Consider the following 288,358-nt stretch of genomic DNA (forward strand, 5'->3'; position numbering starts at 1 on the left):
AGCAGGTTGCCGGGGTAACTGTTCCACCCGCCATTTCTGTACTGAATTCTGCGAGGTTGGGCTTCATCACCAACTAGTGTTTTCGGTCCGGAGAGCTTACTGTTTGTGCATGGTTTGACTCCTAGATTTGATAGCGCGTGTTAATTTGTTTGTTTTTACTTTTAGAGACCATAGGTGTGAATTGTGAATTTTAGTTGTTAAGTGTGAATTGTGAATTGTTAATTTTAGTTTTAAATTGTTAATAAAATTCACTGAAGTTGAATATAATGGCAAATGTTCCGGAATTTATCAACCTAGGAACCCCTCCTAATGAGAATCCTAGTACTTTTCCTTACTTTGGAAATGTTGGTCCTCCTTATATGGCTACTTTGTCGTTACCTGGATTTACAATAGGTTTACCGATATGGTTATTTTCAACTTCGTTGGCCCAAAATACTCCAATTGTTCCATCTCAACCGGATGCTTCACCTCAACAGAGTTCACCGTCTCAACATAACCAACTTTCTGCTGACCCTTTACCTTCTTCGCCTAATTTTTCTTCCTCCATTTCTTCCTCTTCGCCTGGTAAAAGTCTTGATGCTAGTAACCAGGAGGTTAAGAAGAAGAAGAAGAAGCAAGATAACAAAGAAGTCAACCAACCGACCATGGTTGTAAGTGTTAGTTGTGTTGAGGAAAATTCCGACATGCATCGTAAACCCAAATACCCTTGCAGGCTTTGTAAGGGTGACCACTTCCTTGTCAATTGTCCTGGTATTCCAAAGGTCTTGGAAGTATGGTCGAAAAAATCTCATCAACTTTCCGTTGATCCATCAACCAGTGATAGTCAGGTTCCTGGGAAAAAGGGTAAAGTTAGGTTTCCTTGTAAGTTATGCAAAGGGAGTCATCAAACTCACATTTGCCCTCACATGGATGAAGCCTCAACATTGTTGGAAAACCTTATTGTTCCACAGCAAGAATTTCCAACTGGTTACCGTAAACTTTCTCCCAACCTACCGTCAACTGACGGAGTGATTGATTCAAATTCAAATACACTCAATCACACTCTTCCATTGGAGAGTGAAACTCATGTCACTCAGGTTGATGATCCATTAGTTGATCAAGTGGTCGATTCAATTTCACATTCGGTCGATCACACTCTCCTTTTCGAGAGTAAATTTCATACCGCTGATGTTCTTCTTGTTACATCGGATTCTTCTATGCCGGGGGGCATTTCACCTGTTTCTACAGAACCCCCTCCAAGTACTGAGGTCTTTTCCTTTGATTGGAATAGACTGACAGAACCTCGTCTTCCTTCCTCCATCCCCTTCCAAATCATTGTTAAGGCGGGTGGTAGGGACATACATCGTACTCAGGTAGATGAAGGTGCTTCTGTTAGTATTTTATCCTCAACTGTTTGGAAAGCTTTGGGTTCCCCTCAGCTTGCGCCTATTACGCAGAATCTGAAAGCTTTTAACAGAACCATTAGTGAACCTTTAGGGATCCTTCCTAAGTTTTCTATTACCTTGGAAGGTAAAACTGTCTGTATTGATCTTATGGTAGTTCGAGGTCCCTTGGATTTCAATTTACTCCTTGGGCGAGACTATGTTTATGCAATGAAAGCTGTCGTATCGACACTCTTTCGCGTGATGTCTTTCCCTCACAATGGAAATATTGTGACTGTAGACCAACTTTCGTTCCCTAGTCTTGTTTCAACTACCAATAATATGACACCCCTAAATGTTCCTGATTCTAAAGTGGTATCTACCCCGCCACGGGTTAATTATGTGGCAACTGGTCCCATGTTTTCAGTTACCGATGTAAGTGAGCCTCTCACTGTTTGCTCATCTTCCTTTGATTTAGCTCCGGTAATTGACATGGAAAACTCTACGGGATTACTTGAACACGATGTTCTTATCCCTTTTGAGTCCCTTGACATGTGTTCCTTCCCAAGAAGTATTCTTCCTTCGGATGAAGACCTCTTGGAAGCCATGATCAAGGTGTGCCCATTGACATGTCTTTCCTCCAGTTGGAAGCCGTGATCAATGTAACGAGGATAGTTTTTTCTTGTATCAACCTCGTTAAAAAATGAAACAGGCTGCAGCGAGGATAGTTTTTTCTTGTATCAACCTCGTTAAAAAATGAAACAAGGAGAACGAGGATAGTTTGTTCCTTTTTCAACCTCGTTAAAAAAATAAAATTGGATGGTCCGAGGAAAGTTCCTTTTACTGTGTCAACCTCGTTAAAAAATGAATCAGTGAGGACGAGGAAAGTTCCTTTTACTGTGTCGACCTCGTTAAAAAATGAATCAGTGAGTACGAGGATAGTTTTTTCCCTGTATCAACCTCGTTAAAAAATGAAATCGGCTAGTATGAGGATAGTTCTTTTACTGAGTCAACCTCATTAAAAAATGAATCAGGTAGATTTTAGGCTATATAGATTGTAGAGAGTAGTTATGAGCATAGTTCCTTATCTTGTGTCAAGCTCGTTTAAAAAATGAAACAAGGGTTTTGAGGATAGTTCTTTTCTTGTGTCAACCTCCTTAAAAATGAAACAACTCCCTTTTCAAGTTAAATATTGAAAGTAAACCTTCATTCCATCCAGCCGGTTGAATGCAATGAAGCCTGGGGGGCATGTACCTCATTTTGCATCATTATACTGGGGGCATGCGAACTTTTTGAGCATAGTTCCTTGTCTTGTGTCAAGCTCGTTAAAAAATGAAACAAGGATAGGTTAAGTAGGTATATTGTAGAGAGTAGTCATGAGCATAGTTCCTTGTCTTGTGTCAAGCTCATTAAAAAATGAATCAAGGATTTTAGAGCATAGTTCCCTGTCTTGTGTCAAGCTCGTTAAAAAATGAATCAAGGTTTTTAGAGTAGAGTTTTTGTTAGGTAGATTGTAGAAAGTAGTTATGAGCATAGTTCCTCGTCTTGTGTCAAGCTCGCTAAAAAATGAAACAACTCCCACGAGTCTTTCCAAGATTTTGAAAGTAAAGCTTCATTCCATCCACCTCATTGAATGCAATGAAGCTTGGGGGGCATGTACCTTGATTTGCATCATTATGCCGGGGGCATGTGAACTTGTAACAAGCATAGTTTTTCGTTTCAAGCTTGTGTAAACATGAAACTGAATCCGAGCATAGTTCTTTTCCTGTGTCAAGCTCGTTAAAAAATGAAACAAACCCTCCTCTAATTGAGTCGAGAGTTTGACTAGACCTCATAGATGTTAGGTTGTACGTTTAGGTTAGTTATTTCAGTTTTTGCATAATTTTCTTACAGTTTTAGGTCGAGTCTTTCAAATGATCTCGTTCTTGAACCTTCATTTCATCCACCTTAGTTGAATGAAATGAAGCTGGGGGGCATGCGCTCTAACAGTTATGCTTAGGGGGCATCAAGCACAGTTTTATCTCTGTTTCAAGCTTGTGTAAAAATGAAACTAATTTGAAGCATAGTTTTTATCTGTTTCAAGCTTTTATAAAAATGAAACCTATCTCGAGTCAATTTCAGTTATTTTCAAGACTCGTTAAACTCATGAAAATCCCGAGATTATTTTGCTATTTTTCATTCTCGTAAAACAAATGAAAATGCCGAGTTCTTTCCGTCTTTTCCTGCTCGTAAATGAAATTGAAAGTCGGTCATATGAGTACATTTTTATCCCTTTTTCGAACTCATTAAAACTTACGAAAAAGTGAAAACCATGAGTACATTTTTATCCCTTTTTCGAACTCGTTAAAACTTACGAAAAAGTGAAACCTTGGAGTTCTCTTTTAAGCCCTTTTCAGACTCTTGAAACATGAAAAGATTGCCGAGTGTTTCTTTTTCACTCGTTAAAACAGAATTAAAAGACGGTCCCCTTTTAGCTCTTTTCTGACCGCAAAATCAGGAAAAGATTGCCGGGTTTTTGTCGTTTCGAACTCGATAAGGAAATAAAACGACGTGTCCTTGATCGCTTTTTACTTTTCAGGTTAACGACACTATTATGAAAGTACTCCTTGGTCGCAAGATCAAGCGGTTCTCCCAGGTATTATTTTATACTTTTTCGGGCTTGAGGGACACAAATATACGAAAAAGTTCAACGTGGAGTCTCCTTTAGTTTTTTCAGACTCTCTAAAATTGAAAAACGCCGAGTTTCTCCTATACTGGGCTCGTTAAACTTTTACAGTAAAGGACCTGTTCAATTACAAACAGGAACGAACCACTCCTTCCTAGGGTTCGAATTTAAACTAGGTTGGACTCGTCCGAAGGATGAGCTTATAATCAAGCATATGTTATCCTCCTCAAGCTTGTTAAAAATAAAGAGGTACTTGCCAGAAATGGTGGGGGAAAAGAGAGAAGAATGAACCTGTTTGTCACCTTTTGTCTCAGAAGAAACTTTATTACCACTCTTGAACACGACACTTTTCATTCACCTGGGTTGGGAAATCTTTTACCTCACAGTTGACCAAATCACTTTGAAAGTCTTTAACCGGGTTTCGGGGATTAACTTTGAGTTATTCGTCACCAAGCCATCTGTTGTGTCGTTATGTGTTCAAGAGGTCTGCAAGCAAAACTTTCATCTGCAAAATACTTGTCATCCATTTGACCATCCCTGAGTCAGTCCTTACGGCAACATTTCTTCAACTTGAACAATGATTTCGTGTTGCGGGCTTGCCTGCAACGGGTCGCTTTCTATCGACATCGGCACATTATCTAGAAAGATGACTTAGGAATCGACAGTACCTTGAAGTCTGCATGCATCAATGGCAGGTTTCTCGCCTTTGACGTCAGTTTACATCATTGACTTTCGATCAAAGGATTCCGTGAAGTGTTCGACATCAAAACATCTATTCACATTTCACGGGTTGTGCTTGGTACTTTGAGAACCATTGACATTACTGGTGGTTTCTCTCACGCTTGTTAACAGTTTACATCATTGACTGGTAATCAAGTGGTTTCTACCATGTTCGACATCGAATCATTTAATCACATGGCTAGAATCGTACCAATTCGGGAAGTAGAAGTGAAGACCCTGGATCTAGTTTCTACCATCCAGGCTGCGAGGAGTTTTGTATTCATTATCTATGTAGACTAATCATAAACAGATGGCTGCGTCCATACTGTGTCTACAAAAGTCTATTAAAATGATGTACTGCAAGATCATTCATGTATCAGAATAGTTAGTCCATTAGTTAAAGTTTTGAATCTGAGTATGGGAATGCCTACCTCAGTGATGATATAATCTTATCCATGTATTTTGTGTTGAAAATTGCAGGTTCCAACCAGGCCATCCACAAGACAATCCTTGAAATGATAAAGCGCTTCACCCTTCCTAGAATTACAAAACCCTATTCTATTCCAGGCTTCGCACTTTAGGGGGCAATCTGTTACACTAAAAAATGTCACCTTGACTACTTACAGTTAGTATGGCTCAAATCAACAGTCATGCTACCCTCTTAGGCAAGTCTCATGCCTCTGTTATCCATCTCAAACTCAAAGAAGAGAGAAAGTCTTGTAAAAACTATGTTTATCTCTGGGGTCGCAGGTTCTCTCTAGCCTTACCTGCGGGGACGCTGACCATGTTCACAAAATCTGCGTCCATGGACGCTCTGTATGTTAAGGGACAGGTGCGTCCCTCTGTAAAAGGCAAAATGCGCGAGTTTTATCTTGAAAAAGTTACTTGTGGTTACTTCTAGAACATTCTAGAGGTCGGTTTGATGAAATGGATGCGCCTCCAGTTGGTTCATGTATCTCTATTAAGGGGGAACTTATCCCATCAATAAGGGAGCTATCCCACCCAAAGAGGGGGATGATCCCATTGATAGTGGACCTGAATAACCTCTTTACAGCACTATAAATAAAGGCATTGAGCCAGAAGGAGAAGAGGTTGGAGCTATACATTTTCTTTGGGTAAATGCTGCAGGATTTAGGTCTTCCATTAGAGCCTTTGTGAGGAGAGATTGTCTTCACTTGATTCTACTTGGGAGAGGGTGAGCTTTGTCAAAGTAGAGGAAAACCCTTGATGGACCCTGGGAGGAACTTGCACAACACCAAGGCCAGGTTGTAAGAGTTTCTTTGTTTCGTTATTAATACAAACTGGTTTATTTTTCTCAATAGCTTGTGTTAATGAGTTATTTCATGTGTTCCTTGGTCTGCATGTTGAATATATGTTTTATTATATGAAATGCAAGTGCTTGGTAATTGTTTGATTGTTTGTGGTTGCAGGAATTGACTTGAAGGAGGAGCTCATCCGGATCGTCAAGAACGGACTTCAACAACAGCGTTTTGGAATAAGGTAAGCCTAAACACTTGTAGTTTTCATGTTGTAAAAGGTGTATTTAGAGAAAGATCACTCCATTTTGTCTTGTTTGTCATTAGAATGTCTTAGACTTCTAGGAAGGTCAGTCGTGTCCGCACCCTTGACAGATTCCGTGTGACAGGGAGATCTGCGGGATCAATTCTGGTGGTGAAAGAAGATGGTGAGCAGTGGAAAGATAGAGATCGAGAAATTAAATGGTCAGAGTTTTGAGTTATGGAAACTCAAGATTGAGGATCTGTTGGTGGATACAAATCAGTGGATCGTATTAGAACCAGGTACTAAACCAACGAGAGTGTCCGATGAAGATTGGAAGAAGTTGAATCAGAAGGAAAAGAGCATAATATGATTGTGTGTCTCAGATTCAGTATTGCTGAATGTATCAGGCGAAGCTACAGTGGAGGATTTGTGGGACAAGTTAGGGAATTTGTACCAATCTAAGTCCTTAGTGAATAAACTGTTCCTACGGAAAAAGTTGTATAACGTGAGGATGAAAGATGGAGACTCAGTGACAGAGCATCTGAACGCATTTAATATTTTGGTAAGCCAGTTATTGTCTATTGATATTAAAATTTCAGATGAAGATAAGTGCATTAGTTTTTTGTGTTCTCTACTAGATTCGTGGGATAGTTTGGTTATTGCAATAGGTAGCAATACAACTGCCTTGTAGTTTGATGAAATAGTCTCATCCTTGTTAACAAAGGAGATGAGATAGAAAAATACGGAGAGCCAGAATGGTGATGCCTTTTCTGTACGAGGACGGTCCCATAACAGAAACAAAAATAAGTCCTCGAGTGGGAGATCTAAATCTCTAGGAAAATTTGTAAAGGTGTGCTGGAAATGTGGAAAGGAAGGCACTACAAAAGGGACTGTAAATCTAAAGATCCTGACAAAGGAAAGGTATCTAATGATGCTCCTTCTGGAGAGGTGAAAACCATCTCAGATGAAAGTGGGGATGTGTACTTGGCTTCTTCTTCAAGCCCACATGTAGATCATCAGGCATGGTTGATTAACTTAGGTGCATCCTTTCACTTAACTCCCCATAGAGAGTGGTTCTGCGAGTATGAGAAATACGATGATGGTGATTTCTTCTTAGGGGGTGATAGGAAGGCTAGAATCATTGGTTGTAGAAAAGTAAGGTTGAAGTTGTAAGGTGGAAGGATTAGAACACTTCTGGGTGTTTTGCATATTCCTGCATTGGCTAGAAATCTGATTTTTGTAAGCAAGCTAGATGATGCAGGTGCAAAAACAGTGTTCGAGAAAGATACATGCAAGATGGTTCGAGGAGCACTGGTATTGATGCGAGGAGTTCATATTGGAACTATGTACAAGCTGCAAGGTAACACTATTTTTGATGCGTGTAACAATTTTGTGGTTCCTGAAAGTGGAGCAGAAAATCTAGTGGTCAATGGAGAAAAGACCATGATATGGCATCAAAGGCTTGGACATATTGGAGAGAAGGGCCTTCGAATACTTCAAGGTAAAGGTATGGTAGAAGGTATGATTAATATCTCTCTAGATTTTGATTTCTGTGAAAATTGTGTATATGGGAAGCAGAATCGGGTGAGTTTCCCCTCTGGTGGTAAGAGGGGAAAACATATATTAGAGCTTGTGCACAGTTATGTGTTTGGACCTGTGAAGGTTCCATCACTGGGTAAGTCTATGTACTATGTATCATTTATAGATGACTTCTCAAGGAATACATGGATATATTTACTTAAGAAGAAATCTGAAGTCTTTGACAGGTTTAAATAATTTAAGGCTCTGGTGGAAAACCAGACAAAGAAGAAGATAAAGGTGGTGAGGGCAGATAACGATGGAGAGTTTTTCAAGAAGGAATTTGGATAGTTCTGTAAGAAGTTTGGTATAGCATGACAAAAGACTACTCCATACACACCTCAGAAAAATGGAGTTGCAGAAAGAATGAACAAGACGTTGATGGAAAGGGCAAGACGCATGTTCAGTGGTGCCGGGTTAGGACAGGAATTATGAGCAGATGTAGTGGAGATTGCACGTTACCTAGTCAACAAATCACCTTCATTAGCGTTGTAGGATAAGACTCCACAAGAGGTATGGACTGGTAAGAAATTGTCTCTTTCACATGTGAGGGTATTTGGATGTGATGCATATGTACATGTTCCAAAGGAGAAAAGAAAAAAGTTGGATAGTAAATATGAAAAGTGCATCTTTATTGGGTATAAAGAGATCTACATGAAGCAACCTGAAGGATTTGCAGTGAAGGGTAAGAAAGAACTGGTATGCAAGTTAAAAAAGTCTCTGTATGGGTTAAAATAGTCACCAAGGATGTGGTATGAAAAATTGATACATTTATACGAGGACTTGGCTTCACCAGAAGCAAAGCAGATCACTGTGTGTATTTTAAATTAATTAGTGATCATGTTATTTATTTGGTCTTGTATGTGGATGATATGTTGCTAGTTGGAAATGACAAAGAAATTATTCAGGATTTGAAGACCCAATTCTCCTCCAAATTCAGTATGAAAGATCTTTGTATTGCAAACTATATTTTGGGCATGGAAATTAAATGAGATCGGGCAAAGAGGAAGCTCTAGTTAAACCAAAGGAAGTATGTCAAGACAATACTGCAGAGGTTTAATATGCAGGATAGTAAAACGGTGAAGGTTCCTATTCCTATAGGTGGAAAGTTATCTGCTGAACAGTGTCCCCAGACACAAGAAGAGGAAGAGGACATATCTCGTGTTCCGTATGCAAGTGAAGTTGGTAGCCTGATGTATGTGATGATCTGTACTAGACCAAACATTGCACATGCAGTGGGAGTATTGATAAGGTTTATGTCAAAACCAGGGAAGGAGCATTGGATAGCAGTGAAGCAGGTTTTTAGGTATTTGCGTGGCACTAGTGATTATGGTTTGTGCTACCGAGGAATACCAGGATTGGACATAGTTTTGGATATCTGTGGCTTTGTTGATGCAGACTGGGTTGGAGATATGGACCAGAGAATATCTACAAGTGGGTATGTGTTTAACCTATTTAGAGGTGCAGTTAGTTGGATGAGTAAGAAACAATCTGTAGTGGCACTATCAACTATAGAGGCAGAATACATGGTAGCCACTCATGCAATCAAGGAAGTAGTTTGGTTGCAGATATTGTGTTCAAGTATGGGGTTAGTACAAGGAGCTATAGGGATAGACTGTGACAATCAAAGTGCAATTTTCTTGGCAAAGAACCCTGCTTACCATTCAAAGACAAAGCACATTGATGTTTAGTATCACTTTTTGAGGGATATGATAGAAGACAAAAAGTTGTTGCTGGTAAAGGTGGATACTTTGAAGAATACATCAGATGCATTGACAAAATCTGTGAGCTATGAGAAGTTCTCTTGGTGTAGAGAAACAATGGGCGTTGTAGGGCTGGATAAATAACTAAGCTCTCTTGTGGCCCCCTATGGAAAGAAAACAAGTAGGATATTGTTGGGTTAGATGAGGGTTGGAGCCCCCCCTTTGTTTCGTCGATGCGCAATAGGGGGGGGGGGGGGGGGAGGTCATAGGGGCGTGGCAACCCCCCCTATTTGAGGGGGGCAGTAGCCCCCCTATGGGGTTCGGGGGAGTGCCCCGAGAATTTTTTTTTGGACCCTATATTAGGTGGACGAACCTACCTATGGTTTTGTCCATGGTTTTCACACATGGTTTTAGGTGCGATGGTTTTCAGCCCATGGTATTTTGTAGATCTAGTCAAGGGAACTACGGTTATGTTCTAATCCAGGGTTAATGGATTATGGTTTATGGATGCTTTGGCATGTATATATATAAGTATTATAACATTAAAAGGAACATAATAAAAAATCAATCTGGTAGTCCCGGTTTTGGGATATAGGGGAAAATCGTTGTGTATATTTGTTTTATGTGTTATTTTCTCACCATTGTTTATTTTCTGTTTTTTAGAATTCTTATGCAGGTAATTTCTATATGGAGTTAAAACCTACATTTGGTATCAGAGTTGTTTTGGCTTCAAGGGGACGCCTTTGCTGCTGAGGGGTTTTTCTCGGGCCTGTGGTAGACCTTGTTCGGTGGGAGATATGCGGGATCGATTCTAGTGGGGAAAGAAGATGGTGAGCAGTGGAAAGATAGAGATCGAGAAATTTAATAGTTAGAGTGTTTTTACCTGCCTATATATAATTAATAGAAAAAGGAAGTACTGCCAAGCTTACACAAAAAAATATCTATAGATATTAAATTAATTTAATAGACTTTAAAAGGGAAATTCTTATTTGGAATTAAAAAAAAAAATTGAAACAAATTTTCAAGAGAAACATTTCAAGGTGATTATAGTTTTATTGAGTTAAAACGTAAAGAAGGTTGGCTATGTAACAAATATTTTGAAATTGGGATCTAGTTTCACTATATGCAAGACATTGTAAGATAGTGTTTTTCATCTTCAATCATCTTAGTGTCAGCAATGTGATATACTATTTCATTCTAAGGCATTTTGGAAATGGATCAACACCCACTTTCACTATGGAGCTCATGAGAGTCATTTCTTATTATAACAATGCTTATTTTCTTCTTCACACTCATCATAATATATAAATAGTTTTGGTCTTCTAGGTTAGGGTTTATCACCTTATTATAATGTATTAATTTTCATTTTCCTTCTAACTCTTTATCAGAACATAGTTTCTCATTAAATTTGATGTAATAACATTTTTAAATTATCCCTATTTTGCAAATTGATCTCTTTAGTTATTCCAAAATGGTTTAGCCAAGATTGTGCATCCTCATGCCATCCTTGCTTAAGTTGAAGGTGGTTTTCACTAGAGTTTTAAGAAATTTTATGAAGCCTCTTATCTTCCATGTTGTTTGACTTGTTCTTATCCATTAGGTACCTAGCCATGGTTGTGCTCTAAACGGGGATATTTTTCCTTTTTCATGAGCAGGATATCATTGTTAAAAATTACTAGAGAGAAATATAAATTTACCAAGAGAAGATTACAAACAACTAGCAACAAATCACAGTCATGAACACAATGTTTAACCTGGAAAATATGTATCTATGAAAAACGAACTAACATACTTATGTTAGTCCCTTGGCCAAAACCTGGCCAAGTCAGCATGTGAACCTACATTTCTCAACTCCCTAGTACATTACAATGAAGTATTATTGTCCTTTTAAAGGATTTACTATATATAATCCACTAGCACAAAACCATGGGAAAACAAAACCTTGTGCTTGAAACCACCACTGTTTGATTGAGAAAATTTGGCTATTTCACCAAGTCAAGTTTTACCTAAGAATCCCTCCTTAAACCTTGAGTTAGGGTTTTTATTGACCAAGTCTAGACAAACCAACTATGTGAGCCATCATCACTCGCCTCCAAATCCTACCCCCTCAAAGTTTATATCTGAGGATATTCAATAATTTGGCATGCCCCTTATATCCTAGGCCTAATTCCATATTTTATTGATAATTTCATAGAGGTGTGTATGATTTGTTGAAATTTGGGCAGCTATAGGACAAATTTCCATATAGACCTAAAAAGAATCTCGTCATGCCAAAAAAAAAAATTCAAAATGGACAAAGCAATATTATTATTAATGTGTCATGAATTAACATGGGCAAAAAATCACTAAAGACATGTGAAAAAAATATATTTAATATTATTTTGTGCGAAATTCAAGTTTAAGAATTTCGCTCAAATATTTGCAAGTCAGACTCAAAAGTAAATGACCTCATTGGCATCAAAAGGCACCCCATCGATTTGTATATATAAAAGATCATATGGATCATTTGGTTCATTGTACCATTGAGAGGAATGATCTATAGTGGCTTGTTGTATCTCACACTCTATAACCCACATCTCTATGGCTCACTGTTATTATATGGTTCAAATTATTTCTGAGGATCATTATTTATTTTTTAGTGGCTCGAATATCATTTTGTGTGTATTGTTACTTTATAGTGGCATTGCATCAACATCGACATCACATCTCTTACATAGGCATCACATCAGTAGTGGCATCACATCAAAAGTGGCATAGTATCTCTTACAGAGGCATCACATCAACAATGGCATCACCTCTTATACAATGGAATTTCTATACTTATAGTAGCTTGCTTAGATAGTGGCTTGATATATGAGAGTGATCTTGGTATATGACTATGACAATGTTCTTGATCTATATGACTGCAACATGAAGGAATAACAATAACTTGTGATATGGTTGTAATAATATATGGCATAACGACTTTCGATATAGCATTGAATTTGGTATTAATATTATATATATGAGATGCATATGTATTTGGAAGTAATCTTAATGTATATGAAAGTGCTCTTGACTTATCACATATTGATGACAATGCTCTGGATATGTGATAGTAATATTGATGTTAGTTACAACATTACTCTTGGTGATCTCTTATGAAAATGTGATGTTTGGTAATAATAGTGATATGACAATGATGTATGGATTGATGATGACATGACAATGATCTACTTGATAGTGATCGTGATATGAAGACTTGTATAAACTTATCTGAACTGGATTGACCCTAGGTGGCCTAGTGTGATTGATGATGAAAGACACATGTCTCATGATATCTGTACTTTTTATCTCATATGAACATTTGATTAATATATAATAGAAGAATAATCTAGTTTGATTTCCCCACTTGTTGGGTTTTCCCTAGTCTCTGACCTAAATCTTGGTGTCTTTATTGCGCATGATTTCCTTCTATTGTTCTTTACTGTTTTGATACTTTGGTGATGTTATTGTTCTCTCTACATAATTTATAATGATGAAATGATGTTATGGGGTGAATGTAATATGAAAATGTTGAAAAAGTTTTGAAATTGCAATTATTTAGAATAGAGAAAAATTTACCCCTAAAAATTAACATGGTATTAGAGTTGGGCTGAAGAAAATTCATTGACATCACCCTCCTGAAGACACATATGATGAAGTGCATAAAGAAGAGGATGAATATGGAAAATACCTAAAATAATGCTAGGGTTTGAAGGAAAACTTAAGGAGCCTTTGTACTTACAGTTTGAGAGAAACCCTATGAGGGGCTTGGATATGGAAAAGGCATGGGCCCTAGAGTATTGGAACCCTAGTATGATTATGATCAGTGGGAATCTATTGAGTTAATTAAGTACCTATGATAGATTCAAATTAACCTGAGTCATAATTGTCTTCTACCGAATAAGAGATGATATGATACATATAGAGATCATCTTGTAGATTGATAAGTTGGATTTGGCTACTGATGAAAGAGATCAAGGATATAGGTTGTGTTCAAGAGGAATAATTTGTAGATAACTTTGACATATGGTTGATGTTCTGTGGTACAAGATCAAGAGGGAGCTAATAACTTCCTACAATCCTCATGAAATATAGTTACTTTCAAGACTTATGTTATTTTCTTCTCTTCTTTAGATTTATCATTTCAGACTATTATTTATTCTTCCTACATGAATATTTCAATGATTCTTTCACTAAATTTTTGGATGAGGATGTGATCAAGGAAATAAGATCTTTAGGATCATCAGAATGCAAAATAGTGTAGGAAGAGTAAGATCTAAGAGGGAGTTGGTGCAAGATAATGAAGAATCCACTCTCCTATCTAGAAAAAGGATGACAATCTTGCCTCATAACCAAGTACACTTTCATTATGCTTATTTACTTTTCTATTATTTCTTTTCCTCGTTTTATGGGATCAACAAGTATATTTTATGAAAGTGAGGACCAAATATTCTATATCAAAATTGATGAGGATGTTGAGCCATCCCATGTTTAAGAGTGGTGCTTGAAAGTAGACAATATGTCACACCTTGAGGGAAGAAACCTAGCCTCTCAGGTTGATAGCTATGATTGAGAAGCCTCCTATTCAAAGGGAGTAGATAGTCAAGTTGAATGTGTCGTTTTGATGAGATTATGAGAGCTATATTCTTTTCATACAAGGATCATTCTAGATGATGAGATGTAGTAATTTTAGTTGTTTTTGTAAAAATAATTTCAACTGCGATAAAGGAAGATGCTCTCATAGGGAGAAGACCATGATAACATACTAGCACCTATTGTTGAATATACTATTATCAAATGTATGAGAAATTTTCTTCTTCCATGATGTAGCATACTTAGATCTACCTCAAAGATTTGAGGCATATGAGATGAGACTCATGATTACATATTAAAGAAAGTCCCATGTGGACTCTATAGAAATGGCAAGAAATTTCTACTGATGAATTCAAACTGAAAACAAGAGATACAAATTTCTTCCACAGTTTGCACAATAGAAAATCAGAAGATAGAAACACATGCAATGACATGAAACCATCAAAACAAAAGGAAAAAAATGATTTACAGGGGAACCCAACTGGGAAAAAAACCTCTTCACTAATTTTCATTAATCAGATGAGAATGAGAATCTATTACAATGTTAGCTTCAAGCTTTGAATCACACCTGTCTCTGTAAAACTACTCTTGTGTTGAATAACTATCTTTGGCCAACACTTAGCCTATTCAAGCCCCTGGCTAGCCTCATATTTCCTTGCACAATCCTGTAGAAATTGAGCTCCTAAAGAATATGGGAATTCCTTATTTCTTTGCTCAAATCCCAAGGAATTGATCACCTACTTAATTTCCAAGCCTATACACTCAACTAGTATATAATTTATGATTACAATGTGCCTTTTCCTCCACCTCAACTAGGAAATTCGAATTCCATGCATGTTTGGGATATTTTTAGCTAATTGACTAGTTAACTGAGAGATCAATGAGTTAACAACAATCATAACTACTCAACTAACCTTCAACTAAGTCAACTAGTAACTATATCTTAGTTAACTGAGTTCAACTGAAAATAACTGAACTAGATTTCTATATTTTAGAAATCACTACATACACAAAACTACTCCAAGCCTACAAACTCAAATTGGATAATATGACTAAGTGACAAGGCCATGTCACTCAAGCTAACTGCAATCCAAGTCATCTTGCTAATGTGGAAAATTAAATTACTCAATTTGGCTAAGGCACAAGTCAAATTGATCCTTTCTTGCTACAATTTCTAACGGACTCAAGTAAGTCACCTAGACTTTGCATGCCTGGAATGATGGGCATGTGATGCATAATACAACCAATATTCATGATTGAAGGCATGTCTTTGATGTTTTATTTTATATATCCTAATAATTTACTTCTGACATGATCAAATCATCTCTTCAATACCAGAGGATGTTGACCTCAGAGCCTCTATAATCAACTGTTTGATATTAGAAGTGTAATAGAGAGATGATGAGGACTTTCTTGACAAAGAGAGCATGTTGTTAAACACTTAACATGATGGATTAAACTAAATCAGTTGAGAGTGAGTATTCTTCAGATTCATATTTGATGGATCCTATAATGGGTTGGAAACCAGATGGATCCTTTATTTGTATTATGTACTTAGAGGCAGATAGATCATGTACATGTTTATTGCATTGTTGCTAGACATAAGATGAGACAACTATTAATCATAAACTAAGATACACTGCCAGACTTAATGGATAAACTGATGTTGATTAACTGAAAAGTTTGTTGACAGAAAGAGCATATTTTGGTGTTGCTTTAGCTTGAGGTCTTTCATGGTTTCCTAGATAAGCCAGAAGTAGAAATTAATTTCCTTGAGGATAGTTGAGGAAGTGTCATTGAGAAATATATTCAGAGAGATATTTGAGCATGTGTTGGGAATGACTGTGATATATTGCGATATTAAGAGTGGGATCTTACTTTCATAGAATCACATGTTTCATGACTAGTCCAGGCATATTGAGATTACATATCACTATATCCTGGATATGGTACAAAAAGGAGTAGTGAGAATCCATCACATTGCGACTAATGAACAAATTGCTGACATTCTTACCAAGCCTTTACTGAAAGGGAAGTTCTTGGTCTTTAGAGAGAAACTTAGACTAGTGGAGGTGACCTTGCCAAGAAGTGGTCATGACTGATTGAGAACACTAAGCTATGTTCTTCCCCCATATATAAACTCATAGGGTGGGAATGTGGCCGGAGAGCTCCTGGGGTTGAGGAAACTCATGGAGAATAGGTGTGTCTAATCCTTACCTCATGGTAAGTGTATATCCCTTATTGTCAATGTATGGCATGTCTAATCCTTACCATAAATGGTAACTGTGTATCTCCCGTACTATCAAGTCTGGTACTTGACCGAGTATACCCTAGTATGAATCCTACCGGCAAGTTGGGCTTGTTGGGATTGCCACCCATCTGACTAATGGTTGAGGAGACTAGGGTGTGTCTATTCCTTACCACTTGTGGCAAATTTGTATCTCCCCCAAGTGTCTTGGGTGTTTTTTATCCTTACCTCTTATGGTAAGTGTGTATCTCCCCCAAGGTAGTGGATGTATGTATTCTACCACTTGATTCATGATGGTCAAGGTGGGAAAATTAAAAGACAATAAGATAGTTGTGATCATTACCTCTCATGGTAAGTAGTATCCTACCTATTTTCATTGAATATATGGCGGCATATTTATCTCCCCTATGATGATTCTTCTTCTTTATATTGGGACATCATTATCCAACTAAGATGAAGATCATGAAACTTGACCTAGAGATTGTATGGTTAGGAGGATCTAATCGACCTCGCTTACCATCGGTTGTGTATTTTTATTCTTCTATGAGACGACATGAGATGAGATTTGACAACATGAGACATGATGAAATACACATATACATTCAAAATGAGACTAATGATGCATTTGGAAATTCCTCCCTAGTTGAGCGGCAGTGTTGAAATTTGGGTAGCTATGGGACAATTTTCGCCATAGCCCTAAAATGAATCCCATCATGCCAAAAAACTAGCTTCAAAATGGACTAAGGAATATTATTATTAATGTGGTATAGATTACCATGGGAAAGAAATCATTAACGACATGTGAAAAATATATATTTAATATTATTTTGTGCAAAATTCGAATTTAAGAATTTCCCTCTAATATTTGAAAGTTAGACTCACAAGAAACAGAATTCAATGGGACCAAAAAACATCACATCTTTTTGTATAAATAAAAGATCCTATGGCTCATTTGGTTCTTCACATCATTAAGAGGAATGATCTATAGTGGCTCATTGTAGCTCACACTCTATAACACACATATATATGGCTCACTATTATTATACGGTTCACACTATTACTAAGGATCATCATTTATTTATGTGTGTCTCAAATATCATTTTTCGTGGATAGTTACTTTCAGTGGCATCGTATCAAACAATGGCATCACATCTCTTACAGAGGCATTTCATCAAGTGGAATCACGTCTCTTACAGAGCCATCACATCAACAATGACATCACATATCTTATACAGTGGTATGGATATACTTACAATGGCTTATTTATACAATGGCTTGATAACATACCCCTAAGGTTCGACTTTTGTATCTTTGTATGGCTCAACTTTTGCATCATTGTATGGCTTGAATTTTGTATCTTTTTGGATTGAAAATGATTTACTTCATCTCGTTGTGGCTTGATGGGTCAATTTTATGTTTGTGTCTTGCAACCTTACAATATTTGCAACCTATCCATGATTATATATATAATGTTTGGGGAAGAAATTCGTATAATGATTATGTAATATTGTTTGGATATGGCAATGGAGAATGACAACAATAACCCATGACAATTAATATATGACTGTAACGTTTATACATGAGAGTGATCTTGGTACGTATATGACTATGAGAATGTTCTTGATCTATATGACTGTAACATGAAGGCATACCAATGAACTGTGATACATATGTGATAATATATTGTAGAGTGACTTTTGATATGGCAATGAATGTATTTGGAAGTAACCTCAATGTATATGAAAATTATCTTGACTTGTAACATCCTCATGACAATTATCTTGACTTGTGACATCCTCATGACATTGCTCTAGATATGTGACAATAATCTTGATGTCAGTTACAACATTACTTTTGGTAATAAATCTTATGACAGTGTGATATTTGGAAGTATAAGTGATATGGCAGTGATGTATGGCTTGATGATGGCATGAAATTGATCTACTTGAAAATGATAGTGATATGAAGGCCTATGTAAACTTGTTTGTTGATGGATTGACCCTAGGCAACCTAGTGTGATTGACGATGAATAACCTATGTATCATGATATTTGTACTTTGTATCTCAGTTGAATATTTGGTGAATATCTAATAGAAGAAGACTCTGGTTGGATTTCCCCCCTTGTGGGGTTTTCCCTTGGTCTCTGAGCTAAATCCTAGTGTCTCTATTGCACATGCTTTTCTTATATTATTCTTTACTGTTCCACTACTTTGTTGATGTTATTTTTCTCTCTACATAATTATTAATGATGAAATGATGTTATTGGGTGAATGTAATATGAAAATGTTGAGAAAGTTTAAAATTGCAATTATTTATAGAGGAGAACAATCTAGCCCTAAAAATTAACAATATTTATAAGATATTATAGTTGTATGCCTATTTACATGAAATTAATAAAGGTTTTGACTCCATTACACACACACACACACACACACACACACACACACACACACACACACACACACACACATGCAATTAATAAAGGTTTTGACTCCATTACACACACAAACACACACACAATTTTTGTGCTAACAATTATGCCATTATCCTCTGAACTTCCACACCTAGTGCTTTCGTCACTCATGTGTAGCCACATTCTTTGTGAATCCATGATAAATCATCTCATTGATGCATTCTCTCAAACACTTTGCATGCATCCTTAGCATACACTATCTAGTCATATGATTCTTTTGGTGCTAACTATTTAGTTGATGATCATGGAATCATCCATTAGGGAGGTTATAACCTCCACTCTATGTCCTCTTAAAATATATTTTATTGGCCACTACTACCACAAATTCATAATATTATTCTCCTAATATCTTTTGGAATCATAGATCCTCGATGCACTCATTGAAGAAATATTTCAGTTGAGCTATAGGAGAGCTAACTGCAACCTTGATCTAGAATCAACGAATCTAGTTTTACTCCAAGGGGTTAGATAAGAGTTAATGGAGACCCTAAAGATGCTATCCAACTCAATTATGAGGAAATTAAAACAATGTTTGAAAATCGCTCTAGAGTTGCAAGGAAAATAGGTATATCCAACCAGGGTTTGTTAAGTCCTTCACCTTATACTTTAGCAATTAAGAATTAAATACGAACTTTGTTAGAGAATTTTAAAAGTGAAATATTACATAATTTTTCCCTGCAGATGAACACAATGCATATTAAGAAAAAACAAGACGAAAAAAGGGTATTATCCATATTTTTCCCTAGATACACCAAGAGGCACCCTAGAAATGAGTTCCCATTAAATGTTATAGAAATATTCTTTGTGTATGAGGAAAACCATTCAGCTTACAAGTGTCCATCTCTTTTATGTCTGAAAGCAATATATCAAGGAGCAGAAGGAGGCATGGAGAAAATTTTCTTCATCAACCAAAGGAGGCCATAAGGCCGTAGGCCGTATCAACAAGGCATACACTATCCTTCTTATTTCAATACAATTCATAATCTACCTTTTGAATCTTGGTCTCCACTAAACAACTTACCATGGTCCATTCCTTCTCCTTGGCCCTATCCTCCTCAACCTGTCATTCCCCATTTCTAGCCATACGAGCACCAACATCCTCAATGGGGTAATCCATCACAAGGATGGAGGCTCCAGGCAACCCAAACACCTTCCTTAATGCCTCCTCCTCCTCAAACTTAACTACTCCAAACCAATCCACCTAAGCAACCCCAAATGCTTGATCACCCTAATATGAACCAAAACAATAAGCAGGCACAACAAGTCTACAATGGCAAGACCTCTTATCCTACTTATGTTGTAGAAATCAAAGAAATAAAATTGATATATGTGAAGGTAATTTCTAATTCTCACCAACTTTGTCCAGTAGAATATCTTGAAGAAGAGAAGGAAGAAAACACTCATCAAGCAAACAACCCTTCTGATCTTGAAGGTTGATCCATCATAAACCACACACCCAAGAAGAACCTAAAATTTTAGGAGAATTGAAAAACCTATGTCAAAATTCCTCTCCTACAAGCCATTAAATATGTTCCCATATTTAAAAAATTCATCAGAGAAGAGTGCCATAGGAGGTCTAGGAGGAAGATGAAGGGTGCCCCCACTATTAATGTCATTGGGAAATTATCTGACTTAATTCTTGGGAATGTCATCATCCCAAAGTATCTGGATCCTGGAAACCTGATAATGGACTTACAAATAAACAATATTGTAGTATCCAACACCCTCACTGATTTAGGGGCTAGAATAATGTCATTACCAGGGATAACATCCTCAAGCTTAACCTCCAAGGAGCCTTAAGGGAAACCACCATAGTGCTGAAACTTACAGATAGATCCATAGTAGCACCCAAGGGTGTTATTGAGGATGTCATGGTTTCTAATGATTCTTGGGAGTACCCCACTAATTTCCTTGTACTCCAGCCTAATACCAAGTTCAATGGCTACCATCTTATCCTAGGAACACCTTGTTTAGCTACTATTTATGCCTATATAAACTATAGAGATGGAAACATGACATTTAAAAATGGCTAGCTCACAAAACAACTTGTATGATATCCCACTACTCAAATTCTTGTTGAGCATGATTTTCATATGTGGGTAGAAGATGAAGAAGAGGAATAACTTTATAAATAATCACCCTACCCCATTTTTACATTAGAAGCCACTATTGGTAGTAGGCAATTGGACGAGGATAATATAATTGACAAATTTTTGCAAAACAAGTATCATGTTGCCATGCAAATCTATGGGATAAAAGAGTAACCTTTACGATAGCTTGAAGATAACCCACAGGAAGAATTAATCAATGTTGGTTTTAACCAAAATAATGTCAAAATTTTATATAAATCATCCCCTCTAGAACTATGAAAATCAACCCTTTCCTTTCAGATGATCAAGAGGAACAATTTCTCACTATTTTAAGGCATATCATAAATGAATTTTCTTGGGATTACAAAGAAATGAAAGGAGTCGATCCCTCAGTATATACACATCATATATAAATCAAGGAAGAACTTAGTCCTATTATATAACCTCAAATAACAACAAACCCTTCACTTAAGGACATTATAAAGGGGGAATTATAGAAATTTCTAGATGCAATCTTTATTTATCCTATTTTGAACAGTGAGTGGATGTTACCTTTAGTGATTGTACCACAAAGGAATGGGAAATAGAGATTTTGAATTAATTATAGAGAGATTAATAAGCCTACCAAGGAAGATCACTTTCCGTTACCTTATGGATATAGGAGGATCCCTAAGGGCCCAAAAATTAAAGTCCTCAAATCTCAGCGAAAGTAGCGTCAAATCGAAGAGCTCATTATAAGGAATCCAACGATGCAAAGTACATAGATGAAATTTATGCTTAGTCAAAGTTCTAGTCAAACTTGGTAAAAGGAAAAGGTGTAGTTGGTGCCAGATAAATTTGGAACATCACCAAATTGGCAGTCTGGAAAAACTACCAGCTAAAGTGTGAAACAATTCCACTAAATTTGGAGAAGGTTTTAGCTGTCGTTAAATTTCGAAAGAACCACCAAATATGGAAACACACCAGTAAAATTAGAGGCAAAATCGTGGCCAAATAGTATGGGGCCATGTGTTCCACTCAAATGGTTCCAAGTGGCACTTAACTGGAAACTATTTGGTTCCCAACCAATCCATGGTAGGATTTTGATTTACACTTAGCATACAATTTTTCAAATGTTTAAAATATCTATAATTTTTAGAATGGTTTGGTGTTTGTTTAAAATAAACACTTGCTTTATGCATGCCTTCGGTTTTGTAGTGTGAGTTCTCTGGAAATGCCACATTTCTTATGGAATAATCTACAATTAATGGCATGATCTGCTCATTGGTCGTAGGAACCATTGGCATTCCTCAGAAAACACGGGCTTGTCAAGCTGCTGTTGGTGCATGCCTTGTCACAAATTTTTGTGGCTTGGCCACAATTCACTAAAATGGTAGAAGAAGAACTAGTGGCCATGATGCCAGAACGAGGGGAAGAGGGATTAACGACAAAAGAAGAATTTGCAGATGACATTGTTACACAAGAACCAGTGTCAGCTGCTGACCAAGTGGAATCATTCACTAAAGAGTAGAGTGAAACACAATATCCAATTGAGAAAGGGGTCGTAGATGATGTTGTTACACAAGAACTGACATAAAATTTTTACCTAGCAGAAGAAGAAATGGAGGTAGAATAGGGTACAGACGACACTGCTACACAGGAACCGACATCAAATGCCGACCTACAAACATGAGCGATGGAAGTGGAAGGAAGTGTAGTCGAAGATGTTACAGAAGAACCAGTGTCGATCACTAAGTTGATGGAAGAATTTCCGACAATAAAAGAAATTCCAGGCAGTGTTGTTAAACAAGAACCAACATCGCTTGCCAAAGTGATGGAGAAACCAGTGGAAGTCATGGAAGTCATGGTCCAAGTTGTTACACAAGAACTAGCATCGACTATCGAACAAGCGGCCAAACCGGAAAAGTAGATGGCACTGCAAAAGGAGAAGGAAAGAGAAAAAAATCCAAGGGAAGGAGAAGGAATTAAAGAAGTAGGTGTAGAAAGGATGGAAATTGAGGAGGACATCCCTCGTTCTATGCAATCTACCTCCCTGCCAAGAGGGGAAAGGAAATTTCACACCCCTAGATGCTCAGAGAAAGAAATATCTCTCCCTCAATACTAAAATTTGTAGGGATAGCTAGAGGCACCATTATTGACATTGTCACATAAGAACCAATGTTGACTGGTGGAAAAACTAGACAAATTGAAGGACTAGTGGTCGACATGTTACACAAAAACTAGTGTGGACCGAGGGAAAATATGAAGAAACCATGGCTAGTGTTGTTCTCACAGAGTCATTAGAAGAAAACATTTATTTTGGTATCGACCTGCTTGGATCATAACCAATTTTTGAGCAAATAATTGAAGAAATTGTGGCTGGTGTTGTTCGCACAGAGCCATTGGAAGAGAATTTTGCTGTTGGTATCGACCCACAAGGGCCATAACTGATTTTTGAGTGGATGGAGGAGGATAACTGTACAACAGAGTAGCCAAAGCACCTAGATCAGCCATAGGAAAAAGGTGTTGAAAATGTTGCTCCACAAGGGCCTGTAGAGGCTCCAGAGCCCCTCGAAGAAAACATAGAAGTTTCAAGACCTGCGGAGGAAAATGTTGGGGCCGCCCCCTAAGTTGAGGAGAAGAGAGAGGAAATAAGGGTGAAGCAGGAAATGGTGGATGAATTTCCTGACATCAGCCCGAAAAATCCAACACCAGCTACGAGACTAGTGGAGGAGATTGTTATCAAGCAAGAATTTATTGAACAATGTGCAAAAAGAAAGGCCATTGTCCAAGAAATGTACCGGTCGCAATTCAAAGAAAATACGCAATTAAAATTGGGGATTATTAATTTAAGGAAGCAAGTTTTACTCTTACGTAGACAGGTAAAGAAGCACAAGAAGAATGTCAGTCAGGTTGTTGCAAATATTGGAGCCGAAACCACTTTAGCAATAGTACACACTAAACCATTGTGGCATATGTTTGAGTCGCAGGAATTCTTGTTCACCGCTGAAATCCAAAAATGGTGGGCTACCACATATTGTATTCAACAGGGGTCTATCTCTTTGGATGCCCACAAGGAAGGAGTGCAAAGGATTCAAGAAAAAGCTGCAAGAGTAGTGACAAAATTATGTGACAGAGATGGATAAAGCCAAGCAGCAACAAGAAAAGCAAAAGAAAAGAATTGAGGAACTAGAAAAATAGGTGCAGCTAGTAAAGGTTGACAAAGATGGAATGTTCGCTCTAGCACAGTAGGTAATGGCATGCCAACCTCCTGCTCATAGTTATGATATGTTACTCCATGAACAACACATGTTCTTCTATTTGGAGAGCATCCATCGGGAGATAAGTCATGAAATTGAAGATCCGATACAGTTTTTGTGGATCTTGAAGGGACACAATATTCTAAACCAGCATTTGACCGATTGATCATTCATGATTATTTTCTAGGGACCGATCAATCTTCAAGTCAATGCCATATGTGGAGGATATTTAGTTGAGAGCCTTCACTGCCTTCACACTTGACCAAGTTAAGTGGAAGAAAGCCTTCGACACGTTCGAAGAGAACCATGTGAACATGCTACTTGTAGTTTGGGCAGAACATTGTCAGGTTGTGAATATTTTTAACAAACATCGTACCTTCTTAGGAATAGAAGGACGGAGGGGTCAGATGTTGGAAATGTAGAAGTGGTGTGTTGACATGTGTACAAAGAAAATTTTTACTTGTCAAGAGGAGAACCGGGCTGACTGTTAGAAACAATGGGTGTTGTCATCAACTGTAGTAAGAATATGCAAACCTTTTGGGGTCCCTAATTTTGTTCAGGATTTGGAAAGAATACCATGGTATATTGCATGCATTCAAACCTGTGGCACGTGATGGATGGGTATGAGATTTTGTTTTCCCATTGTTTGGTTGCCAGCTGAAGAGTACACACCAGCTTACGTGGTACACAAGTATTGGTGGAAGGAAGTCCTTCAATCAGATGGATATAAGGTTCATGGAACATAAATGGCTACGAAGTATGACCTTGCATAGCTCCATGCTGACCACAGTGGCTTTGACACAGATCTGCGTGGGAGACGAGTTGCAGATGGAAATGCAGAAATGCTAGTTGGGGGGGATATGTTGTTTGCTAATTTTGCCTATTTTTACCCACCTTTCTATGCCTTTCTTGAACTCATTTCATGCCCTTGTTAGTCGATTTGCATTCTAAACAGCGAAGGTATACCTATTGTCATGTATTTGTGAATTGTTAATCATTGAAACGTAGTCACAGGGTATTATTGCCTAAAGCGACTTGCTAACTTAAGTTTTCATGAAGATTTGGAGGAATGATGATCAAAGGAATAATTTAGCATATGATGACCGTTGAGCTAACAACGCTATTTGTGGATATCAACTGCAAGCAGTGGATCAACCTCTCGGCCAACGCAAGTGCTATCTTTGAATTCTGTTGTATCTTAGGAAACTGTTGTGTATTTGTAGGCAAACAATTGTCGTAACTTTAAGCACTGTCAATTGCTTTATGAAATGTATAAGTATTGATTAGAGGGCTGGGAAAGCCACCACTAGGAGATATACAATGTTTTCAAGCTATAAGAACAGACCTATGTAATGATATATTTTGATTAATAAAATTTTTGATCCTTTGAGTATTATATATATCTCGATCTTGCTACAACCCTGATTAGGGAGTTGGGCGCACTCTCCTGACCAGGTGCAGTTAGATTAGATGCATGTGTGTGTAGGTTTATTTTCTATTGTGTTATCTCTTTGTTGTGTAATGATTTTAGTGTGTTGTTGTGAGTCTTAACTTGTTGTTACTCTTAATTGTTGTTACATTTTTAACTTGATGTTACACATTGTTATGTTATGATTGAATGTTCATTGTTGGGTAGGGAACATGTGGCCTACATATACCTTGCATGGTAGCCTTGAAATAACTAGTCGAGCCTCGAGTTGACAATTAATGTGGAATTGGGTGAATTGTATGATTCATATATGAATACCAACAGAAGTGTCATGCTATGCATGAGTCTAGGCCTCACATTGTTATTATATATTTGGTCAATAAGCTATACAAGATACCAGAGGTAGCTCCGCCTACCACCATCTCTTTGATCTTTATGAAGCAATGCAGTAAGATAATTTCCTAGACAGGGAAATTTGTCTTCCTTGCTATTCACCCTCAGGGAAAGAAGAAGGTTTTGACCACATCTGTGGCTTCCAAACAGGGTTCCTATGCACAACAACAATAGATGGAAAAGGTCATGGAGGAGTATAGGGATATCTTTACCTCACCCACAGGGGCACGCCTTCACTATCAGGTCAAGCACTCCATTGATCTAACCCTGGGCGTGTCACTACCGAATGAGTTGATCTATCAACGCTCCATTCTAGAGAATGATGAAATCAAGAGGCAGATTAAGGAACTATTGTAGAAAGGGCAAATAAGTCTGAGGTCATCACCTTGTGGGTGCCTGATTGTGTTGGTACAGAAGAAGGATGGGACTAAGATATTATGTATTGAATTTTGGGAACTATATAAGATCATTGTTCAGAATAGTTATCCAATCCCACAAATTGATGACCTTTTGGACCAGCTTAAGGGGGACAAATATTTTAGCAAGATTGACTCGAAGTCTGGTTATCACCAGGTACCAATCGAGCCCTCCGATGTGTGGAATACTGCCTTCAAATCTAAGGAGGGCCTTTTCAAATGGTTGGTCACACCTTTCGAGTTGACGAATGGCCCCGCAACCTTAATGGGTATTGGGCATGGAATCCCCCCGCAATAGGTTTTTAGGGCTAAAAGCCCAAGTTTTGGTCAGATATGTTGTAAAACTCCGCGAATTGCGGGTGCGGAGCACGAAGTGTACAATTGAGTCATAGGGTTGTCCGCCCTAAACATTGTATTGTAAAATAGTGTAAAGTTCGCCTACCCATGGTCTGCGGACCATGGGATTGTATAAATAGAGCGAGTCTCTAAGTTGTAAAGTTAGTTAATGAGTGATGGATAGAGAGAATAGCGAAGGAATGGTGTTACACAGTAATTTTTCACTGCCTTCACCCCAATCCTTCTACTGTGTCATGTGTCGAGTAAAACATGCTCATATTAAGCAAATGCTCTCTGATGTTGAAGATTGACCCTTTTTGACAAAGTTCTTGCATCGTCGCTAGTAAACACTTAAAATCAGTGACGGTTCTTTGAAATGCACTGTATCATTGTGACATCGTCACTAGTCCCCAGTTCATGACCCGCGACGATCCATATTTGGCAAATTAGTTCAAACAGTCGACCTTCTGGATGTTTCTGGAGCTAGTTTTTGGGTCAGTTTAGGTCGCCTTTCCACCTCTGGGATGGTGGTTCTGCTTCTTGTGCAACCTCCCGTGAAGCAACCTCCCTTGAGGATAAGCTCCCTCTCCCTCATTTCATGGAGACTTCTCCTCTTATAAAATCACTCACCATTGCTATGATCTGGTAGTTACTAGTTTTTAGTTCTTTTGGTTATACAATACTGTTGCTGCTTTTGAGATTGGTAGATAGTTTTGGTGTGAGTGTGACAAGTGTGGGATTGCTTTAGAGGGTGTGGAGTGCTCTTAACCTTGTGTTAAAGCTTGTGAATAAGAGAGAGAGATATATTGCTATTTGGGAGACCCATCTTTGAGAGTGAATGCTTGAAGAAACACACTGGTTGGACCCTTTGAGAAGGCTTGCGACGTCAAGACTTGGTTGTAAGCTTTGCTCTTGATTTATTATTAATACAATCAGTGATGATTTCCTATGTCTTGTATGTAATTTACTTGATAGCTCATGACTTCTTGACTTTGTGTGTAAATAGATCATTGTTGTTTCTTGGTTACGTGCTCTGTTGTTTCTTTGTGGTGTTTCAGGTTAATCATTTATTAAGGAGAAGGAAACGGAAGCTGGAGCAGTGCAACGGAACTTCATTGACCACCAGTTTGAGGTAGGCCTCCAACGATGACTATTTAAGGGAATTAATTGTTGTTTTGTCCTTGCTGTGACTAGACCCACTTGTAGAGCGATAACTAGGGTCTCTCACACCACCAATTATTCCACATTATTAAGTCAATCCGGGATCGTTTTGTTCTTTCAAGGAGTAACTCAATCCGAGGCTGTTCTGTCCAAGTAGTGCTCGGTAGTATAGCGTTCTAATGACTTGAAAGGAAACAAACACTAAGCTGTAACTAAACCAATTCAGAAAATGAAATCACACAAGGCAAATGATCAGTCAAGGGTACGGAACCAATAACCCTTCCCTTTAGAAACTGATAAAGAAAGGAAACCAAAGCATGGGCTTATAGGTCAGGGAGCTAGGCAGCGTCTTGCTGGGCTCACGACAGCCTTAGGCCTGCTATCACGCGAAAGCAATAAAGGCAGATTAACGAAAGTAAAATGGAACAACAATTCTTAAAATGGAACAGCAGTAATGAAATGGAACAACAGTAATGAAATGGAACAGCAGTAATGAAATGGAACAGCAAACTATCATAAACAGGAAACGTCAATCATATAAAATGGAACAGCAAACCCAAATGGAACAGCAACCCAAATGGAACAGCAAATCCAAATGGAACAACAAACCCAAAAGGAACAGCAAATCCAAATGGAACAGCAAATCCAAATGGAACAGCAACCCAAATGGAACAGCAAACCACGAAGTATGTACACGGTCTATACTACTGTAGCGATCCGAGAGTAATGTATGATGCGACTATGTTTCTGAACAAAGTGATATTATCTTCAAGCCTCACAAATACTTATTTCATATGAATCCAATAATGATAACATTCATACCAATAACTTGCTGTGGAAATGGATGCAATTCGAATAGATTCAGTTTGTGTAATACAGAGACATGAATTAAAGAACTTATTCGGATTCAAGTATTAATTAAGAAGCATAGTCTATCATAGCAAGGATATATCGGATTACTGTAATAAAAGAAATAAGCAAACCACACAAATCACCGTATGATACAACAACAAGTGACCGTCGGAGCTGGGCCCTTGGCTACGATGGTACACTGCTTAGAGTTACTTCAGATGCAGAAACGAAGTGAACACCAAATCCTTTATATTGATTGCATTAACAAAAGTGTACAAAATCAGATCTTACAAAAGCTCAGTGATCAAAATCGTTCTGAGTTTATAATTATAATAACAGTCGTCCTTTTTTCTCCCCCCACGCTCGATGGCGTGGTACCTTTATATAACAGAAATGACGGAGATGTCTAGATACAAAAGATAAGCTTAAAGCAGCGATCCCTCAGGATCGAAGATCCTGAGGGATTCGCTAATCGTTCGGGTCTCCTCTTTCCTTCTTGCGTTCTCCGTCACGGTGCCCTGCGTTCTTTTCCTGGATTATTCGGCTCCAATTTTACTTGATCTTGTCCGCATCCGGTTCCCTGTCGACGGGGCATCATTTACTTTCCTTGCGCTTCTTGTGTTTACTCGATAATTCCCTATTTCCGCGTCCTTCTGCATAGAAAACATCGATTATTAGTGATTGAGCTTCGTTTGTCCATTTTCACACAATTTACCAAAACCCTTATATTTTTAGGCTCATAATGCAGAAAAGATTAGAAATAGTATTGAAAAACCGCTCGATTACTTATCAAAAAACATACCTTCCAGGTGCTCCACAAACCCCCCTGCTTACCCTGTTTCATGTCCTCATGAAAACGTTGTAATTGACATGCAGGGCTGTGAGAGAGTAGGCCGGAGAAGGGATCTCACGAAGAGGCCGACAACCATGATTAGCAACTAGATGGTCAAAGAACGGGTCTAACTGATCTGCAGGCATCTCATATAGGGCCTGATATCGAGGTGCAGGATGCCAAACAATTGGGCTGCGAAACCGATACCCCAACCACAATGGTCCTGCTCGCAGAATCCGTTCCCCATAGAGACTCAATCGACTGGCAGCCAATTCAAAATTCTCAAAGTTAAAGGGTTCCCTGAGCTGGATGTTTGGGTTAGAGGTTTGGTAGCGAAACTTTGCAGCATGGAAGGCCTGGTCTTTAATAGTCAGGAAATACTCCAGACCATTTCGGATCAAGTCTCCATGCATGGGACCTAATATCTTCATGACACCTGGGATCCTCATCATACTCCTATGCTCTCTCCATAATGCTGCTGGGTCCCTAGGTTCAGCTCGTACCCAAAGGTCTAAACTATTTTCTTGCCTCTGGAAGATGTTGTAAGCTTTAAGCCATTTTAACTGATTCACCCCAAATGAGATAAAGGCTTGAAATTGTATATCGCCAACGAAAGGGCCAGGATTCAAGTCAGTTTCCTGGTCTAAGACAAGATTGTGCAAGTAGAATTCACATAACAACCTTTGAACTTTAACTCCATAGTGCTTGCAGCAATCTATAAAATCATTAACAGTGTTGATATGGATGGGTGCTCCTGCCCTAACAGCTTTTATTTTTGATCTCAAATAACGTTCAAGAAAAAACAAAGCATAATTTTTAGCAGGGGCTCTACAAGTCAAAACATCAGTATACAAGGAACACAAGGTGTCCATCTGTTTAACAACACTATCTAGTCGACGAGTTACCTTAGCAACCTTTTCCTGCTCCTTCTGCCATCCTTCAAAGGCCTGGCTCTCAGACTGACTGATGTTTCGAAGTTGCTGTTGGAGCTCCTCATATCTTTCCTTGGGGACCGTCTGTTCTCGTAACTGCTCGGCCTCCTGCTGGGCTTCCTTCATCATTTTATGCAAGGTTCTGGTTTTCGGGTCTTTCTTCCAGGCAGCCGTAGAAGCTGGAAGTTTAACCTGGACCTTCCTATTGCGTTGTTTGGAATTTTGGACCCGAATTACACCTGAGGGGGGTGCTTCCGTTTGAACCTCTTTGCTATCCGTCTCCTTTTTGATGCGAACAAAGGGTTGGTATGGTCTTCCTACCACCGGAGCCTCTTGCTGTTCCATTGGAATGTCCATTCGTTCCTCCGGGCCAGATGGAACAGCAGTTTCTATTGGAACAGCACCCTGTTCCTCATTATCATTCGGAACAGCGGACTGTTCCTCCACAGTAGGTCTCCTGATGGGGTTTCGTCCATCAAAACGAACCCTAACCCTCGGGGTTCTTGCTGCCGTGGTCCTTTTCCTTTGCCTTGCAGTTTTCTGTATTCTCAGACTGGCTTTCAACATTCTGATTTGTTGCCGAAGTCTGGCTATCGTGCCCAGCATCCTCTGGTGCTTCTTCCTCAATTTTGCAATTTCCCTAGCCTCGGCAGAGGGTTTGGCCTTCAATCTTACTTCTTCTTCCTCTCCTGGAACATCTTCCGGCGCCCTGGGGACAGATTGCCCCGAATTGATGTCTTCTGCTTCATTACCAAAGACAGGCAGGTTTTCTTCCCCTGCCTCTTCTGCATGCCCTTCCTTAGGTAATTCTTCTTCTGCGGGACCGTCAAGGATGCCTCCTGGACTGGAGGCTTGGCCGTATTCTCCAATATTGGCCAGAACTGCTGCCAATTCCTCTTCTCCTGGATGGTCTTGCAACGGGCTCCCCATGGATTGTGCGTTTTGTTCCTCAATTCCTTCTTCTGGCTGGTTAGTTCCAGCCTCTAGTTGCTCAGCATTTCCTTCGGGTAATTCACCTTCCTCTTCCGAAGGTTCGTCCTCGATTTCAATTGGTTGGGCCGCAGTTTTCTGAATCTTTTCCAACCTTCCCCATATTCGAACCAATCGAGCTGACTTCCTGGGTCTTTCAGGCAGGTTGGGAGTGCCAACAGGTTCTCTAGGTTCCTCTGGTCGTTCCGGCGTATCGGAGGATCGCTTCCGTTTCGAAACAGCATGCTTTTCTGCCGCCGGCTTCTTACGTTTCTCTGATTGTTCCGGCGTGCTAGAGGACTGCTTTCGTTTTGAAACAGCATGCTTTTCTGCTGCTGGCTCCTTGTGTTCTTCTGAACGTTCCAGTGTGCTGGAGGTTCGAGGTAAAGCCAGTCCCATTTTAACTGTTTCGACCAATTCCTCCCAGGTGTCTTGCTGTTGGGCAAGACTGTGGCTTATTATTAGCCGAATCAGTCCGTGGTGGCTAACAACCGTCTCTGTGTGCTGAGCCTTCTTCAAACTTCGGGCCGCATCATGTAATAATGAATTTAAAAAGGCAGGGAGATTTACAGAGCATTTTCCCTTCAAAACAGCTAGAAGTTTTAAGTGACGAGCCCTTACCACATCTTTTCTCCCTTTGCAGGTGATATAGCTCTGCACTATCTTTGCCAGCTCGGTCCAGGGTTCCCCCAGTGTTGTCAGCAGAACTCCTTTCCCTTTGACTGTCAGACTTTGGCCTTCGCTTTGGAAAATTTCCATTGCTTTCTCCAGTCTTTCCTTCTTCAGCTCCCATCTGGGTCCAACAGCTGGTAATCCTGAGGTTTCTGCAATAATGTCCTCCGTAACTTCTATCCGCTTTCCTCTGACTATAGAGTGGTTTTCCTGCAGATTTTGCAGGAATTCCAACGCTACAACCTCGTTCGATTCTTGCAGGCGGTTGAAGTAATTCAACCATCCTGCATTTTCCAGAATTTCGCGGGCAGCAGCAGACGCGGTCAGCTTGTGTGGTTCACTTCGGATTGTTTTCCCGCCCATAGCTTACTCTCAGGAATGAATTCAGGAATGACACAGCAACTGTCCGCGGTATTTACCGAACAGAGAGGGTACTCGATGCTATTTTTAGGAAGGATTTTCGCAGAGCATGCAGCAAAGAGAAAGACCGTGGGTGGCAGTCCGTGGAATGAGATCATCATACCGTTAAATCGTGTTATTATTTTGCTCGAATGGTGTGCAGCCACGTAACCATTGGAGTAATGAGGTCACCTCCCCCCCCGCGATCTGATAGGCTGCCCCCAGCCGTCAAAGAGAGGAGCAGCAGCCAGTCGGGAGTCAAATCATAAAGTACAGCAGGTGGAAATTATGCCATGTTGTAAAAGGACAATGAAGTACCGAAACCGAGGCAGAAAAATGGATCGCTTTTAAGATAAGCGAGTGTGATATAATGAGGAACCGAGGGTTGGACGTCTGTCAACTGTACCAAGTCTCCAGTAGTCATTGTCAATTCCGTTGCCATGATTGGTGATAATGCTCATGCGATAATTATATCAGGGTGTGACATATGATACATGCAAAGGATATAAAAGACAAACAGACTTAATATCATACCTGTTGGTGTAAATATTACGACTCCAATGCCATTAACAGAGCTCTGCTGCCAACAGGTGTTCATAACCTTGGCAAAGTTGTTTATCTCACCCTCCGGAACCATTATCCTTTGTGTATCTACTGAAGAGTGCTTTGTCAAAATGCAGGCCATTATGCTGGCTTGGTGACCAGATAACCATAATGCCATTCACAAGGTAGGCACGAAACGTGGTCAGGCCAGCTCGTGATGAGACCTCCTGTTCCAAGGTTTGCTTGTTATTTTACCTTTGGACCATATCCCTGGTGTGGTGGCCGTAATGGGAATGCCATTTCGCTTCCATCCTTATGATCATGGTAGGCTGGCTCTGAATGAGACCCCCTATCCTGCATTTGACGATTTCATGTCTTGTTCTTATTTTTTCTTTTATTCTTCTTTTGCAGCACACTTCTTTTTTCTTTGTTCAATTACACATAAGGGTGGTTCCGCACTCCTTAAGAGCGGGGAATGGTGGAAGAAGTCTTACAATCCCAACAGACAGATATAAATTGTTTGCTCATATTCCTCAGTAATGATCAAGAAAGTTTTTAGGAATATCGACATGATAAAAATTTCCAAACCATGGTTCAGGAACAAGATAATGACAGTAAAGACGAAAGTTAATGTCCTTCCTCTTGACTTCTTATATATACTGACTGTTAAAATAATAGCGATTTATGATATGCAGGTTTCGGTATATCATGCTTTTATGTTCATTGCATAATGTCATTGCTATATCTGAAGGATTTAGGAGAGTATAATCGCAAAGCGTCCAAATAGAAGCAGAAAGGTTCTGATGGTGTCTTCTCTGCACTAAGCATGTGGATGAATCGTCTTGCGGAAAATAGCGGAATTAACCAAATTCTGCATCTAAAAAAAGAAATATGCGAGTGCTGTTCCTTTTCGCAAAGGAACAGCAAAGCACAAAGAGTGCTATTCCTTTTCGCAAAGGAACAGCAAAAATCCACACGGGCTGTTCCTTTTCGCAAAGGAACAGCAAAAATCCACACGGGCTGTTCCTTTTCGCAAAGGAACAGCAAAGCCAAAAAGTGCTGTTCCTTTTCGCAAAGGAACAGCAAAACAAAAAGTGCTGTTCCTTTTTCCAAAGGAACAACAAAAAATTCCAAAACGCCAAAGTGCTGTTCCTTTTCGCAAAGGAACAGCAAAAATTCCAAAACACAAACGTGCTGTTCCTTTTCGCAAAGGAACAACAAAAATTCCAAAACGCAAAAGTGCTGTTCCTTTTCGCAAAGGAACAACAAAATAAAAAGTGCTGTTCCTTTTCGCAAAGGAACAACAAAACAACAAGTGCTGTTCCTTTTTGCAAAGGAACAACAAAACACCAAAAGTGCTGTTCCTTTTGAAAAGGAACAACAGAATCACACGAGTGCTGTTCCTTTTAAAAAGGAACAGCAAAATCAAACGAGTGCTGTTCCTTTTGAAAAGAAACAACAAAATCAAACGAGTGCTGTTCCTTTTGAAAAGGAACAGCAAAATCAAACGAGTGCTGTTCCTTTTGAAAAGGAACAGCAAAATCAAACCAGTGCTGTGCAAAATAAGGTAACCAAAATACTACAAAACAAAGATGAAAAGAACATATATACAGGATGTTATGTACAAATTATGAAAAACAAATTGCTTAAGTTATGGGTGAGGAAGATTTCACTTCCTCTGCTAGGATCTCCAAATCAGTATCTTGCTGAAGCTGTTGACAAAAGGATTCCCGAGTAAGAGGTCTTCGATAGAGACGAACTCGGTGGCCATTTACTTTGAACGTATGTCCAGAACCTTCAATTGTGATCAGAGTGAGGGTCCCATTGTCGTGCACCTTCTGGATCTCATATGGTCCTAGCCAGCGAGTCTGGAGTTTCCCCGGGAAGTCCTGGAACCAAGAATCGTATAACAGAGCCTAGTCTCCTTCATGGAAGACTTTATTCTTTATAAGTGCATCGTGCCACTTAGCTCGCTGCTGTTGGATTAATGCTGTGTTTTGTAATGCAGAGAGCCTAATCTCATCCAATTCGTTGATTTGTCGTAGTCGATTGATCTGTGCCTCATTCAGATCTAGGCCAACCTCTTGTGCAGTTCGTAGTGTTTGGATCTTGAATTCGATAGGAAAGATTGGTTGTTTCCCAAACACCAATTGATAAGGTGAATAGCCTGTCGTACTTCTCCATGTGGTTCTATAAGCCCACAGTGCTTCAGGTAGCTGAGCAGCCCAATCACGCCTGTGTGATGCGACGGTCTTTGTTAAGATTGACTCAATTATCTTGTTACTGTTTTCTACTTGTCCATTTGCCTGCGGATGGTAGGGGGTAGTGATCTTATGTTGGATATGATAATTGTTAAATGTTGCAGCTAGTTTGTTTCCAACAAATTGTGGTCCACCATCTGTAATTACTTCTCTCGGAAGTCCATAACGTACAAACAAATGGAACAAAAATTGTATTACCGAATCTTCTGTAGCCCTAGCTAATGATTCAGCCTCAACCCATTTAGTAACATAGTCTGTTGCTACCAGGATGTATGTCCTTTGGTTTGATGGTGGATTAATGGGCCCGACGAAATCGAGAGCCCATCGTTCAAATGGCTCAATAACCACTTGTGGTCTCAGAGGCATTTCATCAGCTTGACCAGGTTTTCCTGCTCGCTGGCAGCTATCACAGGCCTGCACAAACTTTTTCGTGTCCTTAAAGATTGTAGGCCAATAGTACCCTGCCTGTAGTATTTTATGTGCTGTTCTCTTGTCGGCAAAGTGCCCCCCGCATGGTCCACTGTGACAAGCCTTTAAGATGTCTAGGATCTCATCCTCTCGAATACACCTTCTGATTTGCATGTCTGCCCCTGTATGGAATAAATGGTCTCCAATCCACGAAAATCGTGTGCTTTTTTGAACAATTTGCTTTCGTTCCGGAGGGGTTAGGTGTTTTGGTAACTTACCCACTGCAAGGTAATTGGCGACGTCAGCATACCAGGGTGTTCGAATGGCAATGGCAAACAGATGTTCGTCAGGGAATTGATCTTCCACGGCTGCTGCTTCGATTGATTTGGGTATTCTTGAGAGGAAGTCGGCTACAGGGTTCTCCTTGCCAGGTCGATCCTTAATTGTGATGTCAAACTCCTGCAACAGGATCAACCATCGAGTTACTCTAGCATTCGTGACAGGTTTGTTTGCTAGATATTTAATAGCAGAATGATCTGTATATAACACAACAGGGTAACCTGTAATATAATGCCTAAATTTATTAACAGCATGAATTACAGCGAGAAATTCCTTTTCAGTAACAGTATAATTGAGTTCGGCAGAGGATAAATTTTTGCTAATATAGTAAATAGCGTATGGCTTCTTATCCTCTTCTTGTCCTAGGACTGCACCGATTGCTGTATCCGAGGCATCCGATGAGATCTGGAATGGCAGATTCCAGTTTGGTCCTCGAAGGACTGGAGCTATTGACAACAACTTTTTCAATTCTTTAAAAGCCTGGTCGCATTTATCTGTCCACAAAAAATCGACATTACCTGTCAGAGCATATAGAGGTGCTGCAATTCGTGAATAATGTTCTATAAAGCGTCTGTAATATCCGGAAAATCCAAGGAAACTACGTACCTCTGTTTGAGTAGTGGGGGTAGGGATGAGCAAAAGAATTTGAATTTTAGTAGGGTCTACCTGGATGCCAGCTGCTGAAATGTAGTGCCCTAGAATGAGCCCTTCCGTCATCATCATGTAGCACTTCTCGTGGCTCAGGCAGAGTCTGGTAGCAATGCAGCGTTGTAGAACTTTTTCCAGGGTATCCAGAGCTGGATCAAATTCATCCCCATACGGTGTGAAGTCGTCCATATACACCTCAAGTCCATCGTTTATTAGATCTGCAAAAATACTGAGAATAGCCCTTTGAAATGTAGCAGGGGCGTTACATAGGCCGAAGGGTAATACACGATAGGCAAACGTTCCCCAAGGGCACGTAAAGGTAGTTTTATCCTGGTCTTCAGGGGCAATTTGGATTTGGTTATATCCACTGAAGCCATCCAAAAAGGAGAAAAATTTCTTCCCTGCTAACGTGTCCAATACTTGATCTATAAATGGGAGGGGAAAGTGATCCTTTTGTGTAGCCTTGTTTAACTCCCTGTAATCGACGCAAATCCTCCATTTTCCATTTTTCTTGGGTACCACCACAAGGGGAGAGACCCATTTACTGTCAGAGATAGGGTAAATAAAGTTAACATCTAAAAGCTTCTGAAGTTCATCTTTCACTATCTCCTTTAGGTGAGGGTTGAGTCTTCTTTGTGGCTGACGGACAGGTCTTGCATCTTTCTCTATATAGATGTGATGGGTGCATAATTGAGGATCAATCCCCTTCATGTCGGGGTAATCCCACGCAAATGCATCCTTGTATTTTTGTAACAGACTAACAAGTTTTGTCTCTTGATCTGGTGTAAGATTGGCGTTAATATTCAGAGTTTTACCAGGTTCAATTTCCACTACTTTACTATTAGCAACAACAGTTACTGGTATTGTCTGATCATGCGGATCTTTTAAGGGATCTTCTTCTAGTTCACTGTCAAATGCTGCCTCTATCATAAGACACTGCATATGTTTTCTAGCTTCAGTTTGACTAATAAAATTGTTAATGGTGTCGTCTTCTGTTTGATCCTTGAAGTCTAACGCCTTCTGTATAGTTAATGGAGATCTGATGTTGTTAGCAAGATATGATACAGGATAAGAGTTAGTTTTAATCATTGGCAGGCTTGGCTGAGCTGGTGGATATAAAATTAAATTTTTAACATCGGGTCCTTTAGCTATAGTCATGTTTCCCTGCCGGCAGCCTATGTAGGCATCGGCAGTAGCAAGCCAGGGTCTGCCTAGGATTAACGGATGTCCATCTAGTCGGGTTTTAGGATTAATTACCAGGAAATCTGTGGGATACTCCCATGAATCTACGGAAACCATGACATCATTCAGAGTACCTTCTGGTCGAACTACAGATCGATCTGCCAATTCTAACAGAGTAGAGGTAGGTTCTACTGACGTAATGCCAAGCTTTTGGCAGGTGGAGGTTGTCAAAATGTTGATTGCAGCTCCCAGATCGACTAGAGCGTTAGTCAGGGTTTGGCCATAGATTTGAACGGTTACAATTGGGTTCCCGGGATCTTCATATTTGATAGGTGTCTCCTTTCCTGATAATAGGTCGGATAAAGTACCAACTACTTGGACTCTAGGGTTAGTATTTGTATTCCTCCTTGATTTTTTTATGCATAATTCCTTTATGGTTTTCGCATATATAGGAATATCTTGTATAGCTTGGAGGAATGGAATCTTTATATACAAATTTTGTAATTCTCCCAAAATGTCAAAGTCTGGAGGTTGTATAGGTCGAGATATGACTAATCGTTCTGGGAAAGGAGGAGAGGATGTACTTGCTTGTTTATTGTTTTGCTCTTTGTTTTCATCCTCCCGTTGTGGGGGTTGTTCTACTGGTAACTGATTTTCAATATGAATCATTTTGTCTCCCTCTGTTTCTATTATTCGTCCCGATCTTAACTGAAGATCGTTGCACTCCCTTAGGTCAGACTCAATCTCTGATGTGTCTATGATTTGGATAGATTGGACTGGCCTATTATTAGGGTTGGGATTGGGTTGGGCTGGGAGTTGCGGTCTCAGATTAGACTGGGGATTTTGTTGTAAGGCTGGAAGAGTTGGTTGAGGGAGTGGGATTGATCCTGCTGGCTGATATGTCGATCTTGGCCAGCTTGTCTGCCAGGATGAGCCTTGCGAAGTGGAAGGGGTCCACTGTGGAGGATAGGAACTATTCTGCCAATATGGTGGAGGATAAGGGCAGTTTGGCCAACCAAATTGGGACATCCAAGGATTCGGAGTAGGAAACATTTGAGGTGACCAATTTGAAAACGGGGGTTGGGACTGATTTTGCCACATGTTCTGTTGCTGTGTACTGAACTGCGGGGGTTGAAAAGAAGAGGAGGGATCTGAAAACATACCTGGTTGCCTAGGCTGCCATTGACGACGCTGGTTAACAAAATATGCTGGTTCTGACTCCTCTTCTGCTTCTTTGTATACTGCCTTCAAACCAGGCAGTGAAGGGCAGCTTTCGGTCAGGTGTTCCTTGGTGCAGATAGCACATATTTGGACTGTATCCAGCGGGCATTCCTTATGGCTGTGTTTCTTCCTGCATCGTGGGCAAAAAATGGCTAGATTCTGCTCTGCCTCAGCTTGCTTCTGTTTAGCCTGCACAATGTCAAGTTGTGTAGTTAATGTTCCCAGGATATCAGTTTTAAAATTTTCTAGCAAATTTCCAAGTTCCACCCGTGTTACTCCCTCTGTTAATGTTCTGTTATCTCTGGGGAAGCGATCATATTCCGCTGGTTTTATCCTCGTGCTGCCTCTTGAGCTCCTGATACACAGATCAATGATATCAGCAAAATTTTCCTGAAAAATGTCTCCTTTCCCCATGATGTTTAACGTTTCGATCCATTGCTCTCTCATACCTCTAATTAATGCAGTTTTCAACACGTTATCAGGCAGAGGTAGTGATGCATAAGGGGATCTTTGCAAGTTATATTGGAAACATTCCACATATTCTTCTAAGGTTTCGTTTGGTCTGGCTGACATTTGAAAGATTTCATCTTTTAATTCCCTCGATCTACAGTAATCTTGGTATTTCTTTAAAAAGGCTTCTTTCATTTGATCCCAATTGTTAATAACCCCACCACCTAAGCCCATAAACCATCTCAACGCGGCCCCTTTTAATGTAGAGGGGAACAATTTCAGTTTTTGGGGATCGGTGGTGTAATCGTATCCTCTACATAATACATCAAATTCGAACAAGAAGGCGTCCGGATCTTCTGATGTGAGGCCATGAAATGTGGGAATATGCTGGAGAGGAATGGCTTTCATGGGCGCATTTTCTGCAGAATCTACTATCGGATATTGCAATGTGGAGGTCTGGGTGTTTGGCTGATTCTGCGCCATGGGATCGAATATATGCCAGTAATCTTCAGGAATTTCCAAGAGAGTGTTCCTTGGTTGAGGAGGGGTAGTCTTAACAGGGATTGTCTTGACACCACTCCCTTGATCAGGGATGATAATGGCCCCAACTGTCTGCGGTGAATGAATTCCTTCAACAAGGATTTTCACAGCGCTTCCCTTGTCCGGGCTATTCAAAGGCTGGTTTAATTCAATAGGAGATCTAGGTTCCTCAATTTCCCCTGTTTCTCCTTCTCCTTCACAAAGGTTACTTTGGGTCCCTTCGTGCAATGGTCCAGGAGTCAAATTTTCAATTTCTTGAAAATCCTGCTCCTCTGTTCGACTGTGCACCTCAGCAAAGGCTTCAGATGGTGATCCCGAGGCCTGAAGGGAACTAGTAGGCTGTTTAGAATTGACTTTCTTATAACCTACTGATGGCTGAGAGTCGGCTTTCTTATAGATTTCGTCTATAAAGGTTGTTCGTCCAAGGGTCACCGGCCCCTTGGCTTTGGATGGAGGTTTTTGATCTTTTTCTAATTTTTTCTGCTTAGTCATGCACTCCAATTAAACTGCTAAATCCTATTTAACCAGCAATTCTACTAAGAGAGCGGACGGTGGAGCAGGGCTTTTACATGCTCCGTACGCAGGTTCTTACCTTCCGTTTTTAAAATCCAACTCCCTCCTAGCAGATTTGCGCACTACTCTATAAAGGACAAATGGCTATTACCCCTTCCCCGGCAATGGCGCCAAAATGTAGAGCGATAACTAGGGTCTCTCACACCACCAATTATTCCACATTATTAAGTCAATCCGGGATCGTTTTGTTCTTTCAAGGAGTAACTCAATCCGAGGCTGTTCTGTCCAAGTAGTGCTCGGTAGTATAGCGTTCTAATGATTTGAAAGGAAACAAACACTAAGCTGTAACTAAACCAATTCAGAAATGAAATCACACAAGGCAAATGATCAGTCAAGGGTACGGAACCAATAACCCTTCCCTTTAGAAACTGATAAAGAAAGGAAACCAAAGCATGGGCTTATAGGTCAGGGAGCTAGGCAGCGTCTTGCTGGGCTCACGACAGCCTTAGGCCTGCTATCACGCGAAAGCAATAAAGGCAGATTAACGAAAGTAAAATGGAACAGCAATTCTTAAAATGGAACAACAGTAATGAAATGGAACAGCAGTAATGAAATGGAACAGCAGTAATGAAATGGAACAGCAAACTATCATAAACAGGAAACGTCAATCATATAAAATGGAACAGCAAACCCAAATGGAACAGCAACCCAAATGGAACAGCAAATCCAAATGGAACAGCAAACCCAAAAGGAACAGCAAATCCAAATGGAACAGCAAATCCAAATGGAACAACAACCCAAATGGAACAGCAAACCACGAAGTATGTACACGGTCTATACTACTGTAGCGATCCGAGAGTAATGTATGATGCGACTATGTTTCTGAACAAAGTGATATTATCTTCAAGCCTCACAAATACTTATTTCATATGAATCCAATAATGATAACATTCATACCAATAACTTGCTGTGGAAATGGATGCAATTCGAATAGATTCAGTTTGTGTAATACAGAGACATGAATTAAAGAACTTATTCGGATTCAAGTATTAATTAAGAAGCATAGTCTATCATAGCAAGGATATATCGGATTACTGTAATAAAAGAAATAAGCAAACCACACAAATCACCGTATGATACAACAGCAAGTGACCGTCGGAGCTGGGCCCTTGGCTACGATGGTACACTGCTTAGAGTTACTTTAGATGCAGAAATGAAGTGAACACCAAATCCTTTATATTGATTGCATTAACAAAAGTGTACAAAATCAGATCTTACAAAAGCTCAGTGATCAAAATCGTTCTGAGTTTATAATTATAATAACAGTCGTCCTTTTTTCTCCCCCCACGCTCGATGGCGTGGTACCTTTATATAACAGAAATGACGAAGATGTCTAGATACAAAAGATAAGCTTAAAGCAGCGATCCCTCAGGATCGAAGATCCTGAGGGATTCGCTAATCGTTCGGGTCTCCTCTTTCCTTCTTGCGTTCTCCGTCACGGTGCCCTGCATTCTTTTCCTGGATTATTCGGCTCCAATTTTACTTGATCTTGTCCGCATCCGGTTCCCTGTCGACGGGGCAGCAGTTACTTTCCTTGCGCTTCTTATGTTTACTCGATAATTCCCTATTTCCGCGTCCTTCTGCATAGAAAACATCGATTATTAGTGATTGAGCTTCGTTTGTCCATTTTCACACAATTTACCAAAACCCTTATATTTTTAGGCTCATAATGCAGAAAATATTAGAAATAGTATTGAAAAACCGCTAGATTACTTATAAAAAAACATACCTTCCAGGTGCTCCACACCACTCTAGGGCTAGAGGGGTTGCCTTTGTCCGCAGAGGGAACACTTTCCTGCATCACAAATGGTTCGAGCTTAGAGTAGAATTCTAAGTGTCTTGGGTTGTAGTAGTAGGAAAAGGCTCTACAGCTGAGTGTGCAGAGGCCTAGTAGAGTCTGAAACTGAGTGCGTGGTCCCCTGCAGCTGAGTGCACAGGGCGGTGATGGGTTTATAAGCAAGATTGAAGATTAACAAAAGAGTAGTTGATTTCTATTTCTGTGTATTTGTTGTGCATTATCTTCTTTATGTTTGTATTCAATTATGTATTGCAAACACTGATATAATTGATAAATATGCTATAATAACCATAAATCTTTTGCACACGAGTTAAGTAATCGATTAATTAGCAAGGATCACGGGTAATATACAGGTTGTGCCCTGAGTAGGGCTGCGCGGAAGCCGCACCGCAGGTCGCGAAGGGATCACAAGTGCACACAACGACAGGTCAGACTGTGGACCTCCAGAAGCCCATCAGATATCCAAAGGGTGTGGAAAACTAGTTCTAGCACCCTCCCATACTACTTTGGGTGAGACCTCAGTCTGTGCTCCACGTACTGTTGCCGAAAGGGCCAGTAGTACTAGGATTTTCTTGGCTAAATCAACTTTGAACCTAGGTCAGGCCCCACTAGGCAAACAAATGGTTCCGTTGCCAGGACTGGGATTTGCATAAAGGATGTCTGATGTCGTGCCACTGGAACCCTATAAAGAAAGAAATTTAAGAGTGGTTGGAAAAGAAGATTCACGAGTTCGCGGTGCAGGAAAATAGAAATCCGTGAGTATCTAAGGAGCAGTGGTTGGATCACTACTTGTACACTAAAATCCACAAAATTTTCTTTGAATCTTTTCCATTTGAGCTGTATGAGTGGATCGCAAAGTTATCAAATAGACAGGGAAGGTATAGGCTCGAAAAACCAATAGTGTGGACTCTGGAACTAGTGTGCAGACTAGAAGCCTCAGAAGATAAGATATCGTGAGCTATGGACCACTGGCTTGACCGAATAATAGGAGGATTTATCACTGAGTTTGCGATAGACACGAACATCAGCTACAACAAGGTAGAGTGATGTTTTCTCAAGTGACCGCAAAGTAAGTACGTTAAATATTTGAACACTTGGATTAAGATGCTATTATGTGAAAAGTGGGTTATGCAAATAAATTAATGTTTGGGACTACGCGGAGTGGAAAGATATATAGAAGCGGAAGCAGTGAAGAATTAAAAAACAAGCCCTTAATTTCACCCTCACGGGAGAGCAAGGACGAGCTCGCAAAGGTTTCTACGAGAAGCGTGGTCAGTTTGATAAGGAAACGAATTTCGTGTTTACTACCTCCACCCACACTACCACCCACTTCACCCCCATCACCTCCATCTCCACCCACTCCACCTCCGCCACCTCTACAGTTCAGTATGGCGAGCATGATCAAACTACCAGTATTCAGAGGAGTAGGGAATGAATATCCAGACCAATTCTGGTTCTTGGTAAGATCAATATGGGAAGCACAGGGCGTCGTGGATGATAATATTAAAAAGGCTACACTAATGACCGTGTTGCAGGATCGCACATTAATGTGGTACATCAAGAATTATAATGACCACCCGAACGTAGGAATTGCAGAGATCCAGACCGCGTTGAACAGGGAATTTAGCAGGCCAAAGTCAGAGATGCAATCAATCATTGGGTTTAAAGAGATCGCGATGCTCCTGGGCGAGACCCCCTAGGATCGGGACCAAAGGCTGAAAAGTATGATCCGTGAAGCCAACATGACATTAATGGATGCACAACATCACACATGGTTTGTGGCCTCACTTACACCACACTTAAGGATGGCGCTGTCACAGCAAATAATTTCCACCCAGGCCAAAGCATTGGAGATGACAATGAGGTTGCATGAGACCCCTATACAAGACCTTGGATTGGGATTCCAACAGATCCACATGCAGCTATAGAATTTATGTCTGGAAATGCAAAGTTTGAAATAGGATAGGGCACCTCGGCCAGAGGCGCGCGAGGAAGTATGGTGCATAAAATGCAAAGGCCAGGGCCACGACAAATATTATTGTCTAGTGTTCGCGAACTACTTGGCAGGAGGAGGGCCAATGCCATTAAGACCGGAGGCACAGGTAGGGCCGAGCACAACATATGCATTATGGTGTGCGATCTGCTAGATAGGAGGAAAACATACCACAGATAATTTCCATCTTTTGCAAAAGTATACGCAAACGTCCCAGCAGTTGTTTTGTAATTTCTTCAGGTTGGTAGGCCATGACGAACGCTCCCGCCGAAGCTATGAACTAATGATGGATCAGATCCCTGCCTATAGGGTGCAGGCCGAAACATGAGCCCTCGACACAAATGCAGGGATGGCGCACGCTAGGTTTCAGGGGCGCGGTCGGGGTCGAGGTGGAATGGGACCAAGAAGGGGTCGCGACCAGATAATTTGTTACAATTGCGGAGGGCTAGGGAATTATGCCCGTGATTGTATGAACCTGACTAGCATGTCATGTTGGTACTATAAGCAGTTTGATCATGAGGTGTAAGATTTCCCTTCGCTAATAGTGAAGATGCGCGAAAAGGGGGTACTCCAACCCCCTCCGACCTAGAATTTACAAATGATGAGGTCTAAACCACGAAGAAGACCCAAATGTAAACATGATGTTGAGGAGCAGTGTGACAACGTGAGTGGTTAAAATGCAACAAGATGATGGAGCTTAGTGGAAAGGAGTCGCCTTCACTAAGTGGCTCCGTAGGCTATTTTTGGCGCAAAGTCTATTTTTAGACTATGTCTATTTTTAAACATATGGATCATGGTCTATGAGTTGCAGGATGCTATTTTTGGATGATTGGTCATGTTGGTAAAAATAGATGGACTTCTATTTTTAGACATATGGGCGGTTTCTATTTTTAGACTTCCAGGCTAAAATTAGAACAGTCGAATATGATTGTCTCATAATAATATTTGGACTATAAACATTATCTTATCCTCTTGGAGCAATTCAGTTTGAGCTACAGATGTGGCACATGCAGCTGTCAGAAGGAAATACGATTTTCTTGTGAGTCAGTTGAGCTATTGCATGGTGGACTTCAGTTAGAACTCAAGTGGTTGAGTTTTGGTGGAGTTGATTGAGGAGTTGATGGAGTTGTGTTCAGTTTGACTTAGTTGAACTAGTTGTATTTAGTCTAATTGTAGAATACACTAGTGATGAGTGATGTGAATTAATTATTAATTAATTCACTAATTATTAACTCATAAAGCAACTAAATAATACATCAGTTAACTCAGTGCATGGACAGTTCAATGGAGACAGGTGTTAGAGGTTGAGATTGCTATCAGTTGTGACTATAGTTGTGCATGAGATTTGCACAATCAATGGGATTGAGTAATGCCAATGAGGAATGCATGGTTCAGCCAAGGAAATACGAGTTTGCTTCAGCCATTCATCATTATTCTCATGCAGGATTGCACAGTGGAGGCAGGCAAGCAGCGGAGGAGATTTGAACTTGTGATTGATTCAGATCTGAGCTAGTTTGTGTGTAACAGGTGGAGATAGTACTGAGTACTTGTGGAGGAGTATTGTACTATGTATTGTTACATGTTCTAAATCATTATAATATACAGATAGTGTGGGGTTTTCAGCTGTATGCTTTCCCCGGGTTACATACTGTGTTAATGTGTGCATGAGATTGATGTTTCATTGTTTTTTGATACTGTTAAATTGATGATCAACGTATAGGAGATTATGTATTGTGCATGTATTCCACAATAGTGTATAGTCGAGATAATATTTGTGAATAAGTGTTTATTATTCAAAATTTCTACATGGTATCAGAGCAGTTGATCATCAGATCTATTATTCAGAAAGTGTTTACATTTTATTTCTTCAGGCAGAGTCTGTAATCGGACCAGGTAGCCTCTGGATTCATCCTTCCTTTGGAAGGTGAGATATCCAGCAAAAGCCCATACAGTCAATCTCTGTACGAGAAATACTTTGTTCTCACGAATTTTAGATCAAAAGTGGTTGAGTTTTGAGCTGGTGGAATTCGAATTTGCAGCAGTGTTTTCTTGGTGTCAAAGTTGAAATGTCTTTCAACGGATTGCGATTGGAGTATGCTCTTGAGGGTAGCTCGAATTATATTGCATGGAAAGACAGGATGGAGGCATTGTTAGATGATAATGGGTTGAAGGAGTTCATAGAGGCTGAGGTCCCAAAACTTACTGATGCTGCTGAAGCTGTGGCTTGGCAAAAGAAGACAGCAAAGTGTCGAAGGATTCTGTTGGAGGGCGTTAAGGATCACATTGTGTCTAGCCTGCATGGAAAGGCTTCTCCATACTTGATGTGGAAAGTGTTGACAGATCTATTCCAAAGCAAGAGTGACCAGAGGAAGCTGGCACTCAAAGATAAACTCAGAAACATCAAGTGTGAGAAGGGAGACAGTATGCCCAAGTATCTCACGAAGTTCACTCAGTGCAGGGATGAGCTGGGAAGTGTGGGGGTGACTGTCGATGATGAGGACTTGGTGAGCTTGGTTCTCCTTGGTCTTCCGAAGAGTTGGCATTCCTATAAGGACTCTGTCAATGGTCGAGAAATTGCCAGGGTGGGAGAGACTTTGGTTGGATCTTGTGCAAGAGGAGATCAGGCGGAATACATGGTACGGATCTTCATCAAAGGTATCTGATGAAGAAAATTGCGCTTTGGCTACCAAAGCGAAGAAGGGGAAGGAGAAGGTTTCTCTTTCTGAATCCAGTTCTTCCAATTATGGGAAGAAGGTTGACAAGTCGAAGGTGAGATGCTTTCGTTGTCATGAGTTGGGCCATTATGCTACTAATTGCCCAAAAACGAAATCCAAGAAGGGATCCGGGGAAGGATCTAAAGGTGAGGCACTTGCTTCATAGTTTGAGTTGGATTTCACACTCTTCGCATGCATGGTTTCATCCATGGTGGGAAGTTGTTGGTTTCTTGACAGTGGAGCTTCTTTCCACATGACCAGTGACAAGAGTTTGTTCAGTACTTTAGAGGAGAAAGATCTCCTGATACTCATAGCGATGGGTAATGATGAGAAGTATAGTGTCTCAAGTGTAGGCACGATTATTTTTCAGAGGGAGTATGGAGCTCGCCTTACCTTGACCGATGTCAAGTATGTACCAGGACTGAAGAGAAACTTGTTGTCGATCGCGATGCTGGAAGATAGAGGCTATGATGTAGTCTTCAGTAAGGGAAAGGTTTTCCTTAGACACATCATCGCTAGATAGGTGAAGCAGATTGGTTCACGGGTCAAGAACCTGTATGCTCTTGAGGTTCAAGATGCATGCAAAGCCTTGAGTAGTGAGGCAACTGATGGAGACTTGGTGGTTGAGAGGGAGCGTATATTACCTCTCAAAATGCAGAGCCAGAAGAAGTCTCAGACGATTGTGGAGGAGCCACAATTGGTGCAGTAGCTTCAGGAGGTTGTGGAGGAGCCACAACAAGGGAAGCTGAGTGGAGATCGAGTAGAGACATCTACTCATGTAGAGACCTCCAGTAGGGGGAAACTTCGAGCCAGGTGGGCTGAGGGATCGCATGCAGCCATACCTCCAGGTAGGAGGTGGGGCGATATAGAGTGATTGTTCCAAGGAAGAGGGGCAGGATCCTTGAGGTACCCAACCTCTTGGATGAGACCTTGCTACGGGAGCCCCGATGTGGAGTAGTAGGAACTGATTGATTGGGTAGAGACAGATGCGGATGGAGTGGCAAAGAGAGCGACAGTGTAGGGAATCCCAGGACAACGCATAGCTAGCAGGTTGCAACAATGCGAGAGGCACAAGTGTTTTGCACAATGCTAGGTGTCACAGAGAAGTGTGCAATGGTGCGAGATGCATGGAGATGTTGCGGTAGCATAGATGTCAGAGAGGGAGCACTTGTCAGCAGCAGGTAGAGCTTCAGCATCAGAGTATGTTCCTAGCCCAACAGAGTGGTCAGTTGGGAGTGTTTTTGTTCCAAGTGTTGTTGGAGCAAGTGGACCGGGCAAATGTGTTGCATGCAGAACATTCTAGAGTTGCAGGATAGGGGTTGCAGATAATCCATATATTGTTGAGAGGGAGTGTTGAAAATGAAACAAGATGATGGAGTTTAGTGGAAAGGAGTCGCCTTCACTAAGTGGGCCCGTAGGCTATTTTTGGCGCAAAGTCTATTTTTAGACTATGTCTATTTTTAGACATATGGATCATGGTCTATGAGTTGCAGGATGCTATTTGTGGTTGATTGGTCATGTTGGTAAAAATAGATGGACTTCTATTTTTAGACATATGGGCGGCTTCTATTTTTAGACTGCCAGGCTAAAAATAGAACAGTCGAATATTATTGTCTCATAATAATATTTGGACTATAAACATTATATTATCCTCTTGGAGCACTTCAATTTGAGCTACAGATGTGGCACATGCAGCTGTCAGAAGGAAATACGCTTTTCTTGTGAGTCAATTGATCTATTGCATGGTGGACTTCAGTTAGAACTCAAGTGGTTGAGTTTTGGTGGAGTTGATTGAGGAGTTGATGGAGTTGTGTTCAGTTTGACTTAGTTGAACTAGTTGTACTTAGTCTAATTGCAGAATACACTAGTGATGAGTGATGTGAATTAATTATTAACTAATTCACTAATTATTAACTCATAAAGCAACTAAAGAATACATCAATTAACTCAGTGCATGGACAGTTCAGTGGAGACAGGTGTTAGAGGTTGAGATTGCTATCAGTTGTGACTATAGTTGTGCATGAGATTTGCACAATCAATGGAATTGAGTAATTCCAATGAGGATTGCGTGGTTCAGCCAAGGAAATACGAGTTTTCTTCAGCCATTCATCTTTATTCTCATGCAGGATTGCATAGTGGAGGTAGGCAAGCAGCAGAAGAGATTTGAACCTGTGATTGATTCAGATCTGAGCCAGCTTGTGTGTAACAGGTGGAGATAGTACTGAGTACTTGTGGAGGAGTATTGTACTATGTATTGTTACATGTTCTCAATCATTATAATATGCAGATAGTGTGGGGTTTTCAGCTGTATGCTTTCCCCAGGTTACATACTATGTTAATGTGTGCATGCGATTGATGTTTCATTGTTTTTTGATGCTGCTAAATTGATGATCAACGTAGAGGAGATTATGTATTATGCATGTATTCCGCAATGGTGTATAATCGGGATAATCTCTGTGAATAAGTGTTTATTATTCAAAATTTCTATAGGGATATGATAAAGGGAAGTAGCTAGAAGAAAGCGCGTGGGTTCGTAAGGCTCCTACAAAGGAACCCGAGTTTGATTTAGAATGCGCGAAGGAGACATTCATGGAAGCTAAGAAGAGCTTTACAGAGGCTTCCACTTCAGGTAGTAAGGATCAACTAGAACTAGGGATGGATCCTTCAATGCTCACTACCTTTCTAGAGACATGCATGAAACTGTTGCCTGATAATAAGGCAGTCAAAGGACTACATGAACTTATTACTAGGTGCGCGGGACCAAGAGAACCCCACGTGGTCCAAAAACTGGGAAAGCATGCATTGCACATAGGAAGGGAGATGAGGTTGACTGCACAAAAAGGCGAATACGAAATGGATAAGGTAATCCTGGACCTGGGTTCGGACGTGAATGTACTACCAAAGCAAATGTGGGAATGCATGGGCAGACCCGTGTTGCAATGGTCCCTATTCAATTACAGATGGAAAACCAACAGAAGATTTTGCCCATGGGAAGATTGCAAGGGGTAACAGTTGATATTGAAGGCGTGAGCGCACAGGCAGATTTTGAAGTGATAGAGATTGTCGATGACAGTAATCCCTATCCCGCACTGCTAGGAATAGACTGGGCTACCAATATGAATGGAGTCATAAACCTGAAGAAACGCAAAATGATCTTTGAGAAAAAGTCTCTACGCGTAGTAGTACCACTACACCCAGTCGAAGGAGCGCGATACATTGAGCCGGTGCACGATGACGATAGTGATGACAATCTCGACTGTATCTACAAAATAACTGCTCAAGGAGAAGATTGGATGAATCCAACTGCGGATGGAAGGTTTTTGTGGGAAAGCGAAAGCTCGTGCACCTTGGATTCATACGAAGAGATAGAGAGATGGTAGAATTGGCTGCACGAAGTAACAATGCTAAACTACAACATGATGATTAGGTCATTGCGTTGCGTAAAAACCGAGGCAAGGGAGCTGTCGACATATGATGGATTGTTAGCGGTGAATGAATTTATGAGCAAATTCAAAAGTGCAGTACCAGAGTAGTAGCGGTTCGATGTACTGAAATGGGCATTGCGCGCAACACCCGCACGATGGTGGGGTACACATTAAGGAAATTTTGAAGACTGGTGCAGATGTAGAAGGATGATGCGCCTGTGGTTTGGACAACCCTGAGAATGACTAGTAGACAAATATGATAGACGAGATGATCCACGCATGCACCTCGCGAAATGGACCAAGGTCTATGGGAAAGAGCCACAGCCTGAATGTGTGCACCTATTCTACCATACCCTAGACATCATACCCATGAATTGGTATACAGAGACAGAGCTACGCCATGGTATGGGCGAATGGGATGTCTTGCATGACAGATTCTTGTTAACATTCACATTTGAAGATCTTTGGTCCAATACTGTGGATGATGTGCTAGAAGCAGTGAAAGTCGCTATCTTTAAAATACCACAGGAGCCAATGGAAGTACTTTAGTTAGAATGGGTGGTATAGTTAAGTAGCGCACTTGAGTGTTATAACGTGAATTTTGAGGAGGATGATGAGGACCCACAAAACATTAACATTTCAGAAACAAAAGGCTCTTGCGAGATTCACGGACCATCACTTGCAGACCACAACATCACTGTGCCGCTAAAGACAAAGTAGGTCAACATTGGAACAGGGGCGGAACCAAAATACGCAACGCTTGGGGACTATTGGGACGATGCCAGGGTCGATAAGGTCGCTGAGTTACTCCGTGAATACCAAGACCTGTTCTCAACCAAAATTACAAACTTAAAAGGGATCGTGGGCGATTTATGGATGATGAGGATCACCCTGAATCCTGACGCGAAGCTAGTTAAGCAGTAGCCTTATTGCTTGAATCCAAAGTATAAAGAAAAGGTCCGCAAAGAATTAGACAAAATGCTCCCAGCCGGAATTATTTAACCAGTGGAAGAATCCAACTAGGTGAGTCCTATGGTGGTACAGGAGAAAAACAGAAGGGTGAAATAAGAATATGTGTAGACCTCAGGAACCTGAACGATGCCTGTGTACACGACCCATTCCTAGAACCATTCACAGATGAAGTACTAGAGAATGTTGGCAGTCAGGAAGCATACTCGTTCATGGATGGGTTCTCAGGGTACCATCAGATCAAGATCGGGCCAGAAGATAGGAGCAAAATGACCTTCACAACATAATGGGGATGCTTTCAATACACTGTGATGCAAGTTGGACTGAAGAATGCTCCAGCTATATTTTCGCGCATCGTGGTAGCTGCATTCAAAGAATACATCCACAAATTTTTAGAGGTCTATCTAGATGATTGGACTGTGTTTGGATTAGTTAAGCACCATGTAGAAATCTTACGTTTGATGCTAGATACTTGCCACCGACACCAAATTGCGCTGAACCTGAAGAAGTATACATTCCTCATTCCCTTTGGAAACTTGCTGGCACATGTGGTTTGCAAACAAGGATTGATGGTGGACCCTGCAAAAATTGTTGTTATCCTGAATTTGGAAGCACTGTGAAGTGTTAAACAATTGCGTGCTACCTTGGGACACACTGGATACTATATGAAGTTCATTAAAAGTTATGCCCAAAAAACCGCGCCGATGGAAAAGCTATTGAAAAAAGATGTTACATATTGCTGGAATGATGATTGCATGAAGAGTTTGGATGTCCTAAAGGGGAAACTGGCCTCCGCACCAATCTTGGTCTTCCCAAAATGGGATGTGGAATTTCATGTACATGTTGATGCGTCATGTATCGCATTGGGATCCGTACTCACACAGGAGGGCACAGAGGGTGTGGATCACCCGATCGCATCTGTGAGTCAAAGATTGTCCAAAGCAGAAAAAAACTACTCTACCACCGAATGTGAGGGGTTGGAAATGGTGTATGCGCTCCAGACATACCGACACTATTTACTTGGCGAACATCTCAAGATGTATACCGACCATTCCGTGTTGAAATACTTTGGTGAGCAAGCCTGTGTTGGGGGGGCACATATGCAGATGGATTTTACTATTTCAAGAATATGGTTTTTAGGTCATAGTCAAGCCGAGATGCTTAAACGTAAGACCATACCACTTGTCATGAATTGAGACGGGCGAGGAACCAACAAATTTGGAGGAGGGACTACTTGATGCACAGCTCTTTGTAGTACACGTCGTGAAGGACACTTCGAAGACATAGTCCATTTTCTAACAACAGGGACTGTGCTAAAGGAGTACTTAATCCAATAGAAGTAGGAATTAGTGGTGTGTACGATAGACCTTTCTGTCATCGCGGGACACCTCTACAAGATGGGCAACGATGAGGTATTGCAAAGATACGTACCTGAATTTGAATGAGGTTAGATCCTCACGGAAGCACATGGGGGCGCTACAGGAAGACACTATGCAGGATGCGCGACCACACAAAAGATACTTCGTGCAAGGTTATGGTGGCTGACCCTGCACCAGGATTCAAAAGTGCATTGTAAGGCCTACGATATATGTCAAAGGATGGGAAAACCATTAGGAAGGGATGAGATGCCACTAAATCCCCAAATGACACTGCAACCATTTTATAAATGGGCAATCAACTATGTGGGCCCAATCAAACCTCAGGGAAAGATGGGTGCACGCTACATCATCACCGCGATGGAGTACCTGACACGATGGGCAGAAGCACAACTAGTCAAGGACTGCACAGCTGCTACGATTACAAAGTTCTTGTTCGAAAATGTGTTGACACGATTTGGCTGCCCGAAAATATTAATGAGTGATCACAACACACTTCTTGAATGAAACCATCAGCGCTTTCACAGAAGATTTCCAGGTATATCACCAGAAAAGTACACCATACCAACCACAGGCCAATGGAACAGTACAAGTATTCAATAAAAAACTGGAGACTGCACTAACCAAAGTATGTAACACACAATGGGACGATTGGGACCTGCATGTACCCGTTGTGTTATGGGCGTACAGGACAACATGCAAGAAATTGAAGGGACAGACACCCTTCCATTTGGTCTATGGTACAGAAGCAGTCATGCCGATGGAATATATCGTACCTAGTTTGCAAATAGCAGTGTTCACAGGCATGACAGACCACGAAGCTCTGGAAGAAAGGCTCGTGGAATTAGAAGAACTCGAGGAAGAACGGTTTTTGGCTAGATTTCACCAACAGGTACAAAATCAACGTGAAAAGGCCTGGCATGACTGCCATATCAAGTTGCACACCTTCAAGGTAAACGACTTAGTGCTACTATATGAAAACAAGTTCGAAAAATTTTCAGGAAAGTTCAGAATGCACTGGTTGGGACCATATGTGGTAAAAGAGGTCACAGACAGAGGCACGGTCCAGCTAGTCAAACTTAATGGAGAACCCTTCCCAAGAAAAGTAAACGACAGTCGCCTAAAGCCCTACATGGGTGGGTCGGCTATCTGACTAATCGACCGAAGCACAGTCTTCACGACCCGAGGAGCTGGACAAGGGCGCAGGACTATAAACACAAGCACTAGCAACTGATACCAAAGAAAGGACACAAGTCAGACATAGATGATGCAAAAGCAACAGAAGAGCACATACAGCAGGTCCAACAAATAGTAGAATAGTGCGTCACGAACCTCTGGGCAGTGCAGGATCAGTTGGAGGGGCTCCATGCCAAGATTTCTACACCAGCAAAGTGACTCGGGACGAGTCATGATGATTATGTTGGGGGCTTGTTGGGAATGGAATCCCCCCACAACAGGTTTTTGGGGCTCAAAGCCCAAGTTTTGGTTAGAGATGTTGTAAAACTCTGTGAATTGTGGGTGCAGAGCATGAAGTGTACAATTGATTCATAGGGTTGTCCGCCCTAAACATTGTATTGTAAAATAGTGCAAAGTCGGCCTACCCATGGTTCGCGGACCATGGGATTGTATAAATAGAGTGAGGGTCTAAGTTGTAAAGTTAGTCAACGAGTGATGGATAGAGAGAATACCAAAGGAATGGTTCAATCTTAGAGTAGCATTCTAAGAGTCTTGGGTTGTAGTAGTAGGAAGGAACTCTGGAGCTGAGTGCACAGAGGCCTAGTAGAGTTTGCAGCTGAGTGCGCAGACCCTTGCAACTAAGTGCGCAGGGCAGTGACGGGTTTTTAAGCAAGATTGGAGATTAATAAAAGATAAGTTGATTTCTATTCCTGTGTATTTGTTGAGCATTATCTTCTTTATGTTTGTATTCGGTTATGTATTGCACGCACTGATATAGTTGATAAATATGCTGTAATAACCATAAATCTTACGCACACGAGTTAAGTAATCGGTTAATTAGCAAGGATCATGGGTATTATATGGGTTGCGCCCCAAGTAGGGCTGCGTGGAAGCCGCACCGCAAGTCGTGAAGGGATTGCAAGTGCGTACAGCGACAGGTCAGAATGCGGACCTCCAGAAGCCCATCAGACATCCCAAGGGTACAGAAACCTGGTTCTAGCACCCTCCCATACTACTTCGGGTGAGACCTCAGTCCTCGCTCCTCAGACTGTTTCTGAAAGGGCCAGTAGTACCGGGATTTTCTTGGCTAAATCACCTCAGAACCTGGGTCAAGCCCCACTAGGCCAACAATGGGGTTGATGGAAAACATCTTGCATCCGTTCACAAATGCATTCGTGTTAGTGTACTTGGCCGACATCCTCATCTTCAACTAGAGTTGGGAAGAGCACCTCCACCATATTTTATAGGTCCTACAAACCCTTCAACAACATAAATTGTGTGCCAATCTAGAGAAATTCACTTTTGGTATGACCCAGGTTCAATATCTAGGGTACATCACACATGAGCGGGTTTTGCATGTGGACCCAACCAAGATAAAAGTTATTCAGGATTGGCCAGCCCCAACCACTCTAACACAACTCCACAAATTTTTGGGTCTTGCCAATTTATATCGTAGGTTCATGTTGGGGTTCTCTCATATCACTTGGCATTTGAGTCAAGCCACCAAAGGTGGAGCGAAAGAAAAAATATTTTGGTCTAAATCCCAACAGAAGGGATTTGACAAGTTGAAGCATCATCTTTTCTCTGCACCAATGCTCACATTATTAGACCTATAGCAACCATTTGAGATTGAGACAAATGCCTATGACTATGTTATTGGTGTAGTTCTTACTCAACAGGGTATCCAATGGCATATCACAGTGAGACACTTTCAAACACAATCTGAATGTATCCAACCTATGACAAAGAGATGTATTCAATTGTGCAGGCCTACCAACAATGGAAGCATTACATTATAGAGAAGGAAACATTCATCCACACAGACCATCAACCCTTGCAGTTCATACAAACATAAGGAAAATTATAGAACGATCGCCAATAGAAATGGTCCACATACTTGCAATAGTTCCATTTGAACAAGTACAAGAAGGGAAGCGCCAATAATGTTGCAGATTGCCTCAGCCAACTACTAGTCATGGTGCTGACCACTATGATTGACTCTTGTGGACACGAGATTTTGGGGTGGCCACATCTTTACAAGAGTGATCTAGAATTCGACAACGCATACCATATTCTCCTAGAAATCAAGCAAGTTCCTAATTTTCACCTCCAAGGTGGAGTGTTATGCCACCTATGACAACTTTGTGTCCCTTCGAGCGAGCATGCCAAGATGATTTGGGAGGCGCACTATAGTCAGGCCGTTGGACATTTCGAAGTAGAGAAAATAGTGGTAGTGCTGCATAAGTATTTTTTATTTTCTGAACGTTCGACAAGATGTTGGGAAGTACATCAGATCGTGCATTGTCTGTGCCATTTCCAAACCGAACATTAAGAAGAAAGTCCTATATACTCCTCTCCCTACTCCTATTCCACTTTTAGAATTCATCTCCATGGATTAAATGTCAGTCCTTCCTTCTACTAAGCATGGCAATGACTGCGTTTTCGTTGTCGTCAATAGATTCTCTAAGATGGTCATTCTGGCGGCCTGCAAGAAAAGTATCACAACATAAGCCATTGCTAAGCTCTTATTTGAATAAGTGTGTGTACACTTTTGGATCCCATAGTCCATTATCTCAAATTGGGATAACAGGTTCCTAAGTACATTTTTGTCAAGCCTATGGTCGATGCTAGATACCAAGCTCACTAAGTCCATGACCTTCCATCCCTAAAATGATGGCCAAACAATGTTCATCAAAAGGATGATCATGCTCATTTTTTGCATGTACAACTCAAAGAATCCACACACATGGGATGAAAGTATTCCTTATGTTTAGCACAATTACAATAGATCTCTCCATAGCTCAACTGGACACAGCCCCTTTCAGGCGGCATTGGGATTCTAGCCACTATGTCCCATTGATGTGGCCATACCATTTGCAGCTACTCAGGAAGATTCAGCTCACGTCTAGGCTGTAGTTGACAGAGATAACAACTTCATTGAGCACATTCAACACATCCACCACTAGATCCATGACATATTGGACAAAGCCAATGCTAATTACAAGCAGCACCATGATCAGCGTCGGGTGCCACGTAGGTTCCAGGTGGGTGACCAAGTCTGGTTACATTGGTAGAAGGATTATCTCATTGGGTCCCACCACAAGGTTCACTTGCTCCAATATGGGCCTTACACCATCACTAAGGCTGCAGGAGACAATTATTTTGAGATCATCATTCCCCCATTCCTTGGCCAGCACCCAGTGTTTAATGTGGACCACCTTTGGTCATACTTTCCACCGTTACAAGACACATTAGACATTACAGAACAATTCACACTAACAAAGATAAACCCAGACTGCATGGAACATGCCAAAATGGATTAGATCATGGACATAGAAATCAAGAACACTCACCAGCAAAATATCCAATTGTATTGGGTTGTCAATGTTGGCCAACTCCTGCACTAAGGAAAGTGGCTCACTAAGGACCAAGTTCAACAGAAGTTTCCCCATCTCATGGAGGCACTCAATGCAATGGGGACCATTGCTTCCTAAGGGGGGAGGACGAATCTAGGCGGATGTTGGTGTCCACCCTCCTATACCACTTGGACCCCCATAGTTGTTTCTTTTCAATTTACTTAACTGCAACACAACTTACTATTTTTGGCAGTTTTTCGGGTCCTAAACTTTTTGATTTGTTTCAACGGACTAAAAGATGTTTTTTAGGGAAAATGGAGAGACTCAAAAAGTTCCAAATCAATTCATGCATTTTCTTTCTTCCTACTCTTCGTGGTATTCAAAATTAGGTATTATGATAGCCAAATGAAGATCGTATGCCAAAGTTACGACCCTAGGAAGTTGACATTCCAACTTACCCCAATGAGGCCCACAAGATTTTGGCGCTTCATCTGCTAGGGTTAGGTTTTTGGATGTTTAGGGTTTCTCATTGTTTCTCAATGATAAAAAGGCTACCAAGCGTCATTGTAACATATTTTAGAGGCACGTAGCCACCACATCTCTTCTCATAGATAAGCTACCATCACCTAAGCTAGTTTATTTCCATATATGTAAGCATATTTCAGTTCTTTGATATTAATGAAATGAAGTTTTATTTCTGCTGCATCTCAATTTTTATGTTTGTATCTATATTACATTGCATTTTGGTATAACTTTGGATCAATGGTATTACAACGGTCTTTTCTTTCTATGCTTTTCTTTTTTTGTCCCTAATGAGGTAAGAGTATAAGGAGTTAGGGCTCGAACTGGTTGAACCTTTGCAAGACTAGCCTTGCAAACTATGACGACCTCCCATGGCAGAAGAAAATGAAGATGATGGAGTATGAGATCCTTTCAAAAAGTTGCTCGAGGAAGCCCTCGAGCAATAGAGGAATGCGATGATGGATAACTTTTCCAAGATCCTTCAGCAACTACCCACATGCGACACATCTTCATCCAGCAGCCACTCTGGAGGCGCCACTCTCTTTAAGGTACAAATCAACTTTGACATTCCAATATTTGAAGACCAGATAGATGCAGACATCGTATACAGATGGTTAAATCTGCTAGAAGGATATTTTTCGGTTCCTGACTTTTCCAATCAGGAAAGGATTACTTTTGCACTCCATAAAGCCACCCCCGATGTCAAGGAGTAGTGGGAAAGATACTATGAACAAAAGGACGAGAGTGAATCCTCACTGTTTTTAGCCGCACCCACTTGTGATTCTTTTTGAGATGCCATCAAGGAATAATATTACCTTGTCAATAGTTATGAAGATAAATACATAAAGTGGACCACACTGCGGCAAGGAAGGGACCAAGATGTGTTAGAGTTCACAGGTATTTTTCATACGCTTCGCAGGAAGTTATGTATCAAGGATTATGAGTGGCTTTTGGTACTCAAGTATCATGGTTGTGTACACAGGTACATCTAGGATGAGATGGATTTCATAGAAATCTCCTCACTTGGCACCACCTATCAATACGTTGTCAAGATCTAGCAGAAATTTAAATAGAAGAAGCAATACTTTGGGTTTATGAATCCAAAACAAGGGAAAGGCACCCCCAAACCGTAGAACAAAGGACAAATCCAAGGCAAGGCAACCTAAGACAACCCACCAAAGCTGCAAGCATAGAAAAACACCACAAAGACAAAGAAGGACACAGGGAAATGGTGTGATTTCCATAAGAGCCCCACTCACAAAACAAGTGAGTGACAAGCCAAGCAGTCACTGGTGTTTGAGTTGAAAGATTACAAATTAGATGCATGTTATGACTCTGAGTTGGAAATCGACAAGATGAACGAAAAAGGGAATCAAATTATTGATGTGGAGCCCAGTGTCACTGTTTGCACCACCAAGCTCAAGAATGTTGATACAAAAGAACTAGAGGAGGAGGAGTGACTCTTCCACTCATCAATGTGGCTGAAGGGTTCTCTATTATAGTTCATTGTTGATAACTTAAGTCCAAAGAACCCCATTTCAGCAAAGGTCATGATGCGGTTGGGCCTACCGAGCACACCACAACCACAGTCAAACACCATCAGGTGGCTTCACCAAGGACGAGATCTTTGCATCAACTAACAGTGTATCCTTACCTATAGCATCAAGCCCTTCACAGATGAGGTACTATGTGATGTAGATCCTCTTGAAGTCTGTGATGTATTATTAGCCCAACCATAATTGTGGAAGTGTCATGCTGTGTATGAGTCTAGGCATCACGGCGTTATTATTTATTTAGGTAATAAGTTATATAGGATATTGGAGGTAGCACAACCTACCACCATCTCTTTAATCTTTGTGAAGTAATGCAGTAAGATCATTTCCCAGACCAAGAAATTTGTCTTCCTTATGATTCGCCCTCAAGACAAGAAGAAGGTTGTGGCCATATTTTCAGCCTCTAGACAAGGCTCCTCCGCTCGACAACAACAAATAGACAAGGTTGTGGAGTACAGGGATATCTTCACCTCACCCATAGGGGTACCCCTACTCTGTCAAGTCAAGAACTCCATTGGTCTGACACCATCGTGCCACTATCCAATGGTCTGATCTATTGATGGTCTCTTCTAGATAATGATGAAATCAAGAGGCCGATTCAGGAGCTATTCCAGAAATGGCACATCAGGCCGAGTTCATCACCTTGTGGGAGCCTGATCGTGTTGGTACAGAAGAAGGACAGGACCTGAAGACTCTATATTGACTATCATGTGTTGAATTTTGGTGGCCGCACACCAATTCCACTTGGACCCCCACCATTGCCTCTTTTAGGTTTTTAGTTTCCTTAATTGTAGCACAGTTTACTATTTTAGCAGTTTTTTAGGTCCTAAACTTCCGGAGCCATTTTGAGGCCCTAAACGACGCTTTTTTGGAAATCTACCACCAATGTTTTTTGGTCTAAAATTGTCCTTTTCGCCGTAGTCCTCAAAGAGATCTTTCCAACAGATTATCATGTGTGTCAAACAAAGATAGTATGACCAAGTCGCGATCCCAGGAAGTTGGCTATCCAACTCATCCTAATGCGTCCCATAAACTCTTGGTGTTACATCTCCTCGGGTTAGGATTTTGGTTGTTTAGGGTTTGCTCTTATTGTTCAATAATAAAAAGGCCCTTGAGCCTCATTGTAAGGTAGTTCAGAGACATGTAGCTGCCATATCTCTTCTCAGAGATAAGCTACCATTGCCCGAGCTAGTTTATTTCCATTTCTATTTGTAAGCATATTTCAGTATTCTCCATTAATGAACTGAATTATTATTTCCACTGTATCTCTATATTTATGTTTATTTCTGTACTTTATTGGGTTCCTGTTTAAATCTGGATCAATCGCGCCGCTACCCAATGGTCTGATCTATTGATGATCTCTTTTAGATAATGATGAAATCAAGAGGCCAATTCAGGAGTTGTTCTAGAAATGACACATCAGGCCGAGTTCATCACCTTGTGGGAGCCTGATCTTGTTGGTACAGAAGAAGGACGGGACCTGAAAACTCTATATTGAATATCAAGCGCTGAATAAGATCACTATCTGGAATTGGTATCCAATCCCACATATTGATGACCTTCTGGACTAGCTGAAGGGGGGAAAATATTTCAGCAAGATTGACTTGAAGTCTGGTTATCACCATGTTACAATAGAACCCTCTAATGTGTGGAAGACTACATTCAAATCCAAGGAGGGAATTTTCTAATAGTTGGTCATGCCTTTTAGGTTGATGAATTCCCTCACAACCATCATGAGGCTGATGGATGGCATATTATAGCCGTTTATGAAATCATTCGTGGTAGTGTACTTGGGAGAAATCTCGTTCTTCAGCCAGAGTTGGGAAGAGCACCTCCACCATATTCGATAAGTCCTCCAAACCCTGCGACAACACAAATTGTGTGCCAATATGGATAAATGCACTTTTGGTATGACCCACGTTCAATTTCTGGGGTACATCATTGATGAGCAGGGTGTGCATGTGGACCCAACCAAGATATAAGTTATTCAGGATTGGCCAGCTGCAACCTCTTTAACAGAGCTTTGCAACTTTCTGGGTCTCGCCAATTTCTACTGTAGTTTCGTGTTGGGGTTCTCTCATATCACTTGGCCTTTAAGTTAAGTCACCAAAGGTGGAACGAAAGAAAAATGATTTTTGTCTGAATCCCAATAGAAGGCATTTGTCGAGTTGAATCATCGTCTTTGTTATGAACCAGTGCTCACATTGCCAGACCTGTGGCAATTGTTTAAGATTGAGACATATGCCTCTGACTATGTTGTTGGCGTAGATATTACTCAATAGGGGCATCCAATGACATATCACAGTGGGATACTTTCATGCACATTCCAAAAGTATCCCACTTATGAAAAATAGATGTATTCCATTTTGCAGACCTGTCGACAATGGAAGAATTACATTATGGGGAAGGAAACAATCATCCACATAGACCACTGGCCTCTGTAGTGCATACATACACAAGGAAAGTTGCATAACAATCACCATTAGAAATGCTCCACATACCTGCAATAGTTCCATTTGAACATTAATTAAAATTAGGGAAGCACCAATAATGTTGCAGACTGCCTCAGCTGACCGTCAGTCATGGTGCATACCACTGTGCTCAAATCTTATTGAGACGAGACTTTGGGGTGGCTGAATCTTTACAAGAGTGATCCAGAATTTGGCAACACATACCAGATTCTACTAGAAGGCAACCACGTTCCTGATTTTCACCTCTAGGGTGCACTGTTATGACACCTAGGACACCTCTATGTTCCTTCAAGCAAGCGTGCCAAGATGATTTGGGAGGCGCACTACAGTCAGGTCACTAGAAATTCCAGAGTAGAGAAAATGGTGGCGATGTTGCAGAAGTATTTTTATTGGCCGAACCTTCGACGGGTTGTGGGGAAGTACATTAGATCTTGCACTATCTGTGCCATTGCTAAACCGACCATCAAGAAACAAGGCCTATATACTCCTTTTCCTAATCTTTTTTTATCCTTGGGAAACCATATCCATGGATTATATGTCAGGCCTTCCTTCTATTAAGCATGGAAACGACTGTGTTTTCGTGGTCGCCGATAGATTCTCTAAGATGGCAATTCAGGCGGCCTACAAGAAACATATCACAGCAGAAGCCACTGCTAAGCTCTTCTTTGAATGAGTGTGGGTACACTTTGGGATCCCACAGTCCATTATCTTAGATCGGGACAACATGTTCCTGAGTACATTTTGGTTAAACCTATAGCCGATTATGGATACCAAGCTCACTAAGTCCATGACCTTCCACCCCCAAACTGATGGCCAAAGATAGGTCATCAACAAGATGATCATGCACATTACACACATGTACAACTCGAGGCATACACACACATGGTATGAAAGTATCCCTTATGTCTAGCACATTTACAACAGAGCTCTCCATAGCTCAACTGGCCACAACCCCTTTAAGGTGGGATTGGGATTCCAACCACTATGTCCATTGATATGGCCATACCATTTGCAACTACTTAGGTAGATTCGGCTCATGTCCAAGTCGAATTTGACATAGCTAACAAATTCATTGAGCACATCCGCCAGTAGGTCCATGTCATATTGGACAGAGCCAATGCTGAGTACAAGCAACGCCATCATCAGCATTAGGTGCCACACAGGTTCCAGGTGGGCGACAAATTTTGGTTACATTTGCAGAAGGAAACTCTCACCGGGGCCCACCACAAGCTTTTCCCACTCTGATATGGGCCTTACACCATCACTAAGGTTGTACAAGACAATGATTCTGAGCTTAGCATTCCCCATTCCTTGGTCTGCACCTAGTGTTCAATGTGGACTGCCTTTGACCATACTTTTTGCCATTACTAGACACATCAAACATTGCAGAACAACTCACACCATTAGAGCTAAACCTAGACTGCATGGAACAAGAACATCTGATCAGATCATGGACATGCAGATCAAGAACAATCATCAACAAAAAACCCAATTGTGTTTGGTTTTCAAGGTTGTCGAACTCTTGCACCAAGGAAAGTGGCTCACCAGGGACCAAGTTTAGCAGAAGTTTCTCCATCTCATGGAAGCACTCAACGCAATGGGGACCATTGCTTCCTAAGTGGGGAGGATTGATCCAAGTGGATATTGGTTGCCACCCACCTATTCCACTTGAACCCCCACAGTTGTTTCTTTTCAGTTTCCTTAATTGTAGAAAAACTTACTATTTTTGGCAATTTTTTGGGTCCTTAACTTTCGGAGCCATTTTGAGGGGCGAAAAAACGTTTTTAAGGAAAATAGAGAAACAAGAAAAACTTTAAGTGGAGATCATATTTATTTTCAATCTAATCTTTGAGATCTTCGAAACGAGGCATTATGATAACCAAACGGAGATCGTATGCCAAAGTTACCACCTCGGGAAGTTGATGTTCCAACTTACCCCAACAAGGCCCACAAGCTTTTATTGCTTCATCTCCTAGTGTTAGTTTTTTGGATGTTTATGGTTTCTCATTTTTTCTTAATGATAAAAAGGTCACCAAGCCTCATTGTAACACAGTTCATAGGCATGTAGCTGCCACATATCTTCTTAGAGATAAGAGACCATCACTCGAGATAGCTTATTTCCATTATATATGCAAGCATATTTCAGTTATTTGATATTAATGAAATGAAGTTTTATTTCCGCTGCATCTCGGTGTTTATGTTTGTATCTGTATTTTGTTGTGTTCTTGTATGAGTTTGGATCAATGGTATCATATTGTTCTGCTCTTTCTTTGTTTTTCTTTACATGTCCCCAATGAGGTCAGGGTATAAGGAGTTAGGGCTCAAATTGGTTGAACATTTGCAAGACCAACCTCGTAAATCTCAACGACCTCCAGTGGTAGATGTAAATAAAGACGTGGGAGGAGGAGATGAGATGGATCCAAGTACATCCAATATGAGATGGAGTTCCTAGACATATCCTCGCTTGGCACCGCCTATTGATACGCTGTTAAGATTGAGCAAAAATTTAAATAGAAGAAGAGATACTTTGGATCTGTGAATCTGAATCAAGGGAAAGGCGCTCCCAAACTGCAGAACAAAGGACAAAGCCAAGGTGGGATGACCCAATACTACTCGCCAAATCTGCAAGCAAAAAATACACCACAAAGACAAATAAGGACACAAGGAAATTGTGTGAGTTCCATAAAAGCCCCACTCACGACAGAAGTGAGTGTTGTTCCAAGAAGTCACTAGTGGCAAAGTTGAAAGCTTCTGAATCATATGCATGTTCCGACTCTGAGTCAAAACCTGATAAGGGGAATGAAAAAGGGAAGAAAATTATTGATGCAGAGCCTAGTGCCACAATTTCCACCACTAAGCTCCAGAATATTGAGCTTGAAGATCCAGAGGGGGAGTGGCTCTTCCAGTCACAAATGTGGGTGGAGGGTTCTCCGTTGCAGTTCAATGTCAACAACAGAAGCCAAAAGAACCTCATTTTAGTAGAGGTCGTGAAGTGGTTGGGCCTACCGACCACACCACACTCGCGGTGAAACACCATCGGGTGGCTTCACCAAGGATGAGATCTCTATTTCAGCTAGTAGTGTCACCTTCCCTACAACATCAAGCCCTTCATAGATGAGGTATTGTGTGATGTTGGTCCTATTGAAGTTTGTGATGTATTATTAGGCCAACCATACTTGTGGAAGCGTAATGTTTTCTATGATTCTAGGCCTCTCATTGTTATTATTTCTTTGGGAAATAAGTTATACAGGATACCAGAGGTAGCACTGCCTACCACCATCTCTTTGATCTCTGTGAAGCAATGCAGTAAGATCATTTCCCAGACTGTGAAATTTGTCTTCCTTATGATTTTTCCTCAGGGAAAGAAGGTGGTTTTTTCCACATATGTGACTTCCAGAAAAGGCTCCTCTGCACAACAACAATAAATGGATAAGGTTGTGGAGGAGTACACAGATATATTCACCTCATCCACAGGGTTACCCCTATGCTATCAGGTCAAGTACTCCATCGATCTGACCTCGGGCACACCACTACCCAATGGGTCTATCTATCGATGCTCTATTTTGGAGAACAATGAAATCAAGAGGAAAATTCAGGAGTTGTTTCATAAAGGGCACATCAGGCTAATTTCATCACCCCATGGGATCCCGATTGTGTTGGTACAAAAGAAGGTCGGAACTTAGAGAATTTGTATTGACTATGAGGTGTTGAATAAGATCACTGCCTTAGATTGATGACCCTTTGTACTAGCCTAAGAGGGCCAAATATTTCAGCAAGATTGACTTGAAGTTTGATTATCACCAGGTACCAATCGAACCCTCTGATGTGTGGAATACTACCTTCAAATCCAAGGAGGGCCTTTTTGAATGGTTGGTCATGCCTTTCAGGTTAACAAAATTTCCCGCAACCTTCATGAGGTTGAGGGAAGACATCTTGCGGCCATTCACCAAATCATTCATGGTAGTGTATTTGGATGACATATTTTTCTTTAGTCAGAGTTGGGAAGAGAAGCTCCACCATATTCGAAAAGTCCTCCAAAACCCTGCGAAAACACAAATTATGTGCCAATATGGAGAAATGCACTTTTGGTATGACCCAGGTTCAATATATAGGGTACATCATTGATGAGAGGTTTGTACATGTGGACCCAACCAAGATATAGGTTGTTTTGGATTGGCTAGCCCTATCCACTCTAACAGAGCTCTGTAGCATTCTGGGTCTTTCCAATTTCTACCGCAAGTTCGTGTTGGGGTTTTCTCATATCGCTTGGCCTTTAAGTGAAGTCAAAAAAAGTGGAGTGAAATAATTTTATTTTATTTTTGAATCCCAATAGAATTTGTTTTTCAAGTTGAATCATCATCTTTTCTCCACACCAGACCTGTAGAAACCATTTGAGATTGAGACAGATGGCTTTGACTATGCTATTAGTATAGTTCTTACTCAAAAGGGGCATCTAGTGGAATATCATAGTGAGACACTTCTAGACACAGTTCAAAAGTATCCCACCTCTTACAAAGTGATGTATTATATTGTGCAAGCCTGATGACAATGGAAGCATTACATTCTAGGGAATGAAACGGTCATCCACACAGACCACCGACCCCTACAGTTCATATAGACACAAGAAAAGTTGTAGAATGATTGCCATAAGAAATGGTCCACATACATGCAATAGTTCTATTTGAAAATTAAGTACAATAAGGGCAGCACCAATAATGTTTCTGAGTCTCTGAATCAACTGTCGGTCATGGTACTAACCACTGTGCTCGACTCTTGTGGACACGATACTTCAAGTTGGCCACATCTTTGAAAGAGTGATCCAAAATTCGGAAACTAATTTACTGATTTTCACCTCCAAGGTGCACTGTTATTACGCATGGGACACCTTTGTGTTCCTTCAAGTGAGCATGCCAAGATGATTTCGGAGGCACACTATAGTCGGGTCGTTGGACATTTCAGAGTAGAGAAAATAGTGGAAGTGTTGCAGGAGTATTTTTATTGGTTGAACCTTCAACATGATGTTGGGAAGTATATCTCATCCCGCACTACCTGCACCATTGCCAAATCAACCATGAAGAAGCAAGGCCTATATACTCCTATGCCTACTCATATTCGACCTTGGGAATCCATCTCCATGGATTACATGTTGGGCCTTCCTTATACTAAGCATGGAAATAACTATGTTTTCGTGGTCATCGACAAATTCTCTAAGATGGCCATCTTAGCGACCTGCAAGAAAAGTATCACAGCAAAAGCCATTGCTAAGATTTTCTTTGAACGAGTGTGGGTACATTTTGGAATCCCACATTCCATTATCTCAGATAGTGACAACAGGTTCCTGGGTACATTTTGGTCAAGCCTATGGTTGATGTTGGATACCAAACTCACTAAGTCCACGACCTTCCACCCCCAAACTGATGTCCAAACAGAGGTCGTCAACATGATGATCGTGCACATTTTGCGCATGTATAACTCGAATCATCTATGCACATGGGATGAAAGCCTCCCCTATGTCTAGCATAGTTACAACAAAGCTCTCCATAGCTCAACTCACTACAACCATTTTCAAGTGGGATTGGGATTCCAGCCACTATGTCCCATTGATGTGGTCATACCATTTACAACTACTTAGGTAGATTCGGCTCATGTCCATGCCGAAGCTGACAGAGTTAACAAATTCATTGAGTGCATTCAAAACATATGCCAACAGGTCCATGACATATTGGACATAGTCAATGCTAAGTACAAGTAGCATCATGATCAACATCGGGTGCCGCACAGGTTCCAGGTGGGTGACAAAGTCTAATTACATTTGTAGAAGGAGCATCTTGTTGGGGCCCAAAGCAAGCTTCACCCGCTTCGATATGGGCCTTACACCATCACTATGGTTGTGGGAGACAATTCTTTTGAGCTTAGCATTCTATCATTCCTTGGCCTACACCTAGTGTTCAATGTGGACCGTCTTCATCATTACTTTCCACGATTATAGGACACATCAGACATTGCATAATAACTCACACCAACAGAGCTAAGCCTAGACTGCATGGAACAAGCCACAACTGATCAGATCATGGACATGTAGATCAAGAACACTCGCCAACAAAATATCCAATTGTATCGGGTGGTCAAAGCTGGCCAACTCCTGCACCAAGGCAAGTGGCTCACCAAGGACCAAATCTAGTAGAAGTTTCCCCATCTCATTGAGGTGCTCAACACAATGACGACCATTGCTTCCTATGGGGGGAGGATCGATCCAGGTGGATATTGGTGGCCACCCGCCTATTCCACTTGGACCCCAAAAGTTGTTTCTTTTCATTTTCCTTAAATGTAGCACAACTTACTATTTTTGGATGTTTTTTGGTTTTTAAACTTTTGAAGTCGTTTAGAGGGAATAAAAGGAATTTTTAGGGAAAAAGGAGAGACCAGAAAAGTTCCAAAGAAATTCCCCCATTTATTTTCGGCCTTCTCTTTGAGATCTTTGAAACGAGGCATTATGATAGTCAAATGGAGATTGTATGCCAAAGTTACGACCTAGGGAAGTTGACCTTCCAACTTACCCCAAAGGGGCCCACAAACTTTTGGCGCTTCATCTCCTAGGGTTATGTTTTTGGATGTTTAGGGTTTATCATTTTTTCTCAATGTTAAAAATGCCACCGAGCCTCATTGTAACACAGTTCAGAGGCATGTACTCACCACATCACTTCTCATAAATAAGCCACCATCACCATACCTAGTTTAGTTCCATTCTTTATGTAAGCATATTTCGATTATTTGATATTAATGAAATGAAGTTTTATTTATGTTGCATCTCGGTGTTTATGTTTGTGTATTCTGTTGCATTCCTGTATAAGTCTAGATCATTTCAAATACTGGGAAATTCTTCGACCATTATTCTCCCTCTGTGGGAATTTGGGTCACTTCATTGATAAATCCAACATCCACAAGGATCTTCAGGTTGCCCACTCTCATTGTTTTACATCAAAGGTAGAAGAAATGTCCTTAACCATTCCTGCATTGAAACCCTGAAAAAATTGAATGAATTTCCACCACTCAACCTATTAAAACAATGGAAAATACTCATCATAAGTCTCAATGAGGTCCACTCTTACTATATCAGTTAAAATTACAGATGACATAGTGGAATCCTAGTGAAATTTTGATAGGAATTGGGCTCAGAAAGGAGTGATAGAACTGCCAAAGGTTATGAAACCCTAACAGTTCTTAGAGTAGGAAGGAAAGGTCGATCAAAAAGAATGAAATGCATTGGATGCGAAAAAAACCGTAAGACATGAATCAATGGAATGACAAGACCAAACATACCAAGTAATAAGTGTGACAGCCTAAGAAGTACCAGGGCTCAGAAATTCGAGCTGACTAACAATAAATGGTTTTAATAGGTAGAAAAAATTGTAGTTATCAGTTGAGACATGTTATACCAAGTCTTCAAAGACCACAAATATTTTAATCAAAATAAATCTCACCAAATCTACTTTCCACACATCATTTCATCATAACACATTGGGAATTTTGGATACCAATATTAAATATTAAATCTTGCACATAACGAGAGGCTTTTTTATCGAATACATCAATCATCAAACCATTGCAACAAGTTGACACATTAACCAAGAATTTTGATAACGATCTATGTTCTGAAAAGGTCATGAAATTACAAGGTTTGAAATATAGACATAAAATTCCTTTTCCAAAACAAATAGACCTATATTAACGCAAGACGTGAAATTAATAAAACTTATGAATTCAAAATATTAATACCATTAAATTCAGTATAAAACCTTTCGCATATGGTAAATAAACAATGTTATAATAAGGTTTGAAACCCATATAATTCATATAATCCATTGAAATATAAATAGGATCATGACTTACGTGTAATGTGAAATAGAAATAAAAACGAAAGTATATACACAAACCAAGGTGGAAATTTTAATAAGAACATGTTGACTAGGTTAAATAAACTTATGACCCCATCAAGTGACTCTAAAAACATAGGCAAAGTTATTATTGCAACAATAAAGAATATCCAACCTCATGTAACAAAACAACCAGTAACCAAAGCCAACAAATTAAAGACAAGTATTCTATTTGGTTATAGCAAGACAGAAATCATAAACTGAAGGTCACCTTAGAATCTATATTAAAATCCATACTTCAAACCATTATCAATACTTGAATTTAAAATTATTTATTAAAATTAAAAGGAAACATACAAATCAAAAGGGGGCCCATATCATTTCAAAAATGAGAAAGGAGTTGGTTGGGTAGCCAATAGGTCTACAGATGTTGGAGATTAATGACCACTATGTCCATGGAATATTTCTACCAGGAAGATCCACCCCAAGGGATCACTTCCCATCAGCTCAATTATGGAGTCTAACCCTGAGAGTATTAATAAAATTGAACCTATGACCTATCATTATGAAAGTTACGTTAACGATGGGGATTCAACCATATGAGATTACCCTTGGGGCTTAATATTTTTAATTTTTTAATATCATTGTTATTTTTTTTCTTTTAACATAACATCATGTGATGAAATCTCTCCTATATTGGGATGCAGAGTAACACTTGGTGCAATTAATATGTATTTTATTAACTAAATAAACATAAAATTATAACTAATATTAGAATAATATTATATATAACTCTCTCTCTCTCTCTCTCTCTCTCTATATATATATATATATATAGATATATATGATGATGATGATGATGGTTAACGTCCGTTGAGACCAAAATTTGGTCTATCGGACCTAAAGAAACAAATTATTTAGTTTGATTTAAGATTTTATTCCTATGCTAAAAAAGCTTGGAGAGAAGCCTTCCAAGCTCACTGTAATTTTGACATTGTAAAAGGCTAGGAAGGTCAGTATTGCAACAAAGATTATGAAACTGAGATTTGACGTGGTTGTACGTGGGGCACTCTAAGAGGAAGTGGTTTTCATCCTCGATGTTCCTATTCTCACATAGATGGCAGATCCTTTCCATCCATGGTGTTTTAGGAACTGCCCAACGACTTGTTTCACTATGGAGCTCATGAGAATTAATTCTAATATTTGCTATATTAATTTTCTTCTTTGAGCTAGTTAAAATAGAGAGATACTTTTGAACTTCTAGGGTGGGGTTGATGACCTTCTTATAATAACTTTATTTTATTTTAGCTGCTAAATCTTTCTCACACCACATTTTTTTCTTTGAACTTAGAAGTAACAATATCTTTAATGTTATTAATGTTTTGTAATGCATCATTCTCGTTGATCTCCCAATAGTTTAACCAGGCCCTCGTGTCTTTATACCACCCCCGTTTGAGCCTTAGGTGGTTTTGGCTAGAATTTGAAGCTAGCTTAGGAAGTCTATGATCTCCTATGTTATTGAGTTAGTGGTTATACAACAAAAGCCTAATCATAACTAGGCTCTGGATAGGGCAAAGACCTACTTCTATAAGGAGAATAGGATAGGGTGTATTACTTTTAATTTTCAGGTTATACCTTATAAAACGCTTATGGATTTGCTCAATATTTCTCCAGGATTCTCTAGAGATGTTGCAACCCTAGACCTCACATCCATATAAGATAACAGGAGTGACTAAAGTTTCAAAGAGGAACTTCTTTTTATCCCACATTACAAGGTTTTCTGTTTTACAATTATTTTCAAGAACAAAATAAGCATTCCACCGCCCATTAATCTTTTTCTCAATGCTATAGTTCCAGTTGAGCTTGCGATGAATATCAATTCCTAGGTACTTGTAATAATACACTTCCTCCAAGTTATTATTGTTATACATAAAATTAGCGTAAGTGTCCTTCTTGGATTTGATAATCATAACTTTTGTTTTGTTAGTGTTAACAATCATACCCATGGTAGAGCAGAAATCCTTAAGAAGCTTGAGTTTCTTATCATGATCAGATGGGCACCTTGAGAGAAGAACAATATCATCAGCATAGAGAAGAAGGATGACGACTATCCCAGCTAAGATCGTACCAACACATCCTGCTTCCTCTAAATAGCCTTCGAACTTGTCGATGTAAATGCCAAAGAGGGTAGGGGAGAGGGGGAAACCTTGTTTAACTCCGATATTACACTTAATATCTTTCAACTACCCCTCATTGCTCTTTAGCTTAGCAATTACATTCTCGTATAACCTTAGAGCGGTAGCTCTCAATTCGAAAGGAACCTTTAGCTCTTCTAATCTATTCCAAAGGTTGTTTCTAGGAACCGTATCGAAAGCCTTTCTAAAGTCCACAAAGCAAAAAAAGAGATTGGATTTATCATTACGACATTCCTCCACAATGATCCTAAGCATAATGAGGTGGTCTGTTATTGAGTGATGCCTTCTGAAACCTGCATGGCCTTTAGCCTGCTTACCTTCACTTTCAAGCCATATGCTTAACTTCTTTTCCAGAATACTACCATATAACTTGGCTAAGAGAGGACTGATCATAATTGTCCGATAGTTAGAGGGGTCATTTGTATCCCCACTTTTAAAAATAGGGATAATGAGGCTCTCAGTCGAGGGTTTAGGTAACCCTTGCTTGAATGCTTGCTTGAAAATCTTGTTGATGTGGGGGATGAGGATAGGACCTCCAATTTTTAAGATTTCCACCTGGTAACCTTCAATGTCCTTAGCTTTCCCATTAGCCAGACGATTAACCCCAAACTCAATGTCTTCTAAAGAGAAAAATTCTTTTGTTGTGAGCAGGGTTTCCAAGTTATCCATGACATTTGGAGATTCATAAAGGCTTTTAAGATAGGAATTCCAATCGTGTAAAACAATTTTATTATTATCTTTAGTTTTCCTAGTCAGAATCTGCCTCCAATATTTCCTAGGAGCTACCTTAGAGAGGTGTAAGAGATTCTCTTGTCTTTGATGAATGTACTACCTCTTTTTCCTTTTAGTTAGTGCTTTGTATATTTTTATCTTGCCCATTTTAAGAGATTCATCAACAGCTTCCTTAATTTCTCTCCTCACACTTTTAAAATCTTTGTCATACCATGGGTTGGTTTTGCTATTTATTTTATTATTTGAAAGTTCAATTGAGAACTTGTTAATAGAATGTGAGAGGGTTTTAGTAAAATTATGATAGAGGTCTTCTATGTTGTCTATACTAGATAAAGGAAGAAAATTAGTTTTTAATTCATTTAGAAATAGATCGTTTTTATTTCTATCAAATATTAAGTTCTTTTGGCTATAAAGATGATTTTCTATGGGATCTCTATGCATGACAAAATTGAGATTTATAAGTAAAGGCCTATGATCAGAGTTAGGCTCGTGGTCATTTAAGATGTCAAAATTTATTATTTTGTTGTATAATGGGAGATCGGAAACAACATAGTCTACCACATTGCTACCAAGTCCATGGATGCAGGTCATCTTGCTGGAATTGGGCCACTTCTTTAGACCGTTGCAAATTATGAGATCTTGAGCACTACAGAGCTTGACTAGCTCTCATCCAAACAAATTTTCCCTGAGGTCTTCAGAGCTCCTTTTGTACCTACTAGCCAGAGTAGGGTCTTCGTCTAACCAAAGAGGATTAGGGTTGGAATGATTGCTTAGAATAATAGCTTGGTTGCTTGAAGTTTGAGTATTAAAGTCACTTATTAAAAGGATATTACCTTCATTCCTTAGGCTAGAAATATCATTCTCTAAACCATTGTAAGGGCTATTTTTATCTAGATTCTTCTTCTTATAGAAGTTAGAATTGATGGGGGGAAAGTAACATATTGCTATGTAGGTATTTTTATTATTAATGTCACTGATCTCTATCCAACTATAATGGTTGTGAGGGTTGTTTTTATAAATCCTAGCATGGGGGGGATGTTATTCTTAATGTAACAAGCTATTCCCCCCATGCCTCTATGGGAGGATCGCTTGTTCCAGGTAGACCATAGTGTAAAGCCATCTATGTTAGGGACCTTAGATTCTTCGTGCTCCCAAGTTTCAATAAGAAAAATAATATCAATGTCATTTGAGATCCAACCTAGCTTGGAGCCTTTGTTCCATGGAAAACCCCGACAGTTCCAAGAAAGGATCTGGAGCATGTTGAATTGCTATTTATTACTATATTTTTGGTTTCTATATCGAATAAAGGCTTTTCTATTTCTGATTATTGCCCATTTTCCTTGCTTTCTATCTTCTTTTACCTTTTGAACCTCCTTTCTCAATTATGCTTGATGTTATGGAATGAGATCTTCATTTATAAATATTCCCGTTCCTTTTAGACTTGAGGTTTTACTAAGTATGTCATACTTATGATCAGTAGAGCTCACCTTTATTCGGATTAGTCTTCCTTTATTCTCGGTTAATTTTCCCAACCTTGTTGCTTCTGAGAGACACATTGTTTCAATTTGTAATCTATTATGTAATTTTGTCTGGGCTATGGCTAAAGTATCCTCATCTACTTCCTCTTTTAAACCAAAGATTATAAGGTTCAAGGCCCTTTTGTTACGCTCGTGGTCTAATTCTATTAATTTTTTCATTTCATCTTTAATTGGTTTGATATCTAATTTATCTGCCACATTATTTAGGGTGAGGTGGCTATTAAATTTTTCTTCTATTTCTTTAATCATGTGTTCCATTTTAAGACTCTCTAAAGTATCATCATCTCCATGCTGAGATGTTTGGTTAGTATCTTGGTTTTGTTTTTCTATAACCTGCAACCTAGTCTCCATTGCCTCCATTTTATTCTCCAATAGTTCTATTTTATTTTCTATTTGTTTTTGGATCATGTCTTCAAGAGAGGCAAATTTATTTTCCTGCATGGCTTCTAATTCTGTTTGTAGCTTGGCTTCTCTTTCTTCTCTACGTTTCTCTAAAGACTCTATATACTCATAAAGGCCTTGTAGAGTAACTATGCTAGTTTTGCCTTTGGTAATCTTTGGTAGTTGTGGTGAAATATTCATACTTGAAAATATATGAGCAAATATGTATTAGAAAAAGAAAAAGATAAAGAATGTGTGCACCTGATATCAACAAACCTGACTGCAGCTCGCCTGTGCCCACTGCAGCCCACAAACCTGATTGGATCAGGAGCAATTTTCTCGAGAACAATGGTCGTTGCAATTTTCTGGAATACTGCAACCGTCAGAATGTATACCACGTACTTATGATCTACAAGCCTTAGAATATTCTCTGCCTCTTATGAGCACCGAGTTGGGTTTCAGCCCCAAGTTTCCCTAGCATATCATATCGCGAGACCTTTACAAAGATGCAGTAGTAAAACCTTCACGAATTGAAAATTCAGAGCTCTTGCCGAATATAATGACTGAGAATCACGTATTGTTGTCCTCCGGTCGGGCTCTCGTGCTTCTCCTCAAATGCAGACGCAAGTAGAAAAACGTTGTGATAAAGAAATTGAAGTGAGTTTATAAATAGAGGAGATGTCTACGAGGGCGGGCTCTCGTGCTTCTCCTCAAATGCGAATATATAAATGTTTTCAGTCAAGATTCGGAATATATGTGAGCCTCTGCTGGATAGAATGGCCAGGAAGAATTTAGAATATATAAACCCTTTGCGATTATATGCGAGCTTCTACCGGATAGAATGACCGAGAAGAATTTAGGATATATAAACCCTCTGTGATTATATGCAAGCCTCTGCGATTATATATATTTATTTATTGTAAGATAATTACATGTAATTATCTTAAATGTTTTGTAAGGAGAGGGGTGCTCTATGACCCCTAGGAAGTTACAATTATAGAGTGTTCATGGAGCTTAGTATGCATGACAAACAACCAATCTCAAGCTTATGATATCTACCAAGTGATTCACTTAGCCAAAGAAAACATGTAACTTCTATCATTGTTTTGGAAGATTCCCTCCTTATTCAACATTTAGTGAAGAGCTAAATATCCCTCAAAGACAAAGCATTGGAAAGTCTTATGAAAAATTTTAGAAAAGTAACGAAAGGGTTCAATAGAATATTTCCATGTTCTCCGTGATCTCAATGAAAAAAGTCTCTAGCTTAATGGTTCTTGTGAATTCCATAGAAAGATTCAGGGTTATCCATTTGCGAACTTAGGTGCTAATGAAGGGTGTAAATTGTGATTGAAATATTTAAAGGCCAATGGTAGAATCAAGTCTTCCCCTAATCCTTAGAGACGAATGGAGTGATGTTACACACATATAAAGGAGTGTATTATCAATCAGTTATAGTATGACATGTAAATTTTATTTTTTGGTGGGTCAAATTTTTAAGGTATATATCTACAAAACTATGTTTTTTGTTGTCTAGTTTTGGGTCCCTATTGAAATGTTTGTAGTTTGCTGAATAAGAGGGTTTAAGAATTTTTTTGAAGATATAAATATGTACTACTTAATGTATTTGTTGCAATCAAGGCACATACTTGCATATAAATACACAATTCCCATCATGGTTAAAGAAAAAACAATGCTATCTTAAATGTTGTTAGATAGATCAAATGTTTTTATATTTTCTTGGTTTAAAAATTAGTTAATCAACAAAAAATAGAGTTTTTTTGGTTTCAAAAATTAGTTAATCTATATTTATAGAGCCCCTTTTGAAGATATAGCCAAGGAAAATTTCAAGGATGGAAGTTTATCTTAAAGTTTAGAAACCTTGGCAAATATGCAAATTGTAAAATGTTTGGCAATATTTTTGTAAAAATATTTATATTTCTAATGATTTGATATTAGTCTATATAGAATTTTGGCAATCTTTAGAGTAAACTAATTTTATACTATAAAATGTGGGAAAATCATTTTTAGAAAAAATGGAAATTGACAAAAAAACAAATGGAAAAAACATGGAACATTAGCCCAAGTTTGAATATTAGCCCATAAAATTTTCCCTAGATATAGATATGTTTTATGTAATGCATTTGCTACTATCAAGATGCATACTTGCATATAAACACAAAATTCTCATTTCTGTTAAAAAAATAAACAAAAAAATATATTAAATGTTGTCATGATAAATCAAATATTTTTTTATATTTTTTAGTTTTAAAAATTATTTAATGAAGAAAGACTTAAGAAAACTTAGAATCTTATTTATTTTAAAAAACAGTTAAACTACTTTTATGAAATCATGAATTTAAAAAAGATAAGAAAACTTAAAAATTCAAAAATAAATAAACATTACTTGCAACTATAGAAAAACACTTTAAATAGTTTATTAATAAATAAATAAAACCCCTTAATTAAAAAACATAAATAATATATTTAATTAATATACCAGCTTAGATCCATCTTAACTACGGATCTACCTAGTGCCAAGAGGGATCAAATCTTTCGAGGGATAAACTTTTTTAGAGTAAAAAGATATTTGAAACTTTTTTAGAGTAAAAAGAGATTTGATCCCTCTCGACGCTTGGTAGATCCGGAGTTAAGATGGATCTAAGCTAGTTTAATTATTAAATATAATTATTATTATTTTGAAATGTAATTTTAGCAATTAAAAATGCTTTATTTGCCTTATAAATGAAGTATGTTTTGTTAGTTGAGTATTCTTCTTTGTTAATTTTTAAATATTCTGCTTAATAAGTAGGTTTTCTTACTATTTAGTCTATTGATTTTTTATGTAAAATTCAAATACAAAATTTAATTAACACTTAGTGGATAAATAAATTCAAATTTTATGTGAAATCAATCATATTATTTTTTTAGGAAATGGACAACCTACTAGTTTGATTCATTAACCCTCCCTTTAAATGTGTTGGAGTAAGAAATAATTTCAAAAGAAATTTAAAACAACCCATATTTAAAACCCTTTCAATTTCCTTCAACATCACTATGAAAGAACTTTAAAATTGAAAAATGGTTGAATCAAGACAACAACAAACTCTTCCATTTCAGTGGTTACCTTCTTAGTTATCCAAAATCACTGGTTAGCCATCTCTCCTCTACTCTGCAACCAACGAAAATCAGTTGGGAAAATAGACAGAGTAAAAATGAAGAAACTAATATTAATCACAGACAGGTAAAATTGGAGAATTGTAATTTTTAAAAAACACTATGAAACTATTGAAATAGGCTACATTAGAGAATAATATTATGGGAAAAACCATGGGTTAAGAATACTGTGGGAAAACCATGGATTGTCAAAATAATAATAATAATAATTATATTATTGTTAATTTGACCATGTAAAAATGTTAAACATGACATGAAAAAACATTACAACATTTTATTTATTTTTTTAATTATATTATATTTTTATTTTTATTGTTATTTTATGTAATTTTTCCAAGTCAAAATGTTTACATAACATAACATGACATCATATAACATAACATTACTTTACAACATCTCTTTCATACTGGGCTGGAGAGCCCCTCTCTCACACAATTATGTATTCATCCATTCAACTATAGAAACAAAACATACAAAAAGACAAAGGGCCATGGATCCATACAAATGGAAAGTGTGAACATATCCATAAAAATGTTTTACCTTTACAGGCTACATGGATTCAATAAAATGTTTTATCTTTACACGCTACATGGATTCAATGACATCATTTTCTATAGCTAATTATGTATCTAAATATAACATCAAACGAATATGGATATAGGTTAGTTTAATTCCCCCCTTAAATACATTGTATTCCACATGAACACCACGGGTCATTTTTATTTTTATTTCTAATAATTTTTATAAGGTTAATTTTATTTTATTATTTTTCTCTATTTTCATCAAGTTAAAAGGTTTACATTAACATTACACATCTCTAGCATACTAGGCTGGAGAGCACCCCGGCCAAATAAAAATTGAGTAATTTTATTAAAAAATTATTATATTATATGAAATAGAATTTCGGTAAAACTATTGTTGAATTTATATTTTGTTTTTACAGAATAATTATATAGATTTCTAATTAGGGCCACATTACATTAAATTTGTTACTAAATGTTAAACTTATTAAATTTTAAATGTTACATGTTAAACATGTACGCTTGAAATCTACCCCATATTGGGTTATAGAGCGGGCATGATAACCTTACAACATCTCTTCCATACTGGGTTGGAGAGCCCCTCTCTGGAACAATTATGTATTCATCCATTCAAGGGTAGAAACAAAACATACAAAAATACAAAGGGTCACATATCCATACAAATTCCAAGTGCCCCTCTCTGGAACAATTATGTATTCATCCATTCAAAGATAGAAACAAAACATACAAAAAGACAAAGGGCCACATATACATACAAATGCCAAGTGAGAAAATATCCATCAAACGTATATGGATATAGGTTAGTGTAATTTCCTCCTTAAATAGGTTATATTCCACATGAATACCATGGGTCAATTTTTATTTATTTATTTATTATTCTTATTTATAGGGTTTTATTCTATTTTCACCAAGTTAAAATGTTTACATTATATTACATTACAGTAAGTTACACATGTCTATCATATTTTATTTTTATTTTTACTGAGTCAAAATGTTTACATTAACATTACACATCTCTAGCATCCTGGGCTAAAGAGCACCTCTCAGCCAAATAAAAAATGAGTAATTTTATAAAAAAATTATCATAACGTATTATATTATATTATATGAAACAAAATTTAGTACAACTAATGTTGAATTTATATTTTGTTTATACATAATAATTATATCTATTTCTAATTAGGGTTGACATTAACATTAGATTAAATTTGTTATCAAGTGTTAAATTTATTAAATGTTACATATTAAACATTTACACTTTCCATCTACCCCACATTGAGTTATAGAGTGCCTCTCGGCACAAAAATAATACACTGAAAATAAAAAGAAAATATATTTAAAAAATTAAATAAGACAAAGTTGACCACACTAATAATATAACATGCTTATAATTAAAACTTTGCAACCATTTTTGATGTAGCTTTTTGAATTCCTTTATGTTGTCATCATTTTTTATCGAGTCTCCTGAATGTAACTCAAAATAAAAAATAAATTCATTTAAACATATCTCATGGATATTTGGGGTTGTCACCTCAAGATATGCATGAACTCTTCAACATAATTCTAAATTGACCATTGGTAACCACCTTTTAGGATCATTTAAGATTTTATGAAAATCCATATAGCAAGGAGTATACTAATTTAGCCTTTATTGGTCATTGATGCCTAACTATAACTTATACACTTACTTATATATCTATCTATCTATCTATCTATATCTATATCTATCTATCTATCTATATATATATATATATAATATATATATAATATATAAATATATATATATATATATATATATATATATATATATATATATATATATATATATATATATATATATATATATATATATATAGATATATATATATATATATAATATATATATATATATATATTTATATATATATATACACACTGAGTGCATCTAGTGTTGATACACATTGAAAGTGATGTAATTTATGCCATGCATTTAGAGAAATTTTGAATGAGTAAATATATATTCTTCTATAATTATCTACATAGGTTTAAAAGGACCTTTTCTTTATTATCTGTGTCTCTTTGATAAAGAAAATATGGATCATTTGTTCAATACATTCCCATTTGTTGAAGTGTTGTGAACCCAAGTCAAACAACTGTTTGGAAAAATGAACTCGGGCAAGGTGAATCTTTTGTCAACCATTAATGGATGGAATGGTTATACTTTCCACAATCCCATTGTCAATCTTGCTTCATCCCTTCTTCCTGTATTTATTTTTTGGTTGGTCTATAAGGAAACAATAGTTAGAATTTTCAGGAATTCCTCATCTTCGACTGATGTAGATTGGTCCCTTATTCTGCTTCGTATTAGATAATCAATTATGTCCTCTCATTGGCCAACTTCTAAACGTTCCTCCTCTACAAAGGAGCTTCCCATTATTGTTAAACTTAACATCTCCCTTCCCTCTTCTCTCCCTTCTCCCCCTCCCTCATACTCCCTTTCCTTCCTTTATTATTAATCTCCCCTCGACCCCCTAATTTTCTCAAACTCAATTTCAATAGAGCCTCCAAAGGAAATACAATTGATGTGCTCTATTTCAAGATCAAGTGGGTCAACCAATCTTCCTATTTGTGAGATCCCTAGGAAAAACTTCCAATAATGTAGCATAATTTCATGCTCTTTCTGAAGGTCTACAATTTTTTATTCATCATGGCTTCTCTAAGATCATAAAAAAAGGGGACTCATTTTTTGTCATTACCACTCTCAAAAACCCGACCAATGGAGATAACATTGATAGGATAACTAATAGTTGGATATTAGAGCTATTCATCTACAAAATCACCCATCTTCTCACTTACATCCCTATCACCATCCCCACTCATATATACAGAGCTACAAATAGGCCAGTTGATCACTTGTCTAAGTCAGGTTGTGATTATCAATTCCCTTATCTTTCTTCCCCTTGGAAGGATCTCCCTATGTTAGACTAGGAGGAATATTTTTCTAAGCTTATTCAGAAGGACTTTCAAACCCCTAATCAGGGTGAAGGATATTGAGAAACTCATTTTCGTCACCCCGCTCAATTGAGGGGGGAGGCATAGCCATCCCACCCTCCACATGTTTCACATACAAAGTCATGATGAATATTGTAAACACTCCACCATGACACTTTAATTATAGAGGATGGGTCGATTGATGAAGGATCTAGAATGGCTTAAACTATTATTGATGTTCCCTGAGGAAATTTAGAATGTCATTTTTGATTTTCTATAGTGACAACTTGCCACTCCTTAGACATCCTTCTTACTTAGATTTATTTTTCTATGATATTTTAGAGGGTACACCCAAGTCCCCTTGACTTGGCCTCCACCAAAATGTTCTCCACTCAGTGCTAGTTTGTTAACATGGGCGGGTCGGTAATTCTCAGAGGCTCTGAATTGTTGTTGTAAAATGAAGAAATGTTGCAGGGGGGATTGAGGTCATGGTAGTAGGTCTATTCATGATAAGCAAGCATGGTATTCTTGCTTGATCCTCATTTCAAAGCATCAACTTGTCCCATAACATGTGGACTTTGGTAACCTAATCCACTTCTATATGTACTCAGTTTTTCATCCAATATGGTGGTAAAGTTTCCTTTTTGGTGGTAATTTTGTAGTTTTCTCTATTTATATATTAGTGTAGTGTTATCCCTTGTGCTATGGAAATTTAGTTCTCTTCCCATTACTATCTTATTTCATGGACACCCTCTCATGCCACCTTGCTTTGCTCTCATTGTGCTTCCCTGTTATGTGGTTAAGTGACTCCATCTCCTCCCTTCCCCCACCTTGTCCTTACATATGTGCTTGACTCCCCTAGTTGGCACTCATTAGTCCCTTTCACTCTCTTTTTCCTCCTTTCTTGGATACCATGCATTGTTAGCGAACTAGAAGTCATAGAGGATCTTCTATCTAGGTTGTGGACAGTGCCCATGGCACCAACTTGCCCACTATGTTTCCCACCAATTTCACATGTTGACTCTTGGCCACATCTAATTTGAATTATACCATGCAATAGCTTAAACCATGGATGATAGATATGAATTCTTAGATGTTGAAATTTTGGCCTCCATCGCTAAGTGGATTTCTGGCCCAGATTCTTGACCCTAATCATGCTCATGAGTGGAAGATCCAATATCTCTACAATATCGAATTGTATTAGCCTATCAAGGCTCTCCTTAACAAATTATTTCTAGAGAGAAATGAATCTGAGAGAGATATATCTCTCTAGATTGATGATATACAAGTTGTACATCGAGATATGTCTCTTGAGAACCAAGACATGGTCCTTTGGTTATCCTAAATTGAGGCCATGCTTTCTTATGGAAAAGGCCCAACATCACCATGCACACCAACAACTCCATTTGACATCTCCACTTTCACATGATCAACTCCATGGCTCATAGTTTTGTTAGCAACAATACTATTTTGGACACTTATGTTTCTTGTCTATATGGTATACACTTACTACAATTTTGGCTAGATTATATATTTGTATTACATTAATAAAATTAATGCTATCAACATGCTCAAGATTTGGCTTGGCCATTTTTTAGTTACATGTTATTTTTTGGACAAAAGATATACTTTTTCACCAATGGTCTAGTTTCTCTAGTGTCAAACCGTCATGGAAAAAAGCTAGCTATAGATGTATATGATATATTTCACCAAGCTAGTTAACCTCTATAATTCCCAAGACTTGATACTTTGTAGTGGTGACGAAATGGAAAAAATCCAATTGCATCACTTGTATTGATGGGCTAGTCAGTACTACCATGGACTATATGATATCATATCTTTCTATCCAACCAAAAAGTAATTTTTGACCTATTAAATGACCATGTACCTGACTCTAGTCATAGTCCTTTAATGCTAACTTTTAACTTTTCCATGCACAAAATCCCCATTGAATAAATAGTGATAATCAAAGGCACCTACTTTTGACAAAATTAAAGTTGATATTTTATTAAAGAATTTAAATAATAAAATTAGATCTTGTAAGTTATATGTACAACATTCAAGACCCCTGTCATAATTTACAATCCTTTTTACCTGCAATTAAAAATTCTCTTTTGAAATGCCATGTAGGAAAAATAATAGCACAACCCTTGGTATGATAATGAATGTAGAATTGCTAGGAATTCCATTACGTATTCTTCTAATGAGTCCTTAAAATTCAATAAGATAAACACATAGAAACCCCTAATTAAAAGAATAAAATGTATACATTAATAGAAAGAAAGAGTATATTTTCCAGCTATCTAAGATTAATCTTAAGAAGTTCGAGAGGAAAATTATGATGTGTAAAGATAAAGAAAATAATTTGATTCCCCTTTAAGGACTAGAATTCTTATCTTAAAAATATTTAAGAATTTCCTAACATTATCGACAATGATTCCAAGCATTCTTAAAGTGAATGAGGTTTTTTGTGGAGGAGTTAGAATCTGAGCTTAAGAAAATTTCAAATGGAAAGCTAAGTACATTGAAGGATGCAAAGATGAAATTTTCAAAATGGGAGAACATATTCTCCTCCCTCACATACACAATCTCTTCAATTTAACAATCAATATGGGCTCCCCTCAACCTTGGAAGCAAAGCCTCATTTTACCTATTTTTGAAACAAATATAAAAACCTTCCCTCTAATTATAGGAGCATTATGATTAGCCCCTTTTAGCCAAGCTATACAAAAGTATTCTAGAAAGGAAGATTAGCATGTGGCTAGAAATCCATAAAAAGGAGCTAAAGGCTAAGATAGTTTTAAGAGATATCATTCAACTATAGACCACCTTGTTACACATAGGATCATTATGGATGAGTTATGAAACAATTAAACAAATCTCATATGTTGTTTTGTTGGCTTCATATAATATTTTGATGTTGTACCTAGGAAAAAACATTGGAATAGTTTTGGAAGATATTATGGCAGGATTGTATGAGAATTTTATTGCCAATTTTAGGAATATTTAGTGTTATTTAAAATAAATTAAATTTCATATGAGGGTTAAGCAATGGTGTCCTTATCCCCCACCATTTTTGGCTTATACATTGACAATTTGGACAATTGTTTGGAGAAGTAGGTTTTTTCAGCCCAACTCCTTTTGGTATAGTAGTCATTCTTCTTCTTTATACTAATGATATTGTTGTTATGGTTAGGAGTCGCTGTGATCTTTGCAAGAAAATAAGAATCCATAAGGATTTTTGCTACAATACTTGTATGAAAATTAATATTGACAAAAAAATGTCATGATAATTAAATCCAATAAGATCATCTATGATATTTTTTTAAATGAAAAAACAATCCTCGAAGAAGTGATTTCATATAAATATCTTAGAATCGATATCTATCACAAGCTCAACCATAATTATAGCATTAAAAAAAGGTTGATTATTAATCTGGGGTCCGTACAAACTTAAGAGGTATCGTTACTATATGTACAATAGGAAATGTTCTACTTAGGTTGATCTAATTTAGTGAAGTGAACTAAGATACACAAAGACCACTATGATAGAGGAAACACTTGAAATTTTTAGTAAATGGAAAACAAACCTATCTTAACATTGCAAGGAAAGAAATGCTTGAAATGGAGCATATTATATTGTAGAGAATTAAATGACATAAATGAAACCCTAATCTAATTGCATGAAAGTAAATGACAGAAATAAACCCTAATATATTTTGCAGAAAGTAAATGACAAAATGAAACCCTAATCTATTTTGTAGAAGACAAATGACGTAGTGAAATCATAATTTAATTTGCAGAATGTAAATCTATCCTATTACAAGAAACGGAAATTACTGAATTAACTTTATTCTACTTGCAAGAAGACAAAGAAAATTCTAAAGAATTTTGAAGGTAAATCAATCTCATTCTATTTAATAAATATAAGAAGCAGTATAACCTAATTGCATGAATGAAACTACATCCATGAAAGCAAAGTGCCTAGGGTGTATCTGGTCATCTCAAATCCATATTCAAGGTTTAAATGACATTGTAGAGTGATGATAAATGAAGGACAAACTTTGGATGCAATTATGTAGGTTATTTGAAGAAATCTATGTTTTTCTACAGGGTACCTTATTTTTCTACAAGAAGCAATTGAGAGCACTTTTATGGAGTTTAGGAGAAAGTTGGAGGATAAAAAGGGAGTTTTATGGTTGTGGAAGGGTTGTGAAGGCACACTCAATGATATAACTTATGTAGGGAAGAGACGAGGTTAAAAGCTTCATGTAGCTCAGTTAGGTAGTTTTTAACATGTGGTCAGTTTGCAAAAATGAATAGTGAAGGAAAAGGTGATGATAATGCATGAAAGATTATGCTAATTCAATATATCAAATAATGTATTCCATCTGCAAGAAAATTATATGTTAAGTTGATAGAAACAAGACGATTAAGCAATTATCAAACTACTAATTGTAGAAAACAAAATGATAGTGGAAAGGATGAGTTGAACTTATAGTGGAAACTACTATTGCATAAAGAAAACTGTTTTTGGTGCTTATCATCACAAGGTTCACAACCAAGCTTCAATAAGGAGCTCACTTATAAACCTACAAGGATAATTCTTTTCTCATGAAAAGGATTTGAAGAAAATCACAACTAAACTAAATCCATGCAAAAGAAATGTATAAAGGAAGGGGCTTGAGTGCTTGGGTTGGGCCCTATCCCAAGAAGACTCAAGTCCATTGAAGAAAAATCAGGCTGAGAACAAATAAATGTTTTTCATTAACCTAAAAAATGTTCAAAAATGCAACATGACAACTAAAATAATAGGATGAAGTTTCCTTTTATGATGATCACAATCTTTCCTCTAGAATTTGAATCCCTATTGAGTTGTTAGACTTTATTATTTATACAAATAGTGGGGGAGGGGTAGCCTCCTTTAAGGGAGGAATGCTTCCCTCCAAAACTCCTAAAAAGGTGGTTTTGGTCCCTTATTGTACTCATATCCATAGAGAGGTAGTAACTGCTCATGAGCCAGTCGAGTTGTGATTAGCCTGTAGCAAGAAATAAGATTTTTGATTCACTCCTGCTGGTATCCAACATCATTTGCACAATAAATCATCAATATCTTTCAAATTTAATTTATTATGAAATAGGGTATAGAAAATATCTCTTAACCTTCCTAAGAACACATTATAGCTTTAAAAAGGCATTATAAAATTCAGAAGGAAAGGTTTATACATGCCAAATGATGGTTAGATGAGGCTTAAATTATACTTATTTGGGAGGCCCAACGTACCCCCGTACTGTAAATGTTTCTCACCCTTTAAGAAACCTAGTTGCCTAGCTGCACCTAATTCATTCTCGTGGTGGTATCCCTAATATCCCAAGTTGTATCAGAAGGGTTGGCCTCTTCTAAGTGAAACCCTGATTTCTTTTCAATATCAGCCCATTTCTTGTGTTCCTTTGTCTAGTCCTTATTTTTTTGTCATACTAATAATAAAAGGGGATGAAATTGAGTCAAATCGACTTGACTCCCAATCTCTAGAGTATTATTTTTTATAAAGGTGTTCTAGCAAAATCATTCCTCAGCCTCTCTGATGCATGATATTCCTTTATTCTCAAACTATGTGGAAAGGTATGCCACCTTCTTTGACATGCTCACAGACTCTCATCTCCCAACACTTTGAAGCTATCTTAAAAATGGAATATTTCCTACTCTTGTTTTTCTATATAGATAGTTTGCATCTTTGGAACTTTTTCTATAAGTTTGTGGTTAAGAGTGATGAGACGAGGGCCTTGTAGTTCTACCCTGATCCATAGAGGATCTTCCACCTCTTTGGCCATGATTTTATTTACTTATTCTATTATGGTCTCTTCATGGGTCATCCAGGAATCTAAGGCCATCAATTTAACATCACTTAGCAAAGGGTTGGGGTTCCACACATTCATATTAGGAAATATTAAATTGCACATATAAAATTATAACATCTTAGCCTTCTTTAATGCTACACCTAAGGAAAAAATCAATGAATTTTCTGATGTCTTGGAAAGGAAGGGAGCCTTTTTAGGCCAATTCTCTAACGTGAAATTAACACCATTGGTATTTGAGAAATAGTGAGTATGTTTGTTATGGATGTCTATAGTCACTATGGCTTCCATCGATAAACTAGCCATGGTGACAAGTTGTTCCTCCTTTTCTTGTAGATGGACCTTCAACCTTTTATTCTCCTTTTGCGGGTAGTCCCTTATATTAGATTCCTTGAAGCTCAGGTATGTCATATCTTCCCCCATTCTCTTCATTTTCTCCTCCATAATACCCACATCTTCAAATTTTGCAATTTGCATCCATCAGTGGGTACTACCCCTCTCCTTTTATAATTCAAGGAATAGTTGGACTACAAAGTGGGTAGGGAGTATCATTCCTTCTTCAATCTAGTCATAGTAAAGTCTGAGGTCTAATTGGGGGTTTAGCTCCTATAATTTTGTATTTTGTTCCTATATCCCTACAGTCCCTTCCTATAGTTGTTATGTCTCTTCTTGTAGCTGCCAATTTCTTCTTTTAGTTGCATAATTTCTTCCTATATCTCTACATGTCCTTCCTATAACTTCTTTGTTATTTCCTATAGCTTTACATGCCCTTCCTATAATGTTATAGGCCCTTCTTGTAGCTTGATGAATTGTCTTGGAATCTTGGTTTCCTTGGTACCCAACCTTTTTTTATCAAATCTATGGTCATTTTCCTTTTACTTTCATGGTGGTTATTTCCTATGTTTGTTTCTTTTCTTTCTTAAATTACTCCTCCCAATGGATAACTAATTCTTTAATAGTGATGGGCTTTGAAGAAGGTGGTTGAGGCTTCCCTTATCTTATCCGATTATTTTCCCTCCTTTTGAAGTATTTTGGGCCTTGACTTGGTCTCCTTCCCTTAGGTTTCATTGGGGGTAATCAAGGTTTCCAAGGTGGAAATAATTTCCTCTTCTATGTTCCCCTCTGGAGTGCTTTATCTCTCCTCCATTCTCCTTTTATTCGGTGGCTGGGATGATTCTCTAGTGGCCTCTTGGGTCTTTTGTACTTCTAATTATAATACATTACGTTTGACTAACTCCTCTTTAGGCACTTTTGTCTCTATTTCTAACTCATTTTGTGTCTTTGTATTTTCTTCTTCCTTCTCCACTTCTTTTAATTGTCCTTTTAATTATTCTTATTTAATTTCAGCTTCCTCTTCCCCAATTTCCAATTTTGTTGTTGCTCCTTCTAGTTCTAGCTAAGCTTGGGCTTGGGTCTTTAGGAAGGCCTCTCTATCCATATCTCCAAAATCATCCGAAGGCATAGGGTTTTGGATACCCTCTAAAGCATCCATGAGTTTTTCAATTTTATCATCCCATGGTGTGCTAAGTATCAGTTCTTTCCTCCTTTTACCCTTAGGCTCATTCCTTGATTGACTGAAGAAGGAAATTAGGTATGCTTAGCTTTTCTTAGATAGGAAAGTCCATTTGGAATCTAAGCTGATAGAGCAACCTACATTGGTATCAATACACAATACTAAGTCTACCTTCACATGAGATATATTTTAGGACATGGTAGGCTACTTTGTCACAAGTATAGGGAAAACTGTCCCTTCTTATTGCATTCTTATCTTATATGGGTTTCTCTTCTTAAAGAAATTAGTTTTTCTTTGTTGTAATTGCCTCAGTTCTTTCCTCTTTTCTCCATCTTACCCCATGGGAAGTGTGGTGACCCTAGTAACAAATTCCTCATTTAAGTAAATGATGATGCTCTAACTACAATTATGGCATCATGTCCCTCTAGTTGTTGGAGGTTCAAGGAAAATTCTTAGATAATTTCATCATCGAAGCCCCTAAATTTTTCGAAAACCCTAAGCACTGATGATTTGAGAAAGTGTTCCTGGAATCAGGGTGCTCATGAATTATTGAGGGGTATGTGGGTTCTCTTCAGTTGACTCCTTCCCCAATGGTTTCAATTTTTTTTTTTACCAAAGTGGGATAGCAAATTTTCCTTTTATACTATAGCATTTTGAAAATTTATGTGCAGTGGAGGCTATTAAGGCAAAGGAAAAATGGACAATCTATTTTATAATGTTGAGGAGAGTGAAAAATTCAAAATGCAACTCAAGACACCTTACTCCTTCGTCCTATTATGTTCATCACAAGAATACTTAATAGTTCATCTTTCTTCATCACCGAAATTAAAGTTGTGGCAATTACAGGGTATTATTCTAAGAATTGGAAGGGTTCTTCAAGTCCTTATACCAAATTATGGAAAAGTGAATTCAAACTTACCCCTTTCCTAATGATTCTCCTTGATTCCTTCGGCTTGGATGGAAATAATGTCCAAAATCGGGCTTCATGTAGCACCCTATAACTTTCTTGTAGTAATGGTGTGCAAGTCCTATAGCTTCTTGTAACAGTTCGTGAAAGAAATATCTTAGCTATGTCATTTTCCTATAGTAGTGGAAGGCCTCCCTTATATTTAAAATACACTTTTTCATGCAAAATGAGGTTCATGGTTCCAACTTATGTAATTAGTGGTTGAGGTGATGGGCTTAGTGCATTATGTTGCTGGGCCCCACCTACCACCGCCACACTCCATAATCTGTAATGACTAAGCATGTTGGAAAACTTCTTTGAGTTATCATATTCCTCATTCACTTTTTTGTCCGCATGTGTGGGTGATGTAGGAGATGATTGAATTTTCGTACTAAATGTGGTCAAGACTAATATACCAAACTTAGCCAATAAAACCTCTTCCTGTATACACTGATAATACTTTTTAACCTAATATGATTTTGTAATAGAGGTTTATAACATTGCATACCCGAGACTTACCCTTGGTTTGTTTGGGCGTGCTTTTGTAGGTGATGTTGGAGTTGGTGATATGATAGCTATAGTTGTTGATGTGACTAGTGGAAATTCTAATGTGATTGTTGGAACTCCTCCTGGTGGTCCTGAAGTTATTAGTTATGTAATATGCAAGCTTTAGTATTCCCTTCATTCCCTTTGGAGGCATTTTGTAGTTTTTATTGTTGATGGAAATTTCTTTTGTTCAGGTCATCAGAGTATCATTGTTGTAGTTGACCTGGTGCTTTTAATTCTTGATGATTATGGATCCTGGAGTAGCCTATAAGAAATCTTGTAGCTATCCAGGCTTGTTTTCTAAGCGTCTTGAAGTGTTGTGGTATTCAAATTTCATGGACTAGTGCTACAAATTCAAGCTTGTAGGGCTTATGCAAGCTACTACATGATTGTGTGTTTTCTTGTAATAGCCACATACGCTCCTCATGCTCATAATTTTCTCTGAGCGTGGCCATTAAATAATTCTATAATTCGTGGTGAGATTTCTTGTGGTGGTTGGAGAGTGTTTCTGTGAGGGTGATGGGTGAAAAAGCAGTGAAGGGATGAATTATTTGTGAATGGTTAGTGGGATAGTGGTGAGAAATTAAAGCTTGATGGAGTGGGTATGTGTTAGGGGATTCCATATACTTTCTTTCTTTACCATAGGTGAAAAAATTCAAGTCTTTCAATCCTTTATATGCTCTGTATCTTCCTATATCAATAAAGGAACTTTCCTATAACGTTTCAGGACATTGATTGAAATGAAGGAGAGGAACTTGGAAATGATAGAAGAAGCTTGGAAAAGGTGAGGGAATGAGAAAAATGGATGTAGAGAGTTTGTTTGAAGGCCATGAAAGTGAGTTCTTAGTCCTTGAAGCTAACCTTCTTTGACTGTTGTTGGAATTTTGTTGCACCTGCAACATTATTAGGATAAATGAAACATAGGTGTCTTTCATTTTTTCTTCCTCTTTGTCCTTTTTATTTATTTTTTTCTCTTTGAATTTTTCATTATGAGACCCACAAACTACCTCATTGAGGTTTCCAATCTAACTAGGTATTCCCCAGGTGCCACAAGGGAGGTTTTCACGCGGGGATCTTTTTATTTTCTTGTTTTTTTTCCTTTTCTTTAGTATCATGGGCTACCTTAGGCAGGTTTTCAGCCTAAGACCCTACCTCAAGTGCCTCATAGAGGTTTTCAACTGGGGTATTTTCCTTTTCTTTTCTTTTTTTCTTTTCTTCGTTTCTCTTCCTGCTTCATCAAGGGTTGAATGGATTGGGAGCCTTGAGGCTCTCAATCACATTCAACTCTCTTCTTATTGAACTGGTAAATGTATCCTTTGAAAGGGGTTTCTTATAAAACTTCAATATGTAGCCGTTTAATAATATAAGTGACATTTCCTCTTCATCAATTGTTTGAATCTGAACCAAGACATTTTCATGGAATTTCTCCAGCAGGTAAGGACCCAACCAATAGGTCATGAGTTTCCCTTTGAAGTCCTTGAACCTAGAATCTTAGAAAAGGGCATAATCACCCTCTTGGAAGGTTCTATCCGTGACGTGCTTGTCATGCCAATTTTTCAATTGAACCACTTCAGTGTGCATAAGAGCCTGCAACCTGAATTCATCAAGGGAATGAGTTGTTGTAGTCTCTCTTCCTGAGCTTTTGTGATATCCAAATCAAGTTCTGCTACCATTATTAACGTGTTATATTCAAATTCAATGGATAGTGGTATTTCTAACCATATACCATATCGAAGGGGCTGAATCTAGTGGTGTTCTTCCATCTATTATTGTAGGCCCTACTGGCCTCAACAAGAGTGTTTTCCCAGTCCTTCTTGTTGATGCTAATATTAACCTTAGTCAAGATTCCTTCTAGTGTTCTACTGGTCACTTCCACTTACCCATTTTCTTGAGGGTGATATGGGGTGGACTTCCTATGTATGATATAATGTTGTCTCATTATCCCATTTATCAAGTTGGAAGTGATTTTATTTCCTTGGTCAGTGACTAGTTCCCTTGGGAAACCAAATTTGTAAAAAATGTTCTCCCTTAAGAATTCTACCACTTTTTTCTTTGTTGTTTCCTTGACTACCTTCACTTCAACCCACATGGCTAGACAAATTGTGTATACAATGATATACTTCTTCTGTCTAGGTGGGGGGTCAATAGGCCCAATGAAATCCATGCCCCACTTCTCAAATGGCTCAAAAGTTAGTTTAGGTTGTAGGGGCATCTCATCCCTTTGTGTAGGCTTCCCCATCCTATAGCACTCATCACATTAAGAAGTGTACCTTGTAGCATCTTGGTGCAGGGTAGGCCAATAGTAACCTGCCTGAAGAATCTTGAAGACTATCCTCTTAGCAGAAAAATGGCCCTCACAGGGTCCATCATGACATGCTAAGAGGCTATAAAAGGCTTCATCTTCTCTTACACATCTCCTTAAGATTTAATCAGGCCCCAATCTAAACAGGTTTCCCCCAATCTAGGTATAAGGCGCACTTTTTTTGACAAATTTTCTCTTTTCTTTGGAAGACAAATTAGGAGGAAATTAGCCAGCAACCAAGAAGTTTTCTATATCACAAAATCAAGGTGAAAACAATGATATGGCAAAGAGGTGCTCATCTACGAGCTGATCATCTACCATATGTTCATTCTATGTTGAAAAAGTTAGTCTAGATAAGAAATCTGCAATGACATTTTCTTTCTTTAGCTTGTCAAGAATGGTTAGATCAAACTCTTGTAATAGAAATAACCATCTAATAGTCTGAGCATTTACATTAGGTTTATTCATCAAATATTTATTATTCGCATGATCGTGTGCACAAAGAATTGATACCCTGTAATCTAATGTTTGAAATTATTTAAGGAATGTACAATAGACAAAATCCTTTTTTTAGTGACTATATAATTGAGTTCATCCTTGGAAAATGTTTCACAAATGAAATAGATAATATAAGACAATTTACCTTCCAACTGTCCCAAATTTGCCTCCACTACTTTATCTGGTGCATGTGTGTGAATGTGGAAGGGAGAAGCCCAATTTGGGCCCCTGCGAATTGTTGCAATTGTCAAATCTTCCTTGAGCTCTTCAAATTCTTTTTAACACTAATTTGTCCAACAAAAATATGAGTCTTTTACTAGTAAACCAAACAAATGTGAAAAAATTTCACTGAAATCTTTTATAAGTCTCCTATAGTATCTAGCGAGCCCTAGGGAGCTCCTAACATCCTTTTTTTTTTTTGGAACAAGATTCCTTCTGATAATTGTAATCTTACTAGGGAAAACCTAAATCCCTTGCTTAGAGAGGAAGTGGCCTAGAACAATTTTTGCATTCATAAAAAATGGGCACTTTTGTGGGCTTAAAGAGAGAATCATTTCTATGCATCTTTTCAAAATTTGGCACAAGTTAGAGAGGACCTCCTCGAAAGCATATAATAAAGTAAAGTATGAAATGGGAACTACAAACGCAGATTGAGAATTGTAGCTGAAAACCCCAAAAAACATGAAAAAACAACTTGAAAATGAAATGTGTTGATACTGGAATAGTAATTTTTTTGGTAAATTTTCAACATCTTAAAAAAATGGCAGTAAAAGCCATTTTTTTTCCAGATTAAACTTTCAATTTTGTTTTATAATGACGTTAAAGATAAAATATCATGACTCTGAAAAACCTTCAAATTCCAATGGCTTTCACACATGACATTAAAGATAAAATATGACGTCTCTAAAAAGCCTTAAAACTTCAATGATTTTCGAGTATGGCATTAAAGATAAAATATCACATCTCCAAAAACCCTTAATTGAAGCAATTTTCAACCATGGTGTTCAAGAAAAAATACTTATAATTATGTTCAACCATAGCATTAAAGATAAAATATTATGACTTAGAAAAACCTTAAAATTTTGACAAATTTTCAACCATGGAATTAAAACCAAAGATCATGACTACAAAAGACCTTAAGTTCAACATATTTCAACCATGGCATTATGGAAAATATTTAAGACTAAAAAAACTTTAAAAATGGATACCAAGAGTAATTTATTTTTTAAATGCTATAAGTATAGAAATTTTAAAATCTTAGCATAACACAACTTGACACATTGCAACAAAAACTTAAAAATCAACCATCAAATTAACATGCAATGTAGGCAAACTCATGCCATTGTAATGAAAAATTAAAGACCAACCATGAAATTGATACATTGTGGGGGCGAACTCGATCCATTATAATAAAAAATTTAAAATCAACTATCAAATTGACATAAAACGGGATTGGGTTGATAGTCGCGGATCGACATGGTCTCTGTAGAAAATAAAATGATATAGATATATATATATATATATATATATATATATATATATATATATATATATATATATATATATATATATAAAAACAAAAATGAAAACAAAAATTTGTTGGAAATAATACTGAGAGGGGGGGTGAATCAGTATTATCAAATTCTTTTCAATATATCTTCCTTATTTATACTTTGAATAATTCTTCAAATATTGATCATTACTTTGTATGTCAGAATCATAAAATAATGAGCAGGAACAAGAAAAGCAAATAGTCACACAAAAGAACACCAGATATAAGGTGGAAACCCAATGTGGGTGAAAACCACCTGCTGCAATATGTCTCTATCTTCTTTTAATAAGAAACTCCTTTTACAATGATTTTGCACTGGTGCAGTCCTTTACTAGTACGCAGGCTACAACCTGCAGAGAGCTACAACTCTCTCTCTCATTTTCCAGTCTCTCCTGGAAGGGAGCTACAACCCCCTACTTCTTTTCTTTCAAGGACCACTTTTCATTAATTTTCAGACTGGATCCAAGAACATCAAAAAAAAACATCAACTACACTTGCATCATCAATATCTAATTTCACCAAAGCCAACCCGCATACAGATCTGCAAATATTTCCTTATAACTTTGCAGTTGTTCCATACATCAGACATACCCAGATCATAACATGTGTAAAATAAAACATGCATCAATAATTCAGACCCAGATTATTAGATTTATAGATCAAGCGTATGCCACATATCACAGATAAAAATCATATAGAGATACCACTATTCCAGCCTTAAGATTTTGACCCATCAATAAAACTTATCCTTCTCCTTACGCTCAGGTTCCTTCTTCATTCAAATCCAGATCTGCACCATAACCCAATCACAATATTCCAGATCTAGCACTTTATCAGATATTCAATAATTCAGAAGATGCTTTGTCAAATGATCTCCTTCCTCTTTTATAGCCTTAGTCCTTTCTCAATACCACTGTCCAAAACCATAGGATCAAAAAACTGTTGGACTAATACCATGAACCAACCATGAAAGTGCGTGAAATCAACACTTTTGGATGCAATACCACGGGCCAAAACCATAGGATCAAAAACTATCGAACTAATACCATGAACCAACCATGAAAGTGCGTGAGATCAACACTTTTGGATGCAATACCACGGGCCAAAACCATAGGATCAAAAACTGTCGAACTAATACCATGAACCAATACTTGGGATCAACACTTTTGGCGAGGTACCATGGTCCAAAACCATAGGTTCAAATACCAAGGACTAACTACCATGGACCAAAGGTAAGTTCTCCAACATATACGCGCTTTTCCTTGCATGAAAGTGTGTGAACTTTTTCTCTACATGAAATAAACTTTTCTCTGCATAAAAGTGCGTGAACTTTTCTCTACATGAAATAAACTTTTCTCTGCATAAAAGTGCGTGAAATTTTCTCTACATGAAATAAAATTTTCTCTGCATAAAAGTGCGTGAACTTTTCTCTACATGAAATAAACTTTTCTCTGCATATAAGTGCGTGAAATTTTCTCTACATTATAATTTATTATCTGAGATGAGTGGGTTGCCATCAAGTACAACATATGTATCATAATGCCAACAATCTCCCCCTTTGGACTTGATGGCAACAACAACCAATCACTCTCCCCCTTTGACATCAAGGGCAAAGGGTTATGCTCCCCCTAAGAACATGCTCCCCCTGACTATAAACCAGATCTGCAAAGAAGAACCATAATCCATGACCATGAAAGAGATAGAGACGTATTGCAGCAATATTCAGACCAGCATCCATGATCTCCTTCTGTACTTCCTCCATAATGCCAACAATGCATGATATGCTCCCCCTGAACCTGTGCCATTCGATCTTTGACCAATTCGCAACCCAGCACATGTACACATATACTTCAGATGAACCTTGCGTACAACCAACAATCAGAAGAGATTCAACAACAAGATGATGCATCAACAACCCCTAGCTTTTGCCTGAGGTATTCAAAGGTCTCCCTAGGCAATGGTTTGGTGAGTATATCAGCAACCTGTTCCTTAGAAGGAACATACTCCAACTTGACCTTTTGTTCAAGCACTTGTTCCCGGAGAAAGTGATACTTGATTGGTATGTGCTTGGTTTTTGAATGCATGACTGGGTTCTTTGAAATGCTGATTGCACTTGTATTATCACATAAGATGGACATGGGTGGTGTACAAGTGATTTGAAAATCCTGCAAGGTCTGCATCATCCAAAGGAGTTGAGTGCAGCAAGATGCAGCAGCAACATATTCTGCTTCAGCTGTAGACAAGGCAATCGAACTCTGTTTCTTGTTGAACCAAGATACTGATCTGGAACCCATAAAGAATGCACCACCACTTGTGCTCTTCCTGTCATCCACGCTTCCGGCCCAATCTGCATCAGTATAAGCATGAAGTGTGAGATCTGTATCTCTAGGATACCATAAGCCATAATTTTGAGTCCCTTGAAGATATTTGAAGATTCTCTTTACTGCCTGAAGATGAGTTTCCTTTGGATTTGCTTGAAATCTTCCAACTATTCCCACTGCATGCATGATGTCTGGTCGGGTACCTGTCAAATAAAGTAGACTTCCAATCATAGATCTGTAGGTTGGTTGATGTACTGCTGCTGATTCATCATTTGCACTGAGGCTACATCCTGTGACCATGGGTGTACATACTGGTTTTGCATCTTCCATGCCATATTTCTTCAAAATATGCTTGAGATACTGGGTTTGAGACAAGAAGATCCCTCCTTCCTTTTGTTGGATTTGCAGGCCCAGAAAATATGTCAATTCTCCAAGCAAGGACATTTCGAATTCTTTCTGCATCACCAAGGCAAAGCTTTGACTCATAGATTCTTCATTGCTGCCAAAGATAATGTCATCTACATACACAACAAGTATCAACAATTTGTCATTTTCAATTTTTATATACAGATTGCTATCTGCTGATCCTTTTGAAAAACCTTGTTGATGAAGATATTTGTCCAAACAATAGTACCAAGCCCTTGGAGCTTGTTTAAGACCATAGAGAGCCTTTTTCAATCTGCATACAAGATTTGGATCATTTCCAAGAATGAAACCATCTGGCTGCTCAATGTATACTTCTTCTTCTAAGTCTCCATTCAGAAAGGCTGATTTCACGTCCATTTGAAATACTTTGAACTTTTGAAAGCTTGAGAGAGCAAGGAACATTCGGATGGCCTCAAGTCTTGCAACAGGAGCAAAAGTTTCTTCAAAATCTATTCCTTCTTGCTGCGCATACCCTTTACAAACAAGTCTGGCCTTGTTTCTAATTACTTCCCCATTTTCATTCAACTTATTTTTGAAGACCCATTTTGTCCCTATAACATTCTTATCCTTTGGTCTAGGAACCAACTCCCAAGTGTTGTTCTTTTCGATCTACTCAAGTTCTTCATCCATTGCTTTGACCCAACATTCATCTTTGCATGCCTCTTTTATATTTTGTGGTTCAGTGGATGAGAGTAATGCCAAATAGCTTGAAGCTTCTGCAATTGTTCTTCTTGTTTGTACACTTGATTCTTTTTGCCCCAAAATCTGAGATTCTGGATGATTCTTCTGAACATACCTGGATGGAGTCTTCTCTTCTACCCTTATCTGTTCCTCTGGTGCTTCTTGAGGTTCTTCTTCTTCATCATTCTGTCTTTGAGGGTAGTCTTCATCTTCTTCGATATTTTCATGATTTACTTGCCTAGGAATGTATCCTTTTTCATCAACCACTACATCAATGCTGTCAACAATTCTTCCAAGTCTTTTATTGTAGCACTTATATGCTTTGCTGTGTGGAGAATAACCAAGAAGAATGCCTTCATCTGCTCTAGGTTCAAGTTTTCCAAGTTGCTCATCAGTATTCTTAATATAGCATTTGTTCCCAAAGATTTTGAAGTGTTTTACCGAAGGAGTCTCACCATACCAGAGTTCATGAGGAGTTTGAGTGCTGTTCACTCGGACATTTGTTTTATTGAGAATAACAACCGCAGCATATGCAGCTTCACCCCAGAAAGTTGCGGGAGTTCCGGACTCATCAAGCATAGCACGGGCCATTTGTTGGACTGTTCTGTTCATCCTTTCCACCACTCCATTTTGCTAAGGAGTTCTAGCTGTAGAGAATTCCCTTATTATCCCATATTCTTCACAGAAATCGAAAAATTCATTTGAGGTAAACTCTCCACCTCTGTCGGACCTGAGGCACTTAATTTTGTAACCTGATTCATTTTCAACCAAGGCTTTGAAGGATTTGAATTTTTCGAATGCTTCGTCTTTGTGCTTCAAAAGTCCTAACCAAACAAACCTAGAGAAATCGTCAATGAATAATATCAAGTATTCTTCTCCTCGAGGTGACCTCGTCCTGAAAGGACCACATACATCTGTATGGACTAGTTCAAGAGGCCTGCTGGCTGATCCTTCCTTCTCCGGGAAGTTGGTTCTGGTTTGCTTACCAAACTGACATGATTTACATATAGTGTTGTCTGGAATTTTGATATCTGGAAGACCACGAACTGCCTGATATTTTCATGCCTTCCTTATTTTTGAAAAGCTTAGATGCCCCAACCTCCAGTGCCATAACCAATGTTCATCATCCTTGCTCAAATAGCATTGTTGTTGTCCTTCTTCAAATATGTATAGATTATTTGGAGTTCTTCTACCTTTGATCACTGTTTTCCCTGTATCAAGATCACGAACGCTACATCCATTTGATTGAAATATTACCTCGGTTCCTTGATCGCACATCTGACTGACACTCAGAAGGTTATGCTTCAAGCCATCAACATACAAAACATTTCCAGCTTTAACCTTTTCTTTTAACTGAGTTGTGCCTTTTCCTTTTATAGCTGCTGGAGTATCATTTCCAAAAGAAACTTTCTTTCCCTTTTCTAAAGCAGAATATGATTCAAGTTTTTCTTTATCACCTGTCATATGCTTCGAACATCCACTGTCGATGTACCATAGATTTTCCTGTCCCTCTGCATAAAAGGCTATCCCACATCTTTCTATTTGTGGTTCCTTTATTCTCCATGTTCTGGTGCTTGAGGCTTGTTCCTTTGTCTGCTGAAACCTGCTCCTGCATTCAGAATCTTCATGACCAAAGTTATTGCAAATAGAACATTCAACTTCATTTTCAAGAGCCGAAAAGTTGTTATAGGTCCTTTTTGTAATCCCGATCATACTTCTTTGTTTTTGAGCTTCTCTAGTCATGATTGTTTTATATGCAACACATTGAGCTGCTTTGTGACCAAAGTTATGGCAAGAGAAACATTGCCCATTGAAGAAACTTCTGCGATTATCAAATCTACCGGCCAAATGATTGTAATTTCTATTGTCATCCATTCTTGAAGCAAATTGAGAAGATTTTACCTGTGGCTGGTTGTAGCTTTTGTTCATCCTTAAGACAGATTGCCCCTGGTTTACCTGATAGTCTTTGTTCGTTCTTGATGTATTTCGTCCCTGCTTTACCTGATGATCTCCATTGTGCTTTTGCTCATTCCTTCTTGCTGCATCAAGATAACTCTTTGAGGTGGATGCTTGAGATGTTTCTCCATTATACCCCAGACCTGTCTTGTTTAGCGGAGAACGATGTACATTGATGATCTCATCCAGAGTTTCAGATCCTTTGACAAACTTAAGATTAATAGCCTTTGTTTTCTCAATTTCTTTTCTAAGGCCAACAATTTCACCTTCTAACTTTTCAAGATATTTTTCTTTTTCATCAATTTGAAATTGTAGAGTATCAATGATCATATTCTTTTCTTCTATACATGTCTTAAGTCTAGAAATCTCTTCATAAAACCTATCCACATCTATAGCATCCATGTAATCATCATCTTCAAATGCCATTAAAAGTTTATAGTCATTACTCGTTCATCTTCATCACTATTTGATAGACCATCACTGTCTTCATGAGTGTAGTAGCTTTTCTTATTTGCATTCTGTTTCTTGTTCCATCTGATAGGTTCCTTTCCCTTGTCGATCTTATCCTTATGAGGACATTTGGCAGCATAGTGACCTACTCTTCCACAAGAAAAGCATTTGAAGGGTAACTTACCTCTGAACCGTCCAGCACCCCGTTGAAGATTTCTGACAAAATTTGATTCTTCTTCTTCTTCTGACCCATGTCCTGATTCATAGTACTCTCCTTTACCTGAAGCCTTGAAGGCAGCTTCTTTCCTGTCATATGGACCTCCTTTTCTCATTTCATAAGCAGTTAGAATTCCATGTAGTTGTGACATTTTAAGATGTTGTAGATTCTCCTTTTCTTCTATAGCAGAAACTTTAGATTCAAACCTAGTTGACAAAGATCTTAGAACTTTTTCAACCACAACAGCCTCTTTTATTTCTTCACCTAAATTTTTCATACAATTAACAATCTCATCCACACGAAGAAAATAGTTAGCCACACTTTCATCATTATACATTCTGAGATTCTCATACTGAATCCTGAGGGTTTGAAGTTTTGCACGTTTTACCTGTTCATCTCCTTCATAGCTCAAAACAATCTTGTCCCATATTTCTTTTGCAGATTTATATTGCATAACCTTCACGAATTCAGATTGAGATAGACATCCTAGAAGAGTATTAACCGCCTTTGCATTTGTTTCATATTTCTTCTTCTCAGCTGAATCTATAGGAGTAGCTGATGGAAAAGTATACCCTGTTTCTATAATGTCCCATACTTCTGTACCCAAAGATTGAAGATAGGCAGTAACTCTTACCTTCCAATATATGAAGTTTGTCCCATAAAAAATCGGTGGCCTGATTGATGCTTCCCTCTCGTAGTTGCTCATGATGTTAGATCTTCCTTCAAGCGATCAAGCTTCTTCAGAAGGACCTGCTCTGATACCAATTGTTGGAAATAATACTGAGAGGGGGGGTGAATCAGTATTATCAAATTCTTTTCAATATATCTTCCTTATTTATACTTTGAATAATTCTTCAAATATTGATCATTACTTTGTATGTCAGAATCATAAAATAATGAGCAGGAACAAGAAAAGCAAATAGTCACACAAAAGAACACCAGATATAAGGTGGAAACCCAATGTGGGTGAAAACCACCTGCTGCAATATGTCTCTATCTTCTTTTAATAAGAAACTCCTTTTACAATGATTTTGTACTGGTGCAGTCCTTTACTAGTACGCAGGCTACAACCTGCAGAGAGCTACAACTCTCTCTCTCGTTTTCCAGTCTCTCCTGGAATGGAGCTACAACCCCCTAATTCTTTTCTTTCAAGGACCACTTTTCATTAATTTTCAGACTGGATCCAAGAACATAAAAAAAAACATCAACTACACTTGCATCATCAATCTCTGATTTCACCAAAGCCAACCCGCATACAGATCTGCAAATATTTCCTTATAACTTTGCAGTTGTTCCATACATCATACATACCCAGATCATAACATGTGTAAAATAAAACATGCATCAATAATTCAGACCTAGATTATTAGATTTATAGATCAAGCGTATGCCACATATCACAGATCAAAATCATATAGAGATACCACTATTCCAGCCTTAAGATTTTGACCCATCAATAGAACTTATCCTTCTCCTTATGCTCAGGTTCCTTCTTCATTCAAATCCAGATCTGCACCATAACCCAATCACAATATTCCAGATCTAGCACTTTATCAGATATTCAATAATTCAGAAGATGCTTTGTCAAATGATCTCCTTCCTCTTTTATAGCCTTAGTCCTTTCTCAATACCACGGTCCAAAACCATATGATCAGAAAACTGTTGGACTAATACCATGAACCAACCATGAAAGTGCGTGAGATCAACACTTTTGGATGCAATACCACGGGCCAAAACCATAGGATCAAAAACTGTCGAACTAATACCATGAACCAACCATGAAAGTGCGTGAGATCAACACTTTTGGATGCAATACCACGGGCCAAAACCATAGGATCAAAAACTGTCGAACTAATACCATGAAACAATACTTGGGATCAACACTTCTGACGAGGTACCATGGTCCAAAACCATAGGTTCAAATACCAAGGACTAACTACCATGGACCAAAGGTAAGTTCTCCAACATATACGCGCTTTTCCTTGCATGAAAGTGCGTGAACTTTTTCTCTACATGAAATAAACTTTTCTCTGCATAAGAGTGCATGAACTTTCTCTACATGAAATAAACTTTTCTCTGCATAAAAGTGCGTGAACTTTTCTCTACATGAAATAAACTTTTCTCTGCATAAAAGTGCGTGAACTTTTCTCTACATGAAATAAACTTTTCTCTGCATATAAGTGCGTGAAATTTTCTCTACATTATAATTTATTATCTGAGGTGAGTGGGTTGCCATCAAGTACAACATATGCATCATAATGCCAACAAAATTAAATCTTTCGGTAGAAATCACATAAGAAATTTTTTTTTGGCCAACGCGTTTCGAACCAACAAGTGTGGTTCATCATCAGGACCAGATGAAGAGGTAAACCATGGCAAAGGCTTAAATAGAGAGAAATGTAGAGACATAATTTTAAGTAACAGTTATATTTGAACAATAATATTTAAATTATAATATTAATTTATTAATATATTAAAAACAAATATTATTAAGTAACGACTATATTAAACGGCTAGTTTTTGAAAAAAATATTTAAATAATGATATTATTTCATTAATTTATTAAAATATTAATAGGTAATGGCTATATTAATGAAATAATATCATTATTTCCACAGGGCTTTGGATTGACGGTGCATGGGTGCACTATTAACACACTCCTTGCAATAGGTCACTGGTTCAAATCCCCGTGGGTGCTTAGCTACCAAGAAAAAGAAATAATATCATTATATATATATATATATATATATATATTTTAAAACTAGCCGTTTAATATAGCCATTGCTTACTAATGTTTGCTTTTAATATATTAATATTATAATTTAAATATTATTATTCAAATATAGTCATTACTTGAAATTATGTCTCTACATTGCTCTATATTTAAGCCTTTGCCATGGTCTGCTTCTTCATCTGGTCTTGATGATGAACTACACTTGTTGGTTCGAAACATGTCGGCAAAAAAAATTCTCTTATGTTATTTCCATCGAAAGACTTTGCTTAATTCATTATGAATCACAGAAGCTTGAATACAGAAAAAAAAAAAAAAAAAAAAAAAAAAAAAAAAAAAAAAAAAAAAAAAAAAAAAAAAACAAATTAATTCATTGAAAAAAATTAAAAAACCAAAACAAAACAAAAAACACAAAAAGTTTTAAAAAATAATAAGAAGTAAATAAATATATATATTAAAACATCAAAACTTAAAAAAAAAAAGGTGACAAAAAAAATAGAACATTGAAAAAAAAAAAAAAAAAAAAACATGACCCAAAAAATAAATAAAATAAAAGAAAACATTATATATATATATATATATATATATATATATATATATATATATTAAAAATATCAAATAAATAATAGTGAAATAAAAAACAAATAAATAATTAGAAAAAACAAATAAAAAAACATTATAATAAATAAATAATACATTAAAATAAAATTAAAAACAAAAAAATAATAAAAATATTAAAATAAACATTAAAATAAAACTAAGAAAATAAAAAACATTTTAAAAATTTAGTTAAAAAATCATTTTTTAAATAATAAAAATAAAATTAAAAAACTAATAAAAAACATTTAAAAAAGATGAAAAAAAAACCGTAGCCCCACTGGCCTTGGGTGAGGTAAGGATGATTCTTGATGGCCAGCCCATGCCTAGGGCCCCTGAGGCTATGAGATTGGGCAGGGGGGAGCTGCACAACCCCGCTCCTTCCCACCCCCACCTAGGTCCCTAAGGCCTCACTTGTGTTTTCAAATCAATTTTTTGAAAATGTCCTTTTTTTATTAGTTTATTTTAATTTTGTTTTGTTTTTTTTTAATTATTTTTAATGTGTTTTTTTATTTTTTATTTTTTTTAATGTTTTTTTTCAACTCTCTCTCTCTCTCTCCCTATATATATATATATTATTGTATTTTATTTTTAATTATTTGTGTGTGTGTGTTTTTTTTTTTTTCAAGGATTTTGTTTTTATTTTAATTGTATAATTGTTTTTTAAACATTTTTTTTTTGTTATTTTTACTTCAAATTTTATCTAAATCATTTTTTCTGGAAAAAAAATGACTTCAAATGTCATCATCTTTCGGTATAGAATTCATAAAAATTTCATAAAATTTGCTATTATTCCAACTTTTCTTATTCAATTTTTCATAAAAATATTTTATTTGACACGTCATTTTGAGAGAAAAAGTTTTGAAATACATATTTTTTTAATTATATCTATATACAAAATGTGTATTTTTTGTTGAGTGTTTAAAATTATTATTTTTTAGCGACAATTGCTTTATGTGTATTGAAGTATTAATTAACAATATATAAATATATAAAAAATTTCTATCCTCAAAATATTAATGTTATTATTAGTTTTTTAACTTTGTGAAAAAGAACAAAAATAAAAATATTATTAAAAAACATTGCAAAGAAAAACAAAAAAGACATGTTTGGAAAACCCTTAAAAACCAAATATCGTATGACGAAAAACAAAAAGAGGAATAAGACAACTTGAAAAATGGTTAAATAATCAACATTAAAAGAAAATAAATGTGCATACTTAGGACATAAATTTAAGTGTCAAAAATATGCCTTGAAAAGATGTTGATGTTTTTCAAAATCCACATGAAAATCACCAACGTTTAAAAAAAAAAAAATTCCACACTTAATACATTAGAAAATTTAAAGTGACGAAAATAATCCCTCTAAAAAAAGACGTTGATGTTGCATCAACACTTTTCAAAATCAGCATGAAAATGACTAACATTTAAAAAAAATGATCATACTTACTAAATAAGAAAATTTAAAGTGTCAAAAATATGCTCCAAAAAAAAGTGTATTCTAAATCAACACTTTTCAAAATTGGATGATTTTTTGTTGCCTCAAAAAAATGGGTGTTCGGTACAATTCTAATTGGTAGTTTTTAAGAAATTTACTACATAACATAAATAAATACTGAGAGGAATAAATATAAAATTAACCAGCGATAACCATAAACACATAAACACACATGTTTATTCGGGAAAACCCCAAATCCAGGGAAAAACCCAATCATAATGAAATTTCATTATCCTTGGCCAAAACCCTAGCCAATCCGGCCAAGTGAGCCTTCACTGCTCACCTCCAGGCCTTTTCATTACAATGAAGTCCTTCCAACCTTTTATAGGCTCCATTACATATAATACCACGGGCATAATACCATGGGTGCACAATACCATGTGCCCCAAAACCATCACTGTTTACCCTGGTCAACTTTTGACTCTATCCCGAGTCAAGTTTACCTAACAATTCCCCCCTTAAACTTGACTTGGGGTTCCTTGACTAACTCCAGCCAAACCTGCTAAGTGAGCCAATCCCGCTCACTCTAGCTCTTACCCCCTTTAGAGTTTTTACCCGGGGTATTTTTAACCCAACATCCCCCCTACCACCTAGGTCTAACGCAGACTTTATCGGTGATCACCAAGGGGTACACATGCCTTACCAGGTCTTACAGTAGTATGCCCATTTACATGCAATAATTTTGACTTCATTAATTTTTTTTTTTTTTTTTGCTGCGATTCTGATCCATCCTCTCTCAATTTGATTTGCTCAAAAACTTCTATCAAATCGCTCCAACTGCGAGCTTGATGAGAACCTTGTAGATTCCAACACCAGTGGCCTCACGTAGCAGAAAACAAACATTTTTTGAAGTTGCATGAACCCTGAACAATTCGTCAGAATGTTCCAAACCGGTAAATATCGCAAATGCATTGCGATCCTTGGTGGTTACAGCATTATCTTCCGCACATTCTCCTCGAGGTTCTTCTGCGTACGATTGTTCCACCATTATTTTCCAGACCCAAATCTGTAAAGAAAGGTTGCATTGACCTCATTAGGCACTATAAACCCCTGGCATCAAAGAATCCCTTTGAAACCAATATCTGGCTCTGATACCAGTTGTTAAGAAATTTACTGCATAACATAAATAAATACTGAGAGGAATAAATATAAAATTAACTAGCAATAACCATAAACACATAAACGCACATGTTTATCCGGGAAAACCCCAAATCTAGGGAAAAAGCCAATCATAATGAAATTTCATTATCCTTGGCCAAAACACTGGCCAATCCGGCCAAGTGAGCCTTCACCGCTCACCTCCAGCCCTTTTCATTACAATGAAGTCCTTCAAGCCTTTTATAGGCTCCATTACATATAATACCACGGGCATAATACCATGGGTGCACAATACCATGTGCCCCAAAACCATCACTGTTTACCCTGGTCAACTTTTGACTCTATCCCGAGTCAAATTTACCTAACAGTAGTTTACTTTGTTAATCTTCATAAGGTGTGGAGTCATCCATATAAAGCTCAACTGGTTCACGTACAACGTTAGCCAAAATACTTAAAGCTGCCCTCTAGAAGATGGCAGGGCATTACATAAGCCGAATGGAAGGACCTTATAAGAAAAGCTCCCTGATGGAAATGTGAAAATAGTATTATCTGAGTCTACAAGATGGATTTGGATTTGATTATGCTTGTTGAAACCATCCAGAAATGAAAAGAACATCTTTCCTGCAAAAGCATCCAAAACTTGGTTAATATAAGTGATCCAAAATATTTTCTTCGGTTGATGTTAGTAGAATTGCATAAAAGAACATGTAAAGACCATATATGCAAACACATAAAAAAGACGCAACATAAAAGAAGACTGTAAAGACAATGCAACCAATGTTTGATAATGGAGTTCGTCCACTGTGGGCTACATCTTCGAGACTACCACAAAGTTGGGAGGCCTATGCATTCATCTTAACAAAAATAAAAATGAGTACATGGATAAATACATAATTATACCTCCATTTTTTTATAATGACTTGAAAATGGCCTGCACAAATCCCAAATCTGATTATACTAGTGAAATCCTTGTGAAATTATAAGTAAAATGAGTATAAACTCTATTATATTCCACAACCTTCAACTCTAGACCCTTATAGAATCTTTAATATTCCACAACATATTCTATATGGGAATATTGTATAAATATTCTAGGAAATATTCATTGTGAATATGATTCTTGGTTTATACACCAAATGGTTCTGCAACAAGGTTATGTCGGCCTCTAGGTTCCCAAACTGCTTCAAGTTACCTCCATGACCTGACAGTGCAAAAGCGTTGTCCCCCTCCCTCATTTGAATGAAATGTAATGGGTTTTAAATATTGGTGGGGCAGTGGAATAAACAAAGCCTGCCAACTGGCAGGGTTGGTCAGCATGTTATAATTAAGTTGTTGTTTACGTTGGGGGCATGGGTTCCAACCCCCACAAACCCATTTTATTATATAAAACAAATGTTTGTTTTAAATAAACGTCAAACCGTTCTAACAATTATATATATTTTAAACATTTGGAAAAATGTCCGCCGAGTTTAAACCGGAATGTTGCCATGGGTCAGTTGGGGCCCAACTAGCCGCCAACTAGGCACTATGTGGAAACATTTGCTTGGGCCATGTGGCCCCATTCTATTGGGCCACATGACCCCATGTCATTGGGCCATGATTTTGCCTCCGACTCTACTAGGGTGTCGCCATATTTGGCAGTTCCTCCAAATTCAACCAAAACTAAAACCTTCCCCAAATTTAGTGGAATTTTCTCCAACTTTAGTCGATAACTTGTCTGAACTGCCAATTTGATGATGCTACAAATTTATCTGGAGCCAGCTGAACCTTATCATTTTTCCAAGTTTGATTGGAACTTTGACTCAGTGTAACATTTGTATACGAACTCATATTGCAATGTTGTTTGCGTCGTTAGATTCCTTGCGATGAGCTCTTCGATTCGATGATGGTTTTACTAAGATTAGAGGACTTTTGTTTTTAGTACTTTAGGGATCCTCCTTGATCATTTCTCCCCACTGAATATATTTTGTTCCTCCAAAAGTATAAGGAGGAACTACAAGCTGATGTACTCCCCCATTTCCTGATTTGCATAACAAATGTCTTTGACAGGCCACACTTTTTTCTCCTTCACCTTTGTACTTAATAATAAGAATGATGAATCTAACAGTTGTATCCATATGAAAATTTGTAGTTGTTAATCCATGTATAACTTGAAATATTCCGAGCAAGACCATACTTGCCAAGGTTTATAAAACACTCACGGTCAAGTTTTACAATATAACCCATATCCCTTGTTATCCAACTAAAGGCCAAAATATCATGATGTTGCATACTCAAGTGATGTTATACACTTCATCACTTTTACAAGATTTTTCCCATCTATGGGGTCTTTAAAAAGAAACATGTTATTTACAATGGTGGCCATGCTCAACTACTTAAAAACACTACCCATCTCTTACCTAACTAGGCTAATGGGCTCTCTTCCTGTAGCCGAATTTCTTAGTGAACTGCTTCATCGGTTGGTTCCTTCACATGTTTTTTCATATGCTCTCAGACCCTCTTTGGGTGTAGCTCTAGTTAGAGCTTCCAACATATGGATTTTTTATTTCCACCCTTGTTGTAATGGTTTCAATGGTTTTTCTTCCTCCAAAATTTCTTAACCTTCTTTTATGTCTCTTTCCTAGGAAACATAACCTTCCTTGAATGGTTGTCTTTGGTGTAGCTATAGTGAGGTGAACTTGACTTAGTTATTCCTTTGAAATTCTCATTATCACTAGAAGGTTTTGATGTGCTCTCAATATCCTGCACTGTCTCAGACATGTCACTTGAAGACTCTCGTGTCTTTGTCGATTTGGAGTGTCTTTCTTCAACTTCCTCTCTGACATAGCCCAATCCTGCATATTGAGGTAGTTCCACAACTTAGATGGGATTCACAATGACTTCCCATTAACTTATAGGCCCTTTCCTTGATATCCTATATTCTTCATTAGCTTCGAACTAGTGCCTTTGGTGTGCCTTTCAAATGTACCAAAATCATCATAATAACAAGAACATGAAATTGAAGAATCATGGACACTGTCGACCTTAGTTGCTGATTTTGAAGTGGGTAATGATGGCTTCACTAAGCCTCCATTGCACTCCAACTTTTCCAAGGCCTCTTCTATGGCTTGTAACTAAAGATGAATTCCCTACTTCTCCTCTTTTGCTTATTGTAGTAGTATTCTTAGTTCAATATTCTCTGCCTTGTCTTTCTTCTACTTTTCCTTCTTTACTATTCTATTCTCATAATCTGCAAACAATTTTTTACCATGTCTCCCATCATGTAGAAAGATTTATGGAAAGCTTTTTCATTCACAGTGTGAACATCGTCATTATCCATTTGATTTCTTTGTGTTGCACGCCCAATCTTAGGTCAAATAATTGAGTTTTCCTTCACCATCTTTGAGTTTGGCCTTGGTTATCATCCATACTTGCAATTCACATCAACAAGAAGACCACTCTGATACCAACATGATATGGGACCTCTTCTTCATTTGATGTTAACATAATTACATAAAATAGCATGTAAAAACCATATACACAAACACTTAGAGAAGAAGCAACATAAAAGGAGACCATAAAGACAATGAACCTAATGTTTGATCACGAAGTTCATCAAGTGTGGACTACATCTCTCGGCTTGGCTCAAAGTGGAGAGGCATATTCATTCAACCCAACAAAAATGAAAATAAGTACTTGGAAAAATACATCATTATATCTCCATTTTTTAGAATAGCGTGAAGATGGGTTGTTCAAATCCCAAACCTTGCCGCACCATTGAAATCCTTATGATATTCTGAGTAAAATGAGTATAAACTTAATTATATTCTACCACCTTCAACTCTAGACCTGCCAAAGAATCCTCAAGATTCCACTACAGATTTTGTATGGGAATATGCCTCTCAGTGTACACACATCAAGGTTTCATCGAAAAGGTTCGGTCAACCTCCATGTTCCCAAACTACTATGAGTTCCTTATGTGTCCCATCAGCCCTCTATCGTTGTTCACTACTATTTGAATGTAATGTAATGGGTTTTAAATATTGGTAGGGTGGTGGAATAAATAAAACTCATTGGTTGGTGGGTTAAGTCAGTGTGTTATAATTGGGTCGTTGGTTATGTGGGGGTCAGGGGTTCCTACCCCTATCGACCCATTTCATTAATAAGTTTGAAATGGTATTTGAATAGGATAGCAAGCTACCCTTCACAAGTGATGTATCCCACCATGAAATACACGACATCGGCCCATGGATGTGGCGAAGACTTCTAATCATATCCCCTTCCCTTTTGAACCACAGTCTCCCTTTCCTGCAAGAATAATTTAGGAAATTCTAGTAGAGGCGATTTCTGAGTGAACCATTTCTGCCCACCTTGTGGAAATCCGCTAACAGTTGAAATAACTTCCTCTATGAAAAGAATGTCTACCCCACGAACTCTGGAATAATTATCGTCCAAGTTCAATGTAAATTTGACTGTAATGACTTCATCAAATCCCTGCAACCTCTAAAAATAGGTATGCCACCCTGCATTATAAAAAACCTGCCATACATCCGGATAGTGTCAAACCTACGTTGTGTCTTTAGGTTCATGCCTAACAACTTACCCACCCATTCTTCAAATTTCTCTGTAGTAGAAAAACCATTGAGGAGAGCGTTAGCTGGTAAAGTTGCGATGACAGGGATTACGATTGTAAGGGATGCGGTGAAAGGGAAATCAGGGGGAATATTATGGAAAAATCCATAGTGGATTATGGTAAATAATGGAAATTATACACTGTGTTGGAAAGGACCATAATTCAATTCAATCTTACAAAGTTCAAGTTCCAATGTGTACAGATAATTATGTGAGGTATGGTGAAGATCGAAATGTTAATGTGGAATGTACGAGTTCGCGCAAGGTTCAACAACATTGATGATGAATCATTATTGCTATGAAATATGACACGTTTAACATTAATATAGTACCTCACCGTAACTAAGGGATGACCTTTCGTGGTCATGTATGTGATAGGTGAAATGTCAATCAAATCCACAAAGTCAGTTGGGGACACACCTGATGACTTACCTTGATGGAGTAACATCACCGGAGGAGTAACAGTGACGGAGGAGTAACAACACCAGTGTACTTAGACAAAATCAAGAAGAATGGAGTAATAACACCAAAGGACTAACAACAGTAGTTTTCTTAGACGAAATCGTGATGAACGGAGTAACAACACCAAAGGAGTAACAACACCAGTGTACTTAGATGAAATTACGACGAACGAAGTAACAACACCAGTGTACTTGGATGAAATCATGACAAACAGAGTAACAACACCAGTGTACTTAGACAAAATCATGACAACAGAGTAACATCACCACAGGAGTAACAACACCAGTGTACTTGGACGAAATTGCAATGAATGGAGTAACAACACCGGAGGAGTAACAACATCATTGTAGTACTTAGGCGAAATAAACATCCACAAAATAACAACACTAGAGGAGCAACAACACCAATGGAGTAACAACACCAGTGAAGTACTTAAACAAAATTAGCATTTGCAGAGTATAAGCACCAGAGGAGTAACAACACCAGTGATGTAACAACACCAACAAAGTACCTGTGAGAAAAATAATAATAGAGTAGTAAAAACATATATATATATATATATATATATATATATATATATATATATATACTTAAGAGGTGTAGAGGAAGAATTCTCTGCACTAACAATTTCAAAACCAGAATTATCAGAGAGATGTTTAATAAATGAGTCTTTGGAAACTAGATGATGATACAATCTGAGGTGATGTCCATTTACAATCAGGGGAGTATGTGCCTCATCGATTTTTATGAGTCTAACAGTCTCGTTATCAAACACCGTGTCCACTTCATATGGTCCCATCCATCTAGAGCAGAACTTTCCTTTAAAATCTTTGAACCGAGAGTCATAGAGAAATGCCCAATATGCTCTTTGAAACACCTTTTTCTTGATAAATTTATCATGCCATTTAGTTCACTTCTATTGTATTGCAACAATGTTTTGGACAACTACCAAACGAATTTCATCCAACTCATTTTACTGTTCCAGTCGATGATTTTTGGATTTTGATAGATCCAAACCTAATTCAAGGGTTTTCTTGAGCATCTTAATTTCGAATTCCACTGGAAACAAAGGGAATTTCCCATAGACAAGCTCATATGGTGAAAATCTTGTTGTGTTCCACCATGCTGTTCTATATGCCCAAAGTGCCTCAAGAAGCTTTTTAGCCCAGTTCCAACAATGGTTTTCTACAGTCTTTGTAAGGATATTCTCCAACACTTTATTTGTACTCTTAACTTGACCATTCGTCTAAGGATGATATGAAGATGTCACCCTATGCTTGATTCCATACTTATTCATAAGTCCTACTATCGGATGTCATGTAAACTGTGCCCCTCCATCTGAAACTATCTTTCCAGGAGCTCCATACCAAGCCAACATTTCTTTGAATAAGAAATCCGAGAAAACCTGTTCTATTGCTTTCACAATAGCCTTGGCCTCTACCCACTTTGTCACATAATCTGTGTAGACCAGAATGTGGACTTTCTGATGTGAGGATGGATTGAATGGCCCAACGAAATCAATAACCCATTTCTTAAAGGGCTCAAGAACTAGTTGAGGCTGTAATGAAATCTCATCCAACTGACCATGTTGTCCCATCTTCTGGAATCTATTGCACCCTCATACATATTTCCTTTCTTAAAAAAAAATAGAGGGCTAGTAGTGCCCCATTTGCAACAACTTATGACCTGTCCTCTTATTTGTGAAATTCCCTCCACAGGGACCATCGCGAGCAGCTTTCAGGACATCATAGATGTCATCTTCACATATGTAATGTCAGATTTGCTTATCAAGTCCTGTATAAAATTTTGAAAATGCAACAAGATGATGGAGCCTAGTGAAAAGAAGTCACCTTCACTAAGTGGGCCCACAGGCTATTTTTGGCGCAAAGTCTATTTTTAGACTATGTCTATTTTTAGACATATGGATCATGGTCTATGAGTTGCAAGATGCTATTTATGGATGATTGGTCATGTTGGTAAGAATAGATGGACCTCTATTTTTAGACATATGGGCGGAGTCTATTTTTAGACTGCTAGTCAAAAAAATAGAACAGTTGAATATTATTAGCTCTTAATAATATTTGGACTATAAACATTATCTTATCCTCTTGCAACAATTCAGTTCGAGCTACGGATGTGGCACATGAAACTGCTAGAAGGAAATACACTTTTCCTATGGGTTAGTTGAGCTGTTGCATGATGGACTTCAGTTAGAACTCAAGTGATTGAGTTTGGTGAAGTTGATTGAGGAGTTAATGGAGTTGTGTTCAGTTTGACTTAGTTGAACTAGTTGTATTTAGTCTAACTACCAAATACACTAGTAATGACTGATGTGAATTAATTATTAATTAATTCACTAATTATTAACTCATAAATCAACTAAAGAATACATCAGTTAACTCAGTGCATGAACAGTTCAATGGAGACAAGTGTGATAGGTGGGTGAAAGGGTGAGACTACTATCAGTTGTGACTATAGCTGTGCATGAGATTTGCACAATCATTGATTGAGATTGCCAATGAGGATTGCACAGTACAAGCCAAGGGAATTCGAACTTGGATCTGATCTATTCTCAACTTGTATTGCGTAGTAGAGGCAGGCAAACAGTGGAGAAGATTTGAACTCGTGACTTGTTCAGATCTGAGCTAGTTTGTGTGTAGCTTGTGGAGATAGTACTGAGTACTTGTGAGGAGTATTGTACTATGTATTGTTACATGTTCTCTATCATTATAATATATAGATAGTTGGGGGTTTTCAGCTGTATGCTTTTCCCATTGCATACTGTGTTGATATGTGTGATTGATGTTTCAATGTGTGCATGCGATTGTTTTTTTTTTAATTCTGCAAATTGATGATCAATGGTAGAGGAGGTTATGTATTATGAATGCATTCTGCAAATAGTGTAAAATCAGGATAATCTTTGTGAATAAGTGTTATATTATTCAAATTTCTACATGGTATCAGAGCGAAGTTGATCATCAGATCTATTATTCAGAAAGTGATTAGATTTTATTTCTTCAGGCAGAGTCTGTAATTAGGCCAGGTAGCCTCTGGATTCATCCTTCTTTTGGAAGGTGAGATATCCGGTAAATGCCCATACAGTCAATCTCTATATGAGAAATACTTTTTTCTCACGAATTTTAGATCAGAAGCGGTTGATTTTTGAGCTGGTGGAATTCGAATTTGCAGCAGTATTTTCTTGGTGTTGAAGTTGAAATGTCTTTCAACGGATTACGATTGGAGTATACCCTTGAAGGCAGCTTGAATAATATTGCATGGAAATACAGGATGGAGGCGGTGTTAGATGACAATGGGTTGAAGGAGTTCATAGATGTTGAGGTCCCAAAGCCTACTGATGCTGCTCAAGTTGAGGCTTGGCAAAAGAAGACAGAAAAGTGTCGAAGGATTCTGTTGGAGGGCGTGAAGGATCACATTGTATCCAGCCTGCATGGAAAGGATTCTCCATACTTGATGTGGAAAGCGTTGACAAATTTATTCCAAAGCAAGAGCGACCAGAGGAAGTAGGCGCTCAAGCATAAACTCAGAAAAATTAAGTGTGAGAAAGGAGATAGTATGCCCAAGTATCTCATGAAGTTCACCCAATGCCGGGATGAGCTGGGAAGTGTGGGGGTGACTGTCGATGATGAGGACTTGGTGAGCTTGGCTCTCCTTGGTCTTCCGAAGAGTTGGCATTCCTATCAGGACTCTGTCAATGGTCGGGAGAAATTGCCAGGATGGGAGAGACTTTGGTTGGATCTTGTGCAAGACGAGATCAGGCAGAATACCAGGGATGGATCTTCATCAAAGGCATCTGATGAAGAAAAATTGCACTTTGGCTGCTAAAGAAAAGAAGGGGAAGAACAAGAAAGCTTCTCATTTCGGTGCGAAAGGCAAGAAGTAGGACATGTCCAAGGTGAAGTGCTTTCACTGTCACCAGCACGGACATTATGACACAAATTGTCCGCAGAAGAAGAAAAATAAGCAAGCTGCTGGATCTGCAGTGGGAGAGGCCTTAGCGTCGCAGTTTGAGCTGGATTTTTTGCTGATCGCATGCTTGGTATCAAGTGTGATGGGATCGGTATGGTTCTTGGAAAGTGGTGCGTCTTTTCACATGACAGGAGATCAAGATTTGTTTTCTGATTTGGATGAGAAAGATCTTGGAGTGCACATCGAGATGGGCGATGATGGTAGATACAGTGCGATTGGTATCAATACCATTTCCTTTGAGAGGGAGTCTGGTAAACCCTTCGTATTGAAGGAAGTGATGCAAGTTCTAGGTTTGAAGAAGAATCTTATCTCTGTGGCGATGTTAGAAGACAAGGGATATGATGTTGTCTTTAGCAAGGGAAAGGCTTTCCTGCGCAGTAAGACAACTGGAGAAACCTGGAAGATAGGGGTTCGAGTCAAGAACCTTTATCAATTGCATGTAGATGGCTGCACAACAATGGCATGCAAGGAAGAAGGATTGGTGAGCCAAGATGATGGCGAGCTGTGGCACTGGAGATTGGGCCACCTTCACCATGGAGCCTTGAAGATACTGCAGCAGATTTCTACTGGGCTTCCTAAAGGCACTCTTGCATAGTCAGATCAGTGCAAGGGGTGTACTTTGGGAAAATTTGTGAAAGCCACATTTCACGAGAAGGATAGTTGCGCCACGAAGATCCTTGAGAGAATTCACACAGACGTGTGTGGACCTTTCTCAGTAGCTTCGACATCAAAGCACAAGTATTATGTGATCTTTGTTGATGATTTCTCTCGAAAGTGTTGGATCTTCTTCATGTAGAAGAAGAGCGAGACATACTCAAAGTTCTGTGAGTTCAAAGCATTGGTCGAGAAGGAATCGGGGAAGAAGGTGAAGGCTCTTAGGAGAGACAATGGTGGTGAATTCATCTCTGGCGAGTTTAAGGACTTCTACAGCGCAGAAGGGATTCCAAGAGAGATCATAGCTCCCCATAACCCACAGCAGAACGGGTTTGCTGAGCAGAAGAACAGAACGATCGTGGGTGCTGCATGCGTGATGTTGCATGATCAGGGCCTACCCCTTCACTTGTGGGTGGAGGCATGCAATACTGCAGTATATGTGCAGAACCGTTGTCCTCACAAGATACTTGGCATGAGTACACCCGAGGAGGCTTATTCTGGTAAGAGGCCTGATATTTCTCATTTGAGGATTTTTGGTTCTCCTGTTTACATGCATGTGATGAAGGATGCCAGGAAGAAGCTGGAGCCGACTGCAGAGGTTGGGATATTTGTGGGGTACACTGATACGCCCCACAACTATTGTGTGTATTTTCCAGACAGTCGCAAAACTGTTGTGCGACGGGATATCACATTTCAGTAGGAGAAAGCCATGAAGTGTTCACTTGAGAGGGAGCCACACTTGCATGCAGATGAGGATCTATTAGTTCCTAAGAATGAGCTTCAGGATGTGGATCAACCACAAGATGAAGTTCATGGAGTGGAAGAGAACACTCATGCAGCGCCAACCATCAGAGGGCGAAAGCGCACTACAGAAGCTGAGCGACTGGCTCAAGATGTAGAGAAGGTTGTAGGACCACCTACAGCACAGCGCAGACATAGACAGTCACCTGATCAGTACACTGGATACATGGCTCTTATGAGAAAATGTGTCGTGACTGAGCCATCCTCTTTCGAGGAAGATGTGGAGGATCCTGCATGGGTAGATGCCATGGTGGAAGAGTATGATTTGATTGTCAGAAACGGTGCATGGGAGATTGTCCCAAGACCGGAAGGGAAATCAGTGGTGGGTTCGAGATGGGTCTACAAAGTGAAGCAGGCAGCTGACGGGAGTGTGGAGAAGTACAAGGTAAGATTTGTTGCTCGAGGCTTCTCATAGATAGAGGGGATCGATTACGAGGAGACCTTTGCACCTGTCACAAGGTATTCTTCCATATGGACGATTCTTGCTCTCTCAGCGCAGATGGGGTGGCACATCCATTAGATGGATGTGAAGAATGCATTCATCAATGGAGTCATTGAGGAGGAGGTGTACATAGAGCAGCCCGAAGGTTTCGAGATCTTCAGCAGCGAGTGGTATGTGTGCAGGCTCAAGAGAGTGTTGTATGGGTTGAAACAAGCACCTCGTGCTTGGTACACATGTATAGATAGTTATTTCACCCGACTTGGATTCTCCAAGAGTGAGGCGGATCCTAACCTATACCAGATTGTGGTGGAGGGTAAGTTGCTGATCATTGTACTTTATGTAGATGATTTTATTTTGACAGGAGATGAGCTGTTGATACTTTCATGCAAGGAGGATCTTGCTAGAGAGTTTGAGATGAAGGACTTGGGCCTCCTTCATTATTTCCTGGGATTGGAAATTTGGCAGCGCAGTGATGGACTATTTGTTTCTCAGGGTAAGTATGCCGGGGAGATACTACAGAAGTTCAACATGCATGGCTGCAAGCCTGTTGATACTCCTCTTCCTGGAGGTTGGAGGAAGGAGGATGCTACTTCAGCGAAGGTAGTGGATGCCACTGTTTATCGACAGTTGGTGGGGTTGCTTATGTATCTAGTCAATACACGACCCGATATATGCTGTGCTGTTAACCAGCTTTCACAAGCTATGGTTAAGCCAACCAAGCTCTTATGGAAGGCAGGCAAGCATGTATTGCGTTATCTCAGAGGCACATCGGGATATGGATTGTGGTACATACAGGAGGATGAGGTGAAGCTATGTGGCTTCACGGATTCAGATTTGGCAAGGAGCCCAACAGACAGAAAGAGCACATCTGGAGGGATATTCAGTATCGGGTCGATAGCAGTTTCTTGGTACAACAGGAAGCAGAGATCCATGGCACTCAGTTCAGCAGAGGCCGAGTATATGGCAGCACATTTGGCTGCATGTGAGGCTATATGGATGAGGAAGATCCTGGTCGGGTTGTTTGGGTCACACTTGGAGCCCACTGTGATTTATTGTGAAAACCAGAGTTGCATTAAAATCTTAGCTAATCCAGTATTTCATGATAGATCCAAGCACATCGACATTAGGTACCATCATATCAGAGATTGTGTGCAGCGAAGAATCATGTTACTTTCATACATTCCCACGTAGGATCAGGATGCTGATATCTTGATGAAGGCACTCACCAGGAGAAAATTCAAATACCACAGAGGCAGGATAGGGGTTGCAGATAATCCATATCTTGTTGAGAGGGAGTGTTGAAAATGCAACAAGATGATGGAGCTTAGTGAAAAGAATTCGCCTTCACGAAGTGGGCCCGCAGGCTATTTTTGGTGCAAAGTCTATTTTTAGACTATGTCTATTTTTAGACATATGGATCATGGTCTATGAGTTGCAGGATGTTATTTATGGATGATTGGTCATGTTGGTAAAATAGATGGACCTCTATTTTTAGACACATGGGCAGAGGCTATTTTTAGACTGCTAGTCAAAAAAATAGAACAGTCAAATATTATTAGCTCTTAATAATATTTGGACTATAAACATTATCTTATCCTCTTGCAACACTTCAGTTCGAGCTATGGATGTGGCACATGCAAATGCCATATGGAAATATGATTTTCCTATGGGTTAGTTGAGCTATTGCATGATGGACTTAAGTTAGAACTCAAGTGATTGAGTTTGGTGGAGTTGATTGAGGAGTTGATGGAGTTGTGTTCAGTTTGACTTAGTTGAACTAGTTGTATTTAGTCTAACTACCAAATACACTAGTGATGAGTGATGTGAATTAATTATTAATTAATTCACTAATTATTAACTCATAAATCAACTAAAGAATACATCAGTTAACTTAGTGCATGAACAGTTCAATGGAGACAAGTGTTAGAGGTGGGTGAAAGGGTGAGACTACTATCAGTTGTGACTATAGCTGTGCATGAGATTTGCACAATCATTGATTGATATTGCCAATGAGGATTGCATAGTACAAGCCAAGGGAATTCAAACTTGGATCTGATCTATTCTCAACTTGGATTGCACAGTAGAGGCAGGCAAACAGTGGAGGAGATTTGAACCCGTGACTTGTTCAGATCTGAGCTAGTTTGTGTGTAGCATGTGGAGATAGTACTGAGTACTTGTGAGGAGTATTGTACTATGTATTGTTACATGTTCTCTATCATTATAATATATATATATAGTTGGGGATTTTCAGCTATATTCTTTCCCCATTACATACTGTGTTGATATGTGTGATTGATGTTTCAATGTGCGCATGTGATCGTTTTTTTAATTCCGCAAATTGATGATCAATGGTAGAGGAGGTTATGTATTATGCATGCACTCCACAAATAGTGTATAATCAGGATAATCTCTGTGAATAAGTGTTATATTATTCAAATTTCTACATAAAAGAGGTATCCCTCTATCCATGAATAGTGAACACTATGGTGGATAATCCTTCGTTTCTCTCTGTATGGTAAGTGTTGAGGTACTTTTCCTGTAGCAAGGTAGTTAACAATATTTGCATACCACGAAGTGTGAGTAGAAATTGAAAAAATATGTTCATGTTGAAAAATATCCTCTACAAGTGCACCTTCATCACTTGTATCCAGCCTAGATAGGAAATCTACAACTACATTATCTTTCCTTGGCTTATCTATAATGGTAATATCAAATTATTGAATTAATAAAAACCATATCGTAATAAAACCAAGAATTATCGGTTTATTCATCAGATACCTGATGGTTGTATGATCAGTGTGCAGGAAAGTGGGATACCATGTAATGCAATTCTGAAACTTATTAATATCATAAATAACAACCAAAAATATTTTTCAGTTACTGTATAGTTCAGTTCAGCAGGAGTCAAATTCTTGCTGATGTAATAAATCACATACGGTTTCTTGTCCTCCTGTTGTCCCAAGACTGCCCCTACTTTTGTGTGAGAAGCATCTGTAGAGATATGAAACTGGAGCTTCCATTCAGGACCACGTAATATCGGAGCTTTGCAAACTAGTTCTTTGATTTTTACAAAGGCCATTTCACATTCATCTGTCCACACAAATTTTGCATCCTTAGGTAACAATTGAAAAAGTGGTGTTGGCTACTTGAATTGTTTATTGATTAAACAGCCAGAGTACCACATTAATTTGTCAACCTGGGAAAGTCCTTTTATTTCAAAGGTGACCTCGTACTGTATGTACTTAATTCTAAAAGCATTAAAAGCTGTAGTATACACAATCCTATCTTCTGTCAACTCCTTACTCTATGTTATAGTAATTAAAATATATTGCAGAGATGAAATGAAAGCAGTTAACTAAGAATACAAATATGCAAAGAAAAATAATGGATGCTCTGTTAGCAGAGGATCAGGATCCTATCCTCAGGGTAAGGATGTTCAACACCCGCCCCTGTAACGAAATTGCCAACACATACTGCAATTTCTAATCACCGGTGAAGTATTAACAAAACAAAGTATCAGCAAAAGGAAATTATCAGAGGTAGTGCTACAGAATCCAAACAGAGTATCAGCAAAAGAGATAATGCTACAGAATTCAAACACACTCACACACTAATAGGAAATAAATGGGTGAATCTTGTGAAGAAGGTGGGCCCTGTCCCTCTCACAAGATTCCCCAGAACACAGACGCTGGATTAGATGCTCAGAACAACTTTTTATTCATCTGCCAAAATGTCCAGTTACAATGAAGATTCAGACTTGATTTTGTCTTTCAAAATTTCCCTTACAACTGGTTTTTCTCCCCCCCTTCTAATGTAGATGTCTCCTCTTTATAGAGGAGACATCTATTACAATAGACCGTCATGGTTCATTCAGTTTAACCTTTTTTTCAAAAATAAGAAATCCATCCTTGTTATAGGATGTCGTTACAACAATGTGACGGTGTATTCTTTCCTGGGTCTCTTACTATTACACAGCTGGTAAACAATCCTCAACCGTCTTCTTGGAATCCTCGTACTATCTGCCAGCCACCTTTGCCGCTTCACCATTGTTGCTGATTTAGTAAACTCATGCTGTTCCTGGTGTTTCGGCAACTGTGACTGTGTTTTACCCTTTCTGGACTGCTGCTAATTGTGCTGTATCAGCATGGAACTCTGCCGATCTTCTGATAGTTGTTGTTTGTCATTTCCGGTATTCCAGTTGTTGCAAAATAACATTTTCCCTGCTTTAGATAGTTGCTGTTTCCGGTGTTGCAGCAACTGCGTAGTTGTTGTTTCTGGTGTTGCAGCAACTACGAACTATAATTTCTGCAGACTTTAGACAGTTCGACCGTTACTTAGCAACTTGGTTAACTTTTCCAAAGATTAATTATAAAGATAATATGAATATGTAATGAATGATTAAACATATAGTAATGAGGAGAGTTGCTTCATACCTTGGAATGATTAGGTCATTATATAATCAAAAGCTTTCAACTTATGGACTGAAGAGGGTAATATTATAGCAAAAATACAAGGTCAAAAGTGGTCAATTCAGAGTCCTAACATCCCCCCCAACTGAAAGGGTTGCATGTCCTCATGCAATGCTTACTCTGAATCTAAGTCGGAGTACTGGGATGAACAGTGTAAATTACTGATACAGTAGCTATGGAAAGTGTTATCAAACCTGTCTCTGAACCCACAGACACTCTCTAGTTGCCTCCATGCTGCCACCTCTTCCTTTTTGGATGATCCAAACTGACCCTTGTATTGCTGACCAGATAAACATAAGAGGGGAAATTTAAATCTGTAGCCAATCCATTTCTTAGCACATTGTTCCATACATCTAACATAGTAAGGTACCCTTGAAATTGCTGCCTGTAGATTAGGAGGATTGTAGGGATGATACTACTGTCTTTTCTTGGGACAGTTTTCCCAGAATAGGTTGTTGGCTTTAATAGCCAAAGGTGCCTTTTTTTTCACATAGTGTTGGCAATCTCGCAAGACCATTGCTTGTAGTTGCCTAATGTGATCAGTCATTCTAGGTTCACTTAACATTCTTTGGTGTTGTGCAATGAAAGTAGCTGCATTTTGGGGTTCAGCCCTAATCCAAAGGAGGCAGTTCTGTTCATTGTGTTGTGCTGAGATGAAAGCGTTTTGCCAAGTGAGTTGGTTGGCTAGAAAGGAAATGAAAGCTCTGAGTTGTATGTCGCCAACAAGAGGGAGTATATTCATTTTTCTGTCTTCAGACATAGCTTCATTGTGGAGATAAAGCTCACACAACAAATTCTGATCATTCTTGGGTGCTTCTGCAAAGGTTTCAATAAATTGTTCTGATGTAATCACCTGATGAGGTCTGCCATCTCTAACTGCCTTTATCTATAAGAATGTTAGTCGTTCCCTCAAAAATGTTGCATAGTTGAAGGAAGGTTTTCTTGTAGCAAGTATTCTTTGAACCAAATCAAAGATATGGGACAGTCTGGCTTTTAGTTCCTTAATTTATTTGTACTGAGCTCTAGACTGCTCAAGTGCTTCCCAATTCTTATATGCATAATTGAACCAGATTCCCTTTTGCTGTTGGAATGCTTTCCCTTGTGACAACTCATATTCTTTCCACCATATTCCCTTTAATTCCTGAAAACTAGCGGTCTCTATGCATGCATCACTGACAGAGGGAGATTCAGTTTGTGTAAAGGCATCAACAAGAATTTTCTGTTATGTGATAATTGGAGTAGGCCGGGGTGGTTCGATGTCTTCTTCTCCATTTTCTGTTGATTCCCGTGTAACAGCCAATGCTTATTCTTCTTGATCCATAATAGTTAGGGTATGCCGGGGTGATTTTATGTCTTCCTCTCCATTTCCTGCTGATTCCTGTGTAACAGCCAATGCTTCTTCTTTTTCTTGTTCTGTAATTTTTGGGGAGCCTGCTGGTTCTTGTGTTACAACAAGTTCTTCTTCTTCTTTCTTTACACTTTTTGGAGATCCTGCTGGTTCTTGTGTTACAACAAGTTCTTCTTCTTCTTTCTTTACACTTTTTGGAGATCCTGTTGGTTCTTGTGTTACAACAGGTTCCTCTTTTTCCACCTGCACTATTTTTGGAGAGCCTACTGGTTCTTGTGTTACAACAAGTTGCTCTGTTTCCACCTGCACTATTTTTGGAGAGCCTACTGGTTCGTGTTGCAGCAGGTTGCTCTGTTCCCCCCTGCATAATTTTTGGAGAGCCTGCTGGTTCTTGTGTTGTAGCAGGTTGTTCTATATCAGCAGAGGGTTGTGGTGGTTCTGTTTTTGCTTCTACCATTTGTGTAACAACAGGTTCTTTCATTTCAACTACAACAGCAGAAGGTTCTAGAATGACTCCAGTCACTGGTACTGCAACTATCTTGTATCCTGCTTGAGTGTAGAGCTCACCACACTCGGTGCACATATACTCACTCTCTTTACTCCTCTCCGCTGCAGACGCTACCTATGCTAAAATGTGCAGGTTGCTCTCATTTTGATAAGCTTCTTTGACCCTTATTATTTCCTCCTGATAATCCTGAATTTGGGATTTCAGAAATTCAATTTCTTCTTGCAGGGCAGATATGGTAGGATGAGCTTGTGGAACTGCAGGTTCCAGTGGAGGCAGAGGTTGTGTTTCAGCATTCATTTGAACATTTATACCCCCAACAGGTGGTTCTTGTGTGTCACCTGGTGGGGTAGTGGCTGTTTCTTGTGTTGCAGTCACTTGGCCAATATTACCTTGGGTGTCGGCAGCTGGTTCTTGTGTGACAGCTGCCTCAAAAGATAATGTCACGAAACTGTGAACACTCTGCATCTCAGCCCCAGAGGGTGAGGAAGGGGAGTTTTCAGGGCTGGTGGGAGTACGGGTTCTTAACAAGATGGGTGGAGAGCTAGGGAGAGTGGGGCTAGGGGATTTAGCTGTTACAGACGACCGAGTCCTTTTCTTGGGTAGAGAAGCAGGGAATTCAGATATTTTTCTTTTTCGGCTAGCTTTCTTTAAAATAGGGTAGTGTCGGAAATAACAGTTGCCTTGACCGAAGCCCTAGTTCTTCTTCTTTTCGGTGGGGTTTCATTTTTCTGCTGCTTCTTTCGTTTGAGAAGGGTAATAGGGATGTTATCATCAGAGTTGTCGGTAGAAATACCAAGTATGGGAGTGGATGGGTCGGTTTTATTGGGGGATGGGGTTGTTTGCATGGGTATTTCTACTGCTGATTGTACATTTTCAGCAATTTGCGGGGGAGTTTCTTGGGGTATTTTCTCTGAAGTATCCTCTGTTTGCTGAGGAATTTCTTCATCCTGCTGAGGTATGTCCTCAACTTGATGAGGGATTTCCTCTTCCTGATGAGGAATTTCCTGCTTTGGCTGAGGGATTTCTTCCTCTTGCTGGGGATTAATGGGGGGAGGGGGGTTATTCAAGGCAAGGCCTTTATTTATCAATAATTGAGCTAGACGGTGGTGTTTCAAGGAATGGAGCGGATGCTTTGCGTTGACAGTATAACGTGACATATTTTTAAGACATCCCAATAGATAGTATGGCATATTTATCAACTGACCATGCCTCAAGTGATTCAACAAGACGAAATCGTGCTGGTAAATTACCTGGTACTGGCCTTCGTACGTCAGGTATTGCTTTACAAACTCAGCAACTTTCGGCCATGGTTGAGGCAGTGATTGAAGTGCTACGCCTCTGCCCTTGGGTTCCACCTGCTCGCCTGGTTGAAGAAAATCCTGCTGCGCGTTGAGGATCAGGTGCTTCCTACTGAACCTGCGCGTGCCATTAGCTGGTAACCCGGTAGCTTGGGCTATGACTTCCTATGTGACTGGAATTTGTACTCCCTGAACGACGGAAAACCCCTCTGTTCAATTGCATGCAAACTCAAGGACTTACTGTGCGTCGAAATTTGGAAGTCTCCTAAAATAATATAGCCATCCTGCTTGCAGGAAGATTTGGTAGGCCTCGGGATAGAGCTCAAGAAGTGCTGTTGTGCCAGGTTCGTATGTGATGAGATTTCCTCCCATAGCTGCTGTTTCAGTGAGAATTCTCAATACAGAGCCGAGTTTCCGAGTTTAGTCCAGAGTAAACCGTTGCAAATGGTAACATGACACGATGAGGTGACTTTTACATGTTACCGGGAGAGTTAAGGGCGGCGGGAGTTGGCATGCTATAGAATTATGACAGTGCTTTGGTAATCCCCCCCCAAAAGCTACGACTAAGTGATATGATTGGAAGTACGATTATTCGGTAGTCCTATCAACGTCTCCACATTAACTATTATTTAATATCCATACATAATCATGCGTACCTTTATATTTTACCTTTTTAGTTGCTACTTCGAAAGGTCTTGTCTTGTCTTTTGCTAGATTAATAATGATTAAAGCGGGTCTAAAAGTGTGAGAATACTGGCGGTTTTTATTACTGACGGGAAGTAATAGTGGAGGATTGTAATCATCATAATGTATGGCTGGTTCTTTTGGTAGGAAATGGTATATTTTATGCAAATAATAATTCATTTCTTGGGGACTAAAGTGGAGAAACTGGTGCTTTTTTAGTATAAATGAGAGAAATACTTGAAAAAGGTATTACGGCATCGGAAAGTGGTGTTGCAGCAACGGGAGTTGGTGTTGCAGCAACGGGAGTTGGGTTGCAACAACAGGAATGGTGTTGCAGCAACGGAAAATGGTGTTGCAACAATGGGAAATGGTGTTGCAGCAACGGGAGTTGATGAAAGACTGATTTATGGTCCAAAAAAAAATGTTCCCAAGTCCGCAAAGTGAAGTTTTTGTTCTCAGCCATTTTCCAAAACTAAGATCTGCAAAATAATGAATTGTAATATGGCAACTCTTTGGCAGGGATTATTAGTTGAAAATAATATCTAATCTAAAAACAAATAAATGAACAGAAATTTAAGTGCTTTGAGAGATAGCAAGTTCCCCCAGGAAATCATAGTGTATATCTGCCATGCAAGTAGTTTTAAAATCTTCTTTAGAAACAGGCTGCTGATACAAATGGAGTCGATACCCATTCACTAGTAGTGGAGTTCTGTTATCATCAATCGTTAAAAGTCTGACTGTCCCATTTGGAAAAACAACATCTACTTCATACGGCCCTAACCACCTTGTTCTTAACTTACCTTGGAAATTCTCAAAACGGGAGTCATAGAGTAGAGCCCAGTTACCTTTCTGGAACTGCTTTTGCTTGATGGTTCTATCATGCCACCTACTTCTTTGTTGCTGTATCATGGTTGTTTGATGGATGGCATCCAGTCTCTTCTCGTCCAATTCTTGAAGCTGATGCAACCTGGCTGTCTGTGCATCAGTCAAGTCAAGGTTAATAGCTAAAGCAGTTCTTAAAGTTTTGATTTCAAACTCTACAGGGAAACAACATTTTTTCCAAAGACTAATTCATAAGGTGAAAAGCTCGTAGTATTCCTCCAAGTAGTTCTATAGGCCCATAATGCCTCAGGCAACCTTTGAAACCAGTCCCTTGTATTCTCCTTTATTGTTTTTGTCAAGATAGCTTCTACGACTTTATTGGTGCTTTCTACCTGCCCATTTGCCTGGGGGTGATAAGGTGTAGTCTTTTTTTGCTTAATATGATATTTCTGAAGTGTATCTATGAAGCCATGAGAGTTGAAAGGAGGTCCTCCATCCGTGACTAGTTCTCTAGGCAATCCAAACCTAACAAAGATCTCTTCAAATAAAAATGTTAGTATTGATTCTTCATTAGCTTTAAGGAGTGCCTTAGCTTCTACCCATTTAGTCATATAATCTGTGCACACTAGTATGTACACTCTTTGATTGGATGGGGGATTAATGGGACCTATAAAATCTAATGCCCATCTCTCAAAAGGTTCAAGAATTACCTGGGGTTTGAGTGGCATTTCATCCCTGTGATTAGGCTGGCCCATTCTTTGACAGATATCATAGGCCTTCACATATTTCTTTGCATCTTTGAAGAGTGAGGGCCAATAATAACCCATTATGAGTACCTTGTGTGCTGTTCTTTTATCTGCAAAATGCCCTCCGCAAGGGTCATCGTGACAAGCTTTTAACACATCATAAATTTCATCTTCACCAATGCATCTCTGGATTTCTTGATCGAGTCCTGTGTGGAAGAGACACCCGCTTATCCAGCTGTACCTAGCACTTTGCTGAATGATCTTTCTTTTTTCCCTGTGTGATAGGTGCAATGGTAATTTTCCTGCAACTAGATAGTTGGCAATGTCTGCATACCAAGGTGAGTGAGCAGATACTGCAAATAAATATTCATCAGGAAAAGAATAATCTACTAGAATGTTTTCATCAGTTTTTAATTGAGAAAGGAAATCAACAACTACATTTTCTTTTCCTGGCCTGTCTACAATTGTGATGTCAAATTCTTGTAATAATAATAACCATCTAGTAACTCGAGCATTTGTAACTGATTTATTCATTAGATATTTAATGGTCGAGTGATCAGTATGCACAAAAGTAATATAGCCAGTAATATAATGTCGAAACTTATTGATAGCATAAATGACTGCTAAGAATTCCTTCTCAGTGACTGTATAATTCAATTCAGCTGGTGTCATATTCTTACTGATAAAATAAATAGCATAGGGAAGACTATTTTCTTCTTGGTCCAAGACAGCTCCAATTGCAGTATCTGAGGCATCAGAGGATATATGAAAGGGTAGTGTCCAATCAGGTCCTCTCAAAATGGGAGTTGTAGACAACTGATGTTTAAGTTCATTAAATGCTTTTTCACAATCACCAGTCCACTTAAATTCAGTATTTTTTGTTAATAACACAAATAGAGGAGAAGCTATTTTGGAAAAATTCTTGATAAATCTTCTATAGTATCCAGCATGTCCTAAAAAGCTTCTTACATCAGTTTGTGTTTTGGGGATAGGGAGGGTCTGAATTACCTGTATTTTGGCTGGATCGACTTGAATTCCTAGGAATGAGATGAAGTGACCCAATACAATACCTTGATTCATCATCATATGACATTTTTCAGTGCTTAAGGCAAGTTGTGCTTCTATACATCGCTTAAGTACTTTTTCAAGATTCTGCAGTGCATCCTCAAAAGTCACTCCATAAGGAGTAAAGTCATCCATAAATATTTCTAAGGAGTCATTTAGCATATCAGAAAAAATCCATATCACTGCTCTTTGAAATGTCGTTGGAGCATTACATAGCCCGAATGGAAGAACCCTGTAAGCAAAGGTCCCCCATGGGCTAATAAACGTGGTCTTGTCCTGGTCTTTGGGTGCAATCTTAATCTGATTGTATCCACTAAATCCGTCCAAAAATGAAAAGAATTTCTTACCTGCCAAATTATCTAATACTTGATCAGTAAATGGTAAAGGGAAATGGTCTTTCTGGGTGGCTTTATTTAAGGCTCTGTAATCCACACATACTCTCCATTTGCCATTTTTCTTGGGTACAATTACAAGTGGGGAAACCCACTCACTGTCAGATATAGGATATATAAATCTTGCATTCAACAGTTTTTGAAGTTCTTCCTTCACAATTTCCCTTAAATTGGGATTCATTTGTCGCTGGGGTTGACAGACAGGGCGGGATCCTTCTTTAATATAAATGCGGTGGGTGCATAGCTTAGGAGAAATCCCCTTCATGTCTATATAATCCCATGCAAATGCTTCTTTATTTTCCCAGAGTAACTTTATTAACTGTTGTTTTTCATTATCAGTTAAGTTAGGATTTATATTTAATGTTTTGCCAGGCTCAATTTCTATTGTTGTACTTTTGGAGGAGCTGCCTACTATTGTCTGAGATAAATTTTTAGTTTTCAGGTTCTGCTGAGATTCAGATTCCAAGATTGCAGTAAAATGATTATACATTTCTGGGCTGACCAAAGAAGGTTCAGAAATGAAGCTACTGATTAATTCATCTTCGGTAGAATCTTTGAAAGTTAAAGCTTGTCTGATAGTCAGGATAGGTTGGGTTTCTTCATCCTCATAATCTACCCATACATAATTGTCATTATTAATCATGGGTGTAGCATGAGGATAAAGGGTAAGCTGTTTGGTTTCCTGCCCATTAGAGATGGTCATTGATCCTGATCTACAGTTGATAAAAGCATCTGTTGTAGCTAGCCAAGGTCTTCCTAGAATCAGTGGATGACCCCCCAAATTTGTTTTAGTTTGTAACACCACAAAATCAACTGGGTAATTCCAGGATTCTACAGAAATTATTAGGTCTTCAATGACCCCTTCAGGTTTAATTGTAGAGCGATCAGCCAGCTCTAAAATGGTTGGAGTTTCCCTAATAAAGTTTTTTAACTGCAGTAATTGTGCTGTTTCAAGCGTCATAATGTTTATTGCAGCACCCAAATCTACTAGAACTTTAGAGACAAAGGTTTTTCCAACCTGAACTATTACTGTAGGGTGACCAGGGTCACCATATTTCACAGGAGGATCTTTTTCTGTCATTAAAGCAGTCAGTTCTCCCATCACATGAACTGTGAGGGGGTCCTTAGCTTTTCTTCCAGGTTTTTTTATATAGATATCTCTAACAGTCCTAGCATAAATGGGAACATCTCTTAGCGCTTGTAACAATGGAATTTTAACATATAAATTCTGCAGTTCACCTAAAAGGTTAAAAGCAGGTTGCTCAAGCGTTTTGGTGAGAGCTAGACGTTCAGGGAATGGAGGATCTGTTGTTTGAGCATTGTTGTTAGATGCTGATTCAACTGTTTCAGCATTATTATTAGCTGGTTTTTCTTTTCCAACTTCCTATTTATCAAAGTCAGTAATGTCATCAATGATGGGTTCAACAATTCTCCCTGAACGGAGATGGATATCGTTACATTGCATAGGGGAGACAGGCTGATTTTGAACATCAATTACTTGCAGAGCTTTATTATTATTTGGGTTGGGGTTAGGCTGCATGGGCAGCTGTGGTCTAATTTCTTGGTTATTAGGAGGAGTGTTGGATGGTAAGGAAAGAGATTGTTGATGCTGAGGAAATGGCATCTGATAGGCTGCCCAGTTCGGATTCCATTGATTAAAATACGATTGCTAGGGAGCCCAAGGATTCCACATGGTAGGATCAGGAAAAGGAAGACTTGGTTGCTGCATGGGTAAAAAATTCATCGTATTAAAGGGTGTGTACTGCATTTGGTTCATGGGTGGGTAATTCGTTTGAAAAGGAGAATGATTATTCCAACGACTAAATGCTGTGTTAGAATTCATACCTTGTCTTTGTGGCCATTGCCTCCTCTGTGTCATCAGATACACTGCTTCAGCTTCTTCTTCAGTTGACTGCAGTGCTTCTTTTATTCTCGGCAGAGAGGGGCATTGCTGGGTCTCATGGTCCTTTTCACAGATCGTGCAGACTGGTATCTTATCTAGTGGGCATTCCCTGAGTGGGTGTTTTTCTCTGCATTTAGAACAAAAAATAGCTAGGGCAGCTTCTGCTTCTGCCTATTTCTTTTTTACCTGCATAGCATCAATTTGTGAAGCAAAAGAGCTTAACATTTCAGTTTTAAATTCTTCCAACAAATTACCTATTTCAGCCCTTGTTGCTCCTCCACTTGCTGACTTCTGGACTCTTGAATATACGCTGTCCTTGCTTTTTGGTCTGCTTACTGCTCCTCTTGAACATCTCATACAGAGGTTGATAATTTCATCAAATGGTTCCTTGGAAATTTCCCCTTTTCCAAGCATATTCAACATGTCCAAGCAGTCATCTCGTACCCCTTTCAACAGTATTGTTTTCAGAATATATTTACTCATGGTAGGGTGGTCAGACCGCTGCAGATTATACTGCAGTCTTTCCACAAAGTCCTCCAGATTCTCGTCCTCCTTCTGAACCATTTTAAACAACTCTTCCTTCCTTTCTCTTGTTCGGCAGTAATCCTGATATTTGGCCAGAAAAATTTCTTTCATCTGTTCCCAGGTAGTGATTGCCTGAGCTCCTAAGCTCATAAACCACCTTAACGCATTCCCTTTCAGTGTTGCTGGAAACAATTTTAGTTTTTAATTAGGGCTCACATAATCATAACTCCTACATAGTATATCAAATTCAAAGAGGAATTCATCCAGGTCTTCAGAGGATAACCCATGAAAGTTGGGTAATGCTGAAAGTGGAATGTTATTCATAGGGGTTTCCCCTCTCGGGAGCTCCCCAATAGGGAACTCCAGGGTAGAGAGTGAGTTTTCCCCCCTTACTTCTGCTCTGTTATCCTCCATTGGTATTTTTCCTGAATCGCTTGCTCTATCTTCAGTATCTTCTGTCTCCTCAGGTTTTTCTACCGGTTCCTCAGTGTGCTCTGGTACTTCCAGCTTCCTTTCAAGTCCTAGTACTTCCTCTGTCTGTCGATCTGTTTGTGAGGAATACTGGATCTGAGGTCTCCGGGAACTCGTCCTCTGTGATGTCTTGACCTTTGAAATAATTTCGTCAATGAAGGTCTTTCTTCCTCCCCCGCCTTTGCCACCTGTGAGATTAGGTTTCCTGCGTCCTCTCATGTACCTGTTATTCTTAAAAATAAATCATTAATGCTTTTAAAATTTCTGGTCGCCTTCCTCGGCAACGACACCAAAATGTTGGCTACTTGAATTGTTTATTGATTAAACAGTCAGAGTACCACATTAATTTGTCAACCCGGGAAAGTCCTTTTATTTCAAAGGTGACCTCGTACTGTATGTACTTAATTCTAAAAGCATTAAAAGCTGTAGTATACACAATCCTATCTTCTGTCAACTCCTTACTCTATGTTATAGTAATTAAAATATATTGCAGAGATGAAATGAAAGCAGTTAACTAAGAATACAAATCTGCAAAGAAAAATAATGGCTGCTCTGTTAGCAGAGGATCAGGACCCTATCCTCAGGGTAAGGATGTTCAGCACCTGCCCCTGTAACCAAATTGCCAACACATACTGCAATTTCTAATCACCGGTGAAGTATTAACAAAACAGAGTATCAGCAAAAGGAAATTATCAGAGGTAGTGCTATAGAATCCAAATAGAGTATCAACAAAAGAGATAATGCTACAAAATTCAAACACACTCACACACTAACATGAAATAAATGGGTGAATCTTGTGAAGAAGGTGGGCCCTGTCCCTCTCACAAGATTCCCCAGAACACAGACGCTGGATTAGATGCTCGGAACAACTTTTTATTCATCTGCCAAAATGTCCAGTTACAATGAAGATTCAAACTTGCTTTTGTCTTTCAAAATTTCCCTTACAACTGGTTTTTCTCCCCCCCTTCTAATGTAGATGTCTCCTCTTTATAGAGGAGACATCTATTACAATAGACCGTCATGGTTCATTCAGTTTAACCTTTTTTTCAAAAATAAGAAATCCATCCTTGTTACAGGATGCCGTTACAACAATGTGACGATGTATTCTTTCCTGGGTCTCTTACTGTTACACAGCTGGTAAACAATCCTCAACCATCTTCTTGGAATCCTCGTACTATCTGCCAGCCACCTTTGCCGCTTCACCATTGTTGCTAATTTAGTAAACTCATGCTGTTCCTGGTGTTTCGGCAATTGTGACTGTGTTTTACCCTTTCTGGACAGTTGCTGATCGTGCTGTATCAGCATGGAACTCTGCCGATCTTCTGATAGTTGTTGTTTGTCATTTCCGGTATTCCAGTTGTTGCAAAATAATGTTTTCCCTGCTTTAGATAGTTGTTGTTGCCAGTGTTGCAGCAACTGCGTAGTTGCTGTTTCTGGTGTTGCAGCAACTACGAACTATAATTTCTGCAGACTTTAGACAGTGATGGAAATAATACTGAAAGGGGGGGGGGGTGAATCAGTATTATCAGATCAATCAAACTTTTCAATTTCATACTCAGAAACATATACGCTACTTCAATTAAGTGAACCCGCGTGTACACGCTACTGTGTCTAATGAAACTCGCGTATATCCAGAGATCTTATAATTCAGTTAGCTTAATCTTCAGTAAATGTATCAGATCATTATTAAGCATATTAACAGTAAACAGGTGCAGAATAACAGAACAGAACATCACACAAGAGCCACACACATGAACACAAAGATATAAGGTGGAAACCCAATGTGGGTGAAAACCACCTGCTGCAAGTCATCTCAATCTTCTTCTTAATAAGAAAATCCTTTTACAATATTTGTACTGGTGCAGTCTTATACCAGTACGGGAGCTACAACCCCCTTTGCTTTTGTACTAGCCGATCCATTTACTAGTACGCAGGCTGCTACCTGCTACAATGCTCCAAAGATCTCCTTTAGCTTTTGTACTAGCTTAGATACTAGTACGTAGGTGCTTGCCTACAATCTTCTCTCCTCCAGGTACCACGTTTCATCAATTTTCAGACTGGATACACTGAAGCACAACACATAATCTGTAAGGCCACTTTTCATCTAATTTTCATACTGGACCCATAACTATCATTGAAGCTCAAAACAATCATCAAACTCTGAATCACTGAAACCTTGTTAACAACAGTCACCAGAACACAGAGCAGACACAGAACTCTGTAATAACCATCAGATCCATCTGCAACTTCAAATATTAAGATTTACAATGTATACGCTACTTCGATGAATCAAACCCGCGTGTATACGCGCTTTTATCAAAGCCAACCCGCGTACAGATCTAAAAATAATTTCTCATAACTTGCAGCTGTACCAGACATCAGTCATACTCATAACACTTATAGAACAATACATGCGTCAGTATGTAGATCTAGAATAAGCATCATAAAGATAGTTCATTTCAAACCATTTGATCCCGATCTCTCCTTAGATCTTGTTCTCCATCAACCGGTGAGATCTCTCCTTAGCTCAGATCAAGCAATGCATCATCAACCCATAACCCTGCATACTGGATCTAATCCTTCATCAGATATTCAAGACAATTCAGATACACTTGCCTAATGATTTCCTTCCCTTTATATAGCCTTAGGCCTTGTTCAATACCAAGAGCCAAAACCATAGAAATCCAATACCATCAACTTCAAAACTAGGGATCGACACGCCCGTCGAGACACAATGGTCCGAAACCATAGGCACAACTTCCAAGAACTAACCGCCATGGACCAAAGGTACTTTTCCACATACACGCGCTTTTGCTGAAGCCAACCTGCGTGTACACGCGACTTGGGCTTAACGAACCTGCGTGTATGAACTTTCTCTTCTTCTTATAGTCTGATCATCAATTCCTTGCTGCTGACCTTCTGTACTATGATTTGTCATCAGTGAGGTTTGCCATCAAGGACAACACTTATCTCATAATGCCAACAGACAGTTCGACGGTTACTTAGCAACTTGGTTAACTTTTCCAAAGATTAATTATAAAGATAACATGAATATGTAATGAATGATTAAACATATAGTAATGAGGAGAGTTGCTTCATACCTTGGAATGATTAGGTCATTATATAATCAAAAGCTTTCAACTTATGGACTGAAGAGGGTAATATTATAGCAAAAATACAAGGTCAAAAGTGGTCAATTCGGAGTCCTAACAAGTGGGAATGCTATCTTAGAATTTTTTTCTATAAAATGTCCATAATATCTAACATAACCGATGAAACTATGTACCTATGTCAGTCTCTTAGGTGTAGGAAAATTTAATATTACCTCTACCTTGGCAAGATTAACCGGAATTCTTGCAACTGAGAGTAGATGTCCCAACAATATTCCTTCCTTCAACATCATATGGAATTTTATTGTACTAAGAGAAACATGTGTTTTCTTACATATTTTAAGGACTTTATCTACATTTTATAGACCTTCTTCAAAGGAATCCCCATATGGGGTGAAGTCATCCATGTAGATTTCAACACTATCATTGACTAGATTAGAAAAAACCCCCAATATTGCCTGTTGGAAGGTAGTAGGCGCATTACAGAGACCAAATGGGAGGACTTTGTATGAAAAGGTTCCCCAGGGGCATGTAAAGGTAGTTTTATCTTTATCATGAGGTGCTATTTTTATTTGGTTGTACCCACTAAATCCATTCAGAAAGGAGAAGAACTTCTTTCCAGCTAATGTATCAATGACCTAGTGAATAAAAGGTAAGGGAAAATGATCCTTCTAAGTTGTTGTATTTAATTCCCTATAATCAACAGAAATCCGCTACTTACCATTCTTTTTCAGAAAAATGACTAGTGGGATACCCATTGATTGTCTGAGATTGGGTAAATAAATCCCACATCCAATAGTTTCTATAATTCACCTTTGACAATGTTCTTCAAAGCAAGATTCATTCTTCTCTGTGGTTCCCTAATAGGTAGACATTCTTATTTAATATATATGTGATGAGTGAATAAATCAATAGGGATCCCTTTCATGTTTGTATATTCCCAAGTGAAGGCTTCTTTCTGTTCCTGAAGGAATTTTAGTAACCATTCAGTCTAGGAAGGTCAAGATTAATGTTCAATGTCTTTGTTGGTTCAATTTCTACAGGAATATTGTTACGGGGTACAATTATAGGAATGTTTTCAACTTCATTTTCTAGTTCAATATATTCCTAACCATTGCAACTCATAAGAGGGCTTCACGAATAGTAAGAATTTGTCTAATTTCTTCATTTTTCAATTCGAGCCCTTTTGCAGGTAGAGGTTTTCGTGTTAAGGTAAATCCCAGTTTATCTGATGAACTCGGTTCTGTAGGGGGATAAAGAATGATATTCTTTGTAACTTCCCCATTGGATATTACCATATTTCCCAATCGACACCCATTGTAAGCATCTATGGTCACAAGCCAAGCTATTGTTAAAATCAAAGGCTGCCCATCGACCGGGGATTGGGTGTGTAACACTAAAAGACAAAATGGTACTTCCATGAGTCCACTGAAATGGTTATATGTTCCAACTTCCCTACCTGTGTTATAGTAGAACGATTTACAAATTCTAGGATAGTGGGAGTTGGTTGAAGGTTTCACAGACCCAAGGTAATCACAGTTGCAGAAGTTATAACATTAATTGCTACCCCAAGTCTACGAGAACATTTGGGATATCAACCCCATTAATATGTATTGTAACAATCATGTTTCGTGGATTCCTGTACTTAACAGCTATAGTTTTTGCCAACATTATATCTGATAATTTTCCCATAACATGAATAGTGAGTGGATCCTTTGGTTTTCTTCCATGTTTCTTAGAGAAGTATTCTTCAATTTTTTTGGCATAAACCAGTACGCCCTTCATAGCTTGAAGTAAGGGAGTTTTGACAAATGAGTTTTGAAATTCCCTTAAAAAGTCAAATTCAGGATGAGGACTTTGTTTGCTCAAGGATAGTCTCTTAGGATAAGGTGGACCAGTCTAACATCCTCTAGTACAATTGTTTGAGAAGGGGGTTGTTCCATAGGAATTTGTGTTGACTCAACCCCAGTTGTTCCAACAAGATTCCTAGGTTCTGGTTCTGAGACTTCATCATCAGTATGTTCAACAATTATTGGTGAAGTCTAGGTATTTACCACTCGAATAGACCAATGATTTAATTTGTTACACTTCATGGCGGAAATATTGTATGCAGGAAGGTTGACTGTCTCAACTTGTTGAGCCCCCCTATATTTGTATTTTGGATGGATTGAATAGGCAGTTGTGGATGAAGAGGAGGATTACCAGTGGAGGCATTAGAGGGTAGCTGTAACTGCTATTGTGGCATAGGCTGGGAGAATTGTCCTCAAGGAGGAGGAGGTCCACACCATTTCTGGGACCATGAAGGAGTTAGACCAGACTGAGGGAACCATGGTTGCTAGCGCATTGGATATTGACAGGACTGCAGCCATGAAGGTGAAAAAGGTATAGACTGAGGCCCAAATTCAAGTTATTAAAATACTGGGAAGGGTCTCGAGGCATACCTTGATTCATGTTTTGTTGCTGTGGTTTCCATGGTTTCCTTGAACCCATGAAGTACAATTGATCTACTTCTTCATTTTCTCCTAGAAAAGCCGCCTTTAGCCCAGGAAGAGATGGACAAGTGTTAGTAGAATGGTTTTTTTCACATATTACACAAGTCTCGACAGTATTCAATGGACATTCTTTCAGCAGATGGTTCTTTCGGCACCGAGGGCAGAAAATAGACTTGGCATTCTCTGCTTCCATTTGCTTTTTTTTTTTTTTTGCCTATAAAACGTCCATCTATGATGATAGTCTGCTCAAGATATTAGTCCTCAAGTTGTCTAGCAAGTTTCCAATTTCCTCTTTCATAATGCTACCACTGGATGTCTTGAGGGTTCATATCCCTTGCCTCTGCCTCGTAGCTCCACATGAACACTTAATGCACAATTCACAGATGGTGTCAAAATATTCCTTTGATATGTTTCCCTTTCCTACTACATTCAAAAGTTCCAAAGATTTCTCCCTTAGTGCCTGGAGAAAAAATATTTTCAAGATGTCCTTATCCAGATCACTATGGCTTGATATCTGCAAGCTATATTGAAAACATTCCACAAAGTCCTCCATGTTCTCATCCTCTTTCTACATAATCTTAAAAATGTATTCCTTAACATCTTGAGATTTTTAGTAGTCTTGATACTTTTCGAGGAAAATCGTTTTCATATCATCCCATGTAGGAATAGGTTTCCCTCCTAAACCCATGAACCATCTCAGAGATGTTCCCTTCAAGTGGCGGGGAATATCTTCAAAATATGTGCATAAAAAATATAGTCATACCCCTAACAGACAACATCGAATTCAAACAGGAAGGTGTTTGAATCTTTAGAAGAAAGACCATGAAAGTTAGGTAATGTTGTCAGAGGAATAGGCTTCATAGGTGCATATCCCATGATATCACAAATTGGAAACTCGATCGAAGAAGTTGTAGGAGCCATGAATATCTTCTAATATTCACTTGGAATCTTAACAAATTTTGGTTGTTCTATAATGTGTGGTTGATTTTGTTTAACATCACTCCCTCAATCAAATGGTGCAGTGAATTCAGTCAATTCTTCTTCTTCTTCTCAACTCACAGCGTTCAATTCTCCCGATCCTCTGCTTTCTAACTATTCTTCCTTGAATTGTGCTTCTGTTAGTGGGGGAGGTTCTAGTTGTTAAACTGTCTGCCCTCCAGATCTTGTATGAGATCTCACCCTAACAATAGCTCACGATGATGCTCACGATTCAACTCTTCAAATGATTTCTTGGATATAGGTATTTCTTCCTAGATATTTCCTTTCTCTTTTTGGAGGTCTTCCTCTGCCCCTTTTATTTGTATCTCTGTTCATGCAATCAAAAAATAAAAGGAAAACATTCAAATAAATTGAAAGATTAGGACCTGGAGTAGGGTGAAAACTTCCCTCCCCGAGATGAGAGAGTCATCCCTAGAAAGAAAGAAAAATAAGGAAAGCAAACCAACCAAAAAATTCTAAGCTCAGGACTTGAAACAGGGTAAAAAACAACTTCCATTCTGAGGATGAGAGAATGGTTATTTTGAAAGAAATAAACAATCTAATTATCAAGACCTAGACCAGGGTGAAAAAATTCCCTCCCCAGGATGAGAGAATGGTCCTATGGTCAATACTGGTCGTACTTTCGTGCCTTGTATAGCCTCCTCGACAATGATGCAAAAATGTCGGTGTTCAAATATGAATCATACAATTCACCAAATTCCACATTAATTGTCAACTTAGAGCTCGATTGGATATTTCAAGGCTACCATGCAAGGTATATGCAGGCCACAAGTTCCCTACCCAACATTTAACATTCAATCATAACATAACAATGTGTAACAACAAGTTATAACTGTAACAAAAATTAAGGGTAACAAAAATTTAAGACTCACAACAACACACAAAAATCATTACACAGAAAATAGATAACACAAAAAAACTAAACCTACACACACATGTCTAATCCAACAACACCTGGTTAGGAGAGTGGGCCTAGCTCCCTGATCAGGGATGTGGCAAGATAGAGATCTATATAATAGTCAAAGGATCAACAATTGTATTAATCAAAATATGTCATTACAGAGGTCTGTTGTTACAACTAAAAAATATCATATATCTCCTAGTGGTGGCTTTCCTAGCCCCATAATCAATACTTATACATTTCATAAATCAACTGAGAGTGCCTAAGATCACGACAAATTTCTACCTACAAATACACAGTGGTTTCTTGAGATACAACATAATTTAAGGATATCACTTGTGCTGGCTGAGAGGTTGATCCACCACTTGCAGCTGATATCCATAGATAGCGTTGCCAACTCAACAACCATCATATGATGAATCATGCCTTTGATCATCATTCCTCCAAATCTGCATGAAAACTTAAGTTATCAAGTCACTTTAGGCAATAATCCACTATGACTACATTTCAATGATTAACAATTCACAAAGACATAACAATATGTGTTATAATTCAAATCGACCAATAAGGGCATGAAATGAGTTTAAGAAAGGGATAAAAATGTGGGTAAAAATAGGCAAAATTAGAAACCAATAACTTCCACAAGTATGGCTGGCCTAATAATACATTAGAGACTAGAAGAGGAGCAACCTCACATAATACCTCATATGTGAAGGGCTTGATGATGTAGGGAAGGCGTCACTGCTAGCTGATGCAAAGATCTTGTCCTTATTGAAGCCACCCGATGGTGTATGACGATAGGTGTGGTGTGGTTGGTAGGCCCAACCGCTTTACGACCTTTGCTGAAATGAGGTTCTTTTGGCTTCCACTATCAATAATGAATTGTAACGAAGAATGCTTCATCCACATCTGTGAGTGGAAGAACCACTGCCCCTCCTCTAGATATTCAAGCTCAATATTTTGGAGCTTGGTGGTGGAAACAATGCCACTTCAGTTCGCATTAATAATCTGCTTCCCTTTGTTGTTCTGCTTTCCAGGTTTTGACTCAAGGTCGGAACATGCATATGATTTAGAAGCTTTCAACTTAACCACCAGTGACCGCTTGGCTCAACACTCACTTGTGTTATGAGTGGGGCTCTTATGGAAATTACACCTTCTTTGTCTTCATGGTGTTCTTCTATGCTTGTAGCTTAAACGCGTTGTCCTAGGTCATCCCACCTTGGATTTGTCCTTTGTTATGTAGATTAGCGGGTACTTTTCCATTGCTTCAGATTTGGAGATCCAAAGTCTCGCTTCTTCTGTTTAAATTTCTGCTCGATCTAGACAACATATTCATAGATGATGCCAAAAAAGGATATTTATAGAAACTACATCTCATCCTAGATTTACTTATGTAGATACCTGGGGTACTTGAGTACCAAATCTCTCTTAGAATCCTTGATACACATATTCGTGCAAAGGGTATAAAAAATATTTGTGAACTCTGACACATCTTCATCCCTTCCCTGCCATAGCATGGTCCACTTTATATATTTATATGCATAGCTCTCTAGAGGGTAATATTTTTCCTTGATGATGTCTTAAAAAGCATTCCAAGTGGGTGCACTTGTTGTACCTTGGAAGACAACATATGACTGAGGCAAGGTTAGTGCCCAAGACATTTATTCAAAATAGTAAAAGAATAAATTGGTTGTCCCATTGTTCAAACCCGAGAGATTATTTTTAAAGGAAATGTGTTTTAATCTTTAATGGAAAGAAACACTTTGTATGAAGTGGCCTTCTGATGTTGATTACAACTTAAATGAAAGAAGAAAGGAAAAGGATAGTGGAAAGTATCCAACATAGGCTGCTTATGGCAGAATCCGTGTTTTCAACTTTAGAAGAAAATGTAATTATCAGAATATGAAAGAGGAGCGCATCATTAAGGAATTTTAACTTTAAATTACAGAGAACTGATTTTAAGAACTGTAATATTAAAGACCAACAACTTCAGTACTCTTTACTATGAAGAAAACATTAATTGAAGCAAAGGAAAATACATTTGTACTTAACAGGTTTCTAGAATCACTTCAAAATTATTTATTTAATTCCATATAAAGATGAAAAGATACAAGTGTTTTCTGCTTCTCAAGCAAAGAACTTGGAACCTACATTTATCTTTCTGAAAAATATTTATACAAAATTTCAAAGGATAGTTATAAAATTGTCAACTACCCAAAATTTCATAACATCCTAACTACTTCAAAACTAATATTTCTTTCGAACTTTAGATCATGAAAAGTAAAACATTAATATATGATCTAAAAATAAATGACAAGTGGCATTGTTTTATTTTATGACTTGAGATTGAGTTGTGGATGAAGGTCCTGCTTCTGTAGTAGTTGTTGATGGTGACATCCATTCCCTGCACTTTCTCCATATGGTTGTATTATGACTAGGACTTCTGTCAAACTTTGAATGTGCCATCCTGAAATTTGTAATTCTACTGTATGTTGGCTTGTCCACAAAAATTGTTCTCATCAACCATAATAACTAAAAATCTCTCTGAAAATAGTTGGAAATATTTGTTCCTTTCAACACTATTGTTCTTTCATGAGTATATCCAATTTTACCTTTTTCCTCCACCAACAAAGTCTCATAGGTTTCCCATGGTAATAAATTACCTTGTTGGTCCCAACATGAAGGCACACCTTCTCTTGTTCTCTTATCAAAAGTAGTGTTGGATTTCATTACAACTGCCTTGACCTCTGTTAACTTTGTCTCTATTGTTTTCTTGTAGAATTTCTTCATAATCATTTTGTTTATCTCTAATACATATTCAATTATGTCTTCAACCCCTAATTCCGTTAACTGCTAAGAAGATCGTGAATTAAGGAAATCTATCATTTTCTTTGTGAATTGAGCTCCTTGTGGTAACTTTTATTTATTTGCAACAATTATATTTTCTAGGTCCCTCATGATGATATTTTCTTCTTCCACTATGGACAATGATTCCCATATATCTCTAACAGTATGAATAATTTCATTCCATAGAATTTCCCTAGCTTGTATAAGGGAAATGTTTCCCTTCACCTTCTCTTTCAAATCTTTAACTTCCTTAGAAGAAGTTTGAAAATAATCCCTGTATTTATCTGCACTCTCCTTAGCCATGGCTATTTCCCTTTCATCAGCTTTTATGATTTTCAATGTAGTTTCTTAGTCTCTTTGTGATTTTTCCTTTTCATTTTCAGAAATCTTCATTTCAGTCATGACCCTGCTTAGTTTATTAGATGGGTCTTCTGAATCAGCTAGTATTACAATAGTGCAAACATGCCATTCAATATTTTATTGCAAAACAATATTTGCTTCTTTCTCCTCAGTCAAAACTTATTTCTCCTTTTCTACTTGTGCTACTTCTAGTGCCACTACATGTTCTATTGTAGGCATCTTCAATTTCTTCCTCAATACCTGAACCTCTATTTCTGGTCCCTACAACAACTTCTGGACAACACTTATATCTTCTGGATTCACCCCAATTTTAATGATCGTTATTCAATTCTTCATTTTTAGTGACTAAGGCTCTTGAATTAGTATTTTCCAAATTTAACTGGCTCACCACCTTTTCCAATAAAGTTTCTTCTCTACTGGCAGCCAAGGAGGTTTTCTTCAAATCATTGTAAATTAATTCCCCAGTTTGCCTATGTAGATTAATTTTATCAGGCAGAGGAATTTCCTTAGCATCCATTGTCAAATTGATAGTCTTAAAACCAAAAGAAGAAGATACACTTCAGAAGGGTGAGAGAAAGCTAACTTAAGATGGTTCCTTTCCAAATCCATGGCTCAAAGCAATCTTATTTGATAGCTTGAAAAAAATTGTGCTTCGACCTGTGACTCCATATTTTATCTGATTTTTTTCTTTCTTTCTTCAATCTGGGAGTACATATGTTTAATCATGGAGACTGAACTTTGATTAGCTTCTTTTGGAACAAGAGAAGAAGGTGTGCAAACAAATTTTCGTAATTGTAGCTTAAATGATGACAAGCTGCCACCTTCAGACAACTTAGCCTTATTTTAACTTCTCTCAGCTTCTTCTTCTAAGCCTATGACATCCTCACTACCTCTTTTCAAACTTTTCTCACTCTGATGAGGAGTCTCAATTTCCATATCTCCTGATAAGGTACATTTTCCTCCATTAGCTAATTTCTCTATCTCTAGTTTAGCTTCATGATTAAAAGGAACATAACCATTTTCTACACTTATTTTTTAAATAATGTGGTGTGGGTCATATGCCCATTTTTCACCCAATTGTAAATCCATCTCCTCAAGTAATTTCTATACTTCTTCTACAACTTGTCTATTGTTTACAATGAAAGGTCCCACTGTCTTCTCTACATTCAAGCTCTGCTTGATGAATTCAATGCAAACAACATCATAGGTACAAAAACTGGAAGTCTAAAAGTGGCAACTTCTGCTCCATACGATCAGATTTCTAAATAATATTCAAATTGAAACCAATCACCCACTTTGACATCTTTGTTGAGTTGAAGTAAAGACTGGGATTTTGGCAAGAAACAAGGTGAAGGAGAATTTTTCAAAATTGAATAAACAATTGATAGGAAAGAAGAGGAAAAAAAACATCAATCCTTCGCCATTACACATGTCACTTATCACATCGGTCCAAAATACTACTGATTGTTTGTTTTTACTAGGGTTCATGATATTCAAACCTAAAGGCATGAACCTTTCCACATGATTATATAAAAAGATATATGTGAAAATAGATGGAAATCTAAATCAACTAGTGAGAGGAAGATCTGATAATTGAGAATTTACCATTTTTTTCCCAGAAAGAAGGTATATCAAAAACTACTTCTGGGTTCATCATTAGACTGAACATTCCTAAGATGGCCTTATCCACATTGTTGGTATCTTCCTTTCCTAAGGTTTTGGCTAGAATTTGCAGTAAAGTTCTAACGTCTTCAACAAGAGTATCTAGAGGAAATTGAGGAGGTTCCATAGGCAAATTTTTTCTAGTAGGCATTAAAAAGAAACTGAGTTGAGCATAATTAGAAGCAAAAAAGTCATGGAATGTGGAAAGAAAAGATTCTTCTAAGAATGAAGTATAAGAATTTGCAAATGGGAAACATAGGGATTGCTGAATTAACAAATTTGACACTTGAAAGACATTTTCCCCTAATTTATTCATGACAAAACATTTATGTGGATAAAGGGCAGAGACAAGCCAATATGTAAATTCATGGAAATTATAGGTCTGTGGAATTATGGTAGCTAGGACATCAGACCTAAGAACAATAGCATACACATGGGATTCATCTTGTTTGAGAAAAAATTGATAATAGATTTCTATATAATCAAGTGAACGAACTAGGTCAAAAACATACCTTTCTGTGTCCATGAAAGGAATATGAAATGTAGAACCAGTAATGGTGTTATTCTTCGACATTTTATCCAAATACTGAATGATGAGACTCTATGCAGATGGTGGGACAATAGCTAGTGATGACAACTGAATTTAACCGGTACACTTCAATATTTTTTATAGGAGGAACGGAAATAACAGAGGGAAATGTAGGAAAACCAATATTTTATGGGAAATGGAGTAACTAGTAGGTAAATGGCATTAATTGTAATTTTGAGAAAATCAGGGAACATGAGATAGCAAAGTGATGGATGACAGGGTAGATGACGTGGAAGATGAGGTGGTAGAGGTGAAATAGTGACAGTGAAATGGAAAATATTAACAGACACATCTCACTCGCTTTCCAACAGAACATGTTCCTCTTGCTGACGTCATACGAGAGAAGACTCTAGTATGGGAGAAACATGAAGGAGTCCCCCCGAAACCATCCACCACCATAGATCTATCGATAAACATCTACATTGATAATCTTTACGGGGGGACAAGGAGAGCTAACTGTCGGGCATGTAGTGTCGTTGGGTTTACTCCATCCTTAGGGCCCCAATCTTTTAATTCATTGCACTTTTGAATTTTCCCGACTTTTAATCTTTGACACGGTGACGTTGATCTTTGGGCCCCACCTATCTTATTCAACACTTGATAAAATTTTTATCACTCCTAACTTAAAACATTTTCCTTGGTTTATTTTATTTTATTTATTTTATGTATATTTTTTTTCTTTAAACACTGATACATATACATAAATATCTACATACATATGAAAGTAAAATGAGCTACAACATAGATGAAAACATTGAGGATTCCATATGGTCCTTTTATTCATAGTAGCTTTCCCACTATCCCTTGACATGGGGGGCGACTTTAAGGAGTGCAAAAGTAATCTTTTCCTGATTAGAAAAGTTATGAACTGGAAAATATCCTTCCAACATATTTAACCATCTATCTATGACGTCTGCATATATATGACCTTCAAATATGGGAATGTCAAAGTTGACTTATACCTTAAAGAGAGTGGCGCCTCCAGAGTGGCTACTAGATGAAGATGTGTTGCCTGTGGGTAGCCACCAAAGGATCTAGGGAAAGTTATCCATCATTGTGTTCCTCTGTCGCTCGAGGGATTTCTCGAGCAATATTTTGAAATGATCTCATGTTCCCACATATTTATTTTCTTCCACCATGGCAGGGATTCAAGGTTTACGATGCTGGTATTGCAAAGGTTCAACCAGTTCGCACCTTAACTCTTTATACCCTAACCTCAATGGGGAAATATAAAAAGAAGAGAGAAAGAGTAGACCCATTTGATACCATTTATCTAGAATTATACACGAACGCAACATAATATGACCACAAACATAAACAATGAGATACAATAGAAATAAAACTTCATTTCATTAATATCAAAGAACTAAAAATGCTTACATACAAAATGTAAATAAACTATCTCGGGTGATGGTAGCTTATCTCTGAGAAGAGATGTGGCGGCTACATGCCTCTGAACTATGTTACAATGAGGCTCGGTGGCCTTTTTATTATTGAGAAACAATGAGAAACCCTAAACATAAAAAACCAAACCTTAGGAGATGAAGCGCCAAAAGCTTGTGGGCCCCGTCAGGGTAAGTTTGAACATCAACTTGCCAGGGTCCTTGCTTTGGCATACGATCTTTGTTTGGCTATCATAATACCTCGTTTCTAAGATCTATAAAGGGAAGCCAAAGTAAAATAAATAGGCCAATTAGGAAGTGTTCTAGTCTTTCATTTTTCCCTCAAAACGTCTTTTAGTCCCTTAAAATGACTCTAAAGTTTAGGACCCGAAAAACTACCAAAAGTAGTAAGTTTTGCTACAATTTAGGAAAACAAAAAGAAGTAATTATGGGGGTTCAATTTTAATAGGCAGGTGGTCACCAATATCCACCTATATTGGTTCTCTTCCCTTAGGAAGAAATGGTCCCCATTTCGCTCAGTGCCTCCATGAGATGGGGAAATGTCTGCTGAAATTGGTCCCTGATGAGCCACTTTCCTCGGTGCAGGAGTTGGCCAGCTTTGACAAACTGATACAATTGGATCTTCTACTCGTGAGTTTTATTGATATGTGCATCCATAATTTGACCAGTTGTGGCATGTTATATGTAGTTTGTGTTTAGATTTGTTGGTGTGAGTTGTCCTGCAATGTCTGATGTGTCTAGTAATGGTTGAAAGTATGGCCAAAGGTGGTCCATATTGAATACTGGGTGCAGGCCAAGGAATGGGGGAATAATGAGCTCAAAATCATTGTCTCCCACAACCTTAGTGATGGTGTAAGGTCCATATCAGAGCATGTGAAGCTTGCAGTGGGCCCCAGCGAGACAGTCCTTCTCCAAATGTAACTCGACTTTTTCGCTTGCTAGGAACCTATGTGGCACCCGATGCTGATCATGATGCTACTTGTACTTAGCATTGGATTTGACCAATATGTCATGGACCTAATGGAAGATGTGATGAATGCACTCATTGAAGTTTTTAGCTCTATTAGATTTGGCCTAGACATGAGCCGAATCTACCTGAGTAGCTACAAATGGTATGGCCACATCAATGGGCATAGTGGCTGGAATCCCAATCCCACTTGAAAGGGGTTGTGGCAAGTTGTGATATGGAGAGATTTGTTGTAACTATGTTATACATAAGGGATACTTTCATCCCATGTGTGTGGATGCTTTGAGTTTTACATATGCATAATGTGCATGGTCATCTTGTTGACGACCTCTGTTTGGCTATCAGTTTGGGGCTCGAAGGTCGTGGACTTAGTGAGCTTGGTATCCAACATCGACCAACGTCTTGACCAAAATGTACTCAGGAACCTACTGTCCTAATATGAGATGGACTATTGGATCCCAATGTGTACCCACACTCATTCAAAGAAGATCTTAGCAGTGGCTTCTGCTGTGATACTTTTCTTACAGGCCTCCAGAATGACCATCGTAGAAAATTTGTCGATGACCACAAAAATGCAGTGGTTGCCATGCTTAGTAGAAGGAAGGCTTCACATGTAATCCATGGAAATGGATTCCCAAGGTCAACTAGGAGTAGGCAGAGGAGTATATAGGTCTTGCTTCTTGATGGTAAGTTTAGAAATGGCATAGGAAGTGTAGGATTTGATGTACTTCCCAACATCTTGTCGAAGGTTTGGAAAATAAAAATACTTCGGCAACACTACCACTATTTTCTATACTCTAAATTGTCTAGCAACCTAACTGTAGTGCGCCTCCAAAATTATCTTGGCACACTCGTTTGAAGGTAAACAAAGGTGTCCTAGATGGCATAATAGTGCACCCTGCAGATGAAAATCATGAACTTTCTTTCCTTCCAGGAGCATCTAGTATGTGTTTTCAAATTCCAAATCACTCTTGTAAAGATGCAGCCACCCTGAAGTCTTGTGTCCACAAGAGTTGAGCATAGTGGTTAGTGCCATGAAAGTCAGTCAACTGAGGTAGTTTGCAACATTCTTGGTGCCACCATTCTTGTACTTAATGTTCAAATGGAAATGTTGCAGGTATGTGGACCATTTCTGATGGCGATCGTTTTGCAACTTTCCTTGTGTACATATGAATTGTAGTGGTCGCTGGTCTGTGTGGATGACCATTTCCTTCCCCCGAATGTAATGCTTCCATTTTTGGCAAGCATACACAATGGAATACATCTCTTTGTCATAGGTGGAATACTTTCAGACTATGTCTGAAGGTTTCTCACTACGATATGCCACCGGATTCCCCTACTGACTAAGAACTACAACAATAACATAGTCGGAGGCATCTATCTCAATCTTAAATGGTTGATGCAGCTCTAGTAATGTGAGCACTTGTGTAGAGCAAAGACGATGATTTAACTTGAAAAATCACTTTTGATGGGATTTAGGAAAAGATAATTTTTCTTTTTCTCCACCTTTGGTGTCTTGATTCAAAGGCCAAGTGATATGAGAGAACTCCAACACAAACCTACAGTAGAAATTGGCAAGAATAAGAAATTTTGGAGCTCTGTTAGAGTTGTTGGGGTTGACCAATCCTAAGTAACTTGTATCTTTTATGGGTCCACATGCAGACCCCTCTCATTAATGACGTACCATAGATATTGAACCTGGGTGATACTAAAAGTGCATTTCTCCATATTGAACCACAATTTGTGTTTTCACTGGGTTTGGAGGACTTGTTGAATATGGTGGAGGTGCTCTTCCCAACTATGGTTGAAGATCAAGATATCGTCTAAGTGAAATAACACTAAAAAGTTGGAAAAGGTCTGCAAAATGTCATCGATCAACCTTAAGAAGGTTATTGGGGCATTCATTAACTTGAAAGGCATAACGAGCCATTCGAAAATTCCCTCCTTGGATTTGAAGGTAGTCTTCCACACATCAGAAGGTTTGATTGGTGCCTGGTGATATTTGGACTTCAAGTCAATCTTTCTGAAACATATGGCCCCCTTAATCTGGTCGAGAATTTAATCTATATGTGGGAATGGATACCTATTCCATAAAATGATCTTATTCAGCACCCGATAGTCAATACAAAGTCTCTAGGTCCCGTCTTTCTTCTATACCAACACGATCAAGCTCCCACAGTGTGATGAAATTATCTTGATGTGTCATTTCTACAAAAAATTCTGAATTTGCCTCTTGATTTCATCGCTCTCCAGAATAGAGCATTGATAGATGGGCCCAATGGGTAGCGACACACCCTTGTGGGTGAGGTGAAGATATTCTTGTATTTCTCCATGACCTTGTCCATTTGCTGTTGTCGTGGGGAGGATACATGTTTGGAGGCCATGGATGTGGCCACAACCTTCTTCTTTCCCTGAGTGCGAACCATAAGGAAGACAAATTTCCTAGTCTGAGAAATTATCTTACTACATTTCTTCATAGAGATCAAAGAGATGGCAGTAGGCGGTGCTACCTCTGGTTTCATGTATAACTTAGTATCCAAAGAAATAATAAGTGTGCGATGCCTAGGATCATACACAACATGAAGCTTCCACAAGTATGGTTAGCCTAATAATACATCACAGACTTCAAGAGGAACAACATCACATAATACCTCATCTGTGAAGGGCTTGATGTTGGAGGGAAGTTGACATTGTTCGCTGACACGAAGATCTCATCCTTGGTGAAGCCACCCAATGGTGTATAAGTTTGAGTGTGGCATGGTTGGTAGGCCCAACCACTTCACCACCTCTAATGAAATGAGGTTCTTTTAGCTTGCACTGTTGACATTGAACTGCAGTGGAGAACCCTTCACCTACATTTATGAGTGGAAGAGCAGCTCCCTCTGTTACACAATATTTTGTCACACCTCCTGCACTTTCTTGTGACATACCCTGAAGTTTCCGAAACATGACCATCATGCAGTGTACTCATCCAGATATGCAACTCAGATCCTCCCTAAAACACTGATGGAAAAATTCCTTAAAGCCTCCTCTGAAGAAAGGGCTCTAAAACCCTAATTTTAGCATCATCGCTTCCCTGACACTGGGAACCTGTGCCGGTTAGTAGTTTCACTATACTAGCCTCGCAATGTGAGCGCACTTTTGGATTTAATACCCGCGATGATGCCTAAAAGAAAATTTTCCCAAAGAGGACAAGAAGCTTCGTGATCTAGAGGCTTCCAGAACGATGAGCTGGAGGTTTTTCACTGTGTATGAGGTTGATTTCTCTCAACTTGGCCCTTGGTATTATCCCTATGAGCTACCTCCTTGAGATGAGGGCCTTCTCCTATCTTTGGATAGATCTTAACCCCCTTTACCTACCTATATATTCATCCTCTCCCATTCACAAATGCTTGGTCTTTGACTATTTGCATCCTTATGCTGAGATTGTGCCTACATGCTACTCATTTGGCTTGGAGAAGGAGTGCTTGGAGAGCTTGAGATTGGACTTGGAAATTCAATCAAGGAGAGCTTATTGACGTCAAGGATTGGTTGTATGATTCCTCATTTATTCTATTAATATATACAACTTCTGGTTCATTTTCCATAAATGTGTATGTTAATGCATCATTTATCTTAATGCTCCTTGATCTATTAAGTAGGTTACTTTCGATTATGATATTTGTACTTGTATGCTTTGTTGTGTCTTGATCTCTTATGCAGGCATTTAAACACTATCAGAAGTAGGACTGAGCCCATGGCACAAGCGATTCGAGGTATTCAAAAAAGGAGGACATTATAGCATCAGAACAAGATAAGTTGTCTTCCTTTTCTCCTATTTCGATTGTAACTTAGGAAAGTGTCTAGTAAATTGTCACGTAGTTGCTAGTCCCACTCATTAGGCTAGAGGGATCGTCTATCTCCACAAAGAGGATTGCCTTGACAACAAAATGGCGACTCCACTAAGGAGGCTATGACCCTTTCCATCCATTCCTTCAATCAGATTCTATGATGAGTTTGACCAACCGTAAGTTTCTTGGATTGTTTGCTTCTCTGAAGCTACTTGCACTCACTCATTATTACTTGAGGACACTCAGTCTGTTATTGTCTTGAATATTTTTCAATTTTCCCTATTTTTCTCGTCCATAGCAGGTTTAGCTTTAACAATCACATTGTCATTGCTAATTTTTAATTACAGTCGCGCTGATTACCCTTCCATTTCCCTTTTTCCTACAACAGGCGCGCTGATCCCTGAGGATAAAGAAAAATTAGGGTTTCTTATTGTTTTCAGTGTTTTTTCTCCCGGTCAATGATTTTCTAGTCTGTCTACAATGTATTTTTCGGGTTTGTTATGCTTGTATGATTGCAATTGTCTCTTGATTTGTTAATGTGTGTTTGAAGCTTGATTGCTTTCTAGGGTTTCTAGGGCCTCTAGGTCACCATCCACTCATTATTTGGTTGACCTCTCTAAGATTGATTGCTCCTTTTCAAGAGCTTTCCTGCAATCAGGACATGTTGGGTGCGGGATCCCCCAAGGGAACTTTTGGGGCTTAAAGCCCAGATTTTGACTAAATCTGATATAAAGATTCCGCATTTTGTGGATGCGGAGTGCGAGCTTGTAAATGAGTCATAGGGTTGTCCGTCCTCATCTTTGTAATGTAATGTCAGCTTTAGAGATCTACCCATGGTCTGTGGACCATGGGATTGTATAAATAGAGCAAGGCTCTAAGTTGTAAATGAGTTAGAGAAGTAAGAAATAGATGGAGAATTGAGTCTTACCTAAGTGTAGAGTCGAGTCTTTGGGTTGTAGAGTAGGAAAAGGCTTTGTAGCTGAGTGCACAGAGGCCTAGTAGTCCGCAGCTGAGTGTGCGGACCCTTGCAGTTGAGTGCGCAGGGCAGGTTGAGTCTGTAATCGATTGAAGCATTAATAAAGAGAAGTCTTATACCATTCCTATGTATTTATTTCCTATTTTCTGCATTGAATATATCGGGTATAAATTACATTTCTGCTGTTTATATGCTGCACGAACATATATGATTGTGATGGTTAAGTGAATATAAGATAAGGTATCTATTTACGCGAAGTTAACTACAGTTATAAGAAGATAAGTAAGATTCGTGGTGTAACTTGGGAAAATAGTGCAAATTGCCGCCTTAGCACCGTGAAAGCACCTCAGCCCCTAGTTAGGGATACGCGAAGGTGATTATAACAGATCATGAAGGTCTCGTAGGTCAGGAAAGTGCGCGAAGTGACCTATGCAAAGGTATTCACAATTGGACTAAACTGACCCCTTAGACAAATCAAGGGTGCGGAAACTTGGTTCTAGCATCCCCCCATATTGCTTTGGGTGAGACCTCAGTCCGCGCTCCGCAGGTTGTTGTCGAAAGGGCCAGTAGTGTAGGGATTTTTTTGGCTAATTAACTCTGAACCTGGGTCAGGCCCCCTCAAGCCAACAAATGGTTTCATTGTCAGGACCAGAATCTACTTAGAGATGTCTGATGTTGTATCATTGGAATCCAACTAAGAAGGAAATTGAAGGTTGGTTAGACAGGAGGATTCACGAGTTTGCGGTGAAGGAAAATAGGAATTTGCAACTGACAAAAGAAGAGTGGTTAAATTGTTACCTGTACACAAAGGTCCATGAAGTCTTCTTCGCATATTTCGCTACTGAGTTGTACGATTTGATCACGAAGTTAGTAGATAGAAAAGGAAGGTGGAAACTCGACAATCCTATTGTGTGGACCCCAGAGTTGGTACGTAGATTGGAAGCATCAGAGGATAAGATCATGTGCACTGTTGATCACTGGCTCAATTGAACTATAGGAGGATTCATTACTGAGTTCGTGGTAGATACTTTAGTCAGCTATAGCTGAGGTAGAGTGATGCTTTCTCAAATGACCGCGAGGTAAGTACGTAAAGTCTCTGAATACTTGGATTAAAATGCTATTGTGTGAAAAGAGGGTTATGCAATTACCTTGATTTCTAGATCTATGTGAAGTGGAAAAACCTACAGAAACAAAGGAAGTAAGAGACCAGAGAATAGCCCTTTGATTTCACCTTTGCGAGGGGATGAGGAAGAGCTCGCGAAGGTCTCTCCACGAAGTGCGATCCATTTGATAAGGCAAAGGATTTTGTGCATACCACCCGCACCCACACCACCACCAATTTCACAACCTTCACCTCCATATTCATCCGTACCACCTCCGCCACCGCCACGAGTCAATATGGCAAGCACAATAAAGTTTCCTGTGTTCAAGGGAGTAGGAAATGAGGATCCAGACCAGTTTTGGTTTGTGATAAGAGACATATGGGAAGCACAGGGAGTTAAAAATAACAATATAAAGAAAATTACAATGGTTAGCATCCTTCAGGACTGTGCACTGACCTGGTATATTAAGAATTCTAAAGACAATCCAAATGCGGGAATCACAGATATCCAAATTGTGCTAAACTAGGCATTTAGTAGGTTGAAGTCAGAAGCACAGTTGATCATTGGATTCAAATAGATCACAATGCTACCAGGTGAGACTCCTTGGGAGATGGATCAGAGGCTAAAGTGCACAATTCGCAAAGCTAATATGAATCTTACAGATGGAAAACACCACGAATGGTTTTTAGTGTCGCTAACGCCACATCTGAGGAGCACGTTATCATAGCAGAACTTAACAACTCAAGTAGAGGCCTTATAGATCACGATGAGGCTACATGAAAACCCAATGCAGGATCCTAACTTGGGAGTTCAGCAAATCCATGCGCAGTTTAAAACTTATGCCTTTAGATGCAGAGTTTGAAACAGGACAGGACAGCCCGACCAGAAGTCCGTGAAGAGGTGTGGTGCATAAAATGCAAGGTTCAGGGTCATGATAAGGACCACTACCCTGTTTTCGCGAATTACCTCATGGGAGGAGGATTGATTCTGTTAAGGCTGGAAGTGCAAGCAGGACCTAGCGTGACACCTACTTTGTGGTGCGCGATTTGTCAAATAGGAGGAAAACATGCTACGGGCAACTGCGATTTGTTATAGAAGTACACACAAAATTTGCAACAATTTTTCTGTAATTTTTGTAGATCAATTGGAAATGATGAGTGCACTTGTAGAAGTTATGAGCTGATGATTGATAGAACTCACACCTATAGAGTTCAGGCTAAAACGTGGCCCCTAGACTAGAATGCAGGAGTGGCGCGAACCGTATTTCAGGGGCACAGACGAGGCTGAGGTGGAGGAGGACCTAGAAGAGGTCGTGGACAACTGATATGCTACAATTGCAGAGGGCCAGGACATTATTCCCATGCTTGTATGAACCCAACGCATCCATCATGTCTGTATTGTACCTTGTCTAATCATTAGATGGAAGATTGTCCTACTCTGATAGCTAGGATACACGACAAGGGAGCGCTACCGCCTCCCCTGACTCAGAACTTGTATATGATGAGGTCTGAGCCACGCGAGGAAGATCCAAATGTGAACATTGTGTTCCGAAGTGGAATCACGACAGGAGATGATAAAGGAAAACAACTCGAAGATAATACTTGGGTTTGCAAGGCTCCAACAAAAGAAGAAGAGTTTGATTTGGAGTGTGCTAAGGAAACCTTCATGGAAGCTAAGCAAAGCTTTGCTGATGCCTCCACTTTAGAAAGAAAACATAGATCGGAGTCGGAAATGGACCCATATATGCTTACTACATTCTTGGAAACATGCATGAAGCTACTACACGATAGTAAGGTTGTAAAAGGATTGCAGGAACTCATTAAGAGATGCGTTGGGACTACACCAAGAGAACCACGCGTAGTCCGAAAGATTGGAAAACACAAGACTAGGACAGGGAGAGAAATGAGGCTAACTGTGTAGACTGGAGAATATGAGATGGACCAACTAATTTTGGATTTATGATCGGACACGAATGTTTTGGCGATGCAGACATGGTAGCACATGGGAAGTCCTACACTATAGTGGTCTCCTATTCGGCTGCAAATGTCGAACCAATAGAGGATAATACCCATGGGGCGATTGTAGGGAATCATCGTGGATATTGAGGGAGCGAGTGCGCTAATGAGCCCCATAAATGGGTAATTATATGGGCTCATTTTTCCTTCTAACATAGTTAAATCAACCATTCTCTTAGCTTATTGCATGTTTTTTAATTATATTTATGCTTATGGAGTGAGTTGAGTTAGTTATGATGCCATGAGGTCTAATATGTGTTTAATGCAAATTTTTGTTGTGAAGAAAAAGTCAAAGATTCAATGGACAATTGGCAGCAATAATTTGAAGTGGAAAAAGGAGAGGATTTATAGGAGGGAATCCCCCTCATTTATTACTCTCCATTTCAAATTCCCCTTCATGCAGCTCAGAGTACAAACAACCAAATCAATGCACTAGGAGGCAGCTGAGCAAGTGGAGGATAACTTATGTTTATCTCGAGTTTTGGGAACCAAGGCTCCCTGATTTTAAGGAAGCTATTGGGAGCTTCAGTTGTATAAGTAGAGAGGCCTAGGGCCTCACTAGGGTTGAAATTTTTGTCATATTTTTGTTGTAATTTTGCTATTGTAAAACTCTGCTCAACTTCCAGCTTACTTTTGGTGATAGTTTCATGTAATCCTATTACTATTTTGATAATAAAGATGAGATCATTTTTGAGCTAGCACTGAGTTACCTTAGAGGGCTGAAGCTCTTGGGTTAGGGGCTAATCCAAGCAGCCAAGATCCTCTTGTTTGTACTTATATTCTTTGTTTCATTTTATGGATTAGTTGCTGTTAGATGAATTTCTTTCTTGGTTAAGAATATGTTGCTTTTGGTGATTTAGAATGTTGTTTCCATTTGTGTTTTCTATAGCAGGTTAAGTAGTGATAGAAAGAAGATTCATAAGGCTATAAATAGTGCCTTGGCCTCTTTTCCTCCCTTTGGGATGATGAACTGAGGCAAAGACCCTCTTGCTGCCCCGAAAACACAGATTTTCCTTCTCCATAGGATTTCTAGTGTTTGCAGTTTGTTAGAAGGTTAATTATTTGCTTTAGATCTCTTCCACCATGCTAATTTCTATCTTTGCAATAAGTCTTCTTCCATGCTTTCTCTCCTTGTAGAATTTTTTAGCATTTACGTCCATAGCTCATAATTTAGACTAGCTTGATGCAAAATTCTATTTTTTTGATGTACTCATTTCCTTGCTTGCTTGATCTCTTTGGTTGACTGTCAGTTCTTTTGTAGTAGATCTCTTCTCACAGTAGGTCAACCTATCAGCCATCACATTCTCTCCCTGATCCATGCCCTACAGGTCGCCCAAAGTTCACCTAAAATCTGCCTTAGTTTTCTGCATTTTTCCATAAGATTTCTTCCTCTCTCCCAATCATCTTTCCCTCTCCTAGTGATCCTTGGTGGACCCTAAGCACCCTAACACATAATCCCAACCTTCATATACCTTTTCCACCCACTCTCACACCTTCAAAACCTTCAAAACTGCTCTCAGCATCCTCTTGTAGGTCCCCTGCGTCCTCCTGTGGATTTTCCTGTGGGATTTCTTTTGAAGGCTGAGTGTGGGAAAAGCCTCCAGAAGGCCACCCGAGACCTCCTATGACCCATCTACGCCATCCTACATCTCCTCAAACCCCAAAGTCACTCTTCAACACCACCTATTTGCTTCCACCTTCACACACAATAAAATACATGCATGTCAATTTCACATAAAATTACATAAAAATCGAAAAAGATGTCTTTTGCTCATTTACTTCTAGAAATAGCTTGAGTAGATGTTGTTTACTTCCTTGAGTAGGTAATGGCATTCATTTCATGGTTTTCATAGTGCTTTCTGCAAAAGTATGATTAGTTTTTTAAGTAGGGTTTTCTAGGTTCACTTTACATTTCAATCTTCTTCCTTTCTGTAATTAGAGTAGCCTCTGTAGAGTAAGCTTTCCTTTCTTTAATCACATATAGAGCTTCTTCTGGAATCCATAGAAGTTGACTTGAGCTCCTAGTAATCTTGCACCAGCTGACCAAGTGACAACCTGTAGTAAGAACTAGTACTTGTGCATACAACACCCTCGCTTCCAAGTTTTTTATGAACTACCGGGTTGATAAGAGTAAAGTAGGAAGCCCAGGAGTTGCAGTGTTATTGCTGCAATACTGGTGCTGACCACTTTTTGGCGCTGTTGCTGGGGAAGCGTCAGAGTATTTTGTGATTATTTCTTTCTTCTATTTTCTATTGCAGCATTCTACTAAGTACTTTATTTCAACAAAAGTAGAATAGTTGTTTCTTTCAGTTTCTGCATTTCCTTGCTTTCCTTTTCAATTTTGAAAATTTCATTTCAGCAAGAGTAGATTAGTCATTTCCTTTGGTCTCTGCATTTCCTTGCTTTCCTTTTCAATTCTGCAAATTTCATTTCAGCAAGTTCATTTTAGTTAGTTGCAATTTGTGTTGTACAATCCATTTCAGTTTTGCAAGTACAATCAGTGAAAAAAAACAAAAACCAACCAAAACAATTTCCTCTCATGCCTCGTAGGAATATAGATAATTCAGGAAAATTCTTGCCTAACACCCCCACTACATCACACAGCCAACCATCTCTCTTCTTTGGTGGCAGTGATCAAGAAGAACCTTTAGGTGAACAACCAGAGATATTTGAAGAACCTATAGGGGAAGAAGAAGAAGAAAACATCCCTCCTGAGCCAATGGTTAAAAGTAGAAATGATAGGGCAAATGGAGAGAGAATAGAGGGTACCTTTCCCATTCGGGGGACGAATGGGGACACCAAAATGAAGAATATAAGTCCTTCAGCCCTACCTCACTTCCATGGTTTGACTACTGAAGATCCTGACACCTTCTTGTTTGAGTTTGTTGTCAACTTTTGAACCGATGACTATGCAGAAGACGAGAAAAAGTTGAAGCTATTCCCTTCTACTCTCAAGGATGCAACATTGCGCTGGTTCATGGGGTTACCTGGCAATAACATCACAAATTGGGCTCAGATGCAGTAGGCCTTTAATGACAAATATCGAGACTACTGTAGGTCAAAAGATACCAAAGAATAAATATTCTGAATGACCATGGGAAGTGATGAATCCTTGAAAGATTATGAAGAGAGGTTCTAGCTCAGTTACAAAAGGGCCAGGTGCACACTTGACCCTGAATCTCTGAAGTTGGTCTTGCTCAGGGGAATTCTGGAAGAGCTTCTAGACACCCTCCATCTGCTGGCTGGGGGAGACATCGACCAACTATCTTATGAGGACATAAAGATTGTTTTTAAAAACCATTCTAGAGTAGCCAGAAAGAAAGGTAGGGGGAGCCAACCCATAGCTAGTACCTCCTCTTCCAATTCATCCATTAAAGGTGAAATTGGAAACATGCTGGAAGACTTCAAAAGTGAGATGTTGTAGACTCTTGCCATGCAAATGGATACCTTGCATATCAAAAGAAAACAAGAGGAAGCAGAGAGGGCTTTGGCCATCTTTTGTCCTAGATGCACCAGGAGGCATCTTAGGAACGAATGTCAATTGAACTCTATAACGGTTTGTTCAATCTGTGAAGAATATCATTCTATAGATAAGTTCCCTTCCTTGCCCAGACTTAAAGCTGTATACCAAGGGGCTAAAGGAGCCACAAAACCACTATATTTCATGAACCAAAGGAGACTGCATGGACCTAGACTATACCAGTAGGGGATGCAAGGGAAATCTCACACATACTAAAATCCCAACCAAGTCACTTCCATACCTTCTTGGGCCCCCCTGCTCATCCTTCCTAGTCCATGCCTCCTCCTTGGTCCTTCCCATCTCAATATCATGCCCAACCAGCTACTCATTCATTTCAATCCTATGTTCAGCTGCAACCTCGGTGGAATGCATCTCATCAGGGGTGGAGGCCCCAGTACAACTATCCTCCCTCTCTTTTGCCTCCACCACCTGCTCAACCACAACCATTGCCTCCTGCTTCACCAAGGCAACCCCAAATGACTACCCAGCCGAACCCGAACCCGAACAACAAACAGACTCAACAAGTATATAGTGGGGAACCATCATGCCCAACTTATGATGTAGAGATTCACGAGATTAACCTGTGATATGGGAAGGTTCTCCTAGATAGCTAGCCTCCACTTAGGGAGGTTGAGGAAGATAAAGAGGAAAGTGAACCTAAAGAAATTCCACCCTTTCCTGAGAGACTATCCCGAACAACAAAGCCTACCCCAAAAGAAACTAAACTTCTGGGAGAACTGAAATAGTTATGTGTGAAGATACCACTTCTCCAAGCCATAAAATATGTGCCTATCTACAATAGGTTGATCAAAGAGAAGTACTTTAGGCATCTAGGAAGGTGCAAGAGAGAAGCCCCAGCCATCAATGTCATAGGACAACTGTCCGACCTGATGTTGGGGCAGGTAATTTGTCTGAAATATCTGGACCCTAGAAGCCCCGTAGTTGATTTCCACATCAATGGCACTAAGATCCCACATAGCTTGATTGATTTGGGAGCTGCCATTAATGTGATGACAAAGGACATAATGCTCAAACTTAACCTCTAGTGATCCTTGAGGAATACCATGATAGTACTGCATCTAGCAGACCGCTCCCTCGTGACCCTTGAAGGGATTGTGGAACATGTGATGGTCTCCATTGATTCTTGGGAGCACCTTGCTGATTTCTTAGTTCTCGAGTGGAAGGAAAAGCTCACTGGGTATCCTCTCATCCTGGGAAGACCCTAGTTGGCTACTGTTGATGCATACATCAGCTGTCGAACTAGGAACATGACCATCAAGAACGGGCATATGTCCAAGTCGTTAATCCTATATGCTCCTGCCCAAACCTTGCTAGAACATGATCTACCTCTCTGGTTGAAGGAGGAGGATGAGGATGAGGTCTATTTTGCACCATTTTGTGCATTAGAAACCGCCATGGGGGGAAAACTGCAAGATGAGGATGACATGATTGAAAATTTGATTCAGAATCCACCCCCTAGTATCTTACCATTAGAGGACATAGTGAGAGAAACCAAAAACAACCCCTTAACTAATCTCTGTGTGGCTGACCTGACCCCTCTCCGTGTTAAGAATATAAAGTTGGACCCATAAAGAACCTTGAAAATCAATCCATCCCTATCGACTTCCCATGAGAAGGAGCTGTGTAGCTTATTGAGAAAACATTTAGATGCATTTGCCTGGAGTTATAAGGAGATGAAGGGAGTGCACCCTTCAGTATGTACTCATCATATATACATTAAGGGAGATTGCAAACTAGTCAAGCAGCCTCAAAGGAGGATGAATCCAGCACTTAAGGACATTGTTAAGGAAGAATTTCAAAAATTACTTGATGTAGGATTCATCTACCCCATCTCTGACAGTGAATGGGTCTCTCATTTGGTGCTAGTGCCAAAGAAAAATGGCAAGTGGAAAATCTGTGTTGGCTACCGAGAATTGAATAAAGCCACTAAAAAGGACCATTTTCCTTTGCTTTTCATAGATCAAGTGTTAGATGGTCTGGTGGGGAAAAAGTTTTTCTCCTTCCTAGATGGGTTTAGTGGGTACAACCATATTCAAATTAGGCCGGAAAATCGAGATAAGACCACTTTCACTTGTCCTTCGAGTACCTTTGCATACTGGGTCCTTCCTTTTGGTATGTGCAACGCTACAACCACTTTCCAAAGAGTGGTATTGAGTATATTTTTTGAACTGGTTCATGATGCATGTTGGGTCTTGAAAATGTCATTCATTTCCATTACAGTTTCACTATTATGTCAATTATATCACCTCCATTTCACTACTATGTCACTACATTCATCCCACTTTCATTATCATTGGGCCACATTTATTTTTTTCCAAACTTTATTAATTCTTAGCCTTTTTAAGTGAATTTGTGGTTAAAAATTAGAAAATATTGTGCATATGCTTATACCTAACAAGTGGGTTGAGATTTTTGACATGTGTAGGTCAAAAGGAGACTTCTAGAAGACCCTTATGTGGCACTCTAAGGCCAAATTCGAATTTGAGTGGAAAGAATCATGGGATCATGAGGATATGTGTCACATCTCCTAATTGTATTGAAACTCTAAGAAGGCATGTGTCTTATCAGTTCCTATTTTGATTAGGACTCTAGAGGTGGAGGGAGAGATTCATGGAATCTCATTAATGAGATGGCTTCTCATATTTTTGTATAAATAGGAGATCTTTTTCCTTCATTTGTTAGCTTAGAGTTCAGAGCTTAGCTTGTGAGTCTTAGCTTAGCTTGGAGTTTGTAGTTCTTCCTTGATGGCTTTTGAAAGCTTTGGAGAGCTTTTTTGTACTTTGTAATTTTGAAGAATTTGAATAAAGCTTTGATGTTCTCAACATGGAAGGAGATGTGAAGTAGATGTCATGGAGCATATTAGAATGTAAGGTAGATTAGATTTCATTTTGTAATTTTGCTTTGATTTCACTATGTCATTTGATTGCTTTCAAGTTTGATAGATTAGATTTTCCATTCATGCAATTTTAATTCATGTAAGTGTGTTCAACCGGTTGATTGTAGATTAGTTTTTCTTTACATGTTTTTGCATCAAATAGTGACATGAGATTTGCCTCTCTGCTGACTTTGTTTTTTTAGCTTTTCAATTTCAGTTATGCTTTGATTTCAGTTTTATTCATTTGCTTTGTTAGATAGTTTAGATATCAAATTCCTCATATCATTGACGATTATCTCTGAAAGCCATAGCTTAGACTACCTGGCGAGGAATCGAACTATGAATGATGTGATTTGATTTTAGTTTTACTTTCCTGCAATTAGATATCAACTTGCTCATATCATTGACGATTATCTCCGAAAACCATAGCTTAGACTACCTGGCGAGGAATCAAACTATGAATGATGTGATTTGGTTTTACTTTTATGAGTTTGTAGTTTTTGATTTGTTTGCGTGCAATAACTTAACTTTTATTTCCATATTTAGACAAGTAGCAGAGACAGTGATTTCATGATCAGTATTTCATCTTTTGTTTGATTGAAGTAGCTACATATTTACACTTTTGTTTAAGTACTAATTCCATCAATAACATGTTTTGAGATCTTTTGAAGTGCTAAGTTTTGGAAGTTACCATTAGGGACATAAACCTTGTCTTGAAATCTACATCCATACTTGACCTTTAAAAGTATTCTTAAGACCTTAGAATAGGATTTCCATTTGCATTAGACACTTTAGGAGATCAACAAAAACAAAACTCCAAAACAAAATAAAATCTATAAAACAACGAAGTAAGAAAAAGGTTAACTAAGCACATATGGTGCACCACACTTCATCAGTTTACGATAATCGTATTGATAATTTATGTAGAGCAATTTAAGACGTTAAATTGACTAGACAATGCAGTGGAAATATATATGGATGATTTTACTCCTTATGGTTCTAACTTTCAAGAAGCTTTATCTAACCTAGGGAAAGTTCTAGACAAGTGCATTGAGATGAACCTATCCCTCAGTCTAGAAAAATGCAAATTTTTGATGACTGAAGGGACCGTGTTAGGTCATGCAATATCTCAACAAGGACTGGAGGTGGATCCCAACAAGATTGCCATCATCCAAGGGTCCCACCTCTTCAAAAGGTGAGAGATGTTAGAAGTTTCCTAGGCTTAGCGGGATATTACCGAAGATTCATTAAAGATTTCAGTAAGCTAGCCTCTCCTTTGTTTGGCCTTTTAGGCAAAGATATTGAGCTCATATGGTTTGAAAACTGTTAAGAAGCCCTAAATACCTTGAAGAGAAAGTTAGTAATTGCCCCAATTCTCAGAGGCCCAAACTGGGCCCTACCCTTTCACATTCACACAGATGCTTCAAACAAAGCAATAGGAGTAGCGTTAAGACAAATTGATGAAAAGTTGCCCTATGCCATATACTTTATAAGAAAAAACTTTTCAAAGGTAGAGTTAAATTACACAGTGACCAAGAAGAAACTCCTAGCTGTTGTGCATTCCTTAAAGAAATTCAGACATTATATCACAGGCTATCAAAACTTCATGCACACTGATCATGCTGTAATTAGATATTTTATGAACAAACCAGATGTAAATGCTCGCATTATTAGATGGTTGCTTTTACTGCAGCAGTTTGATCTAACCATTATTGATAAGCCTAGTAAAGAAAATGTTGTTGCTGACTTTTTGTCTAGAGTAAATTTTCCTGCAGGTGAAGAAGGAATGGTGGATGACCAAATTCCAGATGAACATTTTTCTCTATTTCAATACTCTCTCCATGGTTTGCTGATATATCAAACTACTTGGTTTCAGCATAGTTTCCACCACACCTTTCCTCAAAAGAGAAGAGCAAGATAGTAAGGAAAAGCGCCCCTTTCACCTGGATTGGGGGTAATCTCTTCAAACTTGGCCCATATCAGATCTTGAGACACTACAATAAAACCAGCGATTTGCGCCAGATTTAGCGCCAGATTTTAGTGCATTTTTTTTGTAATTGTGATGAGCAACCTGGCGCTAAATCTGGCTCTATTGTACAATTTTTGAAGCGTCCTTTTTTGCACCTGATTTTGCATCCTTTTTCACGCTAGATTTTGCATCATTTTTTACACCAAACTATGCATCATTTTTTGCGTCAAATTTTGAACCAAGATTTATATCTTATTTTATGACAGGTTTTGCTTCTAGTTTTGTGTCATTTTTTGCATCTATTTTTCATTCTCTTTTGCTTCCTATTTTGTGTCATTCTTTGCTTCCATTTTTGCACCATCATTTGCATCAAGTTTACACTGTATTTTGAATCCAATTTAACGTCTTTTTATGCATCCATTTTGTGTCAATTTTTGCATCTAGTCTTACACCATGTTTTGTATCTAGTCTTACACTAGTTTTTGCTTCTATTTTTGCACCAGCTTTGGTGCCTATCTTTGCACCATGTGTTGAATTTGATTTAACACCAAATTTTGCATCCATTTTTGTGCCCATTTTTGCATCTTTTTTTGGACCATTTTTTACATCCACATTTACGTTTGATTTGTCTCCATTTTTCCCATCTCATTTTGCACCATATTTTGCGTCATTTGTTTCATCCAATTTTGCATCATTTTTAACACCATCTCTTGCATCTAATGTTACATCATTTTGAGCATCCAAATTTGCATTTATATTTGCATCTTATGTTGAGTCATGTGTTGTGTCCACCTTTGCATCTTATTTTGTGTCTAATGGTACATTCAATTTAGAGCCATTTTTTACGTCTACTTTTGTATTAGTTTTTGCACCAAGTTTTGCATCCAATTTTAAGCTATTTTATGCCCCTTTTTGCACCATTTTTTTGTGTCTACTTGTGTCGAATGTTGCACCATTATTTACACCGACTTTTTCATCCAATTTTGCATTTTTTTGGTGTCTAGTTTTACATCGTTTTCACCATTCAAATTTGCATCTTTTTTTGTCTCATTTTGTGTCCACATTTGCATATAATTTTGTGTCTGAGTTCGAGCCTAAATTTGCATGTGATTAGGAATCATTTTTTACATCCAATATGGCATCCTTGGTTTCACCTTTTTTCAGCCCCATTTTGCATCTTGTTTTATGTCTTTTCTTACATCTTTTTTTTTCCTTTTTTGCACCCAAGTTTGCATCCCAAATTTACACCATTATTTGCATCATCATTTGGCATATTAATTTGTAACGTTTTTTGCTTCTTTTTAACGCTCAACTTTGCATCTTATTTTACATCTAGTTGTTGTCTTTTTTTGCATCTAATTTGGTGCCCATTTATGTGTCCTTGTTTTTGCCCAATTTGATATCCTTTTGTATGCCATGTTTTGTTCCCTTCTTTGTGTCAACTATTGCACAATTTTTCACTTCTAATTTAAAACACTTTGTATGTCAATTGTTTGCATTTTTGTATTAATTCCTAGTTTAACATCCAATTTTACTTTCAATTTTGCATCCATGGTTACATCCGCATTTGACTTCTTATATAGAGTATTTTTTCTTTACATATATGACCCCCTTTATAGATTCATAGTGAAATATATGATAGTTTCTAAATATCATTAAAGCAGATATCACAATTCAAAATCATTTGTAAAGAAATTTAAGAGAAATTGACAACATCCATCCAAAAAAATAACAATGTGTCATTAACAATTTTCAAAACATGTATAAAATAGCAACATAATACTAATAAAATCAGTATTATTTTTAATCAAAACAAGTAAAATTCAAATATGATTAACAAATCAAAATATTTCATGAATATCGTTATTCTACGATAAATTAACAACATACATAAATCAAACTCATCGTATGATTACAAAATCAAAATGTCTCATTGATATAGGGTAAATTCACAACACCCATCTAAACATAGCAATGTCATTCTACACAATAATTTCTTCATAAAAAACAATGCATGTGCATGCATAGCTACCACCACCAAGATCATCCTCATGATCATATTGACCATCCTCATTACTCTGATCCACATCATCACCAACACCGCAACTATCATCATCATCTCCTCCTTCACCACCATCATCCTCATCCTCATCCTCATCATCTCCTGATATATGTTGAACATAATTTGGATCATCGTCTTGGCAATCATTACCTATAGCATTCTGACAAAAAAAATCAATATTACATGTTAGTATTAATTACATAACGCAACGCATGTTTTTGTTATACAATGTTAACCATAAAATGAGGTAAGATATAATATCTAATAGTACTAAAAAATAAAATGAAAATATGGTTTAAAAGTATATTGGAAATCCAACTAAGATTACATACCATAGAGTCCATCCAAACAACAAATTCAACCCATCTCTTTTGCTGCAGCACCTCCTTTTCCAAATGATTTGGAGGTCTTCCATATTTTAGTTCCTATCAATCAGTAAATAGGGAGAAATTAGATAACAATGACTTTCTTCTAGTACAAAATTTATTAAAAAAATATCACATGTTTAATATACTTACAAAGGTTGTTATCAGTGCTTTTAAACCTTTCTAGCCACTACGATAAGTGACTTTTGTCTTGGTTAACCTCGCCTTGGATGCCTTGTCCTTAAACATAAACCAATTCAATTTATTTTCACACAAATACATGTCTAAGATACTTATAAGTATTAATACATTCTAAATAATGTTTAATGAAAAATTCAATACCTGAATGCTCTCATTTCCGGCTTTTCTTTGTGCATCCAACTTCTCATATGATTTTACAAGTTCTTTCCATACTTTAAAAGGTATGTCAATAGGTCTTTGTTTCAGTCTTTGATCTTGAGGCATTTTTTTAATTTTTCTTGTTTGGTTAAAAATGTTGGTTAAAAAAAACCGAACAAGTAATTCACATCAATGGCATGGGGACTCTATGGATATGTGTAAAAAAATGGCTATAAAGAAAACATCCAAAAAACATATGAGCTCTCCCTTTGATGGTCACTTGGGGCATATGGCTGGAAAGGAACAACTCCATTTTCGAAAATGAAGGACAATCCTTTCTCAAAGTCCTTCCTAATATTTGCTCCAAATGTCTTAAAATGAAAAACAAAATTCAAACGTCATCCTTAAACATCTCCCTTAAATATAACGTTGGACCATAAATTCTTCACTTTTATTGTTATCGGCTCTGGAATGATTTTTCTATATGCAATTATATAATGAAATATGTGTGCACTAATGAAAAAACATCGAGTTTCATTTTTCATAATCACAAACAATGAAAAAAGAATCACACGTAACTAGCATCATTTTGGAAATTTTATATTTATTAAAAATCTTTAACATGTTTTCCTCCCATATCTCATAAAAAGGTGTGAAATTTTTTATATACTCTCTAATAAGCACTACAACAAAACCAGCGATTTGGAGGTTTTACACTAAGTTTTTCAACATCGAGCTTACTAGGGCTTGCACCACCTGGGTTATTAGTAAGAATCTCATGAGGTTTGCATAGCCATGATTATTAGAATCAAAATAGTAGGATTTGCACTAAAAAACAGTTCATAGAGCTTTCCTGCTGGGGAGAAAATCACAAGTTCAACTTCTGCAGTGCAGAGCACCGAGAGCTCGTAAGCTTTCTTCAGCAATCCACCTACGTTTGGAAAATGTAGCCTGCCTGCTGGCGATGTTCTCAATCCTCTTCCTCTGCATCTTTCCCCTCACTATTCTCGTATGTCCTCTTTCATTTTTCCCTCCAAACAAACCCTCTCAAATTGAGAAAGCAGAACAACTCACTCGATGAGAATCCGAATCCAATTATCGCTTCTAACAATAACCCAATACGATACCAGAAGTGATTACACAAAACCTCATTGACTCTTCATTTGTTTGGAAAAGAGCCAAGCATATACTTCTGACGAGGGTTTCCGTCTCAAGTCTGGCTCGCAGGACGTCGCTTAGTCAATTGCGAGAAAAATTTTCCACCTGCCTGTCACATACGGTTTGTCACACTATATATTAAAATAAGGTTGATCATACTAACAATAAGGTTGTATAGTTTAAAAGGAGGGCTCTCCTGACTGCATTTGGTTGGTTTATAGAAAAGATTGCTGGAATGTGTAATGTGAATGCTCTGCTAACTGTTTTTTAAGCATTTGGAAGTATTAAAACCCCCTAGGATAATTAATGTAAGACCTGTTAATTAATGTGTAAAGATGGCTATTGTCCTTGGGCTACCTTAGCTGTTCGTGTTTAGTGATCTGTGGTATTATGACTCCTCAAGTCACTATTAAACCATGAGAACCATGCCCAGGCAGACTAGTGTGACATTGTGGATGAGAACCAAAACTAGACTCCTATAACCTCCTTTTTCATCCTTTAAATTGCAGAATTAACTGACTGTTCTAGTAATCGTTCTTGAGCACCTGAAGATGTGCACCCTAAATAATAAGAATAATACCCTGTAACATATGAATAGTCCATCCTGTGCATGTAGGATATGCACATGAGGTCCAATAAAATCACTAACCAGAATACCAGGTGTTATTAAAGCCTCTACAGGTTGATATATATGAATGTTACAGTGTGCAGGAGTATGATTCAATTCCATACGAAAATACAAAACATCTGATAGGATTTCCTTATACCTCATAGGCAAACAACCATTGTCCCTTCTATAGATGAGCAGAATAAGTGCTTGGTTCTCTACACTAAATAAAGACAAAGTATAGTAATTATTGCTGACAAAATAGGATTTAAATCGCGGTTCAATTGCTTGACATTCAGCTGGTCACAGAATTGTAGAGTGCATAATCATAAGTGATGTTGCGAGCCTCATTGCTCAAAGTCTAAGGGTCTTGCGAGCCATAATCACAGCCATGTATGGCATATCTTGTGATTATGGCATTTTATGAGGTCAATTCTTGTGAAGACATTTCAGTTTATAATAAATTTTGAACCTCAACAGAGTTTTGGCAAGACCTGGCTGAGCTAGGACATCAACAACACAACTGATATGAATGACATAATCTAGCCTCAAGAGGGAGCCTCTTTTGTTTCATCACTCTAACAATCTATGAAGTGGTGGAAAGCATAACAACTTCCCCTTGAATATGACACCTAAACTGAGTACAAATCCTAAATGATGCAGCCCTTGGTGCATGTCTCTCAAAGTATTGATATTTCAAATGTTGAAAGCTCTTGTGCCCATTTGATATGCATTCGATTGCAGTTCCCCTGAAGAAAGAATCTTATAAAGGTGAGGCCATGGCCAATATGTTAGCCATATCCATTGGAGTTGCCATTGCTTGACAACTTTAGTGTGATCAGTCCCACCATGATTCACATGGGCTTCTACTCAACACTGGCTGTTGCTATTGTAAGAGTCTTCAAGCTCGTTGAACCCATAGTATTGATAAGTGTATTCTTTGGGTCTCTGGTTTTCAAATTCTGCCTATGTTTCCTCTCAGTATCATTATTTCAAATGCTGAAAGCTCTAATTCCCATTGCTGTGTATTTGATTGTGGTTTCCCTAAAGAAAGAAGCTTATAAAGGTGAGCTCGAGGCCAATATGTTGGCCATATCCATTGGAGTTACTATTTCAGCTTATGGGGAGGCCAAGATGAATGCATGGGAGGTGATTCTCCAGTTAAGTGCAGTGGCATGTGAGACTACCCAATTGGTTCTCATACAAATTCCACGAACATCAAAAGGGATTAAGTTGAATCCCATCACATCTTTGTTGCTCCTTGTTGCCTTGTTTTTCTCAGCACCCCCTGGGCCTTAGTAGAATACCCATTTCTGATAATCAGGGTCTCTTCCTTTGATTTGGATTACATGACATTTCTGCTTGTGCCTTGGCTCTTAATCTTGCAGTATTTCTTCTGATAGGAAAGACTTCAGCCTTGACTATGAATGTTACTGGTCTTGTCAAGGACTGGCTGCTCATAACATAATCTTTGTCTGTAATAAATGAAAAGGTTACAGTCATAAACTTGAGTGGGTGTGGACTGGCTTTTCTGGCTGTCTGTTACTATAATCATTTGAAACTTCAAGCTCTCAAGTCCAATGACAACCAACCAAAGTACCTCAGCAGTGCAGCTGATGCCAATGATGAAGGAGAAGGTTTGATAATGACGAGTGGGAGATTCTCAATCAGAGATTCAGAACCAGTAGAGAAAAATCAAACTCAAGCTTCAGGATTAGGTATTTAGATCATTAATATTGTCTTGTGCTAGAGATTACTGTTCTTGGATTGGCTCCTCTATGCCCAGATCTATTTGCAGGGAACAGGCCAATCATTCATAGTGAAGAAGATAATGACAAGATTAGTGTATAATGATGGACAGGATGGTGCCATGGTGCCAACCTAAATCTCAAGTAAGGAGACATCTGTTCATCAATTTGTCAAGAAGCATGGCCTACAATTCAATTGCTCTAAGCCTATCACTTCTTCCACCTGTCAAATAAATTGTTTCCTGTTTGTTTAGTTTGACAAAAGCAACATTGAAGAAGAACGTATTTTCACTTGCACTAGGATTTGTAATTTTGTATATAATTGGACTTAAGAAAAGGATTGTTAAACATGTAAATCATAGATTGTGGAGGAGCTCTTTATGTCCAACCTTTATACCATGCAACCACAACCACTAGACATCTCATCTATCAAATCATAGACTAGGCAACCCATCAAAGGGAACAACAAAGTGAAGAAGAACCAACGACACATTTGATCAGCCACAAAAACAAATTTCCAAATATGAGAAGGTATCTATGATGCAGGAAACATGGCCCGCCCCTGCATACCAGCTGCGTTTTCATATCGAGTCACTGAAACACAACTAAAATGCTCTTGAAACACATTTCAATTCATATGAAATGTATTTTCACATGGGAAACACATTTCAATTCATATGAAACATATTTCACATGAGAAACGCATTTCAATTCATATGAAACATATTTCACATGGGAAATGCATTTCAACATCTGTACAACGTGTTTCTAAATGAAATTTGTTTGATTTTGCCTTGATTTAAATGTTGGGAACAACATTTTTTTGTTTTAATAACTAATTAGAGGATAATTATGAATTCATGAGACTTTTAGAAACTTCATACACTAGAAATATTTATTTAAGACTGGGTTTCACTCTCAATTTGCGTTAAAATGATGGCAATTAATGGTAATGTTAAAGTCTTAAAGTAAAACCTTTACTTAAATTTTTAACATTACCATTCATTGTCTTGAGATGTTTAAAAGCGGTTCCCATCTCCTCTAACTTCATATCGAGAAAGTAGAACTTCATATCCCATTCAAAATTCAACAGAGTTAACATTTTTCGAGATTTCAGGATTGGCAATTAATCAAAAGCACCAAGTGCTTTATGTACCTCAATGTTAGTGATATTGCTTATTTGACTCCTCTATCATTGCCTTAGCAAAACTGTACCCTTCCCTCAAACAAAAAATCAATGATTGGGCACACTAAGCTTTTCATACCATATTTTAAAGTTTGGATTACGTAGTTTCATCATGTTAAAATCGGCAACTAGGGCCAAACTCCACATGGGTCATCTTATTTATGACAACTGATATTTTTCTTGGATTCCTCTCTCCGAGAGGTGTAGGAGTGATCTAAAGATCATCCAATTCTGACATGTACAAATGAAGTTATGAATTTACTTTGATTATGGACAAATTGTCAAGGTCGGCCAACAAACTTATGTAGGCTCAGAAGCCCAACAGTCACGTCTATTCATCCTCAACGTTTGCTATAAATACATGATGCCTTAGCCTCATTTGGATACACTCATCTTCACACTTCTCTCTCTCTCTCTCCTCGTTCATTGGGTACGGATTTCTAGGCATCTCTCTCTCCACACGTCTGAAATTTCAGGAAAGCAAAATTTCAAGAGGCCGAAATTTCAAGAGACCGAATTTCTGGACAGTTTGACCAAGCGTTGACCAACATGAGTTGACCTCCTTTGACTACGTTTTGTGGGGGCTATCTCTATTTGGGCAAGCCGCATTTCTAGGCACAGAAATTGAGGCCAAACATTGACTTTGACCAACGTTGACTGCAGCTAGGGCTAACCACAGGTTGGTTGTTTGACCAAATTTGACTGCGCTGATTTTGGGTTCTTTTGAGGGTTGATTCATCTTGTTGTTTGGAGGCCGAAGTTGACTGAAGTTGACCAATTTATGAGGGTCAAATCTGCCCTGTTGACCAGCAATGACTTTTCTGGTTAGGTCTCTTTTGCCGCTGTCATTAATTATCAGATCTGTAAATTGTAATATCTCTCTCTCTCTCTGCTGAATTATTGAAGAATATAAGAAGAATTGATCAAGAGTTTCCCCACATTGGGGTTAAGTGATGGTGGAATATTGCTTGTCATTTATGTTTGTCATGTAAATGTTCTTGCTCATTTATTCATAATGATTTCTTTCCACATTTCAATATATATATATATATATATATATATATATATATATATATATAAGTGTGGAAAATAGTAGTGAGTAAGGTCTTCTTTGAATTGTGACTTAGTCAAAGAGACCACAAGCAATCCTATCTTTGACGTGCACGAGTTCCTAAAAGTTAGGTCAAGTTCCTAAAAATTAGGATGAGTTCATAAAACAGTTTAACTCGTGCGTATAGTTGGAGGCTCAATTGTTTGTCTCCTAGTGCGAATTATATTTGGAAAAGGACAAGCAAGTGAGCTTCAGTATCTAAATTGAGGCAGGATGAGTTACATGACTCAGTTAGACTCGGTTAACTAGTCAATCACAAGACCGAGATTCAAAAATAAACTTGCTAGATATACCTTATGTGAATTGCTTGTAAGAAGGACGAAGGCACAGAATTGAATCATTGTTTTGTGAGCACAAGGTTGTGAGACAAGACAATAGAGAGCACGAGTTTTGTGTGTGAGCTAGGAGAGCTAGGAAGAGTGTGAAGGAGAGGCCTATACACAGAGTTTTGGCACAGAAAATCCTTGTTGGTGTACGCAGGAATTAGGAGTAATTCCTAGAAGATAGGGCCACTATTGCGCTAGGAAATAAGAGGCTTCCGACGAAAGGAAATAGGGGCAAGCCAGCGCAAAGATTTAGGAGCTAAGGATAGGGTTGTTGCAAGCAGGTTTCAGTTAAGTGTCAATAGAAAGAACAGTGTTGTTCTCTAGTGAAACAATTTGCCTTGTATTAATTCTATTTGCTCAACTTTCTCAATAAAATTCTATAGCTAGCAGAGGGTTTTCCTAGTACGGTTCCCTACAAAAATCCTGTCTTGGTGTTACAAATTAGTTTCAAAATTGTTTACTACAGCAGTTGCAAGATTTTTAAGGAAATTCTACATGGTATCGGAGCAAGGAACAGAATAAATACCAACACAAGTTGATTGGCACATCCTAGTGCAACATCATAAGGAGAATCTCCCTGAAATAGTCATAGCCCAAAGGAGCCTAGCAAAGTGGAGAAGAGGATTGGTTTTGGTTCGTTTTTCTTGTAACTAATTAGGCCAAGTTAGGCAGGAGCAAGTAGCTTGCAAGAGGAGCATTTTGGGTAGTCTTTTTGTGCATTATTTGTGGTGCAAACAACTTGCAAAACAGACCAAGTTTTTTATGTGTTGTTACAGGAGAGATTAAGCCCTAGTTTAGGGCTGGTCTATGTTCTTAAGGAGCTGGAACAACAATATATAAGAGGACAAGAGCTAACGCATAGAAGAGGAACCTGTGGAGAAATGTTTGCAAAGTTTTGAGGCAACAAACTATGGGTTGACGTAGGTGCAAGATGCCCTAATCAGAGGGTCGAAAACTTCAGGTAATTGCACAGGGGTGTGACCTAGAGAAGCAGAAGAAGTCTCTATTGGTTAAGGTATGTTGAATGTTATTCTCAAGTTGATGTTCTACTAAGTGGATGAGGTCCCATTGGACAATTGTGTGGGCAGCTTAAGTGTACAGGTTGGAGGGTTGTTAGAAGTTGCCCTATTGTGCCCTAAGTACAGCCTCTTGTGAAGGACTACTAAGCTATTAGTGGGCAGGTGTTGGAGAGCTCTCTGGGAAAGCAGGACGGCGTACCAAGGTTTGAGAGCAGATAACTGTTTAGAGGGAGCATCAAACTTCGTTTCATGGAAAGGGAGGATCATGATAGTTTTGAAGGATAATGGGGTGGGAGAATTTGTGAAGCAGGCTATACCACCACTACAAGATCCCCAACAGTTGACCCGGCATACTAAGAATGATATCAAGGCAAGGACGATTATTCTAGAAGGGGTCAGAGATCATATATTTCCTCATATCCATGAGAAGAAGACAGCTTATGAGATGTTCAAAACTATTTTAGATCTATATCAGAGTACCAGCGATACCAAGAAGCTTGCTCTTAAGGAGAAGCTAAGGAGTATCTAGGTGAACAAGGATGAGTCCATTGTCACGTATTTGTCAAAATTCACTCATGAGTATACCAGAGCATGACCTTGTGAGTTTTGCTCTTCTACGACTTCACAAGTCTTGGTATGGGTTCCAGGATGTTGTCAATGACAGAGATAATTTTCCTAGTTGGGAAATGCTATTGACTGACTACGTTCAGGAAGATATCCGAAGAAGGACCAAAAATGGTAGATCGATGAAGACAGAGGACAAGGAGAACTTTTCCATAACAAGCAAGAGTAGCAAGACCAAGGGCACGGAGGGCCAAGGAGTGGTCGAGTCTAGTCAAAAGGGCAAGTAAAAGGATCTAAGAAAGGTCAAGTGCTTCCATTGCCATGAGTTTGGACACTATGCCACTAAGTGTCCTAAGCGAAAGAACGAGTCCAGTGAGGATCATGTAGCTACATCAGCAAAGCTAGATGCATTTTTTGCCCAGTTCGAGAAATATTTATCATTGATTGCTTGCATGCCAAGCTCAGCAGACAGCAGTGTATGGTATATTGATTCGGTAGCATCCTTCCACATGACATCCTTCCACATGACCAAAAAAAAAGAAAAATTTTAGACACCTGAAGGAGAAGGACGTGTAGTTTCAAATCGAGAGGAATTGGTACTCTCAGTTTTCAGAGGGAGTCAAGTAATCCCCTCCATCTCAGAGATGTCTTTTATGTTCCAAGATTAAAGCAGAATCTTGTTTGGATAACTACCCTTGAGGACAAGGATTATGATGTCATTTTCAGCAAAGGTAAGGCTTACCTCCAGCACTTAGCTTTTGGATGTAAGAAGCAGATAGGTGTGAGGATGAAAAATCACTACAAGTTCTAGGTAGAGACAAGTGCAACCTTGAGCAGCAAGGCAAGGAGAGCTCAGAGTAGAGAATTGATGGTTGAGGAGAGCAAAACCCAAAGGGAGTCCTTAGAGCAAGAGCAGATTAGAGTACCTAAGAAAAGCTACTCAAGAGTCAAGATGGAGCCTCAGCCAATATGTCTGTTTAAGTCTAAGGAGCCCTTAGAGCAAGAGCAGATTAGAGTACCTGAGAAGAAGCTACTCAAGATGGAGCCTCAGCCAATATCTCAGTTTAAGTCTAAGGAGTCCTTAGAGCAAGAGCAGATTAGAGTACCTGAGAAGAAGCTACTCAAGATGAAGCCTCAGCCAGTATCTCAATTTGAGTATAAGCTAGTTGGCAGTTGGGCCAACCAACAAGATGATGAGGAGCATAGCCGAAGGCGAGTCGAGGCAGCGACTCAAGCAATGACTCCCAGCATAGGGAGAGTTTGAGCCAAGTGGGCAAAGGATTTGTTTAAGGGAGATCAAGGGAGAGTTGGATCTTCCAATATCACCTTCAACCAAAGGAAGCAGCCACAAAGGTACACAGGGTGCATGGCCCTTATGACTGAAGTGATAGACTCGCAGAGCATGGTGGGAAAGAAAAGGTCTTATCAGGTTCCGCAAAAGAAGGCAAAGTCTTCTAGTTCAGCGGAAGAAGCTGCAACAACGGAGAACGTGGTAGTATTGGAGATAGATCCAAGTGGACGAGGTTCTTCCAAAAGCACCTTTCTCGCTAAGAGGGAATGTTGAAAATAGAAGCGAGTAAGGTCTTCTTTGACTTGTTCCTTAGTCAAAGAGACCACAAGCACTCATGTCTTTAGCATGCATGAGTTCCTAAAAGTTAGGATGAGTTCCTAAAAATTAGGTCGAGTTCATGAAGCAGTTTAACTCATGTGTATAGTTGGAGGCTCAGTTGTTTGTCTCCTAGTGCGAGTTATCTTTGGCAAAGGACAAGCAAGTGAGCTTCAGTTTCTAAATTGAGGCAAGACGAATTACATGAGTCAGTTAGACTCAGTTAACTAGTCAATCACAAGACCGAGTTCAAAAAATAAACTTGCCAAATTTAGTTGATGTGAATTGCTTATAAGGAGGACAAAGGCACAAAAATGGATCACTATTTTGTGAGCACAACATTGTGTTGAGAATATAGTACCAAGGAAGTGTTTCCTAGGAATTTATCCTTTTGGCCTAGGAATACACATTAATATCCTTTTCTCTAAGTGACATTATGTGTTTATTAATGTCAAGGAGCTAAAGAAGCTTTTATGAGGTGTGTACCTTGTAATTCTAATTTATTAAAGTCACATGGGTTATTAAAGTGACTTTGTGTAAAGTAATAAGTCCACTTTATGTTAATAAGGTAACCTTTATATTTTAAAACTCACTTTATGAGTGACAAAGTGACCATGGTACTAAAACATTAAAAGGTTAAGTGAGGGGTCATCATGAGAAAGGGGTCTAATGGGAGCTTGATCTCAACTATAGATCTCATTAGCTGAGATTTAATCTCAGCCCTTGATCTTTAGCCTTTAGGGTTAGGTTTCCCTCTCAAAAGAAAAACAGAAGTTAAAGGAAATGAATGATTCTTCATTATTCTTCTCAAAGGAAAGAGGAGGGTGTAGGGAAGCTTGAGAGGAGATCGAGACAGCTAAAGGAGGAGGCTGTGTTCCAAGGTGAACTCAAATCAGAGCAGAACGCAACCATGTTGTGGAGCTTGCATTTGGAGGCAGCAAGGAAGAGCTCCTTCATTCAATCCTCTTGAGAACTATTGAGGAGAGGAAAGGAGATAGGAGGAAGAGAATTTTTGTGAAGAAATTCTACAGCAAGAACTAGGAACAAGACCACAGTTAATCAAATCCCTAGAAGGCCGAGTTAAAGCTAAAAAGGGAGCACGAAATTTTGGAAGACTGTCACAGCCAGTGGTTGCACACAGGTCAAAGGCTTATTAGGAGTCAAGTTTGGTTACTCCTCACCGTAGGCAAGTGTTTTAGCAGCATATTTCTCTGCCAGCGTATTTATGTGGGACACAGTGAGATTCTTGGGCCAAGACCAGCAAAAATCTCAAGCCTGGTTTGAGTGGTATATCAATGATATTTAGAGAGCTGTTTTCGAGTGTATTTGCTCAAATTCTAGGGAGGTTAAACGCTGATAAAAAAACCTGTGCATATTTGCTGTGATGAACCCGAGTTTCAAGGAACCTGTGACTGTCAGTGTGGCTTGAATTCCTAAGAAGAAGGAGCATTTCAGAGGACTGTAATTTCAACATGAACATTTGTTGAAGACAGTTCAGAACTCAGTTTGAGAATGGGATTTCAGTGATGCTTCGTCAAAGAAACAAAATAAAATCCTCCTAGAAGAACTGGTTTTCCCCGCTGCGGGGTTTTTCTAGGATCATGTTGACCAAAAACAGTGTAAAATTCATGTGTGTGCTTGCCTTATTTTTTCTCTTATCAGCTGAAAGTGAAATGTAGAGTACCTCTATGTTGTTTCAAGTTAAATGCAGAAAATGATAAAATGATGTGTATATCAGTCATATGCTATTGATGGGTTTTGGGCATTAAACCTTGCAAGAATTTGAAACTGGGTGGGCTACAGCATGAGCAGACATTAATATTTTATAGGTTGTGAGACCAAACAATAGAGTGCGAGTTTTGTGTGTGAGCTGGCAGAGCTAGGAAGAGCGTGAAGGAGAGGCCTCTGCACAGAGTTTTGGCAGAGAAAATCCATGCTAGTGTGCGCTAGAAATCAGGAGTAATTCCTAGAAGATAGGGCCACTATTGCACTAGAAAATAGAGGCTTCCAGCACAAGGAAACAGGGGCAGGCCAGCACAAGGATTTAGGAGCTAAGGACAGGGTTGTTGCAAGCAGTTTTCAGCTAAGTGTCAGCAGAAAGAACAACCTTGTTCTGTAGTGAAACAATTTTCCTTGTAATTAATTTTATTTGCTCAACTTTGTCAATAAAAATCTACAGCTAGCAGAGGGTTTTCCATGTAGGGTTCCATAGAAAAATCCTGTGTTATTGTATTGTATGAATGTGTTTTTAACTCTTTTTTATTCCGCTGCAAAAGAGTAGAGAAACTCTGTGTCTTGGTGTCACAAATTAGTTTCAGAATTGTTCACTACAGCAGTTGCAGAATTTTCAAAGAAATTCTACAAAAAGGTGCTAATGGTTCCCTATAACGCTAAATCTGGGCACATTGCTCCATCATGATAAGAGGAAGCTGGTTCAAAAGAAAAAAGTCTGGAAGTAAGGTTGCCCTCAGGTGCAAAATCATATTATAGCAAAGCAAGAGGTTACAAAATAAGAAAACTCAACCAAGTGAGACTATCAGATAAAGCATGAAAGGAAACTGTTTGAGGAAACTGATCGGCCCGATGTTCTTGCGCAATGTTAATTTTCTCTGTTTTGTTTTGCTTCCACCAAGTAAATACATGTAAGTGAGCGTTTATGATATCACAATATAGCCAACATTGTTTCTCATATTCTACTCAGAAGCACCTTACAATCCTAGTTTCAGGATATGTGCATTAATTTAAAAATAAAATCAAAAAAATCCTTTGCAAACGACAAAAGCATTACCTCTTTGAAGAAGTGTCTAAAGAACAAATTAAACATAACTGCAATTCATCAAACGCAACTTTGTCTTGAAAAATGTGTCTTCGGGTACAGATTATCTTGTCTAGAATTACCATTAATTGTTGTCGACCAGAGAAATATCTGCCTCCGATCCATTCATCTGCACCTCAAGATAGCTATTTTGATTGCAATGCTGTTGTTTATAGCTTTGGAGGAAACTTTGGAATTTTGTGAAGTAAAGACAAATATGATAATGTGCATTGTTTTATTTGGTCAAATGAACCTATCTCCGTTAGATACGAAACATTATACATTTTGAATGTTATATTGGAAAAGTCTAACATGTTATTTCTATTCTATGCTTGCTGATATAAGAGCAATAAGCCCTCATAATCCTGACTCAAAAGAACAGAGAAAACAGAAATTTGTGAAAAGACTGAAATACCATGCCACAAATGCACCACTGTGATTGCCAAGAAATGCATCCAGATCTCTCTTTGCCTGATCCTGTTGCTTTCCATGACAGACAAGTACAACAACATACTCCTGCAAGTGGAAATTCAATCCCATTTATCATTTCATCAAGCTTCATCCCCACTATTCCGATGGAAAGACAAAAAGCATGACTGGATGAAGGAAAGTGTATTTAATTTAAAATAGAAAGGGAGCTTATATTGCTTGTGTATATGATCAACGCTCGCTGAAAGAATGACAAACCCTCAATTCTAAACCCTAAGATAAACCTAAAGCTCCCGTGGTTTGAATTCAGAACTTGTTGTTTCCGGAATTCCCTGTTTTTCCGATTACAGAACATTGCGAAGGAGTTCAACAGTATTGAGAGCAGAAAAGACAAAGCAAACTTGATGATTCAGTATGTGTTCATATCTCAGGAAGTTCCATAAAGGTACTATCAATATTCGGGTAAATTTTCTCTGGTGTTCAGAATTTCATGCAATATCTTGTGAAGAATCCAAAATATAACGAATTCGCCATCAAAGCGCATCAAATCCCACCAAAAATACACAGAAAAGCAAAACCCTAATTACCCGATAAAACAAACCATAGCCCGCTAAATGCATCTACCATAGAGTTTCTTCAGCACCCCATTGAAATGACAAATCTGATCATCATCAATAGGCGAACAAAACATCGAGAACCCGATAAAAACAGATCTTACTAAAAAGGAGAAAAATTAGAAGTAAATAACTGCCCAAATGCATCTTCCTTATAGTCAAGGTCCCATTTATGTGCACAGGAAAAGGGCCACCGAAGAGGCCATGAAAACAACTTTCAACTGAGAAAACAAAATCATGAAATAGCCATGGATTAAGAAATTTACATGTCAAGAAGGACATCCTCCTCTTCTTCGCCCGTGGTGACAGTAACCTCCTCAAGCTTAACAATGGGTGCAACCTAAGCTCCAGTGTCCTCTTCCTTTCCGGCATCATCCTCGTTCTCTCTCGAATCGTCATCTACTGCCCGTGTAAGAACAGGATCCTCCTGAGTTCCAGCCATCCCAATACCAGATAGTGCACAGAGGGAGGGCTCGAATGAAATCGATGGATCCAAAATATGCCAGAAACTCGCCCAATATCAGACACGAATGCGAAACCCCGAGGATTTTGGACAAAGGATTTAACTGTGCAAAAATGCTTTGAAGGCAAAGGGCAAAGAGGTCGACGGAGAGAAAACACTCTATATAAGGGTTTTTGAGGTCGATGGAGAGAAAACACTCTATATAAGGGTTTTGAAGAGGGAAGGCCGGTAGCTGTTAAAGATTGAGAGTAAAAGTAGCATCGTTAAAGATAATATAATAAATTATTACAGGGATGGTTGGGGGGTTTCAAAGGGAGAGAAGGCCATGGAATAACCCCTAAATCATCTCCAACATGAGAGGCCTACTTCATTCATGTTGTCATGTTGGGACCAGAGGTTGTTGTGCGTTTTTTGTTTTCGCAATTTTGAACTCTTTCCTTGGTGATATATTATTGTGTTTATTGTAATAATAATGGGATGGGGTTGAGGGATTTGTAAATGAGATAAATATGGAAAAGTAATTAGAAATATTGGTTTTAAATTATTATAATAAGTATTGTTGTGGTTGATCCATGATAAGTTGTAGGGTAGTTGGTTTGTATGGGGTTTAGTTGTTACGAGGTCTTAAGTTCAAATTTCATGGGGAGGGGTTGAGAATGGAAGTCATTTTGGGGGCATCAAAACTATTCTAAGGGGCATCTTCCACTGAGCTTTACACAATCCTCGATGTTGAGGATGAAAATAATATGAATATGCCAAGCTCACTCTACAGCCTAGTATGGTTACAGCCATGTTTGTCCATCATTCCAAGGGGCATCTTCCACTGAGCTTTACACAATCCTCAATGTTGAGGATGAAAATAATATGAATATGCCAAGCTCACTCTACAGCCTAGTATGGTTACAACGATGTTTGTCCATCATCAAAGTTGAAATTTTGCTAGTGTCGGCCAAAATAAATTTAAAAAAAAAAAAAAAAAAAAAAAAAATACAAAACATTTAAATAATGTTTGCTCATAAAAAATAATTGCCAATGAAGAAATTGGATCCCTCTCCGCTCATATTATATCTATATTTAAGATGGGTCTATGCTAGTGGATAACACAAAAATCACAAAGTGAAGAAGAGTTTAATTTCAAGTCAAAGCAAAACTTTGGGACTAGCGCAATTCATCTAACTTCTATTGAAATGCGGTATTTATACGTGTAATTTGATCTATATATATATATATATATATATATATATATATATATATATATATATATATATATATATATATATATATATATATATATATATATATATATATATATATAGTGTAATTGCTATTATGTTGTTAAATGGTTGTTTAATTAATGTTGGTTATTCGATGGCAAGATGGTTTTGTAACTCTTAATGATGTAATTGTTCATCTTCTTGGTTGTAGTGTGCCATGTTGTTGACATACAAATATTGTAATGGAGCCAAAAAATAATGACAGTAAAGCATAGTAGGAAGTTATAAGTTTATCCTCCTGGAAAAGCAAAATTGTGGAGTTAAAGAACCACTTCTAGGAAATCAATTTCCATCACATCCATAGGGAGCTAAATACAACTGTAGATTCTCTCTAAAAAAGAATTATTTGTCTGGAGACAGGTTACATATATTATGATGAATTAGTTGGCAACCCAGTTCAAAGTTCTCATTCGATGCCCATATACTAATATGGATCAGCTTTAAGTCAAATTTTCAATTAGTTATCAACTAGCTTACTATAAATTTCAAGTGAGTCTACATTCAGCTTTCAATTAGCCTCAAATACAATGTCTTTCTTTTTCTCTTGACAGGGGCCTCTTCATGGTTGTATAATACACTTTCGGGAATTTTTTGTTACAGGCTAATGTCATTTCTAGTCACTGTCTTTGTTTTTCTCATAGTAGGGCCCTCTTCGTGGTTGTATAATACACTTTCTACAATTTTTGGTTGCATGCTATTGTCATTTCTAGTCAGTCTTATAATTTGCAGAAGAAAAAAAATTGTAAAACCCTGGTTTTACGACAACTTCTTTTTCTCTTCTTCTGGGTCGTGATGCCTTGTCTTCTGGCAACCCATTGTAATGACAGAAGTTACAATCTTTTTGTCAATGTTTGTGCTTTTTTTCTTCCTCGTGAATAACAAAAGGGTCCTTTTTTTCTATAGTAATAAGAAGAAGAAGAATAAGAAGAAAGATATTGTAATGGTTATGTCATGGTTGGCATTCCTAAATATAAGCAGATATAGGATAAGCATGCATGCATATTAGAACTTGGTGCACATGGATGGAATTCAATGTGCCAAATGATGTAGATGTTTCACAAGCATGGGGTGTGACATTTCAACCCTAGTTATCAATAGTGATGAGAGGCCACCAAGGACAATACCCCTTGGACCCTATGATAAGTGTTGCACATTTTGGTGTTAGGAGTGGAAGGTTAAGCTTGGTTCGAGGAGGTTGGTTATGGGATGTTTTTTGGTGCACATGAGGTCGTGCATCAAATACCATGGCTACACTTGAATTAGTGGGTCTTTACAAAAATAAAGTGGGAGAGTTAAGTTTTGTGAACAAAAGTAGCCTATGGGTGATATTTGCATTGATCACTTGTGTTAGGAACCTTTTTAGGCAAGTTAACTAATACTTGGAAGGTGTGAACCATGTAATTGAAATAATTCAATAGTGTCCTCCTTCCTTCAAATGAAGCAACAAAGCCAAGAACGTGACTATCAAATAAATATTAGCCCCCTATTGAGCCCTTGTAGCACATTTACAAATTGCTCAGACATTGATGTCATGGTGTGTCACACTAAGTATATCTAAGATTACATGTGATGGTATATGCCTCATTTTAGTACTAACAACTTCATTAGTTTTGTTCTTATATATTACATACTTTTTTTATTTGTGGTTGTTATGTATGTGATGTTTATAATAATTACAAAACTAACTATGTGAAAGCATCCCTAACATAAATTTTCATTTGGCACTAATAATATTTTCCTTACAACCCCCTTCCTTCATTGGCGGTGGGAAGGAAGCTGATCCTTCCTTCCCCCACACCCCCCTTCCTTCCTTTGGAAAGAGAGGTAAGAGCAAGAGTTGGAAAGATGCTGGAAAGAATGCCTACCTTTGGTAGTTGTGTTGTCGTATCGAGAGAAAGAAAGTCAGTTACCTGTCGTCCTCCCTTCGGTAGATGAATGCCTACCTTTGGTAGTTACCTTCGGTAGGAGAGAAAGAAAGTTGGTTACCTACGCTTCGCTTCGGTTGCCGTATCAAGAGAAAGAAAGTCGGTTACCTACGCTTTGCTTCGGTTCGGTAGGAGAGAAAGTCGGTATGAGTACTTTGGGTGTTGTTGGTTGTTCTTTTTTTTCGAACAACTGTTACTTGTTTGAAGAAAGAAGTCTATCTTACTCTGAAAGAGGTAAGGGGCGGCACTGCAGGAGAACGGAACACTCTCCGGAGGAGCCACCAAAGGTACGAGTTCAAGAAAAAAGATAAGCGGTAAGCGATCATAGGGCGAGGATAGGGGAAGGCACGCTTGAGGGCCGTCTGGGCGAGGGTGGGGTACGGGTAGGGAGAGGGGGGAAAGGACAAGGGAATAAGAGAAAGGAGAAAAGAAAAAAGAATAAGAGAGAGGAAATAAGGGAAAGGAGAAAGCAGTCGACATTAAATTCAACAACTAAAAAGAGGCTCTTTGAGCCATGGCTAGCTCTCAGAGAATTTCATTCTCTTCGAGCTCTATACATATTATACTCGTCTAGACATATGATACTCGCATCTCTACGTTTCACTTCTTTACTCTCTTCTCTACCGAGATAAAGATCTAGATCTAGTATAACTTAGCCATTCCAATAGCCAATAGTCTTTGGTCCTATTTAGTACCCTTCTAATAGTCCCCTTGGCATAGTAGGTAGATATTGATTCCTTGTCCATGCATGAAGTTCCATAGCAAGATATTAGACCCACTTCACCATTGACCTTAGCATATGGAAGGAAGGAGGTGTAGATGCCAGTCATAAGGCCAGGAGGTGCCCTTCTAGATAAGCCCATAGCCGATTATAGAGGAATCCCCTGTTTCATCGCAGATTGATGCTTAATATTGAATTTTCCAGAATGTTCCTTGCTCTCGACACGACACTGGTGAATAAGAAGCGGGGGGGGGCTTGACAAAGCACCCAACCCCTACTTTAGCCCATTGATCGGTGAGGCATCCAACCCTTCACCTTCTCTCTTTGACCCTGCAGCGCTTAACTACGGTACTCTCTCACTTCGCCTAGCTAGGTTGTTCCTAAACTTGACCTTGCCTAGCCGGGTTGTGAGCCTAACAATTGGTTGGTCGGGGGAAAACCATCAAATACCAGAATTTCTTAGGTAGGGGTTGTGAGCCCTAGCTTTCTATCTTCTTCTGTGTAATTTGAATAGAACACCATCAAATACCAGAATTATCAATTCCCATTCTCCAAAACTTTTAAATGTGCGGAACTGAGACAGAAATCATTCAATCAAACCACTCGAAATGCATCTGAATGCTGATCCATTAACTTAAAGAACTTCTTCCCAAACTCTGCCATTTTTTAAACAAAATTTTGAGCACAACCTTGTCTAGTCCATTTATAGAGAGCGTTAGTTTATGAAATCTTGCCTGTAAGCCAAAATAGAGTCAAAATTTTCCATTGAAAGCTCAGAATAACTGAACTAGAATACACAATTCCCATCCACTTGAGCTCAATTTTATCTCGCAAAACTTCATTGGGATCTACCTAAACACATATGCAAACATAGGTGAAAATGCCTTTCAAAAGTCTTTCCCTGTCTACTTTGACGAATCTTCCAATAAAATTGCCCACTTTTTCTAAGAGATCTAGATGGGTAAAGTGAATGGGAAAACTGGGAATCTTACCCATACTAGAGTAGTCATCGGCAACATAGTGAGAGGATTGAAGTTGGGAAACCATGGCTTCACTAGAAGACCAACTCATCCCCAAAACCATGGACCTTGGTCAAGGATTTTTTTCTTATCCTCAAGACATTTGAAGATCACCACAAAAAAACATGGGTCTACATCCACCCAAACCGGCGTTCATGATCCAATCCTATCATAATCGAACAGAAAAACGCTACTTTTTCAATAGAAAATGGGGAATAAAAGTATCACCCAAGGATAATGACCATCGCATCAAGCGCTCAATCATAAGGGAGGAGCAATAATTTGACAATCACACGTCCTTGATTTCTGTTGATTTAACTCTGAACACTCACGTAATATTCTCTTGCTTGGCGAATTAAACACCACTGCATGGAATGGACGAGGATTGAGCCGAACCCTGGATGAAGCCCACTTCATTCTCATCTAAACACAAAACTATATATACGTCAAAGCTATTACAATAGATTCTGACTGTCAACACCTCGAGGTTTTGTTTATATGTGGCTACCTTTTATGGTTACTATTGAATGTGTGATTGGCAATAGTAATGGCAACTTAGGGCTGCCAAATTTCCTTCGATTCCCTCACTACATCCTAACGCAAATAGTTGTTCAATGCCTTGGTTGTCTTTCAAAACTGGTAGGCAGCGTCTTCTTTGATATTTCTCGATGGTTTTAATTCCACTACAATCACAACTTTCATTTACATAAACTTCGTGTTTTCGCACGAGCGACGATTGTTCCAAGGTGAATTGTCACTTGGATGGTTTCAACGTTGTTGACCCATCATAACTAACTAACGGATATGCCCATTACAATTTTATACCACCCCATTATCAATATCAATTATGCATGGGAACCAATTAAAGCAACTTTTCACATTAATTTTATATGAGCATGAGAACATGTGTTAACAAGCAGCCCATAAAGCCTCATTTTGAATGCCATAGTCACTTAGAAGGAATTCCTCTTGTAGTAGCATCCTCCCTACTAAACTTTGCTAGTGCTAACATTAGAACCACCATTACAACAAGATATCTTTCTAGTGTTGACAACACCATTATAGTAACATACCTCAAGAGAGACAGAAAATTTAAAAAGTATGATAGTAATACGTATCCAGAAGATGGTATTGAAACTAGTAATTGTTCACGAATCCATAAGATTGTAAGTTCATTCTCATTATCATAATCATTGTCATCATCATCACCATCATCCTTGTCATTGTTATTGCCATCATTACATTATCATCATAATCACCATTCATGCCATCATCATCATCATTATGGACATTGTTTGCAATTGTTCATAATTGTAGATGTTGTAAGAAATATCATCAACCCAAAAAATGTGATCAGTGCTAGAAAAGGGTTGTTTAGGACACATTGATATACGTAAGAGAAATAACAACTCTATTTTTGACAGATGATCGATGATGATCATCATCACCACCATTATCATCGTCATTGTCATTTTTATCATCCCCATCATCATCATTAATGTAATTTCTATCGACATTGTTGTAATCATGCATCATCATCATTCATGCCATTATTGTTTTTGATGATGACCTAGATGAAAATGATGATCATGACACCAAAGATAATGCTTATGATTATGACAATGACAACATCTAAAATTGGGAAGATTCGCCAACGTCATTAGCATCGTCATCATCATAATCATTGCCATCATCATCATTGTCATTGTAACCACTATCGTCTTTATCATCATAATCACAATTCATGTCATCGCCATCATCTTCATTTTCATCATTGTCAATATTATTGACATTGTCATCAATTGTTCATAATTGTGAATGCCATAAGGAATATCATCAATGCAGAAAATATGATGAGTGTTGGCAAAGGGATGCAAAAGCGAACATAGAAATGGGGGCAACAATAGAAATAAAATTGGACGAAAAGTGGATACAACATAAGTAGATGCACAACAACATGAAAAACCTGACACAAAAGTGGATGCAAAAGTAGATGCAGTTGTCAATGCAAACTTGGATGCAAACATGAAGGCAAAAGTGGAAGCAAACATGGGTCCAATGGTAGGTGTAAAACTTGGCACAAATTGTGGTGAAACAAATGTGGATGCAACAACGGAAACAAAAGTATATGCAAAAATGGATGAAACAAAAGTGGATGCAATAGGGGATGCAAACGTGGAAGCAAATGTGGTTGCAATGGTAGGTGCAAGATATGGTGCAACAAAAGTGGATGTAACAATAGACAAAAAATATGCAAAATAAGATGCAAAAATGGATGTAAAAGTGGAAGCAAACATTGATGCAACAGGCAAAACAAAATTGGATGCAAAAAATGGATATAATGTAAGTAGATGCAAAAGTAGATACAAAACGAGATGCAAAACCCAATGCATAAACCTAACATAAAAGTGGATGCAAAAATAGATGCAATATTTGATGCAAAAGAGGATGTGAACATGGATGCAAAATTGGAAGCAAACGTGGATACAACAATGAGTGCAAAACATGGTGCAAATTGTGGCATAACAAAAGTGGATGTAATGATAGATGCAAAAAAAGAATCAAAGTATGATGCAAATGAAGATGTAAAAAGGGATGCAAAAAGTGAAATTTAAAATGGGTGCAACAGTGGATGCAAAATTGTGTGCAAAAGTGGATGCAATAGAAGTCGATGCAAAAGTAGATGCGAAACGAGACACAAAACCCGATGCAAATCCCGATCCAAAATTGGATACAAAAAGGGATGCAAAAATAGATGTAGTAGTTGATGAAAACCTAGACGCAAATGAGGATGCAAACGTGGATGCAAAATTATAATCAAAAGTGGGTGCAAAAGGAGGTGCCAAACTAGGCGCTAATTGTGGCACAAAAATATTAGATGCAATAGTGGGTACAATAATAGATGCAAAAGAGGATGTAAATATGGATGCCAAACAAGAGGGCAAAGTGGATGCAACAAAAGTAGATGCAAAATTTTATGCAAAACTAGACACAAAACACGATGTAAAACTTGGCGCAAAAGGGATGCACAAATGGATGAAAAAATGGATGCAAAAAATGATTTAAAAAAGGATGCAAAAAAGGATGCGAAAGTCGATGCAAAAGTTGATGCAAGTGTAGGTGCAAAAAGTGGATGCAAATGAGGATGCAAAAGTATGTCAAACAAAATTAGGTGCCAAACTTGATGCAAAACCTGGAACAAAACCTGGTGTAAAGGATGACACAAAACTTGGCATAAAATTTGGTGCAAAACGTGGTGCAAAACCTATTGCAATACCTGGTGCTAAACTTGGTGTAAGATTTGGTGCAAAACTTGATGCAAATTTTGTGTCACGTTTTGCACCATATTTGATAAATGGATGCAAATAGCACCAAAAATGGGCTCTAGATGCAAAAAAAGAAGTAAAAAGGGACGCTAATCACTGGTTTTGTTGTAGTGAGAAGATGTGTCAAGGAGGAGGAAGTATTTGACATTCTCCTGACCTGCCATGATGGGCCTTGTGGAGGTCATTTTGTAGCAAAGAGGACTGCCTTCAAAATATTGCAAGCAGGCTACTATTGGCTCACTCTTCTTCAAGATGTGAGGAGATACACCAGCCAATGTGATTGGTGTCAAAGGATGGGGAAACCTACTTCAAAGGATGAGATGCCCATGCAACCTCAAGTGAGCTTTGAGCTATTTGAGAAGTGGGGCATGGACTTTGTGGGTCCTATCAACCCTCCTTCAAAACAGAAGCAATACATAATTGTGTGCACCAATTACCTGACAAAGTGGGCAAAAACAAAAGAAACCAAAGCAGCAACAAAGGAAAAAGTAGTTGAGTTTTTGAGAGAAAACATATTCTACAAGTTCGGGTATCCAAGAGAATTGGTCACAAATCAAGGTAGTCAGTTCAATTCCAATTTGATTGAAGACCTACTCACACATCATAAAATCAAGCACAGGACTTCCACCCCTTACCATCCACAAACCAATGGGCAGGTTGAAGTTACTAATAGAGGTTTGGAAGGAATTCTGACTAAGGTAGTGAGCAACAGCAGAAAAGACTGGGCAGACAGATTAGTTGAGGCCACCTGGGCCTACAACACAACATGGAAGACCACTACAGGGTTCACACCCTATGAACTAGTCTATGGGAAGAAGGCTTTGCTGTCAATAGAATTTGAATTCAATACACTAAGGATGGCAGCTCAGCTGGACCTAGACCTTAGGCATGAATAGAAGGAAAGATTACTCTGGCTCAATGGGTTGGATGAATAAAGATTGTAGGCCCTTCTCCACACAGAGGTAGTTCAGCTTCAGAGGAAGATATGGCATGACAAAAATATCAAGGAGAAGCAATTCTAAGAAGGAGATTGGGCATTGCTCTATGATTCAAGGTATAAATATTTCAAAGGCAAGCTGAGGACAAGATGGCTGGGACCCTACACTGTCGAAAAATTCAATGACAATGGTTTAGTTCTGATCAGAACCATTGATGAGGAAGCCATCCCCATGCTTGTCAATGGACATCGGTTGAAAATTTACAAGAAGCCCCTCTCCAAGCAAGAGTTCTTTGAAGATTTAAATAAGACAGTGATGGTAGTGGAGCATGTCTTAGCCTCCACTTCACCCACTCACTAAAGGAAAAGAAAAAAGAAAAAATAAGGACTCAAGTGAAAACCTCCATGAGGCACTTGAAGTCCTGTCATTGGGTTGAAAACCTCTCCTGAGACGGCCTAGTTATGTCAAAAAAAAGAAAATAAAAAAGAGAATAAGATCCCTGGATGAAAACCTCCCTTAGAGGCACCCAGGGCAGGCAATTAGGGTGAAAACCTCCTTGAGGCACCCTAGTTATTTTCAAAAAAAGGAAAATAGAAAAAAGAGAATAAGATCCCGGGGAGAAAACCTACCTTGGAGGTACCGAGGGCAAGCAATTAGGGAGAAAACCTCCTTGAGGCGCCCTATTTGTTTTCAAAAAAAAATAAAAAGAGAAAAAAGAAAAAGAAAATTGAATTTTAATGTGCATTGCAGGTTTGTAGGAGGACCACAGAGAGCAAGAGGAGATGCCACAGAGCCTTGACATTCACACCAGCACCTATTTTATCTCCTCCACACTCTTCTCCATAATTTCTAACCTTTCTTCTACCCCACTGTGTTTTTTTTCAGAAACTGTGTGTTCTACAGGAGGCCCTGTGTTTTCTACAAGAGGCTCATGTAGGGATTATAGAGACCCAGAAATGGTTCCATAAAGTAGTTTGAGGGGCAAGGAAGCTTTATAAAGGACATTTATACCCTCCTACAACTATCAACACTCCTTGCTATCCATTCCACACTTGCATCACGTCATCATCGTCATTTTTTTCCTTCTTGTCACAGAAAAACAAAGAAAACCAGTTTTTAGTAAAACGAAAAAAAACAAAAATAAGAGAAGAAGCAGCACCTCAAATCTCACCTGCAGCTTACCTAGTATATCTCCATATCCATCTACATCTCTGGAATCATCCTCATAGCTCCTAGCACAGAAATAAGCTGAAATTTCAAAGGGAGAAGCAGCTATAGGAGCTGTTGTAGGAATTCCTATAGCAGTTGATCCCATTAAAATTAAGCCACAGTAGCAAAAGAAGTGAAACCATGAGGATTGAAGCAGACATATGAAGCTTAGAGCTAGCCAAAGGATACCTACACAAGAAAAAAAACCACACATCAGAAATCAGATAGCATGCAGCAAAGGAAATACAAGCATGCAATAATAAAAGGAGCCAAAGTACCTCACAACACATACATTCGATTCATAGGTAAGTGACTAACCTGCTCCTCTATTTGCATTTGTGTAATTGAAAGATATGCCCGATAAAATGAGATGGTTGAGGTTGAATGAGGAAAAGGTAGCTACTTAACTTGGCCACCCTCATGTAGTTGACCGCACTTATCCGAAGATGTCACCCACATGTGTGCATAGTCAACTCAAGAAAGATACCAAGGACAAGTGGTGGACGGTATGCAAAATCCAATGCAATAATGAGAGGTGATTGTGGGAAGAAACCATGATGACAAGGTAGGTGGGGACCAACAGTCCAAATATGGCCAACGTACATTTTTGCCAGCTCACCCCCATCACTGGAAATATCTAAAAGAAGTAATAAGTACTTCTCCTCGAGCACTCTCACCACCTTTTCCCTCATTCTCTCCTCGTAAAATTAGCTGCAACAAACTCATTGTCAACTCACAGCCTCAAAACCATCATTTTTCATTGATCTCACCCATCCTCCTACTCTCCGCGTTGCCTACAGGAGCACGTACAGGTTCTACAGGAGCACCTACAGGCAGTGCTACAGGAGGGGCCGTGAGATGTTTTTAAGAAGAAAACACGGGTTTTTTGCTCAATTTCTAGCTTGAAGAGGTAGGTTCCATGCATACCCACCTTTATTATCAATATGTGCAAGGAACGATATCATTTTAAGGAGGAATTGAGTCCATAGAAGAAGAGGAATTACATAAAAAATTTCAGCCTGTTTAAAAAAAAAACACAGTTTTCCTCTGTTTTCCTGTTTTCTTCAAAATTCTTATCTCCATTTCTACATTTGGTGTTCAGAAGGGGTATAAGCAAAATGACAGGAGGATTCATGTGGAAGGAACCCACTAATTCAACCAGGCTCCATGAACATCCCCAAGTAGTAGCCATATTCACAAGGGCAAATTGGATGACCTTTTTTGAGAAATTCCGAGGGTTTGATGAGGAAATTGCTCAAGAATTTGCCCTTTCTTTAGTCCCTCACTCAGGAACCCATGCCACTGTCACTTTTAGAGGTATTTCCATGGAAATAACCCCTGAATTTATCAGTAGGGTTACTACCCTTCCTCTTGGATTACCTTGGAGAAAAGATGAAAAACCAATTGGACAGGCTGCCAAGAAAAACTTCTTCCAAAACAATGAACATCCTGTAGAAGATACAATTGGCATTAGAAGGACAAGCATACCCTACCCTTGGGATTAGGTTAGTTACCAAATCATAAAATATATTTCTTGTGAGGGGAGGTATAGCATAGTCTATGGCTACCATTTTAGAATCCTTCATGAGCTGAGATATGGCATGGACACTCCAACACCCCAGAAACTCAGCATCCCCAATTTCCTCCCGCAATCCCTCATAGACTCCAGCGTTAAGTTTAAGGCAGGGAGTATAGATTAGCTGGCTCACCATGGGTTAATCAAGATTTTAGTGGAAGAATCCCTCTATACATTCACACTCCCTATAACATGGGAAGTCTTCAGGAACATGACAGTAGAAGATGACATAAAGGCCCTCACCTATGATATTAGTGCTTATGACAGTGAGGAAGAAGAGCAAAAAGGGGGAGAAGGGGAAGCAACTGATGACTCAACAGGACAAGAAAAGGAGGAAGAAACTAAGATAGAAGAGGAGAAGGGGGAAGAAACAAAATAGGAAGAAACAAAGCAAACAGAGATAGAAAAGGAGGCAGAAGGAGGAGAAAAAGAGGTAGCAGAGGCAAAACAAAGAGAAGGGTCCCCTAAGACTCTAGAAAGAGAGGCAGCAACTGCCCTCACTGCCCTGAGCACACCAATTAAACCAAAAGAAAAGAGAAAAAGGCAAGCCTCCATGTATTTCAAGGCCAGGAAAAGCACAAGGATAAAAACAGGAAAACCCCAGCCATCTTCAATAGTGCCCATTACAATTGAAGATTCACCCACTGTCAAAGGGGAACAATCTCCCTCTAAAACCGCTATCACATATGCAAGAGGGACTCCTAGATCTTCCACCTGGAAGGAAAAAGTGCAACTACAAGACCTAAAAATAGTCCTACAAGAGGCACAGATAGTTCTACAGGAGACACTGTCAAGGCTACAGGAGACCCAATAGCTTGAGAAAACAAGGAAAGAGCAGCCAAAGGGGAAGGAGGAAGCTACAGAGCCACCTGATCCCGAGTGCAGCCTTGCCTCCTATTAGCATCTCCTTGAAGGAGGAAGGATAATTCCACAAACATTTGCAATCCCACTATTCTTTGAATTAGAAAAGGAAATAACAATAACACATAGGTGAATGCAAATAGCCAAATCCAAGGGAGTTGAGGATGTTGGCCACATGGAGAACAATCTTAGAGAAATGGGCAGGGAGTTAAATGATGTTAGACATAGGGAGGCAACTGCAAGAAGCCAACTCCAAATTGAAAATGAATTGCTAAGAAGGTAGCTAAAGGTGAAAGAAACCCAACTGGCATGTATGGTTGGCTTATCCATGGAGGCACTGCAATGTATAACACCAGCAAAATCCTATGGATTACACCTCAAGGACCAATGGCTACAGTTTTAGATAAAGACTTTGGCACAAAGAGGCACAATGCCTTTTCAAGATTACAGACAATTTATGGAACTGTGTGACCAAAGCACAACAGAAGACAAGGAAAAATTGGCAGAATTTTACCTGCATAATATGGACCTCACAGTCATGAATGTGTGGGACCCCAATCCTAGGCTAGGGGACCTACAACTAATGGCCATGGCTTCATGGATGAACCATGAGGAGTTAAGGGAAACTGAAGTAAAAAGGTTGATGATTAGAGAGCAGAATGAGCCACTGATGATCAGAGCTAAGCTATCATATCCCATGGCTCTCATCAGCACACACTAGCTGCTTGCAAAGAATCCTCAAATTTCCCCTAGATATATAAGTGATCAAGCACAGGCCATTGCACATTTTCAGGACAAGGAAAGGTTACTTGGGGATGACTATGTGCATGCATGTATGAGGAGATGGAACGCCTTGACACGCAGTTTGAAGATCAGGGAATATCATTCCCCAATGAGGATGAAGGAGGCACTAAGGAGAGTGCCAATGTACAAGAACTCAATGCAGAGGCTGCAGGTCAATTAGATTGGCCTCAAACTAAGTCCACCACTACTGTTAGGCATGCTAGAATGGAGAACTGAAGAAGAAGAGCAGAAGCAATGGGAAGAGATAGACAGAAAAACAGGCTTCTATGACAAGGAAGAGGAAACAACATCAGAAGCTTGGGATGCTAGAGAGGCCACCAGGACCATCAAAGATGAGGAGATGGACAAAGTTGCTCAGACGATGAGCAACACCTTCAGTAGGGGGTGATGATGAGTGCCATAAATGGGTAATTATATGAGCTCATTTTACCTTCTAACATAGTTAAATCAACCATTCCCTTAGCTTATTGTATGTTTTTTGATTATATTTATGTTTATGGAGTGAGTTGAGTTAGTTATGATGCCATGAGGTCTAATATCTATTTAATGCAGATTTTTGTTGAATTTTGAAGACAAATTCAAAGATTTAATGGACAATTGGCAGCAATAATTCGAAGTGGACAAAGGAGAGGATTTATAGGAGGGAATCCCCCTCATTTATTACTCCCCACTTTGAATTCCCCTTCATGCAGCTCAGAGTACAAACAACCAAATCAATGCACTAGGAGGCAGCCGAGCAAGTGGAGGATAACTTATGTTTATCTCGAGTTTTGGGAGCCAAGCCTCCCTGATTTTAAGGAAGCTATTGGGAGCTTCAGTTGTATAAGTAGAGAGGCCTAGGGCCTCACTAGGGTCAAATTTTTGTTGGATTTTTGTTGTACTTTTGCTATTGTAAAACTCTGCTCAACTTCGAGCTTACTTTTGGTGACAGTTTCATGTAATCCTATTACTATTTTGATAATAAAGATGAGATCCTTTTTGAGCTAGCACTAAGTTACCTCAAAGGGCTAAAGCTCTTGGGTTAGGGCCCAATCCAAGCAGCCAAGCTCCTTTTGTTTGTATTTATATTCTTTGTTTCAGATTATGGATTAGTTGTTGTTAGATGAATTTCTTTCTTAGTTAAGAATAGGTTTCTTTTGGTGATTTAAAAGGTTGTTTCCACTTGTGTTTTCTATAACAGGTTAAGTAGTGATAGAAAGAAGATTCAGAAGGCTAGAAATAGTGCCTTGGCCTCTTTTCCTCTCTTTGGGACCATGAACTGAGGCAAAGACCCTCTTGCTGCCCTAAAAACACAGATTTTCCTTCTCCATAGGATTTCTAGTGTTTGCAATTTGTTAGAAGGTTAATGCTTTGCTTTAGATCTCTTCCACCATGCTCATTTATGTCTTTGTAATAAATCTTCTTCCATGCTTTCTCTCCTTGTAGCATTTTTTCAGAATTTATTTCCATAGCTCATAATTTAGACTAGCTCGATGCAAAATTCTGTTTTTTTGATGTACTCATTTCCTTGCTTGCTTGATCTCATTGGTTGAATCTCAGTTCTTTTGCAGCAAATCTCTTCTCACAGTAGATCAGCCTATCAGCTAGCACATTCTCTCCCTGATCCATTCCCTACAGGTCGCCCAAAGTTCACCTCAAATCCGCCTTAGTTTTCTGCATTTTTCCATAGGATTTCTTCCTCTCTCCCAACCATCTTTCCCTCTCCTAGTGATCCTTGTTGGACCCTAGGCACCCTAACACATCATCCCAACCTTCATATACCTTTTCCAACCACTCTTACACCTTCAAAACCTTCAAAACGGCTCTTGGCATCCTCCTGTAGATCCCCTGTGTCCTCTTGTAGATTTTCCTGTGGGCTTTCTTTTGAAGGCCGAGTGTGGGAAAAGCCTCCAGAAGGCCGCCCGAGACCTCCTAGAGCCCATATAAACCATTCTACATCTCCTCAAACCCTAAAGTCACCCTTCAACACCACCTATTTGCTTCCACCTTCATATACAATAAAATACATGCATGTCAATTGCACATAAAAATACATAAAAATAAAAAAAGATGTCTTTTGCTCATTTACTTCTAGAAATAGCTTGAGTAGATGTTGTTTAGTTCCTTGAGTAGGTAATGGAATTCATTTCATGGTTTTCATAGTGCTTTCTACAAAAGTAGGATTAGTTGGTTAAGTAGGGTTTGCTAGGTTTACTTTACATTTCAATCTTTTTCCTTTCTGCAATTAGAGTAGCCTCTGTAGAGTAAGATTTCCTTTCTTTGATCACATATAGAGCTTCTTCTGGAATCAATAGAAGTTGGCTTTTGCTCCTAGTGATCTTGCGCCAGCTGACCAAGTGACAGCCTATAGTAAGAACTAGTACTTGTGCATACAACACCGTCACTTCCAAGTTTGTTACGAACTACTGGGTTGATAAGAGTAAAGTAGGCAGCCTAGGAGTTGCACCATTATTGCTACAATACTGGTGCTCACCACGCACTAGCAGACTTTGAAGTAATAGAGATTGTTGATGACAACAATCCCTACCCCGCACTCTTAGGAATTGATTGGGCCACTAACATGAATAGGGTGATTAATTTGAAGTAGTGCAAGATGATTTTTGAGAATAAGTATTTGCGCATAGTTATATCCTTAGACCCTGCTAAGGAATTGAGTTGCATCGAGCCAATGTGCGACTATGAAAGTGACGACGATTTGGACTGCATCTACAAGATAATTGCGCGAGAGCAAGACTAGGTAAGTCCCATCGTGGACGGAGGGATCTTATGGGAGTGCAAAAGCTCCTATATGTCCGATTCTGATGAGGAGATAGAGCGATGGTACAACCGATTACACGAGGTAACCACGCTGAACTATATTATGATGAAAAGATCATTGCACTACATATCAACAGAAGTGAGGGATCTACCTATTTATGATGGGTTAAGTGAGGTAGATACTTTCCTAAATAAGTTTGAACGGAAGGTGCGAAAAAGCAACGTTTCCAGGCCTTGAATTGGGTACTGCGCGCTATGCCTGTGAGGTGGTAGGGTATGCACAAAGGGAGCTTTGAGCACTGGCGTGAATGCAGAAGAATTATGTGCACACAGTTTGGGAAGCCTAGAGTGTGATTGACAGATAAATGCAACAGGCAGGATAAACTACACACACATCTAGCCAGGTGGATGCTGACATATGGAAAACAACCTATGCGGATGCACATGAAATTTGCATTGGGAGATATGGTCAATAAGCATGTGTTGGGGGGGAAATTGTGCAAATAAATCCTTAGGTTGGAATGATAGAATGTGGAGAGAACGATCTCGCAGAAGGTTATCCATGCGAAAGCACTTAACGAGGTGTGCGAAGCACTAAACAAGGTATGTAGTGCGTAGCGAAGTGATTGGGACTTGCGTGTACTAGCAGTTTTATGGGCTTATAGGACAACGTGTAAGAAACTAATGGGACAGGCGCCTTCTAGGTTGGCCTATGGAGAAAATGTTATAACACTGATGGGGTATATCATGCCTAGTTCGCGTGTAGTAGCGCCCATGGATATGACAGATCGCAGAGCCTTGGAAGACATGATCGCGCAGTTGGAAGAACTCGAAGAAGAACACTTGGGACCTGATGAAGAGATTCAACAGGGTGATCTTAGGCTCCAAGCACTCATGAATGAAAGAGCTCGGTTGAGGGAGAAAAGTGCCCTGGCAGAAGCAGAAGTCTAGAAGCTTGAGGAAGAAATAAAGAGGGACTTTCTTGATTAAAAACCCGTGGTGATAGAATAGGATGAGTGCGATTACGTTGACAAACTTGGGGACTACCGACGAGAGTTGATCAGCTTGATGCCTTGGATTGGACCATATGTTTTTAAGGAGACCTCGGATAGGGGTGCAAAGGGGTCAGTGAAGTCAAATGGCAGACTCTTCATAGGAAAAGTAACCGGTAGTGAAGTTAATGGCGAACTCTTCCCATCTGACTAGCTGCAGGAAGCACAGTATTAGCGCTCCAAGCAGTTGAAAGGAAGCACAAGACTATAAAATACTCTGCCCAGGAGCTGCGTGATGTCAAGACTGCGCGCAAGAGTGAAGTGTCACAGGATCCGCGACAGTGCAATGGTATCTCAACTACTGCGTGGGTCGGTTGGGAAGTGACCGTTGCAGTCACTATTCACGATGTGATGCTTGGTTTGAGACCAAATGGAGCGAGTGGCAGGCATTTAAGGTGAACTTTATGGGCTAGGTTTGGGAAAATCTGTCGCCAAGGGAGCATTAATGGACCAAATTTGGGGGGAACAGTCGAATTTGAATTCAAAAGATGCTATAAATTGCAAAGCACTGCCCAGCAAACAACACTTGGCCATTTGAGAATTAAGCTATTATGCACCCAGAGATTTATGAACCCAAATCTATTTGATCTTTTGAAGTTGAAGGCATTATTTGAGCACCTACCTAAACCATTGAGAGATTTGTGGAATAGTGGTATGACCAGGCCAGAGGAAGCCATGGATATCAGAGAAATTATCACTGAAAAGGCCATGCAGGCCATGGCGATAGGAGACACCCCATAAAGCACCGAGATAGTTGCAAAAATCCCTAAATCGCTGCGCACACTGAGGCCCAAGAAAGATAAGCTACTTATGGTACTAATGTGTGTGTCCGCTCGAAACCCACTGAGAATTAAACTGACCATGGAAGAGAATGGGAAAGTGGTTAATGTGGAAACTGATGAGGAGGAGGAAGACCTTGAGGAAATCCTGGTGGAAGAGGAGGAGGAGGAAGAAATGGAGGAAGAAACCCAGGGTGCTGACCTTCTGACCAAGTTGCCCGTGTATGTTCCTCCACAGAAAGGGAAAGCAAGGGTGCCTAAGGACCTAGATGAGAGAAAAAGCTCTCTATAGACTCCACTGTTCCCCGATGATATCATTTTTGAAGGAGCGCACTTAGGACGGGTGCCAGCTCTAATGTTTGAAGATTGGGATCTCGCGGACCATGAGAAATTCCCAAACTTAGCAACTACGCAGCTCATGGGGTAGAAGAAAAATACAGCTGTAGGAGTCATAGAGTTTGAGCCGCACAAGTGGTTGCGCGGAGTAGAAAAAGCAGGGTTGTTAAACTTGCTCTGGGTGCCGCATTACCATCGCACCCTAGTAACTATATTTGTCATCAGGCAGTTGCTCTGCCTGGTGCATGATGGGTATTTATGGCTAGAGGAGAGCATCCCCATCACGGACCACCTGATTCATATAATTACCTGACTCCCTTGCAAGGGGGAGGACCCAACGGATATTTTGAAGGGTAAGAACGATGACTTGGGAATTGCGGAGGTCATGAAGGAAAAATTCAAGTTGGAGAAAAAGAAGAGAGGGTATGCGATCTCCAGTATCAACAATAAGGCAGTCAAAGTTGCCACCTAGATACTGGCTGGAAAGATTATGTGGAAGTGCCGCGCGGATGAGATGCCGGCACCAGTGATAGCACTTCCCGCACAATGTGTGGAGGGGGTCCAGTTTAACTGGTTTGAGTACTTATGTAAGGAGTTCCTAGAGAATTGCTGCGAGGCATAGGAACAGGGGAAGACCTTCATCTATGCATGGCTTCTGCTGTCCATAGTGTTGTTGGCTTGGGAATTGCCTGAGGATAGACAGTTCGCCACAATTGCGTGGGATCTTTCAGAGGCAACGAAGTATGCTTTGCTGTGGGGCACTAAAGACGCGCAGAGGATTTGAGACAGTAAGATATTTTGGGTGTTCATGGAGATGAACATCAGAATGGGGATTAACTGCAGGCCACAAGTATCACCCACTGTCTATAATAGTATACAAACCTTCACGGAGTTCAAGGAAGACTTCCATCACATGTATATCAAGGCGTGCAAGGACCCTGCGAAGAACTGGAAGGAGCTCTCATACCGGCCACAGACAATGTCATATTCACTGTACTTGAGTTGTGGCCGATAGAGTGGCATGCTACAACCATCTCCTCATTGGAAATGGAGGAGTCGGTTGCATAAAGGAAGAAGGAAGAGACAAAATTGTAGATGGCATAGTTAGCAGAGAAGAGAAGAAAAGAAGCAGCAATAGCAAAGGCGCAGAAGGCGTGGGACGCTGTGAAGGTAGCAGTAGAATAACAGAAGGTAGCCGCAGAACAACAATAGGCAATAGAGAAGGAGCGCGAGGGCCATAAGTCATTGTCACCTTAGGAAGAGCCTGAGACAGAGGAAGGCGGTGCAAACCCACAGACAACTTCTACATAGTTGAAGCGCCAACACCCGAGAGAGTAGGTGGGGTCGCGGAAGAAGCCAAAAGCATCCAAGACTTCTTTCGACCCAATCACCCTCACTAAGGGGGATCTGCATGACATAGGGGAGAGGGTGCGCGATGTCACCACGGAGGCCCTTCAGCAGTTCATGGAGGAAAATCAGATGGCATTGGGGGCCCTCCAGACATAGATATAGGAGTTGCATGTGCACACTTCTCAGGCTAGTACTCTATCGACCAACCTCACATTAGGCACAGTCGCAGCTGAGGAAATGCTGTGTGCCCACACAAAAAATACTATAGTGCTGCTAGAGGGGGCACTGGTTACAGAAAATGAGGTCGATAGGCCTATGGTCAATGCACTAAAAGGAGGGGGGATAAACATGGTTGTGCTCCCTCAGGAGATTCTCTAAGCTCTACAGGATGGAGTAACTGCAGAACTGCGGGCTAGGGAGGGTCGCATGCTACAGGTGTTGAGTGAACAATGAATTAACATGGAACAACTAAGCCTACAACATGACGATGTCGTAACACAGAATAGGCGGCTAGTGCAGGTGGTTGAAGAGGCCTACCGAATGATCCCTGAGTTGGCCTTCCCACCAGAGGCACCAGCAGAGGTGCGCATTCGGAGGTTAGCAACATGGGTGCGCGAGGCGTGAGAAGAAATGGCTAAGGTTCAACTGGAGTTGAACCTTCAAACAACTGAGTTTCAATTGAAGGTGCAACCTTCAAATCCACTAGAGGTGAGGGACAAAGCACCAGCGCCATCACAACAGGAACAAAGGAGATCAACAGTGAGGTGAAGGACTGCACCAAACTTTTGGAAGAGTCGTTTGAGGTCCTCACCACTCTGCAGAAAGACCGAAACATACAACACTTAGAAACAGAGGCATGTGAGCTACAACAAAGATATGATGATATAAAATGGACCACGCAGATGGTAGCCCTTATAGATAGGCTCGCACGGATGTAACAGGCAAAAACGCTTAAGGAGTAGGTAGACGCGAGCGACATAAGGAAGCGGTTTTGAAGGTGCATGCACAACCTTGGATCGATGAGGAATTTGTAATTATAGCCTTGTTCGAAGCCAAGATCGTGCAAATGCAGGGAACACAGGAGAAGATCCAAGGAAGCAGTTCAGATACAACAATCTTTGAATAGTGCGTGCAGGAGGTACAACAGGCAGCTGCTTAGGGTGTTGCTGATCTTGCAGCAGTTCGGGAAAATTTGGGAGGTCTCCACGTGAAGATATCCACACCGATGAAGCGACTCAAGGGCGAGTCACGATGTTTGTGTTGGGGGCCTGTTGGGCACGGGATTCCCTAAGGGAAGTTTTGGGGCTTAAAGCCCATATTTTGACTAAATCCGATGTAAAGACTCTGTGTTTTGTGGGCGTGGAGCGCAAGCTTGTAAATGAGTCATAGGGTTGTCCACCCTTATCTTTGTAATGTAATGTCAACTTTAGAGATCTACCCATGGTCCATAGACCATGGGATTCTATAAATAGAGCGAGGCTCTAAGTTGTAAATGAGTTAGAGAAGTAAGCAATAGAAGGAGAATTGAGTCTTATCTAAGTGTAGAGTCAAGTCTTTGGGTCGTAGAGTAGGAGAAGGCTCTGTAGCTGAGTGCGCAAAGTCCTAGTAGTTCACAGATGAGTGTGCAGACCCTTGTAGCTGAGTGTGCAGGGCAGGTTGAGTTTGTAAGCGATTGAAGCATTAATAAAGAGAAGTTTTATACCATTCCTTTGTATTTGTTTCTTGTTTTCTGCATTGAATGTATAGGGTATAAATTACATTTATGTTTTTTATATGCTGCGCGACATATATGATTGTGATGATTAAGTGAATATAAGATAAGGTATCTATTTACACAAAGTTAACTAACAATTATAAGAAGATAAGTAAGATCCATGGTGTAACTTGGGAAAATAGCCATATCGCCACCTTAGTAGCATGAAAGCACCTCAGCCCCTGGTTAGGGTTGTGATAAGGTGATTATAACAGATCGCAAAGATCTCGCAGGTCAGGACAATGCGCGAAGTGACCTACGCAAAGGTATTCATAGTTGGACTAAACCGACCCCTCAGACATCTCAAGGGTACATCAACTTGGTTCCAACATCCCCCCATACAGCTTCTAGTGAGACCTTAGTCCACGCTCCGTGGATTGTTGCTGAAAGGGCTAGTAGTGTAGGGATTTATTTGGCTAATTAAATCCAGACCTGGGTCAGGCCCCCTCAAGCCAACATGACATCTTTTTCAAGTTGCTTTTAGTTCATTGATGTGAAGTTGTTTTCATTAGTGTCGAGTCATGTTGATGCTTTGAAGATTTCTTTAGTTCCATTGTCAAACATAGATTACAAATTGTTTGCTTTGGTTGGACTAAAAGGAATTTCTTGTCTTCATTCTTATGTTTCAGAAAGAAAAAGTGAAATATTTCATCATTTAAGTATTTTTGAGACATTTCTTGCATTCAAAACCCTAAAGTGAAAGAAATTTTCATTTTCATTGAGTTGATTGCATTTTTCCCTTTGCTCATTGCATTAGTTTGCATTGATTGCATCAAAGTGAAAGAAGAATAATTAGTGCATCTTAGTGAAAGGAAAGTGATTTTGGTTTCTAATAGGATTGAATTTTGGCATTGCATTTATTGAAATGAAAGATTAGATTTCGTTTTTACATTTTGCATTGGAAAGAATTATGTTTTGATGCATTTTTCTTTTTTGGTGCATTATTTGGTTGTCTCTCTTCCTTCATTGGTTTAGCCTTAATCAAATGAAAAGATATCATTTTCATCATTTAGTTTCCTTATAGGAACAAGTGACATCAAATTGAAACTTAATCCAAGATAAAATGAAAATTTACGTCAATTAACCTAAGGCGAATTTGTCATTTAATCCAAATATCTAGAGGTCTAGGCTAGATATGTGTTATGACATCTTTAAACACAACAGTTGTCGTTAACTTCCTGTAGTGTATCCTGGGGGTGAAATCATGTCCCAATATGGAAGTATATAGACGGTTCTCCAGTAATTTCGGGTATATCGGAGGAACGTTAGTATGATACGTATATAGGGATGCTCTCATCAAATGGTTCTACATTAGGCAACACTAACACATACTTATTCTCCCCATACCATTGTGTATATATTGCGAGACCACATTAGGTTGCTATCCTTTAGCCACAGGTAACCGAGTCAGCCGCCTTGTAAACGTGACACACCGAACACAACATTCGTGGAGATCAACCATCATGCGTCAAGTCCTTGGTTTCGGCTAAGGTGTATAATGGTTCACAGTTACTTGGTAAACCCTCTTGCCTAGTATTACCCATTTTGATTTATTTGTTGTTTTGTGTCATAAAATTAACTGCCAATGATAACATGTCAAACCCATGCAGTTGCTTCTTGACCTCATATTGAGTAATTCCTTGTAAATTTTAATTTTAATCAGCCCTCAACGAATCATCTCTTCTTCTGCTGCTCTGGAGAGAAAGTCATCGTGACTAAACCATTGAGTTCACCCCACAGTTCTGCTTCATTGTCTGATATTGAAGGGTCTTAACAAGGAGTTCATACAGAACTTCCACAGTCACTAAAAGCTCAAGAATTTGAACTTAGGATTGTGCCAATCATCCAACCTCTTGCTTCTCGTCCACCACCTTCAGATTCTTTGTCACCTCAGGAGTCTGATCTAGAAACCCCTGAGAGTCCACAGAGGTTTGTCTTATATCCTTCGAATCATTATTTGATTCTTTTGTGATATCTCCTCAATGTCCTTATATTCCTTACGATTGACCTGGTGTTCCTTTGGAGTTATCTCCTTGTACATCCCAGATTCCTCCTCGCCAGCTGTTTCCACCCATGGATTCAGAAAGTGAGATCCCAACATCTCCTAAAGGTCCTCCGGAATTTTCCACTACTCACATTCCTCCTGTTGATGAAGAGCAAGAATATGAATTTCCTCCAGAACGATTTCCTTTTATAGGAAGAGTCCCATCTCAAACACTTCCTGAAACCAGTGGGCCTATGCTTCCACATGGTTATACAACCTTAGCTCAATTAGTTTTAGGAGCTCCCAGTGCTTCCTCTTTGTAACAAAATCCTATTTGGTTGTCAAATGCTATGCCTACTTCTGGTTCATTTATTCCAAACGTGACTTCTCAGATACCTATGAACACTGTCGTTACATCAATTTCCATTCAAATGATGATTTTGATGAAACCTTTGCTATTGTTTCAACCTTCCATTCTGGTACAACCGACTGTTTCGGTTCATTCATCCATAAGTTCCTCAGACCCTCGTTAAGTGGACAAAATATACCACCACCTTATTCATAGCTTGGGGGAAAATCCAAATATTACTTGCGTCAGGTGGAACCCATGTGAGTGGATCACAAACTCACATGGTTGGAGTCAATAAACCTTATCTTGGTGGTATTCCTAACCCCGTTGGTTCATCCGGGGTAGGTAATATCCAATATAAATAGCCTTACATGACCCTGATGCCACTCCAACAGTCTTATATTCCATATGGTTCACAAGCATGGAAAAATCCACCTTATATTCTACAAGCAGGGTCTCATGTGCAACTTGGTCAATCTATTATTCCTAGTGCATATGGTCAAATTCCATTTAGAAATTACCAATACCCATAGGGTATTCCTCAAGGAACTGTCCAAAAACCATTACAGCAGCAAGGGAAACCTTTACAGTAGTGTCAACAGCCTTTGCAACAACAAACATAGTTTGTTCAATAACCACTCAACCCTTGTATCCGCAAGGCCAACCTTTGCAACAACAAGGTCAACCCCTGTAGCAACAAGATAAACTTGTATATCAAAAATGTCAAACCTTGCAAACACAAGGTCAATCCCTACAATAGTAGGGCCAATCACTTCATACCCAGGGTCAACAGATGCAACAACCTTACAATCCATATGCCACGTATAATTCTTATCAACAGCCTATGGCAGGTCAATATCAACCCTACCCTAGATAGAATCAACCTTATGGTTAAGTTACCGCTCAGTGGGGGCATAATCAAATCCCCTATGGTCAAAACCCTTCGCTTTGGGGGAAGAATCCTTACCAAAAATGTTGGAACATGCAGGATGGGCCTCCTCAAAGGCCTTACATGCCTTTTAATCCAAAATTGCCATTTTTAGCTAAATTGGAATTGCCCGATGTCTCGAAGCTTACTAATGATCGCGTTAGTCATTTGCCTTATTGGCCTTTAGTTCCTACTAAAATTCCAAGCGATTTCCCTAAGTTCGAAGGGAAATATAAAGAGGACCCTCAAGCCCATGTGATGACATATCACTTATGGTGTTCTTCCAATTCTTACGTTGACAAATCTATTTGTCTTTTCCTCGTTTAGCAAACCTTGATAGGTGTTGCTGCAAAATGGTATGTTGAGTTGCCTTGGGGTACCTATGCGTACTTTAACTCTTTGGCTATGGCCTTCCTCACCCACTTCCAATTAGGGGTTCATTATGAAACTAGTACTCATTTTCTGACATATCTAAAGCAAGATACTGTGAACCATATTTCCGATCACATCCATGAATGGAGACGTCGGCGTCGCCTCATCAAATTAGAAATTCCTGATGAGTTGTTAACTGAATGGTTCACCAAATAATTGATAAACAAAATTGATAAATATATAAAAATGGGTGGATGCATCACTGAGGACCAAGTTATTGCCTGTGCCTAGTATTTAGACTTAGTCTATTCCCTGTCTGGCACACTATATGAAATGTGGCCTGATGCTCCAAGACCATCTTTGGATCCAGCATCTTCAAAGTCTCTCGATGTACCACATGTTGATGGTATTATTGGATCAGGGTCTCAGAATTCCACCAAATCTTCTTTGAAGCAAAAGTCTATTTTAGATACTGGTTCTAATCATCCTTCGAAAGATCCGTCAAATCTTGGTAAAACCTTTGAGGTCCATGTCGTCCAGTCTACCACGACAGATAAAGCCTTGAAGGTAATAAAAGGGGTAAAGGAAAAGTAAAATATGATACCCCGAAACATGATCCTCCCAAGTCATCCACTGATGATGCCTACAAATGAAAGACGAAATATCCTTGCCTCATTTGTGAGGAAGACCATTATACCAAGGATTGTCCCCGACGTGCTAAAGTTAGTCATTTATTGAAAGGGACTCTGACTATTTTGAAAGAGCCATTTCCAACTCAGTAGACTCAGTTGGTAGACCAACCGAAATCCTCTGCCTCATTTGGTTCTCAAGTTTTCATGCTGATGGGTTCATTGCCTATCTCTATCGCTACTTGATCGAAAGATTATCAAACCCCTCAAAAGCATATGGTGGAGAAAGAAGCCACTGACATACCTTCTATTTCTACTCCACCCAGTTTTGGTCCAATTCATATTGAGCAACCTAATAATGAATCCATTCTCTAACCACCTCCCAAATGCGTGCTTCGAAAATCATCCTATAATCCGAATGCTAGAGCTGCCCAACATTACAGTATAGTCGAAGATATAGCTCAGGTTCCTTCGACGATGTCTACTTTGGAAGTTCTCTAAACATGTCCAGCACAGTGGAAATCATTGTTGTCTACTATAGCATCCATTGATCCTATTGATTCTAGTTTGATTACTTTCGATCTCGAAAACCATGTTCCTCGTCTTCCTCATCAGATTTCTTTTATGATTCAAGTTATTATAAAAGGAAAGATGATCCATCAGACTATCATTGATGAAGGTGCTTCCACCTGCATCATGTCTGTTTCATGTTGGAAAGCCATTGGCTCTCCACCCCTTAACCAGTCCCCAAACACCTCAAAGGCTTTTGATAGCAGAGGCTCCCGTCCTTATGGTACTCTCACAATTTTTCCTATCACTTTTGAAGGGAAGACTGTCGAGCTAGAAGTGGAATTTGTAGACACAAATATGAATTACAACCTTCTACATGGGCGAAGTTGGACCCATGCCATGTTTTGTGTGGTTTCCTCTTTGTTCCAGGTGCATCATTTTTCTCACCGTCAACCAATTGTCTTTTCTCTCTTTTAGTGCCTCGAACGACAATGTCCCATATGCGGGAAATACCAAAATTCCATATGAGAGTGTGGGGGCAGGTATTTTTAAAGATTCTTCTTTAATGGGAAATTTTTCTCTCCCACATCCACATGTCGCCTCGATCAATATGATCTCCATCTCTAAAGATCCATGGATTATTCTTTCTCCAGATCATATTGTTTCATTTGGTGATTCCATGCTGCTAAATCCATTGGAATAAGATTATCATGAAATTGTCTCAGCTTCTGTAGCTGCTTCAAAAAGTCATGTTGTGTTCAGTATGAACCTAGATACCTATGCGCAATATCCTTGTCTTGGTTCTTGGGATTCTCCAGATCCTTTGAATGAGACATTCCCCACGAACGAGAGTATTATTGAGGTTATGTCTCTTGATGAAGCTCCTTGGAACGATATTCATCATCGTTCTTCATTTCTTCCAAGCCTAAGTGAGATTCCTTCCTGCCTTGAAGCTTTGATTTCTCATAACTTGATGCATCCACTTCAAACCCCTATTTTAGTGCACGAAGTCTTGTATGAAGGTAATATGGGAAATATTATTGCAACCATGCCTCTTGACATTTCGATTAAACCTGGGATTGTCGAGAACATTCACATTGGGGTTTCTTGTTCTCCCGATGAGATCAGGGTTTACAATGACCTTTTGAAAGAATTCTGTGATGTATTCGCTTGGTCATATGAGGAAATGCATGGTATTGATCCACTATTGTGGTGCATGAAATACCCATGTATCCTGACTCAAAGGATGTTCATCAACAACTTCATCCCATGAATCCTAAGAAGGCTGCTGCTATTAAGGTAGAAGTTGAAAACATTTTAAAAGATGTTTTTATCTACCATATCCCATTGATAGATTAGGTTTCTAACATTGTACCTATTACTAAAAATAAGGGAACAATCCGAGTTTGTTTTGATTACCATGACATCAATCACGCATGCCTGAAAGATAACTATCCCACTCCGTTTATTGATCAAATCATCGATGAATGTGATGGGAGTGATATTTTATATTTTATGAATGGTTTTTTCTAGTTACAACCAAATCAACATATTACCCAATGATCAACACAAAAAAACCTTCATCTTTCCATGGGGGACTTTTTCTTATAAGAAGCTCCCTTTTGGCTTGAAAAACACTGATGCTACCCTTTCATGATATTTGACACATTGTTCAACCTTATCTAGATGACTTACCAGCTCATTCTGTTAAGTGTCGTGACTATCGGGACACCTTCAAGCCATATTTTTGTGCTATTGACACTATAATATTTGTCTTAATCTGCATAAGTGTGTCTTTTGCGTGGAATATGGTCATCTTTTGGGTTTCGTTGTGTCCCAAGAAGGTATCCGAATAGATCCTCTAAAAGTTGAGGCTATTTTAAATTTACCCCCTCCTACGTCATTGCATAAATTGCAAAGTTTGCAAGGAAAGGTTAATTTTCTTTGTTGCTTTGTCCCTAAGTATATGGAAATCACCAAGGGATTTACTCACTTGATCAAAAAGGGGATCCATTTATTTGGGATGAAATTGCCCAACAATCCAACGATGCCCTAAAGAACATGCTCATTAGTGCTCCTTTATAGCATATCCCCGATTATCGCCGCGATTATTTCCTCTACTTGGCCAAAACCAACAATACCATTGCTATGGTATTGGTTCAAGATGATGATGATGATAATGAACACTTGGTTTATTATTTAAGGCGAAATCTAATTGATACTGAAACTTGATATGCTCATATCGAGAAACTTGCCTTGGTGACAACAAATGATGTTGAAATATTTTATCATGATATCCTTCTATGGAAGACCATGACGATTTCTGACTACAACCCCATGACTTATATTTTGACTTGTCAATTTCTTGGGGGAAAATACTCTAAATGGACTTTTATCCTGCAAGAGTTTTATTTGGATTTTACTTCCGCCAAATCAAAGAAATCACTTGTTTTTGCGGAATTGATTTGTGCCCTTCCTTTCGCAAACACTTCCTCCAATTTTACTCAGCAGATTCCTGATGAAACTTTGTTTCTCATCAACACTCTTGACCTATGGTATGGAGATATCATTTTTTATCTTCAGACCGAAGCCTTCTAATCTGAGTTGTTTCGATCCGACCAACGCTACATTCGGTATTAGTCTCAACCTTATCAGCTTATTGGTGATACATTATATTGAGTTGGTGTTGACTCTATTCTTCACAAATTTCTAACACTTGAAGAGGTTGAACGAGTCTTGAATGACTACCACTTTGGGACATGTGTTGGTCACATGTCAGGTTATGCCACTGCTCAGACAATCCGTTGCACCAGTTATTTTTGGCCTTCCATTTTCAAGGATTGTATTATGTTCATTGAGGGGTGCCATGAATGTCAGATTTATAACCACAAGTAGTGCGTCCTACCAGCACCCTTACACCTAGTCATTACCATTGGCCCATTTGCTAAATGGGGCATAGATTTCATGAGATGTAACCCTCTCTCAACTAGGGGGCATGGCTATATAATCATCTTCATCGACTACTTCACTAAATGGGCTGAGGCGATGCCCAGATATAATGCTGACGGTATCACTACTACTCAATACATCTTCAGCCATGTCATAGCCCATTTTGGCGTCCCTTAAACCATTGTCACAGACCATGGATCACATTTTCGTCAGTACATGATGGTAGAGCTGACTACTTAGTTAGCTCTTCACCATGATAAGTCAACTCCTTACTATCCATCAACCAATGGCTAAGTTGAAGAAGTTAACAAAGTTTTGATTACTATGCTTCACCGAACCATTGGTAAGCACAAAAAGGATTGAAACCTCATGCTATTCTCGGCTCTTTGGACTTACTGAACTTCAGCTAAGACAACCACTTGTTTCACTTTGTTCCAGTTGGTTTATGGCTTACAAACGACACTCCTAATTGAGTGTGAAATCCCTTCATTGAAATTAGCTATCTAACTACTTCCTGATACCTCACCCAAAGAGGAGCGGTTACTTTACCTTGAGAGGATTGATGATACTCATTGTATTGCTGCGATGGTGATCGAAGGACAAAAGAAATGAGTTAAAGCACATTTTGATCAAACCATTTCTCCACGCATTTTCACTGAAGGCGACTTGGTCTTCCTATATGACCAAGCCAACGATAAGTTGGGAGTTAGAAAGTTCGAACCTATGTGGCATGGTCCATATATTGTAAAACGTGTCTTGTAGAAGGGTGCCTATGAGCTGGTTGACTGCGAAGTGATCCAAAAATGGATCCTGGATAAACCTCTAAGTCTGAAAGACTTCATATAAGAGGTAAAAGGTGCCAATTGGCACAAATCCTTTGTAAATTAGAGGAAAATGAAAGTTGCATGCTGCTCTTAGAAATAGTCTCATTGCAGAGATCCCTTCATTCTGAATCCAACGCAACTCAAATGGGTGAAAACGGACTTCAGATGGAGAAGTTATCATAAATTGAAGCTACCCATTTTCCAAAGGAAAAAGAGGAAAAATCCCCTAATAATCGGTCCTAAAAACCCTATAAGTCTTCCAAATCTCCCAAAAGGACAAAACCATCACAAAAGGAGAAGTCTTGGAAAATTTGGATTACACTATTGGAACCCAAAAACATGAGAAAACAGTGAAAACAAAGCTATCGGAGGCTTGAACAGTGTTTGCACATGAGCCGTCAGATCTGGTCGATGAATGGTACAGATCCGATCGTCAATCGCAATCGGTGGGCAATCAGAAGCATAACATGTGATGGGACCGCGCCGATGTGATACCACGATCACCGATATCAGCGGATCGCAATCGGCGATACCACAAGGCAACGGTGGGACCCCGGGAGATGCTGGTGCAATCACCGAAATCGGCGGATGGAAATCAGAGCTACACAGAGGAGCGGCTATATATATATGTGCGATGCGATTAGGCAGACCTAATGGAGTTCTGAAATGCAAATGAATAATATTTCAAATCCGATAAAGCCATCTTTGCAGGTTTTTCCAATATTTTAGTGTATTTTAATACAAAGGGGAAAACCATGGAGTAGGCATTGCGACATGTGATAGCGACTTGTGTGTGAACCTGATGGGAGTTTAGGGAGCATTTATGAAAAATTGAAGTCCGAGAACAGTGTTCTCTGCGGATTTTCCTGTGTTTTACAACATTCTCTGTGTAAATAGAGAATGACTATTTTTGAAGGATTTCAAGTGCCAATGGGTCCATTCCGTTACAGAACAGGTGGTCACCTACCCTAAATGCATTATGAAATGATTATTGAATATTAGAAGAGGGATTTGAGTAGACTGTGGCTGGAAGACAGAGAGCCCGAGAGGGAAGATGAACCAACAACGCCAATTTGGATTAAAAAGCTGCAGACTGATAGAGGATGGGGGTTTGTTGCTGTTGAAGCAGAAGCCAAAGCAGGAAGCTATGGCAAAGAGGCAGCAGAGAAGCCAAAGTGGTAGTGTAGAAGCCAAAGAGGCAACGCAGAAGTAATAAAACAGCCAAGGGAGTCACTTGGAGTTCAAGTGAAAAGCCCAGAGAGAGCTATAACCTGATAGAAGGCAGAAAGAAGCCAAAGATCTAGAGCTAGAGCCAGAGCCAAAGAGCTAGAGTTAAAGCCAAGAGCTAGAACCAAGAGCCATAGAGCTAGAGACAGAGCCAAGAGCCAGAACCAAGAGCCAAGAGCCAGAGCTTAAAGAGACAAGGGATAAAATGGTGTCTGAACCCACTATTTCTGTGTAGAGCAGCAAGAGTTGAGCCAAGAGCTTGTAAAAAGGACTTATGCCATAATCCCAGAGAGCCTATTCAAGTTGACTAGAGCTCACGGAGACGTAGCCCAAGAGTTGTGGGTGAACTCCTAATTAATTTTATGTCTTATGTGTTTGTTTTTACTGCTGCATTATTCACTGTTATATGCATTTATATATCAGTTTAAGCACATTCACATGTCAACACAAAGAATAGATTTTAAAACATATAATCAGTCTAAAACAATTATCAACATACACTATATTGTCAAGCATTTCTTAATTCCGCATTTGTTAATCAATTATACTTGGGAATATTTAAGCTTTGAGAATGGGAGAGGTTCTTGTAAGCTGGAAAAGAAGCCTAAGAGCCCCATTTTCAGATCAGGTGGTATCAGAGCTTAAGGTTGATTAACCACACCTTCAAAAAATGGTTATATCAGAATGCTTGATTGACAGAGCAAAGATTGCTTGTCTAAAAGGTGTTTAAACAACAAGAGGCTGATTGTATGCTTGTTTTGCAGACTGACTATTTTTTTAGTTTACAGAGGTGAAGGGCAAGCTGTCGATAGATAAGTCTAGGAAGGACAAGAAGGAAGAAGTGTTGAAGGCATTCTTCTATCCCAAGGACCTCAAGGCAATCCTTAAAGAACAAGAGGTTTGTTGCAAAGGGTTGCTGAAATAAGCTCTTTATTAATCTTGTTGAATTTCTTTTGATTCATTGGTATAATGACAACTTCTACATATGAGTCCTCAAATTCTTCTTTCTTCATCACAAGACTCTTTGATGAAGACATGAAGCAAGAATTACCCACCATGATGGATATGGTGAGAGAAATGTATGAGGATGGAAGGAAGAGTGGCATGCTTAGAAAGCAGCTGAATTCCATGAAGGAAGAGAAGCAGTTGCTTGCTAGCAGACTACAGGAAATGGAGAGAAAACTTCATAGTGAAAATATGAACCTGAAAATGATGCATGAGTTGGAGTCATAGCTCTTTGTTTGCTAAGAAGCCTTAGTCAAGTATCATCTTGAAGAAGAGGTAAACCATTCCAGTTTGTCTTCAAATTCTTCTGAGAACGCTTGTATTGTTTCTTTTGAAAAACATACTAAAGGCATAGGTTCCAAGCTAATGTCCAAGATGGGCTATGAAGGAAAGGGCTTGGGAAAGCATGCACAAGGTATTGTTGAACAAATAATGGTTGAGGAAAGGCCTAAGTATTTGGGTCTTGGCTATGGACAGTCCTATGGAAAGTGTTCCAAAGCTGCCATGAAGGCCATTGAAACAACTCCAAGAATGGGTTGCATTGCAGAGTGTGAAGATTGTATTCCGAAGGAATGCAATAGCGTGAAACATCATTTGCAGGATGTAGGTGTTCATAATCACACACTTGAACTAGAGAGTTGGGGAGACTCTAACAACCTTGAAGAGATTGATGGTGTTCTAAAGGAAGCCATTTCTTCATTTTCTTCACCTCCTCATGAAGGCAATAAAGGTGAAAGGGGAAGGTATAAATTTGGTTCTAAACATTTTCCTTTTGATTTTGTAAAGCATGATAAATTTCCACATAAGTATGGGGAAAGAGTTGCATGTTACTTTTGTGGTTTGGATAGGCATGATTTTTTTAGATGTTGGAAGAGAATGGCCACATACAGGAAGGAGAAGAAGGAAAAGAAGCAAGAAGCCAAAGGTCCATTAGACAAGGAAAATCATGTTGTCAAGAGGATGCACATGCAGTGCACTTACTGCCATAAGCAAGGACATATTGTTGCAAAATGTTGGACACTGAATCCAAAAATGCTTCCACCAAAGTTGAAGAAAGTGGAAAGAGAAGATGGCAGAAATGGAAGTGAAGATTCCATGAATGATGTGTCTCAAAATGATTCACATGATGATGCTGATGTGCAGATAAAGGTAGTACCTTTGAAAGGGATTTGTATGGAACGGTTAGAGTTCTTATCCAATTAAGATTGCATTTCTATTGATGCATCTACATTATATTTCATTTCAGCGTTGAAAGTACAGTGTGCTTAAGCAAAAGCTGAGGGATCAAAAGCATGCATGAGCTTGAGATGTATGAACACATGGATGCTGATGATTTCCTTGTTTTTGAACATGTATGTGTAATTAACTTGCAGGGTTGATTGCTTTGACATGCATGTGATACCATGTTGACTTGGGAGAAGTTAACTTGGTCTCCAAATGGAGATAATGATGAAGTGTTTCATCTTTTGAAAAAGAGTCCTAATGGTCTTTTTCTACATACTTGACTTGAAGGGTCATTTGTTTAAAGACATGTTTTGTGGGCTTTTTACCTAGTAAATCATTTGTATGTAGATGTAAGACATGGAGGTGTCCATAAGATGTGAAATCTGTTGCTTTGTTGAAGCAGGAATTTAGTCCATCTAGTTGTTGTTTGTATGCATGTTGTTGTTAATAGTTGTTGTTGGTAGCTTTTCAAACAGGTACAAATGAAATTTTTTGTGGCGCAGATGTACTTCACATTTGTTGAGCCACCTTGGATCAATGATCAAGGAAAAGAAGCTCAAACCACCTTCTATGACCATTTCAGCAGAAGTTCTGCAGGAAGGAAAGGAGGAAGAAAGTTCTTCCCAAGAAGACCAGCCCATCCAGGGAAGGGAAGTGGTCAGAAACTTTGGTTCAGAGGCACTATGCAAAGGAAAGTGTAGGGAGGCTAAAAAGAAGAGGGTGAGTCACTCTCATTTGTTGTTTAGATCAGTATATCAGGCTTTTGGAGACCAAAAGTTCTTTTAGTGGGAAGGTGTGATCCAAAAATGGATCTTGGATAAGCCTCCAAGTCTAAAAGACTTCATATAAGAGGTAAAAGGTGCCAAATGGCACAAATCCTTTGTAAATCAGAGGAAAATGAAACTCGCAAGCTGCTCTCAGAAATAGTCTCATTGCAGAGACCCTTCATTCTGAATCCAACGCAACTCAAATGGGCAAAAATGGACTTCAGATGGAGAAGTTATCATAAAATGAAGCTGCCCTTTTTCCAAAGGAAAAAGAGGCAAAATCCCCTAATAATGGGTCCTAAAAACCCTCTAAGTCTTCCAAATCTCCCAAAAGGGCAAAACCATCGCAAAAGGAGAAGTCTTGGAAAATTCGAATTACACTATCGGAACCCAAAAACATGAGAAAACAACGAAAACAATGCTATCGGAGGCTTGAACAATGTTTGCACAGGAGCCATCGGATCTGGCCGATTAATGGTCCAGATCTGATCGGCAATCACAATCGACAGTGGCAGTCAGTGGGTAGTCGGAAGCATAACATGCGATGGGACCGGGCCAATGAGATACTGTGATCGTCGATATCGGCGGATCGCAATCGGCGATACCACAAGGCTACGATGGTATCCCGGGTGATGCGATGGTGCGATCACCGAAATCGACGGATCACAATCGGAGCTACATAGAGGAGCGGCTATAGACATATATATATATATATGCTTGATGTGATTAGCCAGACATGATGGAGTTCCAAAATGCAAATGAATAATATTTCAAATCCAATAAAGCCATCTTTATGGGATTTTCCAATGTTTTAGTGTATTTTTAATACAAAGGGGAAAACCATGGAGCAGGCATTACGACATGCGTAGCGACTAGTGGGCAGACCCAACAGGAGTTTAGGGTGCATTTATGAAAAATTGAAGTCTGGGAACAATGTTCTCTGCGGATTTTCCCGTGTTTTACAACGTTCTTAGTGTAAACAGAGAACAATTTTTTTGAAGCATTTCAAGCGCCGATGGGTCCATTCCGTTATGGAACAGGAGGCTGCTTGCCCTAAAGGAGTTATGTAATGATTATTGAATGCTAGAAGAGGGATTTGAGTGGACTGTGGCTAGAATATAGAGAGTCCAAGAGGGAAGATGAACCAACAACGCCGATTTGGCTTAAAAAGCCGCAGACTGACAGAGGACGGGGGTTGGTTGCTGTTGTTGATCCTTGAGGGGTTTTCTACTGAAGCAGAAGCCAAAGCAGGAAGCTAAGGCAAAGAGGCAGCACAAAAGCCAAAGTGGCAATGCATAAGCCAAAGAGGCAGCGTAGAAGCAACAGAACAGCCAAGGGAGTCACTTGGAGTTCAAATGAAAAGCCCAAAGAGAGTTGTAACCTGATAGATGGTAGAAAGTAGCCAGAGCGAAGAGCTAGAGAGCCAAAGCCAGAGCGAAGAGCTAGAGAGCTAGAGCCAGAGCCAAAGAGCTAAATTCAGAGCCAAGAGCCAGAACCAAGAGCCAAGAGCCAGAACCAGGAGCTAGAGCCAAGAGCCAGAGCTTCAAGAACCAAGGGATAAAATGGTGTATGAATCCACTGTTTCTGCATAGAACAGTAGGAGTTGAGCCAAGAACTTGTAAAAAGGACTTATACCATAACCCCAGAGAGCCTAGTCGAGTTGACTAGACCTCATGGAGACGTAGCCCAAGAGTTGTGGGTGAACTCCTAATAAATTTGTTGTCTTATGTGTTTTTTTACTGCTGAATTATTCACTGTTATATGCATTTATATATCAGCTTAAGCACATTCAAATATCATCACAAACAATAGATTTTAAAACAGATAATCAGTGTAAAACAATTATTAGCATACACTATATTGTCAAGCATTTCTTAATTATGCATTGGTTAATCAATAAGACTTAGGAATATTTAAGCTTTGAGAGTGGGAGTGGTTCTTGTAAGTTGGACAAGAAGCCTAAGAGATCCATTTTCAGATCATGAAGAAAGTGCATTGTTACAGCCTCACAACAGGTTGTATTTGTAAAAGTATTATGCGTGAGTTCCATGTAATTACTTTTGTACATTAGTGTGTGAATTCATTTTTTCGCGGTTTTGATTTTTTGGTGTGATTGTTTGCTTTGCAGACATGTTTTTTCTACTTACCTTGGTTTCCACTCGGTTTGCAGATGTTGTCAAACCATTATGTTGGTTTTTTTGATGGCTCTTGTCATAGCACACAAAACTTGTCTTCCACAGCTTGGGCACTCTCTGCCCTTGATGGCGAGTTGGTCGATTTACAAGGTATTTTCCTGGGACGGACAACTAATAATATTGCCAAATATAGTGTAGTCATTGAACTGTTATTAGAAGAAATTGCTCTTGGCATTAGAAGTTTAGTTGTTAAATTAGATTCACAACTCATTGTGTTAGAATTGAATAATCATTACTCAGTTAGTGTACTCAAGTTACGTGTTCGATTATTGGAAAGAAATTTTGATTTTATCACATATCAACATATTCCACGTAACTTGAGTACACTAACAGATGCATTAGAAAATTATGTTCTTGATAGACATTTGCATAATTTGTAAAACTGATCATATCATCATGATACATGAAAATTATAAATATATATATATATATATATATATATATATATATATATATATATATATATATATATATATATATATATATATATATATATATATAGATATAGATATATATCATGTCTGCCAAAGTTTTTTCATCAAAATCTCAAAAAATAAAGTGTTCCGAGACACATGGCTTTCAAAGCCTACAACAGTGCAAAAAACAAATATAAAGGCTATTCGCCTGCATGATTCTTGTAATAACACGAGAACACTCTAATCACTCGGCCTAATAACTCATGACATCTTGCAGACACTCCGACTGTATGCCTTTGGTATCATAGTGGCACGTCGTCTATAGTCACATATTCTGGAATCTCGCGGGTGATCACTTCCATATTGCGTTCCATCTCCACCTTGGGATCTTCTACTTCCTAATAGGGAGCATCTTCTATCTGACGTGCTACTCGTAGTGCTATCGGCAACAACCAGGAGGCCTTTCTGGTCCAACATCTTCACATTTATCACAAGTTAAATCTCAATTTCACTTTAATAAAAAAATCATAAAACTTGAAAAATCCAAAAACAAGTTTTACCTACATCATTCCACTATTCACTCAGTGGAAGAGGTAGATCTGGACCCCATTTGAAATCTATGCCTGCATAGGTGTAGTCATCCATAAAAATAAGTTGGAAACACAACCAACTAAAAAACTATGGAGGGAAATTCATTTGTTTTCCTCCTCCTCCACGAGGCATGAGTTCACTCCATTTGACCAGCCTCAGATCTTGTGGAGTAGGATCCAGTACCTCTGTCCACTGATACCAAAGTAGGTGCACTCACTCTAGAAATAAAGTGACCAAGATCGAATCGAAGCTGAATTGCTTCAGGTTTCCCCGCTTACCTTTGGTAAGTTGCCTCTTCATATTGGACAACAACCCATCACACCAGTTGAATACTGTTGGGGTAAGGAAGTCTACCACATACTGGAATTGATATTTTGAAATATCATGTAAAGCTAGTGACCTGGCTATACAAGCCATGGTGTGTAGAATCATCCTTAAGGGAATATTGTTGACAATCATTATCTTCACCTTCCCGCTCACTGTTGTTTAGCACCCAGACAATGTCTCCTGATTAGGGCACTACTGCTCTCACCTCCAGGATGAGATCCGAAGAGTTAAACCCTTTCCCATCTTCTAGACAATCTAGTAATGAAGTAGATGTAGAGCTACTTCCATATCTAGTTCTTGGTCTCCAATAGTGAATATTTCTTGATCAATGTCCCATAAACTAATCAGGTATTGTAGCAACTTGTTTTCGGCCCTGAGTCTTATGGTTCAGAAGAATTTGAGTAGCCCACAGTTCCTCAAATCATTCACACATTTGGGATCTTGGGCAGCCTCGTGATCTTCTACCTCATGGCCTCTTTCCTTCCATTCGGTGACCATGTTGTCGAAATCACATGCAAAACAATCATTAAACATCAATTAAATGCTTTTCCATGGATAAAAACTCAGAAATTTCATTCTAAGAGGAATATTTTATTTGAAATTTCCACCTCGTAGCCATCACGTTTGTTTTTATTAAAAATGTGATGTCAACGTGGGGGCCTTTCAGCTCAGGGGTGACCATCGCGTGTCTGGTTAGAAAACCTGCAATGAACACCACAGCTATAAAAATTAAAATCCTCCCCTCTGGCAAGCAAAAAATCAATAAAAAAGCATCAAAACACAATGAAATGCAAGAGAAAAGGAAGAGCTTTTACCTACAACTTACGATTCATGAAACGATGCCCTGGATCTCCCACACTACTCGCCTGAAAAATCGAAGAAAATGGGGTAAAAATGCACTCTCAAATTTACTCCAAGTGAAATGGTAAAAATGTTTTTACTTTTAGTCTATTTATAAGTTTTAAACTCATTTTTGCCAATATTTTATTATTTTCCTCAATATCAGTGATGTGTGGTTATCTTTGTGCAGTTATAGGTACTTTTTGGTGGATACAATGATCATTCTTGACTGATTCAATGAGTTTTATTTTATCTCTTTTTCAGACTCGTTAAAAATAAACGAAAAAGGAACCCCTTGGACTAATCTTTAAGCTCTTTTCTGACTCTTGAAAAATGAAAAGATCACCGATTACTTGTCTTTTCAAACTTGTTAAATTAAATGAATTGACGTTGTCTCGATATACGTTTACCCCTTTTTCGGGCTGAGATTGACTATTTATGAAAAAGGTACACCTTGGTCGACATGGTCAAGAGGTTCTCTCGGATATTGTTTTCTACCTTTTCGGGTTCGAGGGACAAATTACGAAAATGGACATGATGGAGTTTTCTTTTTCATATTTTTTTAAAACTCTCTAAATATGAAAAAGATATTGAGTTATTCTTTCATTGGGCTTGTTAAAAATTTTACGACGAAAGACTCATCACCATGATGAGACCAAGTTTCTCCTTCCTAGGGCTCGTAAAACTTATTAGGATGGAATCATTCAAAAAATTAACTTATATGACAAGCATATGGTATCCCTTGCAAGCTTGTGATAAAAAATATTTGGGGTACTCACTAGAAATAGTGGGGAAAATGAAAGTGAAACATCCTTTGTATAGGCATCATGTCGCTCTTGAACATGACATTCATCTGTTTGTCGTGTCGGGTTTGGGATATTCTTGCTTAGTCACTTTTCCTTCTGGGTTTAGGTAATCCATTTTGCCTCTCATCTGACTATTCCATCTCGTCATGATGACCCTTGGTAATATGTTGAGTCAAATGCTGCCACACTCCGGAGTCGTGTCCCTGATGTTCAAGAGAAGTCCTATCTGACCATTTTCTATAGCCTTGGATCCTATTCACTACATTACACTTTATTCTTCGTTTCGTGTCGATGATGGGGGACTCATCACGACCCTCCTTTGATGGGTCACTTCCTTTCGACTTCGCCTCATTATCCGGGAAGATGACTTAGAGACTCTCTTTCAGTACCTTAGATCTTGCATGCCTTAATGGCAAGATCTCATATCTGACGTTAGGTTTTCATCATTGGACTTCTATTGGACGATTCCATGAGTTTTCGACTTCAATTTCATTTTTCACATTCATGGATTGTACTGTAATACCTTGAGGGCCATTTCCATTATTGGTGGTTTCTCTCATGCCTGTTAACGATCCATATAATTGGCCAGTTATTAGGTGGTTTTATAGCATGTTCAGAATCGACACATTCATTCGCATGTTTGAATTCGTATTTTGATCGAGTTGGGATGGAGTGCAAGACCCCGAGTTTTGTTTGATATGACTCAGGCTGTGTGGAGTTATATATTGTTCATGATTGTACACATGTTTCTTCTATACGGATGACAATGACCATACCGTGATACTTTAAATTTATGATCATCCTTCTATATTGGGTGGTTGTGTCCATACCTTGGATCTTAGATTTACAGATGATCCTTCTCATTCGGATGGTTGTGCCCATGCTGTGGATCTCTTTCATAATCTTTACTATCCGAATGGTTGTGTCCATACCATGGATTCATGTTTTGATATCATATATGTATATGTATATGCATCCTTGATTTGCAAGTCTCCTGATAGTGTTTTTTCTCGTCCTTGCAAAATCTTGTAAAGCATCTTAGCCATCACTCCTTGTTCTTCCTTCATGCTTTAGGGGGCATCTGTTACACAATATTTTGTCACACCTCCCACACTTCCTTGTGACACACCCTGAAGTGCCTGAAACATGACCATCATGCAGTGTAATCATCCATATATGCAGCTCAGATCCTCCCTAAAACACTGATTGAAAAAAGCCTTAAAGCTTCCACTGAAGAAAGGGCTCTAAAACCCTAATTTTAGCATCATCGCTCCTCTGACATTGGGAAACCGTGCTAGTCGCTAGTTGCACTATACTAGCCTTGCAATGCCAGCGCATTTTTGGCTTTGATACCCGCAATGATCCTTAAAAGACAATTTTCCCAAAGAGGATAGGAAGCTTCATGATCTAAAGGCTTCCAGAATGACGAGCTGGAGGTTGTTCAACGTGGATGAGGTTGAGTGCTCTCAAATTTTCCCTTTGGTCTTATCCTTATGACTTGCCTCCTTGAGATGACGGCCTTCTCTTGTCTTTGGAGAGATCCAAAATCCCTTTCCCTGCCTATATATTCATCATCTCCCACTCCCAAATGGTTGGTCTTTGGCTATTCTCATAGTTATGGTGAGATTGTGCCTACATGCTACTCATTTGGCTTGGAGAGCTTGAGCTTGGACTTGGACATTCAATCAAGGAGAGATTATTGACATCAAGGCTTGGTTGTATGCTTCCTCATTTATTCTATTAATATATACAACTTCTGGTTCATTTTCCATAAATGTGTATGTTAGTGCATCACCTATCTTAATTATCATTGATCTGTTAAGTAGGTTACTTTAGGTTATGCTATTTGTACTTGTATGATTTGTTGTGTCTTGATCTCTTGTGCAGGCATTTAAGCGCTATGAGCCATAGGACTAAGACCATGTCGCAAGCGATTCAAGGGCTTCAACAAAGGAGTACATTATAGCATTAGAACGAGGTAGGTCATCTCCCTCTTCGCCTATTTCGATTGTGACTTAGGAAAGTGTCTAGTAGATTGTCACATAGGTTGCTAGTCCCACTCATTGGGCTAGAGGGATCATCTCTGTCTGCAGAGAGGATTGCCTAGACAACACCCCTTCGCCTAGATCTTTGGGCTCATTATTCTGGAGCTTGTTCGTGGAAATGGTCGCACTAGGGTCTACATCAATAATATGCTTCCCTTTGTCATTCCCCTTGTTGGGCTCTGACTTAGACTCAGAACATGCATCTAATTCAGAAGCTTTCAGCTCAGCTACCAACGACTTCTTAGCTCGACACTCACTTGTGTTGTGAGTGGGGGTCTTATGGAAATCACAACATTTCCCTGTTTCCTTCTTTGTCTTCATGGTGTTTCTCTTTGCTTGCAGCTTCAGTGGTTTGTCCTAGGTTGCCTTGCCTTGGCCTTGTGCTTTGTTCTACGGTTTGGGGGAACTTTTCTTTTTCTTCGGATTTGCAGATCCAAAGTCTCACTTTTTCTTTTTAGATTTGTTCTCATTCTTGACAGTGTATCGATAGGCGGTTCCAAGTGAGGAGATGTCCTGGAACTCCATCTCGTCCTGTGTGTACTTGTGTAGACAACCATGGTACTTGAGTACCAAATGCCACTCAGAATCCTTGGTACCCAACTTTGTGTAAAGGGTATGAAAAATATTTGTGAAATCTGACATGTCTTGGTCCCTTCCCTACCGCAGGTGGTGAAATTTATGTATTTATATTATTATCTCTTGACAGAGTAATATTATTCCTTGATGCTATCTCATAAATAATTCCAAGTGGGTGTGGTTGAAGATAATGAGGATTCCCTCTCCTACTTCTATTCATAGTAGGTTTCCCACTAATCCTTGACATGGGGGGCGACTTTAAGGAGTGAAAAATTAATATGTTCCCGATTTGAAAAGTCATGAACTGAAAAATATACTTCCAACATATTTAACCAACTATCGATGATGTTTGCATCTAGTTGGCCTTCAAATATGGGATTGTCAAAGTTGACTTGTACCTTAAAGAGAGTGGTGCCTCTAGAGTGGCTACTGGATGAAGATGTGTCACTTGTGGGTAGCCACCAAAGAATTTGGATAAATTTATCCATAATCACATTCCTCTTTGACTCGATGGATTCCTCAAGAAATATTTTGAAAGGATCTCCTACTCCCTCGTCTTTTTTTTCTTCCACCATGGGAGGTCGTCGATGTTTGCGAGGTTGGTCTTGCAAAGGTTCGACTAGTTTGAGTCTTAACTCCTTATACCTTGACCTCATTGGGGACATGCAAAGAAAAATAGAGAAAGAGTAGGCCACTCTGATACCACTAATCCCGACTTATACAAGAATGCAACAGAATACATATACAAACATAAACTCTGAGATGCAAAAAAAAAAAAAAAAACTTCATTTCATTAATATCAAAAAATTGAAATATGCTTACATAAATAATGGAAATAAACTAGCTCGGAGGATGGTAGCTTATCTATGAGGAGAGATGTGGAAGCTACATGCCTCTAAAATATGTTACAATATGGTTCGGTGGCATTTTTATCATTGAGAAATAATGAGAAACCCTAAACATCTAAAAACCTAATCATAGGAGATGAAGTGCCAAAAGCTTATGGTCCCCATTGGGTAAGTTGGAACGTCAACTTCCCGAGGTCGTCACTTTGGCATACGATGTTTGTTTGACTATCTGTAAGGTCTCACCTTACCAACCATCAATAATATAGAGAAGTAGAGGTCACTTTAATCATTAATACTCATTTTTTTTTGTAACATTACTGACTTAGTTATCATGTTTCTTTATCTATTTCAATATAAGAATATCACATAAGAAGTTGGGATAACTTTCCCATAAAACTAATTCCAAAGCACATTTCTCCTCAAGTTTAAAAGAAGAATGTGCTCTTTTCATACTTATATGTGAGCTCTAAGTAAGACTGGAAATAAATTATACCATAATTCCATGTGCGAGCATTAAGCTAGATCAACATATTTTATCTCCTAGATTATGCTAAATAATTTCTAGTTATTGACTCTTGACGTCATATCCACAAATGTATGCCACAAGAACCTAAAATATTATGCTTCTATCACAAAAATCGAATATAAGGGTAGAGTATTAACCTACTAGTAACAATATCACTAAAGGAGGAATATGCCTCTCTTCATTAGTAAATATAATAAATATGGTATCTTTATTGATTCATCAGTTAAAAATTCCCAATAACATTGCTTTAATCATGAGACTCGTATAATGAATGTTGCAGTAAGAGAAATCACTATTACAAATTTAGAAGCATATTATTCTTCAGAAAGTTCCAAATAAAACAGTGGACTTACCAAAATTGGGCACACTAGGTATTTTCTACAACCATTAAAACACAAGATTTCACCCATGAATACATGCAGCTCAGCCGAAACTTATTTTTCTCACTTGCACAAAATCCTACAAAATTAGTCACTGTAAAATTGTTTCCAACAACTCTTTTTTAAATGAAATCTTTAGATATTAAAAGTAACAACTAACTTAGTACATAAAAGTTATAGTAAGTAGGACATTTACTCTAACAATTTATATGCACAAAAACTACATCCATTGAGGCCTTTTGACAAACATTTTGAAAGCATGCAATCTACAAGCTACAATTATTGATTCCCTTTGACAAACACTTTGAAAGCATGCAATCTACAACCATTGATGCTTTTTGACAAAAACTTTGCAAGCATGCAATCTGCACCCATTGAGGCATTTTGTCAAACACTTGGAAGCCACAATCTCTTAAGGAAATTTGACATGAGTCTAAGATTCTTCCTCAACCTATTTAGCTCATAAAAAATTTAAATTAATTCTTCAAATGAAAAAATATTAAAATAAGGACTAAATCATCTTATTCTTTCACCAAAAACTTGACAATGGACACACAGAGTTGGCAGCAATAATCTACAAAATCCCTTAGATTTATGATCTGGGTTCTGAAAAGTGTTTTTTTGGAATCAAGTGAGGGTTACAAGTCCATATAGTATGAATAACCACTAATGTTAAGCTGAATCACAACGGAAATGCTCACGGGTGCAATTTATTAAAGAAAACAAAAATTCCTACTATCTCATTTATCACTTTTTTCAAAAATTAGTGTGAAAATTTCAACTACAACTGTAAATGGAGAAATAAAACCCAAATTTATGATAATATGATATTTTCATCAACTCATGACAACCTTCTATGGACAAAAAATCATTATAAACTGAACTTAAAAACTTTAACAACACATTCTTGCTTTAATCCCCCTACATGTACATTCTCAACTACAACTGCCATTCATTATTGGTTTGGTAATAATTAACTCTGTAAATATCTCATAAACATTCACAAGTAGAAAGTTCCAATAAATTGAAAGTTTTACAACACTTTAAACTAATAATAACTAAAATTTTAAGAATTCTTATGAACATACCTGACTGTGTATTTATACAACTCAAAAAAGATGAGAATATGCTCTAGCTCCAATGAGAGTATGCATATCATTACCAAATCATTGTGAACCACCCAATTGTCCAACCAACCATATCCAGGGAGAACTTCTTGTTGACACCTAATCCTTGTGATTGGGTGAATTTATGTAAATAGATAAAATAGAAATATGAACATTCACTGGGAGATGAACTGAACAATCTCTCCCTCATGTATATAATGAAGACCTACCTGATGGAATGAAAGACACAAATCATTTTTGCCTTATGAAGTTACTACCTGGCCTGACATGGTATTAGAGCCAACTCCTTTTTTAGCTCTTATATCCCTTGTAACTCCCTTGACTGCTCTCCATATACCTGCGCTTCTCCTCCATACAATTAGCTGCTCCTGACATTGCCTACGCCCTCTGTCTGCCATATTCCATATATTTAGGCCTGACATAGTGGGCAGGTCTGAACGCTGCATTATCTGCATTCTTTGGCTCTCTGGACTATCCACAAACGTTTTCTGCCATACTTATTCACTGAAAGACATCTCCTCCACCATTATTGTGAGTCCATGCAGTCTGTTTGAGGAATGTTGGTGCCATGAGCGTGGAGCGGGAGCGGCTGAGGCCTTGAAATGCGAAGTTAGAAGTCTTGAATTCGCTTAGCCAAGGTTCTAACGATACAGGAAAATGTTGTATCTTGGAACTCCATTCAAGCAGATGAATTAACACTACACCGAGAGCTTTTAAGGCCCGATTTTTGTGGTAACGTTGTGCGAGCTCAATGATGAGAGCGGTTAGAGATAATCTGCCTATGGCTCCAATGGTAATTAAAAAAACTGTATTTCTGTGTCAAAGCTGAGATGGTTTCGTAGGACTTCAGTCATATAATGAGCTTGTCCTATCAGACTCCAAAATGTTATGTTAAGAGGTTGACATTGTCTTCACGTGGCCTGATTCTGTATTAAGTAATGTGCCTGTTTTTTTTTTTTAAAGTTGGCAATTCTAAATTCTCAGCTGGTATGGTGCTTGGGCTTTGCAGAGTGTAGAGTTCAATTCTTTCACACCAGGAATGCATAAAAATTAGTGATAAATTCCAAGTGTTACGCCTGCATTATTCCAAGTGGTGGGACACAGCGATAGTTTACCTGAATATTGTCGTATATCAACCCATGTCTTTTTCTGAAAGGTTTAATGAAATATATACTTCTCAAAAAATAGAATAAAAGGACTGTTGCTTTAATAGTTGGCACTGTTTTCCTAAATTATTGGGCAGTTGAGACCGCATATAGCCATAGGTGTCAAGTTCGTTTCAATTTTTAATTTGTTTCGCAATTCTAGGCAGAGACCTAGCTTTGAGGAATTCAGTCATGCACAAGGCCTATGTATAAATAGAAATGACAAATCTTTGGTCTGCGTTTGATACAGTTTTTTCAGCAGAAGTATTTTTCTATCGGTAGAAGTAATTTTTACAGAATGCATTCAATCATATCCATGGTATGAATAGTTCTCATTGGAAAGGAGAACTATCTTGAATGGTCCCAGATGATAAAACACACCCTCATTTTCAATGAGTTTTGGAAAGGAGTGTGTGTCAGAGACGGAGATAATGAACCAGTACAACCTACCTCAGACAAAGAGCTCGTCATTTGGGAAAACAAAAACAACAAATCTTTTGCATTAATCGCGGCATCTGTAAATGAAGAGGTGAGTCACCATATTTTGTCATATTCAACTACATTTGAAGCCTTACAAAAGCTGAAAGAACTTTATGACTCACATTCTGCACTTGAAGTTGTTCAACTCATGATTAAACTCTTCACTCTTGAATTGCAAAATAATGATCCTCTTGCTCTTGCATCTGAAGTAAAGTCTATAATGCATGATATCAAATCCACTAAGGTTGAATTGGATATTCCTCTTATTGCTTTTCTCAAGGAACTTTATGCTACTTAGTCCAATTATCTTGAGTCATTGCAAGCAAATGGAAATCTCAAAGATATCACCTTTGACTCTCTTGTGAAAAAGTTTGTTGAAAGAGAGAAAGCTTCTGGAAAGAAGATATCCCCTGAATCTTCTGAAGAGGCTGTGTGCCTTGCTCATAAAGAAAAGCATCCTGCTCAAGATTCTACAAGAGGAAGAGGTGGTTGAAGAGGAAGAGGGAGATATTTCAGAGGTAGGGGGGCAGACATTCTCAAGGAGAAAAGGAAGATTTGCACTGCATACGCTGCAAATGAAATGGATCACATGATGCCTCTACATGCAAGCTACCATGGGAAAAAATTGAGCAGAAAAGAAACCAACAGAAAGGTAAAAATGATGATATAGACATAGGTAAAGCACGTGAATCTACTCACTATGTTGTGGCATAATGTAACATTGGAGTAAATGAAGATTTATTTAATGCTTCACTTGCTTCTTGGAGAAATGATTGGTTGCTTGATTTAGGAGCAACCTGCCACATGACTCATAGAAAAGATTTTTTTGAATATTTCACTGACAATGTTGATGGAGCAGTAGACTTTGCAGATCAATCAAAAATCAAGCCATCAGGGCTTGGCACAATTAGGCTTAAACTGCCTGGTCTTCCAGACTTTCTTCTGCATCATGTTCTATATCTCCCAAAGCTCAAGAGAAACTTGTTGTCCTTGGTCCACATCCACCAGCAAGGTCACTCCATTCATATGTTTGATGGCAAGCTTGAGGTAAGAAAAGCATCTGACCACTCACTTGTCATGAGGGGAATAAAAGAAGAAAGGCTTCTCAAGCTGCAAGGAACCTCTGCTCGTGCATAACATTTCTCATACAATTCTCATCATGAAGAAGGTACACTTCCATCAGGTTTATTATGGCATGCTATATTTGGACATTATAACTATGACAGTCTTCGCTTGTTGAAGAAAAATGGTGTTGCTGGTTTGCCTACAATTCCTAGAAAACTTAAGCAATGTGATGCTTGCATTCTAGGAAAGCATAACAAACAGTCTTTTCATGATTCACATTCAAGAGCACATAGAAAAATTGAACTCATTCATTTAGATTTATGTGGTCCAATGCATGTTCCTTCTACAAATGGAAATAAATATATCATGACATTTATTGATGACTACACCAGAATGTGTTGGGTTTATTTATTGAAGAAAAAATCTGATGCTTTTCAAACATTCAAGAATTTTCATAAATGGATTGAAAATGATGCACAATCTCACATTTGGTCTATTTGCACTGATAATGGAAAAGAATACACATCAAATGAATTTGAAAAATATCTTCGCCAACATGGGATCAAACATCAAACAACTGTGCCTTATAATCCCCAACAGAATGGTGTAGCTAAAAGAATGAATAGGACAATCTTAAATATGGTACGATCCATGCTCTTCTTCAAAAATGTAAAGATAATGTTTTGGGCTGATGCTGTTCTATGTGTTGCATATATAAAGAATAGATGTCCATCTATTGCTATAAGAAACAAAACTCCATATGAAATGTGGTATGGACATGTTCATTAGGTAAAGCATCTCAGGGTCTTTGGTTCCACCTGTTATGCCTTGATACCAAAGGTATATAGAAACAAACTTGGTGCTAGAAGTCGTAAGTGTATCTTCCTGGGGTATTCAAACACCTCCAAACCATACTGCCTCTATGATGAAGTCAATAAGAAGTTTGTTATATCTAGAGATGTAATTTTTCTTGAATCATCCAAAACTGACAATGTTGTTGAGCGACAACTTGATCGCTTGGATAGATTCGCAAAAGCAAAATCATTTCAAGAATTTGATAATCAGATTCCACATCTTGAAGGGGGATTCATATACTAGATCAACATGTGGAATCTTCTTCTGAAGAACACTCTCCCCCGCATGAAACTCCAACAACAGATGATGCTTTAAGTGATGTAATTGATAGAATTGGGAGACTCAATATTGATTCAGTCCCAACTCAATCAACGGAGCAGCCTGGACCATCTGAGAAAGGTCCCCCAAAGTGGCTGACAAAGACACTTGAAAGTGTTCATCCTGATGAGGTTGGAAAGACAGGAACTAGAAATTCAAACCAGTAAAATGGAGGTGATGTGGATGACTCTAATTCACCTGTTGATATGGATGTTTCTTATGATTGTGAATTGAACTTGTCTACAGATTTTTAACCAACTTCCTTCAAAGAAGATGCTTCTCATGATGAATGGAAAGAAGCAAAGCAAAAGGAGTATGATTCCCTTATAAAGAACGGCACTTGGAAGCTGGTTGATCCTCCATTAGGAACCAAACCAATTGGCTGCAAGTGGGTCTACAAGAACAAGTATAAAGCTGATGGCTCACTTGAAAAGCACAAAGCTAGGCTTGTGGCAAAAGGTTTTGCATAGAAGGAAGGGGTCGATTATGAGGAGAATTTTTCCCCCACAGCAAAATGGGCTACCATCCAGACACTCTTTAGACTAGCAGCTCAGAACGGTTGGAAAGTCCACCAAATGGATGTAAAAACTACTTTCTTAAATGGAGATCTAAAAGAGAATGTTTTTATGTCCCAGCCTGAAGGATTTGCTGTGAAAGGACATGAACATAAAGTATGCAAACTGGTGAAGTCCTTATATGGCCTCAAACAAGCACCGCGAGCCTGGTATGAAAAACTAACTGAGCATCTTCTGAAACTCAATTTCAAACATTATAATCTTGATGATGCAACTTTATTTGTCAAGAAAGTTGACAAAACAGTTGTATATCTTGTGGTATATGTAGATGATCTTTTAATGACAGGGAACAATGAAAGCTACATTGCATCCATAAAGAAGGAATTGGGGAAAAGTTTTGAAATGACTGATTTGGGCTATGTTCATTACTATCTTGGCATTGAAGTAACCCAACATCAGAAGTCCATATTTCTTTCTCAAAAGAAATACATTGGAGATCTGTTGAATAGGTTTGGCATGACAGAATGCAATCCTCTTACTACTCCAATGGAACAAAACTTAAAGCTCACATCTATTGAAGGAAAAGAATTTGAGCATGCAACAAAGTATAGACAGCTTATAGGAAGTCTCAACTACCTAACTACTACCAGACCAGACATTTCATTTGCTATTGGAACCCTCTCCAGGTTTATGCAAAATCCTTGTGAGGGACATTGGTCTGCTACAAAAAGAGTTCTAAGGTACTTGAAGGGAACTCAAGACTTTGGAATCAAGTATACACAGGTGGACGACTTCAGCTTGATTGGATACTCTGATTCAGACTTCGATGGAGACAAACAAACTGGGGTATCAACTTCAGGATATGCTATGAGTCTTGGATCAGGAGTTGTCTCCTAGAGATCACGCAAACAATTAGTTCTAGTAGATTCCACAACAGAAGGTGAATACGTGGCAGCAGCTGAAGCAACAAAAGAAATTGGGTGGCTCAGGAAAATTCTTGAAGATTTGCAGGTAAAACAAGTACAATAAACTCCACTCATGATTGAAAATACCTCTACAATAAAGTTGGCCAAGAACCCAAAGTTCCATGATCGAACGAAGCACATCAATACTAAATATCATCTTATTCGACATCATGTTGAGGCAAAAACAATCCATCTCCGTCATTGTTCCACAAATGAGAAAATTGTAGACATCTTCACCAAAGCGCTTGGAAGAGAAAGCTTGAACGATTCAGAATGATGCTTGGACTCACCAACATCCCTTCAGATTAAGGGGGGAATGTTGACACCTAATCCTTGTGATTGGGTGGATTTATGTAAATAGATAAATTAGAAATATGAACAGTCATTGGGAGATGAACTGAACAGTCTCTCCCTCATGTATATAATGAAGACCTTCCTGATGGAATAAAAAAAACGAATCATTTTTGCCTTATGGAGTTACTGCCTAGCCTGACACTTCTCCCCCTGAAACCCCCAAGCTATAAGAGCTCCCAATCAGTACCAAAATATAATAGTAGAGAGATATATAAGGTAAACAGAGGAAGATAAGTTTCACTTCCTCTCAATACCACTCATGGAAAACTCCACCAAGTAGAACTACTTAGTAATTTAGTTTGGGAACTTTATATTCATTTCAACAACATTTGGCTAGTCTACAAGATTCTTCCTCTCACAATCCTCTTCAAGCCTCTCCAACTCTTGGTATGACAATGCACCTCCTCCCTTTTTAAGTGAGAATACAAGAGACACATATATAGGAGGAGCAACAAATTCTTGCCATAAAGGAGAAGTAATATGCATGCCTTGTATTTCATTTAGAGTGTAACTCATGGCATTAAGGAGAGGTATGCATGCCTTAGTTAAGAAGAGTGTAACTTATGCATTAAAGAAAGCATAAGAGGAATATTTTATGACATGTCTTGAATGAGTGTAAGAGGAACACACCATTCTTTGATGAGTGCATAAAAGAGAGTGTAATTTATTATTAAGAGATAGTGAGATTTACATATATCCATGAGATTCAACAAGGAGAGAGGTGTGAAGTGATTGAGGAGATGAAGGTGACTTGTAATTCTGTTTTAGTAATAATATCATAGTCTCATAAATAATAATAATAATAATATTGAGGATTAAGTTGATATTGAACTATTAGGAATGATTAATGATGAGTTAATTCATTTTCCTTCAACTATAATTGATTACCCATTGATTGAAGGTGATTTACTATTTTTTGAAATTAATACTTGAGATGCTAGACATGACTTTCTATTTTTAGAAAGTCACTCCAAAAGTGTTAGAAATGAGATTTTATTAAGGAAATTTATCCCTGAGCTTCCCGTGAGTGGTTATTTTTCCTCCTGAGAATGGGGATTCCACATCCCTATTGCATGCATATCTGTTCCTTAGTAGATTGAGGACTATGTGCCCTGATCTACTCCAAGGATCCAAGATTCCACACCTTGATCTTTAAATATTTAGGACTTTGTGTCCCAATCCTTTTATTATAGATCCAAGACTCCATGGATTTAGGACTTCGAACTCTAATCCTTTTATTATAGATCCAAGGATCCACATCTTTATCTTTCACGAATTTAGGACTCCGCACCCTAATTTACATTAATTATCATCTATTCTACTTTGAAGCTTTGTGCTTCAACTTAAGGTACTAATTGTGAGCTCATACCCATCTGATGGTTCCTTGGTAAGGCCTTGTTCCAAGACTTGCACACATCACAATATCATAGATCAAAGGAATCAAATGAATTTCGTAATTAACTTTTTCACATTTTACCAAATATTGTGCATGACTTCCACAATAATTTATAATTTCAGCATCCTTGTTTACAAATGACCATGTCCCCTAACACATCTTAGTACAAGATTAATCATATATAATCATACAAATCATGTATCATGACTTCCACAATCATTTATAATTTGAGCATCCTTGTTTGTAAATAACTAGGTCACCTACCACATCTTGCTTAGTACAAGATTATGCATATATAATAATACAAATAATATATCATCCATAAATCATAATTAACCATTTGTTCCACATAACCATGATCATCCATTCATCTATGTGTCTCAATACTGGGTTACCATCCATGTCATACACTTATGTCCAAACTAGGATACCAAAAGAGAAAACATCGATAATATGCTCTTAACCAAATTCACTTCTTACACACACAACCATATATGTTATCATAAGAACATAGCAACTAGGTGACCCAAACTAGGTATATAGCATATAAGCATGTACATAAGTCTATCATGCATAATCTTATATAATTAACTCAAAATCACCCTCTTTAATTGTCACAAAACTAACCTTGCCAAGGTAGGATACTACATACTCCCCCTCTTGGATTAAACTTGGCTCGAAGTTTTATTATAGTTGTTATAATATATAGCCCCAAGGGTTAGCTCAGTTGGTCAAAAACTGTGCCTCATCATCGAGAGGTCACATGGTCGATTCTGCTCGAAGCCTTTGGGGTTAGGTCTTGCCAGTAGGCCGAGGGGCGATTAGCCCAGATTTTTTCGTGGACATAGTGACCACTCACTGTCCAGGGTGTTCGTGAACCACACTTAATATATATATATATATATATATAGATATATATATCTATATATACATATATATATATATATATATATATATATATATATATATATATATATATATATATATATATATATATATATATATATATATATATATATATATCTTTCTAAAATCCAATTGGGTTGTCCATGAAGACCAAAAATACCATTATTAATCAAGTACCATGCATTTTTATGCCATACTAAATAGATTTTAACAGACACTATAATACATACAATATCAAAACAATCATCTAATCAAGAATATTATATCTAGATACTATTATTTGACAATGATCTCACATTAGAAATGATTTTATTTTCCTTATCTAATGCATTAAGAATTCAATAGTATTTGTTGTGCCATTCTCTTAGGTTTCTATAGAAAAATCACAAACAACTCTCACATTAGTTGTATAAACAAAAATGATTTTCCACCCCATCTCACAATCAAATTTGCATACAAGAAGCAAACAATAATCTACATACAATATCCATTGAAACTATGCAACAAAACTTGTCATATATATAACCCACTGTTACATCCCACTTGATTTATGTCTTCTCAATCCAAGTTTTCCATTTTCATTCCATAAGGCACCCTTGCAATCAAAATCTTTGAGATATACCTACATCTTTTACTAAATGTTTACTCTGTAGAAAAAATCACAATGTGAGGTTCAAGACATAGTTGTTTCTATTTTTATTTTTTAAATTAACAAGCTAAGGTTCCATACAGTCCTCATTGACCCACTTTTATATTATTGACCATTCTTTGAATTCCCATAATCTTCATTATTATTCACTTCTCTTACTTGAGAATCAATTATGAATGACTCAATTAGAAGATATTCATTCCAAAAAAAATTAAATATATCTTTTTGAAAGTGGCTTGTAATCAATAACAACTTTCATAATTATACAAATACAATATCTATATTATTGAATCTATCTTGATAACTGTAAGTCAAATTATTTTCCCACTATAAAATCACTCATGATTTATATTCAATAATTAATCAATTCATTTGGTTTCATGTCTTATTCCTTACTATTAATACATACAAAAAAAACAAGCTATGAAAACCGTACGTTTCTCAAACTATGAAGAACCTTGTTGATTTTAAATAAGATTTAGATGATCATAAATGCATTTCTAGCCTATCTATCTATCTATCTATCTATCTATCTATCTATATATATATATATATATATATATATATATATATATATATATATAGATAGATAGATATATCTCAAAAGATTATAACCTTTTGCAGGATTACTAACTAAACATACAACTATACATCCAATCACAAAATTTCCAAATCCATCAATCTCTTCCATTCCACATATAATACAATCATCTTAGGCTTCTAAATCATGCAAGAATTCCAATTCATCAAAATGTGATCTCACTCTCCTTAAATTTCTCCCTCAAAAAATATCACAAGCACATATTCTGTAAAACAAGAACTCAACTAAGATTTTCATTAACCACATACCTTTTTCTTTAAGTTCAAATAAAAAAGTTCTTACCATAGAAAATATTTATCTTCTAAACATGTTATTCTCTTAACAATTTACAAGTTAATCAAATTCCAAGAAATCAGTTCATCAAGTTCATAAGCAATATGAATTTCGACTCGATCGCCTAACTAACAATAGTTTAGAGCAGTTGATGAGTTCACTCATAAATTATCTAATTATTTTGGTTAAATAGAATTCAACCAATATTCAACTGAAAAAATCATTAAAGAGACTATTATGGTTTTCCTAGACCTAATATGTCTTAAGAAAATAGAAAAGATATTTCATTAGCTTATCACAATAATATTTTTCTACATTTCAAGCATTTGAAAATCATTTTAATTCTACCTAAATCCACACATACAAAATAATTACAATACTAGAGGATAGATACCTAGTTCACACTTGAATCCATATATTAAAATCAATTATTCCAAACATTCTAAACCATCTAATGGTGTTTAGTATACCAATATTAGTATCTTCATTTGTAATAAAAATAAAATAATGGATTTAAATCTCACGCAGAATCATGTTATGAATCTCTATCCATTTAACTTTAATACACATAATCAATCCTCCTTAATCATGTCTATGCGAATCCATCAAAATAATTTTGTTCATTCTAACTAAAATAATTACTTAGATCATAGATATATGTTAGTATGGATTCCACACCCATACATTTGCTCATAGATATCTAGTAGTATGGATTCCACACTCATACATTAGCTCATAGATATACGCTAGTATGGATTCCACACCCATACATAACTTAAGGAAAATATAACCTTCAAGTGTTCCTTAAAATGGCTTCCACAACCCTTCATGCACAAGTCATTTAAGCCTCTTGCTTATTAGGAAGGTCATACCTCAACCTAGTATTTGAGTAATTTCAAGTTATTTGATGCATATTGTAAACCCAAACTACACAAAATCATGTCAAAGAAATGATAGGAATTCCATTCTTACTCATTAGTAATGTATTCCCAAATCATATTTTAACACCAAATTAATGCACATACATTTCTCTTGAATCTACATTGACAGTTAAAAGTGACATCCTTCAAGGTAGCTTCTGTTAAGTTTCCATTAGTGTAGGTAAGAAAAGAGTCAAAATTAACATGAAGAATTCAATCATCATGTTAATTGAATCTTTTCCTTACACTTGTTACACATTCCCAAAGCATACACACCAAGGTCATCATACTGTAGTTTAGATTAGACCAATATTTTTCTTGGTAGATACAATTTTAGCTAATAAAGATGGCTAGTAGTCCCATATCACATTAAAATGATGCATCAAACATTTATGAAACCATGCATCCACTCCACATATCTCACTCACCCATTGACAATCAATCCATTCACATGCTTGGGTTTAACCCCAACTTCTCAAGCACATCCTTTCCCAACATGTCTTTAAGTCCTTTATCATATTTCTAATAATTTGTCTTAACAAAAATATAAAGGAATATAAGAAGGCATTATTTTTCTTTCATGAGTTTCTAAATGAAATAATAATAATAATATCCTTTATGCAACCAATATGCTTCCAAGTCAACATACACAATAATTCAACATGCATGCAAAATCAACATTCATGCATCAACCTACAAGCAAGAATGTTGGCCCATTAGGCCCTAGTGTTTTAACTTGGCTTTGATACCATATGTAAGGTCCCACCTTACCAACCATCAATAATATAGAGAAGTATAGGTCACATTAATCACTAATACTCATTTTTTTTGTAAGATTTTTGACTTAGTTATCATGTAATCATGTTCCTTTATCTATTTCAATATAAGAATATCACATAAGAAGTTGGGGATAACTTTCCCTTAAAACCAATTCCAAAACACATTTCTCCTCAAGTTTAAAAGAAGCATGTGCTCTTTTCATACTTAGATGTGAGCTCTAAGTAAGACATGAAATAAAATCCACCATAATGCCATGTGTGAGTATTAAGATAGATCAACATACTTGATCTCCTAGGTTCTAATAAATAATTTCTACTTATTGAATCTTGACATCATAACCACAAAAGTATGCCACAAGAAGCTAAAATATTATGCTTTTATCACAAAAATCACATATAAGGGTATGAGTATTGACTTACTTGTAACAAGATAAATAAAGGAGGAATATGCCTCTATTCATCAGTAAATATAATAAATATGATATGTTTATTGATTCATCAGTTAAAAATTCCCAATAACATTGCTTCAATCATGAGACTCATATAATGAATGTTGCAACAAGAGCGGCCACTATTACAAATTCAAAATCATATTATTCTTGAAAAAGTGCCAAATAAAATAGTGGACTTGCCAAAATTGGGCATACTAGTTGTTTGCTACAACCATTAAAATATAAGATTGCACCCATGAATACATGCAGCTCAAACGAAACTTATTATGCTCACTTGCACAAAATCCTACAAAATTAGTCATTGTAAAATTGCTTCCAACAACAACTCTTTTTTAAATGAAAGATTCAGATAATAGAAGTAACAACTATCTTATTCTCTATTCACACTTCAACAACTTGTTAAATTCATTTTCACATTGATAGAAAAACTTGTAGACATCGGAATCTACATCAATTAAATAATCTATTCGTAACTTTTCTAGTACATAAAAGTTATTGTAAGTAGGAAATTTACTCTAAAAAAATTATATGCACAAAAGCTACATCCATTGAGTCCTTTTGAAAAACACTTTACAAGCATGCAATCTGCAAGCTACAACTATTGAGGTGTTTTGACAAACACTTTTCAAGCATGCAATCTACAACCATTGAGGCATTTTTTCAAACACTTCGAAGCCACAATCTCTTAAGGAAATTTGACATGAACCTAAGATTCTTCCTCAACCTATTTATCTCATAAAATTTATAAATTAATTCTTCAAATGACAAAATATTAAAATAGGGACTAAATCATCTTATTCTTTCACCCAAAACTTGACAACATGTGCACAAATTTGGTAGTAACAATCTGCAGAATCGCCCAGATTTACAATATGGGTTCTGAAAAGTGTGTTTTTAGAATCAAGTCGGGGATTACAGGTTCATATGGTACAAATACCCCTTGATGTTAAGCTAAATCGCAACATAAATTCTCAAGGATGTAATTTCTTTAAACAACAAAAACAAAAATTCCCACTACCTCATTCATCTCTTTTGTCAAACACTTAGTGTGAAAACTTCAATTACAACTGCACACAAAGAAAGAACACCCAAATTTACACAAATATGATATTTTCATCTACTCATGACAACCTGCAATAGAAAATAATTCATTATAAACTGAACTTAAAAAATTTAACAACACATTCTTGTTTTAACCCCCCTACATGTACATTCTCAACTATAGTTGCCATTCATTATTGGTTAGCTCAAAATTAACTCTGTAAATTTCAAGAATGCTTATGAACATACCTGGTTGTGCATTTATACAAATCCAAAAACATGGGAATATTCTCCAGCTGCATTGAGTGTATGCATATCCTTACCAACTCATTGTGAACCATCCAGTTTTCCTCTCAACCATATCCAGGGAGAAATTCTCTCACTGGAACCCCCAAACTATAAGAGCTTGCAAGAAGTACTATTATAGAACCATTTACCACTCTTGGTAGATCTGATGCTCTGGTTATGGCCTAGAGCAACCCTTCCTTTCCAGAATTGGTCCAAAATCTAAAAAACAGTGTTGCATTTCCCATATGCTAGTTTTCCTTGTTTTAAAAGCGTGTACACGCGGGTCAATATATACCGAACCCTCTTATATGTGTCAAAACACTTAAAAATAATAAATCTCCTTAAATTTGGGTGGAGTTTATGGGTTTTACCTATTACTCACCTACTACACCTCGTGAGGTAAGGACACTTCATCCCAGTTTAGTAGTTAAAGAATTTAAATTGTTTATTTGTGCATTTCTTGTTGCTGCATGCCCTCCGCTTTGTTGGGGTTTTCAACCTAAGACCCTAAGGTGTTCCTACCCATAACAGAATTGGCGAATCCACTCAGGAAAATGTTCTTGTTTTTCCTAGTTTGGGTTGTTCGTTCTTGATCAGGGTTTTTTTTCTTGATTACTTGTTTTTTGTAGTGTCTTTGACTTATTAGCTTCCCAGGCATCAAGTCTGATCTTCTGGATCGGGCCTTGATTTGTTGTTTTTCTTGATTGAGTTTTTTATAAGAACTTTTCTTGGAGTACAATCGTGTATACATTCTAGTTTCCTCCAACAGACTCATGTATATGCGAGTTTCGTGTGTTTGAAATGCGTGTGCATGCCTCTGTGTATTTACACAGTCATGTATACATAATTTTGGATTGTTTTTCCAAAATATTTTGATCAATTAGGTTTGTTTCCTGGTGACTTTTTCTATTTTTTGGTCATCCACTGTTTGTAGAACTCAGTTCTCTTGCAAGTTTTCGATTTTGAATCTCCTTCTTAGTGAAAAGCCTAGTTGGACTAGGATTGCTTTTTGAATAGGGTATTGTTTTGGGTCTTGTGTTCAAGGCTTTTATTTGAAGTTCTTGGATGTTTTGGTTTTCTAGAACTAGAAATTGGTTTTGATTTCATTTATAACCCAGATTTCAAATTGCTTTGCTTGGCTTTCCCTTTTGGTTGACCTTGTGGTTTTTCATGCCTTTTTGAGTGCCTCTTTGGCAATCTTGAGAGTTTTCTTTCTAACATTTTGTCAATTTGTTGAAGTCTTTTGCTACTGTTTAGATCAATTTGTATGAGTTTGTAGTCCTTCTTGTTTCAAGTTTCATTTATTAATGAGTTTTATAACCTGCCAAGTTTAAGGACTCTTTGTGCTTGTTTCTTGATCTTTGGAATTTAGTAGTTCTATTTGTGACCTCAAAAAATTCTTTAGTTTCCTTAAAAGAAAAAGACAAAATCATAGCTTTTGCCTTTATTTTTCTTTCCAATATTTTGGTCTTTTGTTTCTTTTGGTTTTGTTTTGGAGCAATTGTGATCTTTTTCAATTTGTTTACTTAGTTTTGAGGGAAATTTATTTTTTAATTTTTGCCCTCTTCATTTTCAAGTTGGCTTATTGACCTTATAAAGAATCACTTTTGCTTATAGTGTGAGTATTAATAGGATCTTGTATCATCATTTAAATTTGCATTAGGTTAGTTTGCATCATAAGCATTCTTAGTCTTTTTAGATTATGAGTGTGTGTGGAGTGTTTATGAAAATAAAAGAAAAAGAAAAGTATTTTTCTTATAAAAAATTTTCGTAGAACCAAGTAGAAATCCCTCTTCATCAAAAGAAAATAACTACATGCATATAGTTAAGTTTCTATTGGTTTCTTTTACATTGAAAACATCATCAGTTTCACTCTCGTTATGCACGAAACAATTATTTAATATGAAGATGTCGGAAGGTGGATCTGTTGCAGACCATTGAAATGATTTTAATATTGTTACAAGTTAGTTATGTTTTGTAGGGGTAAACTTTGATGATGAATTTAGAGCTCTGTTATTCTTGTGCTCATTACCAAAAAGTTGGAATGGTTTAGTAATGGCCATTAATAACTCTGTTTCTGGATATTCTTGTGCTCATTACCAGAAAGTTGGAATGGTTTAATAATGGCCATTAGTAACTCTGTTTCTGGATCTAGTATTTTAAAGTTTGATGATGTTGTCGGTGCTATCCTTAGCCAGGAAATGCGACGGAAAAGCTCCGATGAGACATCGGGTAATGCTTTGAGTGCAGAGTCTAGGGGATGAAAAATGGAAAGAGGAAAGAGCTCAAGATATCGTAGTAAATCAAGGAAAGGCAGATCCAAGTCTAGATCGGGGATAGTGTACTGGAAATGTGGAAAGAAAGGACACCTAAAGAAATATTGTAGATCTCGGAAGGGAGAAGAAGGAGATGCACAACAAGAAAACAATCATGAAGAAAATGTGACAGGTGAGGTGTTACAAGACGCTTTGATTCTTTCTTTCAAAAATATTACTGATTCCTGGGTAGTAGATTCAGGGGCCTCATTCCATGCCACACCTGATAAGAAATACTTTCATGACTATGTTCAAGGAGATTTTGGACAAGTTCGTTTGGGTGATGATAAACCCTGTAAAATTGTTGGAATGGGTAAGGTTCTTGTGAAACAGCAGAATGGAAACCAATGGCTACTAAAGGAGGTAAGGCATGTTCCAGATCTAAAGAAAAATCTGATTTCAACAAGGTAGTTAGGCGGTGAAGGTTGTGTGACAACTTTCACAGATAAAGCTTGGAAGGTCATCAAAGGAGCCTTGGTAATAGCAAAAGGCGAAAAGGTTGGTACATTGTATTTATGCAATGGTATTTCTAACTTTGTTAATGCTTTAACTTCAAAAGGAGTATATGTAGCATTATGGCATCATAGGCTCAGACACATGAGTGAAAAGGGGATGAAGATTCTTCACTCAAGGAATTTCTTGCTGGGTTTGAAGAATGTTGATTTGGACTTCTGTGAGAATTGCATTTATGGAAAACAGGAGAAAGTCAAATTTCTTAGAGTTGGGAAAGAAAAGAAGAGCGAAAAATTAGAGCTTGTTCATACAGATGTATGGGGACCTGCTTAGGTATCATCTCTCAGTGGCTCTCGTTATTATGTTACTTTTATTGATGATGCAACTAGAAAAACTTGGATTTATTGTATTAAGAATAAATCTGATGTATTTGATACTTTTAAGAAATGGAAAGCTTTGGTTGAGATTGAGACATGAAAGAAATTAAAGTGTCTCAGATCAGACAATGGAGGTGAATATTGTAGCAAGGAGTTTGATAGGTACTGTTCAGAGCATGGAATTCGCAGAGAGAAGACAGTTCCAAGAACACCACAAGAAAATGGTGTGTTAGGAAGGATGAACAGAAAATCATGGAGCGTGCAAGGTGCATGAGATTGCATGTAGGATTGCCTTTACAATTTTGGGTAGATGCTGTAGATAATGCTATTTATCTAATAAACAGAGGGCCTTCAAGTTCTTTGGATGGTGGTGTTCCAGAGGAAGCATGGACAGGTAAAAAGGTAAACTACTCTTTTTTAAAGCCTTTTGGTTGTGAGGCCTTTGTCCATATTGATAAAAAAAAATAGAAAAAATCTTGAGGCAAAGTCAAAGAAATGTACGTTTATTGGATATGGTGTTAATGATTTTGGTTATCGCTTATATGATTACAAAAATCACAAAATCATTAGGAGCAGAGATGTAATATTCAATGAAAATGTCTTGTATAAGAATCAATTGCAGGAAAAGAAATAGGAAAAATAAAACAAGGAATACACAGTTCTTGATGAAATCACTGAAAAAGTAAAGGTGCCTGAAAATAATAATAATCAACAACCACAACAACAGCAACCACCACAACAACAACAGGCACCCCAAACACCTGAAAATGGTGTTAGAAGATCTTCCAAGATAAGTAGACCCCCTGAACGATATTATCCTTCATTATATTATTTATTGTTGACTGATTCTGGTGAACCCGAATGTTATGAAGAAGCAATGCAGGTTGAAAGCAGGAAGAAGTGGGAGGTAGCCATGGAAGAAGAGATGGACTCCTTAATGCATAACCAGACTTGGGACTTAGTTAGGTTGCTTGCAGGAAAAACTACATTGAATAATAAATGGGTTTATAGGCTAAAGGAAGAAGATGGAGGAAAATATAGGTACAAAGCTAGACTTGTGGTGAAGGGGTTTGCACAGAAGAAAGGTATTGATTTTGATGAAATATTTTCTCTTGTTGTTAAAATGAATTCAATCAGAACTATTTTAAGTCTAGTAGTAGTTGAAGATTTGCATCTTGAGCAGTTAGATGTAAAGATAGCCTTTCTCCATGGGGATTTGGAGGAAGAGATATATATGTAGCAGCCACAAGGATATGAAGTGGAAGGGAAGGAGAAACTAGTGTGCAGGTTGAAGAAGAGCTTGTATGGCTTAAAACAGGCTCTATGGCAGTGGTGTCTAAAATTTGACAAGATTATGTCTGAACAAGGTTATACTAGATGTCACTCTAATCATTGTGTTTATCTGAAAAAGTAAAATGATGGAAACTATATTATATTGTTATTGTATGTAGATTACATGCTTATTGCAGGGTCTAACATGTAGAAAATAAATGTGCTCAAAAGAAAATTGGCAAATTCATTTGCAATGAAGGATTTGGGAGCTGCAAAACAAATCCTTGGTATGAGAATAACTAGAGACAGGAAAAATCGTAAATTAACATTGTCTGAGAATGAGTACATACAAAAGGTGTTGAAAAGATTTATTATGCACAATGCAAAACCAGTTACTACACCTTTTGCTAGCCATTTCAAACTTAGTAAGGAAATGTGCCCAAAGACCCAAGAAGACATGGATTATATGTCTAAAGTTCCATATGCATTAGCAGTTGGAAGCTTAATGTATGCAATGGTCTGCACAAGGCCTGATATTGCACATGGAGTGGGAGTTGTAAGCAGTTACATGAACAATCTAGGAAAGGAACATTGGATGGTTGTGAAATGTATTCTCAGATATTTCAGAGGTACCACAAATCAAGAATTATGTTTTGGTGGTTCAAACATTTCTCTACAGGGATATGTTGATGCTAATATGGCAGGTGATAGAGATAATAGGAGGAGCACTAAAGGATATGTATTTATTGTTGGTGGAACAGTTCTCAGTTGGGTTTCAAAAATCCAAAGTGTTGTTGCACTTTCAACAACAGAAGCAGAGTATGTTTCTGCTACAGAGGCTAGTAAAGAAATGATTTGGTTACAAAGTTTTATGGGTGAATTAGGTAAGGAGCATGATATGGGCACGTTATACAGTGATAGCCAAAGTGCGATTCATCTTGCAAAGAACTCAACATTTCATTCCAAGACTAAACACATACAGCTCAAGTACCATTTCATACGATTAGTGTTGGAAGATGGAGAGTTGAAGCTAGAAAAGATACACACTAGCCAGAATCTTGCAGATATGCTAACAAAAGTTGAAACCAAGAAGAAACTGAGAATATGCTCAGTTTCAATTGGTCTTCAAGGATGACGATGAAGATGAGAAATAGCCAGGTCCAAAGAGGAGTCATTTTCCAACAAATGAAGCAGCAGTGGAGTTGCTATAATCAGTCTCCAAGTGGGAGATTGTTGGGTTTGGAGCCTGGTTATCTTCTGTATTCAAAGGTATCGCCACATTGGACCCCAGTTCGAAATGGGGTGACAACACCGCCTATAAAATATTCGCTACAGGGAGGGTCCAGGGGGGCAGCTGCGACCTTTGGGGAGCCTCTCCCCTAGTGGGGGGTTTTGGGGGCAGCGCCCTCGAAGCTAAAAATAGATGTAAAATTGCTTTGTAAAAGTATAGTAATTTCTAGTCAATCTGGGCCATTCATTAGGCAGATGATCTGACTGTAGAACTTATTTTTAGTTTAGGGTTTTTTTCCCTAGAAGGTAACCCCTCTCTTGTATGAGGGCATTGTATTGAGTCTGTGTAATATATGTGTATTCTCTGAGCGAGAAGTAGAGAGGTGAGACTGTGAGAGAAAACAGATGATATTACAGCGGATCTGCTGTAGGTTGTGTCTCTTCATTTTGCTGGATAATACAAAGGAAGGACTGGATGTTCAGGGTGGACGTATCCCAAACTAGGTGAACCACGTATACATGTGTCTCTCTTGTTTTATGCGTTTTCTGTGTTTATATTTTTGTAATATTTTATGTGTTCCATTGCTCTGTAATATATAATTTACTAACAGTTGGGAGCATGGTGTCCACCATGAGTGACACTATTATGCAAAATCCTATATCCATACAAGGAGGAGGAACGATTTCCATTCCTTTCGTTACTCCTAGCACTGCTATATTTGGATCTACCTCCATTCCATCTTCAGGTGGGGGCACCCAAGCTTTTTCCTCTAGCATTGTATTTTTCCCTTTTGGAATGCCAACCAACGCAATTCCTTCAGTTCCGTTAAGTATTCCATTAGCTGCCTCCATGTCTATGACTTCCATGGCAAGTGGGTCAACTTCTTTTCAGGGTTTCCCTTTTGGGAGTCGTCATATACCACATTCCAACCCATATTTAGGATCAATACATTTTCCCTCTATGAGTCAAAGTTATAATCCTTTTCAAGGTTGGACTAACCATGCAGTTAGTGGACTTGGAGTCGAGAACCAATATTACTTCGGTTAACAATGGAATATGACGTAATCTTATGTCAGTTCATTCCAGAACGTTTTTACCTATGCTCATGCATGGAACCCTTACCAAGGGCTCTCTGATCCTTTTAACACCTCTCTAGGGGGTAATTTCATTGGATATAGAAATTTTTCTGCAGGAGTTGGTCAAACTCAAGTTTTTTCTGGACCACAAGGAGATCCTTATGGTTCAGGTGGGTCTACGAATTAATTTAGGGTATTATCTTTAGAACGTTTGGAATTCTGCTCACACTGGGTGGAATCCTTAGGGTCCTCCACGTCTACCTTTTCTGGCAACGTTAAACTTGCCAGATATTTCTAAATTGACTAATGATCTGATTAGGTATAACCCGACCTAGCCTCTGGTCCCAACCAAACTTCCCTCAGATATACCTAAATTTGAAGGGAAGACTGGTGAAGATCCAGGTGACCATGTAACCACTTTCCAGTTATGGTGTTCATCAAACTCCTTGATAGATGATTCAATCAGGTTGAGATTATTCCAATGTACCTACTAGAAATGTGGCCAAGTGGTACATTGAACTACTAGGGGGTACCTTCGCTTCTTTCGGTGATTTGGCTACAATATTCTTTTAACCATTTTCAGTTTCTTGAAAGCTATGATGTTGGAACTGAGCTATTAGTTAATTTTCACTAGGACTAGGCAACCCACATTTCAGATCACATCCAGGAATGGAGGAGAAGGAAGAGGCTCATTAAAGCCGATATTCCAAAAGAATTCCTTCTTAAATGGTTTCTTAAATATTTACAACCCGAGATCTCTAAGGATGTGTCCCTCTTCGGTGTGTTCACCGAGGAATAGACTATTTTTAGAGCCGAATAATTAGAACTTATATATTCTCAAATTGGGGTTCTTCAAAAAAAAATTCCTGATGCTCCTAGGTCCAAATTTGATATAGCCAAGCAGAAGCCAGGTCCCCATGTTGATGGGATAGTTAGATCAATCGATGCTAACATGACTAACCTGCTAAATCAATTGCAACAATTGTCTTTACAAACTGCTTCTTCTATGCAGGCATCGCCATCAGTGCCTATGCCTTCTCAACCTACATCTATAAATGTCGTCCAAACTTCTAACCCCAAAGGAAACAAACAATCCGATGGGAAGAAGAAAGGGCGAGGTAGGAAAAAGAACCAGGATGGGAAGGTTAATGCAAAAAAACCCAACAATGATGTTGGAGGGGGTAGAAAAGAGTCTAAGAAAAAAGTAAAATTTCTATGCAAGTTATGCAATGGAGATCATTTGACCCATCTTTGCCCTAAGATCCAATATGCTTAGTACTTATTAGTTCAGCAAGGGTCTTCTAGCCCCTAGGCTGTCCTAACAAACACTTTTCCCCAAGGGCAGCAGTTACTTGTTGGTGCGAACTCTAGAACTGTTACCCCCATAGGGGGAAACCAGGAAGGGGATAATATATCAAATGTTTACATGATGAGTTCACATATTGACATTACTACATGGTCACATGATTACAGTGAATCATAATCATCTAAGACTGAGTCTGCTCCCAATTCTTTAGAGGCACTCCATATCAAGAGGCCCTTTGTTGATTCTATACCTCAGATGCCAAAAGGCTCCGCAAAATGTTTGACCATTAACCCTAATGCTAAGGCAGCCCAAAAATACTCGATTGTAGAAGATTTGGCTCAGAGTCCTTATGTTATGTTGGCGTTAGAGGTACTCAAATCATGCCCCACACAAAGGAGTGCGTTACTCATTGCAATCGAAGAAGTTGATCCAAAAAATTCTCTTGTACTTACATTTAATTTGTCAAACATCAAGAAGAGATTCCCGCATCATATGGCTTTCTAGATAAAGTCTACATATCAAAAGACCAATATATTTCGAACTTTTTTCAATGAGGGAGCTTCCACATGTGTAATGTCCATATCATGTTGGAAGGCTATTTGATCACCTCTATCTATTCCTTCACCTACTCTATTGACAACATTTGATGGTCATTCTCATAGGACACACGGGATTATTCCAGCCTTTCCCATCTGTGTTGGGGGAAGGTGGTAAATATTGAGGTAGAAATAGTTGATGTGAATCTGGATTACAACCTCCTTTTAGGAAGGAATTGGATTTATCAGATGGATTTTATTGTATTGTCAATATTTTTCATCCTTTGTTTTCCTCATGAAGGGAGAATTGTAAAGATTGATCAGATGGATTATTCTCCGGGTGACTCCCGCACATCTTCTGAGTCTACTGTTCCATTAGTGGACAATCCCAAACAACCTATAGATAATTTAGGAGTTGTAATGTACTCTTCCTTAATGGGTACCTTTGATCTTCCTGCTCCTATAGCTATAATTAATGCTTTTTCATCCTCTGTTGAAATATGGAAACAAGAATATTCTAATTTAATTTGTCCTTGAATTAAATTGTGAATTAAAATCGAATTTAGTCTTAATAGCTACTTGGAAATTATTATTTAATTTATTTTAAATTAAATTTGTTGGAGAAATTCAAGTTAGAAGTCTTTTTGAAGTCATGCAAGAGTTATCCCTTAAATTAAGGAGATAAGATTGAGTTATATTTGAGTTGTAGTTAGTTAACTCAGTTTATTGAGTTAAGTCCAGTTAAATTAGTTCCAAACTGTTTGAGGAACTAATAGTGAGTTAACAATTAGTTGATGCATTAATTCACTCAACTAGTGCTACTCAAGTTAACTAAAGATTCCCTCATCAAAAACTCATGCATGTCTATTCTGAGAAAGACCCAGTTGAGATTAATGTTCAAGGACAATGTATTATCAGTTGCATGTGTTTTCTCATGGCGAAAACTCATGCATGCAGTCAAGGATTTATCCTTGAGGATTGTGCAGTTTTGAGAGGAGATCATCCACTTGGTTGAAGGAGGATCATCCACAAGGAGTAGTGCAAGGAAATAGGATCTTGGAGGGTAGAGAGGAAGGCTGGAGAGAAGCCAATATTGCTTGTGAGCATCTGTGAGGATTGTACTGAGAGCTGGCTAGCTGTGAGAGTTAACGCTTTGTATAATTCCTATGTATTTCCACCTGTATGATAATACAATAGTGTGGGTTTTTAGCCGAGGCTTTACCCAAAGTATTTTCATGTGTATTGTGCCATTTATTCTTCTTCTTCTGGTTATATTGTTCAACTCGATATTTAAGCATCCACAAATTGATATTAGAAGTAGGTTATAGTATTCTGCTTTGATTTATATTGCATTATCGGGTTAACCTACACAAATTTTCTACATGGTATCAGAGCTGTGAACAATATATTGAGAAGAGAATATGAAGTTTGAAGTTCAGGGTTGCTGGTGCAAATCGAATTCATATCATACTTCAAGTTTGGCTAATGGCATTCTATGGCTTGAGACTCGAGTATGCCTTGGAAGGTAGCTAGAATTACATAGCATGGAAAGATAGAATGGAGGTTGTATTAGAAGACAATGGCTTGAAGGAATTCATTGATCAATAAATCCCAAAGCCAATATCAAATAATGCACAAGAGTTGGCTGAGTGGAAGAATTGTGTGGCAAAGGCGAGATGAATCATCCTTGAGGGAGTTTGAGACCATATTGCCTCGAGTCTCCATGGGAAGGATACTCCATTTTAAATGTGGAAGAAATTGAAGGACCTCTACCAGAACAGTAGCGACCAGAGGAAATTGGTGCTCAAGGATAAGCTTCGAAGAATCAAGATGGAGAAGGGCGATACTATTTTCACATATCTGAACAAGCTCACCACCTGTAGAGATGAGCTTGGCAGTGTAGGAATAACTACTGGTGATGATGATATGGTGAGCCTCGCTCTCCTTGGCCTTCCAAAGAGTTGGAATAGCTACTAGGACTCTATGAATGGAAGGGAGAAACTGTCGGATTAGGAACGACTGTGGTCAAATATTATGCAGAAGGAGATCAAGAGGAGCACACGAGATGGTTCTTCATCTAAGAATGATGATGAAGACAATCTGGCCTTAGCAAGTAAGGCAAGGAGAGGGAAGGGGAAAGCTTCCCATTTCAAATCAAATTCTTCTTATGGAGGGAAGAAGGGTGACATGTCTAAGGGAAGATGCTTTAATTGTGACAAGATGGGACATTATGCAACTAATTGCCCATCGAAGAAGTCCAAGAAGGGATCCTTGGAAGGATCGGAAGGTGAGGCATTGTCCTCTCAGTTCGAAATGGAATTTACCCTCATCGCATGCATGGTGTCATTGGTGATGTGTTGTGTCTGTTATCTTGACAGTGGAGCCTCATTCCACATGACCGGTGATGAAAATTTATTGAGTGCCTTGAAGGAGAAAGACCTCAAGATGCGCATAGAGGTGGTGACGATGGAAGGTATAGTGTTTCAGGAGTGGGCACGGTTGCTTTTTAGAGGAAGCATGGAGCTCCTCTCACCTTGACAAATGTGATGTATGTGCCTGGACTGCAGAAGAACTTGGTATCAGTCACGATGTTGGAGGACAAAGGCTACGATTTTGTCTTCATTAAAGGAAAGGCATTCCTAAGACACATAGCCATGGGTAAGACCAAGAGGATAGGGATTCGGGTGAAGAATCTCTATAAACTAGAGGTGGATGATTGTGCAACATTGAGGATGAAAGTATAATTGGTGCAAAGCCAAGACATTGGTGAGTTGTGGCACAGGTAGTTGAGCCATTTGCATCATGGGGCTTTGAAGATAATGTAGCAGATATCTAAAGGACTTCCCAAAGGTAAACTTGAGCAAGTTGACACATGCAAAGGTTGTACCTTGGGAAAGTACACTAAGTCTTCCTTTCATGATCGAGATAGTCAAGCAGAGGCTATCTTAGAGTGAGTTCATACTGATTTGTGTGGACCATTCTTGGCGACATCCGCAACGAAGAACATGTATTATGTCATTTTCATTGATGACTATTCTCGTAAATGCTGGATTTATTTCATGCAGAAGAAGGACCAAACTTTCACAAAGTTTTGTGATTTCAAAGCATTGGTCAAGAAAGAGTCAGGGAAGAAGATCAAGGCCTTGAGAAGTGACAACGGTGGAAAATATGTCTCTCAAGAGTTTAAGGAATTCTGTGCAGCAGAAGGAATTAAAAGAGAGTTGACGACACATCATAACCCATAGCAGAATGGGGTGGCCTAGAGGAAGAATAGAACTATTGTATGGGAAACACAGGCAATGCTGCATGACCAAGGCCTACCACTTCACTTGTGGGCTGAGGCATGCAACACATCGGTCTATTTTCAGAATAGAAGCCCACATTGCATACTTGGGATGAAGACACTAGAAGAGGCTTTCTCCGGTAAGAGACCAGATTTGGGTCACTTCAGGATCATTGGCTCATCAATATATTGCCATGTGACAAAGGATGCATGAAAGAAGCTTGAGATGACAAAAAAGTTGGGGATATTTGTGGGGTACAATGATACACCTCACAACTCTCGGTTGTACTTTCTTACCAGTTGGAGGACAATGGTTTGCAGAGATCTCAAGTTTGATGAGAAGAAGGCCATGCGAGTTTCCCTTAAGAGGGAGCTCCAACTACAAGTTGTGGAGGAACTATTGGTTCCTAAGGAGGAGGAGCCTCAGACTGATGTGGAGCAGCCACATGTAGAGGTTCGAGGAGTGGAGACATCCACTCAAGAAGAGTCTTCCAAAGATGGACGAAAGTGCACAAGAGAAGCTGATAGATTGTTGGAGGATGCAAGAGAGAATGTGCGAGCACCATCTTCTCAGAACATACATAGGAGGTCACCTGAGAGGTACACTAGATACATGGCCCTTGTTGGGGAATGTGTTGAGACTGAGCCATCTTCCTTTGAGGAAGCAGTGTAGCAGCCAATTTGGGTTGATGCTATGGTGGAGGAGTATGACTCCATAGTTCGTAACAGTGTTTGAGACGTGGTTCCGAGATCGGAGAACAAGTCAGTTGTGAGTTCCCATTAGATTTACAAGGTAAAGCAAGCTACTGATGGTAGTGTGGAGAAGCATAAGACAAGATTTGTTGCCCGTGGATTTTCACAGGTCGAGGGGATTGACTATGATGTGAATTTTGCTCCTGTTGCAAGGTACTCATCTATCAAATCTATGTTGGCACTATCAGCATAGATGGGTTGGAAGATCCATCAGATGGATGTGAAGACTGCATTCCTCAATGGCCAGATTGAGGAAGAGGTGTACATAGAGCAGCCAGAAGGTTTTGAGACCTTCAATCGTGAGTCGCATGTGTGCCGACTCAAGAGAGCATTGTACGGGTTGAAGCAAGCACCTCATGCTTGGTATGCCAGGATAGACAACTAATTCACAGGGTTGGGCTTCACAAAGAGTGAAGTGGATGCGAACTTGTACCACATCATGGTGAAAGGTAAGTTGTTGATCATTGTACTTTATGTTGATGATCTCATATTGAATAGTGATGATCAGTTGATCATGTCTTGCAAGGAGGACCTTGTAAGAGAATTCAAGATGAAAGACATGGGTCTCATGCATTACTTCCTTGGCATGGAAGTGTGGTAGAAGGATGGGGAGTTATTTGTGTCTCAGGGAAAGTATGCCAACGAGATACTCAAGAGATTCCATGTGGAGAAGTGCAAGCCCATGCAGACTCCTCTAGTACGTAACTAGAGGAATGAGGTTGCTACTTCAAGAGAAATGGTAGAGGCTACTGTGTACAGGCAACTTATGGGTTCACTGATGTACTTAGTGAACACATGACCAGATTTGTGCTATGCGGTGAACCATCTAAGTCAAGCGATAGTTCAGCCTACCAAGATGTTTTGGAAGGCAGAAAAGCATGTATTAAGATACCTTAGAGGCACATCTCATTATGGATTATGGTACAAACGAAAAGAGGGAGTGAAGCTACAGGGCTTCACTAATGCAAATTGCGAAGGGAGTCCATCAGATTGGAAGAGCACATCAGGAGAGATTTTCAATCTTGGGTCAGTGGCAATTTCTTGGTACAACAGGAAATAGAGGTCGGTTGCACTCAACTCGGTGTTGAAAAGTGTGCAACAAGAAATGCTAAATTTAGGAAGTGCTAAAAATAGAACTACTAAAAATAGCACTTCTAAAAATAGCAGTTTGGCCAATGAGCATTTTGGCCACCTTGGGTGAGAGGTGAAACTGCTAAAAATAGCATCCTCTAAAAAATAGTATTTATGGGTCCCTTCCTATTTATAGCAGTCGCTGGTCTATCTATAAGAAGTAAAATTCGAATTTGGTCTTACCAGTATTTTGAATATTAATTAATTAATTCAGTTTGAGTTAATTAGTTAAGGAAAATCAAACTTGAAGTCTTTGTGAGAACATGCAAATATTTCTCCACTAATTGGGGAATGTGTCCTTGATTTGCTCCACTGATTGAGGAATTAAGGATGAGTTCTATATTGAGAGGATCAGTTGACTTAGTTTAACTTAGTCAAGTTCAATTAGATTAATTTAACAAGTTGTTAAATTAATGAGATATAGTTTGTTGATGCTTGCATGCATGTGACAACTATTATTTTTAGATAACTGTGTATTCACTCATGGATAACTGATGCATGACAGATCAGATAGAGACCCAGTTGAGATCAGATGAGGGACAATGTATTATCAGATGCTAGGATATTTCCAGTGAATATTCCTTGCATGCAGGAGGAAATTGAGTCCTCAAAGATTGCGTAGTTGGACCTGAGGTTGACAGCGGGTATGATTAGGGCCAATTCCCACATGTTATGTAATTGGACCCCAATCAAAATTGCGTAAGGAAATAGGGGATTGGAGGACTTGTGGCCTATATATTGAGGCCCAGGTAGTCTATGATCTACATCATCAGAGTACAGAGAGAGCAGGATAGCTTTTGAGCTGATTCTTTTTGTATGTTGTTGAGGATTCTCCTTGATTGATAATATAGAGATGGGGTTTTAGGCTGGGGCTTTTCCTAGATAAATTCTTCTGTGTTATGTGTGATTGATTCCTTCTTATCAATTATATGTGTTCATGCTTGATGTTGCTCATGGTTGATTAGCTTCCGCAAAGTTTATGGTAGATGTAGATCTAGTATTATGCTTTAGTACATTGCATATAGCAGTTTGATCTGCAAGTGCAATTTCTACATGATATCAGTGAGCTAGCTGATTTGTAGAGAAAATTCTACACTTGGTATAGGCAGAATACATGGCTGCAAGTTAGGCAGCATGGGAGGCCATGTGGATGCGGAAAATACTAGTTGGTTTGTTTGATCAGTGGATGGGTTCAACTATGATATGTTGTGATAATCAGAGTTGTATCAAACTCTTTGAGAATCCATTATTTCATGATAGGTCCAAGCACATCGACATCTGGTATCATCATCTCAGAGACTGTGTAGCATGGAGGATATGTTGTTGCAGTATATTTTGACAGAGGAACAAGATGTTGACATTTTGAAAAAGGCATTGTCAAAGTGTAAATTTGATTTCCATAGAGACAGGATCGGGGTGGCAGATAATCCCTTTCTTGTTGAGAGGAAGTGTTGAAATATGGCAACAAGAATAATCCAATTTAATTTGTCCTTGAATTAAATTGTGAATTAAAATCGAATTTATTCTTAACAACTGCTTGGAAATAATTAATTAATTTATTTTAAATTAATTAGTTGGATAAATTCAAGTTAGAAGTCTTTCTGAAGTCATGCAAGAGTTATCCCTTAAATTAAGGAGATAAGATTGAGTTATATTTGAGCTGTAATTAGTTAACTTAGTTTACTAACTTAGGTCCAGTTAAATTAGTTCCAAATTGTTTGAGGAACTAATAGTGAGTTAACAGTCAGTTGATGCATTAATGCACTCAACTAGTGCTTCACCAGTTAACTGAAGATTCCCTCATCAGAAACTCATGCATGTCTATTCTGAGAAAGACCCAGTTGAGATTAATGTTCAAGGATAGTGTACTATTAGTTGCATGTGTTTTCTCATGGAGAAAACTCATGCATGCAGTCAAGGATTTATCCTTGAGGATTGCGCAGTTTTGAGATGAGATCATCCACTTGGTTGAAGGAGAATCATCCACAAGGAACAGCGCAAGGAAATAGGAGCTTGGAGGGTAGAGAGGAAGGTTGGAGAGAAGCCAAGATTTCCTACGAGAATTTGTGAGGATTGTACTGAGAGCTGGCTAGCTGTGAGAGCTAAGGCTTTGTATAATTCCTATGAATTTCCACCTATATGATAATACAATAGTGTGGGTTTTTTAGCTGAGGCTTTCCCCAAAGTATTTTCATATGTATGGTGCCATTGATTCTTCTTCTTTTGGTTATATTGTTTAGTTCGATCTTTAAGCTTCTGCAAATTGATAGTAGAAGTAGGTTATAGTATTCTGCTTTGATTTAAATTGCATTATCGAGTTAACCTACACAGATTTTCTACATCCTCCAAGGAACCTTCTCGAAGATAGTTCTTTAGAACTCATTATTTTTCGGATCCTTGGCCCTTACCCTCATCTACCACCACATTAGATGAGGGGAAAGTAGGTGGAATGGCATGTCTTATGTCTGTAGCAAAATTTCTTATCAGTTTATTGTTAAATCTACAGACACCGATCCTACTCCTTTTTCACCAGAAGAGTTGGATGGGGATGTGGCTCTAGCTTGGACTCTAGATTTGACTTCTGCTCAGGATTTCTTAGATATCGTCTTGTCATCGGAAGAAGAAATTCTAGAAGAAATGAGAAGTGTTGAAAGACCATGGAATGATTCGCATCATCATTCATATTTTCTCCCTCATTTGCGAGAAGTAGAATCAAGTTTGTCTAGTTCTTCTACTAGTGATGTTCATGTAGTTTCAAACCCTTTGGCTCCAACACAGTTTTTTGCCGAAGGTAATATGTCTATTATTTCACAAACTATTCCACTGAACATCTCTAGGAATCCTGATAAGTTGGCGGAGCCTAGAAATGGGCTCTACCCTAAGAAGTAATTTATTAGGCTTTGGTAAAAAATTTACTTCTTTGTATATATTGTATGATTGTACATATCTATCTATCGGTTTTAGTGATGTTTATATTTTTGATCTGCATTGGTAGGCATTGATGGATGATTTGATATATATAGGGTTCACCAATGGTGCCAGTAGACACACCCTGAACCTTGCTTCCGTAGCTTTGGTGATTTATTATCCATCTAGACAATTGATGGTTTCAAGAGGAGTATGTATCAGTCCCGCTTCAAATAATATTGCCGAATATACTATTGTTATTAATTTACTATCTGAGGTGATACCTTTTTATATTGATTCACTAGTAGTTTATTTGGATTCCCAACTAGTGGTATCTCAACTGAATAAGATCTATTGGGTAAGAGATCCTTATTTGTATTTCTAATTTCTGAGAGTGCGTTTATTGCATTTGTTTACATCATATTTGTTCATATTCCACGATCAGAAAATTCCTTAGTAGATTCTATTGCTAACCAAGCATGGATTATCATATAAATCATTCATCACATTAAAAAATAAAAAATAATTGAAGTATCATCTATATATATGATCATCATAAAACCGTCTGTATATAGATAGAGTTTTTGTGTCCAAAATAATATACAAAATCGTGACAAAATGCCTTACAAAATTTGGGCTTATGCCCATCATCGTGTCTAAAAAAAAAAAGATATGATCATCTATCTAATGGTCCTTCTTAGGATGAGCAGTAAGAAATAAAACGACGACATTAGCCACCCGCAGAAATAGTCACACCCAATCCCGTGGTACTCCCACCATGCATCACTGCATCTCCCCTGGTAAATCTTGTATGGCCACCATAGGTACTTGGTGAGTCAATCTCACCAAGTTTCTCTGGACTGCATGGACGACTCCCTCAGTCTCTGCTACAGCCCCTTCAACATCTCTTCCACGACGCCTATGTCAAGGAAGACCATCAAGTCTCACCAATCCAACATCTATGTCATGATCAATAATTTTGTAAGTGTTTTGTCTCATCAAAAAGATTTTTAATTCATTTATATTGAAAATCCAAAAAAATATTAAAATTAAAAAATCATTTATACCTATGGCACCCCATGCTGTGTCTGGTGGCAATACTAAATCCGTATCTCCTTGGAAATCCATTCCGGCATAAGGGTAGTCTTCGACTGCAATGACCTATTGTTCCCACCAAAGGAAAAAACTCGCCATCAAATGTAGTCCTAGGGACCTCACCGCCCCCTAGTCATTTCATCAAGTTAGCCCACTTGCCCATCTATGGATCTCTTGGGCTACTGATGGTGGTTAATACCTTGGTACAAAGCCCAAGTACTCTCTCAAAAAAGAAGGAACATAAGATAGTTTTGTATCCAAAATTCTTCGTATGATCCTTCTAGATGGAAGTGAGTTGTTTCTTCATGTTGGTTAGTAGAGGTGTACACCAATCAAAGACTGTAGTGAGACAATCCACTGCAGGGCTCATGGAAACATGCGAAGCATGATGTAGACCTACATAACCATTTACCTTGGCTATGGTAAATAGTAGGATTCTTAGTGATAAACTCTCTACATACTTGATTGGAATCTGAATTCCAACCTTTTTGGGGTTTCTAGGATAATATATGCAGACGTAGTCTTCTACACTGAGACTACCTCTCATCCTTTCGGTTAAGTGCACCCTCTCCCCCCTGCGAGAAAGATTTGTAATGAAATAGATTTCCTGTATTTTGATCCTCAAGGGAATTTGATCAATCATGAATGCATCTTCTTCTACACTCCAGTAGTGGATTAGCAGCTCAAGCAATCAAGTATTCACCTTCATGTTTGGAATTTTGAAATTTTTTAACAAACCACATCCTCTCAAGGCATCTAATGGATTTTGATCCTCCATCATTTGGTTAACAACGGCACTATTCTCTCCTTCACACTAGGTAATTGTCACCCTGCAAAAAAAGATGTTTTAAATCAATAAATCCATTTTTAAAATTTTAAACTCGCGCACATGCGGGTTCATTATTAACACAGTCACGTATAGGGCCTTCTTATATGGGGGTCACCTGTATCTAAACCACATGTATGTAGAGAAATTCTTTTCAAAGTAATTCCTTGCAGTCAAATTTATGAAAAACATCTAAAAATAATAAAAAATAATAAAAAGTATGATTTGAGGGTTACTGAGAAGATTTGAAGCAATTTGAACGGTTGAATTTGATGGAGGAATCTTACTTGGGTTTTTCTCCACAGCTCCTTGCTCAAAACACAAATGAGAAAACTGTGAGTCCAAAATTCCTTATATAGGTTGAAAAATGGAAATTATTTTTTCTAAAGTTGGTCTTGCTTTTGTGGGATTTTTGACCTTTTGGCTTGGAGTGTTGGGATTGGTTGTTTTTACAGGATATTTTGGAGATTTTTTTGAAAATTTGCTTCGGTCCCATGATTGTAGACTTGTCATGGAAGGTATCACTTTCTTACTAGCACATAAGTTAGGGAATATGACTTTCTACTGCATTTTTCATACTAGCCTCCATACTGCAATAGTTTTTTGCCATAGGGTCGACCCCATCATGTCTTGATTCATAAACCATTTTCACTCGCCGACTTATAAAATCATGATATGATGGTAGAGCCAACTTTTACATGGGCATCTTAGTTAGATCCTCGCTAACATCTGTTGCCCATGCTGCTATATTGAGTAGGCTTGGGAGTCCTCTTTAGTACCACCATGACTTGTGCATTGGAGACTCATTCTCTTTCTTCTTCACTATTTTCTAGCTTTATGCCCTAGAGGCTCCTTTGTGTTGAGTTGTACTACTGCATTGCATGTTGACCTGTTGTACCTTTTGGCCTTGAGCTGGCTTCACTTGGACTCATGTTTAAGCCACCTTTTGACCATGTCTTATGCAAAATCAACCTTGCAATCACTTAGCCTCTGTAACTTGACACACCCTTTTACTCGTGGAAAGAACTTAGTCTCGTTGACCAGTTTCATCACCTTGCATTGAGCATAGGAACATTCCTCTCCCAGGAACTAGAGCATCTGCTTTTTGGACAGTCGTTCTTTCCACTGTACTATAGCATTATTTTATTCTTTTTGAAGCTTCGTACATATGAAAAGAATAAAAAAATAATATATCCTAAAAAAAGCAGGAACATGACATTATTTCCATAATTGATGGCAGCTAGAGTCAGTCGTGTCACCCTTGAACAAAGCACTCAAAAGATAAGTATTTCCTCCATTGGGGTGGGCTTTAGTTGGACTTAGGTGAGCCTTAACCTTGTTATTGAGTCAGTACTCCTCCGATTGGTTATCTCTTCCAATCATATGGAGAGTTTTCTTATGCCTCCTAAATGAAAAACTTATACAAAGTTATCATATGCTTCCATGTAGTCACAGTTGAGTTGTGCTTTTGTTCAACGGAAGTAAACTTGGGTTAGCCTCTCCGCGGTGTCTCTTGACCTATTTTCAGTTAGTCATTCCTAGTTGTCAGAGTCATGTTCATTATCACATCAGCTATTTGGTCCTTTTCTCGTGTTGGTTTGAGAAGGTCTCCATTGACTTCTTTTTTATGCGTCTTGCTCTTATCAACTACGAAAAATTTCTCTGAGAGCAGATCTGCCACACCTTGGCCCTATTTCATTATTGATAGGTCACCTTATGCTCAACATTGATCAGTATCATGGGTCTTTGACTGAGTGGTTTCCCTTGTGTTTGAAATCAGCTTTCATTATCACACTTTGGGATTCACGTAGTACCTTGGTTTCCATTTGACCCTATTGGTGGATCCCTAGTCTCTATGTCAACTTTCATTATTAGTTGGTTCATAGGGTTTCTATCATGCACTAGCTACATCTTGTGTACATTGGAAACGTGCTTTAGTTGGGTTACTACATCTTTATTTGTCTGATTCCTTCCACATTATTGGCCTACATGATCTGGATTTAAATAGGAATGCAACAAGTTACAGATATAACCATAAATATAGAGATGCAGTAGAAATAATACTTCATTTCATTAATGTAAAACACTAAAATATGCTTACAAACAGAAATGTAAATAAACCAACTAGGGCGATGGTAGCTTATCTCCGAGAAGAGATGTGGAGGCTACATGCCTTTAAACTGTGTTACAATGAGGCTCAAAGGCCTATTTATTGTTGAGAAACAATGGAAAACCCTAAACATCCAAAAGCTAACCCTAGGAGATTAAATGCCAAACTATGGGCCCCGTTTCGGGTAAATTGGTACATCAACTTCCTGGGGTTGTAACTTTGGCATACGATCTCTGTTTGACGTGAAAAATAGCTCATTAGAAAGATCTATTTGAGGAATACAACTTTGGGAAGAGAAACATTGGTTTATGGACTCATGTTTCTCCCATATTTCCCAAAAAACGTCGTTTAGTGCCTCAAAACAGCTCCAGAAGTTGAGGACCCGAAAAACTGCTAAAAATAGTAAATTTTGCTACAATTAAAGAAACTGAAAAACTGAAAGAGACAGTTGTGGGGTCCAAGTGGGATAGGTGGGTGGCCACCAAAATCCACTTGGATCACTACGGGTTACACTTGCATTATATTGATGAAGGATGCCTTAATGCCTTCCTTCTAATGGATATTTTCCCATCAACTTCAACTCATTACTCTGGGAACAAGATCTAGAGTCCATTTGGTAGTACCTTAGGGTTTGCAGTCATCAGTGGTAGACTCCTTCACTATCAACAGTGGGAAACATCATTGTCTCTTGATTGATAGATTCTTCCAAGTGTTCGACTACAACTCCTTTATTCGCACTTGTTAGATTGTACTGGGTACCTTGACTCTTATCATCATTATTGGTAAGTAGTCTCGCATTTGTTAAAAGTATACATCAATGACCGGTAATCAAATGATTTATCACATTGTTGACTTCAGATTATCTATTCCCATTGTGTAGAAGTGTACCATGGAATTTGGTGAAGACCTAAGGTTTGCATCAACATTTCTTGGTTCACTTGTTAGTTGCTCTTGTTTCTGCTAGTTGACACCATCCACCTTATATGTTGTAGTTCCTTATAGTGATGTTCTATATGTTGGAAACTGAGTTGCAGTGTAGTACCACTTGTTCTGTCATTTTACTTGGTACTTTTGGATCAACTTTATGACTTCAATGATCAGCTTCATACTTCAGCATCATTGATCAGTTCTTATATGTGATATTCAAACATGTACTTATTTGGATATGAATGGATGATCCATTATGTATTTTCAGTTCCTTTATACTTGTATGCATATTGGATCCACTTTTGTACTTGGCATGTAGACATGATTTACTATCTCTGATCATGGGTATGCTCACCTCAGACAACAATTTCTTTTTGATCTATTTCAACGGCTTGGCAGCCTAAATTCTGGTGAACTCCTCCCAGGTCTCAGCATGATTCCTTCTATACACTGAATACATTTCGACCATCATGTACCCCGTTTGACCGCATATATTAGGGGGAATATGTTATAGCACCATTTACCACTATTGGTAGATCTGATGCTTTGGTTATGGCCTAGAGCAACCCTTCCTTCCCAGACTTGGTCCAAAATCTAAAAAACAATTTTTTATTTCCCATACACTACTTTTCCTTGTGTTAAAACCATGTACAGGTGGGTCAGTATATACCCAACCCGTGTATATGTGTTAAAACACTTAAAAATAATAAATCTCCTTAAATTTGGGCAGAGTTTACGGGTTTTACTTGTTATTCACCTACTATAGCCCGTGGCCCAACTGTTTCCCAACTGAAAAAAATAAAATAAAATTGGAGAAGTATAAGTGAACCTCCATGGGAATGCCTAAAGGAGGAGGAGAGATGAGATATTGATATTACAGTTGATTGATCCCTGATCGAGTCTAAAGAACTCCCTATTCCTCCTGCACTCCCCAAGCTTTAGGGAACTCTTGTTTCCTCTTTTGAGATATCCTTCATCCCTCTTATGATATCCTTGTGTATATTGATGGAGGAAGATTGCTGAGGTCGGGACAGGATGAATTCAAAGGATAGTTCCACTTGGAGCTGGAGGAAGACTCAGGTTGTAGTTTTCTACCTTTCATTTAGCTTACATCAATAAAGAAATGATGTTATGTTCCTGATATTTATCGTGTTTATGCATTAATCCATGTTGTTATTTGTTTATAAATATTATATTAATGCATAAGTGTTCATTTTCGTACATGATCTAATGTATATATCATGAACATGCTTTCCATTACTATTGTTGTATATGCTTTTCTTGGATAATTTACGGGTTTCAAAGGCATCAAAAGAAGTAGAGGGTTTGAACCCTGCAGAATCTTCCCAAACGTAGGGCCTATAGGTAAGGACACTTCTTCCTAGTTTAGTACTTAAAGCATTTAAATTGTTTTTTTGTGCATTTCTTGCAGCTGTATGCCCTCCGCTCTGTTGGGGTTTTCAACCCAAGACCCTAGGGTGTTCCCACCCGCAACAAGTACAAAAATATAGAAGTAGAGAGATATACAAGGAAAATTGAGGAAGATAAGTTTCACTTCCTCTCAATACCACTCATGGACAACTCCGCCAGGTAGAACTCCATAGTAATTTAGTTTAGGAATTTTCATATTCATTCAACAACATTTCCCTACTCTCCATGACTCTCCTTCTCACAATCCTCTTCAAATCTCTCCAACTCTTGGTATTACATTGCACCTCCCCCCTTTTCAAATGATAATACATGAGACACATATATAGGAGGAGAAACAAATTCTTTCCATAAAGGAGGAGTAGTATGCATGCCTTGTATTCCATTTAGAGTATTGTATCTCATGCCATTAAGGAGAGGTATGCATGCCTTAGTTAAGGAGAGTGTAACTTATGCATTACAGAGAGCATACGAGGAATATTTTATGACATGTCTTTAATGAGTGTAAGAGGAACATGTCTGTTACACAGTAATTTGTCACTGTCTCCTTGTCAGTCACCCTAATGTGTCAGGAGTTCACAATAATCAAGTTCATGCCCTCTGAACTGGCCTAAAACCCACTTTTCCTAAGTTTTCATCATCAGCGCGACTGTTATTAAAATATCCGCGCTGACTGGTGCTTCACAACAGACCGCGTGCGCTGCCAGCGCGGAAGCACACGACTTTTCCGCGCTGGTCGAATTTCATGACCAGCGCAGCCTCTGTTTGTATTAAGTCGCGCTGACATGGCCCTGTTTGTTATTGCTTTGTGATGTCAGCGTGCCAGACCAGTTATGCACCCGCGCTGATCCAGTTTGGGCGAATTTGTTCCAACAGCCAGCCTTCCAGATAACTACAGGCTTGGTTGTTGGCCTTGTGAGTATCGCCTCCCTTCTATGGCATGTCTGTTCGACCATTTGAAGCCACTTCCCTTGAAGATAAGCTCATCCTTCCACCATTCAAGGAGGCTCCTTCTCCTATTTAAACCTCTACCATTGCCATGAGCAGCTAGTTTGGATTGTGTGGAGTTTATAGTGCTCAGATTGCTGCTACTATAGGTAGTTGGTGTGATAAGTGTGGAAGTGCTAGATAGCTTAGGGAAGGTTGTGTTACTTGTGTGAGAGAGAGAGCTCTTGTCTTGGGAGATCTACCTCTAAGGGTGAATGCTTGAGAGACTTGCTGACTGGACCCTCTTGAGAAGGATATCGACGTCAGAACATTTGGTTGTACTCTTCTCTGTTATTGATTAATAATAGATGACTACTATTATGGTTCCATTCTCATTTGTCTCTGTAATGGTTAATGTGAATTACATCCTTTCTGACTGATGTATAGTTTCTTTTATTAGATTTCACGCTTGTGTTTGTCTTTCTCTTCGTGTGTGCAGGTATCTGTTCGCGGAGATCGCGGAGGATCGTGACCGGCCAGAGCGAAGGAGCGAGAGCGGCATCTCTTCATCAAACAATAGCGTTGGAATCCAAGTAGGCGTTCTTTGCCTACCTCTTAATTGCAATTAGGAACTTGCATAGTAGCATTGACTGATTGTTGCTAGACCCATTCTGGGCTAGTAGGGATCGCCTCTATCCGTAGAGGGGATTTACCTCTCCAACAATGTCATTCTTTGATGAGTGCATAAAAAAGAGTGTAATGTATTATTAAAAGAGAGAGATATTTACATAGATCCATGAGAGTCATCAAGGAGAAAAGTGTGAAGTGATTGAGGAAATTAAGGTGACTTGTAATTCCCTTTTAATAATAATATTACTATTAATAATATTGAAGATTAAGTCGAGATAGAACTAATAGGATTTATTAATGATAATTTAAGTGATTTTACTTCAACTATACTTGATTACCCATTGTTGTAAGGTGATTTACTATTTTTGGAAAGTCACACTTGAGATGCTAGACATGAATTTCTATTTTTAGAAAGTCACTCCAAAACTGTTAGAAATGAGATTTTATTAGGGGAATTCATCTATGAGATGCCCATGAGTGGTATTTTTCTTCCGAAGAATAGGGATTCCACATCTCTATTGCATAAATCTTCATGCCTTAGTATATTGAGCACTCTGAAGCCCTGATCTACTCCAAGGATCCAAGATTCCACACCTTGATCTTTTAAATATTTACGACTTCACGTCCCAATCCTTTTATTATATATCCAAGACTCCATGTCTTTATCTTTCATGGATTTAGGACTCCGCACCCTAATCCTTTAATTATAGATCCAAGATTCCATGTCTTTATCTTTCATGTATTTAGGACTCCACATCATAATTTCCATGGATTATTATCTAATATACTTTGAAACTTTGTGCTTCACCTTAAGGTATTGATGGTGACATCATACCCATCTGATGGTTCGTTGGTAAGGCCTTGATGCAAGACCTGCACACATTACAATCCCATAGATCAGAGGAATCAAATAAATTTCATAATTAACTTATTCACATTTTACCAAAGATTATGCATGACTTCCACAATCATTTTGGTTATGGAGAAATGAATTCCGAAACCATTTATAATTTTCACATCCTTATTTGCAAATAACCATGTCCCCTGTCACATTCTACTCAGTACAATATTAAGCATATATAATCATAAGAATTCATGTATCATGACTTCCACATTCATTTATAATTTGAACATCCTTGTTTGCAAATAACTAGGTCCCCTGCCACATCTTGCTTATTACAATATTATGCATATATAAGCATACAAATCATATATAATCTATAAATCATCATTAACCATATGTTTGACATAACCATGATCATCCATGGATCTATGTGTCTCAATCCTAGATTACCATCCATGTTATACAATTATGTCCAAAATAGGATACCAAAAGAGAAAACATTGATAATATGCTCTTAACTAAAATTAGTTCATATACAAACAACGATAGAATTATCATAAACACATAGCAACCAAGTGACACAAACTAGGTCTATAGCCTATAAGCATGTACATAAGTTTGTCATGCATAATCTTATATAACTACCTCAAAATCACCCTCTCTAAGTGTCACAAAGCTAACCTTTCTAAGGCAGACACTAAACTACCATAACACCTTGTTTCGAAGATCTTGAAGAGGAGGGTGAAAACAAATAATTTAATTGACTTGGCACTTTTCCGGTCTCTCTATTTTCCCTAAAAACATATTTTAGTCCCTCAAAGTGGCTCTGAAAGTTTAGGACCTAAAAAACCACCAAAAATAGTAAGTTGAGCTATAATTAAGGAAACTGCAAAGAAACAATTGTGGGGGTCCAAGTTGAATAGGCGGGTGGCCACCAATATCCACCTGGATTAGTCCTCACCCCTTAGGAAGCAATGGTCCCTATTGAGTTAAGTTCCTCCATGAGATGGGGAAACTTCTACTGAACTTGATCCTTGGTGTGCCACTTGTCTTGGTGCATGAGTTGACTAGATTTGACAACCTGATACAACTGGATGTTCTGCTGGCGAGTGTTCTTGATCTGCATGTCCATAATATGATTAATTGTGTCCTAGTCCATGCAATCTTGGTTTAGTTCTATTGGTATGAGATGTTTTGCAATGTCTGATGTGTCCAATAATGGTGGAAAGTATGCCCGAAGGTAGTATACATTGAACATTGGGTATAGGCCAAGGAATGGGGGAATGATGAGCTCAAAAGCATTGTCTCCCATAACATTAGTGATGGTGTAAAACCTATATCAGAGTGGGTGAATCTTACAGTGGGTCCCAACAAGACACTCCTTCTACAAATGTAATGAGACTTTGTCACCCACCTGGAACCTATGTGACACCTGATGTTAATCATGGCATTGCTTGTACTTAGCATTGGCTTTGTCCAATATGTCACGGACCTATTGGAGGATGTGCTGAATGTGCTCAATGAAGTTGTTATCTCTATCAAATTCAACCTAGACATGAGATGAATCCACTTGATTAGCTGCATATGGTATGGACACATGAATGGGACATAGTGGCTAGAATCCGAATCCCACCTGAAAGAGGTTGTGGCCAGTTGAGTTATGGAGAGATTTTTTGTAACTTTCTAAACATAGGGGAGACTTTCATTCCATGTGCATGGATGCTTTAAGTTGTACAATGTGTAGAATATGCACGATCATCCTGTGGACGACCTTTGTTTGGCCATCAGTTTTAGGGTGGAAGGTCGTGGAATTAGTGAGCTTGGTATCTAACATTGGCTAGAAGCTTGACCAAAATGTACTCAAGAACCTGTTGTCCCAATTTGAGATAATGGATTGTGGGATCCCAAAGTGTACGTACAATCATTCAAATAAGAGCTTAGCAGTGGCTTATATTGTGATAATTTTCTTGTAGGCCGCCAGAATGACCATCTTAGAGAATTTGTCAATGACAATGAAAACACAGTCATTATCATGGTTAGTAGAAGGAAGGCTTGACATATAATCCATGGAGATGGATTCCCAAGGCCTACTAGGACTAGGCAGAGGAGTATACAAGCCTTACTTATTGATGTTTGGTTTGGCAATGGAATAGGCAGTGAAGAATTTGATGTACTTCCTAGCATGATTTTGAAGGTTCAGCCAATAAAAATACTTTTGCAGCACTACCACTTTTTTCTCAACTCTGAAATGTCTAGTGACCCAATGGTAGTGCGCCTCCCAAATCATCTTGGCAAGCTCGCTTGAAGGAACACATAAGTGTCCCACGTGGCATAACAATGCACCCTAGAGGTGAGAATTAGGAACGTGCTTGCCTTATAAGAGCATCTGGTATATGTTGTCGAATTATGGATCACTCATGTAAATATGTGGCCTCCCCTAAGTCTCGTGTCGACAAGAACTGATCACAGTGGTCGACACCATGACCGATGGTCAGGTGAGGCATTATGCAACATTATTGGTACCACCCTTCTTGTACTTAATGTTGAAATGGAACTGTTGTAGGTATGTGGACCTTTTCTAATGGTGATCGTTCTGCAATTATCCTTGGGTCTATATGAATTGTGTGGGCCCATAATGTAATGCTTCCATTATTGGCAGGCTTGCACAATTGAATACATATTTTTGTCATAAGTGGGATACTTTTATACTGTTTCTGCAAGTGTCTCACTATGATATGCCATTAGATGCCCTTGCTAAGTAAGAACTACACCAATAGCATAATCGGAAGCATCTGTCTCAATCTCAAAGGGTTGATGCATGTCTGATAATGTGAGCATTGGTGAAGAGAAAAGACAATGTTTCAAATTGAAAGAAACATTTTGTTGGGATTCAAACCAAAATATTTTTTCTTCCACTCCACCTATGGTGACTTGACTTAAAGTCCAAGTGATATGAGAGAACCCAAACATAAACCTGCGGTAGAAATTGGAAAGACCTAGAAAGATGCAGAGCTCTACTGGAGTGGTTGGGGTTGTCCAAACCCAAATAAATTGTATCTTGGCTGGGTCCACATGCACACCCTACTCATCAATGATGTACAATAGATATTGAACCTGGTTCATACCAAAATTTCTTTTCTCCAGATAAGCACACAATTTGTGTTATCGTGGAGTTTGGAAACCTGTCAAATATGGTGGAGGTGCTCTTCTCAACTCTTGTTGAAGATCAGGATGTCATCCAAATTGAACTACCATGAATGAGTTGTTTAAGGGCTAAAATATGCCATTCATTAGCCTCATGAAGGTTGTGGGGGCATTCGTCAACCCGAAAGGAATGACCAACCATTAGAAAAGGATTCCTCGAATTTGATGACAATCTTCCACACATTGGTGGGTTTGATTGGTACCTGGTGATAACTAGACTTCAAGTCAATCTTGCTGAAATATTTTGCCCCCTTAAGTTGGTCCAAAAGGTCATCAATCCATGGGATTGGACACCTATTCCACCCAATGATCTTATTCACCGGTTGATAGTTAATACAAAGTCGCCAAGTCCATTCCTTCTTCTGTACCAGCACGATCAAGCTCTCATAGGGTGATGAACTTGGACAGATGTGCCCTTCCTACAAAAGCTCCTAAATCTACCTCTTGATTTCATCGTTATATAGAATAGAGCATCGATAGATCAACCCATTGGGTAGCATTGTGCTTGGGGTCAGATCAATGGAGTGCTTGACCTGATAGTGTAGGGGTACCTGTGTGGGTGAGGTGAAGATATCCTTGTACTCCTACATAACCTTGTCAATATGTTGTTGTCGTGCAAAGGAGCCCTATCTAGAGGCTGCAGATGTGGACAAAACCTTCTTCTTTCCTTGAGTGCAAATCATAAGGGAGACAAATTTCTCAGTCTAGGAAATGATCTTACTGCATTGCTTCATAAAGATCAAAGTTATGGTGGTAGGCATTGCTACCTCAATTATCCTGTATAACTTATTGCCCAAATGAATAATAAAAGTGTGAGGCCTTGACTCATACACAACATGACACTTCCACAAGTATGGTTGGCCTAATAATATATCATAAACTTCAAGAGGAGAAAAATCGCACAATACCTCATCTGTGAAGGGCTTGATGCTGTAGGGAAGGTGACACTGCTGGCTGACGTAGAGATCTCATCCTTGGTGAAGCCACTCGATGGTGTACGACTGCGGGTGTGGTGTGGTCGGTAGGACCAACCACTTCACGGACTCTGCTGAAATGAGGTTCTTTTGGCTTCTACTATTGACAATGAACTACAACGAAGAACACTTCACCCACATCTGTCAGTGGAATATCTGCCCCCCCTCCTTTGGATCTTTGGGCTCAATATTATGGAGCTTACTGGTGAAAATGGTGAGACTGGGCTCCACATCAATAGTGTGCTTCCCTTCATCTTTTCCCTTGTCAGGTTCTGACTTAGAGTTAGAACATGCATCTGATTCAAAATCTTTCAGCTCGACCACCAGTGACTGCTTGGCTCGACACTCACTTGTGTTGTTAGTGGGGATCTTATGGAAGTCAAACCCTTTCCCTCTTTCCTTCTTTGTCTTCGTGGTGTTGTTATTTGTTTGCATCTTTAGAGGGTTGTCCTAGGTCACCCCACCTTGGATTTGTCCCTTTTTATATGGTTTGGGGGCGCCTTTCCCTGCTTCAAATTCACAAATATAAAGTTTTTCTTCTTCTGTTTAAATTTCTGCTCGATCTAGATAGTGTATCAATAGGCGATGCTAAGCGAGGAGATGTCTAGGAACTCCATATCATATCAGATGTAAATGTGTAGTTAGTCATGATATTTGAGTACCAAATGCCGCTCATAATCCTTTATACCCAACTTCATGTGAAGGGTATGAAAAATATTTATGCACTTTGACACATCTTGGTCCCTTCCTTGTCGTAACGTGGTCCAGTTTATGGATTTATCTTTATAGCTCCCGATAGGTTAATATTGTTTCTTAATGTTGTCTCAGAAATAATTCCAAGTGAGTGCGGCTAAAAACAGTGATGATTTCCTCTCATCCTTCAGTTCACAGTAGGTTTCTCACCATTATTTGACATAGGGGGCGACCTTAAGGAGTGCCAAAGTAATATTTTCCTGATTGGAAAAGTCATGAATTGAAAAATATCCTTCCAATAGATTTAATTATCTACCTGTGGAATTTTCATCTATTCTACCCTTCAAATATGGGAATGTCAAATTTGACTTGTACCTTAAAGAGAGTGGTGCCTCCAAAGTGGCTTCTGGATGAGGATGCCTCAAAGTTATCAATCATCACATTCCTTTGTCACTCGAGGGATTCCTCGGGCAATATTTTGAAAGGATCTCCTACTCCCTCATCTTTCTTTCCTTGTGCCATTGGAGGTCGTTGGGGTTTGTGAGGCTTTTCTTGCAATGACTCAACTAGTTCGAGCCCTAATTCCTTATACCTTGACCTCGTTAGGGACATTCAAAGAAAAAAAGAGAAAGAGAAGACCACTTTGATACCACTGATCCAGAATTATACAGGAACACAACAAAATACAGATACAAACATAAACGCCGAGATGTAGCAGAAATAAAAATTAATTTCATTAATATCAAGGAACTGAAATATGCTTATATACAGAATCGAAATAAACTATCTCGACGATGCTAGCTTATCTCTGAGAAGAGATGTGGTGGCTACATGCCTCTGAACTGTGTTACAATTAGGCTCGATGTCCTTTTTATCACTAAGAAACAATGAGAAACCCTAAACATCTAAAAATATAACCCTAGAAGATAAAGCACCAAAAGCTTGTGGGCCTCGTTGGGGTAAGTTGGAACGTCAAATTCCCAGGGTCGTACCTTTGGCATATGATCTTTGTTTGGCTATCATAATACCTCATTTCGAAGATCTCAATGAGGAGGGAGAAATAAAATTGTTAAATTAGTTCAACACTTTTTCAATCTCTCTGTTTTCCTTAAAAATATATTTTAGTCCTTCAAAATTGATCTGGAAGTTTACGACCCAAAAAATGCCCAAAATAGTAAGTTGTGCTACAATTAAGGAAATTGAAAAGAAACAACTTTTGGGGTCCAAGTGGAATAGGCGGGTGGCCACCAATATCCACCTGGATCAGTCCTCCCCCATAAGGAAGAAATGGTCACCATTGTGTTGAGTGCATCCATGAGATGTAGAAACTTCTGCTGAACTTGGTCCTTGGTGAGCCACTTGCCTTGGTGGAGGTGTTTACCAGATTTGATAACTCGATACAATTGGAGCTTCTGTTGGCAAGTGTTCTTGATCTGCATGTCCATGATATGATCAATTGTGGCTTGTTCCTTGCTGTATGGGTTTATCTTTGTTGGTGTGAATTTTTTTTCAATGTTTGATGTGTCCTATAATGGTGGAAAGTATGGCCAAAAGTGTTCCACATTGAACACTAGGTGTAGGCCAAGAAATGGGGGAATGTTGAGCTTAAAATCATTTTCTCCCACGGCCTTATTTTTGGCGTAAAGCCCATATCGAAGTAGGTGAAGTTTTCGGTGGGCCCTAGTGAGATGTTCCTTCTGCAAATGTAACCAAACTTTGTCACCCACCTGAAACCTTTATGGGACTTGATGCTAATTATGAAGTTGCTTGTACTTAGCATTAACTCTATCCAATATGTCATGGAACTGCTAGAGGATGTGTTGAATATGCTCAATGAAGTTGTTAGCTTTGTTAGCTTCAGCCTGGACATGAGCCAAATATAAGTGATTAGATGAAAATCAATGGGAAATAATGGTTAGAATCCCAATCCCACGTGAAAGGTGTTCTGGCCAGTTGTGTTATGGGGAGATCTATTGTAATTGTGCTAGAAATAGGGGAGACTTTCATCCCATGTTCATGGATGCTTCGATTTGTACATGTGCAGAATGTGCACGATCATCCTGTTAATGACCTCTGTTTTGCCATCAGTTTGGGGATGGAAGGCCATGGACCTAATGAACTTAGTATCCAACATCGACCATAGGATTAAGCAAAATGCACTCAAGAACCTACCATCCTAGTCTGATATATGGACTGTGGGATACCAAAGTGTATCCACACTCATTCAAAGAAGAGCTTTGCAGTGGATTTTGCTATGATAATTTTCTTGTAGGCTGCCAAAATGGCCATCTTAGAGAATCTATTGATGACAATGAAAACACAGTCGTTGCCATTCTTAGTAGAAGGAAGGCCCAACATGTAATCCATGGAGATGGATTCCCAAGGCCTACTAGGAGTAGGTATAAGATTATATAGGCCTTTCTTCTTGATGGTTGGTTTGGACATGGAATAGAAAGTACAATGTTTGATGTACTTCCTAACATCCTATCGAAGGTTCATCCGATCAAAATACTTCTGCAACACTGTGACTTTTTACTCTACTCTGAAATGTCTAGCGACCCGATTGTAGTGCGCCTCCCAATCATCTTGGCACGATCTCTTGAAGGAACACAAAGGTGTCCCAAGTGGCATAATAGTGCACCATGGAGTTGAAAATTAGGAACTTGCTTTCCTTCTAGGAGCATCTGGTATGTGTTGTCTTATTATGGATAACTCTTGTAAAGATGTGGCCACCCCAAAGTATGGTGTCCACAAGATTCGAGCACAGTAGTCAAGGCCATGAACGATGATCGGCCGAGGTAATCTACATTATTTTTGGTGCTTCCATTTTTGTACTTAATGTTCAAATGGAACTGCTGTAGGTGTGTGGATCATTTATGATGGTGATCATTATGCAAATTTCCTTGTGTTTGTATGAACTACAGAGGCCGATGGTCTATGTGGATGACCATTTCCTTCGCCAGAATGTAATGCTTCCATTGTCAGCATGCCTTCACAATAGAATACATCTCTTTGTCAAAGGTGGGATAAGTTCAGAATGTGTTCGAAAGTGTCTCATTGTGATATGACACTTGATGCCCATGCAGAGTAAGAATTGCACCAATAGCATAGTCGAAGGCATTTAACTCAATCTCAAATAGTTGTTGCAGGTTTGGTAATGTGAGAACTAGTGAAGAGAAAGGATGATGCTTCAACTCTACAAATGCATTATGTTGGGATTTAAAAAAAATTGATTTTTCTTTTGCTCCACCTTTGGCGACTTGAATCAAAGGTCAAGTGATATGAGAGAACCCTAACATGAACCTGTGGTAGAAATTGGCAATACCCAGAAATATGCAGAGCTCTGTTAGAGTGGTTGGGGTTGACTAATCCTGAATAACTTGTATCTTGGTTGGGTCCCCATGCACACATTTGTCATAAATGATGTACCCTAGATATTGAACCTCAATCATACCAAAAGTGAATTTCTCTAGATTGGCATGCAATTTGTGTTGTCATAGGGTTTGGAGGACCGGTCGAATATGGTGGAGATTCTCCTCCCAACTCTAGTTGAAGATCAAGATGTTGTCTGAGTACACTACCATAAATAAGATGGTGAAGGGTCATAAGATGTCATCCATCATCCTCATGAAGGTTGTGGGGGAATTTTTCAACCCGAGAGGCATGACCGCCATTCGAAAAGGCCCTCCTTGGATTTGAAGGAAGTATACCACACATCAGAGGGTTTTATTGGTACCCGGTGATAACCAAAATTCAAGTCAATCTTGCTAAAAAGTTTTGGCCCCCTTAAGTTGGTCTAGAAGGTCATAAATCCATGGGATTGGATACCTATACTGGAAAGTGATCTTATTTAATGCTCGATAGTCAATACAGAATCTTCAGGTCTTATCTTTCTTCTGTACTAAGACAATTGGGCTCCCATAGGGTGGTGAACTTAGCTTGATGCACCCTTTCTGCAATGGCTCCTAAATCTACCTCTTGATTTCATCATTCTCCAGAACAAGAGTCCATAGATTGTCCTGTTTGGTAGTGGTGTGCCCGAGGTCAAATTGATGGATTTCTTGACCTAACAGTGTAGGGGTACCCTTGTGGGTGAGGTGAATATATCGTTGTACTCCTGCATGACCTTGTCCATCTGCTATTGTCGTGCGGAGGAGCAATGTCTGGAGGCCACAAATGTGCCCACAACATTCTTCTTTCCTTGAGGGTGAATCATAAGGAAGAAAAATTTACAACTCTGGGAAATGATATTACTGCATTTCTTCGCAAAGATGAAAGAGATAGTGGTAGGTAGTGCTACATCCTGTATCCTGTGTAATTTATTGCCCAAAGAAATAAAAATAGTGCAAGGCCTAGACTCATACACAACATGATGCTTGTTGGGACAAGGTCCCCTAGGGTCAATTTTGGGGCAAAAGCCCAAGTTTTGGGGCAAAAATCCCAAGTTTTGCTATAAAAAATGTAAAGTCTCGCAATATGTGGTCGCAGAGTGTGTAGATACTAAAGTGTCATAAAGGGTTTTACCCTTCTTTTATGTAAGTTGTGTCGGCTGGTATAGACCTACCCATGGTCTGTGGACCATGGGATTGTATAAGTAGGAGAGTCTTAGATAGTTTAAGGTAGATAACGAAGGATGAAGATGAATGTATGGTTTAGTGAAGAAGTCTTAGAATAGAATAGAGGCTCTGCAGCTATGTGTGCAGAGGCCTAGAGTAGAGTCTACAACTGAGTGTGGAAGGAATTCTTGAATCTGTAAGCACAACTGAAGTATTAATAAAGATATTATTCCAGTAATTCCTATCTTTTTTCTATTTAATTATATTATGAATGAATGCGCTTTTATGCTGTGATGAATGATGGGTTTTGATGTGTGACTTTACATGATTAATATTGTTATATGAATGCAAGTAATAGTAACTGTTTATGCAAATAACATCTTGTTGCATGCTAAAGTTATCAAACCCTTAAGCCATTCTAGATAGATATGGAATTAGGAGTAATCACAAAGGTGCGTAAGTGGTTGAGTGACCTGTTTAGAGTCCACAAAAGATAGTCATAGATTTTTGCGAAGGTCTATAGGTTGGTTAAAGGAAGTTATATCAATAAGCCTTAAAGGATTATCGATCTACGCGAAGGCATGTTTAGGGAATAAGACGACATCACACTGATCTCTGGGTATAGAAAATTGATTCTAGCATCCCTAATACTGCCTTGGGTGAGACTTCAGTTTGCGCTTTGTGGGCTGATGCCGAAAGGGCCAGTAGTGTGGGGATTTGTTTGGAAAGCTTAACTCTGAACCTGGGTTAGGACCCACTAGGCCAACAAATGGTTCTGTTGCCAGGACCAGGATCTGCATAAAGAGATGTGTGATGTCACATCACTGGAATCCAACTAAGAATGAAATTGAGGAGTGGTTGGATAGAAAGATCCATGAATTCGCAGTGCACGAAAACAGAAATCCATGCCTGACGAAAGAACATTGGTTGGACATATATCTGTACATAGAGATACACAAATTTTTCTTTTTTTCCTTCCCGATCAAACTATACGAGTGGATCGCTAAATTGGCAGATGACCAAGGAAGGTGGAGGCTTGACGACCCAATAGTGTGGACCCTGGAGTTAGTGTGGAAATTGGAAGGCTCTAAAGATAATATCATGCGCACTGTCGATCACTGGCTTGATCGCGTCATAAGAGGATTTGTGATAGAATTTACGTTCAATACCTTGGTCAGCTACAACGAAGCAGAGCGACACTTCTTCAAGGGACTGCTAGGTAAGTATTTGAGATCTTTGAATACTTGGATTAAGATTCTCTTGTGTGAAAAGTGGGTTATGCCATTACCTTGATGTTCAGAGAACAACATGAAGCAGCTATAAAGGATGGCACTGTAACAGTGGATGCCACAATGGTGGATTACACCGCGCTCTTTGAGTAGTCCATGGAGGTAGTCATGGCACTGCAGGAAGATCCTAACTTGCAGAGGTTAAACATGGAAGCTCGTGAATTGCAGCAGTAGTATGATGAAGCAAGAGCGACGATGCGCACCGTTGCTATAGCACAGTGATTGGCCAAGCTACATGAGGCGAAACAACTGCTTGAACAGGTGGAAGTATTGAAGAGGAAAGAGGCGGTCCTCAAGGCCAAATTGGGGCCTTGGTTGTGTTAGCACCTAAATCTGCCTTAGGCTGAAGGAAGGCAAAATTCAGGGTAACCACAAACCACGCTCAGTATGGTAGCTAGCCTTACCAGAACAGGAGAGGGCTCTCTCCGAGTCACGCTCAGTGAATAGATAAACGAAACGGTCTGAGATGACTTACAGTGGAATATTGATCTTACGCTAGTAAGTGAATATGGATACAAAAAACAATTTTTATGAATGACTGAGCTTCCGGGATGTTATGGGACCAACGGACAGCAATGAACAGAGAATTTAATACAAAGGCACAGATTACTCTGTGACGCAATACAGGCGGAAAGTGTAGCAATTTAGTTCAAAATAACGTGGAATGGAGAGATAACTTAGGAGAGTGAAAAGGGCATAAGTACATGAATCCTTTTCAATGGAAGAAGAACATTTAACATGAAATTTTCCCACAGGCAGAGCAATAAAATTGAATTCTACCTTATCTAACTCAGAAAATTTCACTGGAAATGAATATGAATTGAACTATGAACATTACAAAATACATATGAAACATAAGAGACACATTTACTACACTCACAACCACATGAATCTCATGAAACGGAGCCACTGCCTTTCATTAAGTCTCTGTCAAAAATATACAGTGAAGAAACAGAGTTTCTTTCCCACAGTCTCCCAGAAGTTACAAGCCAACCAACCCTTTGCAAATAGTTTACATACAATATATAGAATGTGCCATGAAGAGATAGAATTCTCAGGGGTTGGGGAGTTACTCAAATCATTAGAAAATGGAAGTGGAAAGCCAACCATTAGCTATAGGTGCAGCGTTACAAACATGACAAATGGCTTGGGTGACTGTTTGCCTTCCTTTGCCACTTGGATAGAAGCCAATCTGGAGTGAAAATACTTTAAATGCCACCTTAGGTGTCAAAAAAGATGAAATTTAGATGAGCGGGCCCACTTGGAGAAGTCACGAATTGAAATTTCGCGAAACGGAGGTAAAATTGGGCTTTTTTTCCTATATGCGCCGCGCCATTTTCTGTGTGCGCTGTGCCACTTTGGAGCCTATTTTGAGGCACTTTCAGGAGTCCAAAATGTGCCCAAGTTTACTTGTTGGAAATCATGTCCTGTCTAATTTCTATCCCAAGTGGAATTTCTGAATTTGGTGCTCACTTTCCCCTCCAAATCTTCATTCTCCCAAGACTTCTTCCTGTGTGTCAAAATAGGGGCAGAGAGGTCATTTTTTGGGTGTTTTTGACCTCCTGGAGACTCAGATGTTGCCCAAATTTCTTGTCCAAGCACTAGTAGTCGTGTTTTTTCATGATAAATCCAAAAATGCAAAACATTCTTCATTTGGAGCTCCCAATTTTTAGTGTCGCGCCACACAGGGAGAAAAAACCTATGTTTTGCCCAAAAATTTGTCATGTGACCAAAATTTCCACAAATTTCTTGAAATTTGGGTTGGAGGTCCTCTATGAAGTGCTATGTTGTGCCAAGGAAGCTTCAGCCAAGATTCAAAGCCAATCTTGCTCTTTTTCCTCTTTTGCCTCTTTTGTTGCTTTGCTCAATTTTGCCTTCAAGCTCTTTATCCGGTCCTTTGCACTCATATTTCATGCCCTGTAATGGAAGGCCATGTGTCTCAGTAAGGCATGGTGCTTATCAGCCTTATCCAGCAGCCTCTCCAAGTGCATGTTAACTCTCTTGAGATTGGCCTCCTGATCCTCATTGATCTCTTGCTCCAATGATGTGAGCTCAATTCTTCTCCTTTGTGCAGCTTGGCGATGCTCACGAATGTTTTGTAGCTCCATAATCGCCCGATAATCCTCCATCTGTTTGTTCCTCTGCTCCAGGTATTTCATGTTCCACTTAGCCCTCTCGAAGTCAAGGGATAAGGCCTCAATCTCTGATTGCTGCTCCCGGATGATCTCTCTAAGCTCTGCAGTTGTCAGTTCAGTATTTGTCTCATCATCATGAAGGAGAACGAATTCTGTCTCTCGTTCACCTGATGGCTCACGTGAAGGCCCCTCATCATGCATTGGCTCCTTACCTCTGTCCTGTTCCTGTGTCATCGATGTAGGAAGCGAGGTCCCTTCCACCCCGGGTGGAGATAACACTTGCTTTGCCGCTGCAAACAAATGTCTACTGCCTCTCTAATAGGTGATGAATACTGGCATAGTAGCAGTATCATGGCGCTCATACTGATGAGACGGACCACCTATCTCATGCTCTGCCTCTAATACTACCTGTGGAGTGCTGAAGAAGTCACGGGAGATGAAGTCCTCCCAAGCAATGCCCTGCAATCCCAATTTATGATCCACCAAAATCTGGATAAGAGCAAAGTGATAAACATTGTTAAGCTACTGCTGAGGGGTCTTATGCTGCATGAAATTGTTCATCCTCTCTATGTTCCTGCAAATGAAAAATGGGAGGTTCATCATCCACACCCTGGTAAAGTGCATGAGCAACCTGATGTGATAGGCATATAGGCGAGAGAACCTCCCCTCACAACTAAAGTACTTCATGATCAATTTCATGAGCAGAGCATACTCATCTTTCAAATATCTGAATGAGAAGACTCTTGTGAGATGCCTCAAACAACTGGCCTTAATGTAAGGCTCATAGTATTGCTTATCCACCTTCTTCTTCTTATGCCATTGTTCTCCAACATTTGGTATGCCTGTTGCCACTGAGATAGTTTCGGGTGTCAATGTGAAGGTGACCCCGGCCAAGATAGACTGACCTCCATGTAGGTGAAGCACAAAAAGACGGGCCAACTCATGATGAACTCTAACATTAGCCACCCTTTGACAAAATTCAAAACATGCTAGGTGCTGGAAACATGACATAGCAAGAGGGCATGCCTGCAATTCAGTGAGGGTGTTTGGCTCATCCCTGACATGTTTGCCACTCTTGTGATGTCTCCTGGGAGCCTATTCTCCTGAAGCTGTATCACTGTGAGTTTCCACCTCATACTCTGATGAACCCTCAGATGCCATGACTGTTGTTTATGTACTGTACTTAGGCTGCTCTTTGATGATGGTGTGAAGCTAGGTGTTGTTTTTTGTGATATCTGCCACCAAGGGGAACAATGAAACAAAAGGGAGTATTAGGAGGGGAGTAATGTGATGGGAATAGGGGTTATGGGGAGAAGTTTGTTTAGGGATATGTAGGGGGTTTGGGTATTTAATAGGGTAGGGTTTTGGAGTTTGACAAGGTAGGGTTTGGGGTTTGTATTGACCAAATAGTGGAGGGGATAAGGAGTATGAGTTTGGTAGTATTTTAGGGTAGCGAGAATAGGAAACAATGGCATAGGGGGGATGGTAAGGAAGGAAAATGGAACCTTGGCATCAACACCACACTTATACAACCCTAGCAACAATGACTTTTTGGCATTTTCTTGTGGTTGGTTTTATGAAATTTGTTGCATTCAATCATGGGCATAAACCACCATATCACTCATAAAATTTGATGAACAAGTGATGTTACAGAGCTTACCTGCCGATTTGATGGGCTTCACAAAAATTTTGAGGAAGTTTGGCAGTGTTTTGGCGCTCTATCTGTGTGCGCCGCGTGCTAAACCCAATGCACCACGCCCTGGGTGCGCGCCGCGCCAGTTAGAAAAATATGCTGCGGGCCGGCTCTATGTGCGTCGCGCCCTCTGTGTGTGGCACGCCCCTGTTTATATGCGTCGTGCCCTGAAATCACCTCCAATATTGCTCCAAACCATGCACGATGCACACTCAAACCTTTGCAATGTTTCCTTAAGCACTTGATTTGCAAAATGACTTTGATTTTGGTGGGAACTTGTATATAAAGTCTTAGAAGTCATGGGTTAAATTTTTCTTTTTTCAAAAACCCATTTTTCTAATGTTATGTTTTGACACTTTTTCACTGACTTAAAACAACCCTGATTTTCACTTTTCCTCTGAAATTTTAGCTCAAATGATGAAATTTTCGGCACTCTTTGTAGGGATTGCATGACAGGGCATTTGGCCACGGAAACCATGACTGCGCCTGGAGAAATCAACTGTCGATCTCTTTGAAAATTTTATCACCAATGACACTGTTTGACTTTTCTTCAAAACAGAGTTTTGAAGAACAGTCGAAGTTTATCAATATGACGATGAAACTCTGTGAATCATTACTTTGTAAGGGCCTCTCTCTAGCCTGCATGGCTTTATTGGACATATTTAAAGACCAAACTGATAAATCCCTAGACCTAATGATCGAAAATGACTTTTGTCCATTAAAGGACCAGACCTTGATTGTCATGGACTTTGGTGGTCATTGACAAAAGACCTAAGCCAACAGGAGCCAGACATGAGGGGAAATGACTAGCATGACCTTTTTCGTCAGATTATGACATGCCCCTAGTGGAATGCAGCTGAGTGAATGGAGTGGGACACCTAAAAATGAAATGCATAAAGAGTTTTGATCTCTGACAGAGGACTGACCAAACCGACTCTAACATTGGCTCCAATGGGGGATGGTAGCTCCTTGGAGGTGCCAAGAATAGCAGATCTCTGGAAGAGCTAGACAGTGCCTTCATCCATTGGGCTATGGAGTCATCATTTCGACAAACAACACAGGACTCTGAATCATTTATGAAACTAAAATGACCAAAAATTGACTCAAACTTGACATTGAAATGACTTGAAGACTAACTTGACAAACTCAAACCAAACTAAAATAAAAATGATATTTACAATGACAATGGAAGCGGCGTTAATAACTCAGAAATGTTACCGCTTAAGTAACCGACCATTGATCGGCCCTCCTGGACAATCTTCCCTATTCATTTCCTTAAGAAGAAAGGCATTCTAACCCCTATATGCTGCAATCTTGAAAGGACCTTTCCAAAGATTCTCGAACTTTCCGTGCTTACCTTTCTCCTCATTCCTTGCATCCCACTTCAGCACCACATCATCCAACTGAAATTTATATGCCTTTGATTTTCTGTCATAAATTTTCTTGATCTTCTCCTGCAATTTGGATGTGTTCTTGAAAACTTCTTCTCTTGTCTGCTGCAAGTGGACCATTTGATTCAACCTTCTCTGCATGGGATCTTCTTCACTGCCGGCCTCTTGAAGAAGTTTGACTACTAGGGTAGCAAGAGAGGTAGGAAATACCGTATCAACTCCATAAACAAGCTCAAACGGTGACATACCAATGGATTTTTTCTGACTGACCCGATCTGCCCAAAGTGCATGGAACAACCTCTCATGCTAGCTTTTCTTATTTATTTCCAGCAGCTTCTTGATGATGTTGACCAATGATTTGTTCGAAGACTCTGCCAGGCCATTGCCTTGCGGATGATAGGCAGTTGAGTGACCCAAAATGATGTAATATTTATGACAAAACTCTACCATCCTTTTTGATTTGAAAGTTGCTGCGTTATCGGTGATTAACTTATTCGGGCAACCAAAACGAGACAAGATGTTATTTTCAAGGAATGAAATGATTACCGCATTTGTAGCTTGTCTAGTGGGAATTGCCTCGATCCATTTCGTGAAATAATTTGTCGCTGTGAGGATCCATCTATGCTGACCAGAAGAAGCGGGATGAATTTCACCAATGAAATCCAATCCCCATTGCTGAAAAGGGGCACTCACCTCAATAGGCTTAAGTGGAAAAGGCTGTAACTTCTGCTTTCCTTCGAAAATCTGACACTTATGACAGCGCTTGACCATCTTATATACATCAGCGAACAATGTCGGCCAATAGTACCCTGCTCTCAGAATTTTGTTTGCTGTTGACTTCCAAAAAAGGTGGCCCCCACAATCTCCTTGGTGGTAGTCCTCCATGACGTTCTTTGCTTCTTCTTCCACCAAACAATTCAAAAGAACGCCACCTGGATCTTTCCAATAAAGTGCAGAATTAAGAATGCAAAACTTGGCAGCTTTCAACTTGAGTGTTCTCGCTCGGTTTCTAGGCATGCCGGGCAGTGGTGACAAATTTTTAAGCACATATATAATGTCTGAATACCATGGAGAGAGAGAAAACATTTTAGATACCTGAATTGAAGACCCTTCCTCATTCTCATCAGACATAGCAGTGATCAAATTTATATCCAAGGCGTGCAAGTTTGATTCGGCCATTAACTTTGCCAATCCATGTCCTTTAACCAGCTTTGTGGGCTTTATTTCCACATCATATTCCAGCAAGGCTACAATCCATTTGCCTCATCTTCCTTCCGGATCAGTCTGCACTAAAACATCTTTGACAACAGCGTTAGGAATATAGGCCAAAATATGAGAATGTAGAATATATACCCGGAAATCTTTCAATGCCTTCACAAGTGCAAGGGCTTGCTTCTTAATGATGTTGTATTTTAAGGTTGCATCTCTTATAGCTCTGTTGAAGAATGCAATGGGTCTCTCATGATCATCTCTTTTCTGCAATAAAACAGCTGCCATAGTGTGCTCCGAAGAAAATGAAAATAATATGAAATCCTAAGTGTAGTCCGGGCTGACTAGAACTGGAGCTGAAGAAAAAGCCAATTTGACCAAATTGAAAGATTTTACAACCTCCTCCGTCCACTTCACTTGGCTATCCTTCTTAAGCATGTTTTTCATCTCTCTTAGGTGCTCAGCAAGATTAGGTACAAAGCGACGTAGAAAATTCATCTTACCATTGAACGATTGTATCTCTTTTTTATTCCGGGGCAGATCGATTTGCTGAATTGCTTGCACATGTGCTGGGTCAATAAGCATGCCATATTTTAAGATAATGTGCCAGAGTAGTTTGCCTTCCTCCATTGCGAACAAGCTCTTCTTTGGATTCAGCAAAAAACCATATTTTCTGCACTTTTGAAAGACAATTTTTAGATGGCACATGTGCTCTTCATCAAATTTGGAAAACACTGTCAAATCATCCAGGTATACCACCAAAAAGACATCCTTCTCATTTGCAAAAGCCAAGTCCATTGCACACTAAAAAGTGGCACCTGCATTCTTTAAACCGAAAGGCATTTTGGCATAATGAAAGGTTCCCCATGGAGTGGTGAATGTTGTCTTGTCTCGGTCATCTTCATGGACAGAAATTTGGTTATATCCGGAATAACCATCAAGTAGTGACATACGAGATGCTCCCACTACTCGCTCAAGTATATGGTCCATTTTGGGCAGTGGATAGTTGTCCTTCAATGAAACTTTATTGAGATTTCTAAAATCAATGCATAAGCGGATCTCACCGGTCTTCTTTCGTACAGGCACCAAGTTAGAGATCCAATCCGAAAATCTAATGGGCACAATGATCCCTGATTTGTACAACCTGTTTACCTCCTTTTCAATAGATGGCAGAAACTTTGGATTTATCCTTCTCAACTTCTGTCTGGATGGTTTTTGATTGGGCTTGATGGGTATAGTGTGCTGAATTATATTAGTATCATATGTCTTTAAGTCAGAATAGTCCCAAGCAAACACATCTGCAAATGAAGCCAGAAAACTGATGTATTTGTCCTTGATCTTTGGCGGCAATGCTTTGGACAATTTTACCAACTTAGGATTAGTAGTTGTTCTGATGTTGACCTCTTCCACACCCTTCTCTATTGGCTGCAATGTTGGCTTGCGGGATACATCATCTTGATCAAAAAGTTCTTCTAAAGGTATCAAGCCTTTAGGTATAACGTTATTCTTCAGCTGCAACACGTCCATTTCATTGATCTGCACCTCATCTGTACCATTCCCTTTACCATCGTCATTTTCTATATCGATTGAGGTCTCTTTGAACTTGCCTTTGTTTTGCAGAAAATCATTAATCTCCTCATCATCTTGAAACACTTGCAAATATCTGTGATTGTCTGGAACGGTTGGACAAGGCTTGACATGGATTTCGAATTTATTGCTAGAGTTCATTGGGATCTTCAAACTACTTGCTGCCTTGGCAAGAGCGTCAGCAATACTATTTTGTATACGAGGCATGCATGTCAAGGTGTATTCTGAAAATAATTTTAGGATGTCTAGAACTGCATTACGGTGAACCCGCATCCTAGGATGCTTTGCTTGATACTCGCCTCTGACCTGCTTAATTACCAATTCAGAGTCACCATATACTGAAATCCTCTTAGCATTCAGCTTTCTTAGAATCTTTAGGCTAGAAATCAGAGCTTCATACTCGACTTCATTGTTTGAACACTCAAAAGCCAACTTGTAAGAGCATACCCATACGTTACTAGGCACTTTGTTCGGGGTGGAGAAAGGACTGTGTACCCAAATTCCAATTCCAGCGCCATCATTTCCCACTGCTCCATCGAAATCCATGGTCCACAAACCTTCTTCCTCATCTTGCAAGTGCTGGAAATCTGTTTGCTGTGCCTTATCTGCTTGTTGTCCATTACTTTCAGCTGATTGCCCAACATTGTTCTATTGTTCTTATCCTTCTTTCTTTAAAATTTCTTTGAAATTTCTGTTATTTCCGGAATATCATCTGCTTCAACTAACTGACTATCTACATCATTAAAACTATCTGAATACAAAACAAAAGACTCTAAGTCTGTATGTACATAGTTAATTGGATGATTTATTGGTTTCTCCTTGCTTGTGATCATGTATTTCATTTTTTTTCCCGATACAATTTCCTCATTTGTCCAAACACCGAAATCGTTGCATAGGAGAAATCTAGCTGTAGTGTCCCTTTCAATTTCGCTACCCAAGACCTGGAAAGAAGCATGCCAAACCTGGGAGGAATATCTGCTACAACCACATCCATCGAAACATTCTTCATTGGGAGCTGATCCAGACTCACAACCAAGTCTTTGATGAGTCCTATACATCTTACTCTGCTGGAATCAAATGAATAGAGATCATGGTATTGTTGGGTTGTGTTGTATTCTTTCCACGTAGTTAATAGGGGGTTTGAAGGGCACCCGTAACCCCACTTTATGGGGTCCGGGGCAGCGCCCTGGAAAATATTTTGGTTTTGGACCATATGTTAGGTTGGGCGGACCCACCTATGGTTTTGTGTATGATTTTCGCACATGTTTTTTGGACGCGATGGTTTTCGGTCCATGGTATTGGATGCTTCGACATGTATAAATATGTATTGTAACATTGAAAGGAACATAATGAAAAATCAAGCTGGTAGTCCCGGTTTTGGGATCCAGGGAAAAATCTCTGTGCATATGTGTTTTATGGGTTATGCTCTCGCATTGTTTATTTTCTTTGTTTAAGAATTCGTATGCAGGTAATTTCTGTATAGGGTTAAAACCTACAGGTATTGCCGGGTGATGTCCAGACCAATCTTATCTATGATAGCCTTGGGCATGAGATTGTGAGAAGCTCCAGAATCGAACATGGCGTTATGTAACACAAAATCATGCAATCTTAAACTGATATAAAAGGGTGGCACATCACTATCAGGAGACTCACCATTCGATGTTGGCCCAAAAATCATTTCAGGTTGATTGTCTTCGACATTCACCATGTCGGAAACTGGGTCGAAATTCAAAATTTTATATACTTGCCCTCTATAACTGTTGTTCCTCATTATTTTAGTCAAGGGAATGGATACTTTCAATTTAGAAATCTCGTTCTCTAAACTAAAAGCGGGAATCTTTTCTACCTCTTTGACTGGGATTTCTTTCTTTTCCTTTTCTTTCGATGCAACTTGCTAATGTGATTGTTCTACTAATCGTAATTTGCTTCTCTTTGGACCAACCGCCTCCTTTCCTTTCCTTTGTGTAACTGATAAATCATTCTTTGATGCCTCAACATCCTTCCTTTTCTGAATTGGTTTGACTGACACATCTCTGTTTCTAAGTGAATATCGTTGCTGCTGGGCGGATAGAGCATCATATAGCCTCTTTGGTACTCATCTGATTCTTCCTCCAATACGGTGTCGTTTGCTAGGATGAAATCTACATCTTTGTGTACAACCAAACTTTCTGCATACTCCTCCTCTTCAATGAGATAAATAGGCAAATCATTAGGAGTAAAGAGGTGGTTTTCTTCACCTATTATATTCCCGTCCTCATCTGACTCCGGTCCATGCACAAAATTTTGCTGCAAAGGTGTTTGTACTGGCTGTTGTGCTGTCTGCTCTTGGGCTTGCTGATCTCTCTGTCTTATTCTATATTGTGGTTGTTGCTGACCACGAAAGTTAGGATTTCTAACTTGTGGCTCCGGTTTGTCAAGTTTCACCCTTTCAAGCATCTGCTCTACCTTCTTGAGTAATTGATCGATCGAAGAAGACTCTTCCTTAACTGTGACTTTCTTTTCTACTTTCGCTCTAGCTCTCTTGGACAACAGATTTGCTTCAACGTTGACCACGATTTTATGCATGTCTTCCATTGTGGCTAGTTCTCTCTCTCTTAGTTGGTAGGCCATGTCAGCATCAAAACCATCCGAAAATTTCATCATAGCTAGTCCCACAGGTGGCTTTAGATGATCTGGAATTTCGTTATAAACTGAATTGAATGTAACACAATAGTCTTGGACCAACTCACCAGCGTTTTGTTTGATTTGCTCATATTCAGCCAGAATTTGAAGAGGATTCTTTTTCACTTCCCATCGGTTTAAAAATTGTCTTTGTAGTTCGACCAAGGTAGTGATACGGACTGCTGGCAAACCTCTGAACCATTTCCTCACTTCTCCTGCAAATGTCTATACAAAGAGTCTCATTGCCACATTCTCTGCATCGATCTCATGATGTTCATAGAAGTCTGCCATTTTGTCCACATGTTGCTGAGCAGTAATACTGTTAGGAGTGCCATCAAAAAACAAGATTTTTCTTTGATAATCTGCGGGCATGTCATCTAGAACTTGAGGCAGAACAAGGGGTGCAAAATAGGCAGCCATCACTCTTGGTGGATTTGGCCTTAGAGGTGTTGGAGGAGTGTGCACAGTTTGTAAGGGGCTAGAAATTGGATTTTGAGGCTGTGTCACAATATAATTATCAATTAACCAGTTAGCTCTTTCGGTTTCTAGGTCTACAAGAAACTGTGGATTGGGGACAGTATAGTCAACAACCCTTTTGGATTTGGTCTCGAACAATGATATTTCAAACCGTTCATCAAACTCAAGCTCTTCAAGATACTCAAAAATGTCAGGACATGAATGGGATTTGAACACGGGAGTTATAGTGCTCTCTTGATGAAGGAGTCTTGGAATCAAGTTGGGGTTTTCGTAGATATGAGGAGGATCCGGGTCTGGATTGGCTCTGGTATATCATCTCGAAGCCAGCATGCTATTGAGAAAAATCACAGGACACAACCAACTTACTCAGCGTATCCAATCCTAAACTTATCATCCGAAAGCTTAGAATTATTAAGAAGTAAGGGGATTTGATTTCAGTTCCCTAGCATGGTCGCCACTATGTTAGCACCTAAATTAGCCTTAGGTTGAAGGAAGGCAAAATTCAGGGTAACCACAAACCACGCTCAGTCTGGTAGCTAGCCCTACTAGAATAGGAGAGGGCTCTCTCCGAGTCATGCTCAGTGAATAGATAAATGAAATGGTCTGAGATGACTTACATTGGAATATTGATCTTAGGCTAGTAAGTGAATATGGATACAAAAAATAATTTTTATGAATGACTGAGCTTCTGGGATGTCATGGGACCAACGGACAGCAATGAACAAAGAATTTAATACAAAGGCACATATTACTTCGGCAGGCAAGACAGGCGGAAAGTGTAGCAATTTAGTTCGAAATAATGCGGAATGGAGAGATAACTTAGGAGAGTGAAAAGAGCATAAGTACATGAATCCTTTTCAACGGAAGAAGAACACTGAACATGAAATTTTCCCACAGGCAGAGCAATAAAATTGAATTCTACCTTATCTAACTGAGAAAATTTCACTGGAAATGAATATGAATTGAACTATGAACATTACAAGATACATATGAAACATAAGAGACACATTTACTATACTCACAACCACATGAATCTCATCAAACAAAGCCGCTGTCTTTCATTAATTCTCTGTCAAAAATATACAGTGAAGAAATAGAGTTTCTTTCCCACAGTCTCCCAGAAGTTACAAGCCAACCAACCCTTTGCAAATAGTTTGCATACAATATATAGAATGTGCCATGAAGAGATAGAACGCCCAGGGGTTGGGGAGTTACTCGAATCATTACAAAATGGAAGTGGAAAGGCAACCATTAGCTACAGGTGCAGCGTTACAAACATGACAAATGGCTTGGGTGACTGTTTGCCTTCCTTTGCCGCTTGGATAGAAGCCAATCTGGAGTGAAAATACTTTAAATTCCGCCTTAGGTGCCAAAAAAACTGAAATGTAGATGAGCGAGCCCACTTGGAGAAGTCGCGAATCGAAATTTCGCGAAACAGAGGTAAATGCGCTTTTTTTCCTGTATGCGCTGCACCATTTTCTGTGTGCGCCGTGCCACTTTGGAGCCTGTTTTGAGGCACTTGCAGGAGTCCAAAATGTGCCCAAGCATTCTTGTTCGAAATCCTGTCCTGTCTACTTTCTACCCTGTCTAGTCAATTTAACGTCTTAAATTGCTCTACATAAATTATCAATCCGGGTATCGTAAACTGATGAAGTGTGGTGCACTATATGTGCTTATTTAACCTCTTTCTTACTTCGTTGTTTTATAAAGTTATAATGTTCAACTCTTCCTAACCCTCTGCTTCCAACATATAGTACTATGTTAAGCACGATTAAGAAGTAGTCAGAAATAAGTCTAAAAAGTAATCAAGCTCTAAGGTGACAAGTAAGAAAAACCACTTTAAAGACCAGTTATAATGTTCAACTCTTCCTAACTCTCTTCTTCCAACATATAGTACTATGTGAAACACGATTAAGAAGTAGTTAGAAATAAGTCTAAAAAGTAATCAAACTTTAAACTTGCAAAGAAAGAGCTTGAAAGAAATAACTTGAAATGAAACTGAAAGCAAAGCATAAAAACCACTTTCTAATGGCACTAGACACCATTCATGCTGCTGCAAATAAAAAGGTAAGAAAATCACTTTAAAAAACAATGATAATGTTTATCTCTTCCTAACTCTCTGCTTCCAACATATGGTACTATGTAAAACACGATTAGGAAGTAGCTAGAGATGAGTTTAAAAAGTGATCAAAAATGAGAAAAATCCACTTTAAAGACTAGTTATAATATTCAGCTCTTTCTAACTCTCTGCTTCTAACATATGGTACTATGTAAAGCACGATTAGAAAGTAGTTAAAGATTAGTCTAAAAAGTACTCAAAGCAAGCTGTAATTTATTAGTATTCTGATCTCTAAAAGATAAACAATTTATGATAAAGAGACCATCAATATGTTAACATACAACTTTGAGAAACTAAACTAGAAGTAAGCTAGAAAATCAAAGTAAAGGCATCAACTTTGAATCTGTCAACTGAAAATACCATCAGATATAAAGCAAATACAACAAAGACACACAATCCCGGGAGAAAATAAAATGCAGTAATTCAAACTGTACAAGGCAGGGGCCCCCTACTACCTATGAAATCAAAGCAAAATTAAACACACTTGCATAAATTAAAATTGCATGAATGAAAATCTAATCTACCTTACATTCTACAAAGCAATATTTACAAAATGAAATCTAATCTACTTACATCCTAATATGCTCCATGACATCTACTTCACATCTCCTTCCATGTTGAGAACATCAAAGCTTTATTCAATTTCTTCAAAAGTGCAAAGTACAACAAAGCTCTCCAAAGCTTTCAAAAGCCATGGGACTAACAAACTAAAAGGACTAAGAAAAGACTAAAGGAAAGACTAGCAAATGAAGGAGAGAGATCTCCTATTTATACAAAAAGATGAGAGCCATCTCATTAATGATAGTCCATGAATCTCTCCCTCTACCTCTAGAGTCCTAATCACAATAGGAACTGATAAGACACATGTCTTTTTAGAGTTA

At 38.6% G+C, this 288,358-nt stretch overlaps 1 protein-coding gene across 4 annotated transcripts; it reads right to left on the minus strand.

Annotated features, from left to right (window-relative positions):
• Positions 1–165,503: 165,503 nt before the first annotated feature.
• Positions 165,504–180,245, minus strand: LOC149176560 (uncharacterized). Of its 4 annotated transcripts, XM_089419940.1 has the most exons (5): positions 179,739–180,160; positions 178,845–178,945; positions 166,104–166,190; positions 165,918–166,010; positions 165,504–165,745 (listed from the first exon to the last, which is right to left on the minus strand). In XM_089419940.1, the coding sequence occupies exons 4-5, from the start codon at positions 165,927–165,929 to the stop codon at positions 165,506–165,508; spliced, it is 252 nt and encodes an 83-aa protein (XP_089276066.1). In that variant the 5' UTR covers positions 165,930–166,010; positions 166,104–166,190; positions 178,845–178,945; positions 179,739–180,160; the 3' UTR covers positions 165,504–165,505. The 4 variants fall into 4 exon arrangements, 3 of the variants coding, with proteins under 3 accessions (XP_089276066.1, XP_089276065.1, XP_089276067.1); XR_016258070.1 differs by lacking the exon at positions 178,845–178,945 and having other exon boundaries at positions 179,739–180,245; XM_089419939.1 differs by lacking the exon at positions 166,104–166,190 and having other exon boundaries at positions 179,739–180,235.
• Positions 180,246–288,358: the final 108,113 nt, after the last annotated feature.

Source organism: Pinus tabuliformis, chromosome 4_1 (genome assembly GCF_031772625.1).
Source record: "Pinus tabuliformis cultivar Carrire ecotype Pingquan chromosome 4_1, CPIR1, whole genome shotgun sequence".
Classification (NCBI taxonomy): domain Eukaryota; kingdom Viridiplantae; phylum Streptophyta; class Pinopsida; order Pinales; family Pinaceae; genus Pinus; species Pinus tabuliformis.

What these genes read in the sequence shown, in the direction of transcription:
- LOC149176560 (XM_089419939.1), bottom strand. An exon ending in TTGTTTGGATGGACTCTATG is followed by an intron (nt 165,746 to 165,917) that starts GTATGTAATCTT and finishes TTTTTTTGTCAG; the next exon opens with AATGCTATAGGTAATGATTG.